General features: G+C 38.5%; 1 protein-coding gene across 1 annotated transcript; it reads right to left on the bottom strand.

Moving 5' to 3' along the window:
* Positions 1 to 7983: 7983 nt before the first annotated feature.
* On the bottom strand, positions 7984 to 224486 carry fstl4 (follistatin-like 4). Its single transcript, XM_042499286.1, has 15 exons — positions 224337 to 224486; positions 209719 to 209752; positions 144778 to 145020; positions 83109 to 83299; positions 77905 to 78025; positions 41853 to 42019; positions 36657 to 36777; positions 32850 to 33011; positions 29056 to 29190; positions 28397 to 28423; positions 26970 to 27088; positions 24580 to 24729; positions 18034 to 18141; positions 9016 to 9125; positions 7984 to 8813 (listed from the first exon to the last, which is right to left on the bottom strand). Exons 1-15 carry the CDS (start codon positions 224484 to 224486, stop codon positions 8111 to 8113), a joined length of 2541 nt encoding a protein of 846 aa, XP_042355220.1. The 3' UTR covers positions 7984 to 8110.
* Between the last annotated feature and the right edge of the window lie 26127 nt (positions 224487 to 250613).

The raw sequence follows: 250613 nt of genomic DNA, 5'->3' as shown, positions 1-250613 counted from the left end.
AAGAGAGTCCATCCCCTCTCAAGAAGACTGGTTCCGGAGCCCAAGCCATGCGTCGAGGTGAGGCCGACTATATCTAGTCGGAACTTCTCAACCTCGCGCACCAGCTCAGGCTCCTTCCCCACCAGAGAGGTGACATTCCACGTCCCCAGAGCTAGCTTCTGCAGCCGAGGATCGGACCGCCAAGGTCCCCGCCTTCGGCTGCCGCCCAGCTCACATTGCTGAAAAAATCAGCTGAAAACCACATTGAACCATATAAAATAACTTCCCAAGACACGCCATAGCAATAAAAGTTGCAAAAAGGGTCAAAAACAACACAATTTGGCATGTTGAAAAAATGACAAAAAAGGCAACGCTATAGTATGGCAAAAATGTCAAAAAATGACACGGTTCCAAATCAGCTGAAAACCACATTAAACCACATAAAATAGCCTCTCAAGAAACGCCATAGCACTGAATGTTGCAAAAAGGGCCAAAAAGACTATAATTTGGCATGTCGAAAAAAATGAAAAAAAGTGCAAGGCTATAGTATGGCAAAAATGTCAAAAAATAACATGTCCCAAAATCAGCTCAAATCCACATCAAACAACATAAAATAGCCTCCCAAGATGCGCCATAGCATTAAAAGTTGCAAAAAGGGTCAAAAACAACACAATTTGGCATGTCGAAAAAATGAAAAAAAGTGCAAGGCTATAGTATGGCAAAAATGTCAAAAAATGAGACGTTCCAAAACCAGCTGAAAACCACATTAGATCATATAAAATAGCCTCCAAAGACATGCCACAGCACTGAAAGTTGCAAAAAGAGCCAAAAAGATCATAATTTGGTATGTCTAAAAAATGACAAAAAAGGCAAGGCTATAGTATGGCAAAAATGTCACAAAATTACACGGTTCCAAATCAGCTGAAAACCACATTAAACCACATAAAATAGTCTCCCAAGACAAGCCTTTATGGTGAAAGGTGCTAAAAGGGCCAAAAAGATCAGAATTTGGCATGTCTAAAAAATGACAAAAAAGTGCAAGGCTATAGTATGGCAAAAATGTCAAAAAATGACATGTCCCAAAATCAGCTGAAAACCACATTTAACCTCTTAAAATAGCTTCCCAAGATGAGCCATAGCATTAAAAGTTGCACAAACGGCCAAAAAGACCCTTATTTTGCACATCGAAAAAATGACAAAAAGGCAAGGCTATAGTATGGCAAAAATGTCAAAACATGACGTCCCAAAATCAGCTGAAAACCACATTAGACCACATAAAATAGCCTCCCAAGACACGCCATAGCATTGAAAGTTGCAAATAAGGGCCAAAAAGACCCGAATTTGGCATGTCTAAAAAAATGACCAAACATGCAAGGCTATAGTATGGCAAAAATGTCAAAAAATGACACAGTTCCAAATCAGCTGAAAACCACATTAAACCACATAAAATAGCCTTCCAAGACACGGTATAGCATAGAAAGTTGCAAAACGGGTCAAAAACCAAACAATTTGGCGTGTTGAAAAAATGAAAAAAGTGCAAGGCTATAGTATGGCAAAAATGTCAAAAAAATGACATGTCCCAAAATTTAGCTGAAAACCACATTAAACAACATAAAATAGCCTCCCAAGACGAGCCATGGCATTAAAAGTTTCAAAAAGGGTCAAAAACAACACAATTTGGCAACTTGAAAAAATGACCAAACATGCAAGGCTATAGTATGGCAAAAATGTCACAAAATGAGACGGTTCCAAATCAGCTGAAAACCACATTAAACCACATAAAATAGCCTCCCAAGACGCGCCATAGCATTAAAAGTTGCAAAAAGGGTCAAAAACAACATAATTTGGCATGTCGAAGAAAATGAAAAAAAGTGCAAGGCTATAGTATGGCAAAAATGTCAAAAAATGACATCTCCCAAAATCAGCTGAAAACCACATTAAACCACATAAAATAGCCTCCCAAGACATGCCATAGCATTGAAAGTTGCAAATAAGGGCCAAAAAGACCCGAATTTGGCATGTCTAAAAAATGACCAAACATGCAAGGCGAGAGTATGGCAAAAATGTCACAAAATTACACGGTTCCAAATCAGCTGAAAACCACATTAAACCACATAAAATAGTCTCCCAAGACAAGCCTTTATGGTGAAAGGTGCAAAAAGGGCCAAAAAGATCATAATTTGGCATGTCTAAAAAATGACAAAAAAGGCAACAGCTGAAAATCGCATTAAATAGTGTCTTGACATATGCCATAGCACACAGAGCTGCAAAAATGTCAAAAACACCCTCCTATGGCAAATGACTCCCTCAAATGACTCAAAATGCCATAATATATCCATCCATACTTACATACATTTTCGTCTGCTTATCTGCTCCTGGATGTCTGAGCTCCTCACCCTATCTCTAAGGCAGAGCCCAGCCACCCTTTGGATGAAGCTCATCTTGGACGCTTGTTTCCGCGATCTAATTCTTTTAGTCACTACCCAGAGTTCATAATCACAGGTGAGGATTGGAATGTAGATGGACTGGTAAATCGAGAGCTTAGCATTCCGGCTCAGCTCCTTCTTCACCACGGCAGTCCGATGCAACTCCCGCATCACTGCAGATGCCGCACCAAGCTATCTGTCCATCTCATGGTCCGTCTTACCCTCACTCGTGAACAAGTCCCCGAGATACTTGAACTTCTTCACTTGGGGCAGCAACTCACTCCCCACCCAGAGGGAACAGTCCACTGTTTTCTGGCAGAGAGCCATGGCCTCAGACTTGGAAGTGCTGATTCTCATCCCGCCCGCTTCACACTTGGCTGCAAACCGCCCCAGTGCATCCTGGAGGTCACAGTTCGATGGAGTCAACAGAATAATATCATCTGCAAAAAGCAGAGATCCAATTCTGATGTCCCCAAACCAGACCCCTTCCTGCCCCCAGCTGCGCCTTGAGATCCTGTCCATGAAAATCACAAACAGGATCGGAGACAAGGGACAAGCCTGGCGGAGGCCAACACCAACTGGGAATGTGTTTGACTTCATGCTGAGTAAGCACATGTAGACTGAATTAGCAAAGTCCCACGAACCCTCCAGCAGCCTCGCTAGGTTTGAAGAGGGGATCCGCTGTTCCACGGCCCAGATTGAACCTGCATTGTTCCTCCTGAATGCCAGGTTTGACAATCGGATGAAGCCTCCTTTCCAGCACCCTGGAGTAGACTTTCACTGGGAGGATGAGTAGTGTGATACCCCAATAACTGGAGAACACCCTAGGGTCCCCCTTTTTGAAAAGGGGAACCACTATCCCAGTCTGCCACTCCATAGGTACCGTACCTGACCTCCATGCGACACTGAACAGGCATGTCAGCCATGACAGCCCTACAATATCCAGAGTCTCCAGCAGGTCCTCTAGTTGATGCCACGACAGGCACTGATGACCCGCTGACCACAGCTTCAAGCAGCCGCCTCCACAATACAGGTTTTGAACAAGGACCACTTGGATTCCATGTCCCCAGCCTCCCCCAGGATGCACGAAAAGATCTTCCGAAGGTGTGAGTTGAAGACCTGGTGGACAGAGAGCTCCGCCAGGCGTTCCCAATTCACCCTCATTACACTTTTGGGTTTACCGGGTCTGTCCGGCAGTCTCCCCCAGCACATGATCCAACGCACACCACCAAGTGGTGATCAGTTGACAGCTCCCCTCATTGATCTTTGGCCTAGGGAGCTCTGGTACCAAGTACACTTATGAAAATCCCTATGCATCCCCACACCTGTCCGGCGCCTCTCACCCTGGACAACTCCGGAAAAGGAGAGAGTCCAATGCCAGAGAGGTTAGCCCAACTATATCTAGTTGGTACCGCTCTACCTCCTGTACAAGCTGGAGCTCCTTCCCCGACAGAGAGGTGACATTCCACTTCCCTATGAAGCCAGGGGTCAGCACGCCGAGGCCCCGCCCCTGTCTGCTGCCCGGCACACAATGCACCCGGCTCTGATTCCCAGTCCTGCAGGTTGTGGGCCCACAGGGTGGTGGCAGCATATCAATCCTTCTTGGCCAAAGGCCCGGCCAGCAGAAGCTCGCCTTTGTGCCTCGCCCCCGGTCTTGGTGTATCGCCCTTGGTCTCGTCTGTCCCCTGGGACCTCTTTGGTCCTCTCGTTGGGTGACCCTACCAGGAACTAGCATCATAGCAGTTTGTCGTGCAAAAATAATTAAACCTTCATAGAATAATTTGTCATCCAAAAATAATCAAAAACGTCATAGTATATTATGTCGTCGAAAAATCATCAGAAATGTCATAGTATAGTATGTTGTCCAAAAATCATCGAAAAAAATCAAAAACGTCATAGTATAGTATGTCGTCCAAAAATCATCACAAATAATCAAAAATGTCATAGTATAGTTTAAAAATAATCAAAACGTGATACTATAGTATCGTGTCAGAAAAATCATCAAACACGTCATATTATAGTATGTTGTCCAAAAAGTCATTAAAACTCCTCAAAAATGTCACAGTATAGTATGTTGTCCAAAAATCAACAAAAATGTCATAGTATGTCATCCTAAAATCCTAAAAAAAGTAATAGTAAACTATGTCATCCAAAAATCATCAGTATAGGACGTCAGAAAATATACAAAATTGAGATAATTGTTTAAGTTGAAAGTTAACAGATGATACATGTCTTAGAATTAAAACTACATTTCTCCTTCACCTGTTGTCATTTGAAATAAGTCGCAATCGATAACTTTTGAAGACACTGCCAAATGACTGATTTTTACAATATATTTAATTCGATTTTTTCTTACAAAACAATTCCCTCATAAACCAGAACACACAAAATGCATAAAGAAAACTGTACAGTCAGTTTTGTCATGTCTGAACGTGTTCTAAACATGAACAAGGATATCTACAACAGTGGTTCCTATCAATGTCTATCACACCAAGCGGTTCAGCTCTGCAGCCCCCTTACTTAAGGGTTCAAGGAGAGGTATGGAAATAGTCATGTGACACTGAAGGAAGATTCAAACAAACAACATGAGCTAGCCAATAATGTAGTTACATCAGCAAGCGCAGGTGCAGTCTCTTTGTTCTTGCTCTCCTTGGCTCTAGTAGCAAAGTCACACTGCTGAATCAACCTTAAGAGATAAGCTGACGGATGTGTCAATGAGAGGGTGGAAAAGTGACTTTTTCACAAGCAACTGTAAACTGTATGTGACTGAGAGATCACTGAGAGTGGTCAGTGACGATCATGTTGAAGGTCTATTTTCATTTCATGCATGTCTCTGAGCTGTCCAGTACTGTAGATGACTCGATTAGAGCCACTGGGGAGTGACTTTGGATGTGATAGTGACTTTAGGAAGCATCAGAGCCTGAATATTTTAATAATTTTTTTCAGTGTTACAGTGAGAAAACTGGGCTACCAATTTGACAAATTTCCATTCAATAAACATAAATATTAGTATATTTCTCTCCTCAGTGCAACAGTGGTCTATCATTGAGTCATTGTCTTCAAAAACTTTAGCAAACAAGCTTTCATGCCAGAAAGTTTTTTCATGGCAGATTAGCAGCAAATACCTAAATCACAAACAAGAACGACAAATCAGCTTCACTCCTGTGTTTACATTTTTCTTTTCTCACACAGCTTGGCTACTACCCTAAACATCGCATCGCATTGGGGGAGTTACAGGCACAACTAAGTATTAGGAGATGATGATTAATAGTTAATTTGGGCTGCTGTTTGTTTCTTGGGGGGAAAAAGAAACACTGGTGGACTTACAGTGGCACTATTTTGTTTTGCTCCATTAGACTTCTTGGTCTGCTGAGGGACCTCAGAGATATATATGAGTTCAATCTCACTTTCTTCAAACAAGTTTTGACGCACCACCAACAAAGTCAACAACTGCAAAATCCAAAAGACTGTGAGTATTTGTGCACTGATCACATATTGTATGTATATAAGGACTTTATAAATATGTCTTCTTTCCATTCAGGGACTCAGCATAAGTGCTACTATTTCTCTAGCAGTTATTTCTGAGTGATTTGATTTAACAGTAACAATGACATTGTTTTCGTTGTGGAATACTTTCGTTGTTGGTATACTTTGTTGTGTCTAGCTGATTTGTGCTGGCTAAAAAAGCTCAATTAAAAATAGAAATATACAGGCTGACTATATTTCGAACCTAGCAAATTCTAGAAAAAACTACGTGAAAAGACGCTAGTTTTCTAAGTATGTACGTTTTCTTATTTTGAATTAAAAGCAAGCTTATATAAATTGTTATTTGAATATTTATGTAGGAATAATACAAATGTTGCCTGCTACAGGGATCAGCTTTTTTGAGAAATGGCTTCTGATTTATTTTATTATGTTACACGAAAAAACAAAATTATCTGTGACAGATGGGTGAAGGCTCATAAAAGCTTAATATTAGTGGACCTTCATTTTTAGTGTTAGTTTGATGCTTTGCAGCATGAGGAAAAAAAACATTGCCCCAAGAATTGCACCCATTTTTGGCCAATATCTATGAACCAACAAGTTTTATGTCCAAGCTAAGTATTCATGTAAAGACATCAGCTCTACTGTCAAGACGCATAAATGTTTGACATTATGATTCCAGTAATTTCAGTTACATTATTGCATCTGCAGAAAAGCAGCAGTGTAGTCTTGCTGCTAATGGGCCATCATTATGATGATTAGTGCAAATGGCAAAAGTGAATTACGAAGAAGACCATTTGACCACAGAGAGAACATATCTGCTATTTTGAAGGATGAAGTGTTGCTGGTGTTTATTAGGTTACTGCCTAAAGACAGATAATACTGTGTTTTTTCAAAAGTAGCAATACATTTTTTCCTAATAATAATGATAAAGTAACCTGTACATTTATGGTCATTTTTGCAATTAAATGATAAGTATTCCTGGAAAAAGGTATAAGTTTAAAACTGTACGTATTGCTAATGTCTGTGAGATGTATCCCTACTTTTGAAAGTGTTAGGTTTTGATATTTTTTTCTTCTGCATATGTGGTTGTTATCCACATAAACATGACAAATCCAAGAAAAAACAAGTTCTTGTGGCAAACTAGACAGACACTAACAAAAAAATTGTCCTTGTCTTATAGTCACTAAACTTAAGCTGAAAATTTACCACATGGTGAGTGAAGTCTACCTGCCTTGGAATTTGATCTTGATGCATGGCTCTCTGGGAGGATGTACAAATGCTCACAGCCAGTCAGACAGGGAAGTTGATGGCACTTTGGCACAGCGTCAGCGTGTGGGGTCAGCGTAAACTGGAGTCATTACCCTGAGGGAATCTGCTAAGTGGCATTTTCAGGCTCCGCAGAACAGAGTTTTGCTGCAGGTACAGAACAGATGTGAGAGACAGCAGGGGACAGATTATACCATTGCAAGAGACCACAAGATGTACTGTTCATTTCTGGTTAGGCTTCCTGTACGAGCAAAACATCCACTGACGACGGCTAATGGACCAGTCGGGCTCTTTGGATAGACAATGTAAATAGAGGGTATTACACATGTGCATAAAGCCAACCTCTGCCGGCATGAGGAGAATGAAAGCTTTCGGAGGGAGGATACAGTACAATACCATGACAAAGGCGAATAAAGAGATGGACTGGTAGCTTTTAAAAGGACTCAGAACACACATACACTAAAGGCAGACGGGACAGACGTTTAGTTTGTGGTGATTATATGCAGCACTGGTGAAAACGACAAACATTGTTGAGATAAACAAAAATCAGAAAGCTTTTTACTCTAAAAAAAGTGAGCATTGTGCATAGTTCATAGTTTGTTAATAACCCCTCTTCAGGTACCTATTTGCTGTGATAACATGGAAGGAAGTGCAATAATGTACAATTCTGTATAGTTAAGTGCACATAGATCACTGTTGCACTGAACGGCATTGACACTTTCTCCCAATAGAAATATCACAACAGGGTTTCTTAATGTTTTCTCAATTACTCTATTTTTAAGTGTACTTTTGTTACAATAAACCCAGGCATGTATCCCTCTCGCTCAGTCCCAGGGTTGAGTCCACAACTTATGTTCACATAAATCTTTATATTAGGTAATTTGGCCTGATCTTACCTTTTTTCCGCTTATGTCTGTCCCTAATCCTAACGTTTTCTTTTTTTTCTTTTTCACTCATACCTCGCCGACCCAGACAACTGTGTTCCCTCTCTTGATGTCTGACACCTCGCAGTGCGGCGTTCTCTGTTTACCATTCAGGACAAAGAGCGACTCAGCTGACGGTGTAACCAGGTACTGTCCGAACAATCCGCTGGAGACCACTACTCTGCTGGGGCCTCCCCAGGGCCAGGCTTGGGAGGCCAGGGGCTCCTTAAGGCTCTGGAGAACCTCAGTGCGGCCCGAGGACAGATCGGCAAAAAGCAGGTCCGTGCCTGAGCCTGAGGTGGCCACTACCACGTGCTGGTTGGACTCTGTGAAGGACGGCTGGAAAGCCAGATCAGAGACAGCTACAGGCTCGTCCACTTCCTGGTTCAGACCCAGCTCCCCCTGAAATGACACTGTCTGTACTATTAGCTTTGAGGTCTGCGGGTTAGGTGTCACAATGTAACGTCCGTCTGGCGACACAAACGGCTGTCCCGTGATGTTTAGGTTCGGACCAATCACCGCATCCGTCACACTGTCTATGAGGAGCTGGGGCGGGGCTTGAAGGAGGCTCTTGCTCTGGCACTGGATGAAATAGAAGCCACTCAGATGTGTGTAGGCCATGCTGACTGGTATGCAGCTGTAGTTCTTCAGGCTGATGGTCTTGACGCGGTGGAAGGTCTCCAGGTCAATCTTGTGTACCGCAGGTTCGTCCTTGAGGAAGACGAAGGCAAACCTAAATCGACAAAGTTCAAAGGAAAGGTTAATAGCATCTCAAGATTTTGGCGGGCAGTGATTAACACACATCAAGATCCTCATTAGGATTCTCATTTGCTCCTTTCTCCTTCACTTCAGAAGGACAAGTGTGATGAGTGAGCAATGAGGTTGTCTGTGTTTTAAGGTCATAGGTGGCTGAATGTGTGTGGGTGCTGTTTTACCTCACATGGGTGATGATGAGGTTGGTTGGAGGAATAAAGAAGTCATTGACCCTTTGGAAAGTTGTGCGGATGGCATGATGTACTTCTCCTACACTGGCTTGAGGAATTACCTGTGGACACAGAAAAGCATGAATACTACATACCATTACAAAGAAAAAGGAATATATAAAAGGGTGAAGTTTTCCATTTCATTATCTGTTGGAGGCAGAAATGAGAATAAATAAAGATGGCAAAGCTCAAAATATATAAGGAACATTTCTACCACAGAAAAGTCAAATTATTTCTTGCATTTGGACATTAATCTACATTCACAAAAAACAAATAAAAAACACAAACGAAACAAATATTATTCACAGAAGGAAAAATATAATATAAAACAATGTTTCTGTTCAATGTTAGAACCACTGTATAGTAAAGACTGAAGTTATTGTAGAACTAAAGCAGTCGGCCAGGCTGGCATTTATCCTCGACGAATGTGTATTGGTGAATATACCAGTTAGTGACAGAAATTGAAGTGCACAAATGTCAAAGAAATTAAATGTTGATTTAGAAACAATATCTCAATTACATAGTTTGCCCATAGAGCACTGACAGTTAATGTCTCAACTGTAACAAGTGTTAAACTAATTATAGGGATCCCTATCATAAATGTGTTTATGTAAAAAACATATTTCTTTTTAAACTCTTAAACATCAGTATTGGTATTAGCCTAAAAAAACTCCAGTGTTGGTTTAGCTTGGTTGAAGGAGTTCTATATAATATTCAGAGTATAGTGATGATTTTGAGATTGTATGACATGTTTTGTAGTCTCTGAGATCAATTTAATGTGCTGAAATGGCAGAAAAAGAGCCACCTTGGCCATCAAGAGCTGACTTCTGCCAACAGTGTGGGACACATCTCCAGCACTGAGGCAATAGATGCTCACCAACAGCCTGACTTTGAATAATGCCCTATTGTCGGCTTTAGGTGTCAGGTCCCTAACAGAAAAGCTTGGATTACAACACACACAGAGGTAGCGTGACTTCATTCTCTGCTCAGGAGGCCATTACTCAACTATATTTTAACATAGCAAATAATTGTTTGCTACTATATTAATGCTCTGAATATAATAAAGTGCTCCTTTAAGTGTCCTGCTCAGAGTCGATCTGGCTGTTGTGATAATAAACCTGTGACCTTAAAGCTTTGTCGCAATAAAGGCTCATTTTTTCAGATCCTAAGAGCCTCAGCTTGTCCATCTGACATGCCCATATATCCTGGAGCAGATAAACATCTATAGTATGACTTGATGAAACATGGCCCCACCTCAGTTCTCTGATAACGCATCTCATTCAAAGATGGTTGTCTTAGAAGCACACACAACAATAAAAGCCCCATCTCTCATGTCAAACACCTGGCACTGAATCAGCATATTTGTAGAGTGCAGTGGGGAAGGCATACACTTTTGATGTGCTCTCGATGCACCGCCTTGTCCGTGACACATGCTTCATCATGCATGCCTGCATGATCAGGTCACAGTCAAGGACAATTGAGGTTGTTTATGGGACCTACACGTTTGAGGGGGTGCATTTATTAACTTCCTCTGCTCCGCCCCTCCCTACAATAGACCTATTTTTGTCTTTTCGAAGGGGGGCAGAGGATCTTCAGGCGATAGGAGCTCAACAGTTTATGCCACATAGATGTGGTATACATTATTTAAAAGATGAAAACCTAAATATTAATATGAGATGCAGTGCAGCACTCTGTGTCAAGTTTTTCTTGTCATCAATATGTAATATAGTGTATGTTTTAGGTGCCTGTTCAAACTGTGAAAATTTTACGTGCATCAGGTCTTACAGAACATTATGATGGAAGTACATGACAGCAAGTACAATGCTTAATTATATCAACCAAATCTTGGGGGATTTTTTGAATTGGGAGCATTTGATTCACAGATATGATGATAGATTTAAACTTCTTTTTTTTTTTTACCAGTCAAGAATTGATAAAAAATGGCAAATATCCCTATAAATAGCCCATTAGGACACCAGGACCTTGAGGAACACCATAGAAAAATCCATTTGATTTGGTATCACAAATATTTGACAGTCAGCAAGACATTTCTACTGAAATACAACCCCCATTGTCAATTTTCCCTCTTAAAGGCATACATCCTCTAAATGCTGAGGTCTCTAGTTTGAGGCTGTGAAGTTTCATGAGGCTGTGGTTATCCTAGATAACACAAAAGGTCACTTTATATATAGTGATATCCAAGTCAAAAAATGGTCTAACTACACTGGCTATAGTAACATGCACATAATTATTTCCCTATTATTCAGAATATGACAATATTCTGAATTAATATGGTCATATAAACAGCATATTCTGCTTAAACATTACGAATCAGGCCGTTATTGGAATTTAGCATTTTCTGATTAAGACATGGGATATGCCTGCATCATTCAGGTTTTAAAACCTTTATTTGGGCATGTATATAGAATAATTTGGAATTTCCATCTCAACTGGGGTTTTCAGTTTCGACACTTTGAAACGTTTCAATACTTTTAAACCACTGCTTTGAAATGTTTTGAAACGTTTCAAAACCTGTATTGCTCTGCTGGTAGCTTGCATTGCACCCATTTATCTTTTTTTTTTTGTTGTAAGCTCCCTTTTACCCAGCCTAAAAGCCTACCTCAATAGGTGTCATGCAAATCAAATCAAACTGCTATTGATTAAGTTCTTGTAGGATATGGTGACTATTTCATATCATTATTGGCTATGTGACCTAAAGACATTAGTCCTATGCTATGCTACAGTTAGTTTGTAGAGCATTTTAATGGTTTTGTATATATAAATGGCCTGGAAAAAAAGAAATGTTGCAAATATTACACTTCACTGTTATGGTAATACACATCAATAACAAGGTGGAATAAAGAATAACGCTCAGAAACATTTTGTTCAAAGATTGTTATTTAGAAATAATATTTTTTCCACATTTTTAAGCTTCAGTCGGCTTCTTTGCTTCTGTATCACCTGAAATGAAAAGGATAAGGTTATTTAAATAAAAAAAGAAATATGCTTTAACTCACTGGCCTGTATGTATGTATGTTTTTATGTATTTATGTATCTATCTATCTTTCTATGTATCAATCTACCAAGAACTCAGCTCAGTTCACACAAAGCTCTCTCTGCTTCCTTGCCTCCACTCAACACCGCAAACGCCTGCATTTCCCAAGGTCTTTTGAAACTCTCTCACCGGGTTTGGTACCGATCAGGTGACATTTCAAAACCCATCTCGAGCTACATGCCAACTCACCACAATTTACAACACATGACTTCTCGTCTGTATTGTCTGTGCATTGTCATGGATACGTTGTACTCAAACCAACTCGCCAACAGTTTCCAAAGCTGTGATGTAGAGATGCATGCATAAGAATATCCCACATCTCTGGTCAGAAGGAGAAACACACCTACTTTTAAACTTAATGAAAGATGTCTATATCAGCAGGTTTTGGGATATGTGCAATTATCACAGCACCGACCTTTTCAAGAATGTGAAGGAAGACAAGAAAGAGTCCAACAAATCCACCACCAGTAGGAAACTGTGAAAAATGTGAAAAAAGACAAGCAGTTCTAGCTATTCTACTGAAATTTGGAGAATGAGGGCAAAAAAAATGTAAACATACTCAATGAAATGGCTACTCTGGGTACTAGCATCATCACACATTGAATCAACAAGTCTCATCTTTTAAGTCATAGCCAAGTCTTACAATGCCAACACTGTTTAGGGACCCCACTATCAGGACATATTCAAATAGAATGGGTAGAAATGAAGAGTTGTACTAAATGCTAAAAATGGCATGCTTTTTGCCCCAAAATGGCTAGAACTTGCAAAACGTGGGCATGTCTGTAAAGCAGAGACTCATAGGTACTCACTGAACCCATTTTCACTCAGATATATTGAAGTGAGAGGTCCAGGGACCCCTGTGAAAATGGTCATACCACTTTTCCCTTGCCAAAGTCTTGCTTAACTTGCATGCATTGTTTAATCCCTCCCTTTCTAACTCAAAAACAAAAAAACTGAGCGGAAGAGGTTAAAAGCATTCCGTTAGCTTCTGCTCCTGCTTCCAGAGTAAAAGCACCTATTTTCTTCTGATGCTACAGACTTTCTATTTTCAGAGAAACTTGGCTCATTGAAGTAGCTGTAGGCACCTGAGCAAATGTTGCTGGAGAGAGTATATAGAATATTGTTCTAAAAGTGTAATATCTATGATGTCTACAACTACACTACTAAAGCTGAACCTCTACCTGATGCCCAGTGGGGGGCCACACTTCCCCCTCTGAACTATCAAACACAGGGAAATAACAATAGCAGCTTTGAGTTGCAGAGTTGTTACTTTTGCTACACTGCTGCAAATACTCCTCAAAAGTTACTTCTCCTGTTTTTCCATCCTCCTGACTATCTCACCCATTTTTAACCAAACAGATCTGCTGCTTTTTCACTGCTTGTGAGACATGAAAAGAATCCTCATTTAAAAAAAGTCATTACAACAGTTGCAGAATACAATGACGGGAGTTAATGAGGTTCAATGTAGTATCGCTCATGTATTATTAGGCAGCTGCTGTGGTCTCCAGGGCTGCAGGTGCTTTAAACCTAATGCCACTGGCTTCTCTTTGTCATCGCTCATGCTTGGATTTCATATCCACACACTCAGCAATGAGGCCCAATTGAGTTTTACTCTGCCCTTGCCTCACTGGCTGCCCTAATACCTGAGGGGGATTTGGTTCTGACTGAGTAGCTTTTGCTTTTCAACAACATTCACTCTGCAGAAGCCTTGAGTAGCTTCTTTTTTACTTTCCCATCCAACTACAGAACACACATATAAGATGAGACTCTTCAAATTCTCAAGTGTATTTGTGTAATTTAAGAAATTCAATAAATCTTACAAGGCACTTTAATATTATCCAGTGCAGCACATGTTATGTGATTTTTTTTCATATACTGTCAGAATTACTTGTCTTGTTGCTCCTGGGGAGCAATAAAGCACATTATGGATTCCCTGAAGGACTCAAAGGCTTGTTGCTTGAGATCAATGCAGAATTTTAGAACTTAAATTAATACTTTGTGTTTTACTCTCTGAGGTGTATGTCATAAATTTATAAATAAATGTGAAAGAAAGAAAGATGTTTGCTGATAGACTGATCAGATAAATGGATTTCATTAGTTGCTATCCAATGCCTGCAGCTTCTTATCTTGTTCTTTCCTCAGCTATTTGCAGGTAAAAGTCATGTAAAATGTTTGTTTTTGTATTTTCCTTTTTATTGTACAACTTTCAGTAAAAATGAAAAAAAAAAAAAGGTTAATAGGGAAGGATCAAACCAGGGAGATTGCATTATAACAGCTGCTTGTTTTTTTTCTTTTAGATAAAATTATTTTAGGGAAAAAGAAGTTTGAGAAGTTTGGCCTCTTTTGTTTCAGATTTTTGTTGAAAATCATGTTTATAATCCTCAAAGAAAAAAAAAGAAAAACAACTGTTTTGCTATCAGTCCCAATACACAGGTAGTGCATTGTCACTATGGCCAAAGATTTTTTTAAGTCTAGGTTTTTGAATGAGCTGGTGATGTTGCATCGTCTCCTTTCTAGGGAAAAGATATTCCTCCTCTTGCTGTGGTTGTCACGACTGCCAGCCAATGGGGCTGGCGTGATGGACTTCTAAGCACTACGCGGAGGGGCGTACCCCATAGTAGGATACTGAGCGAATGTTTGAAAGATAACCAGTTGGTGAACAGCATGAAGCAACATGGAGGCCAGCGAGAATGTTATGGTGGCTACTTATTTTTATATCTGTTACTTATTCAGTCTCTCCTTCAAACTCAGTGCCAAAAATGTGGAACAATGTTCAAAGGTTGCATGCACAGAGACAGACAGAATTTGTGGCGGTACATCATTGTGGGATAAATGAACGCATCCACCCAGGTGACTTATTTCCATCTCTGCCAAATGGAGCCAATAAATAGCCATGGATACTGCAGAGTAATTTGTCCTGGGAATTAATGCACAACTAACCTTTCCAACAGATGACAAGAACCAGATTCTGGTAGGTATTTTTTTCCAGTGGGAAAGGGGCTAAAATAATAATGTCCTATGCACTAAAGAGAGATAAGACTCATAAGTGACAGATTAATAAAACTGAAAAATACAACAACAACAACAACAAACCAAAAACACTCCCGAAAACGTATGAAAATGCCCTTTTTATAAATACATAAAAACTGTAAAAGATGGGGATGTTTTCGCCAGCGTCGATTGAATACCCGGAGTTTCCAGTTGTGACAACCTGTTGTAATAATAATATTTAATTTATAATAATAACCAGCCCTAAACACATATTTGGCAAATCTAATGGAGAGATAAATGGGTGAGAACAGATGGGAAATCCGCTGGCCTTTTGTGTTCAGAGAAAAACAAAGTGCCCGAAAGTTAAATGTCTTCTTGGCACGTAGATGCAGACTGGACTGACAGTCTGAAAGGCCACGTTTCTCTCTGCCCGGCAGAGATTCCTCCATTTGTCTTCTCTAATGAATTGACAATCACACACCCTCTGATGTTTACACAGAGATATTGAGCCATCCTAAAACTTGGCTGCTTAAAAATATCACACACACCGAGCTGAACGCACATTTACACAAGCGCACAAATTGACATGCACACACACAAAAATGCACTCATGCACATGCATGATCCACTGGAGCGAAGCTGTGCCTCTGGTTGTGACAGGCTGCTGCCAAACAGGTCAATTACTTTCTGTCCAAATGACATTATCAGACCATCTATTTGTGGTGTGATCCACGTGGCCTCAAATCCATTATGCAGTTTCCCCGCAATTGCATTTTTCAATGATTCATCCCTACACTCTAATTATTCATTACTCCTGAAGAAGTGAAGGAAGTGGTGAAATGAATAAAATGAAAAACACAAAAATGTGTTTGATGCGGTTCAGGCAGCTGCTGTAAAATGGAGAAATGCTATGCAAAGCTACTCTCTGTACTCAGATTGTTCTAAAATTATATGAGGAGAAAATTGTTTTGTCTGTGATGAAAAAACATCTTTTCATAGAATTTTCTGCTTCATTTAAGACAATAACCTCAAGGAGAAGTTTAAAAAACTCTGACATAAACACCATGAGCGTGCACCTTAACTAAGACAACCACACAGAAACAAATCCCCTGCTGGTACACCTACACTCTGATGAAAAGTTGCAAAACTGAATGCACACACATGCGGTCTACTTCCCAGTCAGAATATAAATCAGTAGAAAACCCTGACACAGGTTTTTTTTTTCATTACTTTTTGCCACCAGACCATAGTGGCACCTTTGAATCAAAAATAATCTGTTGTACCATTAAAGAGAAGGTTCAAGTTTTTTTTTGACACGTTTTGTATCACACTAGAGGCCGACGCTGTTATGTTACACGTCATGTCCATCTTACCTCTTTTGAATCTGCAAAGCTGCAATCCTCCAGTGTGTGTGTATAATCACACACTGGAGCAGAATGATGCCGGCGCCATTTGGTTCTGAGTAAAAATGCAAAGAAGGCATAAAGAAGGGACCTTTCTGTGGCCCTACGGCACGATCTCTGTTTAAAAGGGGTTATTGACTATGGATAAGTACCTTATAAAACCCTACATCAAAAAATCTGAACTATCCTTCTAAAGTTTCTTTTGAAAAAACTGGGAATAATAATGCAAAATGAAGTGTTATTGGATCATTTGACAAATGACTGCAGTACCATTAACAGCTCCACAACCACTGATTAACTATTAAAAATTTAGATGAAACCACGAGTGCTGAAACCAACAAGGACAACAGCCCTGAAAAATTTACGCCTTCAAGTGATTTTCTGAATCTAAAATGACTCATTTCAGTCCAAAGATCCTCCGAAGGATCGTCAACTTGAGAGTGTATTATCCCTCTGCATCCCCATAACGAATAGACACAGAACATCCCCAAACAGGAGAGACTGAACACAACACCTCACATGATTATAATGGGATCCGTCCCTCCAATGGGACAAAGCAGAACAATAAACATGTTTGTGTCTATTACTGAGATTACAATGGGATCCCTCGGTGGGTTTACTCGCAGCAGTGTCCTTCGCAAGCACACACAACACCGGCCCAATAAAAACAGCATCATACCTCTCCCCCAGGCACCAGCTCTGTTCCCTTTCCCCTCCCCTCCACCTCCTCGACCCTCTCTGCATCCTCCTCTCCTTTCCCTTGCCTCACCCAATCCCCCGAGTGGATTAAATACAACCACACCTGTGATCATTTCTCATTTGTGAAGTCTCCAACACCAGTGGTCCAAAGGGACACCAGGCACAAGCCGACAGCGCGGCAGCTGTGAATTGCTGTTTTGCTGGCTTGGTAAATGCTCTAAAACATACATAGATTAGATGTTGCCACGAAAATACTTATCACATAAACACGGTACGCAGGTACACAACGGAGCTCAATTAGTTATGAGGCGCTGTTTTCATCGCTTGGTGAACTCTCTACAGGTTATAGATTATATTCCTCCAGAAAGATAATCGCTCATCAGAGTTCACAAATACACACGCAGCAAAAGTGGGTGTGGGGTGGTGTAGTGATAGCATGATAATAAAGAAGAGCTATTTTGTACTTTTAGAGTTGCACTAGGCTGGATTTTATGTAAATAATCACCAGCCTGATTTAAAAATGAGGCTGCAATAAAGATGAACTTCCTGCACTTTACTCAACACATTCATTAGATTCTACCATTGGATAGATTCACTTTTGTGTACAAGGTGGAACAAAACAGAATTCAAGACCTATATACAAAAGTGTGTCCTGAACAGTAACAAACAGGCACTCAGCCAATACCAGGTATCTCTTGTTGCTATTTAGCAGTCTAGTGTAGCTTTAAGGTTAGCTATTTCACATTTATGTAGGAAAAAAAAGAAGAAGAAAAAGAAGAAGAAGAAGAAGAAAAAAAAGCAACTAACACATAATGTACATACCTGAAGGGATGGGTGTGTTCTGTCCATATCGCCCCATGTTAAGACCCATACCTGGTCATGTGACTTGTCATAGAGCATCTTCACTGGAAAAGGATCTGTTGTTACTGCCTAGAAGAGATGGACAAAGTGCTGAAAAGTTACAAAAGAATAAAACAAACTAAAACGCAAAAACATTTAAGCTGATAAACATCAACAAAATAATATTCTATGTAAGTGAGTAGGGTTAGGCCAGGTACTCAGATATAATGAGTATCTGGTACAGATAATGTACTTTTATGAGCATGGGTATCATCCAAGTAAAATGTGTCAATATCTGTACTCCTGATGAAGAAAAATCCTCATTTGGTTAGCTGTGTTCAATCTTTCACTCTTGTGTTAAAAAAAGATCTGATGCTCAATCCTGAGATTGTTCTTGAAATAGTTTCCTAATAAATAATAAATAAACAACTTCTTATCAACTCATATCAAAATCAGGTCTATTTTTGATCCCACTAATTCCTTGTTAAGCTACTAAGCCTACTTCAGATTCAAACAACTTCCATTCAGAGTACAGATTACATTGCTGGTTTAACTGATACAGACAGAGATAATGGTGTACCCACTCATCCCTGTAAGTAAGATTAATTTACTTTGTGCATATAATTGGAGTAATTAGGTATTGATAGCTTATCACAGATTCTGTGATTCAGATTCAGATTCAGCAGCTATTTCAGCTGACGAATGCCATTCTATAGTCTTTTCCACCAGCAGGTACTGAAAACATTATTTTTAACTGTAAAATGTGTCGCCCAGTGCATATCTTCGTCATAATTCTTTAAAAAACAAATGTTAGCGATTCTTAATTGCAATGACCGTTTGTAAAAAAAACAAAACAAAAAAAAACATATCAGCCAATTTATAATTTATTTGTTAATTCTGTGGTGGCCTAAGAAATCCATAATCAATTGGGCTGTAGTAATTAATATTACCATTGCTAACCTTCAACCAAGGACAACTGGTCGGACTCATCCACCAGTAAGAGCCCCTTAGCAAGACCCCTGATGCTTTACTTGCCTACTACAAATATGAAAGAGGAACATCACAGACATGAAATATTTTGAAAAAAAAGAAGTATGAGAGCAAAAAATAAATCCTGTTGAATGCAAAACTCAAATGTAAGAACTACAGATGTGTAGAAGACCATGGGCCATTTTTCCTAAACCTATTTGTGCACCCACCTTTTGCACAGATTGTGAACAGTGCAAATGTCTCATTTCGCAAATAACACATTTATCTGCAATCTGCTACAGTCCTCTTGCGGGCTCATTGGTAGGTTACAAGTGTTTAAATTACTGAAATGTGTCTAAATTCTCTCAAGTTGCAATTCACAGCTTGTATGTTGCAAATTTGGTGAAACAGGCCCCAGCTCACTACCCAACAATGAAACATACTCAGGGGTAAGTCGTTATCACATCTCAAAAGTGATGGAGTACTAACTACTAAGTAGGTGTAAATGCCAGAAAGTGAAGGAAAAACTTGACAGCGTGTGCACTTTTACAGCGTTACCGCTGCAGAGGTTTTTAGTGAGGGTATCTGACACACATCAGGGGAAAGAACAGAAAGAATACAGAATAACAGTTAAAGTGAGAAAAGAAAGGACCAGGCAGACAGGAACAGGAGAGAGGTGTGGGGGTGGGGTGTACGCAACCTCAGGTCTGCTGCAATGTCAACAACAAGGAATAACACAATCCATTACCCTGCTTCTGGCTGGGTGGACAGGGAGCTGCTGACACCCTTACCAGTGGAGCGAGTCCACAAGCTCTGTGTTCAGTAATGGGAGGTCCAGCCCTCTGCTCTGCACTGGTCAGCCAAGAGTCAACTCAGCATGTGTGTATGTACAGTATGTGGAGATGGTGGACTGTGTATCAGCATTTGCCTTTGCATGCATTTAGCTTCCTACATGACGGGAGCAGAGGGAAAGCTGAGGTCAGGGCACAATGCAGCAGACCGAGAGGCAATAGACTTGATTTTGTGTCCACCTCTCAAAGTCTAACATACTGTAACTGTTCAGTTGAAGAATTATGTACTATTTGTAACAAATGATTATTGGTGTGATATTTGACAGGGTTCTTTAACATCTTTCAGGCCAAGGACCCCTTAGCTCAGGCGTGTCCTTTTTTGAACGGTGACCAGAATAAATTAGAAAAAAAATAGCTTGGGGCAAGCTGTTTCTCATATTATACAGGTTATCAAAAAATCACATGCAAATGATACAAACGCAACCATTGCAACTGTAAGAGAAAAAATCTTCAACTTTCCACCACTCTTGAAAGCTGGATCCCTTGCTGTCGATGTTTATATTTTTTTGCTGTGGTCATGTATGGTCCTTGCAGGAAATATCTGGTGTTACACGTACCCATGAGGTTGCTTATTCACCGCCTGTTTATGAAAACACACTAATTCTGCCTACGTAAGTGATTGTCTTACCATGGTGAGGTGAATGAAAATAAATGCAAAGTGATCTTGCTTAATTAACCAAAATTATGTTAATCATAAAGTATATTTTGAAGTACAAGCCGAGGGCCATTTGAAAATTGGTCCAAAGGCCATAACTGGACCCCGGGCCGGACATAGGACACAAGTGCCTTAGCTGTAAGAAAGACAGAGCAGGGGCCCCTTACTTCATATCTTGCATAAAATTGAGCTGCATATTGGGGCCACATAAGCCTCAGGTTGCTGTGTTGACCTGTATTTGGTCCTCACATAGGTGAGAAAGAAACCTCCACTTCCACAAAGATAAGTTGTTGCAAAAGGAAAAATATGTTCATGTTAATGTGTATTTTCAGACATATTCTAATTTAATTAATTACCCAATAACTATTTGGGGGCACTCAGCAGTTACTCTGAGGACTCCCTAGGGGGTTGTGGGGCCCTTGTTAAAGACCGAGGATATAAGACAATATGAGCAACCTTTTAGTTTTATAAACATAAAGAGAAATGAGAAGTTATAAGTTAGTTAGTTAAGCTAAATACGAGAAAAAAAATAGCAAAAAACCTGGGATACAAAGGTTAACAAGATCAACAGAGGGGTGCCTCTTATCTAGTGAAATCATCTAGCTCGTTACATCACATCAGTTTCTGGGTAATCTTCTGGTTCCAGGTTCGGAATAGAAACTGCATGACAATGAGAGTATTTGCCACAGGTTATAAATTCATCCTTAAGGAAACCAGACTGTCTTTTTACTTCAAAGTACACTAAGTATTTCTGAAGCTTTGGGGCCCAAAGAAAAAGAAAAAGCATGGGTGAAACTTGACAACTGCATGTTGCCTCTCACCCCCTTACTGCAACAAAAAGAAACCTCCATAATGCGTTCAAGTGACTACATAACCAGAGGTCTTTGCCATCTGGCTTTCTTTTTAATTAGCCGATGTGCCGTTTGTTTTTGTACCCAGTGGGAGGCTTAGCCTGGATCGGTCTGACACATCAGAGTCAAGGTTAGATCCCTTTGTTGAAAAAGATAAAGGTGCAATTTCCTTGCATGCAACAGCATTAAAAAAAAAAAAGAAAGCCTTTATTAGTACAGCTTCTCCACATGTTTACAGCTTTCATCTAGTGACTGCTGGATATCATGAAAAGAATAATGCCTTTATATAAACTTGCACAAGACGACTTTTTACCAGAGTGACCAAAAGGATGTCGACTAAGAATATTAATTCATTAAAATCAGTAATATGTGCTTGTTTAGGATTCAAATTGCTGCTCTCAGATGGAGCTACTGTTGAGGAGCAACTACTGTATTTGAATCCCACATTCTCCCCAACAACAGCTTTGTTACAGTCTAAGTTTATGTGAAAAGACGAGTAAGATATATTTTTACAAAACAATCTTGCTGCTCAAATCTCATACTTGCTGTCTTCCTTAATGAGGCTCTGTGACACATGGTTCTCAACATGGAGGTCGCTAAACCGCAGGTTAGCAGCTAAAGGGCGATCACACCAAGATGCATCGTGCCAGGCGTAACCACTCCAAAAATGCCTTGGTAGCGCATCTGAAAAAACAGGTGGGAGTGCCTGTGGAGCAGGGCTGCATGTGCGTGGCTAAAAATGACATTGCTGAGTGGTGCGGCTCCGCACTGTGGAAAAGTTGAAAGTATTTTAACTTTCATGCTCACCCCAAAACTGCCAGAAACTGCCCCTTAACGGTGTTAACTTCTTAACTAGCAATAAACAATGGCAACAGTGCAGACAGAGCAAACAAGATTAACTAGGGGGGGACTTTAGGGTGGGTACTATGCTTCAGTGACAACGCCATCCTGATATCAGCGGTAACTGTCGTTTGAACACAATGCAAAACTTTGGTGATGAGCTACCTAGTGGGTCTCACACACACACTGTCGTGCACTTGTGGCTCCAACTCGGATTGCAACACACGCAGAGGTAACAGGATTTCATTCTCTGCTCAGGACACCATAACTCCACTATATCTTAACATAACAAAAAGTGCTTTCCTGCTATACTGACGCTCTGAATGTTGCATACAGAACCTTTTAAATATGTCCCACATAGGCCTCCTTCAGTCAGCTGATAAAGTGCATTCATTGTAGTCTGCCATCTTCTCTCTTGTTCTAAAGTCCATTGTTGAAAGGAAGCTACAATTGTGCTTTGTAAAAAAAAAAGGGCTCTGAAATCACAGAGAAGAAGAAAAGGAAAAAAAAGGGAAAATGCATTAACCTTGCACCCAAAGGCCAGGGAGGGTCTTCAAGAATGAGAGAGGGGGGAAGCAAGAGAGGGATCGGGTGACAAGGGGGAGGAAAGCAGTTTTACAGTGTTGGTTGGAGAAGAAGAGAATAAGGGGCAGCTGGTCACCTGCAGCCAAAGGTCATGACCTGAACTTTAAATCTTTTGAGAACATTGTATGTATCAGAACACACCTCTGTTTCTCCTTTAATTATATCACTTTACATTCTTGTCTCTATCTTGTGATTATATTTTACATATATTGTATTTAAACAATTAACAGTTTTTTGTATTTAGTCTGGTTTTAATTAAAACAAGTAGAATTAATATCTCTCAGAATTAAATCCTGTCATTTTTAAAACAAAACTTCTCAAATAAGTGACATTAATGATTAAAATTGAGGAGTAAATAACTCTCTTTTATGCCTCAAACTAATAACGAGGTCAAGTTATGGTTTTATGACACTTTTTTTTACTGCCACCTGCTCATTTTGCCGTCTCTCTCATTCTCTCTACTCAGACTTTCACTTATCTCCTTTCTCCTCTCCCACCTCCTTCTCCTTAAATTAGGCCTATTTCCTCTGATCCCGTACTTCAGTATAAATGATGTTGACCCTGGGAAGAACCCCTGAGGGATTCAGTCTCTAAACAGCCGTTACAGGCAAGATGAATGGCGATGTAGCCAGCACCCACCTGGGCACCATATTGTTTCAGGCGCTTGAGGTGCATTTGATTTATTTTCCCTTGCATGTGGTCTTTTTACATCGGTGGTAGTTCAATAGCGTGGCAACTTGAATTGATTGCACCTCTCATAGGTGATGCTTTTTGACATGGAGCCAATCATTGACTGCATGAATATATACTCACTGGATTTGCATACTTTAAATTTTGAATGTATCCAGCTTTTTCAGCCCAAGGAATTGGGTTCTATCTCATTTTAGCTGTGGTTAATGGAGTGGAGGTGCATTAGGTATAATTTATATAAAATATATATGTCACTAGCAGATTTTTTCCAGAATTATTTGCCCTGTAAGTTAGTTGCAAATGTAAAATCAGGATTACATTAATAATATTGTGCTAAAAGACTAAAGCCGTGTGTTAACATAGTAGGCCTCCTCAAAAGATGTACAAGACTTGGAAACAAATAAATAATATGCTCTTGTATTGCAAAATCCAATAAAGAGCAGATCTACTGACGTTACTTTAAAGTCTGATTTTGTTCAAAAGGAGGAGGACATAGGGAGCTGGATATAGAACTGCAGTTAGCGGACGACCCACTCTGCCTCCTACACCAAGGCCACCATAGATTTTTAAAAAATTAGGGTTGTTCTTGTCAAGTTTTTTGAGCCTGACCAAAGTCCTTCAATACTGGGTATCTGGTGACACCAAGTCCAATCCCAGTCTTAGATTTACCTAAATAATAATAAAATATGTATCTGACACATTGAAATAAAAGTTGTAGACGACTTACTGAAGGTCCCAGTTAGAAAATATTTCGTTGTGTACGCTTAATTGATAAGATATGATTGGACTTAAACTGGGAGAATGGGACTCCTGAAACAAACATGAATTAATCAGCAAGAGAGTAGACATGTTGTCTTTGTTGGAACTACAGAAACACGTTACAGTGGTGTTACAGATTGGAGGTCCTTCCCTCAAAAGAAATCTTTGGAAGAGCACAGCTAGCTGCAGCTTTTGCCAACATTTAATTTTGCCCATAAACAAAGTTTTCTGCTGTTGCTTCATGGTGTCAGTCAATAACTTCGCAATGATTTCTGAGACGCTCTGAGACACTGGTGTGTTTGACAGGCCTGATACCTGCTCCACTCACCTGCACCACCTTTTGTGCTTGAATATCGACCACCAGCAGTCGGCTCAGGAGGGGCTGGGTCACGTAGATGTACTTATCCCTGACGTTGACTGCTGAGGACCACACGCAGTGCTGAGGTGACACCCCTTCACCTTTAGGGCACATCTCCTCCTGGGAAGAACCAACAGAGAACAGAGAGGATGATGGGAGGAGGAAGAAGAGGGCAACAGAGGGACTTAAAGGTTGGAACGATTTCCTGGTGTATGATTGATCTGTCAAGCTTCACCAATGATAAGGGTTGGGCAGTAAATCAAATTGTGGGTATCTCCTTTCATATGAATCACAAAATGATGGAATAATCATATCATGGTATAAATTTACAAAATGATGTGCAATTTTATATAGTACATGTCTTTACCCAAAGACCATCTCTACACCCTATTTAATGTGTTAATAACCACTAAACAAACATCAACGTAACTGAACAGCAATTTGATAATATAGCTTTTTTGCCATATTTGGGTACGAAGAGGAGTTATTTTTTCTTTTAATTACTGATTCATTTGTTAAATATCTTTTCCAATTAATGATTGAATGAATAATTTCGGATTGTGGACTTCCGACACCAGGAGAAAAAGTTAATAAGTAATCAGAGTCACACTCAAGTCACACGTCCATTTTCCCACGCAATAAAAAAAGAAAAAAATATATAACTGAAAACATTGCGGTGAAACAAGGTTATTGGCAACACACTGATGAGACAGGTCAGCACAGAGAAACGAGTCATTCAGATCATCTGGGGAAAGATTCGAAATATCCACACAATTATTGTACAGTGGTTTATTCTCTGTCATGCTGTAATCTAAGTCAGTGTCTTTTCTTCTCCCTCCTCTCCTCTCCCGCTGTGCAGGCAAGCATGCGGGTAAGTGAGTTACTATGGTAACGGGACTCTTTTTGAGGGACGAATTCTGAGGAGCTATCTATCTCTGACCAGAGCTGTAGCTGGCCACAGCATGTTGTGTTGCTGGCCTGATGAAAGAGGGATGCCAGGTGGCTATCCAGCGTGTCGGCACTCGGAGTTGCAATGACTGGTTGCTGTTCGACTGTTGTCGCATTTGTCAATGTGCTTATGGTCTCAGCAAGGTGAAAATGGTGTTGAGTAAAGTTGCTGCCTCAGCGTGATTATTTGTAGGTTGTTGGGAAGACATGTAATGATTTCAGTTGTGTGTATAAATGGTTTTCAGTTATGTTGGTGAATGGTTTTCAGCTGAGTTGTGTGTGTGGTTTTTAGTTGTGTGTGAGTGTAATAATTCAGTTGTTTGTGTAAGAGCATTTTAGTTGTGTTTGTGAAAGCATTTCAGTTGTGTGTGTGTGAATGATATTGGTTTAATATGTGAATGTGAGAGGTAATTCTGACTAATCTCCTACACGGCCTGTTATTACCCCCCCCCGCCACACACACACACACACACACACACACACACACACACACACACACACACACACACACACACAAAAACGTTATGTTTCAAGAGTTTCCACCTCACCAAAGTGGAGAAACTGCTGTTTACAGCAGGAACTGGCTAACACATGGCTTATTGAGTTTGTATTGATCTCTAATACAATTACAGGGTCCTGTAAAACCCAAATCCCTCAGAGGAACAAGCAACTTTACCTTCTAAAGCCCATTGCTCTGGGAGAGGGATGTTCTCAGTGGATTAAAAACCTCAGGGTCTATAGTATAGACTCTATACAGTCTATCAGTGCAAGCTGTTGACTAATGGACACAAGTAATCCCATTACATTAGTGAGGCGAGGAGCCCTACTCCCAGAACATGAAGGAGAAGAGAAGGAGAGTTGGCCTTCATTATGGTGGTAATTTCCTTTCACACTACAGCTCTACTATATAACTATGGAACCGAATAAGATAGTTAGTGTAGAGTGACGGGGCTTAATGATTTATCCAGTCTTTACATCCGGTCAATGAGCTGAGCTGAGATCTTAAAGGACAAAACCTTAAGATTCTAACTGATAATTATTGTTGAACACCTTTTACCTTGCAGTGCTTATTTGGATTATATCAACCTAATTAAGATCTATTCCTAACTGGGAGGTAAGATGCTCTTTGCGGTATAGCTGATGTGTCATGATTGTGTGGGTGCCTTTCTTAATGTAAAAACGTACATTAAGTGACATCTTTCTGCATTGCATAAAATTTAATTATGAAAGGCATCAGCACAGCAGAAACAAATGCCATCCTGAAATCTATTAAGTAATATATTAAGGAAATCTGAAACTAAAATATTAGCTACTCATTACTCATTGATAGCTATGTTTTGATGTACTTTTATCTTACTGAATCTATTGCACCATATAAGCTCAACAGCAAAAAAAAAAACATGAGCACTTACATAAGTAGCCACAATCCTCTCTGTCCGCTTCATGTGTCTGCGTATCTCACATTCGCTGGGCTGAAGAACAGTGATGCCCTCATCAGAAAACACGTAGAACATATTGCCCACACTCAACCCTGGAAGAGAAGACAGGAAGACAGAAAAATGTTGACAAACTTGCTTTAGAAAAAAGCAACAAATACAAATTAAAAACAGCAGAACAGCTTGCTCCAATCTTATCTGACATTTGTGATAGGCATTTCAATTTCCCTGCTGGAGGACACACAGCAAGACTCCTGTTAGCATGCTATCGTGTTAGCGGGGAGGGGCAGTGTGTGGCTGCCAGCCATTTTGACAATGCCTACAAAGGGCCCTGTCAGCAACATGTCCACAACATATAGCAAGAGGCATCAAATTAAAGGCACTGTCTCTATGAAGAAGCATTTCACATCTTGTCTGCTGTGTGTAAACAGCTGCTGATGAGTTAGCAAGGATCACAGTCTGATGTTTAGGCATTTGGACGAGCAACACTATTACTGCTGTCAGGAAAACATCACATGGGCACAGCTGATGAGCAAAGGCACATAAACACACTTGCGGCGTGCATAGACAAAAACTATGATGATGATTGATCTGTGATGCTGTTGAGACTGATTTTTTTCCACTATAAAGCTGTGAGATAAACAAATAAAACCTGAGAAACATACTGTCAGAAAAATGCAAAATATATACAGTATGCATGCAAGCCAAGTTCCTACGGACTCAAAAATAAGCACTTGCTCACACAACACACAGACAGACACACACACACACACACACACACACACACACACACACACACACACACTGTGTTAATGAGGCAGCACTGAATGCTGATAAGTGCTCACAAATAATCCACATGCATACATACACTATTCTAAACCACACTGTCGTCTTTTGGCTCTGCGGTAAACCTGACGCGGTGATGATGTATATAAAACAGATTGTGTTTGTATTATGCTCTAAACCACAGTGGGTTTTCCAGCTCAGTAGTAAAACTGTGCATGTGGTTGTGCTGATGTGATGAAAAAAATACATAATATAAAGACAGCATGGATTTGTATACTGCTGAAAACCACAAAGTTGTTTTTCTTGTAGCCACCACACTGGTATTCTTTGCAAAATGCATAACAATCCTGCTTGTGTGTAAATGGTTCCCCCCCATGTGAATTGAGAAACAGTTTAGAAAGCACCCCAACAAAAGGATGAAATACCAAGAATGCTAGTAAAGTTTTGCTGGAGAGAAAATAACTTTGTAATTTTTTTGGACAGTATGGCAAACATCTTGGAAAGAGTAGATATGCATGCAATCCTTAGCTGCAGGCCCTGAACAGCCACAAAACATGCCCACCATATTTACTTATTCACAAAAGTACAAAAGCCTTTTGAGAACTGTAATGTATTACCTTCTTCTCTCCACAGAATGTTTGCAACTGCAGATTCAGCCATCGAACAGTAGAAAGCAAGAGAGCGGGGGGAAGACAGGAAAAACATTAAATCACCTTAAGAAAAAAAGAGACAGATCTTCCAAGAAACAGAGGAGGTGATTTCTCTCATGCCATGCCAAGACAAAACATATTTGACAGCTACAAAATGTTCCTCACTGCTGGTGACAGGATCATATTTCCTCCTAAATCAAGAGATCACTCAGAAACCATCGATTATTCTGTTTAATTTAAGCTGGCCCATTAAGCTCTTTCTAGGTGGCGACAGTTAACTCATCACAATGATGCAATCTAATGAAAGACCAAATATCAAAGAAACATTAAATATGCGATTTGAGCAGTTGTCCCCCACTATGACATATGAAATAAATTAAGATCTGTGTTGCCAAACTTTAATTTTTAGTTCTAGACTCAGGACATTATCAAGCTGATATTGTGTAATCTTATCTCAGCGTTACTATAATTTATATATATATGTGTAACTTGACATCATAAATAATCATATACTGTCTTTTTGAAAAAAGAAAAGGGATGTGAGGACATCTTTTTGGCATAATTTTTTACAGATTATGTTTTTTCACACTTTATAAAGTGAAAGTTCAAATACGAAGATGACTTACGGGTCTTCTTAGCCGAGTCTTCAACAAACAGAGATGATATATCCTCGTCCACTCCCACCTCATTCTTGGCAATGCATGTGTAAGCGCCAGTGTCTTCGTATCTGACACTGCCAATAAAGAGTTCACTACCATTTGCTACAAGAACAGAAGAAACAAAAGGAAAAGAAATCTTTGTTTAATGTAAGTTAGTTGTTGCTATATTATTTGAAGTCTTTATTTGGTACACTTCATATACATATGGATACATTTAGGCTGAAATATGTTTGTCATGTTCACAGAGCAGAATTATGTTTAGAATGAAACCAAAATTAATAAATATAATGACAATAAAAGCAAGCACATACCTTGTAAAACTCATCAGCTGTTATTATTGGTTATAGATAGAACATGAGTGAAGTCTTGTCTAGTTTCTCACTTATTTTCCCCCCACATACGGTACAATGCTGCATTGTTTGCCTCAAGTTGCTGTAGTGACGTTAGATGGAGGTGACGGGTGATGTTGGCTATAATAAGACGGAGGTCATTGTCGGAGGCTGGTTCTCTGATGTCTGTTGTAGCATCAAGCTCTGTGATGTACAGCTGCACTCTGATCCTTCCTGCACTGTATGTAGCTATACTTCCAACAGCACAAACCTTACAGCATGGGGGAAGTGACTGATGTTGGGTGTCACACTGGTGCTCTTACAGGCCATGTTGAAGATGAACATAAAAGAAAACTTTGCTTTTCTGTGCGTCTCTTGAAATATCTACAGCATCTGTGAACGTCTACAGCATTCACACTCTCTCTCTCTGTATCTTAAGGATTTCTTATTTCTACTTTTTTCTTGTTAAAACTTTTAATGTAATATACTGTAAGTGTCTTTTTGCAGAACCAAGTATTTAAAAATACAGTGACTAAGCCTATGCTTGCAAAAAAAAAACAGGTTGTTCTCTCTTTTTTTTTTAATGTTGAAAATTATCCCTACCTTCTAATTTATGACTACTGGGCTGTAAAATAAGATGTTACAGAAGTTGACGCAAAGCTTTTCACATTAGTGAAACGTCTTTTGGATTCTGATAATAATTCCCTTTTATCGAGGGAAAAGTGTGAAATGCTTTGAAGTGAAAAGTGCCTTGAAGCAGGCCTTCATAGAATGAGACACCACTTTAATTACTTCTAATTCATAATTATGTTCTGATCAATTCTTATTGAAAACCACTGAATCAACCACTCATTAAATTAGCCTTTTTATCCTTATTTTGCAAGCTTGTAGCAGTTCATGATGACAGGGATTTTAAGTTAAATTAGGACTTTTAGTCTTCTTTGCTCCTCCTACCCATGGGCTTATGCCTGCAAGGGCAAATGGGACATAAACTCTGCGCCAAGGCATCAATGGGGATATAATATATTTATATTAACAATGGATGACATGGCTACTTGTATGTGAAAATGGTTTGACCTAAAGGAAGGTCTGACCCAACTCTGAATTTCACCATAGCTCTACAACAGTTTATAAAGACCATCTTCCCTAAAAAAAGATGTGTATAAGCTTGTACAAGCTTGTTATGACACAGGAAGTCAGATGGCATAGTATGAAGAATACTACATTTCTGCTCTTGTCCTGTTAGTGTCCAGTGTGAAACCAGAGGTCAATGTTAAATCATTGTAAGCCACATATGTATGTCACCTAATGTGACATAATGTCATAGACTGTAAAAATAATGGATGTAGCTACAGTGATAGCCCCCCTTGGTTTTTGGGCTCCTATCTCGAAGCCTTAAGTTTGGCATTTTGGCTGTTGCCATCTTGGTCTTCTCAAGCCAGAGGTGACCATATTTGGGAAAGAGGTTGCTGTTTGTGAACTAGCTCCGAAAACACTCCTGTGGGTTGTATTAGACGGCAGGAATCAAAAGCATACATGACTGTATGAATTGGAGGACTTGTTGGTTTATTAAAGCTTTAAACTATTTGTTTCAGTTTTCCAGCCTGCAGCTTTACTTTGTGATTGACTCTTAGCATTGCTTTTGGCGGGTAGCAGTTTTCAAGCAAAAAAGACTAACAAATAAAGAAATAACTCTGTGTATGCACCGTTCACTACCTACTCTGCATGGAAAAGAACACAAACTGTGTATACAACAAAAAAAAAACAACATTCATAATGTAAGCACGTGGGTATGCAATACTTTTATCAGGGCTAAAGCTTGGAGACAATGTTTAAGTGGCATCTTTTGCTAAGTGGGCTGTCTCCTCTACATTATCTGATGTTTCCTGTCAGCCTTGTTTTACCCCAGAATAACTGACAAATTTGCAAAAGTTTACATGTTGTGTGCAGGTTACTTGACCATGTGCCATAGTGCTGGGAAAGACTGAGCACTGCACTGTGGGCCTATTGTCGTGATAATCTGTCTGTGATCCTACTAAACATATTTTAAGTTGCCTTCATGACACTTAAGATGATTTCCTCTGTGGCTATATAATTACTACTAAACCAGTCAAAGGCACTTAGCTCACAGTTTTCACTCAACAGCCATAAATGCAGCTCGCAGCCATCCATTGCCCTTGATTAACGCGGGATGTGATTATAGTGATAATGAAAATGCATTGTGCCTTCTCCCCACAGTGCATCTGGGTCAAAAAAAATGATCTACAATGTCACACGTTAAGGTTTTCCTGTAGCTGTGCGAAAAGGTTTGCTCTGTAACAAACAAAACAAAAGGGAATATCAGTCAAAGATCAGGCTCGAGTGGTTTCAGCACCATGGACAGCTCCACAACACAGTTTCATTCACTCAGCAACACAAAGCAGTTTCTGTCTTTGCTGTTCAACTGTGGTTCACAATCAATACCCCTCACTATCAAGTGTCAGTGTGTGGTTCAGTTTTTACAGAAGCTGAATATGAGGATACAGGCTGCACTTTTACAGTTTGTTTATTGCACTCCTGATGGTATATATGATATGTGGAAATGAAATAGCAAATCACACCTCCTCTGTAACTCTTTTTGAAAGCATGGCTAAATAAAAATAAACTACATAATCTTCTTCTCTACTCTTGCCTTTTCACTTAACTAAATGTTTTAATGAAAACTATGCATATAATGACTGTAAGTGGGACTCAAGCCCCTTGCCATTGCCCACATGATCTGGCAAATCTGAAACCGTAGTCACCGCAGTGTTTATGTGTTGCTGAACCTCGCAGAACCTCCCATGTTTGAGTGTCTGAGGGTTGATAACAGGCTATTACCACAGGTAATGACCCACACACAGCCAATAAACTCTCCCTTAATGAGAACTAGGCCATAAAAAGGAAAGCCGTGCTCCATTCTGCTCCTTCTCTCTCTTATACTGAGAGGGTGTCTTTAAAAAATACCCCTCTACCCAGGATAAGTGGCTGCCATCCCATCACACAGAATATGTTTCATTTTATTTTCACTCTCTTCACTCTCTTCTTTAAAATAAGTATGGTTATTTTGTCAGAGCAGCGAAACAAAGATAGTTGAAGAGGGGACTGCAATCTTGATTTCATCACCTTGGTATAAAATGCAAATGAATGGAAAGTACAACAAAAAGCTGTGATTTCAATATAAAAAAGAATAAGTTTGACAGAACACTAGCTTGATTTGCAACCTCTTTTGTCATTCTCCACGTGCATTATCTTAACTTATAAAGGTTTCTGCAGTGTTGGCATGCTGCAGTGCTGTGGGTACATAACACTGTGCAGTTCAAAAACACTGCACCAATGAGATGTGACATACAGTAGCTGCTAAAGTGCATAATATGCTGACAGCACTTCCCGAAATAATCAAAAACTCCTCACCTATGAGAGAGAGCTGTTTGGAGGATCTGGGCAGCAGGTCCATGCCGTTCTTCAGCCAGAGGAGTTTGGGATTTGGGATGCCGTCGGCATGGCAGTGGAGGCTGGCAGATACGCCGGGCTCCTGGGCCTGCGTCTCTGGATAGACCAGGATCACTGGAGGGACTGGATGCACAAACACAAACAAAAAACCGAAGACACAAACAGGGAGAGAAGAGAGAGGCGAGTGAAAACCTAATTACACACTGTTTCATGGTAGACGGTAACTCCTGGGGGGATATAGCACAAACACCCACACACGCAGTGGGCAGAGAGGAATTTGTCTCACCCCAGCATGGAATATATTCACACATAACAAGAATCCAAGAGCTCTGGGGCTGCTTTATTACAGCTCGAGTCCTGCATGAAATAGATGTTGGACATATCTACCACTTACCACCTCCTCCGGGGAGGAGAGCGCAAATGAATGTGGAGGAATCGAGGGGGAAAATGAAATATGAGGTAATAGTTTACAGGAGCAGGTAAGATGTCGTTTTCTGGTTTTGATGCTGGGTACCTTTCAACATCCAAGCTGCTGACAAAATCCTGACGGCCCTTCCTACCAGGAGTTCAATCACCTCTCCTGTTCGACTCACAAACGTCCACCTTGGTCCTAATGCAATTTTTACGTTGCATCTGTTGGGTTGCTGTTCTGTTGAAACTTACCTATTTTTGTTTTTGCTCTCTTTCTCACCACATTTTTATTTCTAAGTTTATATGACTGACACACACACACACACACACACACACACACACACACACACACAAGTAGAAGTAGTAGTGAGTATGATACTTCTACTCCAATAAATTTCACTGAAAAACTAAGTACTTTCCAATCTTGTACATACAGCTATATTTTTGGGTTTCTTTCAAAGTTAAGGATTAATAACTGAAATTCTGATAAGATGTTTGAGTTGTCAACAGTTTGACCGAAGAGACATTTCTCCTGTAAACTTCTCAGAGCGTTTCAAAACTGTTTGAGGCTCAAACTACGAGTTCAAATTATCCAATATATTACACAACAGCTAGGATAAGAGAAAAGTCCAAAATATGAAAACACATTTTTGTATCAGAACTGCAGCTTTTTCTGCTTTCCTCTTCTATTATTTATCTCACAACCCTCCAGATTTGAGAATTTTTGAAAGGGGTGAGAACTCTAACTGGGAACCACTTGAATAAAATGAAGATAACTCTAATGTGACCTTGGTTCTATTAACCAGAGCCCCCTACGGGGTTCTATGGGTGATACTCTCCTTCAATCATGAGAGTGCATTCGCCTACTGAAATTTACTTGGCTAATCAGTCAACTTCGATTGGAAATAATGACAGTTAGTACAGTGACTGCAATGGAAATAAACCTACTAACGTTTTGAACATTCATCACCATACTTCTTGGAATGTAATTCTATAATACCATAGAAAGGGTGACAGGCTGCAACTATAGGTACTTCACAGATATTGAAACTGCCATTCCTCTCATCACTGTAAAAATCACTGTGTATTATTCCTTTTACACAATACGATGCAAACCGTCCACTTGGTTTAATGTGGCATTTGGCTCCCTTCCATTCCACCTTATCTCACCTTGTCCTATCTCACTTTAAATACCTTGAATCTCCCACACAAACATTTGGTAATTGCCCTTTGCTGATAACTCGCCCTTCAGGACCCGAGTCTGTCTCCACAATTCCCTTCCTATCACCCCCTCTCCTTCTTTAGTTCAAGGTCTAAAATTCAGCTGTGCTTGCTTATCAATTAGCATCTCAGAAAAACAAAACAAACACACCTTGTGTCTCTATGAACAGAAATTTAATTGAACACACTGTCCGTCTTTTGCCACCCTGGGATATAAAAGTGAAGAAATTAGTGAAGCTCTATATTTGCATTTGTTATGTTGCAGGTAGGGAGATTTTAAAATTCTTCCTTCCTAGATTTTCTTTGGAGAAATGCCTGGTAATAACTCTCATCTCTAAAGGTAATAGAGAGGACGACCATTTACGCAGATGATTAATATGAGCATGACAGAGCTTTGATAACTTCAACCTGCCAGAATGAGTGAGTGTAACTATCAGTTGTATTTTAGCTTTAAGTAGCTTTTGTCCACTGCATAAAATCAAGTGAATATGTTGCATGCACGGACAATTAGTTTTTAACTTTAAGTTTTATTTTCCACAGCAAAAGAGTCACGTTGATGCAATGCTCTGACAGTTGTGATCCGCTGAGCGGTGTGTATGAACAACACTGCTTTATGGATACTTTTTATCTTTAGGGAAAATGAAAAAACTTTGCTGATTCAAGCTTTTTAAATGTGAGAAATTGATGCTTAACTAACTAACTAAAACTAATTAATATCTTTTTAAATATCAATAGACTTTAGAGTGTTTAGAGTGACAAATCAGCAATCACCTTAGCTTTGAGATAATTTATTGAGCATTTTTTGAAATAGATAACAAAATGGATAATCAATTAGTGGCGGAAATAATGAGCAGATTAATTGACAATTACAGAAATGAGTAGTTTAGGACCTAGAAAAACAATACAAATATAAGAGACAAATACATAGATAATTTAAGAAAAATGCACCACAATCAACACTTATTCCTCATAAACTTTAGTTCCAGCATTATATTCATTGACACTGTACTTGACAGCCCCAGTGACTCCTTTTACTGTATTAAAAGAATAACTAGTTCACTGTGTCATGGTAAAAAATTCATAGCTTAAAACTTGATATGGTGGAGAAGCTTCAATTCACAGTCTGATCCTGTCTAATAAAATGTGATTGTGTCTTTGCTGCTATTGCTCTGACTTTGAAAAAGCCTCCAAGAAAGTCTCAGAAATGCCAAATTCAGAGTCTTCTTTTCTTGATGTTATGACCCTTTATATTGTGGTTTGTACTTATTTGTAGTTTTGCCTGTATTTTTTCTTCTTTTTTCTTTTCTTCTTCATCTCTTTTTTCCTGCCTTAAACAACTTTGCAACTACTGTGTTAAAAACTGCTACAGAAAGTAAGTTTACTAACTTAACTCACTGTTTCTTCTCATATGACTAGTAGTTCCCATCCAGGTGTACATGTATCCCAAGGGCTACTTCTGCAGTTACCAGAGGGTATGTTGAAAGATTGTTGAGTGGTTTAGCTCATTTTACAAAACAAAAAAAGAAAGAAAGAAAAAATATGCCGTACATCAACAATTTGTTTGAGGGGGGTAAAGAAAACGCACTGTTAAGATAAAATGTATATGAGACTGACCTTTAGTTTAGTTAGTATCTGAACAACTAACATGACATGCAGATAAATGATTGAAATATCAAGTTTTTGCCACATTAAGCAAAATTGGCTGAATCTATGCAAAAAAGAGGGGTAACAAGGCTACACATGGCCATCAGCAGAGTCAGTATGCCTTGTATGGATTTACATGTGTCAAGAGCCCAACACAGTTACTGTCGTTTTGCTGCTTTTTGTGTTTAATACACGGATCAGGCAGAATAGGGTACTTGGCTGAATAAGATGTGAGAGTAAGACGGACAAAAATGTTGGGTAGTACCACATATGACAATGCTGGACTTAATAAATCTATGATGTTTCCAGTTATTTCAATCAACAGCATGTCGGCTTAATTGCCTTTGAGACTGTTTCTTAACTGTTCTACACTTTATGTTGGGAATGCAATAAGAAAGAAAAAAATCCCCTCACTGGGGAACCACAGTGCAGCACAAACAAAACTAAAGCATTTTGTCCACCACTGTAAGTAAGAAATGAGCCATTACTAACCATTCACCTGCAGCACATGTGTCTGATAGAGGTCTTCATAACCGTAGGCATGGCAACTGTAGTTCCCCATGTGGATGGTTGTCACCTTGGTGATGTACAGGGAGCCATCGTCCCCAAAGTCCTGTAATAGAGGAAAGAGATGGAGGAGAAAAATTAAGTAAAGAAGGAAGAGGCAGAGGTGCTGGTGAAAAAGCACAAGATAGGAAGAAGAGGAGGGAGGACATGAGGAAAGAAGAGAGAGGAGGAACAGGAGGTGAAGGAGAGGGAATACTTATGAAGAATGGGGTGCAGGAAAGAGCCACAGGGAGCGAAGGAGAAATGTTGGTAGGTTGACAGAATACATAAAGATGCTTGGAGAGAGCAGTGAGAGAAGAGAGGAGGCACACAGCAGCAGGGAGTGATGGGAAAAGACAAGAAAGAAAAAAGAGTGATGCGAAAGGGAAGAGAGACCATGAATCAATGGTTTCCCTGTTGAGCTGAAGCAGGCGTTAGGGAATTTGATCCTTCTCTCTCCCCTCATCACACTGCCTCAGCCTGATAAATGGCAAGGGTTAAAAATATAAAGCCCATTAGGTTGATGAATGAAGCTGGTTGTTGTTGGTGCAGCATGCTGCAGTCACCAGGGGGTTCCAGCCACAGCTTAGGGCGGATTAAGGCATTAAATAGTTTGCTGTCCCACCAAGTGGCAGAGCAGATGTCCTGATGCAGCGCTGTCGTGACACGGAAATCACAAACGGCTGCTTTCAGTCTGAGGGCTCGAGAAATTAATGTGACCTGCCAGAGGGTTGCTTTGTGACAAGAGGATGTGAAATGACTTTCTTGTAAGATAGACGGGGGAGTTTGGGCAGCTTTTAAAGTTCAGAATTTACAATTAAGGTGAGAGATACAACTACACCAGCAAGGGCAATTAAAACTGAATGGGCCATTTGGGCAAAGAAGTATGAGTTTAATATATCTGGCAGGTTGTGCCAAATATATTTCAGTTAAAATGTAAAACTCTCCGTTGTGGTTGCTGTGATAAAAGGGGCATCCAGTAGGGCTGAACAGAACAGAACAGAACAGAACAGAACAGAACAGAACAGAACAGAACAGAACAGAACAGAACAGAACAGAACAGAACAGAACAGAACAGAACAGAACAGAATGAATATAACGAAAATAATTGTTTGTCCAAATTTTGCAATTGAAATCCTGCCATGTTTGTTGTAAGAAACTGTTTTTACTGCCCTCGAGTGCCATGTTGAGGATGTATCAATGTCAACATAAAAGAAGCATGAAAGTATGTGGGCAGTGACATTTACAACATTGAATTGAACAAATTTATTTTTGTAAGTAAAAGGAGTAAAAATGAGCCTTTATTGTGCTGAGACCATGAATAATATATCCATTAATCTATACATCTATCAATTAATTGAAAATGGGTATAATTAGGGCTAGGCAATATATCAATATTATATCAATACTGTGATATAGGATATAGGATTAGATATTGTCTTAGATTTTGGATATCATAACATTGCTGTCTTTTTGTGGTTTTAAAGCCTAAATTACAGTTGCTAGACTTGCCTCTGTGCTATTATCTGCCTTTGTCCACCTTGTCATTATATCAACATTACTGATGATAATTTATCCAAAATTTAATTGTGTAAATATTCTGTGAAAGCACCAATAGGTAACCCTACAATATGGTCAAATGTCAGTTTTGAAGTGTTTGGTCAAAAATATTGTGATATCTGATTTTCTCCATATCTTCCAGCCTTAGGAGTATCGATGATGAAACAAACTGGACGTTCAGCATTGACTTTGAATATTCAGATTCGGGTAGAGCCCTGGTATCAACAAAGGTAAAAATCTGCTGCAATAAATTTGTCAGTTTTGGCTAATAATTCTATGTTGTTTTGTACTCTCATCAGAAAGCCTTTGGCATGTTCTGTTAGCTGTTTTTTTTAGTGACTAAGAGGACATGAATGTAAATGGAAGATGTTCAAATTTGAGTTCATGAAATGTACTGATGGTCTTACAGAGAAATCTCTTACGAGAAAATTATAGGCTGTTATTTTTATTCAGTTTAAATTATACGGTTTTATAATGGAAAGAGAGGTGAAAGAATTATACATGAAGATGGCCAGTGGCTACATTCAAATTAATAAAATTCTAGTCACTCATTGAAGTTTTGCATTTCACATGCAGCACTACATCTGTGTCTCTTTTGACCTGTTCTCCAATAGTAATAATTATTGTTTTTTTCATGAAACACAGAATAGCACTGATGCAATAAACAAGTTTGTTTACCAAGTGGTAGCCATGTACATGCAAATAAAAGTGGATGTGTGGTATTTGTTTTTAATAAAAGAAATATACATAATTCATTTCATTTCTGAATGAATCGGTTTCAAATCTCACTTGCTGATGGACTACAGTAGCTATTGTATATTGCTGTTCTGTCCGTGTCTGTTTGTAGTGCTGTCTGTGGCTTTTTGCTCTCATCAATCCAATGTGGTGAAACAGGTCTGAGCCCCCAGTGAAGTTAATTTTTGGAGAACACAGCTCTATTCAAAATGTAAAATACCCAGTTTTGGTTGAGTGTAAAAAACAGAGAGAAAGAAACACAATGAAAAGCAATACAGTGGAGAGGAAGGTGGGCAGACAGAGACAGATGGAGAACAAAGACCAGAAAGAAACCATAAGAGAGCAGACAAATAAGACTGATTGTAATGGAGGCTTGACTCTTAAGTTTAGGGGTTATGTGCCAGACTGCAGAGAGATTTCCATCACTGCTGAATGAAATTCCTGAAAACAAACTTGTTTCTATTCAACACAGTTCAACAGAGGAAAATGGTAGGCTGAAAGGACTTTGACAGGATCATAAGGTCTCTTCCCTGCTCACACCTTGCTGCCTTTTTGACCTGCATCATCTAATGTTGACTAGATGAAAGAAGAACACAAACCCCGTGTTAATTTTACATTAACTGACTCTTGTTCTGATTTTACTGCACTATTCTCACAACTGAGATTTTTTCAGACATCATCATAATTAAGTGCAGTGTGCATTTATTGGAACTCTGTCCAATATCCTGTTAAAGGAGCACTGTATAATATTTGTATAATATTATACAGCACTTCTGTATAATATCTGTCAATATATGCTTTGGATTCAATGCTTCACATTAACACTTATACTTCATAAGAAATTATTCGTGTATACTGTAACTATACAAGTTACATTAACACATTTTTAAATTCAGACTTGCACTTGAATGTATATGTTCTGCATTTTATGGGCTTTGGGTCATTTATTTTGATGTCTGCATCCTCGTTAAATATGATGCATTCATACTGAATCAGGAAGTCATTCAAAGTTCAAGTTTTTAACTAATACAAGTGGATATTACGCATCTCCCTCATACAAAGTGAAAACATGGGTGATCTGGAAAATTACTGGACATTACTAGAAAAAATGCATGAAATAATAAACAGGTAATAATTTTCTTTAATGCATGTTATTCCATTCTTTGCTAACGATAAGGCGTCACTATTGAGAAATACCATCACGCAGGTTTTGTTTTTCTGTCCTGACATTTCGTCTGACAGTTTGTGTTTTTCCTGTGCAATCCAAAGGTGCTGTCCCTCTGCTGTCTACTTTCTGCCTGATTCTATGTGAATAGAGCCATGGCAATGGACAGGGTTATTGTTTTTGACCAAATATGTCAAGATTGCAAAGATACTGTAGGGTTGTCTTTTGATGATTTCATATAATATTTACTCAATGAGATTTTTGATAAATAAGTAATGCAGCCTTTAAAACTAAGAAGAGACAACACTTATAATATCCAAAATCTAACATAATATCAAGTCTCATATCACGATATCAATATAATATCGATATATTGCCCAACCCTAAATGGGATTTAGGCTTCATTTAGCCTGGAAGTCTATTAAAATACCAAATCTTTTGTCCACAAGAAAGTAGTTCAAACTGGCTGCAAAAACTTAACATATCCCTTCAAATCTTTTCCCTCCTGTTCTTCTTTCTGATGTTGACCTCCCGTGTACACAGAAATTTTACACACAAAAAGGTCATCTCTCTCATTAACTTAAGTATTCTTTGTTTCATCATTCATTTGACTGAAAAGAAAAGCAAAACCAGACAGGGTTGCTCTCTCCCTCCTCCGCTCAGATCACTATGCTCCATGGAAATTCATTATGCACGGTCAAGAGCCCAAGGGACCTCTGTTGCCATCGCCTCTCCTCCAGTCTCCACCTCAACACTTGACATTGTTTATCGGCTCATCATCACAGCAGACCAACAAGGCCGCTCATTAACATGCAATTAGTGAATTGTGATCCGGTGGTGGGCAGAGCAAGGCCAGCGCTGTGCTGTCACCTGTGCAGATGTGTCGAAACAGGAGCATGGCCACATAGTTCATTAAGCACTAAGCAAGGGAGAGGACTAGAGAGTAAAACTTTTTTTTTCTTGGATTTCCATCCTTGAATTATTTTTCTTGCTACTATTTTATTCTGTCACACTACCTCCCTCATGTCCTCTGTCTCTTAAGACCAATTCAGGGTTTCACTGTCACCAGGATTACACATGACGTAACCATCCAGGGTGTCTGCAGGTATCAGACACTTAAATTTAATGCTTTTTAAGACCTTTTCAAGATAAAGTTTAGCTAAATTTAGGACTGATTTTTGGACAAATAAATCTTTTCTTAAATAGTATGTATGTGTTCCTGTGCAGGTTTGGTGGTAGGTCAGGAATGTAGACTTTCATGCAGCCAATACAGTCAATAGCTTGGATTATTTTGACAAAAAGAAATTACTCTGTGGAAATTGAAATTAAATCAAATGTTTGGGGGCAATTAAGACCTCACAAATTCAAATTTAAGACTATTCAATGACTTTCAAGGCTAATAGTTATACATGAGGATTCTGGACATTTTAAGACTTTTTAAGCACCTGCAGACACCCTGCCTTTGCTATCTGCCAAATTACATGAATATTCATGGGGCATCCTGTGTGGATGTCCTCGTGCAGCCAAAAATTTGTCCCTATGTCCTAGAAAAGCAAGCTGGATGATTGTTTTATGCACTTTAGGTTTTTAGACATTGTTGTAATCTCCTATACCACCAAAATTACCAATAGGGACAAACTACGCTGTCAACCATGACAAAGAAAACAACAACATGCACTCACGTTGATATCCTCCAGATCCAAGAAGTTCAGTATAATGCCGTTTCTCTTCCAGATGATTGGCGGGCGCAGCGTCCCCTGGATGGCACAGGTAAGAACAGCACTGAGGCCCACTGTAACCGTGGACACACTGATCCGCTGGTCCTCGGCCAGGCTCAGCTGGACAACCTCTGTCAAGAATGAGCATATAAAGGAAAGTGATTAGTGTTGGAGAGAGTACAGGTGACAGCGAGGCAAATAAGAGAAGATAGTAAGAGAAAAAGATTAGGAAAAATGAGGAGATGGAGGAAAAAAAGGGAAGCAGAGAAAATCACAAATCAGAACGAGTGTGCTGATGTAGTGGAACTGTAGCCAAGCTGCAAGCATCCATCTCATTACTAGTGGACCACGGAGGATAAACAGCTGTCCGGGAGTGAAGGATATCCAGTATGAAAAAAGACCACGTGTCAGAGGACACACTGCTAGCCAAATATCATTCTTCTCATTAACGGAAATTTATGTTCATTGAAATAGCCATCCAATTCAATTCACCTTTACGGCAAATTAAGAATAATTCTTTACTGGTTCCCCTTGGTGCCATAAAGATTGACTGTCGCCAAGCTGTGTGGCCAAGCATGAAACTTACAGTCACAGTTATAGTCTGAAAACTTTGTCCACTACTGAACATTTTTCTTATTGTCAGTTAAAACTTACATTGTTTTTACTTGACATAAAACAGTGTCTTTGCAGCAAAGTGGGCTCTGCAATATTTACAGGAGAGGGCCATAAATACTCACTATGAGTCTTGTCTCCATCTTTCAAAAAACAAAATATGCCTAAAAATAAAGTACTTTTTCATCTTAATTTTGTAAACAACTGATAATTGTACCCATGCGAGATGCTGATTAGATATTGTGCGAATGTGGAGTTCAAGCACGCCCTCAATGACATGAGATATGTCAGTGTTTGACCCTGGGTCAATATTGGCTGGGGGCAGGATATACTTGGCTCAATAAATAAAAGAGACACGGACGCCTGATAGAAATCTAAATGGAGCCATCTGAGCGTAACACAGAGCAAACCTCACACAAGGCATTTACTGGACTGATGCTATTAACTGCCCTTGCTGCATGACTTTTCAGTACCAAAAGACTTAAAGAAAAGATAACATCATTAAGGATCTAATTAGAGCAACAACAACAACAACAACAACAAAGATTGAAAAGCTGGGACATTTAAATCTGTCATTATGCTTGGCAAATGAACATCCATAGATTAAACAAACACTGATTTAAACGCTAATAGAGGACAAAACCAATATGTTCTCATTCAAACTTTTCACATGTTGTCCCTTTGCAGCGGACGTTGTGTGATGGCACTATCGTGATATCAAATGCACTTGGGGGTATGACGTGGCACCTGGTTACTTTAGAAAACACACGCACATGGCAACCAACGCCAGAACGTCAACAAACACACATGCTGGGCACGAATGGTTAGGATAAGGGGAAGGAGGAACACAGTAAAGTGTAGAGAATAAAAACAAAACAAAAACATTATATTCAGACAGGAAGTGAACACTGGACTCCCACATAAAAGTCCAGGGATTGTTGGACACATCCACCACACCTCCCTCTTTTGGTATTGCGATTCCACACCCAAAGCACTGTCAAAACAGCAGTAATTTTGCAAGAGTTTGCAATGAGAATGGAGTGGACAAAACACAAGATCAAACAACATGAACAATTCAGACTATTTAACTTGAGTAAGTTTGTGAAAAATTCTCTGAGAAAAGTGAATACACCGAACACTTGAACATACAATATCATAAAAATCATGTCTATTAATGTTAAATCAATAATATGCCACTATCTTCTCAAGCATGATTACAATAATTATTAAAATAATAATTACAATTTTCTGATAAATGTACCCACAATTATGGCTTTTCCCTAAAAATCTAGTAATTTTATTCCAAATAAAACAAGCTTGTTGTTAAATGGTTAAAATGGTTATAATGGTGTAATGGTTAATTGATGTGGTTTCAGATGTCATGAAGAAATGGAGTGTAATGATGCACACACCACATTCCCTTAGCTTTTAACTCAATCATCTGATTTGTGTGTTTCTGCATTTCACTTAAACCCATCTCATTTCACCACAAACTATGTTAACCAATCATCTTGTTACTGTCTGGATTAAAAACTGTCCGTCCACAGCGGGGGTTGTTTACTTCTTTCAGCTCCCATAATTAGCAAAGCAGTGCCAAGCAGGGCATCTGTCCAACATGGAGCTGCTTTAGGATCACAAATGAAGTTGCAAGGTTATTTTAGAATAAACAACACCAACTATGTTGATATAGTTTCATATGAACCCTTAAAAATGAATGTTTGCAGATAGCCACAGGTGATTTTTGTTGCATAATGCTGTTTAAATAGCTTTAAAATAAGAACCATAATAGCAAAAGCATTCATTCTTTTTGCAGCAAGAAGTTAAGCCTTCTGTGTCATCATGTTTTATGCTTATTATGACATCATAGCACTAGGTGACGTGTGGTATAAAAACATGCACAGACACATTAGAGGAATGAATGATGAATCTATCACAACTCCTTTGCACTAATTAAGCATATCTCAAAAACTAAATAATGAACATAGTTCAAAGACCTTGGTGTGACTAATGGAGTGTTAAGAAATGCTTTGTTTATGTTTGTACATTAAAAACATCTATAGGGTCAATGTTTTGTGTTTTTATTTTGTAGTACTTTCTTCAATTACTGTGGTTTATTGACTTACATTACCTTTTAGCTCAGGCTGTGCAGATACCAAGCATTTAAAGATACTCCAAGAAACGACATCACATTAAGCAAAACTACCAAACTAGGCACTGGCAGGCCATTGCTACTGCAAAGTTCATAGGGTCAGTCTACCACCAGCATGTTTGTGCTGAGAAACTTTTAAATATCCTGACTTGTGCTTCCTTTTCCATAACCCTATCAAATCTATCATAACCGTTTGTACAATGGTGAACAAATCTATATGAACAAAAAAACCCCAAAGCAAACACTTCCAAGACCTGCAGTTAATGACTGAACAACAGTGATGAGGCCAGTATCACCACAAGATTTTACCTCAACATCCTTACAGAACAATACTTCATTGTGAAAATATACTTCAAGTAGATGGCTAACAGACTTTGAAATGTTTGTGTGGAACTTCCTGTCCGGATCCAGACTTTGACAAACACTGTTGTAAAAGACCCCTGGATATTAGCTGTCTGTTTCACATAGCTCTCCAGGTGATAGATATATCCCAGTTGACAGCTGGGCCTGTCAGTGATATTTTAGAATGCCTTGGGTACAGTACACTGCCAGGTCCAACAAACTTATAATTCAGCAGAGCAGTAATTTGGGTGGCAGAACAGGCTTTGAGTGCCATGTGGACAGATGAGGGATGAAGCACATTGATCTGACATGGCTTGGAGGGGTGGTTCCAGGGTGGTACTGTGCATTTCAACTAGACCACATTTTACTATAAATTGAACACAGTGCATGGAAGAAAGACGTGTGGTTTGCTGTGTCTTTCTGCAGCAGTTTACTGTTTAGATGGACATCTAGTACGACTTAATATCCATTCTTTTGACGTAAAAAAGTATATGGCTTTAAAAGTTTGCTGATGAGGGGTTTTTCTTCAAAGTTCAGTTAGAGCAGAGGTCCAAACTGTGATTGATAGACTACCGCATATAAAACATTTGCTACTGTGAAGGATGGTGGTGCTTTCAACAGCTTTAGCATATAAATTAGGATGTTAATCTTGAGTGATAGATGCAAAAAATGCAACCAGAGATTTTTTTATTTGAATTCCAGAGTCAAATAACTGCGACTGAAAATGAAAAAAAAGTTTTCTATAAACATTATGAGTCATCTTGAGACTTTTGTGTAGACAATAATTATGTTTTTGAGGGTTGACTCAAGTATGGTGTCGAAATATTGACAGATGAGTTTCAGATAGCACTGTGTTTATCTGCTTTGGGAATGAATACCTTCATTTTACTGCAATGACTGTGGTGAAAAGATAACCTTCAGCTCACAGCCCCCAGTGTGGGGCTGTAACACTCCTGTCTACATACCAAGTCAAACAGGAAATTGTTCCATCAATTCAAAATGGGCAGCTGTGTTTAAATATTTTCAGCAAAAGTCTGCCAACACTTTGTACTGTGTGAGGTCAGTCTGACTTTAAACTCTAAGCTTGTGTATCAGTCTTCACTTTTCATGTCTGGCCTTACTAAAAAAAAAAAAACCCAAAAAAACCATCTACCTTTTTGAAAGATGCACCACTAGTAAAATGAATCCTGACACCATGAAATTAGTCCTGATATTATCTAAACTCAACCCACTAAGGTTATGAGACCAAGAAAAGAATGAAGTGAAAAATAGGTCTGTAATATTATAGAATACGTGTTGATTGCTAGTTTTAACACTTTTCTAGGTCGATGTCATTAAGAGACATTTTAAATGTAAAAGCAAAACTTTTGTATTTTTCAACTTAGAGCCTATTTTGCCAAGTTTTTTTTTGTCTAAGTGACTAATGGAAACAATTTTTTAAATTGGTCCATTATTTAGCAAGACTGCTCCAGTCCCAGTTGCTAAACAGGCTGCAGTGTAATCCCAAATGGGCAATTATGCACTGTCAATTTATGTCCATTAAAAGTGCTTCTTTCTGTCACTGACAAGCTCAGATTGTTTAAGTGTCTGACAACATTCCAGAAAAGACCCTAAAGAGCCATTCATTATTTTCCCTTACCTTCCTTTGGTGTGCTTATTATTGTGACCAAGTCTCACTCAAGAAGAAGTCAGATGAAATCTCACAAGGAGTGACTTATTGTAGGAAAAACAAAAGAGGGAGTGCCAGGAAGAGTTTGTTGTGTTGAAGTACAGAAACCCAGGCTAGTGCCATGGGTAAATATTTAGCAGAATTTAAACCTGGAAAAGTCTTTGACATATCAATGCACAACTTTTCCTTGAACAAGACTCACTAATACTAACACTAATAAACAGACTGGACCAGGGAGGATTAAAGAAAAAAAAAAAAAAAACCTTTTATGGAAGGACATTGATGGTGCACAATCATCTGCAGGGATTACATTGTAGCCTGTTTCACCACTGCATCTGAAGCAGTCTCACTCAATACTGCACTAGTTTAAAAAGTTGTCTCTTTTTGTCACCTAGAGACAAAAGCATGGGGAAAGGGTCCAGGTTCAAAAATACCTAAAATGCACTTCAATGCACTCAAAGCCAGTTTATCATCATTATGGACATGTATTTATGGTAAATGGACTTCACTTGTAAAGCCTTGTATAGTCTTCTGGCCACTCAAAGTGCTTTTACATCACATGTCACATTCACACACGCACGCACGCACGCACGCACGCACGCACGCATGCACACAGATGAGACAACCATCATGAGCAGTTTGGGGTTCAGTATGTTTCCCAAGGATACTTAAACATGTTGACTAGAAAAGCTGGGGATAAAACCGCCGATCTTTCCGTCCGTAGCAGATGACCCGCTCTACCTCTGAGGCACAGATGTAATCAGATAATTATTTAGGTTTTAGGCATATCAGCTGTGCACTTTCATACTTGTAACTTTTTAAAAAACTATTTTTTTTTATAGATTTATGTTTTGGGATATTTTTGAAAAAATACCTTAATAGTTGTTTTTTTTTGTTTGTTTATTTCAAATAGTGCCATAAAGTTAGATTTTAATATGAAAGGTCTGTCTTTTATCAAATAATTATAATAATTTCGCTCTGTGGAGGAGAATTTTCTTTTACAGAATACAGAAATGTGACCATAACCTTGAGAAGAAGAATGAATAAGCCTATCTTTTCAATTGCATCAGTGTTGAATCTTATTTTAACAAAAACAAGCCAAAGAAGAACTTTCCCTAGATGAAATACTGAATAAAATTTGCAAGGTTATGATATAAATCATAATATATTTGAACACTGAATAATAAAAGAAGACTAAGAATACATTTGGGCAATTCTTAAAAAGTAGCAATACCCATGTTTAACTTAACCACAAAGATTTAAGAGATACCTCCACTTTAAGAGCAACTCTTTACATCTATTTAAACATTCTCAGATGTTCTCTGATGACCCAGACAAACTGCATATCCACAGGCAGCGCCTGCTCTGCCCTGGCTGTCTGGGGAAGGTTGTCTTGACATTAACTAGTTAATAATTCCTACAGTCCCCCCCCCCCCCTTTCCCAAAATAGCTCCAATGTATAAGTAAGTAATTGACTTTCAGGGGAATTCAGGAGCCCCACTGATCGATCAGTCCTGCTAACTGAGCTAAGGACCAGCTGACAGGGCCAACAGGAAGGTTTCTGTATACGGCTCTGCAGTAGAGTGTGAGTTAAGAGAGGAGGAGAAAGGGAGAAAGAGAAAGGGGAAGAAGCAAGGCCAAATATTGGGAGAAAGATGTAAAGACAAAGACAAGGACAGGACCTTTAAAGATGGGAAAATAGGGTAAACAAACAAGAGCAAGGAAAAAGGAGGCCCCAAACATCAGAGCAATGGAAAAAGGAAGCCCAAATATAAGAGAAAAAGAAAATACAAGAGAGACATGCCGAAAGATGGATGGAGAAAACACAGGGGCATAAGTGAAGGAATAAAAATGTGTGCCCATGTGAGACAGGAAGAGAGACAAATTTGATGCAGAGCACGTAGAGGATCTCCCAGGGAATAACTAATGTGGCGAGCTCAACACCGCAGCTGAGAGAGTTGTCCCTTTCCACTTTTATGAGACCAGCCCCCCCCATGAGCTGGAGTAAGACATCAAGCCACAAAGCAGAGGAGCAGAACGCCATGACTTTTTTAAAGGGTAGGTCAGATAACATCCTGACTGTAGACTAAGAAGAGGAAAAGAAAGAGGTAGTAAGGGGCAGAGAGCGAGGAGGAGATAAAGAAAGACAGATGGAAAGAGGGTTAAAGGTGAAGGAGTGGAATGTGAAGACTCATGTGAGTGTCATCAGGAAGCAAGAAAACCAGCTTACAGGCACCCAGTAAGGGTCAGATTTGTTGAGGGTCAAACAATCAAGCACCTAGTTTATTCAGGGCTAAATTTGGGTGAAAAGATTAAGTGTTAAAGATGCCTAAAGGTTTCGCGTAAACATTGTTTTAACAGCATTTAAGTGACAAGCACGCACTAACTTCACATTTAAATGTAAAATTATGTTGAAACAACCTTACCTGATACTATGAACTCATACCTCTACAGGTGATCTGTCCTAGGTGCCTGAATATGCTACAATGCACATGTATTTATTTTTTTGTGATTTGTCTGTTTCAGATGTTGTTCTTTCTTTCTTTCTTTCTTTCCTTGGATTTTAATTTTTTTTTTCATTCTTTTGGATTTTTTTTTATTCTTTTGGATGCCTTTCTTTCTTTCTTTCTTTCTTGTCCTTCCTGCCTTCCTTCAAACATTCAGATGACACCTAAATGTCTCCACCTACAAATTACAAAATCCATGCAACAGCAAAGTAGCTCTTTCCACTTTAAAGTTGCATAAATTATGTAAATTGAATAAAAATGTCTTAAAATTAAATAGCCGCTGCTCCCACCAGAATGGTAATAAGAAAACAGAATATCAATTCACTCTTAATTGAATCTCCTTCTAAAAGGACTTTGCACACTGTAAGATTATTTATGATACATAGTATTTGTCGTGTGCAAAATGAAATGAAACATAAAAACATTATGATCCAAACAAGCACACTAGAATATTCTGCTTTCTCCCTTATGACTAACAAACTCAGACTGCAATTGCCTTAACATTTCACAAAACAGAATGGATAGGAAAATATAATATAAAAAACATAGATTCCTTGAGGTAAATAACTTTCTGTTGGTTTAGTGGGCACGTTTTTCTGGAACAAAATAATTGTGTTTCTTGTGTTTCAATCTTTTCCTCACCAAACAATCCAGTCTAGACTAATATAAACACATTTCAACAGTTCCATGCCTTTTATACAGAATCAATGAATGCTGAGAATCACTGTCCCTGCAGAGGGAGGTGGATATGACATTTTTGTGGGTGTTTATGTGTTGCTTCTTGTATCTGGACAGAAAGAGACAGATTGAGAGAAAGTGAGAAAGAGATGCAAACTTATAGGCCTAGCACAATGAACTGTCAAGTTTCACTTTTACTGCACCAGGCTTTTCTTCAGTGACAACAACATGTTAGTGACAACAGTACCCTCTGTGCTTTGAGAGTGTGGTGCAACGAATAACCGCACAGTACTTTTTGAATTCCCCTTGCTTGTGTTTCAGAAGCTGAAATTTGGCACTTATTGGAGCAGCTGGTATCAGCACTCTGGAAGCATTTTGGTGATTTGCAGATGAAATAAGATATATGTCCATTGTTGAAAAGTTATTTTCGATATGTGGTATATTTATAGCTTATTTCTACAGTGTTTCAACAGCATTTCAGTGACTGCAGATGAAGATGCAACAGGTTCTACAGGAACGCCTGGACATATTGTCAAGCAGTGAAAGCTTGTGTTGTGTGTGTGTAAAAGCAGAACGTGCACAGGCTTTCAAGTGAAATGCCACGGCAGCAATTACTTTTTGTTTACTTCTACCTTCTTCCCTGGATTAGTGTGTAGATTCATCAGAATGCTAGATGGGTTTTTGAGCCCAACTGATGCTATAACTGAGAGGAAGCACATATCCAAATATGTAGTAGAAACAGAAAGAGCCACACAAATACACCCCACAATATAAAAACATAGCGTGATGACTGCTACAGTAAGTTAGCTTGATTTGCCGCCTTTGCACTTCCTACATGTTCCTGTAAAGCTGCCATACTATCAATGGAGACTTGTAGGATTCAGAGTAACCTCACGCTGGTGTCATGCTTCCACTCGGGTTAGCCCTCAACTGAAGGCACGTTTAACAGGCAAGAAAATGGATTTTCTCATTGTTGCTATGCAACCACCAAAAAGTCATGACAACAGGCAATCTAAGACCACCAGACAATGCAGCACAACAGTACTGTGTATCAGACTGTAGTTAAACACAGGTTCCTCTCACCACCGAGTGCACTTCCAAACACAGGGACAGATGCCGGCACCTGTAATCATCTTTCCTTGTGTTCTAGTATAAAATGATGTTCGAGTATAAAATGATGCATGGTCACATGAAGATGAAGGCTGGGTTTGTGCATTAAGATGTGCTCATACATGTGCACACATGTATCACTGACATGTGCAGAATATACAGAAAAATCAAGGTATATAAATGTATACATAGAGTAAATCTACTACCTCATACCATACTTCTAAAGTCAAGTTCTAAAACACATTTGTTATCTAATGTGTAGCTTCATAAAAAAACTTTTCCACCATGTCCAATGAGACTATAAGGTTCTGTAAAATGTATTCTTTCATGAAAGTATTGTGGTAGCCTACATGTCTTTTGTGCAGAAAAGACTGAGGCAGTAGGTAATGTGAACATTTTTTATGGTGAATGGACTTCAGTTATATGGTGCTTTTAACAGACAAAGCGCTTAACAATTTGCTTTTCATTCACCCTTTCACACGCACTCACTCCAGTGATGGTGGATATAGGGATAGGGAGCAACTTGGGTCTCACTGTCTTGCTCTAAGATACTTAGACATGTAGAGCCAAGCCTGCCATGAATGGTAGACCAGCTTTACCTCCTGAGCTACAGCCCCCTATACTGCATTAATATATGCAACATGATTTTATATCACAAGAAAACTTAATCCAAGAAGTCTCAAATTAATACAGAAAACCATGGGAAAAAAATCCCAAGACACTCAATTTTAATGTGAAATAAGCTGATATATTTAATCTGTAGACTGAAAGTCTTGGGTTTTTTTTCATGGTTGTGTGAATCAATTTGAAACTTTGGAAATTCTGTTTTTTGTACTTTCACCTGCCTCACCAAAGAGAACTTGATGGTCCAGCCATCAGAGCAAAGCAGCATTTCCCTCCTCCACTGTAACCTGATTTTACTTTGCTACTTCAATATACAGAATGTTAATATATAGAGTAGTACATTTTTGGACAATTCTCGATTAAAATGTCCAAATCCAAAATACGATGTTGCAGTCCTGCTCACTGATTTGCAACACTGCCACTCTGGTCTTATGTAATCAATGATATTAAAAGGACAGCTTCCTAAATGTAAAAGGTAAACAAAATCTCACGCGGCGACTAATTACATCTTAAGATGCTCAGTTTACACAGTTTTATTTTTTAAAACAATTTAAATTAGGAGTATAACCCCCTTGGAATCATGCATGCACCATTACACAACTGCATGTGATAATGTTCTCTGTGAAAACATTGACACTGGCGGCTTTGTACAATACATGTAGGGAGACAGGACTCCCACTGGGAGCCCACAGTGTGTACAAATGATCTCAGTGTGTCACTGTGCATTCAGTATAAGAGCTGCTCTCTGCAGGTGGGCTGCGGCTATTAGAAAATATATCATCCATGTTTCAAACCCAATGACACACTGAATTAATGGCATGTTGTATATCATACTGTACATGCACACCCATTTTCTCAGTCAATCAATAACTGTGCACTCTCGGGCAGTTAATCCTATGCATACACTGTATATCACACCACATATTGCACATACATACTGCTCATTTGCTGTCACTCAGACACACTCAGTCTTATCTATTATGTACACACAAGCACTTATTCTCTCTCTTTTTCTCACACACACACCAACAGAAGAGCTCAGGCTCTCTCTTTGAGAGTGCTGGGGTGGTGATTATTCATGGGAGGGAGATGGGGATGAGCAATCAGCGGCCAGCTCATTAATCATACTGGATGCAGACCCTTAATCTCCTCCACAGGTACAGAGGAATCCTCTGCTGCCGCTCCTCATTTCTTCTCTAACTTCACTCTGCCTCCTTTTCTCTTCCACCCACCGTATCATTTTCTCTCTGATGCTTTCTTTGCATCCATGGCTATTCCTCTCTGTCTTTGTCCCTTTCAGAGACTCTCACCCTCTTTTTTATCTCTATGACTCTCTGGCTGCCTGTCAGTCTTCCTTTCAGTCTCACTCTTTTCTCTCTGGTTATAATCTACATCTCTTTCTTCCCTGTCATTCTATTTAAAGTGCCTCGTTTTCTCTCAACTTGCTAGCAGAGACACAATGATGCTTCCTCTCCAGTAGGGTCCCTTAACTAGGTAGTGAACAAGCCTTGTTAGGATCACAAAGCAAAGACAGAGTGAGCCAGTGCAGGAAGTGTATAGTAAGAGTGTGTGCAGGAAGGAGTATTTTATAACATGTTCCATGCTGTATTAATAAGCCAGGAGCAGCAGTTTGGCAGGAGATCAGGCTCCGCTCACTCTTGTTCTGCAGCTACATAAGCATTTTAAAAATACGGTTGAGAATACTCCACTTCAGCAACTAGACCCTTTTGAAAAACCACTTGTGCTGTTCAGTCACTAAATAAAATAATCAGAAGTTATTTTAAAGTGACTGCATGATAATTTGGCAAAACTGCTACCTCTTGCTATGTTAAAAAAAGAAAAAAAAAACATCCAGCATTTCCTAGAACAGACAACAAAATGCCATTCAATGGACAATTACACTCCTGTCTATTAAAAATCATAGGTTTAAAAAGCCAACAAAAATGAAAACGCCAAGAGTGGCTGTAATGCTTACCAAAAAGCACGAAACATAATGCTGCTATTGTCAAATATATGTATTACACAAGATATTCACTAAAATTAACCTGGAACTGCAGGCTTCCCAGGCAATTTAAAGGGAAAAATCCCCCCTCTGCATTACTTAATGACCAATTTTGCAGGAACAGGCTGCTAACAACAGAGCCCATTTCTGAGGTGGGTGTTGCTGCTAAGCACCTGAGCTCATTGCAAGGTGATAGTGGATTTACAGAGGACGAGGCTTAATAATGAACCGGCATCAGTTGGGTAATGATATGGCAGAGCACTCTTTACTGTGTCATTCAATCCCTAAGGGCAGGAGTATCCTGTCAGGAGAATGAACAGATTAATTGCCTGTCTAGAGGGTTCACAGACATGTTTACCTAAGTGCTAGAGATCCAAAATTCCAAGATCCAAGATTTTATCTTATTACTATACATTAAGTGTTATTTTGCATGTTTATAGACAGGTCCATCATTTGAAACAGAATCATTAACCTTTTCCCTTTAATGCCAAGCCTGTAAATTGCTGCATGCTAATACAGCTTCAAAGAAAGTTACACCAATATTGTCTAAGAAGCATATAATACTGCAAATCATTTCTCCACAGCTTTGCCAATATGTCTTATGTTATGACTCCTGTAGGTCAGAGATTCTGCGACCCTGTGGCATTATCAAATTGCATTGACTGAGATGAAAGAAAGCTTGTAAGCCAAAATGTTTTTCATGACATTTTTCTTGCTACAATGGTAGAGAACGCATCTGTGCTTTTCTTTCACTCTTTTCTGAGAAAAAGCCTTTTCCAAAGCATTCTCCTTGATACTGATATTTAATATGGTATAACTATTAATTTATCTGGATCAATGGATTGATTCAGTGAGCGGCAATCCCATGTCATGGATGCAAAATGAAACATTGATTCTTGTCATCATCTTTAAGATAGGCCTTTATTTTCAAATCCCCACGACATTTCATCATTTCAGTTGCCGAGGTGCAGACTGTGGATTGCACTAACTGCACGAATTTACCAAGTGACATAAAACAGCAATTTTTTTTTTTTTTGTTTGTTTTTTATAGGAAACAGGAAACAAATAGGAAACAACCAATGAGTGTTTTGAGGGATTTACGATTATCTTATTAGCACCATGAGCGGTACTAAAGGTGCTGTTAAGCGGTGCGCTGCAACCAATGAAGACTAAAATGATTTAATGATTTAATAATTTAAAATGATGGCAAGCATTGTAGGCGAGATAAACGCTGCTATAGAGGCTGTTTTACATCAACATGTCTTCTAAACATTGTCCGACATCGCAATTTATTTTACATCACTCTGTACTACTCTTAAAACCCTGGAAAAACAAGTATGTTGGCATTGCTATGCATCTGAGTGGACTTAAAATGATGTTAGATTCAGGCAGATACGTTAGTCTCCAGTAACTGGTTAAGAAAAATCAAATCCTCCTCTCTCATGGCAATCACTTAGAGAGGACACAATGTCAGACTGAAGATGGTAACGGGGTGTTACAAGTTGACAGTTCTGTCAGATATCAGGCAATCAAAGCACACCTGATTGCCAAACATTCAAACAGTGCTAGCAGCCTAGCACCAGGCGGACAATGGCCAGCAGCCAACACACAATGAGGACATTCTCTGATATCGGCTCAAAGGGACTGCAGGTCCCTGAGTTAAACTGAATCAAAACTGGTATTGTGACAGACTGTGATTTAAGTAAGTATTGTATGGTTGTTCAAAAAAATCTATATAATAACATATTGTGTGGCTGACATCCCTTAAAGAATAAATTACATGAAAATATGTGATAATGTATGACAATAACAATGATTTTTCAAAAACTTTTATTTCAAACTATCTGACAAATCAATCTGACTACAAGCTATTTGGGAATTTTTGTTCCATGTTGTTACTAATAAATATCATTATTTTACATGTAGGTTTTATGTACCCTTTGTATTTTCTAAAGCAGACAGTATTAAACATAATGAGCAGAGCAAAACTACAGGTTTTTTATTTGCTTGCAGACACAATGTCTGTGTCATGATCGATTTAAAAGTACACAGTTTTAAAAAAGAAATTATAAAAGGAGGAGAGTATATATATATATATATATATATATATATATATATATATATATAGATATATATATGCAGCATTTAGAAAGATCAAGTTCAAGACACAGCTCGGATAAAATGTTATCTTCACACCCTTTGGTTTGATAAAACTGACATTTTAAGACCCAAAAGCCAAAAAAGTCATCCTGCTTTGAGAGGCTTAATGGAAACAAGCTGACAGTCTGAAACTAATCTCCCATACTTCATTTGGCCGGATGAGACCCTATTCATTAAAGCGATACTCTCATCTGATAGCACTATGAGATCTCTGACAATCTGGATAATCTTTTATCTGTATGGAAACATACAAAAAAAAGACCCTCCCCTTTGCTCTCTCTGCAGCTATGCCTCCTACTGTAAACTGCGAAGGCTTTTTTTGACAGGGTTGGCTAAGTGGTCTTTCTCGTCTCAAAGCCCTTTCAGCCTTGGGGAGGAGGAGGGTAAAAGAGATTAGTGGCCTGCAGCAGAACTCTGCACTGCAGGAGCCACAGCTTGACCTGACCTGAGGGTCTGCCTCGATAGAGACAGAATGCAAAATGAGATGTACTGAGAACCTTTAGTGAGTGTCTGGGTGGATGCATCCGCGCAGGATTGTACGTATTTAAATGCAAGCATCATGACTTATGTGCAAAGAATAGAATCGATGCAAATGTTCTGATGCGGACAGAAGTGTACATCTATCAACAATAGTCTGATTAGAGCTGCAGGACAGAAGTAACAGAAAGACCAATCATTTTCTTTTATGTGGCTCTCACGAGGGCTTTATTCCAGAAAAAAACACTCCAAGGTTAAAGAGTTCAATGGACTCTTACATTCACACTGGTGAAGTGTTGAGTGCAAAACAATAGTTACTGTATTTTGAATTTGATTTGTTCTGGAGCAATTTAGAGTTTGTGTTTTTTCTGCAGAGAGAGAAAGAGAGGTCATCTTTTGACAAGGCTAAATGTGAGATAAAAAAAACTGAAGCTAATGAGACTTCATCTACAGAGACAAAGGAAACACTCAGAGATTGTTTCTTTTTTGTTTACTCTCAAACAAAGTACAACATCTAAGTATTCTGTCAGATATAATGAGTGCTGTTATAGTGTGACAAATTAAAAACACTTATCTTGGATTATTACACTCAAGCGCACATTACTAAATCCTCTTCACTGAGCAGCTTTTCTATACAGTATAGAAACTAGGTTGTCCGTGTGAAACTCATGTGTGTTCAAAGAATCAATCCCCTATATAAGACCACAGTATTATCTATGTTCAGCACTGCATGAAGGTCATTGTTGAATGAAGTACATTCACCATACACTAACAATAAAAAGATATACAATTGTAAGTGGGCTAATGCTTATAAATTGTAGCTAAATAGCTTAATAACAACTCAAAAACCACTCAAAAAACTTAAAACCACAGCTTCAGAGCAGTGTATACTGTAGGACATTCTCAAGTCTCAGTATGCAATAGAAGCATGGAAACACATAGTAACACTAGAACAGTGACATCTCAATGCAACATCAATATAGATACTGTACTGTGTGACACAAGAAAATTACCAAAACATTGTAAAATTATGTTTTGGGTTGCACCTGTGCAAGGCTGCTATTGACAGGTGGATTTATCAAAACTGAAGCAAATCTGCTCCATCATGCTTGACATGCATGACTGAAAAACACAACTGAGTCACATCTAGTGTACAGAATTTACCATCCACCATAAGGGTGCAACCCGACCTTTAAGATAAAAATAAAATTTAAAGGACAAAAAAAAGGAAGACAAGTCGTTAACAAATGTGTTTTGCGTTTGCATTTAGTGTTTGTATGTTAATGCATAATATGTCTGTCAGTTTCACAACATACAAAAATCCTGTTCATATGTTGCAATGTGACATGAGTGAAAAAAGTTACATTTCTGTATATAAAGAATAACGTCATTAGATAAACTGCTAGGGAAGTTCTAAGTTAATTTTAAAAGTAATTTTTATGGCTACGTTTGTCAGTATAATATGTAGTTGAGTAATGGTTTACTGGTATGTTTTCACAGCAAGCATAGCTTGGTGAGAAATGGCAAAGGTTCAGCTGTATTCAACAAAAATAACACCTGTACATGCACCTGTGTTGTTTCTCAACAATGCTAAAATCACATTTACAGCATATAGTTCTGCACACCTGGGAACTGTCAAGTAAAACCAGCATTTTCTGCTGTAAGCTACTGAGCAGATACACTGGATAGGGTGGATGGGTTAGATGACTTGCTTAAGAGCATCATTCCAAAGTTAGGTAACTCACTAGATTTGAATAAAAATAGCTTCCTAAACACCACCATGGTGCCTGTGGCCAGCTTTGCACCTCTAAACTAAGTGTGTGTGATATAATTACCTCGACAACTTAGTAGGGCAGACCAATACAATGATATATATATATGTAACTTTGAAACAATAGCAACGTCAACTAAGCCAAGTGATGTCAATATTTTCTCAAGAGTTGGCAATCTTCTCTTGAGGCATAGCACACATTGTTCAATTGTTTTAATAGGCTGAGTATTGCATTTAAAAGTGATATGCTCTTTTAACAACAGCCATTAGAAGTTTAACTTACAGTGTTAATATATGAGAAATAATTTGAGGATGAAGCAGACACTGGGCTGTTGAATAGCACAAAATAAAGAGCCTCTGAAAACAAATCTACACATGAGAGCTAATTTTTCTTTGAAAAAATGCCCTTCAGAGTGTGTCTCTCAAATAGTAATGGACAAAATCATCAACTTGGCTCAGATTTGGGGAGTCTGTCATCTAATGACAAGGCCTTGACTTTGTGGAATTATAAATGGACATTTGCAGATTAATAGAGTTGAGTGTTGGTTGATTTATCCCATTTACCATTAAGATTATTCTAACAAATTTCTGAGTTCCAGCAACTCAGGCTTACTTTACTTCACAGAAGTTATATGGGACAATTGGAAACACATTTTTGTTTAAATAATTGCAACCGGCACGTTAAAACCTCTGAATACATGCAGTACATAAGTATTTATGATGTAAAACACTAATGCCACTGTGCTCTTGCTTATAAATGCTGGCCCACATTACATCTGTTGGTTACGTTTTTGTTTCTGACACACTGTGATTTCATAACACTACAAACATCTATTGACACAACCTGTTTTTTAAACATAATAATTATTTTGTTGTTTTCTCTTAGTCTGTCCACACTGTCAAATTATCAAAAGACCAGTATACAATTTCTTCTTTTACATCTTAGTAAAATGTTGGCTGATTAATTAGCAGAAAAGTGAACTAAACAGGCAGTATAACACCACACCAGTATAAACACTAACAGGGTTTTTAAAAAGCTGCTGACGAGTTGATGAAGTTGATTAATTGCTCCATATTTTCCCCTGGAGTACTCTCTCCCTGTCTCTCTTTCTCCCGCTAGTGCGATGAATTATGGGAGAATAAAGTTTGTCTACTCATTGCATATACCACACTACTAAATTATAATGGACCCTCCAAGCATGACGGGAGTTTTGCAAATAATTCTGAGCGTTTCAGGCTAAATTCCTGCACACTTAATGATTAAACTATACAGTATGTGGGCAGCATGGGGGCTGGAGGGTACCATGGTGGCTCAAAGTGAGAAGGACGGGGATTTGATCCCCAACTGGACCCTTTCCATTTGGATCTGACCTCAAGTAACAAGTGACCAGTGTGTTAAAAGAAGATAGCATATGCCAATGTTTGTAACACTGGCTGTCACACTAGCAATGCGTGTGCAAGAAATTTGACCAAAGGCACATTTCCTGTTAAACAGCTCTGCATGCTGCCTAATGGTGAAATAAAAGAACCTCAGCCATGGCTAATTCAGACATTTATGTGATCACAGTCTATGGTCTTTTTAAGGAGAGGTCACTCTATATGGCCGCTACAAAGTCCCTTCTTCATGCCGCCTTTGCATTTTAAACAGAACCAAACACGCTGCTACATCATGTGATCGTAGACAGCATGCCGGTACAATGAGGCGTAAAATTTGACACAAAAACATCAGCCTGCCTAGAATGATATTTAAAATACTTGTCAGCAGCGCTAAACAATAACAATCATTTACCGTCCCTGTGATATGGCAGCTGGAGGGTACAGAGCTCCCACATCTTAATGTTTTCCCAATTTATGGACATCTACAGCTGCTGTACACTTCAATTCTACAATGTTGCTACTTCCTTTGCAGACTCAGTCTTCCTTTCTGCAGTTGTACCTGTTATATGGCAAGGCAGCATAACGGAACAATATTCCTGCCTTGAACAGGGAGTGTAAAAGGGTCTTATGATGAGATATAAACAATGAGGTATTTGAGAAGACATGACACCAAATTGTGGTCAAAAATGCTGATATTCTGCACTTAGCTCCTGGCCTAAGAAGACCAAAGAAGCTGCTAACTTTCTGCCATCGACCTTTATCAGATAATTAAAAAAAAAGAAAAAAAAGGCAAACTGCAGCATCTTCAGTCAGAGGCTACAACAGCTGATCACAAAAGGGGTCTGTGAGGGCCCAGTCATATCTTCTGCATAGGTTAAGTTTTGTCTCCCCAAACAATTTCTTGTTATCAAAAGTAGACTTTCTGCATAGTAAGTAATAAGTTTATATCTTCTTCCTACTTTAATAATCTAATTTTAGCTTAATATGCTACATAGTCTCTTCAAGTTAAAGTTTGTAAAAGACATTGAAATGTGGGTAAATGAAACCCTTAATTGGACTTGTTTGTCCTGATTTCCTTGGTCTGCCACAGGCTGGAATCCCGAAAAATGTGCAATCTAACAAAGGTAAAAAAAAATCTGTGATAATCATCTCAGGAAGCCCTCTTCATTCTACTGCACACGTGTCTTACAGAACAGGTTTAGATTATATAATGACTTAAGTCAGACCGAGATTTGGCTGTTTCTTTCCCTCCCAAACAGTGCAGTCCACAGCCCACTGCAATCCTGATTGTCATATCTGTGTTCATGACATAAACTCAAAAGCCTCTGAATTCCTCCCTGGACTCCTGATGTGTTGTACAACCTCACATAAAGGTGTTCCACATGTGTGTATCTTGTAGCTGGGATTTAGCCTGGTAACAAAAAATAAGGCAACAAAAAAAGAACTGCATCATCTTGGTACAAAGAAGCCTCTGAGCTTTAACCCTCAAGCCAGCTCAGCGCATGTTGTTTTAGAAGACTGGGTTGAATCTGAGCTTGTTGCCACAGGAGATATTGAGTAACACTAACACTCTGCTGGGAGCGTGCAACATTGAGCTGAGCTGCAGAATCAGACCGCACCCTTGAGAATAAAGACTTTAGAGATTTGGGATTACCTGCTCCTCTATCATCTCTCTCTCTCTCTCATACACACTTGTACTTCAAAATGTTTGACTGTTTCAGCTTTCTGAAGCTGTCAAAGCTGCACTTTCAAGGTCTACTGAAAAAAAAAACAAAAAAAAAAAAACTCTGGCTTTGGAAAGCTGCTAAATGGTATTGGCTGCAAGTGTGAGTGCTTTTAAAGGAGTAATGTAATTCTAACAGATCAGGAGGGCTCAGGCTTGCTGTGTGGAATTTGTAAGAAAACTAAGGGAAACTTCTCTCTAAAATGATACTTACTATACGATACAAACTAATCTGCTTACAAAACTTTGCTTTTCCATTAAATCACCTTAAACTCAAGTGCAAAGGATCTGATACACAACACAAATACACAAAAATGACATGCATGATCAGTAGCATTGAAAAATGTTATTTGCAAAACTTTCTTTTTTACAGTTTTGTTGTGGTGATGTTTGTCCTGCCCTGTCATCCTGCACAGCTGCTTTTTGTAGATTTATTTCCCAAGAAATGACAAGTTTGGATACCTGCAGTGCACCACAGATGTGAATATAAATTACTGGCTTCCTTTATTGCATCTGGACCCTTAAATATGACTAACGAGGCCTGCTTGTTTGTTTGAGTGCAAAAAGTACTAAATTACACAAAATTCACAACTGCAAACAGCCCAATGCTGCCAAACTCCTGCGCTGTGTCACTAAGTGTTACTCAGGTACAAGCTGACACTTGAGTATGACTCATTCACTTTCTTCACTGAGTTACTGTCACCCTGAATGTGTGTTCAGACTGTGAAAAGGTGTGTATGTGATGTTACTCATCCATCTCATCTGCCCTTCATCCTTCCTCTTCCCTACTAGTCTGAGCTTTTGGGTCGTTCTGAATCACATACAATTTCTTTTTACTTTAAGTAGGTACTGCAGCTGCCCCTTACAAAGTATGAACTGCTGCATACAGTATGCACTCAATCGTGAGATACCATTTCTCCATAACACTGCACCCTGAACTTTGATCCTTTTTTTTCATATATCCATCACCAAAGAGACAGAACAAAACGTCATTTGTTGACTTCACCAAAGACAAAGATCATCCCGGAGAGCTCTGCTGTTGTTACTTTGCCTGTTTAACTTTGAATTTATAAATGCATACATTGTGGATTCAACATTTCATGCATTAAATTAGCCTTCATATGCATTTCTCTGTCATTGTTATTTTCATTTTGTTGTTGTTGATAATCTATTATTATTTTGTTCACTTACACAATTCTTATTCCTGTTATTACCATTCGACTGAAAGGGAGGAGAGGACATGCAGCAAAGGGCCCTGGGATGCACTCAAACCCAGGTCAATGTGCCAAGCACATGGCCTTAACTGTATGTGCTCTACTAGTGAGCTACCGGAGTGACCCTCCACCTACATTATTTTTTTTGATAAACAAGCTCTATCTGATGCTTTTAAATGCACTCTGCCACTTTTTTTTGAATTGAAAGTACAAAAATAATCACACTGCAATAAATTTATTTCCATTATGACTGACAAAATGGGCACTGGGAACCCGATTGCAGGCCATTGTATTATCTACCATTGTTTTCCTTCTCACTTTTCACCCTTTCTCCCTTCTCTTCCTCATACCTGATCGCTCTTTAACCTGCTGCCTTATCCACCTCTACACTCTCAATCTTGACTAACTTGTGGGAACATGATTTTGCATCACCTGCTCATATAAATCCTTTCCATCTCTCTTTCTGTCTCCTTTCTCCACACGTTTGGCCCCCTCCCAAATCTTTTTCTCCCCATCCTCTCTGGTAAACACATGTAAACAGGCAGCATCACCATGTTAACATTAGCGTCTTTTTGCAACTCCTCCGCATTTGAAGTCCCTACTCTGATCAAAACACAGTTTCATCCTTTTGAATATGGAGGAACTCAAATGAATAGCCCCTGAGGTGTTTGTTTGGGTTTTGGCGGTGCGCGATTTAGCTGTTTGTGAAATAAGCATTTCAGCTGGGAGCCACCACGTCGACTCACTTGTAGTCTCATTCTTTCCCTCCTTTACCCGGTTCCACATTCTTTCATCCTTTTATAAGATCTGAGTGTTTGTTGTCTTGTTTTTTGACTTCAGCTTAGTGACGTCGGCACTGGCCTCTGATCAGTTCCACCATGAACACAAAGAAGAAGACAACTCTTATTAAAACATAACCTTATCACTATAACCAAGCCATCTGGACCAACTCGCTGATGATTTACACAAAACAGATGTTTGCCTGCAGAAAACAACACTCCCTCTGAGTGCATCTATGGGAAATATTTCTCACACCGAAATTTAGCAACAGCACAATACCTATAGCTGAGGTTATCCAGCCATAACGGATTATGTGGTTGTACTATAACCTTTTTTGGTTGTTTTTTTTTTTTATATGAATCTGCTGCTATATTCTCTTTTTTGTCTTTGCAAAAAGTAAAAAACAACCTTTTCCCCCCTTTTTCTTTCCCTTTTTCTGCTGTGTTTATCTCCTTTGTTCTGAGAGAACATTTTCAAAGCTGATGAAGGTGGATGCTGGAGGGGATTTTGTTGAGGAGATGAGAGGAGAAGAAGAGTTCCACTCCCATTCAAGCACACACAAACGGAGGAGCAAGCACACATCCATATGGACGCGCACTTGTTTGAAATCACAGTAAAAAAGAGGGAGAAACCGGGGATTGTTCCACCAAAGAGGCAAGAGAAAGAGCAAATCAATGGAGGCATGATAATGAATTATTTCCTCGCTAGAGAGGGAGTTAGAGGAGAGAGATAAAAGCAGACCACATGCTGTGCCACTAACAGCCTGGGGGCTGCTGCCTGTGAATTATGGCACGTTGGAACACACTTGCTGCCCTCGGGACCTGTCGGTTGCAAAGGAAAGTGAAGGAGAAAAAATAGATATAGGAAAGCCCACAAAGACATGTGGGGGACCAGAAAAGAAATGTCAGAAAGGGTAACAGGTCAAAGCAGAGCCCCTAGAGTCCTTGCAGAGCATGGATTTACATCTCTACGGCTAATTAGAGACGTAAAGATGAAATTAAAGGACTTGAAATGAAAGGAGAGTAGATAGATGAGGGGACTGGAGAAGCATGGGTGGAGGGGGAGTAATGTTGGATGGGATTATTCAGCATGTGTAATTATGAGAGATATTAGATATCTGTTGGAACAGTAAGTGTGCCACCAATGAGAAGTCATGTCTTAATGATCCTTGTATGATGTTCCAGATGTACCGTGACATTTTTCCCTCATTACAACATGATCTGCACTTAGAAGGCCAAGATTACTCAGACACTGTGAGTCGTAGAGACTAATGAATTACGAGTGCAATTTGTACTTTATTGAGGCATGTTTAACATACCCAAGGCAGACATTTGTCTAACTCCTCTCTTTGTTCTTCCTCAACAAAGACACCCTGCTGAGATTTTCCCAATTTAGGTGCTTGATTTGGATAAAACCTTAACAACTAAATAAAAGAGTTGTGGAAAGTATATCAATATATACTTAAAAATTCAAATATCCTTTTGGTGACTTTATAATTGTTAAAATATGAATCACAGGATACATTAAGACCCAATCTGTGGCTGCAATCTGCTTGCGGCTAATTATTTTAATGTTACCTCATTGCACCAGCAGTACAACAGTAACCTCAACTGAACCTCTTATTAATTTACTTTTTTAAAAAGGGAAAATTTGTCTGCAACTGTTACAGTTTTATACATCATCCATCTGTGATGTTAAATACTTTTTGCTGTGCTCACTGTTGTAATTTAGATTTGGGGTGCACTGACTTTCCTTCTACTTGCCTCATCTATTTCATTTATTAATTCACTCTGTTTCCTAAAATTAGTTTTAACATCCCTAAGAGAACGTGTCTAAATTTGATACATCCAGCTGTTGTTTTTAAGTCTAGGTGAAGAGAGAGCAAATGCAATAGTGCAGTAAGAGCAACGGAGTGAAATTAGCCAGTTGAGCTGATATTGAGCAATAATTTCCCCCCGTCCTCAAAATGTAATATCTTGGAATTGTATTTGGTTTTGTTGGATTAACACCAAAACATTTACTGAAATGATTGAGTTTTAACCACTTAAAGACACTTTTTTTTTTTTTTTTTTTTTAACTTTTTTTGCTATGACACACAAATATAAGCCTGAAGAACTTCTGATGATCGTGAAAACAGGATTCCCTGTGCATCATCCAGCAGCATACGGCCAAATCAGGTGCTTTCCAGCTTGAGGACAGAGACTTTACAAGGGAGAAGAAAAGGGATTGAGAAGACTTAACAGTTTACGGCCTTTATTGTGCAAACAGACTAACATTTCAACACTGCTGTGTCAAAAGTCATCAGAGTCAAAAGACATAAAACTGTCACAAAACTGATCAGTGTGCTCCAGCCCTGTTCTTCTCCCTTGGAAAATCAAGTATTGTGACTTAAAGAAAGTTTGGTCATGCAATTAGGTAAATAAGAAAAAATGCATGTTTAAAGCCAAGGTGCATCACCAAAAGTGTTTTATTTATCACAAGATAAAGTGTTATCAGTGTGATTAGCACCTTGATTTCTGTGTTACTGGCCACTGGCAGCAGATTTTTGTATATTTTTTGCATTCTTCAAAAGGCTTTAGAGGGTTGACTAAGAAGCAGTGAAGATAATGTTGCATGAACTAGGAGCGACATGCTTACATCCCAAAAAAGAGAAAAAGGGCCAAAGCAGATAAGGAAACAGCAAAAAAAAAAAATGGGTGGAAAAACATGAGAGCTACATGTCCTTGAAATCTTAGCCTAAACGTTAGCCTATCTAAAATGCACAACAGCAATAATTCTGTTTACAGCAGAGTGCAATTTAACAGCCACACCATATTATTTCATAGCTCAGATAGCTACGGTGCAATCAACGCTCTGTAATGCAAACATTTTCGTTTGTTTACAATTTTAACAATTATGACAAAAAATAGTCAATAATAGGCTTTAGAGGTGGTAATCTTATTATTTTTAACTTTAGAGATAGACAGGTTAGCTGTTAACCCTGACCAAAGTCTATACGCTAAGCTGAGTGACTCCTTAGTTCTGCACAGTCATGAAACTGGCATTGATCTTCTAATCTAACTCATGTAAGGCAAGCAGACAAAGAAGCTTGAAAGGAACAAGGATCAGATATATTTTCTAAATTGACATGACTCCAATAACAACTGCAACAAGCTTAACTTCTCCATAAACTACACTTTGTTTTTCTGTCACACCTTTGCACACTCAGTATGTAAGTAGAGTCTGGCAGATGTTTGTAAAGTATGGATGTCTCAGATGAGGATTTCAGTGAAGAGTGCTTCATAGTGCCTCTGATGCTGGGTGCATTAAGTGTATTTGCAATATCATGAAATAAGCTGATGGCCCACTGTTTCCAGATATCCTTTGAGGGGCACTCATGGTTTTCTTTTCCGTTTAGTTAAGGACAGTGAAGCTTTGCTTGTTTCTGTATCAAGGGCCTCAACACACACGGCCCTACTATCATCTTATGTTTGTATTTTTCTCTCCTTATGTTTCACCCTTGTATGCACTAAAGCTTTCCACCTGACAGCAGTGTCTACACTCTGAAATAATATAGGCAAGATCTCACAACACACAAATCACATCCTTAACTGTTGTGTACAAAGTTCATACTGCTTACTTGACTCTATTTTTTCTTTACCCCTCCCCTCCCCTCCGGAATTAGAAGCTAAGTGTTGATTTGGACATTAAAAAGACAGCCACAGTTGCCATGACAACTCATTGGGCATCACTCACTACTACTACATCCACTTTACTTTTCTCAGAAACAGTGAAGTAAAAAAAAAAATTAAAAAATTAAGTATGCTTAACTATGTAATAGTTAAACTGAAAATGCCACCAAATCGCTGCAGGAAAACATTTATTCATTTAATTTATGAGAGTTTAAAAATGAGAAGATTTTTAATGTGTTACAATATAACTTAAATATGCAGTGAAATTACTTATAAAAAATATATATTTGTATTTGTATTTATTTATTTAGCAGGACAGTGTGCAGAGACATTGAATATTCTCGTAGAATATAAAGATGGCTGCACCAGATTTAGCGTAGCGCTAATTTCCATCTGTAATATAGGAACATAGGAATATAGTATATAGGAACATTTTGAGTAAAAAATCCAGCAAACCTATTGTTGATTAAAAAAAATATATTAGGACTTCTTTGGTGGTGTCACATATTCAACTCGGCCTATTAATATATGATGTGTAATAAATCATTACTGATATGCAAGTCTCTTTCAGTCCTAAAGGGTTCTTCAAGAAGCAGTAGTGTTACAGCAGGAATACAGGCGCATCGAAATCCAACTGGCGGCTGGCCTGACTGGGTTTTACATTGTGTTGCTGTGTAGTGTGCTGCTTTGTCTTGACTGTAGGTGCACTGCAAGTGTCCACTTTTCATACAGCAAAGTTATAAATTTCATTTTCCATTGTGTAAGATTATAGATGTGTTATGTGAGAGAATGTGAAAAGCTTTAATTGATCAATGCGTGAGAGTTGCCAGCCATGCACAACATATATTTTCTGTACCGAGCTATATGCTCCAGTGCATGTGAAGCCAAAGAGTATGTGCACCACTGAAATTCTACTTGTGCGATTGTGCAAATGCATGTGTGATTTTCAGCCCTGATTATGCATGTGCACATAACTGAGTACATGGGTGCTTGTGTGTGTGGGGGGATTATGCAGAACTGGCAAGATATATTTAAAAAGATGTGGCTAAAACAGAAGATGAAAGCTAAGAGTCGAACCCATGGTAGTTATATTATGATACATGTGTCCAATTATAAGTCATAATCCAATACATCAGCATATAAAAGAAATGCTAATGTTGCCACCTTCTTTTGATATTGCTACAGAGTCCTGTTGCCTCAGTTTTGTGTGTGTGTGTGCTTGTGTGTGTTATGCAGGTCCAGTGGAGCAGAGATCTGATTGCCCTCGCTGGAAACACCTGACCAGTGTTCCTTAGCTATTCAAGTGGCCTGTCTCCAGATGCCAGTTTTTGGTGGTACCCTCATAAAGCTGATACCATGTTGAATTGCTTTATTTTGTTTCCACCTCAAATTCATCACTGCATTCGTGGACTCTAATACACTACTCATTCTTACTTTCACACCTCTGTAATTGACATTTTTATCTCACTTTGTTGAATATCAGTTTATCATGGGTACATCTGTCGTACATCTCCCTCTTTTCTTGAGGCCAATGAGCTGTTCATGACACCATTAACTGATATTACCTTAGATTAATTTAAAATATATCAAGTAGTCACTGGAAACTCCTATATTTGCTGCTTACAACAGACAATGTTAGCAAAGTGTTGCTTTGTGGCAACAATTATATGTTTGGATTACAAAGATCTAAATGGTTTCTGTTAACCGGTTTAAGGTTAAACAAATAAATAAATAAATACATTTAAAAACAAAAATGCAATCAATGCTGCCCATCTTATCTTCTTTTTTCGGCCTATCAGATTTGGTTATATATAAATAAATAAAAATAATAATTTAAAAAAATTTAAAAAACAAAATATCAAACCGTTTCTCATTGCATACATGCAACCAAGGCCTCAACAGTCCCTTACCTGTGACTGCAGTTACCTGACACTGGGTAATTACCCAGGAGCAGAGAAGACACTTGGAAGGTGCCAGAAAGCCCCATATATACACACCAGCAATTAGCTGTAAAGGTCCATTGAGCAGTAATGAGGCATCAGATGCTAGCTAGGGGAGAGTGGGCAGGGGAGAGGAAAGGAAAGGAAAGAAAAATGAACAGTAAAAAGAGGTAAGTGCAGAAGACAAGGGTTGAAAACAGTACAGAGAAAAACGCAGAAAATATAAGTGGAGAAAAGACGAGGATACTGTAGAGATAACATGGACAGGAAACAATAGAAAGCAGAGGGGAAGAGATGATGGAGGGAATGTTATTGTGTGGGTGCGGAGGGAACCTCCAAGACCTCCAGTTCAAAGTCACTTTGTTGTTAAGAGCTTAGCTGGAGGTCTCTCACCCACTTGGCTGTCAGAGAACCACAGGCTCCCCTTGTAAAAGTAATATCTGATCTCAGCAAGATCATTTGTGCAGATTAAGGGCAAACTTGAGAAACATGAAAGATCAAACCTTGACGGGAGCTGCCAGGCAGCGACACAGAGATATTATCTTGCTGCAGAGGCATCAGGGCTCTCTTAGAGCTTCATTGGAAACATACAAGGTGTAGAAGTTAGGAAGAGCCCAGAGGGAAAAAATATTTTTCCTGCTGTACCAGCCAAATTTCTGCATTGTATGTAATCTGCACTCATATACAACTCAAGTAAAATATTTTAAATGTGATTTTAATTTTTGTGTGGTGTTGTGCTGTAATGAAACCCTGTCTCTTACAAAATGATGTTTGTATAAAACTCATTAGCAAAAACTAACACATTTTGAGACACACATCACACATCAGTGACATCTTTTAAATCACTTCTTAAAACTTATCTGTTCAAAAAAGCATATTCATTTTAGCACAATGTTCATTTAAAACATTTCTTATTTGATTATCATTATTTTTATCATACTGTTTTTATGTATTGCTTTCTTTTTATTTGTTTTATTCTAATTGTCTGATTTAAGAAATCTCAGTGCAAGTTTTTGGGCATTTAGCTGCCAACCTTGCTTATCTGCCTCATTGATGGTGTTTGTTATAGTGTTGGGGATGCTATGTCATTGTTTTTCTTGAAATTGCCTTATTCCTTTGCTTAAATCCCGCATTGTTGTAAATTATGGATAAAACCTTGTAAAGCACTTTGTTAATCTGTTTTGGCAAGCACTTTATAAATAAGTTTATTATTATTATTATTATTATTATTATTATTATTATTACTACATCTTAGACTGTCGTACTGACATACAGAAACACCTGCAACAACTTCAGGTATGAGAGACAAATCTTGATTGACATTTAATCTAAACTACAATCTTTTACCTACTCTAGCCAAAGTGCTACTGTTTCCTCAACCTTACTACATGAGGAATTCATGATGTGAACCCTGATATTTTGCACCTATCTCAACTTCAATGCTGTAGTCAAACACTGCCATAATTCGGCAGTGATTATGCTTCTTTCCACAATGGTATTGGTAAAACAAATGAATACTATATAATTTCTTGGAGAGACAGTTGGGAGTAATTAGTTGATTAATTTATGTAGGGAAACAAGACTACTCAAAGATGAAGAACTAAAATAAAAAGTTTCCTTCTACCATAGCAACTCTGAATACCCCACTGACAAAGAGCCTATATATTAATCAATTTTTCATGCGTACTATATAGATACACTGATGTAAATGGATGCTTTTACATAGGTGTGCCTGACTGTATAGTTCAGGTACATTTTCACATGTTCCAGTCATCAGTAAGCACACACAGCAGGAAAACAAAACTGCCCTTGGGGTTAACATTATGACAATTTTATCTACTATTGTCTACTAATCTTTTAATACCATGTGATGTTTGAATCAAACCATTTGCTCTTGGTGTGGTCACAGTTCCATGAATGCAAAGATTTGCTTGCTTTTCTTTGTTTATTATTAGTGCAAGCTGACATCTTGATCTTATCTTATTTCTATAGGCAATTTAGAGGTCACACTTTGAGCTCTGCTACCTGTGCACGGGCATTTGCAATTGTTTGACATTACACTGAAAAAAACAATTTATTCTAAAATAATACCAACAAAGAAATGTTGTCTCGGATAAATGAAATGGTCTGGCTTCATTTTGAACATACTTTGAACACATTATAAGCCATACGACTTTGCATGTCTATGTATGTTGCACTTACAAAAAAGCATTTTACATGTAAAATTCAAATTCTATGACTGATTTTCAGGTGATAAATAATTCCATGACATAAATTATAGATAGATTAGAGATATATTGCCCCTATGTCATTTTGAAGACACAATTTTAACATGTGTGGTTGCTTAAAGAAATACAGCAGATAAACACACACACACATGCGCAGCTAGACACCATGAGCAAATCAGCGTATCCTTAGCTGGTATGATATTTGACAAATTTGCACCCCACAAATGGTGTTATAACGTTACAGACTTATTGTTACATAGCTAACGTTGCATACTTAACCTAAAGTCAGTTTTAGGTAAGTAAAATTACATAGGTTAGGTTAAGCAACAGGGTGAACAAGTATCTTAAAATTACTTGAGGTTCACTTGGTTGCACACGAGACATGAACACTGATCTCCAGGGGGAAAGTCCTGTGTCTGCTTGACTTTCTGTTACTCTGTGTGACTTTTCATAGGTATATGTATGAGCAGTGCATGAAATCACCCAGAACCTATACAGACAACTTCCGCAGACATAAACACACACAAACACACTTGCACATTCAGGTATATATGTAGTATAAATATATGCACATCATCGTATCATCACGCTTGTACATAAAGCCTTCAGCACACAGATACATGCCTATAACTTTAACCAACAAACCTGTCTACCTTTAGTGGACACTGGGTGCTCTTTGTCTTTCACCACTAGTACAATGACAATCATCTTATTTTCTTTCTTCTGTTTCCACCTTCTCTCATTTCTACTCTTGGCCGCTCCCCTCCAGAGAGGCAGAACAGGCCCTTCTTCCACCACTGGCTTTTATCTCCATTTGCTGTATTTCACTCCCTCTCCCCTTCATTCCTCATACCATTCTCCTCTTCACTCCCCATTCCTGCTACTTCACTTTTTTTCATTGATCCATCAGACCTGCTGAGTGGACCTGCCAGTGCAGTCCAGCATCTCTGAATAATTCTGTTATTAATAGGAGTCAAGGAAAACAAATAGTGTCATTGGGAAAGAAGAATTTTGAGAAAAAATAGAAAAAGAAAACAAACTTGGAGGGGGAGAACTGCATGTGGGAGAAATATGGGGGAACAATGGAAACAAGGAAAAAAAATGCCTGGTCCTAATTAGATGCTCACCAGCTGTGTGCTGCTGCAGTTAAATTAAAAGCAAGACCACTGGCTCATTGCGCAGCACCTTAAAAAACTAATTGTTCTGTTAACATACACTAACAAGATCTACAACTGTATAGTCACGTGCTCAAGTAAATCTCTATTAGTGCAATAAACAATGCTTAACTTTATAAATTAATCTGATGGGGCAATAAGCAACCTTGATATAAAGTGTGAAGCTATCAAAATACTTTGAGAAGTGTTTTAAATTGTAGAAGAAAAAAAAAATGTCAGTGAAAATGCAGTTGGATTGTTGCCCCAAGATCGATGACTTTCAGGAAAGAATAGTTTTATCTTAAGGGGATCTATCAAAAATAAATAAACAAAAACCTTGCAAACACATTAAGTCATGAAAACTTCTCCTTCCCCTTTCCGTTCCTTTTCTTCTCATCTCTATCTTTAAAACACCCTGCCATCTTCCTGCTGTCTTTCTGCCGCTGCCCTGCTGCTTTCTTTTCACATCCTCTTTCTTCTGGTGTTTTCCTCCCTTTTACTCCTCTGTTGCTCTCCCAATTTGCTGGCTTGATGACCCAGAGTCAATCGTGAAGTTTTAGTGAAATAAACAAGCCAGTGTGCTGACATTGGAGCACGGCTCTGGGGCATTAGTTTGAATTCCTAACTATCATTGTTTATTTCTGTTACGCTGCTTTCATGCTGGTCTCTGCAGGATCTGGAGGGTCTCCAACAGTCCCAAAGTTTCTGCACTGAAGACAACTTTTACATTTTTTGACCATAATGACAAGCTAAGAAATTTAGTTTCATGCTGGTAGTAAACTTAAGGTAGGGATGCCCCATTTACTTTTTTGCCACAGATACAGATCATCCATGAGCCAAATCTGCCAAAACAAGGGTGATACTGATTGAGTTTTTGTTTTTCAAATTAAGTGTGTGTTTTCACAAACTTGACATGTTTGTTAGTCACTTTTTTTCTACTTTATGACTACATTTGCCTTGGAATCATTTCATCTGAACAGCTGACTGTCGTAAAATGATATCATCTCAATATACCACAGAAAGACAGTAGGTAACACTGAATGATCATCCTACTGTATGTTCAGTGTCTTCCCATTTCTAACTCTGTGTTGCTTTCTTTGCCCACCAACCTGCAGCCATAAGAACTTTAATTCTACTAAAAGTGAATTCATTGAACACATGCATTCTGTACAAGCTGTGCTGAGCTCCAGAAGTGATGTAAAAGCTAATATCACGAGATCTTGCACAGATATTTCCAACTGAACATTTTCAAAAGGTTACCCATCATACATAATGCACACGCGTTCCATGTTTTACAGCAAGGCACCTTTATATCCTACACATGTATCCATAAAGGAGCTCTGACCTTGTGTGATCGTATGTATTATACCTACAGGCTTCGGATACCTCAATAAGCCTGCCCACCTATCAGCTTCAGTGTTAATGTACTGTTGTCTTTTACAGAACGGTTAATGTCCAATCTCCGCGCCAGCATCAGTGCCAAGTCCACAAGGCAAATTCCTGCACTTTTATTTTTTTAAGGGCACGTGTACAAGTCATCCTCTCCTACACAATGTTCACACTGTAATAAATATTGGGAAACAGAGACCAATGAAACACCATCAGAAAGCTGATTTAAAGCCATAACGCTGTTATCTCTGTTCTGAAATATGCTCTATGGCTAAGAAAAGGATGATTACTCAGTCTTGCTGTAGCATTAAAGAAGAGGCCATTCTCTTTTTTCTCTCTTTTTGAAATCACTGTAAATGGAATACCATTGGGCTATGGTCTGTTGACGGGACATTACAAACAATCTAAAGATGTCACATTGGGGTAAGGGTTAACCAAATGTTTTCTTATAGTGCAGATACCAATTGTTAATAATCAAGTAAACAACTGATATTTCAAACCAAAATACATTTCAGTAAAAATGAAAAAGTCAAACTTAAAGGGATACCTTGCAACTTTCAGCCAGCTTTGCATTATAACAATGTGGGCAGTGTGTGTAAATGTACTTCCCTCCATCTAACTAGTGCCCAGACTACCCTGCTCCCCTCTAAGCAAAACTCACTTCATTTGGTGGAGATTTGCTGTGTTGTTCAAGCAATAGCAATGGGCTATTGCTTGAACAACAGGCTGTAGTTCTGCTTTTTTTTCAGTCCTTTTTCTCTGGTAGCACCAATTCGAAAAGTATTTCCATCGTTCTACTGCATAGATGGCCTAGTTTTATGAAAATACTATCTTTTTTGAGTAGTGGTAGACTTCTTTAAGAATAAAAATAACTCCTACACAAATTTAGCAGAAGTTTAATTAAAATTTTCGACAATATCTTTCAAACATTTATTTTCTTGATAAATTTATAAAAGAGCTATTGGGTGGAGGGAGGGAGACAGAAAGATAGAGAGGCTTTGATGCGATGAAAATACTTTCTTTGATCATGAAGCCCACTGTTACTGTGTTATTCTCTGGTTTATCAGTGAACTGGGTGAACTACACTGCAGACTGAATTCTCTACTCACAGAGCTCTCCCTTTCTTTGCAGTTCTTGTTCTCATTCAACTTAAGGAACATCTAGTGACTGCTATTAATAACTAGGGATTTAGGAAAATATTGATAAACTTGAGTAACACAACATTATATTTTGTGCTACTGTATCGATTCTCAAAAACACTTTATCAATTAATAATAGTTTATATGCAAAGATTCATAGCAGTGGTTAATTTTGCGTAAAGTTTAAACCCCAAAATGCTAGATCTGTCTGTGTTGTAATATGTCTTGTAGCCATTTGACTCTTCTACTGCAACATAACAAAATATCACCAGCTGAAACACAAATAACAGGTCTATGAAACAGACAGCGTCATGAAGGGCTCACCTCTAGCACTGACAGTCTTCCTAAAACTAGATTCCAAAAAAATCAAAATATATTGCCTTGCAGTATTGCTGTATATCACAACAGAATAAGTCATTATGCCTGTATCATGACACACATTGTATCACCAGATTTTAACAGCAGAACGTTGCTAGTAAAACACTGGTTGCTTTTGCAACTTCAGTATGGTGCATTGTGATGTTTATTACAACTCGCTCACAAGCGCAGCTCAAGTCTGCAAATTTAAAAACATAAAAAGGACAGCATTTTTTATGGAACTGATAGAAATGTTACTTTCTTCAATGTACTCTAAAATAGCCCCAAGACCTGATCTGATAGTGCTAATAACTATTAAACATTATGAAGCTTTGGAAGAAGGCTCAGCAGGGTTACTCCCCTGTAGTTAAACTAGACGCTCCAGTCTGATTTTCTGTAAAAGGAAACTGTTACCTCTGCCAATCCTAAAAGATACAATGTTTTTAAAAAACACTCTTCTCTAAGATTTTTACTAGATATGGAGTAAAAGAGTTGAATCTCTTCCCATTATTTTGTGTCTATCACTCTGGACTTCATAGAGCAGGTTACTAATACAACTAATCATTTAGGAATTAAAGATGATTCCATGGTTGCACCGATTGGATCAAAACACCATCTAACTGTTTGAGACACAAATGTAAATGTGATTACTGTCTGCTAGTAATCTACAGTAATCTCTGAGTCACATCAGTAACATCCAGTGAGCATTATTCTTTGGTTGTAATTGTGAATCCATACACTTTGAGAAAGAAAAGGTGTTTAAGTGGAATCTATTTAACCAGGGTGCTAAGGAGGCAGTAGAGGAAAGGAACAAAAAGGTACATAAAAAAAACCTGCTGGGCTTGTAGAGGTAGAATAAAGGGAGAAAATCAATAAGAATGCAATCATTTTAAGAGTTCTCTCAACGCATGTTCCTCTTTCAAAGCATATTCCTCTCTTTTCCATTTGCAGTAAAAAAAAAAAAAGGTAGATTTGGGTGGCAATAGAACAGAGCTTTGACGAGCTGTGTGCTTGTCAGTTTTTATACAATAAATACAGCAAAGACAACAAACAAACAACACAATCAGCCTTTTTTAACAGCACAAGTTCAGAGACTGTAGGAGCAACAATGAAGCTGGAGTTGTGTTTTTGGGAAACACCCAGATGGTTTTGATTTTTAGATCAAAGCTGCAGAACAGAAAGAATGTAACAACTGAGGAGAACCACAAAATCTAAAGGATTGCCAAGTACATTTTCAACCCTTGTGTTTCAGGTTATAGGGTCTCCAAAACATGACTGCGGCTTGGATTTCAAATGTGTTTCTTCTGAGATCAGACTATTGGCTCAACAGTAGAATATCAACCAGGGCAAAACACCCTCTCACATCATTTAGGTCTATTATTAGTACTTTATTTTCAAAGCTTCTGACCATATTGTAAATTTCCACCCTGCTAAACACACCTGTGATTCCTGGCTCCTCTGCCTTCCAGACTGTTCACTAGGGAAGAGCACTGAGTGCAACCCAGGAAAACAAAACACACACACATGCACGCACACATGCACACACACACACTTGCATACAAACTTACATGATTCACCACCATCAACATTATCCACAACACCAGATGCGCCACTCAAAAATAATCACCCCCACTTGGTGCTGCTTTTCTGCGGCCCAACAGTTAACCTTGAGCATCATCTGATCAATAGCTTGTTTTATTGGTCCCAGCCCATTTCTTCAACTGCATGTCAAACATAAAATGCATTGACAAACATAGCCTAGAACCCTGCAGCCAGGTCGGTAGGTAGACAATACCATGTGATGCTGCTCACTGTCCATCTGGAAGGTGAGGGGAGTGTAACAGAATGATAGCAGGATGGCTCCCACTAAAACCAGTCATTAGGAGGCTAAATTAGTGGTGAGGCTTAATGGACCTGAACAAGCTGAAGGTAGAGCTTCAGAAATGGCCACCTGCCACAGCTAAGTGCCGGACTTAAGTTATTTTACTGCAGTCTGATGTGAGATATAGAGGCCAAAATTAGAGGAAAACATAAAAATCTGAGTTTGAAAACAGGAGTTGCAGCATGTTGCCACGGCAGCTCTGATGCTGATGATACAGTAAAATTAGTGGAATTGTGATTATTGGTTTTAATAAAGTGGAACCTGCCTGTGCTCTCAGCTGCCGCTCAGCCTAAACCCCACAGGCTATTATGGCTGTTCCAGATGCTGTAATCATGGCTGGGTCTGGGAACATCGGCTACTGTGCAATTATCAATTTATCTGTGGCTGAAACACTTTCATCCTGTTGGCTGCTGTGGAGAGGCTGACTGGATGGGGGGTCACTAGGTTCTGAATAGCAGTGACAATAAGCTGTGTGTGTTTTAGCTGTGAAAAAGCATGAATGATGCATGGTTTGTCTAAAGCAAACTAATAAGCAGAGTAGTTTGAGCAGAAAATACGGAAAGGCAAGTAGGGTTTAAGTATATACACTTACAAAGAAATGTAATGCTTTACATTTTAAAAGCAGTCAGACAAAATATGCTTCAAGTATGATAGCAAAGCTGCATTAAATTAAAAAAAGGCTAGAATAAATTGAATTTTTCTGGGGTCTGTACCACATAGGCATGTTCCCTTAAATTTTGAATATAATTTGTCAGCCAGGGCATGTTTGTCACACCACAATGCTTCATTTATGTATATTGAAACACATTTTACCTTCATCCAAAAAAATGCAGCTCCTGCATTTTGGATATTGCACTTGCCCATACTTGGATTCTGACAATATTTCAACTGTGCAGCCCTACATGATAGATTATTTCAGAGGATAACACAGTCTATGGGACAACTATTTTGATTTTGTTTTGTTTTGCTAGTGCAGGGAAAAGGAAGAAAATAAGGATGAGGAAGAAAATAAGGTAAGACTAGTAAAAAAAAACCAAATCATAGCCCGAGTAAAGACTCACGGAAAGCTGTGTAGAACTCATGCAGGCTGAGGTGTCCGTCGTTGTTGTAGTCGTCATAACGCAGCAGATCCTGCATTGTGCACTCCAGCAGGCTGTCCTCGAGGTGCTCCTTCATAGAGATCTAACACACATGAACACACATGATATGGTCAATCATATACCTGAACAAAAGCTGTAAGGAGAGCTTGTAAAAAAAAGCCAGGTGAAAGATGCAACTTTCATACACCTCCACACAACTCTCAAACATTATCATAGCCTTTACTTCTCGTTTCTCACTCGCTGTCATCATTTTTGTTTTAAGACATCTGCTGAGATATAGAGGCACATTATGCACATTCGGTACAAATGTAAATCTGACATTTTTAAAGGGGAGGTATCACACACATTTAACATTTCAGTATTCTTCTAATAGGGTAGCCTGGGCATTTTCTTGTAAACATGAACAGCTGCTCTCAGCCCGTCTCTTAAAGTACTGAATTGTAGAATCATAGAATCACCCCTCTAATTAAAACATTTACCTACGTTCTGTATTTTACATATTTGAGTCATTGTATATTATCTAAATTTGAATTTTTATGCTGTCTTTTATTTAAAAAAATAATAATAAATAAACAAAATAGTGATTACAGCTTTAAAATGCTGCTGTTGGGAGTGCTACAAGAAGTGATCATTTGGGTTTCAAGCAGAATCAACCGGGATTTGACATAAATTGCCAGTCTGAATACAGTTAGCAATATAAGCAGCGTTCAGAAAGAGGTTTTCAATCCCACAATAATTAGAATAAGATTTGCATCAGATGGAAAACGCCTCGTTTACATAAACACCTGAATCGCAGAAACTAACTCATTTAGAAAGTAATTTAATTCTGTTTGAAAATGGTGGGTTAAATATGTAATCTGTCATGTTAGTGTTGTTTCTGATTGCTTTCCATCTTAGGAATATCTACCCTTACTGTGTACGCTTGTGCACACTGCACCTCAGCTAATTCAAAGATGTTCCTCTGGGAAAACGCACCAATCACTCTTCCGATGTTTGTCATTTACGAGCCCCCTCTCCCACTTTTGTGGCACGTCTTCCTCAGGGGAACTATCTTTGAAAAGGTGATGTTAAGCAGTTTTAGGCAGATAAACAGAAAGCTCAGCTTCTGTACGATAATTCCAGCTGCACTATAATATGTTAAAGCTGCTGCTTTTGAACAAAAACATAACAGCAACTAATAAAAATGCCAAATGCTCAATGCAGATCTATCTTTTTCAAGAGACTGCTTGGGCTGGAAAGCTGAATTCTGCATTTAAGTTCTGAAACAGGTAATGTAAACAGGATGTCCAGTGTGTAGGATTTAAGAGTCATATTTGAAGACATGCAATATATAATAAGTATGTTTTCTTAAGTGTATAATCACATGGAAATAAGAATTGTCATGTCTTCATTAAGTTAGAAGGAGCCATTTGTGTTCACATGGGGAGCAGGTCTAATGGGAATTGCCATGTTGCAATGTCATGTTTCTACAGTAGCCCAGAATGGACAAACCAAACACTGGCTTTAGTAACAATGCCATTTGGGTTTTTGCTTTTGTGCTGGCCACCACTGTTAGCAGCCCATCCACTACGAGCCAAAAAGCATTGGAAAACGCTGATTTGTAATGTGAAACTGCTTAATTCAGTGTTTTTACCGGTTTAAATCACCAGGCCCATATGCTTTGGAGAGGAGGACACCTCTGCAGGTAATTCAGCTCCTGGTAAAAACCTCCTGAACAATTATCACCATATGAATTCAAAGTGGAGACAGAGTTCACACTTGGCACATAGGAGAAGTTTCAACTGGTTGAAATCTGCAATCCTCCCCGCTAGATGACTCTAATTATATAGTGTGACTAAATTTTTTTTTCTCCTATCCTAACACATACTACAAAACTCTCAGGGAGGGAGCTGTTTGCATTCACTTTAATTTATAAATATCGATATATATAATAGACCCACTATCTTTACCCAAGAACATAGCCGTTCTTGTAATATGGTACGGTCCAGTTAGTTGAGGTCTGATGGATGCATATATTTAGGCAGCACGTGTTGACCGAGGAGAAACTTAAAACTGTACTTAGTTTGACTTTGACATTTTGTGTTTTAATCTTTCAATTTCAATTGGGAATTTCTGTCAGACAGTCAAAACGATTCAGTTTCAGGTCTATTTACCAAGTCAATTTACTGAATCGGTGATTGTTTGCCTCTTAACTTTTTCCTCAATATATGATATAATTTTTTCTACTGAGTGAAAATCTCAGGAAGAGAACAATTTTGAGTCATTTAGGCAGCACGTGTTGACCGAGGAGAAACTTAAAACTGTACTTAGTTTGACTTTGACATTTTGTGTTTTAATCTTTCAATTTCAATTGGGAATTTCTGTCAGACAGTCAAAACGATTCAGTTTCAGGTCTATTTACCAAGTCAATTTACTGAATCGGTGATTGTTTGCCTCTTAACTTTTTCCTCAATATATGATATAATTTTTTCTACTGAGTGAAAATCTCAGGAAGAGAACAATTTTGAGTCAGCAGTTGAGGCAATAAGGAGCCTACAGACATCAAACAAAGCAGGTGTTGTTAAATGCACATTTAAATGGAAGTAACTAACCTGAGACATGGGATGCAACCTTGAATGACACTCATCCAACTCCACAACACTTTTTTTTATCTATTAAGATTCTTTGATTTCAAGAAACACAGTTTGATCATTTTCTGGGGTTTTTCACATGGAGGCTGTTTTTAAGCCAACAAGCTAAAAAGACTATAACGAGGCGCTGTAAGTAAGTATGTTTAATTCCTTTGGCTATGATTTAAAATCCTATAAATATAGCCCCCTTGCTTGTTCATCTCTTCCAATTGATTCTATATGGAGCTGCACATGTGACATGGCAGATTAAGGGATGTGACAAACTTGTTCTTCTCTTGCTGCCGACAGCAAACTGCAGCCATGTGTTCACAGACACAGACTGATGCCTCCTTGGGCATTTGAGTTAAAATATTTCAAACCCAAAGTACAGAGTTTTACCCCCGAAGACCATCTGGGATCATAGTTGGATCCCAAAATGGAGACAGTTTGAGCTGATGACTGGAATTCATCTTTGACTTCCTTTGGTCTTTAAAAGCATTATCTCTGGGAAAATGCATTTATGAATTCCTACAGGATAAGAATGTCTTATCTAAGGATTTCCTGGCAACATGTCAGCATTAGTAATTGCTAGCTTGATGATCAAAATCTTTTGTTGGATCTTTTAGTGCAGCTCTACTAGAGGCGGGTTTAATTATTTATTTCTGCATGCTAAAACTAGGCCAAAAATCACTCAATCTTTTTAATTTTAAAAAGGGACAAAGCACGTTGTCATTCAGAGCCACAGAAAGATGACAAAAGATTAATTACTGTGGCATTTTTCGGACTAAATTTAGTTGCACTTATTAATCTCCATGTTATCATATTACAATAATAGCTTGTTCGTCTGTGGCATTATACAGCGACGGTTTCATTTTCTGCATAACGAGAAAAAACTACAGCACATTTAAATATTAAGACTGTGAAGCATTTGACAATTTACTCATCTGGTTGCAGTCTGTAGTCAGCAGTGACTCTAACATGGTTCACTGCATTCTGGCAAAAGTCACTGAGATCACAGCATTGGTTGGGAGGATCCTAATTAACACCCGTCTCTGATGCCCACTTCCTGATACCAGATGATGCCCACAATAATTTAATTTCCTCACCCTGCAAATGTCAATGCCAATCCTTTGTACAGTCCCCCCACTGTTTCCCATCAGACCCTGGTGGGAAGATAACTGCAGTAAACATTTATCATTGTTAAACAAAATGATTAAATGTTCCAGTCATTCATTCTACTTTATAGTTTGGTCACATGGTCTTTAACATTCAGTAATTACTTGAGGGAAGACACACAAAGAAGAAATAATCTGATCAACTGCCATCTCACATGAGCAGGGATAGGGTCACATTTTAGTGTAGACAATTTCAACGGATGAGAAAGATTCCTGTTTTTGAATAAGTTCACATAACATCCTTATCCCTAAACTGCAAATGTCTTGGATGAGGTTTGAAACTCGTGTTTTTGATGATGCCACACATGGTATCTTACACTTTCACTCGGTTAACCACAGAAGCGATGCAATGTTGAGGCACACACCGATTATGTTATTTGTCCTAGGCATCACCATTGTTGTGACTAACTGTATAAATATTGGACATAGCTACCATAGCCATTTCGTAGCTACCATAGCTGCCATTTCGAAGCCTTTTGTTTGGTATTTGGGTCATCACTATCTTGTTTTTTTGGAGCCATAAGTGACCATATTTGAACGACAGGCTAGCGCTGTGAAGGAGCGAGGGGTGGATCTGACTCACAGACTGCAGTGACCGGTAACAACGACTTGCAGACAGCTTGTCACTAAAGCAGACCCCCCCCCCCCCCCCCTTAAATATGCAAACATTTGGGCTTTGATAAAATGTAAACGGCTGAGTTCTTAAAAAAAAAAAAAAAATGTTGAAATGAATGTTGAAATTGGCTACAGACACAAAAAAGTTTTTGTGCTAGGCTGTAAACAAACCCTGCAAATGCCAATAGTGAACCTGTTAACATTAACAAGGAAAATGGAGGTGGTAACATCAATAAGAAGTTTCAGCCTATCACCTGCACATCTTTGTACAGCTCATTTTGGCTGCTTCTTTTTATTCCACTGCTCTCTGCAATATTGAAAACTGATCTGTTGACAGCAAAATACTGAAAATTATTATTGTCTTGTTTTTGTAAACGCATTTTTGATAAATGAAAGCAGTAGTGCAAATCTCACGAACACACTGAATTTCCTGTGACTGCTTTATAATACAAACAGACAGTTGAATGCTGTCAAAGTGAAGCTGCAGCAGTGAGAAATGTTCAGTTTGCATTACAGATTTTGATTATCATAGACAAATATCTTTTCTTGGAAAATGTCAGGTGTGACTGGTAACACTGGTGATTTTATGATGAGTCTCACATAATCAGAATCAACAATCTAACACCCCTTACAAAACCTTTACAGAAGGAGGTATTCCACGCATATCCCTTCCTTGTTTTAATGTCTTTCTCAATCGGTCTTAGCCAGTCTTCTGTCCATTCATACAGCTATCCTATTAATCACGCCATCTCAGCTTGATACCCACCTTTTCCAGCTCATCACTGACCAGCCGGCCGTCCTGGTCCACATCCAGGTATTTGAACATGGTGTCCACCAATGCTCTCTTCTCCTCCATGTCTCTCTGCTGACTCTGCTCTCCAGTTTTCAGCACCTTAGGTTGCATATCCAGCAGCATGCTCTTCAGCCTGTTGTACTCTGACATGGTACATGCGTTGCCTGTGAAAACAAACACAAAGATATGGAAGAAAAGACATTTGATTAACCCTAATTATACAAACTGCAGCCTTTGGATTGTAGCTGTAAATTGGATTTAATGTGTTTGTGTGTTTTATGGAGGGAGGAGAGGAAAAGAGGGCAAGAGGGATATATAATGTGTGTATTTGTGCACGCATGTGTGTGTCCTTGAGTGTTAACTCATTTAAAAAAATGTTAGTTTTTTTGTTTGCATAATTTGTCTGACAGCTTTTCGGTGCAGGGGGTCCAATTAATTACAAGTAATCCTTGAATCCACATGAAAACAAAAGGTAAACATCCTCATTTAGACCCTCTCGAGCTTCTTGTCCTCCTTTGCTGTGGGATTAGAGCTCATGTTTCAAACCAGACTGGGTTGTCTAGCTCCTGATTTTCTACGAGGTTTTGTCTGATGAGGATATGCAGAGGAAATGAGAGACCACAAATTAATCATGGGCAGCACTTGGCATTTTTTTCTCCACACTTGTAATCAATAATTATGCAAAACACGTCTGTGGCATGCCGTAAGGGACTTGCTACTAATGGAGAGCCGGGAAGCTGGTTTTCTTTTTCTTTTCTATCATATCTCTCCTTCGCTTTAGTATCACCTGAGCCTGATGACAGCATGAGAGACGCTGGAGGGAGGGAGGGAGCGAGGCCTACGTGCAAGTCAGAAGCATGGTGATGAGAGAACAAAAAATGAACAAACTCTCTCGTATGAATAAATCATTAGGTGACGTCCCTGCCCGATCACTGCAGAGCAGGAGACCCCCCTCTGAGAGGACAGAGAAATGGATCTCATTGCCTAATCTCCTCTGACAACTCAAGAGCTATCAAAGCTTAGGAATGCAAAATGAGGGGACAGGATGGACCTAAAAGAAAGACTCCATAAGTTTAGTCCCAGCATCTCCTTTTGGTTCTAGACTCGTCGCAGTGGGGAGTGCTGCCAAAGCGTATCTACAGTTGTTAGCACAACTGTCACTGCAGTGAAGTCAACAAGGGTTTAACTACGCTACGGCAGAAAGACAATGTCTCCTGCTGTGGTACTCTATGTTGAAGTGCATATTAAAGATGTACATATGTTCATGCTTATGCATATGTAGACAAGCAAGAACAAACAAAGGGTTTCCTGGTGTGCAAAATGCCTTCTCATCTCAGGGAAAAGTTCAGGCTGACCCATGATTAAGTCCTCAGTAACCTCTAAGACGGCATGTGTTCCATTTATGTAAAGTGCTTGACCTGACACTGGGACAGCGAGCACGGTTTTGGTGAAGAAAAAAAAAGACTAGTTTTTATTGCTGATACTGCTCTCTATGTATGAAAATTGGCATACTGTCTAAAGTCTAAAAAGTAAAACAAAAATGAGATGGCCCTCTTGAGTCAAAGAATGGGATAGTGGTTTGTTAAAATAGTGTCAGACCTTCAAATTGGTAACAAATTGTGGAAAATCCCAACATAAAGCAAAATAAAACTGCCAGAACTGTTTTAATATGTGTTAAATCTGGGTCACAAATTTTCTAGTTTAATTGTAATTTCTAGAGAAACACCACTGAAACAGGCATTCTTAATGACCTACTTAAAAAATGACTGACATGACCAACCCCAAAACAACACTAACGGTTGCAGAATGAAACATGTCCTTAACATCATAAAATTGTTTCAGTTCGGCTCCAAAACTATGTGGTTAGGCTTAAAAAATATAATGTTTTAGCAATAAAAAATAATTTGATCACTATTGCAACGTGATTCGTACAATGTCACTAGCCTAGTCAAGTACACATTCTAGCATACTGAGCTATGTTTTTATGTATATATATATGTGTTCAATGTGTGGGAACGTCAAAAACGGTCTGTTGGGAGAAAGTCCTGGTTTTGTTTGACCCATCCACCCTATTGGGATTCCTTTGATATTTGTAAATTACATAGACTATTACGCTTTTTGTTACGTTATGTCACTTTCTCCTCTACTCCTGTAATAAGTACTACAGCCACTAGAGGGAACCACCTCTATGGGTCGCAATAAGCTGCTTGCACAGACGGCCTATGTGGGTGTTTTTGTTTTTAAGAGTGGGCCTAAACAGGACTAAATAACAACTTTGTTGGGGACTGTTTTGGGCTATGGATTAATACACATTTGCTGTCCTATTTTACAACAGTTGTCCATAGCTTCATAATGACTCAAAAGACAATTTCAAGGCTATTTGAATAACAATTTTTCGGCCTTTCTCGCTTTGATGAATTGCATACAGGAGCAAGTGACAGCAAATATGAAATTATGAGACTGGAGCTCCTTTAGTTTAGTTTAGGAAGGCCTTTCATTTGTAGCACTCAGATTTGGTAATCAAATACATCTATCAAAGTGCTGGGATGTTCTGTTGGTGGTAGGGGTCATTCAACATTGAAAACAGCAAGTTACAAAAGGAAGTCATTAATCCAATAAATCTCAGTTATCTTCCGTTTAATTTTGGGAGGATTGCATGATCTTTGACATGTACTTAAGGTTGCACATGAATACACAAGCAAAGAAATACACAATGGCACACAAGTCTCAACTTGTGTGGCTACTGTTTTACTTATTATAATGTAAAGACTCACACACCCACACAACAGACAATATGCACTTTTCTCTACAAGCAGGCAGTCAAGTCAAGGTCTTGGCTAAATCCCTTTTCAATGTTATTCCTGCGGGGGGAATGAGGCGTGAGATGGATCAGACATGAGGGATCATCACCTAGCTGTCATCCCTGTCCCTGCTTTGGAAGGACAGAAACAAATTAACACCCCCACACTGATTTACATCTTGTCATATTGGGAGAACAATCCTCTCTTTGCTCGGACTTACTCTGCCCCCACAAGTATCTCATCACAGGGAAAGATTTCATTGAAAGATATTTAAAGTTTCACATGTAAAAGAGGAGACAGTTCCGCTAATGTTGCTGCACTGACAGAGGTTGATTAAGGTCATAAATTACTTAAATGCCACGTTGACATCTTTTCCTCTTCAGGCGCACCTTCTATCTGCTGGCCACGGTGTAAAAGTGAATGTTATACCTGGATGCTACAGTGAATCACGCTCTCTTTCTTTACAGGAGTGAATGTCCTTTGATTCAGTCTCTCTTATTGTGCTGAGCGCAGCAGCTGCAGCAGTGGCAGAGAAATATCTGTCTGTATTACAGTGCATCCACCCCTGACTCTAACACTGCTTTATTGTTCTAAAGGGACCAGGACTCTCTTTATTGCCCATTTGAAATGTTAGCTGCTTAAGTGAGTGATCCGAAGCTGCTCGCACCATGGACGCCCAATGTCCCGGAGACAGAGCTCCTCTCTACCGCTCAGAGCATCCTCAGAGCTCACACTTTATAAATGTCAGGCAGGGGAAAACAAACAGAGGGAGGAGGAATCACAGAAGAAAGTCCCTGTCATGCTAAAAGGAATGAATTGTATGCGAGGACAAAAAGTCATGGACATTTAAAGGGGTGACATCTCTTAAAGGTGAAAAACAAAACAAAATGAGACATAAATTGGGGTGGGGACATATGTACCCAAGTATGCTAATGTGACTTTTGATTGTATATTGTAGTTTCTTTAAAGAGCACATCCATTTTTACATTTCCTCCATATTCCATACTCCAGACACATTTTCATTATTGTCCAATCAATCCTTTGAAACCAAGCAGCAACCACTGAAACTAAAGCCAACACGAGACTGCCAAAAACAGCAGTTCCTCTAATGGCCACTTGAGGCTGGCTCCATGAGCAAGTCAATTGCCATAGACCGACCCCCATGTTAAAAAGGCCAACTTTACAGCAGAAATAAACATGTTGACAACCTGTTACATAATTTTTTTTTGTTTCTATAGCTTATTTTAACAGTCACGAAAACTGTCCTGTGGATTATTTATTAAAAACTCACCATTCATTTTTCTTTCTTTCTTTTTTTTTTTAAGGCTTAAAGATGGCATAAAGGGTGGGCTGCATGGGCTGTCTGTGAGGCATAGCCACACTCTGAGTCAGATCCACTCTTAGCTCCTTCACAGCTCCAGCCTCTCATCCAACTATGTTCATTTCTGGCACCACGAGTTAAAAATGGCAAAGATCCAAAATGGCAAACTCAAGGCTTCAGAATGAGAGTCCACAAACGTCCTGTTAGCTACGGTCATTTTTTTATACAGTCAATGATTAAACCTTTAGGAGCAAAGAAAGTTCATGTTGTTTATCTCAATGCATAAAAATTGGACGCAGTGTAAAACATATTTCCTCAATGGAAATCATCTGGGTCTGACTTGAAAAAAAAAAAAAGCATTTCTTAATAGCCAAGTATCACCCAGTGCCAATAAGACATCAAAACTAATTTGTTGCTGGTCTGCTACAAACTGCTGCTCACCAGAGCAATTTCCTCCGAATTCCAGTGGAGGTATTCAAGCGGTACAAAGCAGTCATACATCCACTACATTTGAGATGTGTATGAATCACAAAAGCTGTACTTATTGGATGAGTTCTTGGCTGCAGCTAAAAGAAGGAGGGAGGGAAAACCAAGGCATCAATCCTTCAGATGATGAAACCTCCCTACAATGCCCTCCAGGATGTAAAAGTGTTTTGTGTTAAATTTATGTCTGCCTGACCTCCTCTGGCTGAAATGATGGGATTATTTACTGCCATGTCGTCTGTGTGCTGCTAATATGCGCTGGTGATGGACCTCCCTTCCAGATAATTATGAATATGATGGACACTCTTTGCTCCTGAGGGCAGCAAGGTCTAAGAGAGCTGAGCCAATCTTGGGAGGGTGACACAAGTCACAGGAGAGCCTCGTATTGCATAATCGCTGTTGGCAGCTGTTTAAATCCGCTTACTGTGAGCTTCATACTCTTTCCGGCATTTCTCCTAGAACTGAAAACACTTAAACCTTTAACTTTCTCCATTTCAGTACTCATCATACTGTATTTGCAGTTTACTTAACTTTGGAAATGTATAGCATGTTTATTTAGTATGAGGTATAAGACAGACACTGAAAATACTAAAGGTTAATGATAAATTAAATTGTATTACACTCCAGTATTGGCAGGACATGGGTGAATTCAGCTAATGCAGAAACAATTAGTTTATTGACAACATTTTGGCAATAACTTTGATGATTGATTGACTACTCAAGTGACTTGTAAAGCAAAAATGCCAAAAATATGCTGGTTAATGCTTGATTTTTAGTGATCAATCCTGTGCCTGTGCCTGCCTAATAAATGCCACCTCATGGTTCACTGGTTGAATGCAGCATTTAATGTAGAGGAGCAGCAGTAAATTTACAAAGCTTTGATATAACTCTAAAGCCCCTTCCTGCTTTTAATGAGAAAGGTTACAATCAGCATTACCTCCTTGGTTTAATGACTCTGTAGTAGTAGTTGGCTCAAGCTCTTATCAGCAGTGATGGAAGTATGACACCCACATTGACTTTGACATTTGACCTATGACCACCAAAATCCAATCAATTCATCATTGAGTCCAAGTGAACGTTTGTACCAAATTTGAACAAAATTCCCTCATGTCGTTCTTAAGATATCATAATCAAACGAATGAGACAGACAAGGTCACAGTGACCTTGACTTTTGACCACTAAAATCTAATCAGCTCATTGTTGAGTCCAAGAGGATGCTTGTACCAAATTTGAAGAAATTACCTCAAGGCGTTCATGAGATGTCCCATACACAGGAATAGGACAGGCGGACGGACAAGCCAAAAACACAATGCCTCATGCCATGGCTATCACAAGCACGGAGACATAAAAAGTAACTGCTGTAACATTTTCACTGGCCCCCATGCTGCTTTCTTTTGTTAACTAACCCATTTTTTTCTCTCTGTTTAAAATAATATTGTTTGTAGGACAGCACAAGTGTGAAAGGGGGAGAGAGGGGTTGACATGCAGCAAAGGGCCGCACATGGAAGTCAAACCTGCGGCTACTGCGGGGAGGACATAGCCTCTGTACATGGGACGCCTGCCAGGTGAGGAATCATGTACTCCATTCAGTGATCTGTTTGAACACGAATAACTTGAAAAACAACAGAAAACCCAGATAGGCAAACTTGTTTACTGCTAAGCCATGTACACAGCTCCAGTCGATTGGTTTTGGGTTTTCCTCACATTTAAAAACCTGTATAAATGTGATAATTTTTGTAGAAAAGGGATAAAAAAAGAGCTATCAGTGAACAAGAAGGCTTTTATCATTGGGATAAAATTACAAACAGTAACACTGCAATTTGAATCCTACACAGGAAAGGCAGACACCACCAGTAACAATAAAAGATACTAAATAAAGAGCTAATTGCAGGAAATATGCCAACTATAACCATCTCAAAATGAATCATTAGTTGCATTGCAAAATTCACATTTATGCTTCAATGTACGTAGTAGCATTTATCACAGCAAATTAGGGTATTATTTGAGAGAGAAGACGCCCAGATGAATCCAACTAACATGTGAGATATTCTGTGGGAAGTGCAGTAAAAACCCCACAGACATATATTTCCATAAATATGAAACCACGGCACAAAACCAACCAGCCATTATTCAGAAACAGCTTGCACAGCATCCATCTACAAAGAACAGCAGGGGTAGGCTGGGAGGGGGAGGGAATGTAGAGCAACCTGGGTCAACAGCAGCAGCAGCAGCATAAATGATCAGCGGAGTAAGAGTATGAGCTGTCAAGTTATTAAGACCTCGCTGGCTGTTTGAATACGGTTGGGGATTGGAGGAGTCAGCTGATGGGATCAGCTGTTAGCTGTCACTGCTGATCATGAATGATATATCATGGCCACAGCGATGGGCTAAACAAACATACTTGCTTCCTAAATTGATATCGCATAAGGGACTGTTCTTGGGAAGTGGTTATTGATAGCGTGAGCAATAATCCCGTGTCAAAAGTGTTAAAAAGTGATGATTCATGGTTTAAAGTGACGTCCATGTTTCTCAGCTAATACATAACTCCCACTGATTTAAAATGACGCCTCTAGATTTCCTGAGTATGGGCGAAGCTGTCTGCCAGTTTGCCTCACCATACATTCAGTAGAGTGGATCAGTGTGTGCTCAGGAAGCCTTATCAGAGTCTGTGCAGCTTGGCACTGACTAAATGAGAAACCCATTGCAACACCAAAGCTATTGGCAAAGCAGTCAAGGAGAAATAGTACAGTAGCATTCACTTCCCGCCTGCCTGTCTGTCTGCAAGCCTATCGTCACAAACTGCCGTCTCAAACTGCACATCAGCACTATACACGTCAGCCCAATATCTCTTCCTCTCTCTCTCTCTCTGGTTTCAACTCTCTTTCACTTTTACTTACTCACTCTCCCAGAGAATCCCGTCAGTCTGAGGAGAAGTATAACTTACAGAGACACGCAGAGTTTAGCTGCACGGGCTCCAGTGACTGCCCTGTTTCCTTTTTTGGATGAATTCCCCCTCTTGACACTGCTACTGCTGTTCGTTTATTTCTGCTGATACCCCATTTAACATAAAATGACACTGTCTAAAGCATCAATAGTTTTTACACCATTGTGTTTATTTCTTTGAGCATTAATAATCAGGATGCAAGTGGTTTCAAATCATACGGTACACAATTTACCCAAAAGGTAAAGCTGTTGTTATTAATGTTGCCTGAAATTTAGGTAAGACTGCTTTTTTGTTCCTAATCAGCTCTAATTAGTCACCTAATTAGTATAAAGTGCACTGCATGGAGGTTGTATTGGGTTTGGTTTACAGTTAACTGAGCTGTAGCTGTTTGTTTTTACAAATTTCAGTGATTATTATAACCACAATTCAGACATTTTAACCAGTTTTCACTGGTTTCAGCTTATTGTTTTGGTTATTTTGGAGTGCATGAAAAGGCTTCGTATTGGGTGTTACATATTGTTCAAAGTGACAGTGGCCTCTAAAGAGAGGCGACAGAGGCTTGGATAGAAAAAGCTGAGAGAGCTGGTTTCCAAGCAGCAAGCAGCCAACAACGGAATCATTAGGACTGAAACATCAGCATCATGCTTTACTACTTTGTTTTCTGTTGCTATTTCAGTCTGCTCGCTGCAGGTGGTTCTTTGTCTCTATTAGACTTGGGGATCAACATTGACATACACTACTTACAATAGGTAAATTTGTATTCCTTTGTAGAGTGGCATGCGCTTTCTCTCTGTTTCAGATGACAAATGAGACAAGTAATGAGAGAAGCTGAATGATTAAGGCTAGCTCGTGCACCCCAAGTCCCTCTGCCTAATTTCCCATCACTTGGAAACAACTTCTGCAAAGAGTGGGTGGCAGTTTGGGAGAGTATTGGAACCAGAGTACACTGTCCCATAAAGAGACAGTGTTATCCACACAGAGCTTGCAAAAAAAGAGGGAACAGATAGTTGAATGTTAGTATTAAACAGCCAAAATCCTGATCAGGTGCAGCCCTAGATGTGTGTATATGTTGACTAATGTGCTACTGATCATGGCATTGCCAAAAAGTCAGACAGGAAATAAAAGATAAAGGCTTAAACAAACTGCCAAGTCAGCCAGATTAATTTGTAAGAAAAAAAACAAACTAGTCAAGCTGTCCATTGTGTGCAAGTGTGCCATTAAAGCACTGACTTCCTGTCAACTTCGACCTATTGTGCTTACAGTAGCTATGTGCGCACTTGTGACAGTGAGTACATTATTATCTTAATCAACAGAATCAATTGCCAGAGCTCCAAAAATGAGACCCAAGTCTTAATAATGTACATGCACATGCATCTGTGTCATTTTATGTTGGTATCAGTCAACACATTTGATAAATTTAACTAAAATAAAAAATGGAAACACTTGCAACATGTTTAGTGCAAATGAAAAAAAGATTTCCTCTCATTTCACTACGCTTTTAAAGAGAACTGGAGAGTAAAAAATATTGAGTCTCATCCGACAGCCTCCATTAGCTTCATTCTCCCTGGACATTTTGCAAGCAATTTCCTGCAAAAAATGTACAATACCATAACCACAGTCAATGCAATTTATTATTTCCTGCTTTACATTTTTCACACTCATAACACAATATGTGGTTTCTCACAAATTGCAGCCAAAACAGAAAATTGCCTCCTACCTGAGTGCGGTTTTGGGTGTAATAGCAACAGAGCACTGCCTAATGGAGAATCAAGTGGTTCCCAGAGTCATGAACTACATGATGACCTGTAGGACCCATTAAGTAAATACTAACAGTGTGTTCAGTGCAGGGTCAACAACAGTAACACAAAGAATAATCAGATCCTCAATGCCACAAACAGAATATAAATACAGTTGCACTTGTACCCTCAGCCCTGGTAAAGCGGATTTAGTAGAAGAAAATAATTACCAGGCCCGCACTCCCGCTAATAGATTGAGACTGGGAACAAGCTCAGGCGTTGATTACATTTTTAGCATCCATCCTCCTCTCTCCCCTACACCTGCAGTGTAAGTTACAGTAATCTCAAGGCCATTCACAGTCCTTGCTGAGGCCTGCAAGCTGCTGCCTGATGATCCCAAGAGTATACAGCTTTTAAATTGCCTGGGTGTGGGGACTGGAGGAGATGGCCGCCTCAGGCTGTATGTGGCCTAACTGAACCCCACTGACGACAGAGAACCGTGGACTAACATCCAACATTACCCCGACCAAACACCGCAGTGACCTTGTTGGGAAAGTTTTAGAGGCAAAGAAAGATTGGCTGATTTTAAGTCACTCAAAATGGGAGGTAGACTTAAACAAATAAACTCATTAACTTTTTCTTTGTGTCTCCATTGGTAGATATACATTTCATTTCATGGTTAGGCTTAAGTTTTGGGGGAGAATGTGAAAATATTGCCTTTTTTTGTCAGTGTCTTCCATGCATGAAAAATTCAAGTAAGTTTCATCTCCAGCCCCAGGTAGCATCATAGAAGGATGCACACCTGTACATCACTAGAGGATGTTGCTAACATTGCCACAAAAACAAGGCTGTAAAGGTGTATTGGCATGATGACGCTCTGTCGTCTTTTTTAGCCACTTGTTAGCAACCACCTTTTTAGAGAAACAAAGCTTTTCATTTCATGAGTGGAGTACCGAGTGATGTCTATATGTTGTAGACAAGAACGCAGATATTTATTGTATTTGTGTTGACTACAGACCGTTTATCAGGCACCTTACCAAACACTGATTTTTACAACTAGGGAACCTTAAGTGCAAAAATATTAAGTTATGTCTGGTTCAGTAGTTGTGTTGCCTCTAGGAGCAAGGCAAAATTTCCAAAGATTCTGTGTAGTCACTTGATATCTGAGCCAAGACTTTGTCCTCTGTGCACCAGTTTTTCACAGTTCAATTATCAACTTTAGAGTCCAGACCACATTGTGTCTAATTTTTTCAAACAGATAAAAGCATTTGAATGCAGATAAAAAAATTTAAAAAAAGGATGATTTAAAGCTAAATTGTCATCAAGTGACAGCCGTTTGGTTCTGAGATTGCATTTTGGCCAATCTGATCTTCCTCTTTAGCTCTTCACGTGCTGTTTACCTGCAGGCAACCAAAGATTGCTCAATATCTCCACCTCTTGTTTATAATTTTGCTATTTTTAATGTTGATTTTTATTTGAAATAATTTAGTAATTATTTTTACCTTATGTATCTTTACTCTTATTGTAAATCTGTTTCCTTTATTATGTTTTTTATTTTATTGCTTCGTAAAGAACCTTGAATTGGCCTCCTGTTGTATGAAATGTGTGATACAAATAAAGCTGCTTTGCACTTTCCTCGCCTTGTCAATCATGATTGGTCAATGTTACTTGGACTACGAACAGAAACAAGAATGCTTCCAATACCATTACCTACAGATTCTGAATACATATTCCAATATCTTTTTATAGAGATGAGTACTTTAACGGGGAAAATTTTCTGAAAAAATTGCAATTAATCACATTACTGAGGCCAACAGATGTGCAGTGAACTTCTGAGGCACCTCTGGGCAGTTATCAGCTTATCCCCAGTCAGTAATCCAGCCTTGGATACATACATATATAGATTAATAGTATGCTAATCAACAAGGATGGAGGCTAAGGATCCTGGCCATGGGTCTGTTCTCTAAAGTCGGCTCCAATCTTTTTATTATCCTTTCTACCCCATTATCAAGTACTTGCAAATGAGACACAAATTTAACACAAGTAATTGCTCCATGTCTCTGAGAACAGCAGATGACACAGCAAGCTAGTCACATTTCAAAGCCATTAACGATGGCTTGTCCATTGATATAACATGACCTCATTACAAAAATGTAGCCATGAAAAAATCTTAAGGCATTTCCAAGATAATTCACAAAAGGATGACCTAGAGATAACCATGCATCATAAGCACAGAGAATTTGTCCACAGAAAAAGTTGCATCAAGTGTAAATAAGAAACTCTTCAAATGACTATCACTACAGCTAAAATAATGATGATGAATGCTTTCCTCACAGTTTAAATCTGAATAGTGATAGTAGCTGTCAGATGTAAGTGACTCTTTTTTTCCTTATATGTAGGTGCAGATCAATGATACTGAGTACCAGCACTTGAAAAACGACAAAAAAAGAACAAGAGGAAGACGGGGATGTACGCTGAGAACACTGCTTTTATTCTTTCTCGTCAGTCAAGAGAAAAAGGTTCATCCCTTTTATCTGAGAGTTTTAACTTTCATCAAAATTCTGTGAATGCATGCCTTAAGAACTCTTCATCTTTCATTTTTTATTTTTTTTCTCTATAGGTCACAACTTTGCTTCAGAGGCAAAGGGTGAAGTATTTTGCGCGGGAGTCTTTTTGACAGGAGATTCTTTTTGTTTTTGTCTTCCCATAAATGTAGCAGCTTCAGCAACTAACCACATTTCAACCGATGCTGAAAGTGCGACGAACGCTGAACAATGTGACACTGAAGTGTTTCATGTCTAGTTTACTAGACTTTCTTTTAGTTATGTCTTTGTCAAAGCAAGAAAAGCTGGATGGAAGAGGTGGCCGGTGGTGCCCTTGGCCCGATTTACCATTCTTTCATTCATTATGTGGGATGCCCTTTCAGTTTTGGGTTAACCCAAAATTTCCACAGCCAACAGGGGCTGGAGGCAGTCCCACCATACTATGCAAAACATTGGAAGGAGAGAGTATACGTATGTACACTGGTGATGAAATAATGCTATGAATATTTCAAGCAGAAAACTGCTTGTGTCTGACTTTTCTTAATTTTAACCAAATTTCTATTGTACCACTGAATAAAAGGGGGAAATTAATTTAGTCTCTGATGTTTTCCAAAGAGGCGAGATGAATTGGAATAGCAATGGTGTTTTCATTACCATTAAACGAAGCAAACATAGGGAGCTAATTTCAACTTTGATGACAGCCCTCAATTATAATGAGTATGTTTCCCCTGAGCTAATGAGAGACAATGCAACCAGCTGATAATGTGGTCATTTATTTCCCTCCCAATAATTACAGTAGAGTCATTTTGCTTGTTGGTACATAAAGGTTAAAATATTTTGTCCCCTCTTTCCATTCTTTAAGTTCATTACTAGGTCATTGGGTACAGCTGAGTGCACTCACAATTGAGTAGCAAATGTTGTAGGTCTGAAATTGTTTGGCATCTCGGTGTCCGTTTTGCAAAATGAAGGTACTTATGAATATACTGGTGTGTTGCAATTTATTTTTTAAATATGTTGTCATATTTTAATGTTAACTTTCATTGAAAACTGTTGCTCTTTGTCCAGCAAGTTTTATATTTTTGCCTCAAAGTAAGTCTGCTTTAACAACCCAACCACCATAAAAACACATTCATATACAACCTATTAGCATTAGCAAATGCTTTTTATGGGAAATTTAATTATGTATTATTTAATTATAATTAAGTTCCATTAATAAAGCTAAACTAGCAAAAAAATTACATTGAATGCTGTATCTGTAAAAGGTTTGTTGTTGACGCATATCATTTAATTTGCAATCTCTGCTCCTTTCAAATGAAGCATGAATTTCTAAAAATGTTTTCATGCTTGTGTTTATGAGCTCTTCAGTGTGGCTGTGTGGCTCATGAGGTAGAGCGGTCAAATATCGATTGGGAGATCACTGGTTCGATCCCTGGCCAATTGGGCAAATACACATGAAAATGTCCTTGGCAAGATACTGGAACATTGCTCATTACTACATTGCTTCTGCTGACTGTGTCACTGGTGAGTATGTGCGTGTGAATGTCTACCTGATTAGCAGGTGGCACTTTACATGGTAGCCTTAGCCCCCAGTTTATGAATGAGTGAATGCTGCCTAGTAGTACAAAGCACTTTGAGTTGTCGCTATTACTAGAAAAGGGCTTTATAAATGCAATCCTTTTTAATTGACTTGGTAAAGGTTAGAGAAAGATTGTGGTCTTGCCTAAATGAAAAAGTCAATATGGGACACAATAAAGTTTGAATATTGCACCAAATGTTAACAACACATGGGATGCTGTATGTGAACTGCAAAGTCCTTACCGGTCCTTTGTATGCCCTGTCATCCAATCCCACTGTGCTTCCTATGACTTTTGTGCAGTAGATGTCTTTCTAGATCTTGAAAATGATGCCAATTAATGTAATCCACGAACCTTTATATTCCCCTTTAAAAAGGTGAGGCAGGACATAGCTGACTGGAAAGAAATCTTTGCAATTTTGTCACTTTGGAAAAGTCACTAACTTTTAAATAAGCCATGATGCTTAACTACAAAATCTAACTAATCTTATATTTGAAAGACATGTTGAAGTAACGGAATACTTTGTTGCAATAACTGTATCACTTTTAATACAATGCATAAACCTGTCCTTTGGTAGGGCAAGTGGAGCTATAGTACTTTCTCTTCAGTGTTTCACAGTATTTTCCAACAATAACTAGAACTTTACACAATTCTTTGTTGTAATATTATCCACAATCTTTGAGATTTTCAAAGTTACAAATCAAATTCCTTTCTGCTTAATAACTCACTGTTCTAATCACATTGCCTCCCATTTTCCTTTTAAGGGAAAAGAAAATAGATAAATCAAAACAGAACAAGAAGTCAGAGTGCATTTGATTGCACTGCATACCAAATGGTTTGCCCCAAGGTACATTGGCAGCAGTGGACTGATATTGACTCATTAGAGGTTTACAACTGGAGTCCTTCTCTCTGCCAGCAGGTAGAAATAGTAGCAGAGCAGGCCATTAACCAGAAAACAGAACTAATGAAGGGAGAAATTAACAAAACACAAACAAATAACACATGTATTTCTGAATTCCCTGCCTGGCTTCAGTCGATATGGCTTTCCAGTTTGCATGTCGCCTCCTTACTTCATTATGTGGAGCTATCTGGGTCACACACATCTGCCACCATTGGAGAAGCCATCAAACCAAAAGAAAGAAAAAAATACAAGAAACCTAATTTGTCAGAGTTGTAGTTTACCATTAATAATAAGGTGACCTCAATGGACAATGAGTTATTCTGACCTTTCTGCTTCCAGACTATTTATAGAAATTACCACAGTATAAATGAAAAATAGGCAAATTTATCATTGGGGCTGGGCCGTTACAAAACATGTACCCCATTTCAACTCTGTGTCCCTTCAGAGAATTTCTTCTAAAAAAGAATGGTGACTTTTAGTCTGGTTATGATATTTCTGTCAACCCTTTCCTAACTGTGCTCTTTATGAATTCACACAGTATCCCTATCAGGGATGAAGGGCTTTCAGACATAACAATTTCATAACAGTAGGAGCCAGTCCTTCAGTCAGCAGCTTGTCAGCTGGAATGACATGTTTCAAAGCCTCGGATCTACAGCTATTTAAATACCCATTGGCTTCATGCCCCCTCAGGATCCTGGGCCAAGCCTCCATATCCCTACCCTCATGCCAAAGACTGTCACTCACCACACAAAAATCCGAGACGAGCTGTCTCTGAAATCTGATGTGTTGATTTATTTCATGGTATGCCACGCCACGAAATTCTCAAATGTATTTCTACTCCAGTTCAGTGATGTAGTGTCTTTTTTTCTGTAACACTTCACAGAATACATGATAAGATATTAGAGAAGGTTCAGCTTTATTCATAATTCATGTTCACTGCTATTGTGCCTAAATGCTCATATCAAACTGAAATTAGAAAATGTAACCTATATTATACAGGATTTTTACTTCTAAACACATAAGGAAAAACTAGATCTGTTAAAGGAACAATGACAGTCTCAAACCCATTTACAGTGGGAAATTCATAGGTGCAGTGGAAACGTGCTCTTACGGACTGCTGTACAACACATGACCCGAGCTTCACTTTGTAAATTAATACATGAATATATTGATGTATATTGTATGTGTGTAGGTGTGGCAGGACATATTAAAATATGAGGGAGCAGTGGAGCAGATTTAGGCCAGTCGGTCACATGTACAGTACAGCACAGTGTAACACAATGCACCCTGGAGTACTCCTGCTTGTAGCAGTGACAAATTTGAGAGCATTACTGAAACACAGTTCAGCACTGTACTTTCTTTAATTACTAAAGCCCCTGTGTGTGATGAAAGATGGTGGGTAAGCGCGGTTTTATTTTTTTCTCTAATAATGTCAGAGTAGCAATGTTATGGACACAAATTCAGTCATGTTAGAGTTTAAATTGAATAGCTTTGGCCGGACAAAATGAGCAAATTGGAGATGTCACCTTGGACGATTTGATTCTGACATCTGATCAACTAAACTATTAATCAATAAGATGACTAATATTAATTTGAAAACAATTATGAGCTGCAGCATCATGTTACTTTTACATTTTTATTCTTCTTCAATTGTGTTTACCTCTGTCCTACTAAAAATTATTTCTTCTGTTCCTTATTTCATGCCATCCTGATGTCTGTCCTATTGATTTTTTCCTAATTTTGTTTGTTTCCTTCGCTTATCACCCCCCTTTCCTTTTACAACTGACCTGAAAACATTAAAAAAAAACTATAATTAAACACTATGATTACTATGACTTTTATGCGCATTTATATTTTGCAGTCTACTATAGTGTTTACTTCTGCTTAATCAAAACATTTTTAAAACACAGCTTTTACGGTTTTCATGTCTAAAAATTTGCAACTAAAAAATTGAAACTTTTAGAGTGCTGGCACTTTACTCTGACGCAAACGACACCCTGGTTACAATGTGCTGGAAGTCACTTTGAGAGCTGTGCCCAACTCATGAGCACTGGACAGGTGGGAATCTGTAGGGCTTAAACTGCTTTTTTACCTTCTGCGGTCAAAAAACTCGGAAAAATTCTGGTATTCTGATCCAGCCAAGGGATAGCAGTAAAAAATGTAGGGCCTTTCTTTTAACGGAGCTTTTTTACATCATGATATTCATCCTTAAATAAATGATTTGAGCACTCCTTCTACCATCAAGAACAGGATTTCATGGATACAGTTATTTCAGTGTTTAATTTGGGGTATTATACCACAAGACATACTAAGAGTAATTATACCATAAATTCAACTCTTTCTGAACCTACAGTATGACTACAGGCAGAGAGAAACTATGAAAAGAGGTCTCATTAAAAATGGTTAGTGGCACCCTGGCGCTTACAGTAACTCACACTGTAGCAGCAGGGAGCTGTCTTTGTTTTGGGAGCTTGCTTTGGTGTCCATATACAGAGGCGTGATGTGCATTTACAGCAAACTCTTGTGTCTCTGGAGCTTTTTCATCATCTGGAATAATTAATCGACAGGGAGCAATTAATGAATAATGAAGAGGGAAAATCTTAGCAATTACTATCCCAAACACTGGATTAACTGCCATCATCTCTAGGGGTAAAAAGACAGAAGTACATATCAAAAGTTATGTGTTCATAAGCCCCCACAAGATGCATATTATCTGCAATTTAAGGCTCTGCAGTTTTGAAAGATAATCTTCGAGTTAAATGTGGTAGCTCACTTACATTATTGTGCATTACATCTATGTCACATGTTGTGAAGCGATCATTTGTGGTACAAGAACAAGCAATCAACACCTTCATTGTCATATATGATTTATCACAATGGGGTTTTCTAAAAAGCAATTTTATCTTGTGAGGACACACCTACAGGGGCCATTTATTTCATAAAAATAACAGAGAGGGCAGATAGACGTTGCCACATTTTGTTTTCCTTCTGATTAACACACATTTCTGATCTGTGTCAGCTTTGCTTTCTCAGCAGCATCTATATTGATATTGCATTAATTAAGTACCCAAAATTGCATTAAAGTGCTGCTCCAAATTTGATCTAATTTCCACCGTATCCTACACAGACAGACATTTATAGATTATGTTAATCCAACACTCAGTGCAGATGCTTAGGTGTTCTTAGAAGCTCTAATCAAATTAGAGTCTTAATCAGACAAGCTTTAGTTGCCGGTGTCAATAAAAATTAAAAGTCTACTTATCTCAGTTTAGTAGTTGTGATATTGTTGCTCAAGATTGATGTTATTCTTTTATTTGGGCTCTCAACAAACAATGCATTTTTGTTGCTCTTTACCTAATTTGTTTAATCACAATGTCGTGTGAGGTTTCTAAAACTCTTTGATTTTCTTCCATTAGATTTAAAATTCCTAAGGTATTTTATTATGCCAGATAAATCAAAGAAGTGAAGTTCACAGTTGGACAGACTTAACTTAAGGATTAGAGCAAAAGACTTGTTAGATGAGGCAGGCGGACAAAGTGAAAAAAGACAGAAGTTGAGTTCAAGAAAGTGTGAAAATTTTATTTCCTAGGATCACTAAAAGAATCTTGCTGACACCAGTTAAAATCTAATTGGCAGCACTCTGCCTCCCAAGCCACATTTTACATGAGATGTGAACTCAAATGTGTAATTTAGTTGCATATCATTTAAGCTTCCTGCTGAAGAAGCCTCTCATTCTACTAAATGAGTGCTAACAGTGTTAGCTTAAGGAGAGTACAGTAACAACACTGTATAATATGTACTGTAGTCTAACCTCATTAGAAATGACAGACACGGGTGTCTAACACACACACAGACAGACACACACAGCCAGGGCTGTGATCAAAAGGAGGTAATATTGTCAGTGCCAGGAAACAGGTGTTTCAGAACAAGGAAGGTTAGATCAGGACATCCAATAGGTGACCACATGAGACTAATGCACAATCAAGCCTCTTAAAATGACTGTCAGTAACACGGTCATATTAATAATCATGATATCGCCTGCCATTGTCTCTGGTGAGGGAGGGACAGGTACAGTACATCTTATCACTGCTCATCTACATCACCGTCTGACACAACAGTTATTCAGCCTCCATGACATCCCATTTTGCATTTGTTTCAGTGCACTCTCCTGGGAATAACAGCCTGCCAAAGGAAGTGATGCATTTGATTGCATTTTCTGCAGCGTTTTGTTTGGAATGAATACAAGAACTGCAGGAGCAGAGAGAGCTATCGTGGTTGGGATAACAAAGATTTAGTCTTCCAAGCACCACAAACATGAATAAGCATGACTGAAATATTCAACAACAAGTAATCTGGAAATTCAGTACAACCATAATGTGGCTTTGCTGGGTTAATCAGTGGTACAGTCCTCTACTAATAATTCATTATAACTGTGCTTCATAACATTTTAGTAAAATTGAATCTGTTTGATGACAACTGAAATTGGAAATAAAAAAAATCAGGTTTTCATGCAAAGCTACAGGAGCTGAGATGGAGCCATCTGTATTTCCTGAGCAGAGTCCAATAGAACAAATTAAAATTGCTTTGTTTTATATAAAGTGGGCGGACAAAAGCCCCTTAGAAAAAACAGATGGGACTGATCGAGGATAACAACTATAAGAGGGTAAGACCTGCATGTCAGCCTGCCTGTGTTGTCAGCCTCCCCTTTCATTTACAAAATTCTTTTCAGAAAGCGGTCTCTAGAAGTGCTTGATGCTGGGTGTACATGAGAGTTTTAGTGTCCTGTGATAGTTCATATGCCATTTAAGAGGCCTATCTGATCAAACAAGAGGTGGAAAATAGAAATCTTTGGCTCTACAAAATAGTGTAAATTTTGATCATAAAATAAGAAGAAATAAAATCTATTTCCTCCATTAACTCATACCAGTTGAAACTCTATGGTTAATACTAGACTGCAAAACTGAAAAATACATAGATGTCTGTAGTGTGGCAACATCTGAAGACAATGGCAACAACCTGCATCAACCAGCCAGACAAACATTGACGTGACGCATACAAGAAACTGCATCAAATGCTTCTTTCCTAGAACCCACTATAACCTCAAACAACCTTCGCAACACACTGAAGCTTACTGACATTAAAACTGCATCCACACTGAATGCTTTCTACCATCTGTAGAACACTGAAATGTCAGTCATTGTCAACAATACTCAGGCCTTCACCTTGGTTTCATCAAGCCTTAAAGTACTACACCTGTGTTTTAGCTCACTGACTACAAATCATGTATGTTTCACATCACCGCTAGTCATTTCTCCAAGTATCACATTAGGTTTTAGATTGATTTCCTACCTTCCAGGCAGCTACCGGTTTCAGTTCACTGCAGTACAGTACAGTATGAAATAAAGTTCATTTTGCTGCATTTTTCTGTGACAGTTAAATTATCACTTGTTGCGTTTTCATCAATTTTAAACGAATTTTCAGAAAATCAGCAAAAGCAAAATGCTTTTCATCCATAACTTTCCATGCGAATATTGGGAGTTGTTCAACAAGATAAGCTGCAGTGGGTGGAGCAATTTCTCCAAAGGGGTGGAACAGGATGATGGTATTAAAGCACCAGTCAAACAAATGTAAAATAACAGAGCACACTGGACAATGGAAATACAGAGTTTTGAACAACTTGAACCATGAAGAGTTCTGGCAACAGCCCTGCGTTCACATAGAGTCAGTCTAGCAAAATGGCAGGGCAGTAACACAAAACACACATGACAATATGTTGCAAAGTTGATACTCAATTGTTTACAAGGATGGAATAAAACCTATAAAAATTGTGTTTAGAATTTTTATAGTATTTTTTCTAGTTATGTCCAAGAATTGTCCAAATTTCCATGTTTTTGCCTTTTGCAGATGTAAATTATGTTGTGCTAAATGACAAAAAGCGTAGCACAAGCATGTTAAAATCCATCCCAGAGATGACTAAAAGAGCTTGCAGTGGCTTATGCAATGACATTATGCAATAATTTATTTAGTGAAACTGTGTCCATTGCACTTAGTCGTATTTACCTTCTTTTGAAAAGCGAACTTTTTCACCTTCCCAAACCTAAACACTATTGTGATGTTTCAAGGTTGTTTTGTTTTTCTTTTCATTTTTGGTGTTTCCACTAAGGTATTTTAATGCGCATTGTTAATTTAAAAAATGTGCATATTAAGAGGTTGACGGAAACACCCATTTTGTCTGGTAATGCTGCTGCACGCGGGACCTGTTTGAAAATGCATCATTGATGTATTCAAGGACGCACACAACTGACAAGTATAAAATCAAGTACAAAAGACAAACTATAACATAGTTTCTGTAGCACATTCCCCAGTTTCTGGTCCCATAGTGTCCTTGACTGCATCAACAAGGGCAGTTTGTTTACAACAGGATCAAGGACTGGACCTTTAAACACCTGTTGCAGTTTTCGGGACCATACAACAATTGAACCCCCCTCCCCATAACCAAAGGGAGGTTAAACATATGTCTGGTTAATATGTGTAAGAAGTGTGGGACCACATGATGTATTGCTGAGTGGAGTGATTCAGCCTGAAAATCACCTTGGTTTTTATAAACATGCTGTCCTCACATGGTCAAAGCGGCAGCAGAATTAAGGTTATAGAACCGAGGGCTGCTGGTGCAAATCCCCAGCCCGACTTGGGGACTGAACAGGAGACCAAATGAGAAACAAGATTGTGACGAAAAGGTTTTTCAGTTTATATTCCCTAGACAGAGCAGGAAAAATTGGTTGGTTGCAGGACATAATGAGCTATACTCCCCCCTTTCTTCAACCAGTGCTGTCAAGGTGTCCTTGTGCAAGGTGCTTAACCACCCACCTGTTCCACTGGAGCTGTTTAGTAGATTCGACTGAGATTGTACCGAGCGCTTCCCCAGGGGGAGTGTCATGATAAATAAAGGTTAAAAAGAAAAATTGTCGACGTTCAAAAGGCCACAAAGTCCAGAGATGAGACCTATTAAAGATGCAGGCTTTAAATTAACAGTGTGTCCTCCCTATTCTGTGTACAAGCCCTAAAAATCAGTTTCTGCTATTCAAATTTGTTTGTTAAATAGTCATATTCACCGTGTTAAGATGAACTCATTATTGTCGCTGAATAATACAATAGGCACACAGCCTTGTAAACTACACCCAGATTCAATTGCTACCACAAAAATTAAAGGTGTTATTCAATAGACGAAAAAAATAAAACTAGGACTTTTATTAAATATGTAGCCAAAATGGAAATGTGAAAGTGTGAAGTTCTTACACTATTTGAGATGCGTGTTGAGATGAGATAGATAATAAATCAGCTTTTGTTTGTTTGCTTTTGATGGAGTGCCACTAGAACAGATGAGAGACTGAAGATGGTAGAAATCAGACCTATGAAAACACACACGCACACACTCCTTTCACAGCATCGCTCTATTTATCCGTCTCCCTCCCACCTTTAATTTCCATCGCTAAAGCGTGTGTGATTTCTTTCTCTTCAGAGTGCTGCAGTGCTTAACCATGATTGGGCATATGCCGGAGACAGACTGCCGCTGGTACTGCAGCCACTTCATGATTTAATCAGGATGAGACACACTTTGACTTTGTCATTGTTTCTCTGTGTGGTCGTCCCCTGCTGCTTTCCTTCCCACACCTCCCTTCCTCCCCTCTGTTATTTTTCCATCCTGTTGCCCCTTACCCAAATTCCATCTGTGTTCTTTAGTACTGAGGCTGCTGGCAGACCATTCTCAGTGGCTTCTTGTAAACAAAGCAAGTCACTCACATCCCTGTACACAAGCACACACATAGACACATGCAAATTTTTATGCACACGGATACAAACACACACACACGAACACACGAACACACACACACACACACACACGCACGCGCGCGCTGCTCTAACCCTTGAGGGAATCACACAGATGTCTGGGCACCTGGTGATCCATTGTGAATGTTGCCAGTTGTCATGCCAAAGATCTAATTTAGAGCCCAGGTAAACAGTTTCAAACCTACTTTGTTGGGGGAAACTGACATCAATCTTAGGTTAATTGTCTGCTCTTTTCTCATAGAGTCCAGCGTCACGTTTAGTGGCTGTTTGTGTTCTGCATTCAAAAACAACAGTGTGACTGTAGAAGCCTGAAATATCACTCAACTTACAATGAACACTATCGAAAAATGGTGTTGTCATTGAACACTGTCTCTTTATTTTTCGTAAATGAAGTGCTTTTACATAGTTACTGCATTTTCATTTTTATTTCTGTCCTTAGGGGAGCAAAGAAAAGGATAATAGCATTTTTTGGGGGGTAATATAAACCTTGAGCTCTCCATTTTCTATTTCTTGATCTTTAGTCTGCAGGAACAAAGTCTTGCGTAATGTAATCTGCTCACCAAAGAGGATTAAATAAAACGTGATGCATCAATGCCAGTTAGCTTGACTTGTGGTGAGAACATTTCACGAATACACAACTGGACACTCCAGATCCTTTCACGCACACACTGCAAACCTGAAATTATCTAGACATTACCCAGAGGAGCTGTATGTCACAACACAAATATCTGAATTGGTTGAATTTGACTTTAAATGGACTTTACCCTCCCAGTTGCCCAGTACAAAGTCTGGCTCTACAAAGAACAGGTAATTGTCAGGAGAAGCGAGCAAGCGAGTGGGCCTGTTAATGACATTTCTAGCATGCAGCTTGTGTGACAACAGAAGAAAACAAACATCCAGAGCTGAAGAAGAGTCATTTACACAAAGACAGCAACAAAAATGTCTAAATTGAGAGACAATGAGATTGGAGGACTTCTCTCAGTATGGGCCAAAGCCTGAATCAGTTCAAAGAACAGCAAGAGACTATGCTGTTTCTGACCAAATTACAAATCAGCTATGAGACTGCACTGTAGTCCGCATCATGTCCTGCCTCCTGCATGCTCTACCCTGGTGCCACCCCTGGCCTAAACCAACCAGAGTATTTCCAGTAGGTGACACAATCTCCCGTTGTAAGCTGCATGTGTCTCTTGACAATGTCCAGACCTGATTGTCCAGAGTTCATATGAGAAGAGGGCTACAGATACATCTTACGTTAAATATTTAGACATGAATCATAACAGGAAAGTACAAGTGATGAATTTAAGTCCAAAAAAGTAAAGGTCTTCATTTGAGTGGACTACGTATATATACCTTCCATAACTTCGCCAGATGAAACCATGCTTTTATGTAATTGCAATGCTCTTTGTAAGTAGGCCATCTGCATCACATGATCTTCAACTGTGCAAGAATCTGAATTTTAAATGTGGCATTGTGATTGATGAGCAGTATTCATGAATGCAAGGCTTGCCTCTTAAATTACCATATAATTGCCATGAATATATGCAGATTGATCTGTCCAAGAATCCCAGATCTAACGTCTTCCAAGGAAACATTAATACTAAATGTCATCAAATGGTGCTTTCAGGCTCATTTTCCATGCACAATTCAGGCTCAATTGTCAGCTATTAAAGGAAAGGGGTTACCTTTTGGCCCAGCAGGAACATACAGACCGTGGTAACACTGAAAAGGTGGCAGTGATAATGAGAGTGTGTCCTGACTTCCATGTGAAGTATTTTGGAATAATTTTTTTGACGGGTTAATGCTTTTCTTAATCAGCCATCTGTAGAAAATAATCAGTGTCTGCTCATGGTCACAGTCATTATTGATTCAGGAGACAGTGAATTCCACATTATGAATCACTTACAGTGAAAAATTGAAACAGAACAGCTTTATTATTTCATGTGCAATGTTTAAGCAAGAGTTTCATGTCGCTTTTATCTTTTGGAGTTTGTTTATGTTTTACATATCAGGGCGATATTTGTAATAAATGCAGCTTCCAGGGAAAGTCAGTAGTTTTCAGTAGTTCACCAAATAACAAGCAACCAAGAAACTCTAAGCCTTGGCAAATTCACTCAGCTCCGGTGACCGAATAATGAACTAATAAAGAAGCAAAAAGAAATGCTGAGGGAATACATTTATTAGGAGCTACTGGAGTTTGAATGGAGATATGATTTAGCTTGTGGTTGAGGATGGTGACATGAGCTGCTTTTTAAAAACTTTTCTGCCCACAGCGGACGATGGGATGTGACTCTGCAGTATTAATGGAGTTGGAAGGTCATTTCAACGTTGGGGACCGGGTGGCGTGACAACAGGCCTTTGTACTGATGGGAGGGCTGAGCTGCCAGTGGTGAAAGAACTAAAATTAGACAATGGCAGCACATCACCAATAACCATTAGCAAGCAAAGCTATTTACTTTCACAGATTGACTTGAAGGGCACTTTTTATGGGTCAATTTAAACTTGGGGACATTTGAACTGATGGCTGTATTGACTCACCAAAAACTGCAGTTTGTGGTGTTTCTCAAATATGGATAGGGCTGTTCCCAACTCAAGAATAGCATCAGTCATTCAGATTGGCCTGATCTGTACAAAAATTCAACTTTAAGTTTCTTTTATTCCATATAGAGTTTGAGAGTTTTAACAGAGTTCAGTGGGACAGTGATGTTCACATACTGTAGTAACCAAGCCAACTTAGTCCTCCGAGCTAATGAAGGCTGACTACTTTAAAGACTGATCAGAAATGTGCAACATTTTTGCAGACACTAGATATCAAACAAAAGCCAGAGACTGTATCTTATGAAGGTGCTGTGATTTTTTTTTAATCCATCACTTCTCAGCAGAAGACAGAAGAAAATTTTATCTCTGAGCCTGACTGGGCACAGTCTCCCTTCCTCAAGTCACTTTCCTCTATCTCACCCAGACTGCCAAAAGAATTTATAAAAATAAAAATAAATAAAGAATCTCGGTCTCTCAGAGTCTACCAACTACAGGAGGCAATTCCACAGAGCAATGACGAAAAAAAAAGGGTTGGGCGATTGGACGAATCGGCAGTTGGCTGTTTTGTTTTTTTTTTTTTGGTTTGTTTGTTTTTTCTCTTTCTTTTCTTCTTGACATTTTTTTGAGGGTTTCCTTGTTTGTTTGTGTATTTATTGAACAAAAAAAGCTAAGAGAGCATGATGTATGTAGCAGAGTTGCCGCTCAAAAAACATCTGACAACTGAAACTAAGGACGGGTGGAGGGCACATACACCTGCATGAATATATTTGCAATGGCAGGAGGGCTGATGGTGGGTGTTGGAAAATTTGAACATATTGCCTTACCCTACTTACTACCCTTCTTACCCTACTGAAAAGGCTCACATAACAATATAAAAAGAAGGCAAACATAAGGTTAAGCTGAAGCGCCCACTAACAAATTCAAAGCACATCAAATTATGTTGAGATTAAGCTTTACTGTTTCAAATATTACAGCAGATTATTTCATCATGCTGGGTGATGGTTAAAGCTGTGAAATCTGAGTCTTGCCAGTGCAACAGTTTGTTTCTAAGTCTTCTCCTTTACCTGAGACGAAGTAATAGGAGTACTTTGAGAAGGACAAAGTGAATTGGACTTGTCACAGCTGCCATCCGTCTTTGAATTCAGCCAACATTAAATGAGTAAGAATAAATTTACAAAAGTATCTTGGCTTTTAAAATATCACACTCCAGAAGAAATATCATTCTAAAAGTAACATTAAACCAATACCATTACAGTACCCTGTCACTGCATAATGTCTTTCCTCAAACAGTAATTATAATGAAAGTCTTTCAAATGTCACACTGGCTATCCACTGAAAATCAGTACTGAATAAAGTGAGGCCAGAAAGAAGATAAGTGCATATTCAGCTTTAAAAGAAATGTCTCTCATATAGAAGTGAGTCATTTCCATTAATAAAAAACAATGTGATTAGATCCCTGGCAAAACAGGCGCAATAACAATAAAATATGACATGTTGGTTTTAATACTGTAGTGGACACACAAACACATGTCTACACCCACCTGAACCACACAAAGGCTTAGAACATCAAAGCCAAGTCTTAGTGTTTTCATCATGTGGAGAGCCAGCTGCTATCCTCTAACACCACCACTGTTCTTTGTTCATTGAAGGCACAGAGTTGAAATGGGGGAAGAAACTGGGCGGAATATTAAGACAACAATATCCTTCAAAAAAAATATCCATCTGAACTAGTCATTTCTGAAGTGCTTCCCGGAGAGAGTCGAATGGTTTAGATCCCCCTCTACGTTTCCTCGCTGACCTGAGATTTAAACCTCCCACAGCTTTGTCTTGTTGCTACTTCCCCACTGTCTGAATAAATAATACCACACAAAAATCACAAAGGGACTGACCTCGACCTTAAAACACAAACACACACAAAGAAGCATTCTAGGAACTGTAGTGAAAGTGTGTGTTGAAGACTTGAAAGAAAATATTAACATGTCTAGCAGACATTCAAATGTATTTTTTTATGATACCTAAGGATTAAATATTGAAGCCAGTGACTTGCTCAGATACACATGTATGTTGTCATACAGAGAATCAGCTCCTGTGCCAGCATGCATGGAAAATCATTGTTCAATAAAAACATGAAGATGGAGAAGCAACCACCATGAAAAACAAGACAGCAGACCCAGATGGATGTCAGTTACCTTCAAAATAATGGTCTAAACTGTTTTTTTGATTAGGTAAATCTGAATAAGCAATTCATTATTTAAATTTTATGTTAAATGAATTATTTATATCAAAATTATTTTGTAAGGCTTATTCAATATTTGGCAAATTCTGTCCTACTATTTAAGATCAAACTCTCAGAGACATCTTGAGACACTACATACTTCAGTCTATTTACATTCTTTGATTACGAGGGATTTAAATCAAAAGTTTCATTACAATGCGATACCGTATTGATTCTTTGGAAATCCATTTTTGCAAATATACAGTCTGTCACAAAATCATTTTGATTCAATTCATTCACAGAAGTGCCATGGGAATTTCAAAGTAAAGGGTATCTTAAAAATGACATTACATATCATTATCTTCACTTTGCATCAATAATATTGGATCGCTGATCAGTGAATCGATATATCAATCCAGATTAATGTATTTTAAACAACAGGGGGCATGACATTGTTATTCATTCATTCATTGTCCGTAACCGCTTGTCCTCGTATCTGTTGTGGGGGTGCTGGAGCCTATTCAAGCTATCACTGGCCAAGAGGCGGGGTACAACCTGGATAGGTCGCAAGACTATTGCAGGGCTGACACATATAGACGGATAACCATTCACACTCACAGTCACACCTACAGGCAATTTAGAGTCAATTTATTTCAACTTTTGTTGGGAACTTTGGTCTAAAACACACAAGCATGGTTAATAATTTCCAACTTAGTAGAGTAGTTCAGATGGATCAATGTAAAAGCGGAACATCTATAAAATATAAACATCTTTACATACATTTCTTTGTGTCACATTGTAAATATAAATTCATGAAAGCTGAGGATTGTAGTCCCATTAACATAAAAAAAGGGAAAGTAAAACTAAAGTTGCATCTTCTCCACTGAGGATGAGCTATCGACTTAACAGCAACACAAATCACACCAATGCACACAGCGGCCCTCTGGGAAGCACAGCATTTGAAAAAAAGAAGCAGCCCTTTGGAAAACATGCATACCCAAAAAAGCACACCCTTACACACACACACACACACACACACACACACACACACACACACACACACACACACACACACAAAGCACAGACTATCTAGAATAACGCTTTCCAAATATTGTCCCAGTGCTCTATCAGCTTGCCAGCGGGTGTATCATGATGAACAGTGTTTGCCTAGTTGGAGGCCATCATTAGCTACCTGGGGAAGTGTTCAGAGCTCAGAGAGGCAGCGTCCTGGAGTCCCACCTGCTCTTTGGGAAGGACATCCTCAGGCGGAAAACACCACTGCCTACTCTTCCAGCCAAGCGGAAATCTATTCATCAGCTCCTGTAATGAGCTTACAGTACTGCCTTACCCATACACACCAATAAGCACTGGAGAGACAGTAAGGTGTGGGACATGGCTAAATCCACACTGTTAGGCTGCATTCGTGTTAAATCCATTCATTTTCTACACAGCAGAGCAGGTGGGAAAAGTTTTCCACAGAGTGGACAAATATGGTGTTTCCCTGAGAATATTTTGCCACAGCTGGTCTTTTGCAGTCAGCAGCCACAGCCTTGTTTCCTTACAAGATTTTGTTTGATGGCAAGATAAAATTAAATAAAAGGCTTCTGAGGTCTAGGCAAGAATATTATTATTAATTCAAGAAAGTGTTACTTGCCTTGTTTTAATTACAAACTTAAGCTTTTATCTGGGGGTTATTTTCAGTTAGATAAAAGGGGCATGCATGTTACACATCCTCGAGTATGATGTCATACTTTTTTTAAGCTCTGAAGTGTCAAAACAAGTCCCTTCATTTTTAGTTTCCTGGCCTGCATGAGCAGATTTTCTCAATGTTCTCGGGGGGAAAATATGTGTCTTTAAGCATACATCTTTTATTGTGCACAAGTAACATTTTTCAACCCGTCACATTCCAGTGACAACAATAGCAGATTCAAATGGTTTAAATCCTTTCAGTAATACAATGAACAAAAACTATACAGGCTAAGAATAATGACTGAGGTGAACATCTTTCTCGGATGATGAAAATATTAACCTGAATAACGGCAGTCCGAGGCATGTACAATGAAGACACCTTCAGTCTCTTTTTATAACCAGGGCTCATAATACTTGACAGACATGTGTGTGTCTGTATTGATAAAATTGCACGAAGCCATAACAATATAATGAAAAAGACTGCTGTCATGAAATATTAAAGGAATGTCACCAGAAATTATTTGTTTCTATGAGCAGGCCTATCTCAATGGACTCTTTCAAAGTACATCTCATTTAGAGGGTCACTATAGAGTCACAGAGTAAAGGCAAGGGAGTTATTTTTGCAACAGAAACCTAATTTGAAGTGTTATCATTTTTAAGTGTGATGGTCTGGTTGGCATGTGGGAGGACCAAATGAGAAAGGCAGATCAAATGCAGTCAAACAGATAAATAAGGAATGAATGGATGGGTATTTTTAATGAGAGGGAGGCAGAAAATGTGCCAAAGCAGTCTCATAAAGGCCAGTAAGGGAAAAACCTCATGAGAAAGCCAACTGAAAGCAATCGTCCAGAGACTTCACATTATTCAGTCTGGACATTGGTCATCAAAAAGTAAGCCCTCATGCTGCCAGACCTCAGGTCACTATTCTCTCATAGGTTTCTCTGTCAAGCGGGGCTCCACATGTGGTGCCGAGGGCTTTTGTGGAGTAGGTCACATCTCTCTCTGCAATGGGACTCCTCAGTCTCCTTCCCATGCAGGAGACAGAGGAATACAGTAGCCCAGCATGGCTGATGGTGAGAGGTTATTCTCTGTATGGAGTGGAAGCTGGACCTCTGGGGTCCTTGCATTTGTGAAAGAAGATGCTTTCAATAGTTTGGAATTTCATTTTTTTTCTATATTCCATAACCTGGATTCAGTTGTCAGAGTCAAGAGTTTTCCTTGGGATACAGGTATTAAAAAATATAGGATTACAAATAGCAGTGGGTGGCTACCATACTATTTTTTCCTTTCAATGTATTTGGTACTCATTCTCTCCAACAACAGGCCACCCAGAAGCTGACTAACACATAAACTCCAAATCTCAGGACTTCTGCAGAGAAGGATTTAAAAAGGTTTCACTGACACCACATGTAAAAAAAGTCTCTGTCTTATGTGAGACCAACAAAGTTGGCTAAAAATTATAAGCACTGTAAAGCGCATAGAAGTCAAGTTAAATGTGATCAATTCTTGATTTATCTTTCACCCGACAGCAATTTTTTTTTCCTTTTCTATTTTTAATATTGAGTGCCTCTAGATATTCCATACCTTGCAGAGCTTAAATGCAATCTATTTGATCTACACTGCGGGAATGAGTTGGACTCCTTTGGCGTGTCTTAAATGGTCTGCACACTTACTCTCTTGCTCTTTTTCTTACATCTTTCTCTTCCTCCCGAGGCCTTGATAAATCGGCATTTTAAATGCAATGTTTCATAAAACAATCTGCCATTCCAGAGGGAAAATTAACATTCCTTACATAAGGACAGGCTTGGCCTTTTGCAGTAATTGAGGCTTTAGGGAGGGTAATGGAGGAGTTATGATGTCCCTGTAGATGTACAGTAAGACCATCTAGACTTCTCTTATCTTTGAAAAACTATAAAACTATAAATATATATTGACAGGAAATAAAGAGCAATTATCCTTCGAACTTATTAGAAGGCATGTAATGCACATAAGAATATGTTCCTAAAATTGAAAACAAAACAAATAGAACACCACCATACAAGGCTAAACTACAGTTTCCATTTATTGTTAAAAGGGGGAATTGACATTATATGTAATATACCAGTAGGACAGCCAGAGAGTTTTTTTTCTAAACCTGCTGTTAAGACTCTGTGACGCATATGTTGTTGGTGTGACATTAGGGCATGCCCTTATACAGGTTATTTATGCTACGCATGAGATGAAATGTCACACCCTTAAGCCATACTTGTCTTTCTATAAACAAGCAATGTCCTGTAGAACCATGAAAATAATGCCCAGGCAAAACAACGCAACAAATCCAGCCTATCTAGTACAATATCTTGCAAGTACTCTGGAAATGACAAATTCCTGCTGATTGTTTCACACTATTCCAGGGGTCGACAGGTGGTGATAATGTGCCTTAAGTACACCAGTGCAGGCAGAGAAGAAAACACGGATGCAAATAATGCAGGGCTGCGTTCAGGCTTGACAAAGAATATCAAATCAAAACTTGTATGTAAAAAAGTAACGATCTACAAGTTTGTGTACACGTACATGACCCTGCAGATTTGGTAACACCTCTGACACATCTGCCAAACCAGAGAAAACGTACATCAAAGCTTGTTGCACAGCATTTAACACTGTTTCGAGGAAGCATGTAGCTCAATTTAGAAAACATAGCCAAACGGTGAACACCATTTTGAGATGAGCCACGGGTTTTAGATTTTCAGAAAAATCTGCCTTGTAATTGACAAAGAAAATACATTCAGCATGTTCGCCAGGCTTCAAGAACATGTGCAATGCAGAAAACAGAAAAACATATGGAGAAACTGGTTTGTTTACAAACCAGTGAGTATGAAGTCTGTCTGTTCATGTACAAAATCATCAATAAACGATGGATTTTGAGACTGAGAATTCACTTTACTACTTTTTCAAGCACGCATTTTTATTTTCAAGGACAAAATTGTTTTCTCCATAACCATCTGTTGCAAGAAAATTGTGCAAATTTATTAATGGAGCAAACATGTTACCAGGGCATAAAATCAGCTTATCTTAATTAACTGCTGAATTTCAGCTCAAAACCCGCGCAAACGGCTGACCCTGCTTTACTGGGAGTGTTTTCAAGCAATTATTTCCTGGTGTTTACCAGCTGATTGGCGCTTTTATCACTTTAGCAAACAATTGCAACTGCGTCCATGCTTCCTAGATTAAAACATTCATCTAGAACATTTCATAACATAATTTATCATTCTGTTCTATCAATTATATTAAAGTATTTTTTCAAGGATTAAGTAAAAAAATGTCTTATTTTCAAGGTATTCTAGGACTTTAATTTCTGAGTTCTTCAAGCTTCTCAGTCACCTTGTATGAAATCTCTGCCCAACACCTTTCATACTTCTGTGCATCTATAATTTGTGCGAATATAATTTTAAATACTATGGCCAGCAACAAGTTAAGACAATGCCAAATCAGTATATAAATTGTCTCTCAAGTCTGGTGCAACAATGTATACTGTATATATTGCCAAATGTTATTGAAAAGACATCCTGAAATAAAGCACTTGCTGTTTATACCACACAGACAAATGCAGTACATTCTACATGGTGCATATGCTCTCTACATTTGTTTCTCCCAAACACCAGGAGTGCATGAATAGATACCATATTTGTGGTGTGCTTTAAGAAAATGCAAGGTGTTCCTTCCTTTTTGTCATTCGCATCTGTTCCCATGGCAACAAACCCATAGTGGCAAAGGAGTATGTTGGCTGTTTGAAATCCACCTAAGCAGGGAACTGTTTTATCATTGCCCTTAAACTCTGTCTACATGAAGCGAAACTACTAATTCTACATAATTACTGTCATGACAGCTGTGACTTGAGGTTAATGAGCTGTGAAGCAGAATTCAGGGTCTATGATGATTTGTAGGATGCAAAGAATTTTCCTAAATGGCTGTTGCATGAATTTTGTTTTCAGTGTGAATTCCATTTATACATTTTCTTCCTGTTTATCAGGTTGAGGTCATGCCACAGAAGATATGTAATATCACCAGCTTGATTTTGGTCCTCCCTGGGGGCTCTTCCTTAGATTGGAACATGACAAATACCTCAGCAGGAGCATTACCTTGGATGCATCCTGATCAGATGCCCAAACTGCCTTTACTGGCTGCTTCCAACACAAAGGGTGAGCCCAGAGGAGACTTATTTTGGCAGCTTGTATCTAAAATCCTTTCCTTTTGGTCACTAAAGCTCATGTCCAGAGGCAATGGATGGAAAGTAAATCAACTGGTAAATCTTCAGACCTTAAGGCTCAGTTCCAACTCCACTACTTCACTACAAAAATCGTGTATTGCCTGGATTATTGCAGACTGCCGGGTATCAATCAAACAATCTGTCTTACAGGGGAACTACGCCCACTTTCAAAATGTATACGTTATTTTTATGGTCGAAGACAGTCCAAAAATATTAGTAAACATTAACATCCCTCTCCCAAATTCAAATCCCCTTTAGCAGTACATCATGAACAAGACCCAGACAAGGCTTTCACTTGGGGCATAACTTTACCTCTAGTCCAAAGGGGGCAATATGCCTTTTTCCAGCACAGTACCATTTCAAGCATTCACTCCCTGTACTTTTGTGCAGAAGAAACCGTACTCAACCATGTCAAAGCAAAGCAATGTTGCTTAATCAACAATTACTAATATTTATTATCATAAATTATTAGACTAGCAGAATAGTGTGATGTCAATATGTCTCCTTTGTGTAAAATAAACAATACAATGTTTTAATCTGTTCGCCATCCCTTTTGACATATTTGTCACAGAGCTGTCAGTTAGCTGCCTCTCTGGCAAAAATTCCCCTAAACTGAAACTGTAATTGCAATTAAAGATTGACCACAGCACATTTCTGCCTAAAGGGCAGAATCCAGTTATAGTGCATATCTTCTGCATCTGAATATTCTCAGTGTGGAGTCTGAAGTTGACACAGACTGATCGAGGAGGTTGCAAACACTCACAAAAACCCAAATTGTCATCAACATGACTAATATAACAATGGCACTCTCCAAACAAGGAAGTTTAGAAATTAATGTGCTGTTTTGTAAAACCCACGTTTCAAAACTTATGTCCACATAAAAATCCACTTTTATCCTCTGAGGTGAGAGCTCCTGATCTGCCAGCCAGCAGGTCGATGGTTCACACCAGCAGGGAAGCCACACCATGAGGCCAGACTTCTCCAGAAGGGGTGCCAAAAGGCAGTCGAAGGCGGGGCTTTGGGAAGCTCTCGGTTTGGCCGATCAAAGAGCTGGTGCTAAAGAGGCTCTGCAAACCCTCTAAGGAGGCTTCAAGGTATTAATCAGTGAAGAGTCAGAATGTTTAAAAATCTGCAACTGAGGCAGAGCCTTTTCTCATGAAGCTGGTTTTTATAATTATTCCTGTTAAAGTAATATAGTATCATCAGATAGAATAATCATGGTAGTGTTTTTCATTATTTTGTATTCCCTATTTTGCATCTATATGTTTTTGTTTCTGCATTTGATGTTAAGCGTCTGAGTACCTAGAAAAGCACTATTTAAGTTCTATCTATCTATCCATCTATCTATCTATTAATTATTATTATTGTTATTAGGTATTATTATTACTGGTATTAGATGCTAACTGCCAACTGTATTTTGATGGAACAATATAACAATACAAAATATAGTGACAAATACAAATTCACTATTTAGGCCATTCTGTCAGGTGTAATAGATCATTTAATCAATTACAAAAACATATCAGAATGGACAACTTCTTGTATAAATGTAGGTAAATGTTGGGTAAGTAATTTTGATAGGTGGTGTAAGTAATTTTGATAGGTGGCTTAGGTCATTCTGTCAGCATGTGGAAACAAATGTTGAAAAAAGTCATAGTATAGAATTTTGAATAACATTATAGTATACAGTGTGGATGAAAGGGTCCACAAAGGGAACGTTAAAAGTGTTGAAAGATCAGGACAGCCTCAAGCTCATCAGGTCAAGTGTGCACCTACATCTCTAAGACCGTTGCAGTGGCCCAGGTTCGAGTCCAGCCTGTGAGCTTCGCTGGCTGTCATATCCCCTTCTTTCTCCCTATTCTCCTGTCTCTCTGTTTAACTGCCCTATAAATAAAAGGGAAAATGCCCAAAAAACTAATCTTAAAAAAAAAAAAAAAAAGAGTTAGTTGAGTATGTTTTAATATGTGAACAAATGCCATACTATAGCATGTGGAAACAATGGTTGAAAAAGTCACCATTCCAGAAGTCAATAACACTTATGGCTTTAAATCAACATTTAAAATGTTAAAAAAAAAAGTAATCCTATCGTACGTCGCAAAATGCCATACTATATAGCATGTGGAAAAAATGGTCGAAAAATTAAATGGTTCCAAATGTTAAAAAAAAAAGTCATAGTATAGCATTTTGAAGAACATTTACTCACGTTTCCATGACAAACACTCACACATCACATAATCTACTGTAGACTCCAAAGTCTAAGGAACCAAGATAAGACAGCGAGAACTTGAATAAAGTACACTATTGCTCTTGGGTAGGAGTTATCCAAGAACAGCTCTATCCACTGAGTCCCACAGTCTATCATATTGAGTAGTTACTAATATGGTGCCTGGAGAGCACTTAGCTTTACCCTTATTAGTTTTTTAGCCTAAGAAAGACTGACTGCCGGCCATCAGGCAGAGCCGCACTTCCCACAGCCATAAATCTGACCAGTGTCAGCAGCAATTTATTATAACGGCGCTGCCATGTAGCAAGGCTTTCCAGGAGATTTGTATATCTGGGTTTTATTTTGGTTAGGGGTTTCACTGGGAAAAAGGTTGTTCAAAGGTTGCTTCGACATTTTATCTCCGTCCAGAGTAATTGGTTTAGAAAATTAGTTTGTCCACAGCCCAGGTTTAATTGGAATTAAACACAAATACATGGAATGGGTGTTCTGCTCTTGCTGTTAGATTAACTGTGTCTATAAATGTCCACTGAGGTAATCGCGTTACAGAAATGTGTGTATTCATGCGAGCGTGTGCAAGCATTGATATGTTTATGTTTATGCAAGTCTTTCTTAGGTTCCTGTGTGTGCAGATCAGTTTAAGCTAACCCGCTCCACACAAGGTCAAAACAAACATGTAATGACAGCAACCCCATCATTTTTCTTCATACCCGCTAATGTCTACTCATGTCTATCATGTGCGAGCTCTCTCGAGAGCCATGAAATATATTACCTGTTAATGTGATATGAATAGCTCATTTAAGCTTCAGCCACGGACCAGGAAGTGAGTAAAACCGTACGGAGTCATCGTTCGGAGAGTATGTGATATATTAATCGTACCAGATGCTTGCATTTATTTCTAATGCCCCTTCCTTCTTGTAAATCTCTAATTAACACTGTTGATCTTTGTGTGTTGCTAAATTAAATCAGTGGAAGATCTAAGGGATGATTCACAGCCTGTTATTGATAATGGGCTTCAATTAATTGAGTGCTCTTGAAGCATCAATCCTGCCTCAGTGGCATGCACCTGTTTGAGTAATTAAGCATCTTGTGCATTCAGTCAGCAGCACAGCTCCCCTACTGACTGCATCTGAGATGAGAGATAAATACGGAGAAGAAGCAGTCCTAACACAGTCTTTGCAACTAAAAAAAAAAGCACAATGCAGCTTTGATCTAAATATTAGGGGTATGTAGATTTACATATCATGTATTATCATATTGGAACAACAAAATAACAGTCAAAGATGCAACTAGATTACTATACAATCACAGATCCAATCCATATTTGATGTGCAATGTGTGGCTGCACATTGCTTGTGGTTGGAGTAAGTGCCTTGCCCCTCTCTTACTAGATACCTACATTCTCCAATCACTCCCACAAGCAATCCTTTTCCATGAAAAATTCAAAATGGAAAACAAACAACCATGACCCTACAGTGTCCATGACATATTTGCAAAACATAGAGTGATACCCTTAAATATGCCACTGATATCACCAACCTCACTACTATTTCAACAGGATACTGGTGCACTCAACCAAGAAGAATAAAGCAAGCATGAGCAACACTACTGCAAACTGAAGCCTAACTCCTCCAGGTAGAAGGCAATTACTGAAGTCATTAGCTGATGCATGTTAAACACAAAATTAAACAAAATAAATTAAAAAAAAAATTAAATAAAATTTTAAAAAATGTGTAAAGCAAATGTGCATTTATTTTATAGGTTTAAGTTAAATATGTAAGACTTTTGCTTTTACTATATATATATATTTCTAATTGTCACATTTTTTGTTCTGTCAAAAATTTTCTGTCTTTGTTTTCCAAAGATAACCCATTCACCTGACTAGTGTGACCATAGACGGTATATAAAGATGGAAGACACGCCCCCACTTATCCCCACTACACTTAGGTGAGGTTGAAATATCCGGGATATAAGTTTTGCCATCTTGCAAGGGTGATGTCACTGAGAGCCCACATCTGCACAGTTAAGAAATCCACGGTGGGGGAGTTTCCACCAAAACATCCATCCAACCAATTGTGAGCAGTCCCATTGAATGCAAGCACACAGATTGGCTGTCACAGCTCTCAATCATGGCGGAAAAGTCCCATTTTGTATAATTTAATAACCAAACTTATCATTAAACAAACACTTGAACAACAAACATCAGGGTGATGAGAACTACATTCAGTGACAGAAACCGTCTTTGGGAAAAATGTATTGGGCGTGTACTTCTAGATTTTAGTTTGGCCTATTTCCCATTCACTAACATGGAAGGGCAGGCCTTAGGGCCTGTACTGCAGTCAGAAACCAGGGGGCGATCGAGATTGAATAACCTCACTTTGGGGGAGCTGTCATGTCGTCCATTGTCATATACAGTCTATGGGTATGACATATCAAGATGCTGATTATACAGCATTATTACCACATAGGTGTACCTTGAGATGGTCAAAATAGAAATAAAAACAAACAAACAAAAAACTATAAAATGTGCATTTTTTTTCAGACAAGATGATGCAACAGATGTTAAACGTTTTGAGGGGCTGTGTCTTTGGCATGCTGTCTGCAGGAATGTCCACCAGGAAAGTTGCCAATGAACTGAAAATTCATTTGACGACCATAAGCCATCTCTGGTACTGGTTCTGAGAATTTGGCAATACATCAAACCAGCTTCAAAATCTGACAGAAATATATCTATTGAGTGCATTAAAAAGTCTTATATCTTTGACTTGCAAAATGGGAGCAAAAACAAAAGAGTTGCATTTAAATTTTTGTTGCATGTATTTAGAACATTATATACCCTTGTTACGTTGAAATTATAGCTGAAACCGAGGTAAACAAAACCTATCCAACTACCCACCAGCATTTCTCTTAAAAAAAACACTCAAAATCATGAATAATAATTCAAATGAAAAAAATAAAAATACAAAATCAGGCTTTAAAATAAAACTTTTTAAAAAATCTTCTTTTGAGTTTTACAAGAGAGCTGTTCTGCAGGTTTACAGACACTCACAATTCAGTATAATAAGTTAATACAGAGGTATTATTAGGTTAATGTCAACACTACGCTCTCTGCAGCTTTGAGCCTTTTGGGGAAGCAACGCAGTGGCCTGAATCAGCGTCACAGAGCTCAGGAGACGTGAAGTGTCTCTTTGTGTTAGACAGATTATTGCAGGCTCATTGGATGACAGACTGGGATGTAACAGAGGGGCAGTCATATTAAGATGGGTCGGAACATGAGGGACACAGGGAGCACTCAATGCACTGACTGACAACATAGGGCTCGCCCGCAGGGTGTGAACAGAAGAAGAAGAAAAAAAGGGAAAAGGTGAGGGAAAGACAACAATAGAGTCAGGAAAAAAGAGGAAAAGTAGAGCTAAAATACTGCAGACTAGAGAAGTGAGCAAAGGGATGACAGAGGTAAAGACCTACGAGAGAGTGGATGCCAAAGAGGAGAGCAGAAATCAAAGGAGGAGAAATTTCTTGAGGCAGATAAAAGTTTTAGTAACACAAACATTTCTAAGCGGCAGAGCTGTTCTGAAGGCAAAAACAATCTCAGTGGGTGTAGCTAGAATTCTTTCTGGATAAGTAATGTTAAACTGAAGCCTGATTATAAAGACACAGGAAGAAAACCTGAATAAAAATGGAAACAAGTTGCAGTTTATCCTGAGTTTCAGTCATGCTGAACTCTCCACATACAGGTGGAGATATGTTTCTGACCACGTCACTCGTAGTTCATTTCCAATAGCAATTTGTTCAAAACAATGCTAATGTTATCCTGTAATTTATATACTGTACTTACATACAGGGAAAATGAAGCAAGTTTAATTCTGTTCTTAATTTTTTAGTCTTATTTTTTTCCTCTTAAAAATCTCTAAGAAGAACCGTTGACAGTACTGTTAAAGCACCAGACTGATAAAATAATACCATTAAAATCCCAACCATACCAGCCACTATGCACAGTGAGGTTTAATAAAACAAAAAAATCAGAGGACGACTGAGGTGGGATGGCTGGGTAAAGAGTAGTGAAGAAGAGGAAATAAAAGAGAACATGGACAAGCAGGATGGGGCCTCAGGGATGGGGAGTGAAGTGGATGAGTGAGTAACTAGTGAGGACAGAGGTAGGGAGAAGTGGGAAAGAGAGGAGGATAAAGGAAAGGAGCAGAGGGGAGGGGAGAGGAAGGAGTGGAGAGCTAGGTTAGGGCTCCTGGGACATGCAAGTGAAGAGGCTGAGAGAGACACGGGTGTAGCTGCAGGGATGGTTGCTCCATTGCTCCGTTTGCACTAGAAAGAAGGCAGAGATGGAAGTCACTCTGTGAGCTCAGGGGCCTGGATGCCTGTGTGTGTGTGTGTGTGTGTGTGTGTGTGTGTATGTGTGTGTGTCAGTCACAGGAGGAAAAGTGTATTTGCCCTGTCATTGAAGCTCCCAGGCCAACCACTAGTGCAGTGTTCCATGGAAAATGACCCTGCAGGAAAGAGCTGCATTTGGGATTCTTTTTTACATGTGATTTTAGCGTGTGTGCACTTTTTGCAAGAGTGTTTGCATTTTTCTCAGGCAACCGCTGTAGCTGCTCTTCAAAAGCAATTACCGAAGCTAAAGTATGCAGTGTTTGTTTACTATGAAAGTGACCTGCCACTCAGGATTTCAATTATCATCCTCTCTGCCTGTGAACTCGCGCTAACAGACGGAGCATGAGGCAGACGCCGAGAAGAATAACATCCTGCGTCTCGCACAGATAAGGTAGCAGACACCAGCTCTAGCCACGATGGATATGACTACATCTAACTAGATAGCAGGGCTATTAAGACATACAGAGTGTTCACCTAGAGGTGCTGTTATCATCTGCCTTATCCCATTCTTGTGTTTATATTGACAATGCTGGTAACTCCCTGGTAAAAAAGTTAGACAAAAGGTATTAGCTTGTACAGTCAAATGCTTGAGCCCTCACGATGTTCTGTATAGTTTTTGAATGGATGAATGAAGACTCTCACTTGCTGATACTGGGTGAGACCTATCATAATTTCTTAATACAGACACTGATATTTTCTGATTTAAAATGATTTTTTGGATGCTGCTGTTTAAGCTGATACTTGGGCCAATATTCTATAAAACGTCCAATTTAAGCTATTAAACAATCCTTCTGCTTGCTACACTTTACACTGAGTGAACTACACTTCACACTAGGGATGTGCACCATTAGTCAACTAGTCGATTGAATGTTGTCGGTGGAGGGATATGGGAGGAGTATGGATTGGCGTACCAGACTAACCAGCCGTTCAGATCATCATCAGCTCCCTCTCTCTCTCTTCTCTCCCTCTCTGTCGCTTACACACACACACACACACGCGCGCGCGCGCGCGCGCGCACGCACACACACACACGCGCGCGCGCACGCACACACACACGCACGTGCGCGCACACACGCGCGCATTCTCAGAGCTGGATGTTTCTCACTAGGGTGTGAGTAAGATTCATGAGAATAACTGTTGTGATCATGTTATTCTGTTCTTAATATTATATAACAACAGAAATTTTCTCACATGGAAGTCAATGAATCAAAATCTTATCAAATGGGGGTGAGTGAAGTAATGTGGATCATTTTAAGAGTCCTTCACACAAAAAAAGGTAGTCAAAGTTTACCTATTTGTCTAAACATAATAAGTTGTTAGGGGCATCCCTACTTCATACATATATATACCAGTCACACTTATTTAATTATTGTACTTAATAATGATCCATGCATTATCAACTTGTTTAATTTTATCATTTTATCTCTTTTTATTGTAATTCTACAACTGATCAAAATTTCCCTTAACTAAAACGAAGATCTAAGAGTAACTGTGTCATATGTTGCTCAGATTTTTGCAACCTATTATTATTTTATTTTATTTTTTACTTTGGCCTATTCCAATTAAACTGACATGACAATCAAAGTCCTACACTGGACCACTAACAACACACAGGAGGGAGCTATGTAATTAGAGAAAAAACAACATTGCAAGTCAACTGTCATGATAAAAATCCAACCATCACCACTGATGACATAGAGAGAATGCATCATTACGTGATTAAATTAAAAAGCTGTCAATGACTCATTTTTAATCATAGTTACAAGTGCAACAACAAATCCTAGAACACACAAATAAACTGATGCATATTGTATTTTCTGATAATCAGCCGCCACAACAACTTTGCTTTAAATTGTGTTAAGAATTTCAATTAAATCAAGCAAGTGAAGCAGCACCTGTACAAACATGCAGTGTGAATTTCAGAATTTTATTGCTTACTAAATATTCCTGAGTTAAAAAGAAGTTTCTATGACATGGTTTGTGAACACTACAAGCATTCCTCATTAAAGCTGGGGATTACAACTGGCTGCCTTCTTGCACTGGAAGTAGGACATTTTTTCAAGAAATGGTAATGAGGCCAATTAACAGTTTAGCTATTAATTACATGCACGTGCAAACACACACACACACACACACACACACACACACACACACACACACACAGGCATATGCATGTGGATCTGCCTAACTAAGGGTCTGCTACAAACAAATTGTTTTGCAGTGAGTTGTGTGGAGCAGTAGTAGTCATTTAGTGATTAGGGAGTCATTTGTCACAGTAAGGTCACGGGTTGACCACTTGAGTAGACAAATGCTCTATAAAGTGGCCTTTAGTAAGACACTGAGCCTCTAATCACTTGCTCTGACATATGCGTAAAATACAGAAAATGAATGCAGATGAGTGAGCAGCCAAAGTAGTGAAGCAAACAAACTGCAGCATTACTATCATGAGTAATAAGCAGCCATCGCCTTCCACCCAGCTGTAAGTAATTCACTTGAAGTGCAGTGACTAATTCATACGAAATAGTATCCATCACTGGAAAGATCTCACATCACCATGCAGGGCACTTGAATAATGCAACTGTTTTGCATGATAATGAGCGAGGCCAGGGATCACACTTCAATCCCCTGCAAACTAAATATCTAATGTTACATAAAGAATGTACAAGATTTGGTGTGCACGGGGTGAATATAATTACAGCAGTGGAGCCAAGTCTCAAGCAGGCCTGCTCAACTAAATAGCATGTTTTTAATTCACCCTAACATTATGTAGTACAAATAGTATTACTTTACTCAAGGATGTATTATTTCAGTTTCCATAATGGATTTGATTTGGATGATAAATTGTCTTTATCTCTAACACTGTAACAAAAGGGCTGCTGTTGTTGATGCTCTGTAGAAAATTAACATAAAAAAAAAGCTGTGAGGAAATTTTCCCCAGCGATCCCTGCTGACATTTTTGTCTTTAAAAGGCTATACCATACTCAGGTTTAAGGTTAGAGTAATGGAGCAAACACCATGCAGTGTTTTTGCATGCAGTACAAATGTGTTACATTTGCCCATTGTTTTTGAATATTTCTGGGATCCCAAAACACTCTTGAAATTGCTACCTATTAGCTGAGCATGCAAATTCTTACTGAACAGTGAAGGCACTCAAAAACTGGCAAAACTTTTGAAAGGAAAATCAAATGCAGTAAAATGACAAACGTATAAACCGTGACAAGGAGAAGTTCTACTTGTACAAAACCAAACTGCCAAACTTAAGTAAAAACTGTCCTCTTTTGTACAAGGAACGCGTATTTACAACAACCACTTTTGGTCAAATGTGAGAATATTTTTTATAGCCTGTCAACATTAAAGATCATCAAAATCCCCCGTGCTCTATATCTTATAATTTAGAATTTGTAATAAATCAAGTACAGATGAAATTAAATGGATAAAGAGAGTAAAATGTATGCCAGAGGTAAAAAAGGAACTTGATGATGTTGTTGCCAAGTAAAAGACATCAAATATGAAGCATCAACAAAACACTGTATGTAAAAACAAGACAATCAAACGCAGCCCTCAGGTACAAACTTAATCTAATTAATAAGAGAATTGTAAATTACAGTAGCTAAATTGGCAGCAACACAGTGAATCATGCCAGCAGGCAAACAAACAGCAATGGGACTGTGACCAGATGGAGGGTCACCTCAAGAGAAAACCATTGGTCCCTGCTAGCTTCAGTGACACCTGTAACATAGGCGCTAAAACAAAAAGGTCAGCAGCATCCATCCATACTGCTTCTGTTCTCTGAGGAAATCATGTGGGATGAGCTTGAAAACAATAACACGGACTGATAACTTCCCTGAGGCAGCTGTTGGGGTTGCTACTCCCTTTGGGTCTTAGAATTACACCACTCTCTATAGTCAGCGACTTATGGTAGAACGGTGACTTGATGATGCAAATAGGCCCTGTGGTCCTGAGATGCTGTTCTTGCTAATAATGAGCACCAAGGGCACAGTGTCACTCAATATATTGGAGCTATAGTAGCTTCTCATGTTGGTGGTATGAAATGACCCTGAAATATGTGTAAAAACTCAAATACCTGCTCCTCCCACAAGACAATATCATGTGAATACCACCCTGCTTCCTGCGCATTTTGTTTTACCATTGCTGTAAAACTCAGCTAAGTTGTTCATGCACACAAACATGGTGTCAGCAATTCAGATCTGCTGTTTATTGGGCATAGCAAAAGCCAAATAAAGATGCTGTCATTACAGATGGCCTCTGATGTTGCTCCATTAAATCAACCATTCATATCGGGAGACTCACCTCTGTCAAATGGAAAGAGACACTGTTTAGAGCCATTTCATACAAACAACCAATAAATAAAACACATAAAATCTGAGCCTACCCAAGTCAGTAGTATGGAAACACGCTGATATTAGCTTGATGTTTACAATTTGAGAAATAAGACAGGGATATTATTAGAAAATACCTCGAGCCACCAAGAGCGTAGGTTCTGTTACAGAATAAATCACATTTTTTCATAAATTCTGGTGATTTTTTAAGCATCAATTTGTGCATTTTCTGCATAATGTTATGGCTTTAATGTCTTAAATGTTGTCAAAGTAAAAGTTTTCTAGTACTATCATGTTTTTATTCTAAATGCATGTTCTATATATTGAGGGGGACATGTCCCGTTATCCGTGTCTGAAAAACCCATGTGCTGATTTTGGTGGGAAAGCAGTATATGCTAACAAATCATTGCAATCCATTTTAAGTCCCAGGTTATCAAGTGCTGCCAGTTTGTCAAGCCCCTTGGTGTGTGAAAGCAAAAGGCAACCTTTCACGTCATTATGACACACAGATCAGGCTTTCAAATAACTTTAATGTAAACCTATCTCCCACAATATTTAATGCTAAGCGCAGTGAGAAAATCCACATAGGAGGAGGTGGATGAGTCAAACAAAACAGGACTTTCACCTGGAATGTGGCAGTTTGTGTCCTGTGAGGAACCAAAATCAGTGTAGTTTTAACTAACAATATGACACTCATGCACTGTGTGAAACCTAAAGTCATATTTGTTTAAATTGCACGCTGACATCAGCCACAGGACATATTTACATCACGTTACTTTATGAAAGATCTTTTGTCTTAACCTAACAAAGCCGTTTGTTGCCTAACTTCAATTCACAACACTAACCAGATGTCATCTTGTGTTTCAGCTTTGAATCACATAGACATGTTAAGGGATGCCCTGTGTGTTGCTATGAGACACAGGGGCACGTGACAAATGATGTGGGAGTAAGAAGGGGTTGCTAATTGGCAAATATGTTAAAAAACTATAATCGTTGAATAAGGAAAAGGGTTTTGATTAGTGCTATATTGGCTGTAGGGTGTAATGTACACGCCTAGGTACAACAATGTGTGTAGATTTTATTGCCGGGATTTCTGAATAGCAAAGTGGGGTTTTTTTATGTTTGTTTGTTTTTTAGAATGAAATAAGGTATTTAAAGTATTAAAAAGTATATAAAGTATTTTCTAAGATAAAACTTCTAGCTAGACGCTCATTTCTTAAATTTCTTGTTCCCACATTTTTAAAATCAAATTCTTTGGTGAGAATAGTGTTTTATGTGTAAGTAGCTGAAGTGCTTTGGTTAAATAAAAGGCTGTGTGAGAAGCTGGGCAGCCACTGAATTGATCATTCAGTCAGCTAGAGAGTCTGCAAATCAGTTGCTACAGCACATTGAGCTGCACTAGTTGTCAATCTGGGCTCGTTCTTTGCCCTCTGGTCAAACTATTCAGCTGGCAGAGTGGAAATATATAATCTGACAGCTCACATTACACAGAACAGTGGAGGGACAGTTCAGCCTCAAGATCAGGAGAAAACCGGGAGGCAGAGAAAGAAAGTGGGGGAAAGTATGAGCCGAGTACGGAAACACGAAAAATGTACCCTGTTCAGACAAACTTTATGAGACAGACTGAATATCATTTAACTTGACTTCGTGTGATAACCTACGACCCTACACAAAGGCATGAAAGCAAATGGCTCGCACCGTGCATTATAAGTGCGAACTGTAATTTTCCATTATTACAATCCAAATTAGCCAATGATTATTAAGTGCGTAAATATCTGTAAGGCTGGCTGAGGTTTTATCTTTGGCATACAGTAGTACTGATTATGAAACTGATTTGCTGATTATAGGGTACTATTAGGATAATTTTTCCTGCTAGTTCTGTGAAAATCCAATTGAGAGGAGGCAGTCCAGCCAAATTGAAATTCAGTGGAATATTCTTTGGATCAGTTTTGTGTACAGGTGTCATTTAAAAGTTTCAAAGGGTTAGTCAGGGCCACTCTAATGTAAGACTTGGTGTTGCACAGAAAGGCGACAACTCTCATTTCTGCTTCGGTTACTGTAGTTCAAGTAGTGGAAACTGGTGAGCTCGGCCACAGTTGCATCAGATCTTTCATTGCATTCCCTCTGCATTGCCATAATTAAATTAGATTAGATCAGGCTTTGTCAGATTTCTAAAGGTTTGCATCACAAGCACACTGTGACTATGATTAAAGAAGCACTTTGAACTGCATTTTGTAATTTACTGCAGAGTAATGTGTTTAAGTCAGGATAAGAACATAATTTAAAGATATCAGACATTCCTAAAAAACAATATATAGACTGATACAGAAGGAATCCTTCTGAAACATCACTAATGACACACTAAAAGTGTGTGGCACATTTATTTTCTGCAGAGACTTTCTGCAAGTAATTACTTTCCATGCTTTGGACAGTACCCCCCACAGCACTCAGGTGAGGTTAGGGTATTACAAAAAGGTAACAAACACGTGCCAGACCATAAGCAGCAGGCATCCAAGAGACACAGCGCTGAAAGAGCAGCAAGGTGAAATGCTAAATGAGAGGGAATCTGCACATAGCTTCTACTTTCATTTTTGCTGAGGAGCATGTTTTCCATAGACTTCTTGAAAAAAATGGACATAGCTGTGAGGGCACCCATTGCTTTGCGGACTGCCATTTTGTAGCCATTTTGGCTGTCTCCATCTTGTTATTGAGAGCCAGACGTGACAATATTTGGATGATAGGTTAGTGCTGAGTAGGAGTGAGGGGTGGATCTGATTCACAGACTGATAACACTTTGCAGGCAGTCTATCACTCAAGGGTCCCCACCCTTAAACATGCATAAAATTGGGCCTTAATAAAATTAAATTAGTTACCAAAAGTAGGTTAGCTACCAGACCAAAACCCCATTTTGTACCAGGCTGTACACATGTTCACAAACTCTGAAACTTTTATGTGCCTTAAAGTTCGGTTGCTAATAAGTGGCTAAATGAGACTTCAGAACGTCATCAAGCCAAACAGCGCAAAACACGGATTTACAGCCTCGTAGTGGTGTTGACACAAACATAGCATAGTTTTTATTAGCCTAATGATAGCCTTTTACTTCTGGTGACTACATTTAGGCTTCAAAAATCCTGAAAGTGATGTTTATTTGTAAAGACTTTCTTGCTGAACAAAACGTGTAAGTATCATTAACGTTTGTTTGCCACACAGTTTATTTTCTGCAATGCTCCAAAATACAATGGAAAAGTCCCATAGGCTTTTTGAGGAGGAAACCAGGGTGACATTAGCCTGCATGTTGACCTTTGTAGCACATCTGCATTGGCCTTCTTTTTTAGCCTCAGAGGTTGCTGCTTAGTGTAAACATTCAGTCCTGCATAATATACCTTCAATATAAACATCATTGCATATCTATAGTTATGAAGGGCCTTGTTAGCTGGGGCCCCAGGCCGCACAATTTACCATTGGGCAAGGTTATCTACCTTGCCCAATGGTAAATTGTGCCCTGTCATTTGTGCCTTTATTGCCTCCTTTCTTGCTGTGTATGCGTTGTACCTTATTACATTTTCAAAACACTGCATGACAATGTCATGATTCAAGATGGCTAAATAATATCCTTTCTATGCTTAAGGTGGAAAGAACAAACCACATAAAAAGCAACATTTTGTCAATAGAAATATAACTAATGAATTAATGAAAAGTTGCAGCAGCCACACATGCACTTCAATGTGAAGGCAAAGATCTTTAAAGACACTGCAATAGATTAAAAGTAAACGTAGCTACACATTTTAGCCCCAGAGCCTGTTTGTGTTTGTGTTCGTGTGTCTGTGTGTGTGTGTGTGTGTGTGAGCGGTTGTGCTTGTCAGGGACATACAGTGTATTTTTTTAATACCCAGGGTCACTTTGCCTCGAGGTGATGCTTGTATCTTTATTTTTTATTTTTCCAGGCTCACACTCAACTTAAGCTCTGAACCAATTTAACACAGACAGGGGAATGTAGAGAGAAGCTTGACAGAGTCACTCAAATCCCCGTCTGCACCATATTGGGGGCATAGTGAGAGAAAAATGAGGGCGAAAGATAGAGGAGAGGAAAGTGGTCTATGAGGGGGAAGCGAAAGGGGGGTGCAGAGGGAGAGAAATAGATCTGCATGGAGACTGAAGAATGTGTTTCCATCTTGACTAAAACGCAGTTTACTGCTAAGCAAGAGTTGCCTGGCAGTTAATGCATTCCTTGATTGCTGCCTAAAATGCTATCGCAGTGAGAGACATTAATAATCTCACTTGTTGGTAATTGGATCCCAACTTTGACGAAAACACATCTGATAAGCAAAGTTTTTTAAAGTGGAGTCCAGAAGCACTGGCAGCCATATGCATTCTCCTTTTATGCAGCCATTAAACTGATGAAAGAATTGTGAAATGAAGGGGATGGGCCAAATTAATTCATTTGTCACTTTCAAATTTCTCAGTTGTTCAGAGGCATTTGCCAACAGCTTTTAAGGGTGGTGTTATGAACGGTAATAAAAGCAGACCATGTAGATAGAGAGCTCCAGAAATTATGCAGTACCACCTGTTAACTCAACAAGAGATGAGAGAGAGTGCCAAAATGGCTTCCCCTGAATAGAGTTAACATTAGGGATCTGTTAATTACTTCAACAACAGAGAGAACGGGGAGAACAAGTGTGTGCATGTGTGTGTGTGTTGGAGAGATAGAAAGAGAAATGGCACTGTAATTTCAATCTATTCACTCACATCTCACATTTCAATTGTCAATAAAGCCGCATGCACCACGCTGAGCAACATGCGTCCAAGGCTAAATCCATGCAGCCGATGCGTGCTGCACATTGTGGTGCCGCGGAGTACAGCTCACCACTGAAAAGGCAAAGTGATAGGCAATGCCAGTGTTTTGACAAGCATGTCAAAATCTCTTAGGCATGAATAAACACTCTCTTTCAGAAGAGATTATTTGTTTTTGTCATGACAGAAGTGGTGTGTCTTCATTACTGCAAGTGTGTTTGTATGTGTAATTTGCTGAGTTTGTGTGTGTTTGTGTGTGTTTGTGTGTGTGTGGGCACAGACAAAGAAAGGGATAAGTAGGCAGTCAATGTTACAGAGGTGAAGAATAAAAGAACAAAAAGCAGCGTGTGCGGTAAGAAAGCTACCAGGATGTGAATGAGGATCAGGACAAAACAAACTGAACGCTTCTACGATTTCAAATATATGATGCATTAAAGATGCAGCTTATAAAACATTAAATGCTTTCAAAAGGTGTTCATGAATCAAAAGGGATTTACACACAAAGCTCCCCTACAAATACTCTATTATCATAAAAATTCACAAAATTTGGGAGATAAATCCACTACTACACACACACAAAAAAAGCTTTGGCTTCTCCATCACTCTGCTGGAGATTGCTGACTAATTGCACTTATCGCTAATTTGGCCAAGCTGGTTAAGCCAAAAAATGACAAAGGATGCCAGATAGGATTTGTGTCTGTTTTCTTTCTTCAGTTGTCATTTGGGTTCCTCAGTGTTTCGTTAGGGAGCCAGAGTGGGAGAAAACAAATTGAAATGATACAAATATGTTACTTATCAGTGACAACAAACAATTTTTCATATGAAGATTAATAAAGCTTTTTTTTTTTATGTATGTCAATCTACTGTAGTGAATCCCTGAATGTGGACATTTGAAAAGGATTGGATTAAATATACTGGGTTCCTGCACATGTTCTTGGACAAAATTTCCAAACATTTGACTTTTCAAGGACCATTTTTTTCTTTAAAACTTGTCTGACATTGTTACTGTAACACTTTCATTACACACAAAAAACATACAGGCCTTTTCCAAAACTTTCAATGATTTTTACTACTTTTATGTCTTTTTCAGGTCTGGAACATGTGACATTGAAATTCCAGAGCTTTTCTGTGAGTTTTCCATGACCGCGGGAACCCTGAATATAAAAGATAATTCCTATTTAAGCATAAGAAATAAAAACAATAGACTTGAATCAATGCCTCATAATTACACATTAGGTGTAGCCTAATCAACAAACAGGCTTTTGCCCTGTCCATGGCTGATAGGAAAACACAGTTCTTTTGGTGCAGTATCCTTGACAATGTCCCACAACCACAACAGCAGGGGACATCAGTGGACAAAGCTAGCTCTCTATTTTCATAGGGGAGACTGATGTATATGAGGCAGGGGACCAGAGCTGAACCAGGGGACATCTCTATCTGGGACAGGGCATCCATTTCATACAATAAATACTTCCAGCATAATGAATCTGTGGGGATGAAATCAACTTAATGAGTTAAGACCCACGTGGCTGCTGAGGAGAGAAAATGCGGAGGAAGGTGTTGGGGAAAAAAACATGAAAAGAAAGATGGGGATAGTTGGACCGCTCGTTAATAAGCCCACTGTAACAAATAAAGGGCTGTCAGGGGAGGCCTGGAGGGTGTTAGGTGTATGTGGGTTTGTGTATCTGTGGACGTGTCACACCTGGAAGCCTAGCCCGGCTTTAGTCCTTATTAACCTAACAGAGAGTTGGACGGTAACTTTTGATCCACTATGTGACCTGGAAAACTTTGCTCCCTGCTGAAACAGTTTAGTAGCTTGGGAACATGACGAATCGATGAGCTTATGTTTTATTTGCTCTGACAGATGTGTCTAGTTCTGCCTTTACACACAAAATATGCAATGATGTTATTTTTTGCCAACACACCCAGAACACCACAGTGAGCATTAATCTAACTTAATACAGAGAAGCAATGTTGAGGATCTTTTTAAAACAACTAGATGGCCACAGCTGATGTGGAACTTACTGTTGAAGTAAAATTTTCAAATTCTGATGGAAAAATGGCAGCACTCATTTCTCAGACACTGATGCCAGACTATCACAGCTCATCTCTGCACGCTGTCGTCCGTTAACATGTGTGTCGCTCAACACTATATCTCATGTTTCTTTGCTCTGATTGGTTGTAGGTCTTTCCAATTATTGCAGCCCCTTGGAAATAAAAAAAATAACTGAGGTGCTGGATTAATTGGTATGCTGATGCTAAGCTTACAGTTTAGTTCCTGAGCATTTGTAAAATGTGCCATTGTAGTGTAGCACCACACTAATAGTGTGCAGAACAGAACTATAAACTAGGCCCTTGTGGTAAACACCCTGTGAGGTAACAGGATTCCCCTAATCCATCATTTTACACCAAATATATAGTTTAGCTATATGAATGACCATTCACTCACTACTATTCACCTAGCACGACGAGAAAAAAAAATCATACTTAAATATACAAGTACTTTTTGCATCTATTTGAGTAATAAATGTGTTGTTTTCTTAAAACTATTATACATGTGTATAAAAGAAAAATCATCTGGTTCTAAGAATTTTGGAAAAATGAGTCAGTATCTTCATGATTATAGAGTAAAACAGATGTCTGCATCAGAACAAAGGCAGATTGTTTGTATAACTTCTTGAAGATAAAGGGTTATATTACTATATGTAACTGTTACCCATGAATAATTGTGCAATTGTGTGGGCTACTTTACGCTTAATCACTGTCCAGCAACTTTAACTTATTAACTTTAACTTATTATAATAGCCTGTATTATTACTGGTTTGTTAAGTGCACTGACATTCTTGTGAGCCATAACGGATCATTTTGAAACTTTTTCAACCAAGAGACTGACATATTGTCCACCTCAGAAACGCCTGGCGAAAGTGCAGAGTGTGAGGCTGATGCACCGTGTTATGCTACAACTGCTGCTGACTTAACAGTTACAAGCAAATGCAAACAAGAGAAGGCCGGAAAAATTCAGAGAATTATTTGTTGTCAAAATCATTTTTATACAATATATGTAGGAGGGGGGTCCCTGCTCTATTTTTCTTGCTTGGCCTACACATTGTTGTGATATTTGCCACTTCCAAAGCTTCTTTCAATGACCCTATCCAGTCTCTGTGTACATAACTGAAGCTGCAGGGCTCAAGCTTCCGCCAAAGTGGACCCTCCTTATAAGAGCCATGTGTTTGTGTGACCGAGTTAATGGCCTCAGTCACAGGAGGGGGCATGGGGGGCGAGGAATAAGATGGACAGTGGAGGCCAAGCGCTGCCACGGGCTGCCGATTGGGGGGACAGAGAAAGACGAGGGGGGCAGCTTTGATTGCTAATGCAATAACCACAGCTGCCACAGAATGAGGTGGGATGATAGAGAGTGATCACAACGGTTGAGGCAGCTCACTCTCATGAGAGGCACGGCAAACACTAACAGATGATAGATGGCCAAAAAGGGAGGGACAGAGGGAGCCAAACAAGGAAAAGAAGTCACAATCTTGAGACCACTGTACCTTTCATGTCATGAAATTCAGCTACATTTTCTGGATCCCAAGATGACCAATGATGGCTAAGAAATTAATCAATCTATGAATCTATGAGGGTCCTGATAAAATGTGATTTGTTATTGGGTCATACAAATAAAAGGGAATAAAACTGAACTGAATTGAACTGAATTAAAATGAATTAAACTAAATCAAAATCAACTGAAATGAAATTAACTGAAGTGAATTGAATTTAATACAATCGAACTGAACAGAAATGTATCGAAATGAACTGAAATGTATTGAACTGAACTGAATATAATCAATTTGAAAACCCCTATATATTGGCTAGTAGACAAACTGTGTTTTTATCATTTTCATTGTCAATTCATTTGGCTATTTTCACAAACAATTAATACAACAATTAAATCCAATGGTCAATTAAATAATTCCATCGTCCATAAAAAGTAAAAAAAAAAAAAAATAAATAATAACAAAAATTGGTGGTTTAATCTTAGGAAACTAAGAATTGATTTTTAACTCATTTTATTTGTTATATTTCCCTTGGTTAAATAAGGTCCAAAATTTAAAAAAAAAATGTTTTCCTGTATTGTACAAATACAAATAATACTTTTTTAAAAATAATACTTTCCAAGTAAGAGGCTAATCTTCCCATTTAAAAAATCCCAAAACATAGATTTTTTTGGCTTCTTCTGCATGACAAATTATTTTTAAGCAGCAATCCATCATGAAAATGGTCACAGATTAATCCTATGCTGATCAACTAAATGATATATCTATTAATAGTTGCAACTCTATAATCAAGTATATCCTGGCTGATTAAATGCAGCGGACCTGGGGGTCAGGATACCTGACATGGGGTCGACAAAATAAATCACAGATGAGTAATAGCATCGCAAAAATCTTTGTTTTATGGAATAACAAGGCAAAAGGTAAGGAATCATGGGTTTAATGGGTGATGACTGGATCTGTGCCCTGTCAGATCCCACTGTGACCCTGGTAGACTCATGACTAATTTCTGTCTGGTGGATGAAAACACATCACCCATCTGACCTGGGAGTCAAAAGCATTATGACTGCTTGTCCTTAATGAAGTGCATAGAGCAGGATACATTTAAGACCCCCTACCGAGTGCTTTACATGACCAAATGGAAACAGATGTCTGTTTGGTTTGCATTCGCTGGAGCTTCCTCCTCATCAGGAAGATGAAAGTGCCTCATCAACTGTGTTGGTTCTTTTTCAAATGGTTTCAGAGGGATGGAGTTGTAATCAAAGCCAGGGTCAGAAGTGAAACATCTGCGATGGTTTTGCTTCTTTCACAAATTAGCAGAGTTATTGGTCATGGACTTGAATGACCTCCCATACTCGCTAGTTAATCAACTGCACAATGTCAATGCCACAATGTGTGTGTTTGCATTTTCTATTAGTGTGTGTTGGACTTAGGTAAAAATCACTGTAAATGGCATTCATTACCTGCATAAATGTTTTTTTATTATAACCTTTATTTAACCAGGATGGTCAGAGATCTCTTTTAAAAGGGAGACCTGGCCAAGATCAGCAGCAACACAGAGTTTCAACAATATATTACATAGAATCACAGAAATTAAAATACACTGACATAATCAACATGTGTGTAAAACATTTGCACACAGACTCATTCAGGGTCACTAAGTTTTGAAGTCATGGTTAAGTCTGAAAAGTCAAGGGGTGGCACTGTCTCTCTATTAAAATGGTATTTGAACGGTATCAATTATTTGGTGAGAGGGAGTGTCATTTTTCTCAATGTGAAAAAATACAGATGACATCCTCAAGGAAAGCCCGTTTTATGACTTTTGGCAATTACAATATAAATGGGTTATTAGGTTTGAGTGCAGCTGCATATAAGTCTTTTTTATTGACAATGTGCCCCTCCTGAAGCCATTCTGGGGTCAAATAACTCTTAACTTTGAATCTGTTTATCAATGCGCCGTTCTTGAGAAGACTTGATGACTTTCACTTTTTGTTAGACATTCCCAGTTTCTTTGCTAATTCTTTAGAAGAGTCTTTGTAAAGTAGCTTAAGGTAGCTTGGAGAAATCTTGAAAGTACTGAACTGAAAAGAGAATTTAACTTATTGAAAGGTGCAACAATGAAAAGCTGTTTATCCTGTTTTGGTTCCTGAACAGTGTAATAGTTAATCATTTACTTGTGAATATGGCATGTTATAAGCGTTTCTTCTTCTTTCATTGTTATTCTAATGACATTCCACTACGTGCACTCATTGTAAAGTCAATATGGATTAAAGCCTGGGATAAACAGACTATGTGTAAATACAAAGAAGCCAGTGACAGGGCAGAACAAAGAGCCCCATCCAGAGGTTTATAGTTTCCTTTTCACCTATAAGCAATCGCCTCTACTGCCTGTCAAAAACCACAAATCCATTTCCAAACACTTCGAGTGCACCGGTGCTATCAGGTCAGAAGCAGGCTACAGCGTCCTTCAAGCTGCATCAAAGAGAATATCTGTGCACCTACAGATAGTCGAGTAGTGAACTCCTTCACCTTTGCAACCATGTTTGCCTCAACAGGTCTACAGCAGTCTGAATCATTAAACCATCTCCCTAGTGTTTTCTCACTACCTGGGGAAAAAGTAATATAAGTCTAATTAAAAACAAAAAAACTAAAGTAGAGTTGCCTGCTCTCCTTGGACGAAAAGTCAACTTTTTTTTTATAAAGCTCATAAAAACAGCTGATGATACAGGATTAAGTATAAACAAAGTGAAAGCAAAAGTATAGGGTAAGACAAAGTATTCTGCATGACAGAAGACACCAGACAGAGACTAAAGCCCAGAAAATATCAGTGAATAATTGATTGAGACAAGCAGCTAGGAGGACAAATCAATCTGCAGGCTCTAATAAGTTGTTTAAAGATGATGAAATTTATTACCTGTCAGAACATCACGAGAAACTAATAAAAGTAAGCCTCATTGGTGTTTCCCAATTGGTGGTAGAATTACAATCTACGTGTGTTTGACAGTGGAGAGGGGGTGGGTTAGGGCGGTGAAAGTCTGCAAATTTACAATTTTTTTTTTTTTTTTAAATGTATTTATTTTTAAATCTTGGGTAGTTTCCATATTTTAATCATTCTGTGACCCATCTCTAAATTGGACATTTTTGCAGGTTTGTGAATGTAGCAAAGGCAGAACTTGTCATGAGTTCTTTTTTCCTCAGCAGCAGTGTGAGATATTTGAGTTGTGAGGTGGATAATCTATCTGTCGATCCAGTCAGAGCTGATCAGATCGACAGATGAGAGGACCAGTGAGTGAAAGTAAACTTGACCCATTGCAATGAATGTTTAAGTTTCACTTTCACTGAGCCTGGTGTTCTGCTGCTTTGTCTGTGTCTTTGGTATGCTCTGTGCTGGTGCTCCTAATGAACTGTCCAGCTTCAAAAATATAAGATCAATATGTGGCGGCAGATATTTTGAATTTTGGTGGGTTAATTTCTGTAGGAGGATTCTGAGAATATGTTCACAGTAGGCGAGACCAGTGACTGCCAAGTGAGTGATGCATTTGTCCAATCAGGGGAATGGGAAAAGTTCATCCATTGTGCAGTTTACTTGAAAGGGTACTTGTCTCCAGGAAATGTCCCAGCATAAATGACAACGATGGTAGAATTTGTGAGTGCAGATGAGTGTGAATGACGGATGTTTTGTTGCAGCCTTGAGGCAGCGACAGAAAGATGTCCTAAGTGACCTGGTGAAAACATCGACAGAGGAGGCTGTGACTACATACTGACCAATTCAAAGTTTTGTGAATAAACAAAACCTTAAATCAAATATGCAAATGGAAGCCAGTGAAGGGAGGTCAGCACAGTACAAATGCGGTTCCTTTTTCTTTTGCCAAAGTGGAGTTTTGGACTGGCTGTGCACAGTGAATCACAATAATCCACATAAGATGAGATGGAAGCCTGCATAAGTTCATGTCAAATTCGAGACTGTGACTTTGACCATTGCTCTGAGCGATAGGAAACTGTTTTTTTACAGCAGAGCTTTTAGGTTTATCAAATTTAAAAAGCGGATTTACAAAAAAAAAAGCCCACAAGATTTTGCCATGTGGCTTAATGCATAGCTGTAGGAACCCAAGAGATCCATTTAAAAATATATCAGTTTTCAAAAGGAGGCGAAAGCACGTTTCATCTGCTCTCTACTCAATTTGTTTGATAGAAACATGGCAATGCAAGGGAACAACAATAAACCATTCAGTGATTGATGCCCCTTTTTCTATACCAGGCTTGGGCAGCATTACAGTATTATGATATACCAGGGTATCTATAAATCTAAAAGGTATGATTTTTCAGTACTGTCAAAAATACAGACACTTCTCTTTCTTTTAAACTGATATGGACATTCTGTATTGAGGTGACTTAGTGAATACCTCCAGCCCCAGAGGTCAGTCCTTACTTGTCTACCAGGCAGCTGAATTAAGGAAGATGTTGACAGTGAGTGGTGGGGATAACATAAAAGGACAAGTAAAAAGCCAGCCAGCAACAACAGAGAGAGACAGGTGAAAAACAGCAATAGAGCTAACCTAAGATGTAAGGGTTGGTGGTAGCAGGAACCATAGACTGTATATAAAGATGGACGATGCATCTCCAATTACCCCTACTGTAAAAAACATCTCTGATATGGCCACTGCCATCTTTCTACGAAACATAATGCACCAAAATTCCTACATAGCCCACGTAATCATGATCCAGAACAAACAGCTGGTTGGGTTTCAGCAAGCCATTGCTGCGTTTCCATCAGCTCATTAGGAATGTGGATATTTTGTTACAAAGACATCGGGGATCAGCAAACTAGTAGTTTTGTTCTATTCTGTGCCACTTCTCTGAATTTGGAGGTTTTCGCAGGTCCTTCAAGGCAGCGTATATTTTGTCAGGCTGCAATCACGTGACCAATGCGCTGACAGGAATAAACAAATGTAAAGAGGCAGATTGGCTTGGTAAATGGGTCACAAAGCCACAAACTTTCCCCTGGAATTTTCCCATGGAGACGTGTGTTTGGAACTGTATGAACTTTTGAGTCATTTAAAAGTACGCCCTCACCATGTTTCTTTTTCCAAAACCTAATCACAGAAAGTTTATTTACCTAAACCTAACCTCCATAACTTTACTTTAACTACGTAACTTTATGTTAAGAACTTAACATCATTCATGAGATAATAATAATAATAATTCATAGGACATCAATTGTTGTGTGTGCAGTTTTTTAGGATATCATAGGAACCCTTCTATTAAGAAACATCGGCTGGTGAGATCATTTAGAGCCACAGTCTGCACAGCAGCAATCTCCACAGTCTCAAAGTCCCACCCATACATCCGACCAACCACTAGCGAACAGCGACATTGATTGTGAACACAAAGACTGACACACACAGCTGTCAATCATGACGTTGAAACTCCTTATTATAGCATGAAATAACTGATTAAAACCAAATTTCTCAAAACAAGTTAACACTTGAAAAGTGTGATAAGAACAACAGAAAATGACAGAAACCTTTGGGCATGGCTCATGACTTTTAAGGATGCCAGCCACCAGGGGACGATAACGATGTAATAGTTTCACTCTAGGATCATGTCATCTTTCTTTGATGAATGGTAAATGGACTGTACTTGTATAGCGCTTTTCTAGTCTTATTTACCACTCAAAGCACTGTCACACGACATTGTCAAAATCACCCATTCACACACACATTCAGATATTGGTGCCAAACGTACAAGGTGTCACCTGCTACTCACTAATCATTCACATGCACTCGCACTCCAATAACGTGGCATCAGGAGCAGTTTGGGGTTCAGTATCTTGCCCAAGGATACTTTGACAAGTTGTTGGAGACAAGGAGCCGGGGATCGAACTGCTGACCTTCTGATTAGAAGACGCCCCACTCTACCTCTGAGACTGGAGCTTTGACTAACCAAGACGGTTTTGATTAGTTTTGTTTTGTTTCTGTCATATTTGAATGAAGCGTGTTATATGATGAGTTAACAAGGCAATTAAGCTACTTCTAGGTTGGTAAAAGATGGACACTTGAATTAAGAGGGTTTACCATTTTACAGGGGGAGCCCAGTCTATACAATATGGTTGTGTTATGCCAGTGCAATGACTGATTATATAGCCTTTTTATAGTGATTTATTTGATAATCATTCACCTAAATACTGACGCACCTACAAAGTGACATACTGACACAAACTCCATTCATAGGGCAAAGAGGAAAAGACTTTGAGATGGCTCATTCAGCAGCACCTGAAGGCCAAAAGGGATGTTATCATACCCAGAGACAACTTAACCACCGCATCACCTCTTCAGTTCCTCTGTTGTTTATACTAAAAAACAATAATTGTGGATAATGACTCTAGCAGAGTACACCGTGAGACATGCCTTCCAATGATGTCTTTGTACGTCAGCTACAATAATTACTTCCCAATTACACAGACACACACACACACAAACCCCGTGACATCTGACTGATTTCCAACATTTTCTATCTCCTGCTGGTTTGCATTCAGACATCTCGAGTTTAAGCCTAATGTGCCTACTGAACATCCCTAATGTGGATTAGCTATGCATGGTGGCGTCTGCCAGGAATCCTTCCCTCCCTAATGTGATATGACTAAAAGTGCTGCCATGTTTGTGTGTGTGTGTTTTTTGCACTGCATTGACATGAAACCATGCACTCTAAGTAACTATAGCCTCACTTTCTATTTTAAAATTCTCACCCTGAGGGATTATGACAGACGTTTAATACTAGTCTGACCTGGAAAACTAAATTTGAAGAGGAGTAGATGCCAACAGGTACACTGTACATGTGCATGCTTGCCATATTTGAAAGTAATCATTGCCCGCACCCGGTATAAAAACATTTGAGGCAATATTTGTGTTTGAATAAAACTAGTAGCAGCTCTACCTAGTCCTGTTCCTTTTCAATCGAAGTCATGATAAAGTTACTGGGCCGTTTGTTGAATAATAATGCTGACTGTTCATGCTGACACTGCAATTCTGTTAATGGGTGATAGTCAAGGAGTGAATATGCTAATGATTTACTATAGAGAACTAGTGATCCTCAGTAACCTAGCAGTGATTTGTGAGCACCAGGATATTGATGTAGTGGAGGTAGTACAGTGGAGGAGTGTCTCAAACGTTAGGCTAATATGTGGACATACTTTAAAAATGTGAAAGTACAATTATACAACAGTTAGTTCTGACTAAGTAATTTGATTGGATAAGAGGCTTTCAGTGAGTGCTTGTAAAGAGAACAAAAGCACTCTGACTTTTACCTGGGCATGTATCACTTTGTGTTGTGAACTGTTTAGTTAGAATAATCGTAAATCAGCCTTCATTAACAGTCGCCATAGACAACGTTGGCACTGCAAAAATGAAAATATTTCCACAAATAACATTTGAATTGAATTTTAAATGGTGTTCAGAAAAGGACAAAATGAGGGAATTAAGCATGGATACTTCCCTAAAAACCTATAGAACAAATCATTGTGACACTGTGCTAACAACAAGATATGTAAATCAGCCAACTTGTTTCTTTCTGTTGTCATTTTTAGGCATAACTGTAAAATTAAAAGCTATATAATTAAATACTGTGATCCAACCTATCTGACATTTCTGTTGTGCTTATCTTTTGTACTGTCTATCATCTTTGACAAATCAAATCGACTGTCACGGAAGCTTCAAAATGTACTGCCATGGATGGCGCAAAATGTAGAGTAGCCACCTACCAAGTGTAGGCTAAATTTGAATATTTTCTCTGCTTTATTTTACACATTTACCAATCCAGGCTGTGGTAGACCTGCAACTCCAGAGTTCTGCTAAGTAAATTTACTCTGTCAATGAAGTTTGATGACTCTGATATAACAGCTTCAAATACCCGTCGGGAAAAGGCTGTCTGACGGAAAGTTTTTTTGTCTTTTAGGTGGCTAAAAACTAACCAATTGAGCACAGATGTCTGTTATTCAAGGTTTTTCTGCCCAAAAGTGATTGTATATAAACATTGTGATGGGGCCTTGATGTGCTCATATGATTTAAAGTTCACTCATCTAGATCACACCATAGTGACCATAAACAGACTCTCATTTACTGGTTGTTGCTAAATAAACCCCACATAAAAATAATTGTAGGATGATACAAACCACCTGGGCTGCGAAAAACAGTACAGTCCTGGTCCAGCTGGGGAACTATTTGTTTGGTGAAGCTAAAAAATATCTAAAATAAACAGTCAAATCATAATCTGTTGTTTCTCATTGCTGTTAACTAACAAATGGCACATGCTGTATTAAAGCAATATCACATTTAAGATTATGTTGTTGTACTGTATCACAGCCATACTGATATGCAGTACTGCCTCTCGTGTGATATTGCTTGAATTTTTGCATGAGCTTGTGACACAGAAAGTCTAAATTCTTGGATGAAATCCTGGCACAAAAAGCCTGTTAACGACATCTGCACACTGATCTAACAATGTTTACATTCTCATGAAAACACACCATTAAGATTCCACATTTACACTGATCATTAAATCAACTTTAAGGGTGCCACTATAAAATGATTTAGATGCCAGTGTTTGTGATTAGGTCTGACTGCCAAGCAAGTGTGCTGACTTTAATTGAAAGGAGAGTGATTACGGCAGCAGAGCACACAAAGGAGGTGAATATAGCAACTGATAAATATGCATACTGTCTGAGTATCAATGCCAGTGCTTAGCTATGGCTTCCCACACAAACTTGACCCTGAGCGCCAGCCTTCAGTGCCAAACTACAAATGATTTCATTCTTTCATCTGGATTGGATACATGGCAGACAGACACAGCATGATTTCCACAGTGATTGATGCTTGTGACAGGAGCCTGACAGATGGCAACATAATACAGAACAATTGCTTTGTTTGTCTGTACAACTCTATTTCTGTTTAAATGTTTCAACATCAAACTAAAGTCAAAGCTTCACTGTAGCCTTCAAATGAATGCCTCACAGGTATCAGAACATCATTTGAGGGCAATTTTTGCTCACAGAAAGCATCAAAAACATTAACCTGTACCACACACAGGCATCAAAGACAAACAGCCCCAGCGCAGCATCGCTGTGTTCCTGTGTTACAGCTGCATCTGCACTGAAACAAAAAGAAAATCTGAAAAACCTAAATGAAAAGTATCGTCTCTTGACAAGACATTTGTTGTGGAGTGATGTATTCATTTCTCTAGATACCGGTAAGTCTCAAATTTAGTACTCCACTTTAATCGCATGCAGAGTTATTTCATATCAAGATACTGGTATCAAATAAGTATGAACAAATTAATATGAATTCATATTTTTTTTAACTACTTGGATAAATCTTCTAGTTAACTTACTTCCAGTATTCTAGTTAATAGGACTTTTTTAACATGCTGCTGCTGGAACCTTCACATAACTTGTTGAACTTAATCTTTTTCACAGTGTGTAGCAGCCATCTGCAGTGTTGGTATATCAGTGTAACAGTTAGCCATGTACCTTTGAAGAAGCAGTCCTTGCTGTGCACCACGTAGATCCGTCTCCTCTCCAGGCAGGCGGTGCGGTAAACCTCGCAGTGGTTTTCGTAGAACCTGCCGTCTGAGCCACACACCGGCACAAAGGAAGGCCGGCATTTTTCTTGGCAAACACACTCAGCACGGCCGGTTTCTGCCATCAGCACACACTGCCGACCCCGTCCACAGTAAGTCCTACGACAGGGACCTCCATCTGGGTCAGAAAGGGCTGGAAGAGAGAAAAGGGCATATCTAAGAAAGCTGCAGGAATAAAAAAAAAGCAAGTTCATAAAAAAATATAAAAAATATATTTTATCAATAACAATAATTATAAACTATGTTTTACTTGTCTTTATTACTCTCTAAAGGAGAGTCACTACCCAGGTACAAGGTAGAGTTCAAAAAAGTTGCATAATGAAAAAATAAAAAGCACCTAGTGGCACCTACACAAGACGGCTGCCAAGCTACAGACCAGTGCAGACCAATGTTCAAAACCAGCAAACACTGGTTGGTTTTCAGCAAGGCATTGCTGTGTTTTCATCAGCTCATTAGAAATGTGGGTGTTTTGTTACAAAGACATAAGGGATCAGCAAACTTTTTGTTTTGTTCTATTCTGTGCCACTTCAACAAATGTGGAGGTTTTTGCAGGACCTTGAAGGCTGCGCAAGTGGAGCTTTTCATACTTTTTTCCCCTCAGCAGCGGCAGGTAAGTGGATAGTTGAGAAACAAATTGTTTGATTATCACATATGAGACATCCTTTCAATCAATTTGAGGTCGGATCGATCAGAGCTGATCGGATTAGGCTTACAGATTAGAGGAGCAGCTGCTGCTGCATAGGCAAGTGAAAGCAAACTTTCTTCCCAGAGCTGGACTGTGGTGTGTGTGGTTTCCATGAAATGCAGCCCGTTTCATCTAAAGTAGATTGGAAAAATGATAGCCAACTCTAACACTACATGAATTATGGAAAGGTTAAATTTCACTTAACTGCACTTGGTGCCCTGCTGCTCAGAGTAGGCCCACATTCTGCAACAGCCCAAAAACTCAAAAAATCTTTACCTGTCAGCAGATGTTGTGGCAGAGCACCACAAATAAATAAAGGTGAGGAAACCCTGCCCAAAGAAATCACACAAAGGGGCAATTCTGAGTTTTCAGTGTGTGTTATGTCATCATTTTTAAAAAACAGTTAGGAGTGAAGAGTATGATTTTATTCTGAAGAAGCACTTATATATGCATCAAGAAATCCACTGTAAAAACAAAAATCTTAAAATCTGATATGTCTACTGGTTTATGGAAAAGTTAATTGCGGTAAAACAAGTGCTCTGTGGTTTGGTTTTATTTATCCTGACTTTAACATATGCAGGTACAATAAAACAAAGGAAACATATCAATTACAGTAGTTAGTAAGAATTATGCACCTGAAATAGAAAATGCGTAACCTCAACCGAAACACCTCGAGTCCTGATCACACCTATAAGACGGTGCTAACAAGGAGAAATCTTTTTTGGAAATAAACTCTACAAATCCAACAGCCGGATGTCCTTATTAACACCTCTCAGCACTCAGCCACGGATACATGGGCACATCCGTATATAAACACTCAAAGATCAATGCATACCTGAGTGTATGGGTGCACTCAAAACACAAGTAGAGATCACACCTTCTGCTGGCAACACACACAAAGTATAACTTCTTCATAACAACCACTGCTTGTGCCAGCTCCTGCCCTACACACACATGCACGCACAAATGCACACGCTAGCATCCCCGTCATCACCACTCACCGCCTCAGACACCTCGTCTCTTCCCACTGATTTAATCTATTTGCACTTAAAGCAAGCCAAAAAGCTGCTGATCCAGCCAGACGCTCCACCTCAGATTGATCTTCCCTGCCTCCATGAGCTTGACCGGGACCTCCCTCTCTTGTTGTGATCTGACGCCTGGATTTATATGCCCATGTGCCTTGGGGTTATCGCAGCAAAAACTACAAGCTCAAACAGGCACAAGCAGGGCATCTGGTGCCTCTCAAGCCCATCTGGCAAATGCCAGTGGTAATAAATTAGACATAGGAACTGATCTGAAAACCTTTCCCAAGTTGCACATTATTCATATGATCGTGAGAAAGCTCAATCAATATTAACAAGCATGAACAATTCCTACGCAGGCACCCACAGTGTTGAATTCATTGGCAGAGGAGCAACTTTGGTTCAGAGTTGATTTGATTAAAGATTAATGGTAGCTGTGTGTAAATAAATACATTTTTCGGATTTAAATCAATATTTTCTTAATGACTATTTGATAGTTCTGTTCTACACTGCATTGTCTTCCTCAGTTATCTTCCTTCGTCGCTGAAGTTAGAGTTGTAACTCTCTTTCACCCCTGGACTCCCACACAACACTGTTCATGATACAAAATATACAAATATCAAAAACAGTTTGATTTTTTTTTGAGGAACTGCAGCCACAGACCTGTGGCTGGGTGTTTATCCTCAAAATGTACTGTTCTGAGATCAAATTAACAAATGTGAAGTTCTGGTGTTAAAGCAAAGCTTCTCCCCTAATTGACCAATTTGAGTTTTAGTACCGTTTCATCTTTAAAAATTTCAAGCGCTCTGTCTACCTTTTTTTTTTTTAAACCTTTGATGTTAACAAGATCTGTTATTTGCCATGGAAACTAGGGTACACACATATAAGGTGACTGCTGGCCGCAGCACTGTGGGAAATAAGATGCACTACTTGAATAAACTTGATGTCAAGGTGGAGAGAAAACAAAACCATAAAATGGTGAAAATGAAGGCATAATTCTAACAGCTCAAGACATAAACATTTAAAGCTAAAGCTAAAGTTGCTGCTTGCAACATTACGTTTCAGTTATGCGACTCTGTGAAGGCTGTTTTACCATCACAAGGAAATGAATACACATCCAACAGGGACTTGGTGGCCATTGTGTTGATGCTGTTTTGAGGTTGAGTCGGGTCAGTTCTATTATCCCTCTGTGGAATAAGGATAAAACCATACTGGATTAACTTAAAAAGAGCCCAGTCCAGGCTTTTATAATCAAACTGCTGAAAACAGAAATTGAATTTGCCCGCAGTATAATCATATCTCGACTCTCAGCATATTCAATAATAGAGGTAATGCGCTGTTGTCGGAGGACAAAAGTCCCTTAATTACATAAAGGCGATTCCAGGGCCGAAGCACAGAGGCACACAGGCGCACAAATGCACAAAAAACACATTAATACTCTAGCACCCTCCTACTCACTTTGAGGTATCAGTATGAAGGCAAGCATGCACTCATTGTGTTCAGTCACTGTCCAATACACAACATCTGTGCTTGCAAACACAGGCAACACTGTCAAATACAAACACACACAGATACTGCTGAAACAATTAGTCCATCTATCAATTAGTCAATAAACATAGTGATAAATTGACAACAATCTCGATAATTAATCTTCTTCTTCACTTTTTCATATGGTTACAAACTGAAAGATTTGTCAATCGTTGAATCCCTACACTACAGAAAAAAAAGTCTCACGCCACATATTGTATGTGTTGTAAGCATGGGACTATATGAAAATTTCCTACCATGATTACTCCTGTCAAAATATTTACAATATTATCCAAATAATCATCAATATATTCTTAAAACTCTTAAAATGACACTATCAAAACTGGAATCACTAAAGCTCACATTTTGTTAAAAAACAAATATTTTGACAGCATGCAAACCCACATGACACTCCTGGCACAACAAAAATACAATATAAATGTATGAATGTGAGACAGTCATCATAACATCACAGCCTGTCAAAATAAATGCAGGTCTGTGTGTGTTCAGGGGATTCTGATCATCAGCGCTGAGTGACACACGCTACAGCAAGCAGAGTGGAGGAGAAACAGCAGTGTGTGCAGGTCCAGGTGGAGAAAACTACTCAGTTATTCATAAATATATACTATTTATAGACTGAAGGCAATGTTTTTTTTGTGTTTGGCAACGGTTTAAATGTTTAATTTTCAATTAGTTTTGTTTTTTTTAATGATTTGATTTTATACATAATCTGAATCTTTCTTTGACTCACTGCTGTTTAAAAACTAAAGAACTAAGAGATCATTTTTGTCCAGTTTTTACTATTTGATGGCTTTGAATGCAAACTACATTTGTGTTGCCAAATACAACTATAACACTGTTTTTGTTGCAATTTATTGTATATTATGTATTATGTATTTTCATGAAATTAATTATAAAATATTCGTAATATTTTTGTCATATTGTCAAGAATATTGTTATAGTAAAATTACCCTGAAATATCGTGATATTATTCTACAGCCATATCACCCACCCCTACCCCGAACAATATTACTGTCCTTTGCAGTGTTTCACTGAGGACATCATTATACACATGCCAATCCAGTAGACATCGCCTGACCCTATACCACTGACTACTGCTTCATCATAATTAGGTATTTGGAATCTGCTAGAAGAAGCAGTGGGGTTGGTGGTGTGCCAGGTAGCCACGAGCATGCAGGGTACAGCGATGGAGGAGCGGAGTAAGACAGACTCAATTCCTTTTTATGCAGTTTACTAATTGTTCTGCGTGTCTCGGCAAAGCATCTGTGGGAAATGCAAAATAGCCCGGCTCCCCTGTGACCTTGCTGTTCATGTCAAGGTCGGGGACGATTACAAGATCGTTTGTATTCTCCAAGCGTGGGAGATTAAACGCTTAGCAACAACCGTCCAGCGGCAGTTACCCACCGGTGGCTGTACTTCCTTCTTCCTCCTCTTGTTTTCTCCCTCCCTGCCTCTGCTTTCACTCCATCAAGCCCCATGCCCTTTCCCATTTTGCTTGCAGAAAAGAGTACATGAGCAGCAGCCATTCAAACAACAGAAACAATAGCACATAGAAGTTCCAGCTACAATACACAAGCTGCCTGACATTTAGCTAAGTCCTCATGCTCCCATTCATCCTCGCTGTAACTCCTTTGTCTCTCGTTCTTTCGGACCATGCTGGCTGCAATTGTGGCTTGCTTAAGAGGCTAAAAGTGTCGTTTGATAATCCTCCCTGTCTAAGCTGCAGGCACAGTGCTTATAAATGGCTCTTACAAGTTCAGATGCTCTGCGGTGCCAAGACAAAGCCAGGCTGACCATCCGGTGTCAAGCCTCGCATCCTGTCACTCTCTCTTTTATTCTTTATTGAGTCTGTTGTGTTTTTTCTCTTTATTCTGCTGTGCATGTGTACACTCTCTGTCTCCGTTGCTCTCTTTGTCAACACCCGCCTGGTGCTGAGCTCTGCTGGGCTAAAGGGAAATTGAGACCGGGCATTGTCCACTATAATCAGAGATTTCCAGGACATGTTTCACAAGGAACGATGTCAATAACTGCATGAGAACATGAGGGATTTGTATTAAGTGTAAAGACCATTTTGCCTTATCTTTCTGACATTTTTCGACAGACAAAGATAAGTTTCCCCTTTCATTTCCTTTTATGCAAGCCTAAGTGGATGAGAGCATAACTGGAGGCACAGCACGACTGCCTGCCTCAATGACTGCCTTTTCATTTGTCAAGAGAAGCTACAATCTTGTCAGTCTCAGCCCTCGCTGTATCATTGTGATGAAGCCATTGGTAATTTGAATCCAGAGCAAGGCATTCAATCTGAACACAATCACATATGCACTGTACAGCATGCGCGCATACCGAATACAGCACGCACATGCAGCGAAAAAGAGCAAGTCAATATGTGTCACTTCACTCTGGAAGCAAAGCACTTATGTCTAAACCCTTGCTCTATTTAGCAAGTAAAATATGCCTCCATATATTTATACCTGAGGCTATACTCCCAAGCTCTTTAAATCCTGTTAACATTTAAAGGCAATCACAACAAACTTTATTTATTTTGCATTTAATCCAGATCCACAGGGGGGGAGTTTGTTGTTTTTGATACGTTCTCCTCAGAGAGACAGAGGGACACTGCCGAGCTTCTTACTAATTAGACTGGAAGAACATTTGCCCTGCTGATGTGGGACTCGCCGCCCGCAGCACTACCGCGTTATAAACCGCCCTGATCCATTGAAACACAGAGGCTGCCGTCACAAGCCCTTCAGGACATCAGTGTATGACATTTACAGAAGCGGCGAGTGGACATTTTTTGCCAGCAGACAGCTTTTGTTGGATGTGGTACAGCCCCCAAAAGTGCCCTTGTGTCATCTTTTCCTTTCACTTGTGTGGGTATGTATGTGTATGGATACAGTACGAATGTTTATGAGGTACTTTACGTGTTTATGTATATGCGTTTTCTCAGCCCAAGAAAAGCTCTGTCACATCTGCTGATCCTACAGATCATTCTATTTGCTTTAAAGCAGCTGTAGATAATTAAATTCAGAGACACGCCGTCAAACACTGTCTCCCCTGTGCCGCGCAGTCAGACAAAGCGCTCCTGACATGCACGCTGAGCCAGAATATCAATGGACAACAGCAGCCCTGGGTGCTAGGTGATATATTCGGTGGCATACACATAGATAAGAACAAACTGCCCATTTCTTTGCTGCATTGTGCCCAAAATGTTGTTACTTTCCTGAGCAAACACACAGAGGATGGAAACTGGAATACAAATAAGCAGGGATGCAACATACTGCAGAGTGTATTTTTAGACAAATTTTGCCCTTTTACTTAAAAATTGAGAATTGACAATGTTTTAAAATGTTCCCTATGTCTTCTTCCAGAACGTCATCCAGTTTAAATCATTTTATTATCTATCTTGATATAGGTTTCCTCAGCAATGGTGGTCACTGAATGGTTAAAAATAACATTATTTTATGACATCATCGAAGTCCTTCTTTTGTTATTGTTTTGATTGAGAAATGACAGAAATCCAATACTGTGCGTATGAAATGTGCATTATTTTCTTTACATTGACTGCTAAAATTTTTACAAAATGTTTAAAACTACTGTATATGTACAAAGGGTTTGACATGCTCCTGATCACAATTAAGATATCTTTGTCTATTTATTGTTTAATTAATCGCCATTATTTTGATTATAATTTTCAGATTTGGAAATTATGTTTTTTTATTATGGCAAGTGTTTGTCATGCTCTGACATGTTCATCTGTTTAAACCACAATTAGCCATCTTGTTACTTCAAATTTTCACTCAGCAACAAAAATCTGGCTTTAAAAGTAAAATAATTATTTCACATTTAAGGTGAATAATTATCGATGTTGACTTTAGTGAACATTTTTTATCTTGAGTTTTTTTTTTGGCCATATCAACCAGTCGAAGATACAGGAAGTAAACCTGACTGACAGATCCAGTCTTTTCTTGATTCACTCTGGACACTCGAGACGAGTACAGCAGCACCACTGTACAAAGTAACTTTGGAAGATAATTACATTTAATACAAACTTCGTACCAGAGCCATTTTTCTCCATTAAGTGCTGAAAATTGCCCATTACCTTCATGACCTCTCTTTTAATGGCAGGTTAGCCAGTACCTTGGTGTTCACTACATGTGACTGAATAGATGGACACTGAAGCAATTTCAGTCAGCCCAGCCACGGAACAGTTTTACTTATGCGTGAATAAAGACAACGCATTGTTAATGCCTGTCATCTAGTCTTGCGCATACACAGCCCCTACAGCAAACACAGGCCTACAGAGACCGCCACATGCACAATTAAGAAACTACAATCAGAGCCTACAGGTGCTGAAATCAGGGCTAAAATGTAGCAAACAAAACAGTGGCAGTGGAGAAGCCTTCACTGATTTCTGAAGTGGCATTGCTGATGGTTGAAACTGAAGACTAAAGGATGTAGTTATGTCTGATTAAGAGATCTTGTAACGTCCTTTATTAACACATGCTGACTCTGTTTTCCTCCTCAGTCTTTTTGTTTCTCCTCCCCTCCAGATTATTGATTGTGAAGGATGCAAATTGAAGGAGTTATCTAGTGAAATTTTGAGGCTAGATGCAGGGACACGTAATGTGGTTTCTTCTTCAGTAATGAGGAGAGTAAAGAGGGACTTTATTTTGAATTGATGTCACTACAATGACAATGCTCCCACTACCAGATTCTCATTTATTTCTACAGCAGTGTGGAAGTAAATACGTCATGTGTCTGTTTAATCTGAGGACACTGCAGATTAGATTTGAGAAAACAGCAAGATATATGTTTAAGAAATGAATGTAGTGCGGTAGAAGGTGGTCAGTTGAATCAGATAAAGTAGAAAACAAGAATCTGACTTACAAACATATTAAAAGGGGATTTGAAGTAGCCAGGATAGTAAGCAGAGAGGGACAAATGCAGAAAACGGAGGACTAAGAAAAAAAGATGGATTAAGAGAGGTAAAAGACAGCTAAATAAAAGACAAAACAAGTGAACAGCAAGCTCATTATCACAAAATATAAAAATTCAGGATTTCAGTAACGGGAGGTGGGCAGGAGAAAGGCTGACTCGGCCTCTGCAGAGCAGGGATAGTCTGTGCGCCTCGGACAAAATGTCACTGGGCTCATCTGGCTGGTTCAGCTGATAGACGGGGATCAGAAGATCAATACAGGCCTATCTGCAGCCGCTTCACCGCTCCAGAGGCTCAGTGCTCTTGAAAGAGCGACCTGGGAGAGCCGGGCTGCTGCTGCTGTTACTGCTACCTGGAGCTCCCACATTATCCCATTCATACCAGATATCTGGGGATTTCTTTAAGGAGGTTGTGGGTAATTTTTTTTTGTCAGTGATTGGCAAGAGGCTGGGTCAAAGATCAGGGCACACACAGAGGCTAAAACATGATAATATTCCATTTCATATTGCTTTTTTTGGACTTGTCTGATTCACTGAACCAGGTTTGATACTTACATTCTCAGCATATATAGGTTGCTGTATGTTTAAAATAGGGATGTCAGTTTTGGTTAATTTTACTTTTAAAATGCTGACACTCATTGACCAGTAACTAACCAGTTTTTGAGAGAAAAAAAAGACTTGAACTACAAAATGGACTTTCCTTTAAGTCTGGTGCTCCGTTGACTCAGTGAGCTTTAGCTCAGCATTTAGTTTGGCTTTAATTGAACTTAAACTATTTATTTATTGAATATTTATTCATAAATTTTACTCTGTGTTATTGTTTTACTAGATGGCATATTGTTTTATTATTTTTATCTATTATTATTTGTGCTGTTATCCTTTAATTTACCTTTTATCTTCTATTTAGAGTATTCAATTTATGTATTTATTTACTTACTTATTAGCTAGCTAGCTCCTACCAGACACAGGTTAGGTGCAGTGCAGTAAACTGAAGAGTAGCACAATAAAACTATAGACCAACATCTGCAACCAGTCAAAGCTAGTGTCACGTAAATGGTTAACAGTCGACATCACTCGTATCATTGTAACTTGATAATGTGACCCTCCTCAGCTCCTCGCTCCTGCATAACTTTTTAGACTTGCTTTGGCTTAAATACTCAAGGCTGTTTTCTTTACTCCCAGAACAACAAGCTTCTCACCCACCAACTGTGAAGTGACAGATGTGCTGTTGTGATGAATCATGCTGGCCATGAGCTACGCCCCATTCTATACAAATAATCATTCCTTTTTTAATCCACTGAGTCATTTTCAGGGTCGCTTTGTGGGCTGAAGCAAATCCAAGAACTTGCTGAGCATAATGTATACAAATGGTAATAACAGAACTAACACAGATGGATCAATCACGTTTGCAAGATTAAGACTGAAAACAGTGTTTACGGTAGTAAAAGCTAATTTTAATGTTAGGATGACGCAATATGTTTTCTCTGGGTAACTAGGGGTGCGACTGCCCACAGGGTGTGAAAAGTATAGCAGGAAAATAAAAGCAAAATAAAACCAAGGGAGGCATAAAGGCAAAAAAGAACAGGTGAACCATCTGGGAGTACAAAGCTTTGACAGCATGGTGAAACTACTGGGAGACCAAAGTGAGCTGGAATTCACACCAGGCAGCGTCAGTCACATGGTCACATCGGTTATGGTATGACAGGTATCTGTTTCTCACTCTGTGGGCTGCCCTCCCCAGGGGAATAAAAACAATTTGGGAGGGTGGCAGGGCTTCCTCTTGTCAAATAATGGATTTCTAATGCAGTCTCTGGGTTTTTCCTGATAATTAATTATAAAGAAAAGCTGGAAATAGTAATTGTTTGGTGCAACTGTATGGCAGAGTGGATAAGCTTGAGTGAGGGTCGCTCAAAAATTTCATAAATGAGCAATTGCAGTTATTTTAATTTTGATATTAGAGGCCCTAAAAAGGGTGTTTTTTTTCAAGGTGGATGGAAGTATTATCACTACAGTTCTAAAGAACTGGAATCTAGTTAACTTCACTTGAACATAACTTATAACATCCCACTGATGTGTGGTTTTAAAGGGTGTCCATCTGCATTGTTGTGTATGTCTTTTGAATGGCAACTGCCCCTCAAATCTCACACGCCATTCGCTGACAGTTTAAGCATGGAGAAAGGGGAATGCTTTTGCTTGGGAGATTTAGCTTGGAGGTGGATGATGGTGCTATTTTATTATTAAACGGTTATTTAACAATGTGAACACACATTGAGATCTATGACAATAATCAATGAAAGGCTTTGGCGGTATCTATTTTTTGATGCTTTCCTGGAGTTTCACCGGGGTTTATGGTATATGACAGCATCACAGTGCTGCACTGCTTTCACATGACGCGGTTTTAAGCAAAAGTAGACAGTGAAAATGGTCTTATTGATAATTATTTTGACTCTTTACCATTATTTACTACAGTTTCAATGTCTTTATCTGTCACAGAGATGAGAAAATACTTATATTTATCTGTTCTACTCAACCGCTTTATTTCAAAATAAAAGTCCTCCGAGAACATCTCTGTCGATAGAATCCCTTCAGTTGTTGTCACACGGCAATTTATTGGGAAACATTTACAGGACTGTCTTTTTGACAATGCAAGAGCTTGCATGGCTTCATGAATGACTGGAGTATGTGCTTTTAATTGTGAAAATACGGTAGTAATAACAGTAGGCAGATTTGCAGCAGCCAAAATAACAAACACTGTTAATGTGAACACACGCTGCTCACGCATGCCATGTGGCCCAAGCATAACCTCTAGGGCACGTGATGCATACTGCATGTAAAACACCCTCAACACAGCCTCTTCAGTATTTAAAATGACACTGTCAAGATTTCTAAATACCCTGGTATACCATTATAACATGATATCGCCCATACCTACTGCATAAACATTTATAGATCCATAGTCAGTGTACAATAATGCTACAATGAATGCTACCTGAGATGGCAATCTGTATGCTCCCAGTTTGGGGAAGCAGACAGGAGCACCGAGGCACAGAAGCTTAGTAATGCATTGCTCTGGATGCTAAAAGTCACGCAATAACACAGAAAAGGGAATGACCTACTTGGTAGGAAATGTCCCACAAATTTCAAGAAATCAGAAAAAGGTGACAAAAAAATCACCACAAAATTTGTAGGGAAAATGCCCTGAAAATTACATGTATAAGTGCTCAATTTTCATATTTAAAATTATGTTATAGAAAAAAGTATAGATTTAATTAATACTAATAATAAGTTTCATCACATTCTTAGCTTATTTTAGTTCGTTTGATTTTTTACTTTTCTTTTTCTGCTTATTTTCAGGTAATTGTGTTGTAATTTTTTTACAAGAATTTTTTGCTAATTTTTGGGCCATGTTTTGTGAAGTAGCTCACCTCCTCCTCCCTGTGTTTCTGAAATAAATCACATTTGTCCAGGTTTTAAAAGGTTAAATTGCATGCTAAGATGTGTGCAAGAAGATGTTATGCATCCATTTTCATAGACCCAAACCTTCATCCAGCATCAGTCAACACTCACACTGCATACAAACTAACCAAAGTGTCATGCTTTGCACATGAAACCACCGTCAACTTTAAGCAAGTGCAAATTGCACACCATCTGCTCAGTCTTTAGAGGGCTCAAAATTCTAGAGTATGCTTTGCTGTTTCTTACCTGACTTTGTGTAGGTGTGTATGCAAGAGCGTCTAAGTGTTAACATGTATGCAAGTACACTAGAAAAAAGGCACACGTAGCTACGTGTGATTGATCTCTGAGACTCTGAGTGGCTGGTTTACACCGTCTGCGCTATTATTTACTGCAATTTTACCACTGCTGCAGCTACAGCTAAGGCTACAGCAATATAGGGCTTAAGCATCAGTCCTCTTCAGCTGCCACACTCATATTTTCACATTAATGCCAGCATGGCCAAGGATGAAATAAGCTCTCAAATGTATTTTCTGCAGTAGGTATGAGCGAGCATGTGAGTGTGGGGAATATAAACTCTCCTGGAAAAAAAAAATCCCTTCTCATCTCAGGAGTCTGTAGTGTACAAATGGAAAGTGTTTGAAAAGAAGAAACGTCCCTCCTGTGTCCTATACACAAGTCTTTGGAGCCATATGATCTCAATCTTCAAGCCCTAAATTAAATTTTCATCTGTGTTTGCATGTCTTCAACCGTGCCTATATGTGCATGAGAAAGACGGGAGCACATAGCAGAATATAGCACTAATTTTCAGCATAAAAATGATTTTGTTCCCTTATTAAAAACTACAGATTTCCCTTAGCCGGAAAACCTTCACATGTTCTGCTCCCGCTACTTTCCATCCCTGTTTATTATCAACAGCATCTTAATCTCTGCGATCTATCTTAGGTCTCATCTTGCTCTCACCTCTCGCTATTTATCTCTCTATTTATACATCTCTCTGCAGTATAGACTATATTTCTGCTGACACCACACCTGCACCTCCCTCCCTGCAGGGCTCTGGGAGAACAGACACCAAGCGCCCCCGATGGCCTTGCTCCCACAGCCAGGATGACTAATAGCCCCTGCAGGGCAAGAGGCCGTAGAGGTGAGGTGCAAAGGTGAGAGAGGAAGATCAAGAGGCTACGTCGCCTGAAAGCTACCTCTGTTGGGTGGGCTTTGGCTGCTTAATGCTCTATTCACACAGAGATTTGTGAATCAAATCCTTTATGTCCATTTAGAGCGGCAGAATATTACTGGCCACAACAGGATTCTTATCAAGGAGCACCGAGGCATCAGATATAGACAAATTATTCTCTTTACTTAGTTTTAAAAAAGGACCGCAGCATAGTCCCATACATAGCTCCATTGAGTGTTAGAGGTTTACGATCCACTGATTATAAATTTAGTATTTTTTTCCCCTAGCTTTCCACTAAAATGGGACCCACAAAGTGCAAAATAATTATAAATAGTGAAGTTGTTATTCTGCACTTAGTTTAATGGATGGTGTTATTTTATTTTTTTTATTAAAGTTAACAAATCCAACAAAATGACCAACATTTCCCATTCTCTGTTGCACTCAGTTCCTACTCAAAAAATATTGAAAAACAGGTCCTAAATAAAGTATTAAGTTTCCTTTTTGAAAAAAGCCTCAGTCAATTAAAAAATCTAAACAGCTGGGCACTGTAGTTTTTATTTATGTTACTCAAATGATAGTAAACAGTGTATTTTCACAGTGCTTTTTTTAGTAGCAGCTTAATACACAATTGGTACTTTGGGTATTTGCAGCATAGGGGCCTGTTGATGGGATTGATTCAAAATAAAAAAAGCTGACTGATACTCTTTTTAGTATGTTTTTTGGACAACAATAAAGTTCAAGAGCACAGGATATACAGACAAAAAAATTAAGTTCATTTTGAAAAGACACAATGCATGTAACGGGAAAAAAAATCACATCTACAAGATAAAAAAAGACTAAGAATCTGTGGCTGAGGAATACATCATGTTTGAGCCCACCATTTGCATAAGATTAGTATTATCGAGGGGCCTTCTGTCTTGGCAGCCATGGAAGATTCACACAAGATTAAAATCCCGGATGATCTGCTATTATTACAAATCACTAGGCGTCCCCCAGGTAATATTAGTCCTGTGTGAATGGAGCTTTTCACTTCACCTCATCTCGAGTTTTGCACTTACACAGACTATTGATGGAGTGGAGGATATATGCATGCTGAATTACTGTGTGAAAAATGTGTGCAGATATAGATGCAGTACATCTCCTATTGATTTTTAGAATGCCTTTGTGCTTGCATAAATATACAATGAATACATCTCCAACTGCGACTGCCAAATGTAATCTTATTTACTTATTTGTCAGCAAATATGTTTACATTGCAAACAAACAGACAATGCTCATCAAGTTGTTGGTATTTTGTCATTGAGGTTTAAAATACAGTTATACACTGCAGTACAGCTAGATTGTAACACAGTAAGGGGTTTTCAGTCTACGGCCCAATCATCAATGCTGTATAGATACAGCTGCAGTGCTTACACATGAACACCTTGTCTGGGCGCTAAACAGAGGGGCGATAAAATAAAAACAACTTCAGGGAACGAGCAGCTGAGAAACCTGGCTTCGGTTCATACACAATTACTGAGGCAGCATTATTCTGATGGTAATGGTATTGGACTGCAGTCATAATATACCTGACAGCATAAAAACAAGTGGGACTTGCTTGTTTGTTTGCACTTACCTTGCAAGTGTTTTGTTACAAATGTGTTTACCGAGTTGTGACGCACAACATTCAATTGCCTGCAGCTTCACACTCTTAGAGACTCAAGAAATCTTGAGCAGAAACTATTTATGTGGCCTTATATATCAGCAACAATGTTTTAACCTTTGATTTTCCAATCACACCACACTGAAACACACAAGCTGGAAAGAATGTGGAAGGATTTGATTGTGTTGTGCATCCAGTCATATGAGTATGTGGTGTATTTGACCAATTTTGCTGAAGTCACACAGATTGTCTGCTTTTTGTGACTGTTTTAATGGCATGTGTAAGAAAGAGAAAGAAAATCCAATTACATGAGCGATGAGTCAGGTCTAATACCATGAGGAGTGTTCATCAGACTGATCCAATTAAGCACAGATGAATTTGCCTTTGTAAAACTGAGGTGAGGATACAAAGTGATGCAAAGAGACAACATTGACTAATTTCAGAAGAAGGGGAGAGTAACTTTTCATTGCCTTTGCACAGAGCCAAAAAATATTAAATATGATGCTAGAATTTTATTAAACTCAGTTGGGTTATGAAAGGGTTCACCAACAGGGTTTCCTCAGAAATAAATAAGAACCACTGACTGAGATGTGCCTTTGCGGTCATGATGACACTAGTGGCACACAGAATATTTCCAGTGAGAAGAATAAGAGAGAGATGGCATAACAGAGACAGATATTGAAAGATACAGAGTGAGAGAGATGATAAAGACAAAACCACAAGATGAGACCGAGAGAGAGAGAGAGGATTCAGCCTGAAGGAGGGGGGGGGCTGCATAGGCCTTTTCAGACTATCTCTATGAAACATAAAATATGGTTAAAATATACACTGTGACCCACAGTGCTAAAAGCTGGACAGAAATCTGCCACACAGTTCTCCCCGAGTCTTTGAATACTTAGGGCCGGAAAAAAGCACTGGCTCCTTTTATCAGCAACATGGTGTTTCATCACTCATCACTTTTTTGGAGCAAAGAGTGTTGCCAGACTAGTATACTAAGGCTAAATTATAAATTATTAACAATGGATAAATAGCAATCAAAAAACATCACTGAAGCACAACTGAAACACTTGCAGGCTTGCAGGAAGTGCACAGGGCACTGAAAGCAATTTTCATAGCGGCCAAACAGTGGAATTACAACTTCTATCATGTGGGCCCAAGAGGTCTTATTCTTCATAAACATACATGGGAAACTAGGGGTGTGCAGTATCATATCGTCCACAATAACACTGGTATAATTTTTATATGATAAAATCAGTGGCCCCACACCCTGGTTGTTCTCTGAAAAGCCCCACACTTTTCAGACACTGATCGCAGCTCCGAGCAGCACAGCGGCAGCAGCACAGCATCTCTCTCTCCCTCTCATCACTCGCTGTGTGCACATAGGAGTAAGTGTCAACAGGTAATTTTGTAAGAGCCTGTTTTAACGTAAAGCTTATGTAACGCTCATGGCACGACAAAAAAACTATGCATACATGAATGTGCGATAGTCATCGCAGCATAAATGTCTGTTGGAATACATGCAGGTCTGTGTGTGTGTGCGGGGGGAGTCCGATGATCAGCGCTGACAGCAAGAAGACAAGAAGGGAAATAGCAGCGCACACAGGTCCAAGTGGAGAAAACAACTCAGTCATTTATATGTACAATTTAAAGAGAGAAAACAGTGGGTTTTTTGTATTTAGCAATTGTTTAGGTATGTAATTTATGATTGATTTTGTTTTGTTGTAATATTTATATGTAATACAGAATCTGAATCTGACTCTAGTTTACTTGTAGTTTTTTTTACTGAATAGTTGACATTTATGTTGACATGTACAACTAAAATTTTTTTGAACTTCAAGATTTGTGTGTTCTTGAAGTTAGTAATAAATATTCTCAGTATTTTTGTCATATCATCAAGAATATTGTTTTCACAAATATACCTTGATATATTGTGATTGTGTTTTATGACCTGCCCCTATTGGGAACGACACATCTGCAAATAAGACAGACAATACTTGCTGGTAGGCTTAATTCATTAGGTTTTGGAAAAAAATGATTCACAATTCTTTGAGATATTTCTAATGCCTGAATCTATATATAATTCATATGCAGAGATGGAAAGAAGTTTCTACTTCTATTCAGGTAATCAACATGTAACATGTCATCATATCCACTGAAAGAATAAAAAGCTGAAGCGAGAAAGCAGACAGTGGTGGACAGCCTGAGGCAGGCCTCCAGGAAGTGCACCGGGCTTAAGAGCCAAATAGGATTCAGGTACGCACACATGAATAAACATGCATAGATAAACACACCAGACACAACCACGACAAGAAAAGGAAGCTAATGAATAAATAAAACCGAACAACCGCCAGCTAAAATAGCTCTGACCGAGCTTTGCCCGGAGAGAGACGTTCAGTGAGCGATCTCATCAGTGCTGCTGTCGGGTCTGCTCAGTGGTCAGAGGAGCCGGTGTGGTGTTGACAGCTGGCTGTCATTACTCCAGAAGTGAGGGGGAGACAGGAGGACAAAGGAAGGGAGCGGGGAGGTAGGAGGAGAGGGATGAAATGAGGGGCCTGAGGAAGAACAAGTGAAGAAAAATACAGAGAAAAAAGGTGGAAGAGACAAATGTAAAGTGACCTCTTGACCTTGCTGGATTTGGGCCAGTAGCCTGATTCCCTGGTGCTTGAATCAGTTTTCATTTTTTGTCAGTTCAGCTTTTTATTTCTCCCTGAATTAAATGATGTGACATATGCCTTGTCTATTACTGTTCTTTTTTTCAACCTTATTACTTTGTTCTAGTGTAAGTTCACTGGGTATCTCAGAACATATTTTAATCAAACTGAACTTTGCTGTTGCTGATCACAATTTTTACTAGTTTTTTTTTTTTTTTACATTGTCTAACAAGGCATTTCACACATTTGCTCCATTTCTGCAAAGAAAAGAAAATCTTGTAGCCCATGATTTTTTCTGCTCACTGTATGCATATTGATGAACTTTGGATTTAGAGGGGAACAAGACATTGTTTAATATAATAATAATATGCATGTTAGACTGTGCAACTTTTGCAGAGTTACAAACTCTTGAGTTCTTTCTAGTTAGCACCTTCCATATGAACAATGAATTGCTTTACATTCAACTGTTTAAATGTTACATTTCACACTTCAACTACAAGTCCTTGCACCTGTGCAGCACCTGTTTTCACACTCAGTTATATGCAAATGTCTTTTAATTAGATATGAACAAAGTGATTACTTTTGGGCTCTGCATCATTACATTGTCTTTTGAAATACTTGAAAATAAACTGCATTCTATACACTACAATTTACTCTGAGATGTCATATTCAAGAAACTGCAAGAATACTAATTGGGTATGATGGCTCCCTTTAAATCTTAGTATAATCAGGTTCTCTCCCCTCAGCATATTGTCACCTGAATTTGACTTCTGAAGACAACAGCGCAAGGGTTTCCCACACACCCTGTACATTTAAAATATCGATCACCACGTATTCATTGTACATTTTTTAAAGCTAGACTGTTCATTAGGAGCACTATTGGAATAATATACCATTCAGTTATTCATTGTACACATACTCTGGGCACAGACTGAGCAGGCTTAGGGACAGTGAAACATCACTGCTTTTTGGGCTGGGTCTAAAAGTTTGCTTTTACTCTCTCTGCAGCCACTGCTCCTCTCGTCCAACAATCTGATCAGCTCTGACCAGATCAACAAATCAATCAATTATCCACTCCACGACACAAATTCCTCAAATTACTACTGAGTGCAAAAAAAGCCCCAAAACAAACAAACAAACAAACAAACAAAAAAATAAGACAGATTTGCTTGTGCTATGTTCAATGACCTCATAAAAATTTAGAACTTAGAGAGGGGAGGTAGAATATTAAATATGAGACACACCTGTCGTCAGATACCACCACGCATAGATTCTAATTCTGTGGGAAACAGTGAGCACCATGTTGAATTTGCCATATTGCAAAACTATAAAAAGAGAGTAAAACAAACAGAGGTGAGGAGGACACAGATGAGACAGAGCTGGGGTGTAAGAGGAGTGATACAGGTGAGAGGTGGGAGAAAGGTGGATGAAAATCGAAGGAAGGGGAGAGGACGAGATGAATTACAAAGCAGTGGGAAGAGTAAGACAGAGTTGAGGATGGCGGGAGAAAAAGATAAGACTAGAGGGTGACAGAAAAGAAGTGTGAGACATGAGAGCAGAGGGGAGGATGGAGGAGGAAAAGTAAAAGGCTGGAGAGAGCAGGGGGAACCAGTTAGGGGAGAGAGAGTGGAACCAGGGGGAGGGAAGACTTGGAGGCAGCTGGTGAAATGAATGAAGGCCAAGCATCCGAGGGACCACCACTGAGCGGTCAATGTGTGTGTTTGTGGGGGGGTGGACAAGAGAGAGTCTGAGAGTGAGACAGGAGGAGAGGGAAAAAAAGAGAGTTAGAGGTGAACAGAGACAGTGAGAGAGGTGGATCTGGCCCAATGTGTTGAGGATGAAGGATTTAGGGCTCGTTGGAACAGCCAGTGTGTTTACATGAAGCCAGAAATATGCTTCTTGCCTGGAGATGTAGGTATTCTGTGAATCCAAGTTGGATTTAGATTTAGCAGTTAAATTTGAGGGAGGGAATACAGTTAACACAAGCAACAACTCCATATGACTTGTGGTGGAAACGCTGAGGGCATTGTTTGTGCTGACTTAAAACTCACATCAGAATGTGACTGCACAGTCTGTGCCATAAAAGAAATAATACAATAGTTGTTTTGAGATGGTTTTTCTATTTTGCCAAGTTATACAGACATTAACACATATTCACCAATGGAGAAAATATGTCGAACACAACACAGGACGCACAGAACAACTTCAGAAGTTTAAAACAAAAGTATGAAATAACAAAGCTTTTGCTCATGCGTCTATTTCCTTTAGAGACCAAAATGAGGCTGAATCCAGTTTCTTTAAAACCTGCTTGCTTGTGTGATGAGTTCACAGAGGGGGCACGATGGGAACACTCAGCTTAGATCAGATCACAATCCATAATAGATGGCCATGTAAATATCTTATGAGGAAGAGCTATGGAGAAAATGACTCAGGAACACACACACATACACATGGACACACACAAAGAACCATGAGCGCAGACAGAAGAACCACAAAGAGGAGACATGCATCACTGTCATGCAATGAAAAAAAGTGTTATAGAGTGTATTTATCTAATATTCATGCGCTATCTTAATGGATCTTTTGCGTGAATGTCGTCTTGTGTTTGCTTTTGTCTGTGTGCGTGCTCAACAAAAACAGGACAGTTTGTAAAAAGACCTGAATTTGCTGAATGTGCAGTTAAAATGAAAAATACATGAATAACAAACGTCCCATGGATCTTACTGTATTGTTAATAAAAAATTATATCATTGGCAATAAAATATCCTCTGCAAACTGTGGAACACATTGTTTAATACTGTGAATGGAAGAACACATGAATGTATGCCTCCCCAAATGATCTGAAGTTGACGTTTTCTTGCACTCTGAAGGTTGCAAAAATTTACAAACCACTGTTAACTATTTGGCAAAACAGCCATTTAAAACTCTAAAGCTGGAGAAACTGGCAATGACTTCAATATTAGAAAAAGCTTTACTTGAAAAACAGCCCTCTAAACCAAGATATTTTTGAATTGTCGTAAATATAACACGCTGCACCAACATTGAAAACAAATATTTGTCTGACACAATGTTTTTCCAATATGCTTCGCTGAGACTTTTGACTGAGCTGTCATATAATATATTCAAGTTAAGAGTGAAGTCAAAACTGCATGCCCTGCACAGTTGGACACTTCAGACAAATATTTTTACCTCATTTGAACAGCCTTAGAGTAAACATTTTAAATCAATATGTTCGCTGTTTACCAAATAACGTGAAAAAAAAAAGTTTTCTGCACAAATTCAAAGAAAGACAGCATTACTAACTGATATACAAATGGCCATTTTGTGGGTGAACTATTCATTGACAGCATGAACTCACATTAAAAGCAATCATACAAACTTCAAAGGCACAAAAACTAATATTATCTCTTGCTGAGCAACCTTATGGATGATAACATTGCATTTAAGCTATTTTACCCTGCTAGAAGCAGAAACAGAGAGCATAGGGAGGATTTCATCACTGAGAGGATGTCACAGTCATTAAAAACAGTCTGATTGACATGTTGTTACAACAAACAGCCCTGTGGTTTTACTGGCAGAGTCATTACTAGACTTTAGGATATCCATGTGTTTAATATTCAGGTTGTAAATGAAGCAGACTTAAAAAACACAGTGGTCGCAGTCTTGTCAATACTGAGGGGGCTTAGAAGGGCCACAGAAAGTTCCTTTGTGCATGTGCATTGGGTGGAAGTGAATATCTAGAGGCATTGTAAAGCGGTTTTTGATTTAGCTTCAAAAGAAATTCTCTCTGGAAATTAGAAACAGCTGTCTAAGTCAACCAAATTCCTCCACACAGTAGGATACATCATTTTCATTAATTGTTTATGTGCATTAGGAGAAGAGGTGTAAGAGGTTAGCAATGCCTGCCAGGTGTGAGCAGCTTCAAAAGGCAGATAAATTTAATTAGGAATCAGCTGACTGCTTTCACATTTACCACCAGTTAAGTTTTAATCTATTCTTTCTCTCTGCTCATTTCTATATTGCGTCTTCTCATTAATGTATTGTGCATGCCTCTTAAATACTGGAGCTTACACATGCTCTCACTGACAAATGTGGAAAATGGCAGCAGCAAAAAAAGTTTATTCAAATGTCGACCACAAATGCAAAATTTAGAGCCACGCGCACACCTTCACACACACCCTCACACACACACACACACACACACACACACACACACACACACACACACACACACACACACACACACACAGTGTACACCTATTCCCATACAAGCCCATTACTTCGTAACATGGAAGTTTGGCTGCTTTGAGAGTCTGTTCTGTGCTGTCTGGGTGGTGATGATATTATGAGTGCAGATGCAGCGCTAAGCCCTGCAACGCCCCACAGGGGAGCACTAAAAGCAAACCCTGACCCTGTTGATCATCAATAATTCAGCAGAAATCAGGGTTAGAATAAGTGCAGCGCCGAACGACACATCATTTATACAGCGTGCAGGAGAGACGACGGGCTCCGCCATCATAAAGTTTGCATAAGGCCAAAGCCTCCCTGTTAGCTGTCCACAAGCATGAACATTAGCTCCATTACGTTGAAAAAATGAAGGCTGATGGGACGAGAATAGGGGGATAAAGTGGTGGTGAGTCATTGACCACTCTGGGTCTCTACTGAGACCCACCGGGCATGGAGAAAATGGAGCTGGACTCCAGCATTGTGGGTACAGGAGGCCATTGGTGGCTGGCGGCCCAGCTGGCTGCTGGCCTGCTGGGAATACGCTCATCTATGTTAGTATGAAGCCAGCATTAGACTCAGGAAGAAAAGGACAGCAAATGACCACAAAGAGGCACAAAACCACTACAAAGAGGTGCAAAACAGCTACAAAGAGACAGGAAGGGGCAAACAACCATGAAGCGAAACAAAATGACATCAAAGAGACTCAAATAGACTATAAAAAGGCGTAAAACCACGAAGGGACAAAAATGACTACAAAGAGATGTAAACTACTACAAAGAGACTCCAAATTACTATAAAAAGACACAAAATGACTACAAAGAGACACACAATGACTGCAAAGAGATATAAATGACTACAAAGACTAAAAACCACTAACACGCATAACTACATTTAACTATGAAGACATGCAAAACAACAACATAAAGAGGCTGAACAATTTTACAGTCTATGTGAAAGAGTTGGTGAGGCTTTCTGCATCTCATTGCCCAGGGGCCAATTGTCTCATTTCTGCCCATGTGTGCATGGCTATCAAAAGATAACAGTGATCTGGAAATATAAGATGGTTTATAAATGACACTTCCCTCTGCCTCTAATTGTATACATGATGTTGGAGGGCACCCACATAGGTCAAGATTTTACAAAGTTAGCAACAGCTACAACTTTCAGATTTTTCCATCTGTGGTGTCACATCTAAAATGCTTTCACACCTCGGTTCTCAGAGGGTTTGGTGCAATGACTATCTGTTTAGCGCTGCTGTCTAGAAAAAGCTTAATTCACTGATATGACATGTTTTGCATCAACCCCTTCTGGAGTACAAGGAAAAAGGTTTTTATTCTACACATTGTGAGCATGAAGTTCATTTTTGAACATACAAGTTATATGAGTTTTAATAAGTGTATCTTTTAGCTGGGATCATCATGTCAGACATAATGTAATTTTTGAATGCTATAAAAGATCATTACAAACCAAATATCTAATTTTATCCCACATTTTAAAGTAGAATTGCACATAAAAATGACAACTCTAGTACATACAGTACCAGATTTCTCCTCCAAGTATTTGACTAATGCTGACAGATTCCACAAAGTTAGCATTCAGCATTTGAGCAAACAATCAGCAGGGGACACACGCAAGTGTTTGCTGCACATAATAAAAACAGGCTTCATATTTACCATATCAATAAAAGATTTTTAGCCCCTGACTCATTGTATTTATCAACTATGTAACACAAAAGCCTTTTTCTCTGAACATGGCCAACTACATCAGGGCAAAATAAAGAAAAGATGCCTATTTTTTTATGAGGACGTTTAAATCAAGCCAGATTCAAGTTGACCTCTGCAGTGATTTGCATTAAACAGGTGACTGAGATTTGCATTTTTATGGAGTTCCCATGGCCTTCTTTTGCCCTTAACTCTCTTTGAACAGGCGAGGCAGGAGATAGGGATGTTAATTATGGACCACAAGGACCACAATGGGAATGATCTCAATGGTTTTTTTGTGTTATCCCAGATAGGTTTTAATTGAATTATGGACATAATAGTGGGAGCCCATGTGGAGGTGAATGCTGAACACAGTGTTCCCTTTTTTTTCAAACAATAAAATTAACCCAATCAATTATACTAACAAAGTTTAGCTTCTTTTCGGAATAAGCACATCATTTCTGATTTCATGTCTGTATGAAAGTGTTTGTGTGGCAAGACGTATACAATGAGCTCATCATGCAAGGTCATGGGTGTTTCTTAGCATCATAATGCAAGGATCAAATAATGTAACTTTTACAGCATGTAAAGAGTGATAACAGGTCAGTACAAAAGTGGATGAGGAGAAATATTTTTGGAATATGCTGACCTCACACTCAAGTCCTTTTCCTTCTTTCACCAGATTGATATTACAGAAAACTGCTACCACTACAAAGACACAATATATCTTTACTTTTTCATTTCTAGGCCCAAAATAAGGCCCTACTTTGCATGCAGTGAAAGCCTTTTATTTGTGTAAAACAATTTCTTTCTATTGCCAAATGGATGCTTTGAAAAGTTACTCCATACTGTATGCATAAGTGAAAAGGAAGTATAAACACTTCAACCATTCAGAAAGATTTTCTTTAGCGCTTCAAGTCACCTAACGTATTTGGTCATATTCTATTTCACTGACAAATTTGTTCCGATAACTGTTATTAATATTCATTAGTGCAACTTTGTAGCTAACAAGGCTTCAAAACTGACAGCAGCAAGCAGATCCACTTATCTGCTTCAATTTCGTTCAGTGCTTTCATCTAATATTCCTTGTCATTTTAATAGGTCGATGTTTTTTCGGCTGTTTGGGAGGTAAAAAGGGTCCTCAAAGGAAATCTGGGATAACAATGCAAATGAGTTGGAGGATAGTCTGAAGGCAAATTAGAAAAAGCATTTCCACAAATGCAGTTGGATAATGATCATTTCTATGTTCTGCAAATCAAATTGAAAAAGACAAAAGAGAGGAAAGAAAGGGAATCATTTCCAGTCACTGTACTGCAGCTGCACTGTATGTACAGCACACAGGGCCTGGGGAACATATACACACATATGACCAACATGAACACATAAATACTTCAACACAGCAAAACAGACTTAAACAAAAACAATATCATGACTACAGAACATGTGCAAAACACAAATGCTGCCATGCACACATAGGAACTCATTAAAATACAGAAAATACGTAAACACACACCAAGTTTTATGTTTGTCACCACCAGAAAGTCCCCGGACCCCTGGCAGAGAAAGAGACAAGGGTCCCAGAGGATAGTGGTGGGAGGAAAGACAGGATTACATGAGTAAACAACGCAATCACATGACACTTTTAATAATGTCCCTTTTCTCGCTTAAGTGTCTACACTTTCCCTCCTCCTCAGAGTCTACAATCTCCTTCCTCTCATCATCAATTCACACTGTACGTCCCTTATACAGCCTGCTACTGCTTTTCCTATTCACTTTGTGTCTTTCAGTCTTTTGATTGGCCTCAAAAGAAGACACCACTGAAATGCAAACTAATATTCCACCATTATTCTGCATTTGAATATTCAAAATTTGATGAGGGTTATGTGAACAGCATATTCTTTTTGGATATCCAGAATTAGGACTAATTCCAAATGTAGCATTATCTGCTAGACGTGTGTGATATGCCAGTATTATTTGGGTTTTAGGAGCATTCTTTGGACGCATATGCAGGGCATTGGAATATGTGTCTCAACTGGGGTTTTAACAACAGTTTGCGACACACGGCCTCTTGCCTGTTTATAGTCGGCTATGTGCATTGTGCAAAAACCATCAAGCCAACAGTTTGCAAGGCTGGCGTAGAGATGCACACCCAAAAGAAATCCAACATTTCTTTTCTGAAGGAAAAAACACCTAGTTTTAAGAGCTGGATATCAACAGCACTGAAGGAATTGAAGAGGGAGTTTGTGTTTGCACAAGTCCGCTATCAGGAAAAGTTTGAAAAAACTCCTATTTTGATGCAAAGCAGCAAAACGGCACTTGCTGCTCCAGCAATTCCACTTTTCTATATTTTGAACTGATGAACGACATGTTAGGGTGCAATGATCAGAGTATGTCCAGGTGCATGAAAACAGGAATATTAGTGGAATATTCATTTTCATTAGCCATGTAAACAGCTTAGTGGGAATACTGTCTTTTTAGTAATAAGAGCAAAAAACAGAATATTTTGTGTTTGTGCACGTAGTCAGTGTTGCCACAGCAATACGGTTGAATGCATTGCAATATACTCATTAATGCATTAAGACATTAATTTCTTTCTCTCTCTTCATTATCAGTTGGCAACACTAACAGCAGAAGAGCGGGATCACTCATGGAGGTGAGAAATGACTCAGTAAATAAAATCAAAGTTGTGTGATATTTAATTGGAATAAGAAAGTAAAAGAACGATAACTGCTAATTGATGGTGACAGTCCTACTCACTCCTGCAGAAAGTACAACTGGGTGAAATATTCTGGCACAGCATGACTAAAATCACTAATACCTGCCTATCCAATTACCTACTGACTCTAATGTAGACTTGTGTTTGTTCTGTCGGCCTAATTACTTTCTCTCAAGGCTTTTCTCATGTCACTGCCTAAAAATAACAGCCTAAAGCTTTTGTCATACCTCTGTAATGAACTTTTTAAGGAGGGCTACTAAATTACAGATATATATATATAACATGACGCTCTATATATATATATATATATATATAAAACAAAATACCAATAAAAATATCACTTCCCATGCCCCACACGACACAATATTTAAGAAGGCTGGCCATGGTTGGAATAGCACAAATGACCAAGGAAAATAATCAAATGACTAATCCGGCAATGGTGATAATTGTTCGTTGCAGCCCTTCATATCACTTTTTAAGCCCCTTGATCATGTGTGCAACTCCAACCATGGACAATTTTCATATATGTGTAATTTATGTGCATAAGAAGTGATGTCTTCATTTGCAATTGTTTGTTTTTGCTGTATTTCCTATTCAGTGCTATCCTCAAGTTAGACCATGCACACTGGTCGCCCGAGCAGCACTCGTCAGGCGCATCTGAGCTGCATGTCAGCTGCAGCATATCTAGAGAAACAGTGGCTCGCTGTTTTTTTGCGCATGATGCTTGCGTTTGTTGACTTGATAGCACTTTACACTGCAGTTTAAAGTCTCTCTCTGTCACAGAGATGGAGAAAAGATGTTTGTTTTACCTCAATTTCCTTGCTTCCCTTTCAAAACAAAAGCAATCTGACTGTGTCTCTGTGAACAGAATGCCATCAGTTGCTGATACAATGCATTTTATTTTGAAATGTTTACAGGACGGGGTTGTCAGCTGTGCAGGAGCTTGTATAACTTCATAAATGAGTGGAATATGTGCTTATAAATATGAAAATATAGCACTCATATCAGCAGGCAGCAGTATGCCTTAAGGCCCAGTAAAGGCTGGTCTATTTTGATGCAGAAAGAATGTACTAGTTATGATTATTTCTGTTAGAGAAAAGTTATAGTGTTATTCAAATTGCACTAATATTACTGTAAGATGTTTTGTTGGACTGCTAGATTTGAGGTTTGTAACTGTTACAAAAAGTAACTAGAGTAAGTTTTGTTACTCCTCCTGAAAGTGACTTGTATTTTACATTGTTTTATTTATTTTGCTGTTGGATTGCTAAATGTAGATTGCTCTACATTCCTTTTACTTGAGTGGAACAAGCTCTTGCATTAATTTTATTTTGGAGAGACTTTATATCAGACTGTAAAACACACCGATTACCAGTTAAGACTGGGCTATTTTTGTTGGAGAATAATGCCCTGCAGTGTGTGACAAGTTTTAAAATGTTATTTTCAGTAAATTTGTTGTTATATTAATTGAATTAAAAAAAAAAAAAAAAAAGCTCAATTTAAAAAATAATCGATAAAAGAATAATCCTTAGGTGCAGCCCTAATAGCCATTAAATGCTAAAATCTAAAAATGAAACTCCACCTGAACGATGTGTAAAATCACACTGGTGCGGTGTTGATGGCACTTCACCCTGAATCACTTCCAAATCCTCCCACAGGTGGGTTATTGAAACATTCATCAAAATGGCACAAATAAAACAGGGAAATTTGGGGATGAAGTAATGTTCTTATTCTGAGTGACTTACAATGGATGAGTGTGTAGAGTCCATTGTCTCGCTCAAGGGCAAATGGCTATTGACAGCTGCTTTTTGGCTCTGGCAGACACAAAACCTGTGACCTTTCAGTTATGGGACAACCTCTGCATTAGACCACTCTGCCATGCCATTAATCAAAAGGAGACACAGTGGGGCAGACAGATATATCTGAGGCTGCGAAGTACACTTAACTACAATTCACATTTTCAAAGAACTGACAAGCAAATCCATAGTGCATTGGCTCACTCTCTCAAACTCTTATCAGTCTACTCAGCAAAACCGCAAACATAATGTACATCATTTGAATACAGAACTGATTTTTAATATTGCTGAAAATTCATAAATTCATGTTCAAGTTACATCTTTTTTCTCTCTTCAACAATTTATAGTGCTTCCCAGCATACATACGGGCACACAAAATTTCATTAGCTGATTGCATCAAGACACCTACAAGTATATATCTCTCTCTGCAGCTATATTAACTTGCAAAGCCACACACACACACAGGAACATATAATTGCAATGTTCAATTACAGAATATAAAGTATACACACAAACACACATACTCTGCATTCATAACTTCTCTCTCTTCAACAACATCCTTTCTTTTGCTGGCTGACTTGTATTTGTGATACAATGGCCCCAACATCCACGGTGAATAATTAAGTGACTCCCAGAACTTTTGCTCCTCATAATGGCTAATCTAAAGATCATTAGTAACAGTATACGCTTGACTTGTGTTATTTATTATGCTGTTCTGTTTCCTATTAAAAATCCTGGCCGCATCGTGATTGATGCAGGGGTGCCTCCATGCATGCGTGTGTCCACGCGGGCTTGCCTTTAACAGACGGCATGTGTGATTTCAGCCAGTCAAGGATCTCGCTCGCGGATGAAATTGCTTTCATGTCGTGGTTAGCCATCATCATTGGCACATTATGAAACCTCAAGGTTGAGTTTCAGCCACTTAAAAGAAAACAACATTTCTTCCCACAGTGGGGACATTTATCTATAGTACTTTTTACAAGTGAGCTTTATTTTTTCTTGATACATTTATAGCCACTCAGTCTCAGAAATATGATCCCAGTGGTGGCTGTTTTCCTCCACCAAATTGCTGATTGTTAACTTTATCAAAATATTTCCATATCATCACTAAATTAAAATATAGCTTTTCCATCTCTTTTGATGACCCATTTCAAATGCAGGTAAATTGTGTGTCAGAGTTTTGAGTGTTTAACAAGTATTTCACTGCTGAAAAAATAGTGTTTTAATAAAACTAGGATGTGCTGTATATATGCAGTAGAAAGATGGAAATACTTGTGAAATCGTTGCCAAAAAAAAGTTAAAAGGGACACTAGCTCACGAGGTAGAAAACCTACAACTACCAGAATGCACTGCACCAAACCTGACCAATCAACACTCCCCTTGGTGGGTGACATAATGCAAACTCATACGTGTGAAACAACGGTGGCAGGCTGGCATGGAACAATCCCACATTACAGTTAAACAGTTAACTAAAGTATGTTTCTGAAAACATTAGAGGTGAGAAAAAGGCAAAATAGTCTAAAAACCTAAAAAAAAATAGACTAAAGTATCCCTTTAAGGAAAATAATGAGCGTTCATTCGATAGAATTGTCAGGGCAAGAAATGAGCTTAAACAAATGTCAAAAATCAGTTAATTATCAACTAAACAGAGTCAATTACCCTCAATCTAGCATATTGTAGGATTAATAAGGCATCAGTTTTCAGTAAAAATCATGTGAGTAACCAGGTGCTGATTTCAACAGTGTCAGAGCCATTCGCGTATAAAAATGTGGTATACAAAATGATATAAAAGATTCATGTGCCTTTGTAAATAACAATTCACACTGACAATTGAGCCTTACACATTTAAAAAAATGTGATTTAAACAGTGTATTGTACATCCCTGCAACACAAAATGGTAAGGTTGAGTTTATTTAACAATTACTGAAGACGTGGCAGGACTACAATGAGACAATGAGGTTACATTTTTGTTTTGTTTTGTGTTCTTTTTAAACACAGGCTTTTTTTAAATTTTGATATTGGTTAAAGCTTCACACTGTAGGCCTACCTACATATTTTTCCATAGTTTGCTAGTAAAGCCGAAACGAATCTATGTTTGATAGACAATAGAGGAAGCTCAGTGTTTGTCTTTCGTCAACCAGACAGACCCAGATCAACTATGCAGCTATACACAGAAAGTTATAAGTTCATGCAGCCTGGAGCAACTCTTGATTTTCCTTTCATATTAGCTCCACCCAAAACATTTGCCTCCCTTTCACTGATTAATACAACTTCGAATTTAGTCAGTGTATTAAAGTTAAACAAGTTCTGCACCAACATCTCTAGTAAACCGGGTTTCATTTTTTACCACAGTATCACCAAAAACACAGCTCTCAGTTTCCAAATTTTTTCACTGACATGACAACTCTCTATATTGAAAAAAACCTTCTCCTGTAACATTTGAACAATGCCATTGCAGAGAAGGGGGAGTAGCAAGGGAGAAACTACAATAACAGAAGTAATTGTCAAAAAGGTAAATGGCCACCCAAATAACCCTGACATTTCATGCTTATGCTCTCTGCCTGATCCACAGAGCCGCCTAGTGTATGAAAGCCAATGGAGATGGATTGGTCTGCCTGTCCCTGAACAATATGGGATGCAGTCAACCATACAACTAGTGATAAAAGCTGATGTTATCACCCTCCAGACTTTTCCCTTGGGTGACGCTTCACAAAGCTGACTTTTCTCTCACATCCAAGACTACCACAATCTGCTTTACATATACCCTAAAACTCATCATTTTGCCCGCAATTTTGTGTTGAATGATGATGACACGGGCAAAATGTCAGAGGGTAAAGGCAGTTTGTCACTTTCATAAAGCTATATACAGTAGTCATTTTAACTTTACCCAGAAAAAAACCCATATATCCAACCCACTCAGATGTCTCATATCATTTCACTCTGACTACTATGCTTTTTTTGTTTTTACTTTTGACTTGATTCTCAACACGCAGCTCCAAACCTTGGACTTTAATGGGAATCTTTTCATGTTCCAGTGACAAGGTCTCAATTAAGTTCATTGCTCTTTGAAGGCGTGTACTCACATTATTATGTTATATTATCATTATATCAGTGGCATAAAATGGTCTTAATTTTACTTCTTTGGAAAAAAAAACAAAGCTAAAGAAACCTCAAGCTAGGGAAAATCATATTTGTTGGGTGGATCTTCCTGTGTCATCTTGCAGAGTATGTAGGATGCTGATAGAGCTGCTTCCATCCCTAGATTAGGTCACAACCACTACTATATTACAAGCCATGCATCTGGTGACCATCTCATTCCTGTCTCGAGCTTAGTTTCATTCTGAAAATACAAGTGCAAGGGTAACGAAGTCCATCATTATTATTGTCTCTAAATGTCTTTCAAATATGTTAGGATTAATCCTTTATACCAGGGACACTTAACTTGCTTTGCTTGGGGGCCAATTTTGCAAAACGACTGGCGACCGGGGGCCAGTCGCAGCAGCCACATACATGTTTAGGATTTTAGGGCATTTCTAGGCTTTACTGCAGGAGTGGTTTGAACAATCTGTGTGAACAAACATTTTGATTTTTTTTTTTTTTTTTTACTGTGAAACTGGGTCACCACTGGGTATTGTAAATGGCATGAATAGAGGATGACTACAGCTGCTACTCCTCACACAGGAGCAAGCTACAAAGTTATAAAGGCTACATTACAAATCTTCATGAGGTGAATGTTTAATACTCAAAAAATACATTTCTGATGGGGTATCTCTTCACTTTGAATAGCTAGAGTAGGTTTAAGTAGACCAGCTGATTATCAAACTACAGCAATGGTGAGATAGAAGGTTTGGTAAATACTTGTGTTTAGGAATAGTTGCACTGAGGTGTACAGGACATGTATCAAAAGGGGGAGCATGAGGTATATGGCATCCACACTAGGGGCGGACAGATTATTGGCCTGGCTGATTATTGGGGTCAATATTTGGTATTTTACCGATTATCTGAATCTGTGTTTATTTTAATGATTGCCCATAACATTAACAAATTTAAAAGTGCAAAGAAAGTAGCATGGGAGAAACTTTTCCTTTGTAAAACCCCAGGGAGCTATCTATATTTATTCATTTTTATTTTTATTTTAACTAAACTAAACTAAAAAATGCTGGGAACTTGCTGTATAAGACGTTGAAAGTTTCAGTTTTTATTACAAATTTGGTACAAGCATTTGAACAAATTTTTGTGTTTGAGTTTTTTATATTCCAAATTCTTAATATTGCCAGAAAGACTTTAATTTTTATTGTAAATGCATATCAGTTCCAAATATTGGTTATTGTCTCATTAACTACTAATAATCATAACTTTCATTTTTGGACAAGTTTCAATTAATGGCAAATAATAACAAAACCCTCTCCATCTGGATCCCCCTTGATGAGCCATGTGACACATAAAGAAATAGTCTGCACTGTTTACCATGCTGTAGGCCATTTGTAGTTTGTTTACTTGCACCACAAGCTGTCAGTTGAGGTCTTCAAAAATGGTATTTGCCCTTTGGTGGACAAAATTTTAAAAGCTGTGAAACCACAACCATTCAGCATTGCCCCAATTCCTTCCTGACTGGTCTCCTGAGAATTATTGTAGCTCAATATATGACATTTGGAATGCTGTTGAAAAAAAAATCTGGTTTACAGACAGTTTGGTGCCATATGTGAGATAAACCCTCAGGATTTGATGACTTGATCAGAATACAGATGAAATCACTGGAAAAGTGGAGGGGAAGGTTGATGCTGAAGAGCATCTTTAGCATAAATTGCTATTCGTGATTTCCGACCCGTTGGGAAGGTTACATCAATATATGTTACCACAGAGGAAAAAAGGGCCATGGCTAACCAGTTGAAACTTACAGCATTGTTTCCTCTGTACACAGGCTTTATCTCACAGGAAATGCTTATTTATTTTTAAGAAAATGTTTTTCATCTTACATGTTATAATGGGAGTTGACTTAATGGACTAGAGCAAGATTTTTATTTTGTTTTGTAATTTTTTACAGTTAAGGAAGTGTCCCCCTTCACCGGGTTCACACTGGATACGGAAGCACCCTGATATATTAATTGTCACACAGCCGCCTGAAAGCAGTCATCTGACCGTTCACATCAGGAGCACATTTCTCCACACCGGTCAGCAGCAATTCTCTTTCTCTGCTCCTTGCTAATCACACGGAGAGCTCTGTCCCTGTCTCTCCATCCCTGCTTGCCTGTGTGTCTCTGTCTGTGTCCGAGTGTGTGTTTGTGTGTGTCACTGTGTGCATGTCTGTCTCTGTCTGCTGTCTCCCTCCCTCTCTGACACAACTGGCATGCACTGTGGAGGCACTGGAAGCATATTTTATCATTTATCCATGATCTGATCATTCATTTCATATCTAATATTCTTTTCTATTGTTCAGGGTAGTTACAGAGTTATTTTCATGGTGATATTCAAGCTATATGTGGACAGTGCCAGGCGTTGCGCACACTGAAAGCTAGCTTGCTAACTAATGTTAGCTAGATTGCTCATAAATACATCAAATTGTGATGCTATTGGTTCATTTGCCATTTTCTTATATTCCATGACTGTCTCCTGACTCACTGCCAGCCAGGCAGTACCTCACATGCGGGGCCATTTCATGGCCAATATCAATAATTAGGCACAGGCTGCAACTTTCCCGGTCAAAGTTCACCAAAGTTAAACTCTAGGTGATGTGCAGATGTGAATCTGCCCTGCCACCGGAAGCCAATGTTTTATTCGCCCCTTTGCTCACACTGAATGGAGATGAACAAGAGGCAGATATTCATTATTGTTAATTTCACATGTGTGTCTCTCCTTGACTAAATTACGAGCAGAGTTTTACACAGATGCGTACATGGTGTGATAATAGTACTGATATCAGTTGATGACATCCTGTTTTATGTTTACATGCCTAAACATAAAAGGAGAATGCTAAAGGAGAATATTTATCCATTTCAATACATAATATACACTATCATTTGATGGAAATACTTTCAACTTGTAGCCATTCTGTAGAGGGCAAGAGAGGTAATGTCTTCTGTGCACTGACTACAAAAGCCAAGGCCAGTTTGGGCCCTTAGGGTAAAAGCACATCTCTCTATATCTACTGATGTAGCCAATTAAAATGCACAGTACAGCGGAGAGTGTATATTTGCTGTATCTGCTGTCTGGGCTCTGCAGCTTTAACCCTCACACTCCAAAATTAATACCTCTTAATTGTGGGTCGTATATATTATACAATAATACATTGAAGCTTGTTCAACAATTGCAATTATTTCTCCGAATAAGTGTCTTGGGTTCTCAACTGTGTGAAATAAGAAAGGTCATTCAATTGATAATTAGGTATCAGGCAGCTGAGTCCAACATGAAAGAACTGGAAATGAATACCATTTGCTCTGTAATTGAGCTTTATATTGTCTCACTTTTCATACATTTGTCTTTCATCTACCATTCCATTAAAATAAATTCAGACATGAAAAATGTTGAAAACATATGATCTAATGTCTGTCTTTTTTTTCAACCAATACGTCAAAGGTAAATGCTGATCCTTTAAATAATCAATACTCAGCAAAGCTGGGCATATGTGAAAAATTAAATGAGTGTTTCAAGTGTTTGCTCTAGCCAAGCCCTCTCTTCTCATTCAGCGCCATGGCTAGCTGCACACCTGATAATGAAACCCTGCAATAAGTAATGCTGTGTAAGCAGATAGAGAAGAGCTAGAAATACAAATAAGATCAGCAGTGAAATTGATTACAAATGGGAAACGGGCCACTCTCAGGCACCAGTGAAGCCAAACATTACCAATGTTATTAAGCTAAATTATTGACACAGTTAGTGACTGTGTCTGTATGAAAAAAATCTTAGTGTGTAGTGTAAGACACAGGGAAATACAGTCTGCATACAGTGAAAATGAAGATTAAACGAAGGCCCACTGCACTGCAAAGATTTGAACAGTTGGAAATTACACAATAGTGTTTTCAAAAATTACAGTATATTGACAACACTACTGTAAGATCAAATGAAAAGTACACATAACTCAAGCCTCATTCCTACTGCACAAAAAACCTGCTAACACCTGCAACATCTTGACGTTTGAATGCAATAAGAATGCATACAAACGGCATTCACACCTGGGTCAAATGACTCTGCAAGTACACATGGGTTTTTATCACTTCCAGCTCCAATCAGCATTGATGGGAATACAACACCAGGGTGAATGCGCTAATTTCAGCTCCTGAACCGCCAAGATGCAATGACATGCCGCCACTAATTACCGTACATCTCCTCCTAAGCAGCGCTCCAACATCAATCCAAATACATCTGCACCAAGTCTGAAAGAAAGACTGAATAAGCATGAGATATATAAAGACAATAAAACCACTGAGAAGTTTTCAAAGACCTTTGTTCCTGCTGCTGTCTCCTGTTTACCTGCTCTCCTGCCTATCTGTGACATCGCATGGACACACCAACAAAACAACCTCCCCACACACACACTAAAGCTGACAGAAAGGCAGACTCATGCAGTGTTCACTAACAGTGGGAATACAGTATTTAGCGGATTTACCCATGTTGGAGAAAAACACTGCACGCGCCTATTTTAGCAGGAAAGCGGTTTCAATGGTTCACAAAGGAGATACTGAATTTTCATCAAGGTTACAATCTGAAGTAAACTTTGAATTAAATAAAAATGATTTCTATTTTTTTAAAACAAGACAAATTTACAATGTCAACCAGCAGCATTTATGATTTCCAAGAGTGTATCTTTCATTTTATATGGAATGATTCAATTTTCACCTCTAATAAATCACAGGATTTCACACAAATTCCCTCCATTTCTATCTTTTTTTTTTCTTTGACCCTATTAGTTGACATCGCTCTAACATACAGCTCTCTCTGAAAAATCCTCATTCTTTTTGGCTTCTAGTTCAATTGGCTGCACTGAAACAAGTAAAGACATTTACAACCGTTTGGTGCCTCCAGGTATTTTGGGTGATCAAAGGTGAGCAAACAGTGGTGCAGCACCACAGGAGCCGCAGCCATTATCATTATTAGACCCTCTGTCATCAGGGTCTGACCATCATCACAGGTGATTTATCATCTTCAATCAAGTCCTATGATTGCTGCTGATTAGAGGTGAAGCCAACCAATCAGTGGCTCTCAGAAATCAAGGTAGGCCAGATGGCTTTTGCCTGCCTTGACCTTAAAAACATCAACCCTCTTAACTCCCAGAGAAGATACCATACTGGCAGTGAAAACACTTTTCTGCTAATATTTTCCACAGGCAGGATGTTTCGGAAAAAAAGTGATAACAGCAGTCAGCCACATATTTGTCCTTCAAGCCAGAACTGAGTTTGTATGACAGGGAGAGACAGTGGCAGAGAGAGTGCAAGAGGGACTCCAAATGAGTGTGAGAGAGAGAGAGTGGCGACAAAAGCAATTAATGAAAACAAAGCCCCAATTCCCAGATGCTTTTGAATCGTCCAGTCTCCTGATATGTCCCTGCCTTGCTATGCTGTGCATGCTCTCCCCAGCTGCCATCATGGCTATAAATATCACTTATCACACTAACTGACTTCCCTCTTGAGAGGGGAGGAGAGAAAGAGAGAGAATAAAAGGGACCAAAAATACTGGTGCAGGTATGACTGCCTGCCAAGACAAATGGCATCCATCAACTTTAGCCGAGCTCCATATTCATCCGCTATTGGAATCCAGCCATGCATATACAGAGAGAGGCGAGGGAGATGATAGCTGGTCTGATTTGGTCATGTGTGCTCGGCATATGATGCTGTATTTCCCACATTTATCAAGTAGTGATTTTAATGTCACTATCACTTCTAGCTGACCCGAGTCAAACTGAAAGTTATCTTCCCACTCTTGAAACTTATTTGGCTCTAAGGCAGACGTTTTTTTGAACTTTACAACTTCAAAAACATGTAAATAGCTATGATGGATTTGGAGTTATATAAACACTGGCAGGGTGTTGATTTTAACACTCTCAAACGTTAAATTAACATTGATGATTTTGCTGTGCAGCAGAGCACTTGCAGTGCTGATCAATGCGAATGGTGAGAGAACCACAGGCACGGTGTGTATGTGCGCATGCATTCTGTATGTGTTACAGCGTGCGAGTGTAGCTTTGCCCTTCAACTCACACATGGAGGCAGCGTGAGTGTGCTAGCACAAACATTTAGCAAAGGTTGTGAATCTTTTTCTGTGCTGTGTGTCACACCACTAACTGTAGCTACAGAGCAGTGGCTGGTCTCTGGCTCATCTCCCAGTGTGAACAAAGTCTGTCTGCTCAGACACCTACCCTGGCCAACCCAGCATGGCTCAGCAAGGCACAGCAGGACTTGGCAACACTGCTTGGCCCTAAAGGTAAGCATGCCTCTGCATGAGTCCTGCGATACACCCAGCTGTTAATCTGGCTTCAGCCTATGCATCGCGGGCAGCCTTCAGCGGGAGACTGAGCTCCACCCCTGATTCTGCCTCCCCTCCTTCTGTAGTTGTCCATCTCACCCTTGACCACAAAAAATATTCCAAACTACTTTTTAGTCTTGCTCTGCAGCTTCACAGCAATCTACTCTGTGTGTAAAGTCTAATTAAGAAAAGAGAAAAAAGAAAGTAAATAATAAGTAAAGAAATATTATTCTAAACATACTCCCCTGCAGTCTGGTTTACCAACATATTCTGAACCAAACAGAACACGAATGAAAATATTGGCTTTGTTGAGATTAGGGGTGTGCCATATCATACCCTCCATGATAACATGGGTATAACTTTGAATATCACAAACAATAACAATAACAAAACAAAAAATCATATCATGATAATGAAAAATGAAAAATATGAAAATATAAACTACCTAAACCATTTCAGACTCTCTGCAACAACAAGAAGAGTGGAGGACGCCTAGCAGCTCTTACAGGTCCAGGTGAAGAAAACAACTCATTTATACAGTATATATTATTTATAAATTGAAGACAATGTTTTCTGTGTTTGACAACTGTCTAGATGTGTAATTTGACTGATCTGAATTACTTGTAATATATATATTTCATACAGAATTTGAATCTGACTTGGATTTCTGTTGTTGTTTACAAAGTAAAGAAATGAGACATGAAGGATTTTTTTGTTTAGTTTTTACTGAATATTTGATGGCAAACTACATTTATCTTGACATGTACAACTACAACACTTATTTTGTTGCAATTGTATGTTCTTGAAATTAAAAATAAAATATTCTCAGTATTTTTATCATTTAATCAACAATATTGTTATTGCCAAAATACTCTAAAATACAGTATTCTGATATTATTTTCCAGCCATATCACCTATACTTAGTTGAGATGATAGCAGGGGTCTAAAAACATCGGGGCAAGACCTGCAGTAAAAAAAAAAAACATTGAAGGTGTCAAAATCTGATTACAAATGGCAAATCTGAAATGCACTGATCAACCAACACATCATCCTTGAGGCCAATAATATCTCACTGTTAAATAGCTCTTAAAGTGAATGACAGATTTGCCTTTATTGATGGTTTACTTCACCACGTAAAAAAATTAGGTTATAATTCCTTACATTTGGTGTTAAAAAGTTGTGATAAAGCTATACACGAGACACAAAACTTTCTTTTTGAAGAATGAACCTATTTTATTATTATCAGTGAATACAAAGTTAATTTTGAACAGAAAAAATAAATGGAAATCAAATTAATATAAATCATAGGTGCAGGGCTGGGAAATATAATGATATTGTATTGATATCATGATATGTGGCTATATATTGTCTTGGATTTTGACTATTATTATGTCATTAGTGTTTTTTTAGGGCTGCATTACAGTAAAGTGATGCAATTTTCTGAACTTACCAAACTGTTGAAGACAGTTCTTGTCATTTTACACACTCAGTCATTATATTCGCATTGCTTATGATTACTCATCAAAAATATCAGTATAACTATTACCTTTGAAAGCACCAGTAGTCACAACTGCAATGTTGAAGCAACATAAATATTGAGGTATTAGGTCTAAAAAAATGGGTGTGATGTGCCTTTGTAAAAGCTCTTTATGATAATAGACAGTGCTGAAGATAGCAATTTTAATATATGTTACCCATATTGGAATGAAGCAGCCAATCACACCACCAAAACCTATCAATGTTAAAGTAATGTCATTCTGTTCTTATTGCTTTCTTTGATTGTTGTTTCTTAAACCTTCAAAATCATGTTTTCCACCAATATTATTGTTTTCTGAAGGTACTGTTATTTCTAAACACTTCATAGAAGAACTCTCTCAAAGAGGAATAGACAATGGGAGCCAGTACTATGACTTGGAGTAGTAGCAGTACTGTGCTGTAATTTTTTACCTAGGCTGAAGTTACCTTTGGGCACTGAATAAGCCATACCTCATTCATTCTCCTTGCCTGGCAGAGTCACTATAAACTTCAGAGAGTCTTTAAAGGTGCCTTTGGGGGTTAACCTCCGAGTTAGGTGAGAGTATGTTGTGGACCAAATCCAATAGAGATCAATATAGCTTGGCGATAGAACTGAAGTATTGAGCCGTTCTTTTTTTTTTTTTTTATCTGCAGCCAGGCCACCACAATCATCACTGAACTAAGGAAGGGGTTCACTTACGCAATGCATAATCATAAAAAAAAAGAAAAGAAAAAAAAAAAGAAAATCCAAGCTAGCTTTTTATTAATGCCAAATGCTTGCCAGCTCTTTAATTTCAAGTATTTGTGCTCCTGGAAAACCAAGTAGTATCCCTGTTTTGTTTTCATGGGCTGTTTAGAGAAGGCCTTCATGTAAACATGGCCATGTCTCTGTGCACAAAGCCAGGTCTTTACAGAAACCATTCATTTTGGAAGAAGCTTACTGGTCTGGCAAACACCCCTTACCTCAACATTACCAGTGCCCAACTTCACTGATTTTCTTTTGGCTAGATTTGAGAAAATTCTTGCATTGAGGTCCCAAAAATGGGTCGAAATTCTTGCCAGTAGAGTCAAGGCTTTTTTGCAGCGTTTATAAAATACAAAGGTTTAGGTGCCTGCACACAGTCATATTAAGCAAGCTCCTTGGTAAGTTAAAGTTGAAATATTTGTTGACAAACAAAAGTCCACACAGAGTGGGAAACAAACAAAGTGTCTGTAACAAAACATGCAGGCATGCATGAAAGGTGAGCAGCATATACCAGGTTCAGTGCTCTTTTTACATCGGTCCCCAGACAGCATTAAAAGGCTTTTAAAAGTATTTTCATTTTTGTAACTGAGGAGCTTCCAATAGTCTTTTATTGTTTCTCCTGAGCCTGTTTGGAAGCCCTTTTCCTTACTTTATTTGATGTGCAAAACATGGAACATGAAACATGTTGGCTTACATAGTTTAAACTTCACAAAATGAAACAGCTATTTTTCTGTTGAGTGCAGCGCTGCATTAAGTTTTCAAATATGAGTCATGCTCATTGTGACAATGGATATTCTGTTGAGCTTTATATAACAATAGGGTTTCTTATAAATTATTTAACTTAGATATTCCTGAAGAATGTCCTATTTTATTAATGTGTTTTGAGCACAAGAGGAAGTAGAAATATTTTACAAAGTACTTCATCATTGGTATTCCTTACAAAAATAATGAAAAGCCAGAAAACAGAGACATCAGACATGTTTCAGACAGACTCTATTCCATATTAACAATCACAGGGTACTGCTTGCATAGTGATTTGTAAATCTATTTAAAACTGATACTGGCCAAAAAGTCCTCTGAATATTAAGTATGAAGTCAGCATAGATATGAATGCAGACATATCCCATAATCCTTGATAAGAATGGATTTGCTAAAATAAAGCAAGGTTTTCTTTTTCTTAAATGCAAATAATGGAAGATGACAAATGTTACTCCATTATCATCCACAGCTTAGTACATGCCTATCTTCCTCCTTTAGGCAAATATTTTAAGTATTTATAACTTTATTGAAAGATTATGTGTGGAAGTCATTTGCAATCCATCGGTGAAACGAACAGTGGGGCACAAGTCCATAATTCTCTGTTCCCCATCTAAATAACACAGAGATATGCTATTAATGATACATGAATGTAATTACATCTCTTGGAGCATTTTGCCTAATATGCCAAATGAATGGGGAAAGAGAATGATGAGAACACAGTAGGCGTTAATTAGCCTCATCCATGAGAAAAAAAAGAGGTATTTTGCAGAGGGGCGATGTTATTCAGCTTGAAATTGATACAAATTCAGATTAGTGCAAATAAATTACTTCAAATGCATTTTGCCTCCATGTTTTAATAGAGGTCAGAGTTTAATGTGACTCCCCATTGCAGGAAAAAGGGGTAATCATTAAGTTATTTAACTTTCTGTCACTCTCTGCTTGAGAGGAGAGGGGCCTTCAGAAACCGGCGCTTCTTTTGAACTAGAGGGTTTTTATGAGTCTGTGATAACAGCATGGGATGATAATCGAATGTTGAAAACCTGCAATGGACACGGCTGTTAACTTGTTGCAGGAGGGATAACTGTTGTAAAGGCTGGACAACAGCCAACAAGTCACAATCTGCACTGATAGACATTGCTCAACATGGGGTGACAGAAGAACAGTCTGAACTCAATATTAAAGTAATATTCCTCTTTCTTTTAAATTAAATCACAATGACTAGTAAGTGGAACCTAATTATCCACATTTCAAATGTTCTAATTAAATGGGCATAATGAATCAAAGGCTCGACATCATGTGATAACACTTAGGTATAACTATAATATTAACTAAGTGCTATAATATTAACTGTAAAGACTTCTCTTCATCATGCACCTGGAAACCTCTGCACCAGTGTCCCATATGACAATAATCCAGTTTACTCAGTTAAAGTTGCACCAAAGGCAAGTCCGATAGTGTCAAATACAACCCTGCTTGATAGCGCACATATATTTGAAAAATTCTCACAATAATAATTGAAAAAATATTACTCAGTTGAAAAGCAAAACAAATGAAGGCGACAACTGGAATATCTTATTAAAGCTTAAGAGAACATTATTTATCTCTGCACAGTCAATGCTTTTAACTGCTGAGCATAGCTTTAACATTAAATATTTTGTCCACAGCACTGGAGAGTGCCCTCACTGTTGCAGAACTTGTACCAAGGAAACCCCTTGGTATTTATTATGTTGTACGGCCACATTTCTATTAAGTTAAATGAGTAGGCACCAAGTTATTTTCTCTGCCTGATCAGGGTTTGCTGGGAGATTTGTAAAGTGGTGCAGTGTACATTGGTAGGTCATTCATTCACTAATGCTGTGGTTTGATGCTCCACTTCGCTAATGTCTATGGGTGATTTGCATGAGTCATAAATTTGTGGGGCTACTCAACCAAGGCTCAAGTGACAAAGGGTATTGTGTAGAGTGCTGCCAACCTTTGTGACACAGTTTTACCTTTCACGGTCCGCCAACGTAGCAATGAGAATTTACAAAGTTATTTAAAATGCCAAACATTAATCTTAGTAGGTACATATCACACAATCATCGATTGTTTTCCCACCAATTGTGTCAAAAATTGACAGACAATGCTAGTCAAAATGTAAAAAAGATATGAATTTGTAAAATATTTTTAACTGATTTATAAGCGCAACATTTGTAATTTTGCAAAGTTAAAAGGCTAGCTAACTCACAGCTACAAATGAACAGAATTAGGGTAGGGTATCAGTACTCTGGACCTTTAGGGTATCGACCAAAGTAATGAAGTACCTAGTAGTATCACAACTCCAGTCAAACAATGCCTGCATTTAATCCCTTTTGTACCCTGATATAGATTAAAAAAATGCCGTTTGTATGGTTTTACTCACAGTTAATTGTTGCTTTGCTTGTTTGTTTGATTGATGTTGTTTTTATTTAATTTAATTTAATGCAACATGTGACTGGCCCACTATTGCAGAAGCTACAACCCATACAGTCTGTCGTGTGGTGAAGTGGTGTGGTGTGATGTATTTGATTGATTTGAAATTTAAGAGTGCTAAAATACCACCAAAATGTTCCAAAGTACGGCCATGCTACACGGTTGATACCTAAATGCATGTTTCTAGCAACAGAAAGTCTTCTGAAGTCACTATGGGTATTTGTTTGGTCTTTGCCTTTTTCAATGAGTCTGCAAAAGTTTAAGTGTAGTCCCAAAGAGATGAGAAAAAGATTAGAGATGCTCTGCCTCCAATAAAATGAAATAAGACAGCATGAGATACAGTATAAATGATCATGTTTACATTAATGTACATTAATGAGAAAAAACTGTGAGATAATAAAATATGTAAAAGACACTATGTGGTCACAGATTTCCACCCTAATCACTTAATTGACATCATTTTTGATACAGCTTGGCATCTCTCAAGGGAGGACTTAGAGAGATTCATATTTTTTTCATCAGTTCAACACATTTTTTTCCATACATGGGTACTAAAACACATACACACACAAGCAAACTCACACACACAACATAGCAACATTTCCATGCATAAATAATTATACCACCCACAAAGACAGATTCAAATACTGCAACTCTAAACCTATTCAGACAGGATTATAAATGTTTAATATTTCCCTAAAACCTCTTTACTGGCCTCAGACTAAACAATGTACATGTATACAGATTAGCCTGTGTCACCAGGCACTGAATACAGACAGAAATGGAGAAAATGTCTGGGAGAGATGTGGAAAGACAAAGCAAAACTTGGAGTTTAACTGTTTGATTTGGTGATTTTTTTGTTCACTGGATGTTGGACATGTTTTTTTCTAGATCCTTTTATCAGCTTCTTTATTTAATGATCTCTTAAAAATTCTATTGACTTTTTTTTAGATGAAGCTCTATATGTTTGAGAATAAACGATGAATTAGGTGACAGTGTAGGCAGCCTGTGTATAGGAAAATACAACCCAAGTATTTCATGGAGGATTCAGTGGACTGAGGTTATTATGACATTCTATTCTCAAGTATTGATTTTTATAATGCATCTAAGTAAAATTTGTATCTGTATCGAATTAATCGGTTGCATGTACCTGCTGGGTAAGTTTATGTGTTAAACAATTTAAGGGTGAGGAAAGATGGGGAGCATCAGACAGACAGACCAAAAGAAGTAAAAACAGTAAAAAACAAAAGAAAAGAGGCAACAATGGCAGACGGGAGAGTGGATGAGGCTCAGATAGCAAGCTACAGAAAACAAAGCAAAAGGTTGATTGTCTACAGTTGCTGGTGCTACTATGAATCCATATGCTATCATCAAAGCCATCTGAAAATGATGGTAAACTGTGATTAAGGTCAGCACTCTGGAACACCCACTCTGAATAATAAAGGCCTGTGTAATAAGATTTTTTTTTTAACTGTACTGCAATGTGGGTTGTCTTGTGTGGGTACAAACCTTTAGTAGATGACTTTCATTCCTACAGCTGGTCATTACACTCTCCATTTATAATAGATGCAAATAAGACTGTCTGCCTGTACCAAGTACTGCATGTCTGAACAGGGGCTCTATGTTAAAATTCAGAACATATGAGTTGTCTGGACATGGTTCTTAGCAGGGAGGTGGTTGAGACAGCAGCTAGCAACTATCAGGACTTACTCCATTAACAGCTCCAAATAACAGCAACAGCAGGGCTCCAAAGTACGATTCACCATAAGTCTGAGTCAGGTATTTAGACAACAGTGATGATGGAGGCTGACGGCATGAACCACAGGGGGAACCGGAAGATGGGTATTACGCTTCCATGAAAACACCATCCCAATATAAGTGGTAAACTCCATAGCATGAGAGCAGTGCTAGCAGCGGTGATGAGTTAGCCAGTGGGATACACACATGCACTAACATGCACATGCAGCCAGGACGGCTTATCACAGCAAACCACAGAGATGCTCAGATTCCAAAACACACAGGAGTAGCATGACTTCATTTTCTGCTTAGGATACCATTAATCTTCTATATCATGGCAAATAGCGCTATGCTGCTATATTGATGCTCTGGATGTCGCAAACATATCCTTTAAAAACAGAGGTAGCATTCAGGAGATGAACTGCACAAAGACCAAGGAAAAAAATTAACAAAGTAACTTTTACCCATGTGCATGATTAAGAAATGTGTAACCTTAATGGGCTATTATTGTTGAAATGTTCCGTCAAGGAGAAGTTGAACTAGGTTTGCTACAAATGACTCAAATCATTAAAACATTTCCTATGAGAAAACGATAAATACTGATTCTGATGAATGTGAAATTCATTTCAGTTAGGTCAGTCAGCCATTGTGTGAACACATGCTTTCTTTCTTTCTTCTTTTTACCTGGTAAAATTCCAGATGAATTAGTAACAAGAAAGCAATACTCAGACCTTGCATAGCTTCAATATTAAATTCTTAGGCTTATGAATTGATGTGACTAAACTATGAGTCCAAGCAATGCAAATACCAATGTTAACTCAGTATTGAAAGAATAAAGTTAAAATGTGTGATGTGCAATGTCTCAAAGAACATCACAGTCGGGGTTACCTCAATGTTTTTATTCTACTTAATGAACTTTATACTTTCTTTTTATCTTACCGATCATTCAATTATATTGCCCTCTTTTAAAGTACTTATTTTTAAATCATATTTTATACATGAATGCCTGACTGTTTTCATTTATGTAAAGGACACTGAATTACCGCTACGTACAAAATGTGCTATGGGAATAAATTTGCTCTATGTTGAACCTTTAAGCTTTAATAACAATAAAATTGTACTAAAGATATATATATATAAAACTTCCAGAATTGTACAACTTTAATGAGACATTTGTGCTTATAGAAACCAGAAAACATACATGATGCTGGCTGGCTAGTACATGTGAGTCTGACGTTAATTTTTCTTTAATTAGTATTATCAGAAAGGAAGGTTGGGCTGATAACTCAGATCCCTGCCCTCTTCTCAACCACTTGAAAAAATTTGTTATTTCTCACCTCCCACTCAGAATGACAGCTGAATTATCACTTAGCTCACTGAGAGACAGCTCATTCCAACACGTCAAAATAACCATGCTAGCCACAGCCGGCTCTATCTGATTTCACGATATACTTGCTGCTCCTGCTTGGTATGGCAAGGAGCAATTTCATTATGGATCTCTCTCTCTCTCTCTCTCCCTCTCTCTTTCTCTCTCGCTCTCTTTCTTCTCACTGATGTCCTTAACCAATGACACCCTAATTCATTCACTGGCCTATTTCCGTGGGCCTGGGGTTTCGTTGCTGATGCATTTAGGGTGAAGAGCCTCTCCTTCAGGGCCCAACCGTCGCTCACACACCTGGGAGTCTGCCCCACTATTACGCATGCTATTTGCACAAATTGCTCCATTTGTGTTTGAATATGAAATGCATTTCCCAAATATGACTCGAGACTGAATCCATCCCCTCAGAGAGCAGTTGTGAGGGATATTTTATTCTTCAGTTTGATTGTCTCTTCATCTTCTCTTTGCCATTATCTGTATAAGGGAAATTTGAGGAATTGTACATGTGAAATTGTATGGAAAACCAAAACCACAATTGCTGATGCTGAATGGTTATTGTTCAATGGATCTCAATTGGTCTTGTGTAAGTGATAAAAAGAAATCCCTAAAAACCATGAAAGAGCACATAGAGCACTCAATTTAATGACATGACATTATAGCTGCTGCAGCTCTTATTTTTTTTTATATCAAGACAGACAAATAAGTGGCCTTTAGAATTTCTTGTCTTTAAAGTGTAACCTCAAGGTCTGCGTCTAACTCTACCCACTGCAAGATTTCTGAAAAATGGTAAAACATGGGCAAGATGCTGACAGGAGGAAGCGAGAGAAAAGAATATGAGACAGGAGTTGATTAGAGGGCATTAACATTTTTTTCCAATTTACATTTTGTCACAGATAGGTCCCAACAGGTTGACTCAGTTCACTCTTGAAACAGAACATGGCATGTTGAGCAATTTTCATATCATGAAATGCTGATTTTTATAAATTTGATAAGAAATGTCAATATACCACCAGCATTGCTGTGTTGCATCAAAGTAGTCATATCATTTATTTTACAGCTCAAAGAAACAGGCTTAAATATGCAGTCCCTCTTTATTCTTTAGTGTTCACTACTGGCTTTGGTTTGGTTACTGACAGTAAATACATGGGTATGTGAGCTGTATAAATGTACCATTTTTATTTTGAGGTAATGATATCAGATGATGTTAAATCTTTATGGAACTGTATCTATTTATATCAGTTTTTATGTTTAAGAATAAATATTCAAAGGATTTTAATCTTTAACAAATCCTTTTACACATGTATGCAAACATCACAAAGATTGTGAAATAAAGTGTATTGTTTCCTAATACATGAGAAAAACCCAAGACAATTTTTAAGCATTTAGGGATGACAGATTGGTGATAATATATTTGTAATGCAAAACTGCTGTGTAATTCAAAGCTCAAGGCATGTAATTTAGTATTATTTCAGCTCATGTGTTACTATATTTTTACTTGGTTATAAATTAAACAGTATAACTTTTGATCAGGGTTCCAGCTTAAAGGGAGTTTAAGACTTTTTAATGCCACTCAGGAATAAATTCAATAGCAATTAATGAATAGCCAAAATAGACAGAAAAAAATGAACCTACATCAATAGTTAAATCTTTATTTTAAACACTTCTTTGTCATGTGGTGGAGACATGAGTAGAACAGAACTGGGTACATTGTGTTTGTTGGAAAGTTTTCTCAGCAGTTTTGTGTTTCTCACTTTGTATGTGTGGTTCCACTGCCTTGATTCCCATTGGGGAGTTTGTAAAAATTTCTGCATAAAATACGCTGAGCCTCACATATATTGTCTTGAGCCAGTGTAAGCCATAGCACAAAATCTTGGTTGCATAGGCAATTATTGTTGAATTTGCACTAATCCACATCATGCAGGGTCAACGACAGTGTGCAGACAGTGGATCCTCTGCTATGAGCATCCTGGCCAGATGTTCATAGCATCTGTGTTGTTAGTTCCACAATCATAATCTGTGTGATGTTAATACAAGAGTCAATTGTTAAATGACAAATATATGATTCCACTTCATTCTAGATAATTAAGTGCAACACCAGAAAAAAAAGATTCATAAAGCCCTACTTCCCATATCTTAGCATCTTTAAGAGTTCTGAAATATTGATTTAGGACAGTTTAATACCAATTATGACCTTATTATTAGATGAATTGATTCAGTGTATTTCAAGACTTTTCAGGAATCTGCAGGAACCATGTTTAACTAAACCTGTAGTACTGACCAGCTTCTAAAGACTTAAGCAAATCATTAAGTCCAACTGTGAATACATGATGATCCACTGCAGATAAACCTAAATTTGGGCATTAAAATTAATGCCTAGCCTGACAGTTAATTATCTGCTTAATAAAAATGAATTTGCTAATAACCGCTCTTATTAGCAAAACAAGAGAACTCAAGCTAGACCTTTTAGAAGAATTTCGACCTCTCTGACCTGGTTGGGGTTTTAATTATGAAGAAAAACCTGATAATTTGAGGTAATTTACCAATCTGACATCAGAATTAATCTTCTGATGCTGACAATATACCATAATTGACCTATGACTTTTGACCTGTCTTCCTTTGCATCAGAACCCATGACCTTATCACATTATGCATGATTCTAGTCACCTTTTTGGACATCCAATCCTTGGCTCACTGCGAGAAAAAAGAGCTGCAAGAAAAACCCTGCTTGTTATATTTGCTATTATTGCAGCTGCTGTACTATTTTCTCCCCCGGTAGCTGGCTGCCCGAGCCATTTTACATTTAAATTTGTTGAATAATAAATTATTCAGTGATTTAATTCCATAGAAAGTGGCAAATAATTCTGAGAACACGCAACCCACCTGCCTAGCCACGGGTGCCATTTCCTCAGTGACTTGTTTTTAAATTACATCCACAATAGCATTCTCATTAATCTTCATGCATTTCAAAAGGCTTCAGGGATCATAGCAATTTTTAAAAATAGATTCCTGTATATATGCTATGACAACGATCAGACAATCCTAGGAGTCGATGAGTTTATTTCTGGAGACTCTTCTCTGTGGGATATGGGTATACAGTAGTTTGTTGAGATCACAATGTCTGTGACAGCAGCTATGGTGCTTTTATGCGCTGTCTTGTTGCTGACAAAAAAGGAGTGGATGTGGACAAAGAGCTTCAGAGAAATCTCAAATTGCATATTGGATTCTAAAAGCACACCCTCAAAGGCAGAATCCTGGCAGAGCTCGCTCGCTCACGCTGCCAAAACACGGACAATGGTAATTACTTGTCATATTTAGGAAAATTATGTAGGAAATACAAATGCCGCATTAAACTCTTGTTTAAGTTCAAAGTCCATTTGATTCATTTTCATCTCACTCTGCCTTGGCAAGGTGCACTGGTGTGATTGCTGTCTAAAGTCCTTACTGACTCACTGCTTTTAATGTTGTCCCATTTATTCCATCTTTGCTCCAAGCTTTCTGCCCTACACCTGAGTATTTCAAATTCAATTTTGTAGATTTGCTGATTTGCAGATCTTTCTTTCAAACTGAAAAATCAACCATTTCAAAACAAACTGCTAAGGAGCACAAAATGAAAGTACACGTCACTGATGGGTCTCAAACATGAGGCTTAAAAGGCACTATGACAGACCACTGAATATCTCTGGGATATATACCATGCTAGTTTCACAGCAAGCTTTTTCTCCTGCATGTTGCTGTTGTTGTAGAAAAATACTCTTGCAATACTCTGTAGTTTTCAGTGACACATCTAGAATCTTAACAATTGGTTTGGTGTTGGCAAATCAACCCGAATCTGAGCCTAAAGGTTTATTCTTGTCCTTGGAAAGTCAGCAGTACAATCATATCAAAAGCACAGGTCACATCCAAACTGGAGAGCATCATGCACTTGGGTCACAATTAAGTCACCACTATAGACACCGAGCAGTTTTCCAGATGCTCACAGACAGTGAGGCTACAGAGGAAGACTGTGCAGGGGCAGAACCACGAGCACAGAAACAAGCTGAAGAAAGGGCCGCACACAGAAGCAGAAGTGCATGGGACTGACTTCAGTGACCCAGCTCAAAATGTCTCCAAACAAATATGATTTGTGTGAGGTATAATAATAATTCAGCTGAGCACTACAAATAAAATCTGAGGTTAGAAAGAGGACTGGAAGTGATTTTAAACACAGGACACTAAGGAAAATAACACTTAACATGCAATACAAGTCTGCACTTTTAATATCATACATGCAGTAGGTATTCAGATTTCTTTGCTTTACCCAGGACCTCATTTTGGAGATATTAGAGATATTATTATATTATTTAGTAGCATCTGGTGGTGAGGTTGCAGATTACAACCAACTGAAACCAAGCTCGTGGAAGAACTACAGTGGCCGACTTGAAAATGTGAATGGCCCTATGTAGAGCCAAAGTTTAGTTTGTCCGCTCTGAGCTACTGTACAAACAACAACAACACTCTGTGGAAGACTACCCACTCTGTATGCTCACTGTTAGGTAATGTTAGGTAATGAAAACACAACAGTTCTTAGTTTCAAGTGATTGTACACTAATAAAAAGTTATTCATATTAGATTCCATGTCTGCCTAAATATCCCCCTTAATCCAACACACTGGACCTTGAAGTGCATATAACCCACACTGAGTGGTGACCAGTTAATTTGTAGTTACTGTTGCCCTTTACTTGAGCACCCCAGTGGAGCAATCAATCTTTCATTTACTTTCTGCCTGATAGCAAATGTCCCCTTAGATGACCCATCACACACTGATTTTACAGTCCACTACAGTATACAGTGGCCACAATAATATACAGTGCTTGCTCAAGTTACCATCGCACGTATTTGTGGTTCGGGTTCATATTCACTATTGCGAAAGTAATGCAATAGAGGTGTAAAGAAGTTAAGATTGAGATGAAATGAACTCCACAAAAAAAACTAATTCACAAGTAAATAGCCTCTTTATCACTAAATGCAAGTGCAAATTGGGCACTTCAGCTTTAAGACTAATCCATCAGGGTGGGCACTTCTGTATCTGTTATAATCATAAGCTTTCTCTGATCCAATTTGAGATTCTGGGACATAGGGCCATCTCTTCTTCTTGCCTAAGTTTCTGGCAATACTGCACCTGATAATACACCTGGCCGTAATAATAGCAGTCAGTTTGAACAGTAAACTGTTTCCCAAAGTCTCTCTGCCACCTTTAAGAATGATCTGATCAATTATTCTGTGGTAGTTAGGATTGGAAGCAATCCTCGTCTGCATGCCCTCATGTAAGAATATTAAATTTGATCGCATTTATCACTTTTTTCTGTAAAATGACAAAGCATCTGAATGAGTTTGCAGCAACAACAGAATCCAACTAAATCAGGAACAAATAAGGAAAATTTGACAAATGAACAGCATATTCTACAACACTTTTTTTTCAATGATAAAACAGTATAAACTTAACAAAAGGTTGATGACATCTGAGGTATATGAGAGTTTTTAAGAGTGAACATGTTTACTCAGTCATAGAAACCTGACAGTGCCTTATTAATATTTCCACCTCCCTGGGGGTATGCAAACACACCTTGTCCTCTGCAAAGTGCTACTGAAGATCTTGCTGGTTGAGATCCAAATCACAATAACTTATCCTCAAACTCCAGCAGGCATATTTGCACTGTATATAAATGTGTAAGTGAGGCTGTGTGTGCAACTCACTGTGTTTGTGTGTATGTGTGTGTGTTTGTGTGTGTGAGAGAGAGAGAGAGAGAGAGAGAGAGAGAGAGAGTGAGAGAGACTGTGAGGAGCAGAGAGACGAAGTGTCAGGAAAAGAAGGAGCTGAGCGTAGAGGCATATAATCTGAATTCAAAAGCAATCATTTTTGTTCTCAGCTCATAAAGCCGTCTTCTGTTGATGGGTGAGGCAGTAAAAAATCACGGGGATGAAGGTAAAGAATGGATCTGAAAGAGTTTGCAGTGATGCTTGCACTCACACAGCAGCTGCTGTTATCATCTCAGAATTGACCTCAGGTGAGTTTTAAGTAAAATATAAGTGGAGTTACAAGTAATTACAATAATTATAAGAGTTTATGCTAGACTTTTTTTATTGACAATATTTCAGTATATTTTCAGAATTTGAAAAGCCATATAATCACCTACATTTTAACAGCAATAAAACACAAAAAAACAAAAATGCTATAAATCCTCTTTGCATTCCAAGGCTATCAGATTACATTGCTTGAGCTAAGATAAATAAGCCTATAAGCTAAGCAGTCTATTAAAGATTATATAAAAGATTGAATAATTAGGACTCCAGAAAGGAGGCGCCAAGCATCACCAGAAAGTCCTCCATGATAACAACCAGAGTGTGTTGGTCTTCTTTGAGAATGTTATCCATGATATTGTCAACTTTAAGAGGAATGATGACTGCCATGCATGTGTTTTTACGCTCTGCAAAGGCAAGGCCGCACTCTGTACTACTTCTTTAGAGAAATAGAGCCATTCGTCATTAAAATCCCAAATTCTGGTCTGTGTAACATCGAATATCCCAAGCATACATTTATATGTGGCGGCCCACCGTGATCAAAATATCTGCTGCCACGTATTGATTTAATATGTTACTGGAGTTGGACTTTTTATTAGGACCACTATATAGCAATGGGTTATACATTGCATCACACTTCCAGGATGCAGAGCGTTCTCTGGCAGCAAGTGGTGCAGAAAAACATCAGACACTAAATTGTTGATTGAGCTGTGTCTAAAAGTTTGCATTAACTCGCCTCTGCAGTAGCCCCTCTTCTAATCCATCAATCTGATTTGATCAGCTCTGACTGGACTGACATATCCACCCCGCAACTTTATAAACTGCTGCTGATGAAAATAAAAGAACTCATGAACACTTCTGCCTGTGTTGCGTTCACAGATTGACAAAAACGTCCCAAGTTAGAGGGGGGACACAGAATGATTAAAAAAACAATAAAAACACAAAATATTTTTTTTAAAAAAGGGAGGTTTGCTGCTAACCTTTGGTAATTAAACCACACAAAATGTTAAACAGAGTAATTTGCTTTATGTCTATTAAAGAAAAACCCCTAAATAAAATCAAACAAATATGATAAAGGACTGACATCTGGACACATGCATAATTTACAAAAGATTAGTTAATTAATTGATAAACAGAAAATTAATCAGTAGGACAAAACAAGCCACTGAGGATATCTCCTTGGGCTGCGGGACACTGCAAAGCATTTTTAGAGAGTAAAGGATTAATAAATTAATCAAAAAATAATTAATAGTTAATGAAAGAAGTCGTTAGTTGCAGCCCCATCAACAAAGAAATTAAGATATTGGAGGGGCCAGCTAGTGGCATAGACATAATCAGGGGCTTGGGGTGCCTGTTTACAGTAGGGACATGCAATGAATGAGATAGAAAAACAGCACCATTCTTTAGCAGGCCACCATACGTCAACCACTAATTAATTTAGGAAGGCTGCAAAAATATGTCATTACAGGTTAAAGATAGAAAAGTGTAAAATAAAATTATTAAAAATTGGGTCTGAATATTTGGTGAGAAATCAAGCTGTGAAACCATGTGCGATATTTTTTGTTCCCATTCTTTAGAGGTATGCAAATAGCTGTCACATTAGCTGCCTTCCTGTGCCAAATAAGAAAATATTATAATGCAGTGATAAATCTCTAGCTTATTAAATATCAAAGGAAGCTGTGAGATTTCTGTTATCCCTCTGAATAAATGCCTACCTGCACCTGCTGATTCTTCCAGCATGTCTTTCTCACATATAATCAGTCCATTTTCAGTCTCTATCTGCACTCCAGCATGTGTTTGTGTGTGTGTGTGTGTGTGTGTGTGTGTGTGTGTGTGTGTGTGTGTGTGTGTCCAAGTAGGCCCACTGGTGCAGCTTGCCCCAGTCAGACTAAAGTGTTATTCAGAGTGCCACTGTCAGTCCCTCTTAGTCCCTGGAGAGCCTGTGTGCCCTCCTTAAGCCCTTCAGCAGTATCTGCAGACACGCTCCACATGGAGCTTATACTGCTGCTACAATTCCCTTTGTCTTTGACTTTCAGACTTTTTGGCAAAAATCATCACAGCGTGAAACTTTCCCTGCCTGTGAATTAAATCAGAAAGGAAATGAGCCATCATTCCCGGCCCTGATCAAATTTAGGTTCATGACTATGTGAAAATTGTGAGATTTATGGTGCAAATCAAAACTTTACTTGAAGATATTCTAATTTTGTATCCCCGTCTATAGAAGGTGGGTCGATTTTAGCAAAGCCTGTTTCATTTTACTATTTCGATTAAGTCCTCAATGACTCAATGAACTTTTCGCTTGGTAATCTTTATTGCTCCACAGCTTAATGAAATCACATTTCACCGAGATTTACGATGTCACTGAGATTGTGACTTACAACATTCAGTGGTGAAAATTTATTCTTTTTTCTACATTCTAATTATGCAGGATGTCTCCAGGTAAGTAATCTACATGACAGTATCTTACATCTGAGAGCTCTCTAAACTGGTTGTGATTCCAGAACTTGTGTGTATTAAGTATACATTAGAGAACATGCAAAAGCACAAAGGTCTTTCATACACAGCATGCTCAAACTGATTATCTTGGGGAGAGAAAAAAACATGTGTAATGTAGTGATTACCGTTAACATTTAGACCTACACTAGAGTAGATGTTGCTTTACATTTCAGAATTGCTCTTTTAATTTACATTGCTTCTGGAAGTGAGAAATACATGACTGAAAAATGTAAATGTGGGTGGGTTTTGTTTCTCACCCAGTGATTTAATGATTTCCCTCTCAACCTTGAATACAGTTAGAGGTGATTCCACTCCATTCCACTTCCCCTGTGCATTATACAGTATCATCCCTCAAACTCTATCACTTCTCCAACTATACATCTGCTCTGTAATCTTGTTTCCTCATCACCTCTCCCCCTACACTGTCTAAAAACCTGCAAACCTTGTAATATATTTTGAAATACCACCTTGAGAGTGAGGTATACGATTCATTTTTTCGGCTCATGTATGCAATGTGGGATACAGAATAAGAAATCTCGGGTATAAACTGCATTTTGAATCAGCAATGTATCCAACGATGATGGATGCCTAAAGTTTGACTATTTGCACGCTGGAATAAATAAAACTTAAATTACCACTGTCTTAGAAGACCTGGATGATTGCCACCTTGGCAAGAACCCCCATTAACTTCTCTCAAAAGAAACTAAAGGAGATGAGATACGATTCAATACGATACGATACGATACGATACGATACGATACGATACGATACGATACGATACGATACGATACGACACACTTTATTGTCCCCTTTGGGGAAATTTGTCTTGGACTGCTGAGATAATGCTTCCACACTTACAACAAGAATAATAATAACACCATGACATTAGAAACACAACAGCCTGAACAAAAAGAACACCAGATATACAACTGCACATAGTCCCACTACCATCAGTTCAGCACTGTTTAACACATCATAATCCCATTTACATCAACTGCAGTCATACAACTGCTACCTGTTACAAACTGCTGAAGATGTTAGCTGTTCCATTTAATTAGTAACTGGCCAACAGCCATCTTTTCCTCACAAGAGCATTCATCGGCATCAACAGCTGTCATCACACGAGCGAGAAATTTCCTTATACTCACTTGACAAGCCATTAATTAATTGCTCTGAGCAATTGCCTTTCCACATTTCTACAACAGTATGTTTACTTCTGAAATGGCAAGTAAGTGTCTGCAGCAAAGCAACAGGGGAAATTTTAAGCACTAAGGGAAATAAAAAAACAACAAGCCTTTTAGCACCTAATAGTGTCAAGCTTTCTCTTTCCGTTTTAATCCTGTCTTCCATAAATGTACCATTTTCAGCTGTGCACCATCACCACCCTGTTCACTCCTATTCTTCTTCTCTTTAATCAAGTGACAGGTTGGCTTTCAGGACGCATCAGCAATTTCTGGGCAAGACGTTGTTACTCAGTGCAGTCACTTAAAGCAGGTCTTTGTAATACAGAAACTATAGGTGGTAAATCCAACTGCTATTGTTCCAGATGATAGTGACTCCAGGAAGATATGCCCAAAGAAAAATTTTGAAGTTTTGTAAATCTCTATTATGTAAATAAATAAACACCACTGAATTATGAGGGCGAAACATGGTTACTTTCACTACCTTCTTAGGTTTTCTATCCTACCCTGTTTGTTCTGCCTGGGCTTTAATCAGATGGTCCTATTTTCCTCCCACCTCCTTCTTTTGTAATTTTTGTAAACTTTCTTGTTCTGCTTTTTCTTCATTGTATACTTACAAGTTGATCTTATTTTTAAAAAGCTGGGAAACCAAGTGCTTGGATAAAGGTAAGTAAACATAACTATTAGTTTTAATTTATGTTCATTTCATATCCAAGTGTAAAGTTTACTTGAATTGTAGTTGTTAATTTTTTGAAGTTGTTGCAATTAAACCAAGTTAGTCGGACTTATCTAAACAGTTTTACGATGGCTGAAGCTTGATTGAGTACTGATATTTGTGATAAAAACTGCATGACATGGAGTTATGTTTCAATCTTAAGTTAAGTCAAAGAGAAAGATATTTTAAAAGGCTTTTGTGGATTTGTTTTGATCATATTATTTTCTTGTTGAATGGCATTTTGCTAAAATGAAAATATTCCTGTGATAAGCTTTATTTATCAAATGCAATCAGATTCCTAAATACTCCTGAGTAAACAAATTTAAGTAAGACTGATTCAGTTTGATTAAGTTGCTATCTCTTAGAAAAAACAAGTTAATTTCACTTGTCATTTTTAAGTTGACTTCATAGAATGAAGTAAATACAATTCACCATCTGACACAAACACATTGATCATCAAAATCTATAACTATTCTCATATTGTGTTGTATTGACAGTGAAGCAGACAGGGAAATATGTAAAAGTCGATATGGGAATTATACGCCATAGCATGCTCAACAGAAGATAGTACTTTAAGTAAAACATCATATTTGATTGAGTAATTAAGCCATGAGATGACTTTCAAGCTAGCACATTTTCCAGCCCCGTCCCCCTTTATTCCTGCTTCTCTGAGCCTTCTCCTCTCTCCTCCTTATTCCTCCTACAACGTTCCTCCCCAGTCATTTGCTGCTTATTAGAGAGTCTTTCTGTCAACCTTGTCCCATCTAATTCTCACCCAATTACAATCTAAATGAACCACAGGGCTGCTTAACTTGCTTTGCCTCTTCCCATTGTTTAATTTGTGACGGTAACAAACTCTGATTAGGCCTCCGTAAAGGTTCATAAATTAAGCACTCAAGGCCGAATTAATCACCATTCCCTGGGAAGATAAATGGGCAATATTCAATTTTTCCATATGGATCCTTCCGACAACAATAATACACTGTGCAAAGTAGAACACTCAATGGCAATGACCACATATTTTACAGACTGTGGCATTTTGACCAGGGACGGCTGTGCATAAGCAGCCAATGAAATATCACTTGCTAAGAATTTCTTACTAAGCTTAAAACCTTTAGATGCAATGTTTGCAATAAAACAATATTCACAAGCAGCATCTGCATTCCAGAGGTAAAACTAGGTCAATTTGATTAATGTCATTGACTCAATGTGAGGAGCCTCGACGATACAATAAAAGGTTTGCCAAAGAGGGAGCGAATGAGTGAAAATAAAACTGATTGAAAGGACAGGTAGAGCAAGAGATAAAGACATAGTACAGAAGGTAAAAAAGAAAAGGGTTACTAAAAAAATCAAAAATTGAATTGGGGAAAAGCAACTAGCCAATGGCTGTGAAAACAGACAATCCCAAAGAGCTACACTGATCCCCATCCAAGGAAAAGGAGAGCAAAACAAGAAAATGAAATGCAATTGCCCGATTTTGACAGTGGATCTAGTTAAGCATACAAACAGGCAGTGGATAATTAGTCTCAAGAGGGAAATCAGCAGAGACTAAGTGGGGAAAAAAGCCCACAATATTAAAGCGCCTGTCCTCAAATGACAGGGCAGACTGGTGGAGATTTTAGCCCTTCCTTCACCTCTCTGCTGGATTACTTTTACTCTAATATACATAGTGTGATATATTTTAAAAATATCAATGAATTAACCCTTCAAGTAGTTTACATCATTTCGTTGACATGTGCAACACAAACAACAGATTTAAATCCAAGTGTATGTATATATATATATATATATATATATATATATGTATATATATATATATATATATTTGATTTTGTTGCAGAAGCTGTGATGGACTATTGACTAACGGGATGCCCATTGAGTCCTGTAGACATCATACTTTTTACATATTTGACACTACAATCAGCATGGTTTCAAGGTGGATACCCAAGGTTATGGCCAAAAACATGTTTTATGAGGTCCACTTGATCTTGACCTTTGACCACCAGATTCTGATAAGTTGATTCTTGAGTCCAAGTGGACATTTGTGCCAAAGTTGAAGAAACTCCCTCAAAGCCATCGTCAGATATTGCATTCACGAAAATTAGATGGATGAAAGGTCACAGTAACCTGTACATTTGAACACCAAAATCTAATCAGTTAATCCTTGAGTCCAAGAAAATGTTTGTGCCATATTTGAAAAATTTCCTCAAGGTTTTTTGAGATATTGCTTTCCCAAGAATGAAGCAGATGAGGTCACAGGGACCTTGACCTTTGATCACAGGGACCTTGACCACAGCTGATCATTGAGTCCAAGTAAATGTTTGTGACAAATTTGAAGAAATTCCCTTTGAGCGGTCTTGAAATATCACTTTCACTAGAATGTGCTGGACAGACAACCCAAAAACATAATGCCTCTGGTCTCAGCTATATCACCAGCACAGAGGCATAATAAACTATTAAATTACAAAACTATGTACTAAGAAAAAGCATATGTTTACAGCAAAACCTCTCAATGAAAACAATAAGATTAAGGCCCTGATTAGACAAAGCACGTTTTAGTCGTCTGGGGCGGCCTTTTGGAATGGTTTTCAATGAGAGTGAAGCGTTTTGCTCACTGCTTTTTTTCATTGCTGAGTGCCTCTCATTTTCCGCTCTATGCGCTTCAGCTTTCTGCAAGAGTGCCCTCAACACCTCAAGTTAAAAAAAAACTTCAGTTTCGACCAGAAAAGCACCTAGTGTCATCAAATTGGAGGAATTAGTAGGTGGGCCCTCTGTGGCACAGCACATGGCTTGTATTAAGCTACAATGTTGTTCTAGACAAGCTACAAGACATATCTTAGCAAGCTGGAGCCTTAATTGCTGTCTAATGTTTTACCAATCATAATTAGGCTCAACAATTGATGGCAGACTTTGAAATTGCCCCTGACTTATCGTAAAATATGCTTTAAATTGATCATTATCCAAGCCCCCTTTTTTCCCATGTGTCCAGTCCCCAAGTTCCTTCCACTTATCCATTCTTTAATGCAGATTTAAAGATACAGATCTGTGAGTTTACTTGACAACAACATAGCAGCTTGCAATAAAAAAAACAAAATAGAGAAAAATGCAAGAAAAACTGCTTTGTCTGAATGGAGCAGGCTCCACCAAAAAAGGCTGCGCAGTGCACCTTGTGTTTTCTAACCTACCAAATATGCCATCTAATTGAGGCCTAAAAGTAGCTTCCAAAAAAGGAGAAATTTAGATTCCAAAACCAGTAAAACTAAAATATAAAGAAACAACGTCCTTTGACACTGTCCAAAGATGTCATCATGATATACTGACGGATAAATGCTCATTGGTAAAACCTGCTCAGGTTATGTGGAGAGAGGGAGCCCAGACAGAAGCTATTAAATGCCAAGCATTAGTGAGATACAGCACTGCATCTTGCTGAATCCCCAGTTATGAATAATGTTCTTGTCAATTATAGTATGTTCTGTCAGCAGTGTTGCATTCACTAAGTTATACCCCTTATCTTGGTAGGCTGACACTGTCACCCAGGCATACACACAAACAGGAGCACACAAATACATTTACAGACGACCTGAAGAGAATAAATGATATCACAGACATGAACAACTGATTCTCATGTTAAGACATTAGCACGTCTTAACATGCATGCATATAGAACCACAGCTCACACACCAATAGACAAGCTGAATACATTATAACCTATAAAAATCTGTTTGCATAAACAATATTCATAGAATGATAATTTGTTGGACCAAGCAAAGTAAGATGAATGGTGCTGTCATATAAAAACTGATCTTCACAGTAGAAGGAGGTTGTGCTCTTACTATAAAAAAGTGTCTGATTAGGCTGCTGGCTCCAATGTGTCCATAGTGGATATCAATAAATACTATTGTATATGCACATAATATTATTTTCTAGGGCTACTGTGTGCAACTTGTATTATTGTTTAAACTATTACCGTAAATTAACAATTAAGTGTCACAGAGCTCATTGGGCACTAATGCATTTCTTACTGGTTTCACAGTCACTGTACCGCATAAGGCAGTGGTTGCTGTTTCATGCTGAACACATTTATCATACACATGATAAACACACTGCTGATGTAAAGAGGTGACTGTCAGCCACAATCATGTCCCATTATCACCTTGTCTATTGCAATGACTCATTCTGAGACCCGACTAACATCAGTAAGCAGAAATGAAGTGTCTTAATAAAGAAATAAAGGCCTGAGAAGTTGCTGGTTTGAAAACCCTAAAATCTCAATAGTGACAGAAAATGAGACTCTTTTCTGCTTGTCAGAAATCAAGGGGCTCTAGAGAAGACCTAATTATTGTTGTTCAATGGCCATCAGTAGATGAACTGTTCTACAAGGGCCTTTCCCCCATGCTGTACAAGCGAGCCTTCACTTTCACAGAACAGGAGAAAACCCACACTGACACAGGGGAGACCCCCTCCCCCGAAAAATGAAGCAAAGAAAGATCACAAAGTGCAGGTAGATTTCCTGTTTGGTGAGTATATCTCAGAAGGGTGCCCACTACACAGGCAAGAAAATATATACCAACATATCCACATCATAAAAAAAATGCTGTTTTGGTGTCATTTAGGAACTCACAGCTCTGCTGCTCTTGTGCTGTCTGTGTCACATATACACAGTGCTATCAGCTGATCCACTAAACCATCACTTGCCGTTGGTCTGCTGCTAGGTAACGTGCCTTTATAAGGTTATAAAATGATAACAAGGATTTATTGCCTCCCATTGTCAACAGCAGTGCATTTGCTCAAATTCTTCCACTTTTACCTTTCACAATAAAAGCCCTAGATATATACACTGCATCACTGCTTACCAGAGGGAACTTGCTGCTTAACATGCTGAGGCTGTTGCTTCAGATTTTGCTCTGGATTCTTCTATCCAACATAACACATTATTATCTTAATAAAATATACTAAAACAATTGTATTTGTGAAAAAAATGGCAATTTAATATTTTGGACAGTGAAAAATATGCTTGGCTGATGGATTTTGGCCAGTGAGTCAAAAGTTAATATTGGACACTGTATGCAGAGCATTGCAACTGTGTAAAACACTAGGATTAAAATACTTTGTCACTTGGACTTTGAACGGTTTACTGTATGTAAAAACAATGCCATGACCTTCAATCCATCGTTTTCCTATGACTATATACTGTTTTTCTGCATCTACATGCTTCAATGCTATTGCACAACAAAAGCTACTGTGAAATGCTTGCAGTTAAGTTGTTTAGTTGGTTTTTTTTGCTATCTTACTGTTTGCTTTTGTCAGCCCCAGCCCCATCACACTTGTGTCCATTTCTGTTTTACATGGACATAGGTCAGCATCATCAGGATCTTTGAGGCTGAGTATAATGGCAAACACCTGTGACAAAAACACCTCACATTGTGTTTACCATCAGGATGTGTGTTACTGCAGCTGAATTATAAGAGGCAGGTGAGGAAACCACACTGAACTAGAAAAGCAATTATTACTTAGAAAGGTACATTTCTGCACATAATATAATGTTAAAATTAAATCAACCAACAGACATCCAGAGGTTTAAAGAAAAATGTTGCACTAGATGCTGAATACTGAACAGAAATCCTCTGGGGTCATGTTTAGGTCAAACAGAAGCAGGCAAAGAGAACGCTGCACTGCGAGCAGAGAAACAGCACTTTACAGAGGAGATAAAGACAACACATCTTAATGGGCCTGATGCTTACAGAGGAAGTCACTTGTCAAATAGGAGGCATTCAGCCCTGGAAATTACAGTTACAGTTACAGTAACTTGCACACAAAGCGCTCAGTTTCACTGTCATGCACTACAATACGGAAAAATACACATAACAGCAGACAGAGAAAAACATATATGAATGCCTAGGCCATACACAACATGGACTAAAAAGAAAAGACTTAATCTTCGCGAGTGGTGCCAATGCAGCTACATGACAACACCTTTAACAACAACTCAAACTGATGTCAAATAGCTGAAGTGCTAGATGAAAAAGCCACTGGAGTAAAGAAAATAAATAAAAGGATTTGGAGCAAAGCTGCTGGTTGCCAGAGATGAAATGTAACACTAAAGATCATCATCTCAGCAACAACATGTGCCTGTACCAACCGAAGACTAAACAACACCCATAGTCCATGATTGCTCTGACAACAATTATTTCAGAATTGTTGTGAAAGATTTTATTTAATACAAAATTGAAATGCAGGTTCTTTATCAGATGTAGTGGTTATTATGTGCAGCTGGAGCTTTAATAAAAGCACAACAAGAAGACTGAAAAATACACAACTCTCGGTAGGGAACCGCAGCAGAAAAAAATATTTATCAGTATTCATATGGTCTGAAATCAATAGAGATGGATAAAAATAACCAAACACACAGCACGAATCTGGTGTCAAAACTTCAAACACCAAGTTTTGAACTTCACCTCAGTGCACTCCACTAGTTGTAAAACTTCTGCAAGGCACTTGAACACAGAAAACCAAGATATAAACCTAAATATCCCTAAGCCTAAGACCTCCTTTACACTTTACATTAAAATGTGTTTTAGGTCATTGGATTGCAATCAGATCCTGAACATATGAAAGTACAGTCACCCAAAGAGGCACCGAGGACGGATTGTAATCCATTCGGCCAAAACCACCTACGGAGGTGGTCAGAGATGCATTGTAACCACATTGTACACAAGCTGAAGCTGTCTGATCACTGTCTTTACAATCAGGTGGGCTGGTTTCTACTCGTGGACTTAGCTGTTTTTCCTAACTGGCTCTAATGTATATAACTAAGACCCTGTTTACACCAGGTATTAACATGTGTCTTGAGTGATCCAATCAGAAGAAGACAGCACTAAATATGGGTGTAAACAACCACCAAGACCCATTGAGATCCAATCACGCAAACCACTTGCCGAGGCGATCTGGGACATATTTCACGACATATCTTTTGTAGTGTAAATGCGAAAGCATCCTGACGCACCCCGACAAGGACTAAGACATTGATGCTGGCCGTGGTGGTTGTTTTGGTGACAAAGGGCTAATGCACTCACTGGTCCATTTTATAAGTACGACGTGACCGTCCATCATTTTGCCCTATGGAAGGAGACATGTTAATTTCTGCTGAAAATTGCTTACATAACTAGCGAGCATTAAAGTGAAAGTGTGGATATCATAGAGGTGTGTTTGATCCACAGATACTCGATAACCGAGGATGCCTCATTAAAAGCTGTGCCAATGATATGAAATGATATTTCTCATCTGCATCTCTCCCCTGCATACCGCCGGCTCGTTTGAAAGTGTAGTAAACATTGTGTTGATGGATGAAATATGATTCAACACAACTCTATATACAGTAAAAATGTTATGTTTGTTCCTTTTTCTGACGTTTGTTTTTATCTGCTAGCTTAATTTCTAATATTAACCGAAGTCAGTTGTTTCCAAATTTTACAAATATATATTGCAGATATATCTTGAACATCCACTTGTGTTCGGATCACCAAAACGCATGTTAGTTTTTTGTTTTTTTTTATTTAAGTCTCTAAAAATGCAAACAATATCATGATGTGCACTCTGTGTACTTATAATTTTTAATAATAACGAAAAAATCTTTTTATTCTTATCATAACAGTTGTTGACAGGTGGCAGCAGGGCCAGTTGAACTGCATTCTGTTGTCTGAGCTGAAAGGAGTGATGGAATCTCAGTCTGATCTTAATGCTGACACTTGAAAGTCACATATAGGCTAGGTGTAAATGTAATCAAGTTAAATCATATCTTGATACATCTAGATACAAGACACATTTTAATTCAAGGTGCAAAGGGGTCCAAGTCACTACAAACACATCACCTTGTATAAACAGTTTAGATTTATTCAACTTAGTATTGGTACTATTATAACTCTTGCTGTGACAGCTGTAATGTATACTGTGGAGCAGATTAGTTGTTAATCATCATGTTAGGGATATGATGCCCTGCTACTTCTCGCTACTAAAGTCTCAGCAACTAGACTTTATGTTGGGTTTCAGAGTCAAACATGTGACTGATCTTCTTTATAGGATATTAACTGTCTGAGCAATCACTGCAGTGTAAAACAGCCTGAGGCCCAAGCCAAACAAACATTACTTTCATCATTTCTGACAGGGGACTGAAGATGCTTGACAGCTGAATAATTATTCACCTGACAAATATATTTCTCAGCTTATAGAAGACTTGCCACTTGGAATGAGTGATTTTAGGTGCTTTTACTTTCTGTCTGTTGAGTTGGGGAAGAATGGCAGGACACAGTTGAGTTGAGTTTCACACTTAAAAAAATCCACCTTTTAAAAAAAAAAACAACTACTATACTACTTTCTCTTATATGGTGTTGAATGCAGATGAATAGACAAACTAATGCCTGCCAGTCCCACTTCCGATTTGTAGATTATCTCTTGGCATCTACTGACAACTGAAATGCTTTCAAAATTTAAATCCGACATGCTTTCAAACACCACCTCGGAGGAGAGTGGAGCAATAAATGCGATACAATAACAAATGGGATTTTTCAGATTGTCACAGTTATATCATCATTAGAGGTCTTCTCCATAACCGGCTGCATGGTCCATTTTATGAGAGCCATTTAGATTTGAATTACTGCCCAGCAGCATTTCCCAGCAATCAGAAAACCAAAGTGTATGCCAGAATAACAGCAGAAGAAAAAAGAAAGATTTTGTCATGGAGCACAACATGGCATATTTTGAAAAATGCTGTTTGGTTTGAACACAGTAAGTGTACTCACATTGATCGATGTTCCCGTCTGCTTTCCCCTTCTCCTGCAAACAGAGAGCACACACAAAAGTGGTTATTACAGGCTTGGAGGAGTGAGACAAAAAACAGCCCTTTCTGCAGCTTTTTGCACCATTTGTTACTGTGCCTTTTCCTCTTTTCAGGGTTCAGAGAAAGACGACACAAAACAAAGGTGAACAGATGGAAGGAGTATGGAAAAGAAAAGGACAGAGAGACAGGGGGAGTGAGAAATACTCTGTGGCAGATGACTGGAGAGAAACGAGAGGACCTTTACAAAGGTGGATCCTACAGTCAATTCCATCACCCTAATTGGAAATACACTCCCAACAGGCTGCGAGATGGCAGTTGTCACCACATTGTGCTGAAATGTTTATTAAGATGTAAAACAATTGATATCACAAGGATAAACTCTGATTTATTTGTCAGTCCTTATTGTGAGCGTGATATTGACATGCAGCTTCAAATTTATCTAAATAAATGTCATGTTCATCCATGGCTCTCCAAATGCGCTATGTGTGGATGTGATTGGGTGACAAAAAAAAGGGCAATCATATCCAGCTGAGAGGATCAAAAATATGAACATTCAAAAATAAAATAAATAGCAAGGACGCACAATATATGGTGGCTGATATCCAACTGGCTGATAGTTAATTAACCGAGGAATTGAATTTAAACAGATCATTAAAGCATGGCTACAGTTAAATCAGCGTTTTTTCATGGTGCTTTTTGCCTCTGCCTTTCTCTCCTCTGCTCTGTTCTGGTGCGGACAGTAGAGCAACTTCAGTGCTTGAAGTTTTATTTTACTAGAGCTGACAACAACAATTCTCATTATCCATTAGTACAAGAGAATCTGCCAGTAAGGAATACTAGTAAGTAAGTAAGTACTACTAAGTACTAGTAAGGTATCAAACACCTGTTTAACAAGCAAAACATCAAAAGTTTGGGCTCAAGTTGCATGACTAGGACTTGAGTCACACTCAAGTCACAAATTTGATTACTCTAGACCTGACTTGAAAAAAATCGAACAAAGCCTCAGCTTGGACCAATAACCCATGACTTCACTTGGACTTGAGGCTTTTGACTTGAAAATACTTGATACCTTCCTCCAAAACTACAAATTTCATTCTGTTGTGGTATTGGTTAATAGTTCTATATGCCAAATGCAATGCCAGCACTATCATGATTTTTGTACATATTATCTGTTATTACTCTGTTGTTATAATGGCACTGTATATGGTGAAGAGCACATCAGGACTTGTTTAGGACTCAAAACTCAAAGTTTAGTACTTAAGACTTGTAAAACGATGAATTGGTCCTGCTTCTGTGAAACATAAACTTGCAAAAATGTGACATGTTTGCCAGTTTGTTTTACACAGCCATTCAGAGCTAGATACACTCAAAGATTATTGCTAGGAAGAAGCTACAAACATGCAATAATTGCGAGAAATGGTTGAGATAATTAGCTATGTATTTAGCTATCTATCTATTTAGCATTATAAAAATAAAATGTTGTAAATGGAAAATGTTTGGTTTGTGCAAGTTTTGAATAGTTACAGCTATGGACCGAAGTTTACTGCAACTCAGTGGACATAAAGTTTGCTTGTTTTTTTTTGTTTTTTTTTTTTTTTGCCTTTGGAGGTCTAGCTGACCTGCATAGGTTTGTGTTTGTGTGCAGAAACTAAGCATTTTGGTGTGTATTGTGTGCTTGTTAGCCACTGATCATTTGTGTTTGTTACAGCACTGTGACTGCATCTCGCTCTGCATAATGCATCTGAGCTTGAAACATAATTTAACGTAAACTGTAGAAACAAAGGATCAACATGCCGTTTAAAAATAGAACAGAAGCAGGTCTTCCAATGTAACGCAGCTTCTGAAGCAGCCAATATGTGGCAGCAATTGAAGTGTTGTGACATTTTGCATTCTTGTCCCTCAGTGTGGATGTCACTGGTAATGAGGCTCAGTGATAAAACATGTGAGTCTGCAAGGCCTTCTTGGCTTCCCAGGAGACTGTGAGCCTCACGAAAAACACAGCAGTTTTAGTGCCTCCTGTCACTGCCTCCTCCTTTGTCTCTACATCTCTATCCCTCTCTGTTTCTGCCATCTGTCCATCTTAATTGCAGACGTGCTTCCTCATGATGGCAGGATAAAATTGAGTGTGCTCATCAGCACCGCCTTCCATCATCTGGAGTGCTGCTGTTTGATCAATTGATTAGAGAATCAAACCAAGCATAGAGGTGAAGGAAAGGCTATGTGCTTCTTTCTAAAAATACTGTCCTCTCTTTCTCTCCAGGGTTCTTTTTGTCACTTTCCATTATACATTTAGCTTGAGGGGACGTTTGTGATGTAAAATAATCATATAGTAATAATTGAAGGCAACTATCATATCACTTATTAAGAAGTAAAACAAAAGTAAAACCAAAACAGCTGGCCGGCTGCACTATAGGTCATAAACCCCGCCCCCTCCATGTTAGCATATGGGAGACATTAAAAATAAAAAACTAAGGTAGTTCTTATCAGGCTAAGATTTGTTCAAGTGATCATTTGATGATGATTGATGATTGGTTTGGTGTTATCTAGTTATCTGATGCTATAAAAAGGAATGTGACATCCTGATTGACAGCTGTGTGTATCAATCGGTGTGCTTAGGATCAAATGTTTGTAACTGGGTCAAACCGGTGTATGGGCAGGAAACATAGACTGTATATAAAGATGGAAAACATTAGATGGAAGAAGTAAAAAAGTATAACATTTCAGTCTCGATCGCCCCCTGGTGTCTGTCTGCAGTACAGGTCATAAAGCCCGCCCCTCCATGTTAGTGAAGGGACAATGGCCAAACTAAAAACTAAAAGTACACGCCAAATACATTTTTTCCCAAAGATGATTTCTGTCACTGAAGGTAATTCTAATCGCCATGTGGGCACGTCGTCCATCTTTATATACAGTCTATGGCAGGAACTAAAAAACGTGGCTCCACTTCCCAATTGTGGCTGCACAGACTATGGCTCCAAGTTATGTCACCAGTGCAAGATGACAGTGCCAGTGTCTGGGATTTTTTTGGTTTAATTTTTGTAGAGAAGGTGGAGATGTATCTTTATGACAGTCACTGTTTCACACAAAGTTAATTATGATGTAGGGCTGGAGGATATGGAGAAAATCAAATACCTCAATATCTTCACCAAATACCTTGTTATCAATATTGTGACAGTATTGTAGGGATTCAGAAAATATTAACAGAAAGATATTTTTGATAAATAATCCAAAATCTCAGTCGTTATCTAGTGTCATATCATACTATCAATATAATATTAATATTCCCAGCCCTGATTAGTATTTGTATTACTCACTTACATTGCATCACTTGCATTTACACTCTCAATGGTTGGAGAAATGTAAATAACTACCACCAGAATTTCATTTGAGCAAATAGGGCAAACCCATTGGGTTTCAGTTAGGGGAGGGTATAATGCTTTTCTTTGTCATAATTCCTTTGTGGTACAGGCTGATTAGATGGGTGTATTTTTACATACAACCTGCCCAGTGCAGTTAGGATTATGTGATAAAAAACCGTCAGGGTGCTGAGAGATGCACAAAAGGCAAGACAGGAGATTCAATACCTTCTAACCTCTTGAGCCTGTGGCTGGTTTTGTTTTGACTTAAGCTCCATTAAATTCCACTCTAATACCACAGTCACTATCTCAGGCATGTCATGTCATTTTTATTTTCAGGACAGGTTAGGGTGCTATCGAATGGCTTTTAATGTAAAACCAATTTTAACACAATTTGCATCCAGAGGGTTGACGCAGATCTAACCAACTTAACCTCTGAATAGCAACTCATATGCACGGTTGGAAAAATGTGTCAGCCATGTTCTTTTTATCTAATGTATGTATAACACCTGAGAGTTAAGAGACGACAGAGTATTATTGCACATATGGCCGGACCACTTACCTATATATGCGAGACATTTGCTACATTTGTAATATATTTGTGATAATTTTCTCTTGGTAGGTTGAGATCCTAGGTATGCCATCTGTTGCTATGGTTACTGCTTTAATATCTTGCATAATCATTTAGAGTAGCAGTGAACTAAATTGAGCGCTGTTACAAGATTTTAACCCTTTAAACCCTAAGCACATTGATGTTATTTGTTTCAAAACATGGGGGGAAAGTCAATGGGCATCTTGGAATTAAAAGTTCCAAATTGCAATAAATTTATGAATTTGCGAAAAAAAAAAAAAAAATTAAGCACAGATAAAATATTTAGAGTAAAAAAGGGAAAAAATGGGGAAACTGCTTTTATAAATTTGAAAATTACATATTTAAAATTTTTGTTACAGACTTTTTAAAAGCTTTTTTATTGCACTTCTTACTCATTTCTTATTGTTAGGTCATTTCTTTTATCCTTGCTCATTACCTCCTTCCATGTTTTGAAAAAGGCAATCTACTCAGGTTTCAAAGGATTGAAATCTTGTTACAGCACTCACTTTAATTTACTACTGCTCTAAATGATTATGCACAGTATGACAGTGGCAACAGAACGCATATCCATGAGTTTAATCAACTACATGCAAACTTTGAAAAATATATGGCAATTTTAGTACATCTTTCTTGCATGTATAGATGTGTAAGTGGGTGGCCCTATCTATACATGCAAGGTTTTAAGACTTGTGAAAGGCATCTGAGCAGCACAAGAAAAGTGATGTTACTCCAGGTTTCAAAGGGTGAACAGATGCATGCCTGGCAATCACAAACCAATATTTTCTGAGGCTTTGTCATTGCTTGGCAAGAGTTGGTCCATTTGAACCTCTGCTATGGCTTTACACAAAAAGCAGCCATGTTACTGTGAGCTAAATTAAAAGAAAAATACCCTCCAAATGGCATGTTAGTGCAATGTCATCAATGTCACTGTGTGTCTCAGGTTTGCCTGTGTTACTGGTTTTGTGGTAGCAGGATTTTAAGTGTACAAAGATTGTTATAGCCTCTTGACAAAAAAAAAACAAGTGCAAACAAATCTCAGAGCGCTATATGCCTCCATCTTGGATGCCATTTAAACACCCACACAAAACAAGAATCTGACATCGCTGCCACAGAGACTGACATTTTGTGGGCATGCAATTTAAACAGCAGGGCAATTCAAGCCAAGATGTGTCTATTACAAAGAGTGCTTGAATATGCTTTTTCTCCTCGCTCTCATATGTCCTGCTATGCGGGCCCTCTTCATTCAAGGACCCATATGTTTATATGTGCCCACTTATACTCCCTCCATCTCTTTCTGGCCCTTAATACCAGTCAACAACAAAACCCTCTGCTAGGTACTAGCTGTCTGAGTGCCAACACAGTGTTTCAATATTTTTGTTAAATACCAGCTTCAGTTATAGTCTGATATGAGAAGCATTTGATAGTTTGACCTTTTTAAGATACTGCCTGATTAGAGTGAGGAAGCAGCCAGAGGAGGAACAGAAAAAGAAAGCTGAAATATCAGTGTTCACAAGAGTTCATCTTCATACATTTAATATTTATTCCCTGATATCTGTTGCTTAGAATGAAGGGATCTGTCTTATCTAACAGTAATTCATCAGTGCATCAACAAGCTAATTAATGGGCTAAATGAAAGGGAGCCAAAGAAAAAAATACACTGGCAATGCATGTAAATTGTAATACCTTCACAGGCATAATTTTGATTTATCCTAAAATAAAGCTAAAACCTGACAAATTCCTGATGTTTTTTTGCCTCTGCGTCATTAGCTGGAGTGGTTTCATGTTTCTAGTGATGCTCACTGGCACAGTCTGTCCTCTAAACATCCCCATTTATTCAAATTTGTCCCTATCTTCTACAGAAAAAGTGATAAACAACAGCTTCAATAACTTTTAAACTTTTTATATAGTACCAGACAGAATTTTTTTAACTAATGTGCTAATCGCCTTCCTACAGAAGGCACACAGTAATAGATGGAAACCATTTGCTACTGCCATGCAACCACAACCACAGAGTTATTATCTAAAATATGTCTGGGTGATAAAACAATGACGATAATTATCTCAATGTAATTTTCCTCAATAAATATATATTTTTTCAATTGATAAATCCTTTGTACAAGTAAACCACCCATGCACCAATAGAGGGGGTCAGTAATGCACCTTAAAACCAAAGTGCTAAAGACCGTCTGTACAAAGTTTGACATGCAGCTGACCACAATTAACATTTCTTCTTCTGGTTATAATTTTGTTTTTTAACAAAATTTGATTATATTTGTTTTGAATCTACCTCAGATTTATGAAATTTTCTGCTTTTAGGTAAATGTTTGTCATGGTCTGACAGTAAAAAACAGTTTAAACGACAAATAACCACATAATTTCTTCAACTTTTGCTCAGGTGCGAAAATCATCCTTTAAACTAAAGAAATAATGATTTGACTTTTTTGCTAATAATTATGCATACTGACCAATACGAAAAATGTATAGCATAATAACATTTTTAGCCATATAGTCCAGCCCTAATCTCAAATATTTTTCTATGCATTAATTTTCTTTTTCTTTTCTTTTTTTGTTTATCAAAATAATTCTAACTGCACTTTAACTATTGGACAGGTCAGGCGTTGTTCACTTTTTGTGAACCTCAAATATCAGATTCAAAAAAGGGGGAGATTTCTTTTAGCTGAAAAGAATACTGACCTTCAAGAGCAAATGATAATGCTAATGTCTAGACTTGGATGCAGTGGGCTCAGGACAATATCTGCCTTAATTCATCAGGCTTTGCTCTTTTAATACAAAGTCCAGACAACATGAGCGTCGCAGTAGAGACGTCTGGGGGTTTTGTGTTGTTGTTGTTTGCTGCCTTAATGTCTGGTTATGACTTATCACCTCTATTCGTCTGCGTCCCCATCATCTCTACTTTTCTCTCATTGCTGGGGCCCATTTTCACCCACTTCTCCTTTGTTAAGAAAATCCCCATTAATGTCTCTCATTTCACATTTTCTACACGGTCTCCTCCTGGTCTTTTCTCTCTTAATTTGTCTCCCCTTATATTTCGGTGGAAAGAAAAAATAAGATCAAATAAAATACATTATTTTTACTGTTGTATATTTTTTTTAATCAAAGTTCTGTTTGCTTTATAACCTGACAACATCTTTTTACTTGAAGTTTTATGGCACATCGGTTGTATTACATTTTAACTGTCAAGTATTTTATATACAGCCATCCTATGCCCTGCTACAACTACCCTGTTTTTTGTTTCTAATGTTTAGATATGGCACATAAATCTGGATTTTAAACAGCTCAAGATCATACAAAAACCTTTTAAATTGCATACTTGCAGTCAGTAAAGCACTATGTGTGTGCCCAGCTTTATAACACGCTAACTTCATACTGCATTAATACATAGCAGGTGCCTCAGTAAAACAAAGTAGGTACTTAAATTTACCAAAGGGTTGTACTGGGCACAAAAAGTACCACCCTCCACTATAGGCAAATTATAGTAGAGAGGAATATCATTGCTTCATATAGGCAAACACTGCACATGTTCTGTATGCCTGAAAGGTTTTCCTCTGCTTTGAGTTCAAATTCTCAGGAGACAGCCTGAGAAATTGTGAAATGACCCTCTGGGACTGCAATGAAATAAAAACTAAAGCTTTATGGGTACAAGTCATAATCAAAATGTAAATGTAGTGAGGGGGTAGCACCACTATCCAACATTTAAAACACAAGAGAGGAACCTGCCCTCATGGAGAAAAGCCTATTTTTATTCTTTTCATTGTTCCTGCATTTTTTCTCAATTCATACAATGCATTACCCTATTACCCCCAGAGCTTTCATCCAAAGAATACCCTCTTTCTCTGTTACTGAAAATCCACTGAACCACTCCACTCTTCTCCTTCTTCACAGAGACCACTCCCAAACCAAATTACAATATCATTGTCACATATGCAGTATCAAAGCTAAAAACCCTAAATGCTCATCACTGCTGGCTGTCACTATTCTGTGTCAATTCTCACCACCAATACAAGAATCCAGGACCAAGACTGCCACAGCATCAACCACAGCACATTATCCCAGCTACACCTGCACCACCGCAGCTCAGTGTTAAGACAGTGTGTACACTTAGATGTCTAGAGAAGCATTAAGGTATGTAAATTAGCATGTACTGATACATGAAAATAATATTGCAGGTAGCTTATAATAATGCCATGTGGATATTACACAAGATACCTAAATGGTGTAATACAAGTGAAATGTTTATGGTTGCAATATTAACTGCAGACAGCCAAATGCTTTTTAAGTTACCACTGTTAAAGAAATTGAATTTTGTTGCTAATGTTGTCTTGTCCTTTACATATTATCATATTATTCAACAATACGGCCTTGTGCAGACAAAAATTGTGAACACTGACCAAAGTTTATTTAGAATAATTCAGCCCTTCCAGGATTTTGAAGGCAGGTTTTGTGATTTTTGCAGCCTAAAAAGTATGTTTGGGGGTAAAGTGTTTTTTGTTTTTTTGTTTTTTTGCAACAACATTGCAGGAAAAAAATGAAATTTCAGAAATAGTTGCAAAATTGAATTAATTATTATGAACACTCAGTGTTAGCAACAAAATTAAAAAATATATTGTTGATCGTGGGGGATGAGTTCAATTCGAAATCACAACCTACAGTATTTGGATAAAGTTGCTTGTGAAAAATAAGGCATGGCAAACTCATTTGACCACTATTATTTCAATGTGCCAAATTTAATCAACATTTATAGTCTGCTACCATGAGCCTTTATTTTAATAAAGAATTTGGTTGGATTGGATTCAGATTTGATAGGCAGATTAAATAATGAAATCAGATTCAGTAAGTGGTCCCGTAAACATCCTATATTTCACAATTCTTCTCTTAAATCAGTCCCTGCATCTCTGGCACACTTTGGGCACTATTACAAAAGGAGATGAATTACTGTAATACTTTTGGTAAAATACATTTAAAAAATGACTGTGCATCTAATTAGTCTGTGCTCATATTGTACCAAGGCTGCCAATAACCGAGTGTGGATTTGTCAGCACAATGCAGGCACCTTGGTCTGTCCGCAGGTATCCAAGCTGGCCCCCAAGAAGTTAATGAGAGGTCAGTATTAAAATGCCTTCTTTTTTGCTTCATTTCTTACTTTTCATTTTCAGTGTGTTACATCCCTCAGAGATTCCATTGTTTCTTTGTTTACAAATTTTATATTGTTTTGCAGGGATTCTTGATACAGAAAAAAAACAGAAATCTGGCACAACTTATTTGTTCCCAAAGGCTTTGAGAATGCATCCTGCATAATCATGTGAATTCACGGATTTGAACGATTCGCCCCAGGGTTGACTTTAAATTCTGGCACCAATTGACAGCTTTTTAAGTTCCAATTCTGGACAGATAGACGGAGAGGGGGAATGCCTGGGAATTAGGTTGTTTTTTTTTTTTGAGTCAAGGGATTTCAGGGGACAGAACCACCAGGGCAAAATTACATTGCACAGCCTGGTGCCAACTTGGCAGCGCCAAAAATGAGTCAGACTTAGAACAGACCAGGGGGTGTACATGCTTCATTTCACAAAGAATTAGGACGACCGAGGCGCTGTGTGATATGTGTCTGTCTGTGCATATGTCTTTCTGACAACCTGTTAGTGCTCTATGTTTCTGTTACACGGAGAGCATTTGTAAAAAGGCATCACTCTTGCTAGAGTAAGGACCTGTTTGCTCAAAGGGCAAGTCTTTTTCCCTCACTTTCGCCGAAGAATCGACTTGTGTGCCATCATGATAGATGCAACCACATAAGCTCATTCAGAAGCCTGCCCAAAAGTATTTAAGCAATTATCTCAATACTGTTGTAAATAGATAAACAAACAAAAGCTGGGTTTTTAAATGACATGCAAACAAAAACAGCAGGCAGATGTACAGCTACTTGCTTTTTATTGTTAGTTGTAACCATTAACTAAACTACAACAGACCAAATTAAACATAGCAGAGTAAAGTGTATAATGTTAGATGCACAGCATGCACCTCTCTGCATGCATTCATCCACTATTGTACTTCAGCTAAGCTGAATGTCCAAACTACACCCAACAAAGTTATTGTCTAGAGTTTTGTGTGTAAAAATGGCTTTACAAAGACACATTATCAGGGAGTACAAACACAGACAGATATACTCCAATGGTCACGATCTCACAATATTTTCAATCAGATTTTCAGATAGTTGATTTGTGAGTTGTAGCACTGGTCTATTATAATGATAACTTAAGTTTTTCTATACATTATTTCTCTGTTTTAAATTAATTCTATGCACTTATCTATGGCTCTGTCCGAGAGCTAATTTAGTGACCTGGTTCATAACAACATAGTAGCCATTGATGCTTACAGGATTTCAGAGTCAACTCAGACATGAACTAAACTTTTTTTTTAATCTGCCCCAAATGCAACACATAAGTGTTACTGTGAATGGAGTATCCTCAGTTTCTCTAAACATTTCAGACTGATCATGAACAATAACATTAACCACTTCAAACAGCTCAGTACAACACATGCAGTGTTACAACACAAGTAACCACAGCAACGCTGAAAGTCCTAAGCACCAGTGGCCTCCGTGCCTTTGCAGTGGAGATTTTGAGAGCCCATCAGTGGCGGCTTATAGTCTGTTACTTCTGACAAACAGCACTGCAGGCATGCACAATGTCATTGTCCACACTTGCACTGAGTGGTTACTGTCAGTCAGTGTCCCTCGTGTCACCACACCACATCTCTCAAATCACAGCACCTCTCAGAGCAGTTGGACAAATAACATCACTATACTGTAATACAGCCTGAAAACCCAAGACAACACTTAGAATATTACAGTATCCAAAATCTAAAATGATGACTTACCAGACTGTTTAAACTGTTCTATTGTTAGTCAGTCACTATATACACAATACTACCAATTACTTATCAAAAATCCCATAGTGTAAATATTTGGAGAAAGCAACTCTAAAAAACATTTGCAATATTGATATCAAGGCATTTGGTCCAAAATATTTTTGATATTTTGATTTTCTGCTTGTCACCCAGCCCTAGAAGTGGGGATCCGAACACAAATTGAGGATGTGCTCTCTCTTTAAAGTTAATAAATAAAGTGGAAGGTGTTTTTTTTTTTTTTTTAAATGGTTGAAATCTGTATATGCAGAGGTTTAAATGAAAGATATTCTGGCATTGTTTGTTCTTGCTTGCTTATGTTTGACTTGACTTTTATGTGGTGTTGTTAAGAAATATTAAACTTTTACATTCAAGGATTCAGCGGCTTTGACAAGCTTAAAAAGCAACCTCACAAAAGTAAATTACAGAACGCATGAACTGAATCTGAAAGATTTCAGTATTTCTTTTTATCTTGACTGAATGTCTATGACTAATGCTGGAAATCACCAAAAAAAATATTTTAACACTGTAAACTAGACCTGTCTAGCCCTTGGCTCAACATATTGCTTGCAATATTTGTCACTTAATAAACTTTTGATCCCATAGGTATGTGCAAAAACAGTCAATAGCAGTAATTTGGAGGCACAGTAGAGGTCTTTAGGCAGGCACTATTCAATTCCACGGACTAATAGATTCTGTCTGTCTGCTAGCATGACCAAATGGTGTCCCTGTGATTTTCACACAGTAATTATTAACCTCTAATCCTCACTGTCTGCCCATGTCTCCTCCTGTCAATTTCCTATTCTCTTCAAAGTGAGCAGAGAGACAGAGTGGAAGTGGAACATAAAGAGTAAAGATTTCCCCATCACGCTGCAAGGTAACTAAACCACTGTGGCCCTAGTCTTTAAACTGCCTCAAGGCTATACAGAGGTCCTTCCTTACATATAAAAATACAACTCAGATCATTCACAAGCTTGCAAACAGCAGGGCTGCATCAAAATCTGTCACAATAGATATCTCATTAAATGTATTCCAATATGTTTGTGTTTTCCATTAGTTTGTTATTTAGTGGGTCCAAACTTGTGAAGACATCTAATCTATAAACAGTGCTTTCATTTGATTTTGTTATCCCTGTGGAAGGCTAGCAGTATTACAGGTCCTTCTCTGCCCAATTCTGGGGCATGAACTGTTGATTGTACGGTGTTTAAAAACACAAACTTGGCTTAACAAAATATTTGTCTGTGATTATTTTGTTGCTGATACTTTTCACAACGATTGTTTGTTTTGATTTATTTTGCGTTTGAATAATATTAGCTTTATCTTTCATGCTAAAACAATCCTTTATTCATATTATATCTAATGGCTGAACGGATGTTCAACTGGATTATAATGCTACATTATAAAAATAACAAAAGGTTGTTCAGACTCATGCAAGAGGACACTTTACCACTGTGCAGTAACCAGGATTCTCGGAATAATGAATGTTACACTAACATTAAAGAAAGTAATAACAAAGGGCTGCTCATTAAGCTATTTAGTATATACGAAATACTTGAGTTTCACATAGTATCTTCTTACCTTATATGACTTTCAACCTAACTTATGCATGCCTGAACATATCATATCCCACAAAAGTTAGAGACAGTACCAGACACTTAACTGTAGGTTTTTGGTTTTTTTTAAATTTCACCAAATGTAAGACTGATTTTTGGACGTATCATTCGTTTTTCTCAGGTCGCGTGCAGCATTAGATGTAGTATTAGGTTTAACTACATTTTGCCACCAGGTATGCGCAAAGTTCAGTGGTAGGTTTTAATATTTGTAGGCTAACATTATAAATGAGGACTTTCATGCTTAAGTTGCTTAAGTTTTTAAAGAAGTCAAGTCAATTTGCTCAGATTTCAAAGGGTTAAACTAGGGCAAGATATAATATGTTTTGACGATAGCGATTTCACCAGTTATGAAACAGTAAGCTAACGCTACTATAAACGTTCAACACCGGCAAACATTTAGCAGAAAACAGTTCAGTTTAATCAGCAACTTACCCGCTCTCGCGTCCTCCTGTATGCTAGTTTTCAAGACATTTGGTCGAAAAACATCCGCTGGTAACCACATCTCCATTGGAAACACTCACTAACGTAACTTTAAGTCCAACTGTCTGATATATTGGTCTCTTTTTTGAGTAGCCAGTCTGTCTTTCACAGATGTTTACCCTGATATAAGAGCATCCTAACGCTAACCAAAATAAAAACGTTCCGAAATGGTGAAGGAATAAGTTAATTTAGTCGCTAGTTTTAGTCACCGCTGTCCTCCATCCAGGAAAACATCGTTTGAACGGCCTTACAGAAGCTTCAACGAATGGTCTTCAACAACCACCTACCACTGACCTTGGTAGACGCCCATCAGTAAAATGAACCAATCAGCATCGACTATTTTCATTATTTGAATTTGATAAGCCAATCAGAACAGCGAATCTCAACCGCACCCCCGGTGTATTTGATTGATAGGTGATGTCATCCAGAGGTAACGCTGAGGGGTTTTTTTTTGACACAATTGCAATTGTTCCCATACTAGAGAAATATGAAGCCAAATGTTATTGGAAAATTTAAAACATTTAAAATAATCACTAAACATTCATGGATATTTGTCGGGCTCGTGATAGTGCTAATTTATCACTTGATTTGGCACTATCTTCTGGATGTTTGGTACAGCATTCACTCAAATCATACCTACGTTTTGAACTTAAAATCCGCTACAGGAATTTCAGCCTAATTGTCGAAGTTATGATGGGATTAGGCTTACTATATCTGAAAAATTAGATGATGAGAAAATGTCTCTGTGTTTACGCCTGGATGTAATATTCAGCATGTTTGTTTCACAATGTCCCCATGGACATGCATTAGTTATTCATAGTCTTTTACTTATAAGCAATTGAATATAGACAGTGGAAATGGGAATCACCAGCGACCTCAAAATACGATATTATGGTGATTCTTAAGTCATGATACAATATTATTGCAATTTAAAAGTTTTGCAATATGCTGAATATTTCAGTAACATATACTGATATATAATGGGATTTATTACCTTTTTTTGTTTTTAAACTGCAAAGGAAAGCTTTGTCTACATCGGTTTTATCCAATAAGATGAAGTTCACAGTGTGTTCATCTCATTTCAGTCATTTTTATTGCACCAAAACATATCTTGTGGACTGAAAAAATCGGCTTTATGATTCTTGTAGGTAAAGAAACGTTTAATTTGTATTTACAATATCAATTATTTCTATCATTTTTTTTTTTTTAAATCTATACATGAAGTATGTGTATTGATGCAACATTGCCATGCAAAATATCACAATACTATGCTGTAATGATTTTTCCTCCTCCACAAATAGTTAGGTATACCAATTATAAGTTTTAAAACACACAAGCTGACTTCTTCTGTCTCAAGTCGCAGCATAAGAGACATCAGTGCAGGAGTGCACCGTTTTACAGTAGCCAAATTTTACACTAAATGTGTTTTGTTTGACTATTTTTATCCACTTTGTGTACTTTGCAACCCTGATTTGATTTATGGTTGATGTGATTGATTTATGTCACTGTAAGTGTTCCTCTAGCTTGATAGAGAGTGAAGGTGATGTCCTCAGTGGGAAGCAGTACAGTGTGTGGATATGAGTGTGTAGGCCTACATGTGTGAGTTGCACAGGATATTTACCATGGAGTGAAGTTCCTGGGAGGAAGTACGTGACATTGTGGCTGTATCAGCGCTGCTTCGCCTGCTGCTCTTGTGCCCTTCAGCCAGCCACCACCCCGAGGTTCCCAGCAGAGCGGCCACAGCCACAGCCCAAACACCCAGGCTGCCCATGAGTGTCTACCTGAGAGGAGAAAGTAAAATCACAAAGCACACAAAGTCCTTAGACTCACTTTGTTGTACAGACTGCAGCTTCCAAAAATAAAACAAGCTCTATATAGTCCTCTTCATATTCATAGGGGGAATGAAACAGTTTTACATGAGCACTGTAAACTGAAACACAATCCTCCTCATATGTTTTGTTGTGAATATAATTAAATAAGCTATGTCAATTTTGTCTTGTTGTGTATTATTATGTAACCTTAACTGTACAATGAATCTTCACCTGGACTTTGTGATTACAATCTCCTGTAATCCTATTTGTATGCAAATGAATTTTAACCCTTTCTTTCATAGTGGTCAACACGGTGGGCAGCAATTTAAACCAATGTTCTTGTTTAATGCACAGGTTTTGATGATAAAGTTGCATATTAACCACTACAGTGGATCCAAGAGCATCATGCCATCCACTGCCACCCACAGGCCAGGTGTTGTAAGGGTAACAAAAATCTCTAAAAATCAAGATGTCCTACAGAGTTAAATTCAGTTTTCAATTTTATTTATAAAGCCCAGTTTCACAAATCACAATTAGCCTCAGAGAGCTTTACAAAAACCCAAAAAACTTTTACATGGAAAAAAGCTCAGGAAATCAAGAAATGTTGTGCAGTTCAAGAATATCTTGCCAATCCTTCTAAGGTAGGAGGACCTTAAAGGTAAATAAAATCTGAGGACATCAAGTAACATTTAAAGAGTACTACAGCGAATAAAATTGATCCCATAGGTATGTGCAAAATCAAACAGTCAATAGCAGTAATTTGGAGGCACAGTAGAGGTCTTCAGGCAGGAGCTATTGAATTCCAAGGAGTCAAGAGCAAGGAGTTAAATCAGCAACAGATGGGGGACAGAAGGGAGGAGAAGAAAGAGAGAGGGGAGAGGCTAAGGAGTCAGGGTCAAAGGTCAAGGCTTTTGCATTGCATTGAACCATATTATAATATGTTAATATACATTTACAACATTAAAAATAGATTTTATAGTTTCACATCATATGATGAGTTGAATACTTAAATGCATGCTGTCAACTAGAATGGACATGGACATATAAAAAATCAACTTCATTTTTATTTTTTTCACACTTAAAGAAGAAAAAAACTTGACTGAGGTAGTCATACATAATCGTAGTTGTGATTCAGTTGTCAAAAATTAACATCATAGTGTTGTCTACAAAGAAGATGGAGACAAATGAGTTGAAATCACTTTCAAATAATCGCATTATGTGTTTTAGAGTGTATATCATTTAACCACTGTATTGAACAGAATTTGCTGCACACTGTCTGCAGGTTAAGACAGGCGAGAGCGTTCAGACAGCCTTTTTTCAGTCACTATTTCCAGGCATGACATGACAAGAGAAGATATATTGGCTCAAAAAAGGTAAATGAGGACACACATTACCAATAAGTCAATAATGCTGTGTTTAAGGTATTTCTTATTGTGTAATTTCCAATCTGTCTAATAAAATCCTGTGTTACTTACAGCTGTCTGAATTTCAAGAGTGCATACACCAACACCTGCATAGACCAACACCTGAAACAATGTTAATGCATGCACACAGTTTCACGCAGTGGAACAAATGCTCTATACACCAATCATGCAAACACGCACACGTGCATGAACACACAGCATAATACAGCTACTGAACATCAAAGCCCACACACTGATGGGGATAATTATCTGTAATACAAAGGACACGGAAAATCTTTTGATGTCAACAAAGAGACAACCCTCTGAAGTCGCAAATGGTGAAGCGTGTATGAGCTCAGGAGATCAATTTCACTGCTGTGACACATACACACTCGTGCACACGGAAACACATGCAAACCTTCAGGAAAAAATACACCAAGCATCCCGACTGTACTGTTGTGTAGAACGCTAGGGAGTAAAAAGCACCTGAAGTAGCTGCACCTCAACTTTTTTTCAGATAATAACTAGTTCCTTTATTAAATTATATGAAAAATGGCAAGCAGGCATTCTAATTAAATATTTAAATGTGTTTTAAATGATACTGCTTTAGAAAACCTAAGCTCAGGAGGGAAGGAATCAGCCAATAATTCATTTCAAATATATTAAGATAAAAGAAAAATCATGTTCATGAAAGGATGATTTTACATTTAAGTGCAGTACAATACATGAAAAAAGCAAAACACAGATTGATTATATAGCAGTGTCTTGAATTGGCAGAAGTCTCCGATATTTGGGAACAAAGAATGAATACTATCTTTATTAAACTATCAGTAATTGCAGGATTATTGTACTGGGTTTGTATTGTATTACACTGGTGTTTCTGTTACTGTGTCCAGCCTCTGCAGTGACCAACGACCTCCAGAAAAACTTTTTCCCTGATGAGAAATATTTATTAGACTCTCTCAAAGCATCAACTTGTGTGTGGTCTTACCAGCTGATGCAGGTCTTTATAGTTACACTGTGTGACACGGCAGTTTGTCATGTGTGTGTTATTGTACTTTCAGGTAATGTGTTTATTGCTTTTACTGAGGTCTTATACTTTATTATGTGACTTTATTGTGTGTTTTACTGCAGAACCAGTCTGAAAACAAATTTCCCTCAGGGGGCCATAAAGTTTGCGATTGAACTGAAACAAGGGCACAAAAACACATCATGCATCTCAAACAGTGCAGGTGTTTATGGTGTTAAACGTCTGCAGCAGCTCTTCACTAGAATATTGAATATTAAAAGCGTGCCGTGATTCACCTTGACCTGCAATCGCCCTGATCCTGCTCGCTGAGAATAAAGTGTCTGCTTTGCATGTCTACGTTTGCTTTTTGCAATAAATAAATACATAAACACATCTTTTGAAAAACTTATCAAAAGTAATCTTATGTTCATTTTCACATTTTTTCCAACTACAATAAAATGTTATTGTCAGTGAAAAAATAATCTTGTTTTGATTTGTCTTTTGAATTTGTCAAACAGTAGAAAAAACAACTATTACAAAATAATACATTGTGCCGTATTGCACGCCAAGAGACACTAATCGACAGATTGCAGCATTCATTTACAGCCCGCTCTCACTGAAAAAAAACAATCACATAGGTCGACAGTGCGAGGAGCTTATTACGACACATACTTTGATTTATTGTAAGGCACAACACCCTTTCATGCTCATAGTTTTTATTACAGGAGTAGAGAAGGCATTAATGTGACATAGGATAAAAAGCAACAAAAAAGTCCACATATTCTTTGAAAGAAACAACGTCTGCACAAATATCCAGGACTTTCACTTAGAGGACTGGTGTTTGCATGCTGAGGTCAACATTGTCTTCTTTTAATAACAGCTTAGCCTAGCATACTAGTATATGCTACACTTTCGACGCATGTAGCATGTCATATGTGATGTATGTCATGTGACGTAAGTGACTAATTCCAAACCACAATGTTTTTATAAACCTAATCATGTAATAAGAGGTGTCAAATAAATGCAGTGGTGTAAAAAATAAAATAGCTGCCTTTGAAATGTTACAAAAAAGCTGAAATACTTAAGTACCCCAGAAATGAACCTGCTTATAGTATCGGAGAAACTACACTTTCCAGCACTGCTAACGATATACAAAATCAGGCTTTGTCAGTGTAAACATCACTCGACGAGGAACCACCAGCATCATTCAGCTAGCAAGCCCGAGGCTAATGGGCCCTCACAGAGGAGAGCTCACCCTTGTGAAATTAAACACCAAATGAGATCTGCCAGTCACTGGCTTAATGTGCTGCCTGGCCCCCTGGCACTGGCCCACACACATCTACACACATTCATACATGAGTACACATGAACACAAACGCACAAACAGAGCCTGGATAGTGTGGAATGAATAGTCCAGTTTGAAATTCATCAGAAGGAAGAAAGTCTATGAGGAAACCATTATTTGACCAGCATATTAAAAAGCTTAAAGAGACAGACTCTTTAAAACCAGTGCAGCCTTTGGCAGCTTGGCTCAGATCACACTTGTTCAAAGAAGGGACTTGCATTATAAACAGACTCAGTGTGCTGAAAGTTAAATACAATCTATTCACATCCCAGCTACCTTCTCTCCCCATCTCTCTCTTTTTTCATATTTCTTTTCTCAGAACTTTCAATTTCTAGGGACACAAAAGTATTGTTATGGGCCCAAGGAGTCCTGTAGAGCTGCCTGCAGCTGGTCTCCTTTTTTTAGCCGCTTACTTTCTGGAGGGAAATTTCATTCTCATTTTCTTCATATACTTTGCAGAGAAATTGGTTTGAAGGCGTTTTTAAATTATGAACGGACCCAGCCAGTTATTAGCTGAATCACAAGCTTGTAATAATAGATTTAAAAAGTAAGGTGTAGACTGAAAAAGGGGGAATACAAGACAAAAGGGAATGAACTACTCACGCTATACAGCCACACAATGAATTTTTGCATGTATTAAGGGATCGTATTTTGCTGTCTGGCACTGGGAGGGATCACGTAATAATCAGTGTGACTTGAAGTATGATTACTGCAACCAGTAACCACCTCAATGCACATATGAGCATGTGAGTATTGTGTGAACACATTTTTTCTGTCCAATAAGGAATGATAAATGAAATAGGTGTCTGCGAATAAGTATGCTTTTGTGCATTTTTGCCTTCACACACTCTCACACATACAATTTATTCTTCAAACTGTTTTTAGTTGATTTACATTGTTTACTTTATGTTTGTTTATTGACTTTGTTTGCTGGTTTGTTTATTTTTTTGATTACACAACACTTATTGTCTTTATTGAGGTGACATGTCTTAGAAGTCCCTATGGGTTTCTTAATCTCACATGCACAACCTTGTCTTCTTTTGTTGTTTCTGTTGTTATGTTCTGTGCAAATAAATCTTAAATCTCGAAAACGTAACTACTGAAACAGAATTTGAGTTCCATGTTTAGGAGCAAAAGATTTTTTTCTATTACTACTATAACACTGAAGGAAATAGTCAGCTAAATGCCTATGATGGGCAGCACTCAGGTACAGTAAAGAGCCATCTGTTAGCTGTCACATTTTTAGATGTGGCATATGGAGCAAGGCGACATTACGTGCCTTTAAGACGCATCAGCTACATTCAGCCAGGAGCTGCTTTTTTCCAGGAAAATATATATTTTCACCCACTGCTTCACTTTGACTGGCTTTAAAGATTTCTTAATGAATGCCTGGATGGACACAGGCAACAAACATATGAGGAGATCATGGCTCACTGCAAGAAGCAAAGTCGTGTGAAGACTATATGGGATTGTTAAAGCTGTCATTTCTTAAAACTGCAATGGCAATGTTTGAAGAGTTGATGTTTAAAAAAAGAAGTTAATCATAATAGATGTCCTTAAAACATAGCTCATTAAGTAGGGATGTATAAGAGACTTTTTGTTTGTTTTAAGTGGCTAAACACAGTATTTCACCTTTAGGACTGAAAGTTCACTTTACATTAAATCTGATATCTCAGTTAAAAAGAGATTCTGTATTTATGCAATTTTTTTCTTAGTAGTTCAAAGTCACCTTGTATTATATGTATATATTTGACCAAAAATATGCACCAAGAAAAGCAAACTTTTTATCTCAGTATTATTTTAACATGATCTGAATCAAACGTATACAGTAGTAATCATATCATAAAGTCATATGACCCACAGAGCCTCTGCATCCAGCAGCTTTCTCAATACAAAAAAATGGCTATGACATTGCTTTTACCTCTGAGACAGATTACTTATATTAATTTGGTATCGATACACACATTTGTGAACTTGAATCTGAAACCCCCTCCAAAAAAATAAGATTACACACATGCACAGCAGACATCAAGAAACTAATTTGGACTAAATTAGAGACAATTTTGACCTTGAGCCAGAGGGAGTTAGTCTGTCTTTCGGCACAAAATGAAAATTGCATGATTATATGACTATTTCTGAGTCCTCTAAACTGACAACACGACACAAAAACCCTTTCCTTCCTCAGTGAGAAACTACAAAACACTGTCAGGACTGTCAGGCTGCGGCTAATGGTGATATGTGTCGGCAATATCATGTATGGATCCTAGTGAGCATAATGTTCCCCGGCAGTGATGTTGACTAATGTGTTGTTTCTTTTGCGGTAAGTATTTTCAAGGATTTTTACAATTTTCAGTGTTTCTCTAGGGTGTGGATCAAATCATTTATTGATTAAACTGATTCCAACCTTTGGGCAAGATTCCCCTTAGCCAGCCATTACAGGAATGTAGCATTTGGCCTTACAGACACCACAGTAGCTTTAGACAGCATTTGTCAGGTCATAAATCCTCATCACTATTGTTACTTTAAAGCATGCACTATGTATTCATCTTATACTATATACCCGCCTTCATGATATGCTGATTTGGTTGTTAGTCTACAAGCTATTAGTGTATTTCACCTTTTGGTACGAAGAGGAAATGTTAAAAGATGTGTGCAAAAGGACATTAAAAGATTTTGGAAATCTCTTACTGATGTAGCCTAACATTTGGAAAAGTTAACAAGGAGGAATTTTTTGTTTCTTAAAAAAGTTCATTATTTTGCTTAAATCCCCAAGACGATGACGACATCTCACTACTCAATATCGTAAAGAGCTCCTTTAACCACAGCATTGTCACATACTACAATTCATTTACATTTCAACAGGGATTTGTAACCGTTTTGAAAGGAACTGACAAATGATGTCATCCTGCTAAAGGGGCAACATTTTGTTTTTTACAGGCTGAGTTTACAACTAAGAACTGGCATGTAAATGAACAGTGCATGCAGCCCTGAAGACCCTCTGTCTCTCTCTGTATGGCAGCAGGGGAAGGCCTCTAACTGAGCTCTGAGACAAATTCAAGTGATCAGGCTGAGCACTCCTTCCCGCTCTCTGTCCCAGCTCTGTGCTCCAGGTAGGTTTGCTGTCACAGTTACAAATGACACATGCAGTTCCAGTACGACAATCAGTCCCCACTCAGCATGCTTCCTCCATTTAAGTTGCTGAGTATTTAAAAAGATTACAGGGAGGGGCGGGATGGACGGAAAAAATAACATCTGTGAGCGCTAAACACCACATGCTGAGACTGTAAGGTTTTTGTTCACCGCTCTGAAGGAAAATCTTTAGCATATGAAGATTTTGTAAAAAATATTTGTCAATTAATGAGAAGAGCGCTGTGTTTGAAAAAGGCATCCATTTTTTCAGCTTGGTTAACATACTACCCTTTAAAAGTAGAAGGTAAATATTTTCTGCTGTCAGTCATTTTGTGAAAGTAGGTGTCACTTTTTTCCCCCCAAATTGAGCATGCTCCATTTTGGAACAAACCTCTCTACACGCTGTTACTCTGAGTGCTGCCTCAAACTGATGCTCCTCTTCAGTAAAATCTCGGCTATCATCCTGCGGCTGCCGGCCTATCTGCCTGCACTAGGGTTTCAAACAGTCCTCTCTTCAGACAGATGTCTATGTAGCATGAAATAGAGCCACCAAGGGGATCGCCTTTGCCCAAAATGTTTTCACGACGCTTGGATTCGCTCGTCTATATTTCATTTTTGTTCCTGTGTGGCTGGGGAAGATACTGAGGAGACCAGAAGTGTCAATCTGGCTGTCAGCCATGCGTTAGGATCACACGCTCTAACCCTAGTTATCTTCCAGACACTCCAGGTGAACAGGATACGCATCCTTTCAGGTTTTCTCCCCATATTTTTTTTTTTTTTTTTTTTTTTTTTATGACAAGATGTGTGATAAATCTCAGGATGCTCTGGAGTGGTGTTTCCCAGAGAGAATTTATACAGCACACTAGCCAGGAAAGATAAGGTTATGAACTGTCATTCAGGGTAATGTAAAAGGCTCATAAGCACTGCCCTTTGGAAAGAAGACGGGGATGACACCTCACCAGTTAGAAGCTGACAGGCCTTATCAGCCAAGCATCCAGACAGCTCACAATTAAACATATTTTAGTCTGACAAGTTGCAACTAATTAAAAATGAAAAGATCTAATTAATGATGACTGCTAGCAGCTGGAAAATAAAGGGAATATCCAGACATGTTTAGCCTTTAGAAAAATGGTAATGTTCCTTTCATAGTTAGTGTTAACACTACTTTTTTTTTTTCAAAGATTTTTTTTTTGGGCTTTTATTGCCTTTATTTGATAGGACAGGTGTAGTGTGAAAGGGGGAGAGAGAGAGAGAGAGAGAGGGGATTACATGCAGCAAAGGGCCGAGGCTGGACTTGAACCAGTGGCCGCTGTGGTGATGACACATCCTCTACTAACTAAGCCACTGGGTGCTCCAGTTAATGTTACTTTTTTAATGCTAAACCATGTTTTTTTTAGCAACTAACTATGCAATGTGTTGCTTACACCTACCCAGGTCATATAAGTCGTTTTGGAAGCCAGTGAGGAAATTGATCTATTCTTTTGTTTAGAAATGAGAGAGTGTTAGTTTCAATTCATTCTGCTGAACTAAGTGGCCATATTTTGTAGACTGTATTTCACATTTTTGAAAAACATTGCCAAGAGCATGCTAAAGACTTTTCCCTGCGCTATTCCAAGCAGCCATGGGCCGCCATTCATTATGTATTAACAGAATAAACAGGATCTTGAAATTTGTCCAGTGTGATTGATTATGGCGTTATTCCATTTTTTGTTATTGTCAATATATTTCATAAAAAGACCAAAAACAGCAAAGCATTAGTTCATCCTTCAGTATTTTTCTAACCTCTGCCACAGGTGTCATAAATACAGGCCTATACTTTAAATTTTTTAAAAGCTCAGTAGTTTCCTGAAACAGATGTGCACTGTAGTTTTTAGCAAACATTCTTCAGACAGGTGTAAATTACTCCAGATTATATACAGGTGACTTGATCATGAGTGACATTATCCTTCATCACGGTAATGATGGTCGAGTCGCTCAGGACAACAGTGTGACTCGATTATGTTTTTTTTCATATTACAGTTTTCGGCCGACAATGTGGGGTTCTGGCTGAGAGGAATACGTTTCATCAGGCTTTAGATTCACAGACAATACTTTTTAGTAGATAGATTCATTGTATGTGGTGGTCTTTTTATGGAACAAATACTGAATATCACTAGCCCTTAAGAAAGTTTCAAGAGTCTGCTAATTGCTCATTTTTATACAGTTTTGAAATAAATGTTAAAATGAATCTAACTGAAATGGTGTTTTGTGAAATGGTTAGCTGGTTTGTTAAGTGGTTAGCTGTAAAGTAAAGCATTACTTATTTGTGGTCATTTGGATAAAACTTGCAAAACACCAGCAATGTTCTCCAACTGAGACAATATGCAAGGAATTGGGCGAGAATTAAAGAAAACCACAAAAATTGAGAAAAGGGGAGAAAAGTTGAGCAATTTGCTGAAGAAAAAAGGACACAATAAGACTCTAACATCAGGAATAACCCAGACAGACACACACAAAGACCAAGAAACGGCAAACAGCAGAGCTAATAGTGTGAATAACAACAAGGACGCCATTAAAGCAATTAAAACATGTGACAAATAAACATATGGCAGCAGTGATAGAAAAGCTAATGTGCTGGTTTTGCAGAGAAACAACTGCACATGTGCCTTTTCAGATTGTGGTGAAATGTGCTTTTGAGAGAGGAAAATAATGCCTCTCTCAAAAGTGCAGGAAAGAACACAATGCAGGTTGGGGTGCTTTAGCAGGACCGGATATCCTTATCAGCCTGGCTTCTTCTGTTTTACCTCAGAATTAATCACTAGCTGACACTCTCTCTTTGCCACTTTCTGTCTCTATAGAAGAGACAGAGCTTCAGGCTGTGAGGTAGTAATAAGACCCCATCTCCTGACTGGAGAGAGAAAGAATAAGAGGCTCCTCCTTACTGTGTCACACTCTATTCTCTTCCTCTACCTCTTTACCTTCCTTACTCAACACTGATATTGACTTTGGCTTTTTACTCTGACAAGTTTCCGTGACCAGATCAGCAGCCCCTGGGTGTTAAATCCCACATCCTGCTTGTCAGGTGGGGCTGAAAGACACACAAACAGCAAGTGACTTGTTAAATCCAGAAATCCCCCGCAGGCTGTATGACATGGCTGCAAGAGCAGAAAGGATATCAGGAGGATCAACAGTGCCACGACAGCGGGGTGGTCTGCCTGCCAAACAGGACTGTGCTTGCTAATTATAGAGCAGTGGCAAAGTGTTAGCAAACAACATGAAAGAGGTCTGCATTGGTAACGAAGAAAAAAACACCCTCTGAAGCACAAATGGCTCTTCAGAGGCACTTTGTGGAGAAAAATGTGGTTTGTATATATAATCATCACTGACTGAAGAACCACTAGAAGCCATAAATAGTTGTGTGTTGTGGTTTGACGCCTCCACCATGACTGCAGCAGCCAGAAATCAATGCATGTGAAGAAGCAACAAATTTCAATCTAATATCACCATCGTCAGATTCATTATTTCCTTTGTCAATGTTGGTCGAAATGCTCATTGGATGCTGGCAACAAGAAAACTGTAGTAAATGCATGAAAAAACAAACAAAAAAACAAAAACAAATAATCTCTGCAGATTTAAAGTAATCTTTCTTACCACATAAATTAAGACTTTTTAGCTGCAGTCAGTATTACAATACTAAAGGAATAATTCACCCACAAAATTACCATTTTTATATCAGTTAGTCATGGCGTATTAGCTTGAATTTGTGATAAAAACTGTTTTTCTCACAAGGCTTTACTGAAAACGGTGAGCATATTGATTTATTTAGTGATTGGGAACCACGTTTAACGACAGTGAAAAATGTATCAAAACATCTGTTTACGAATTCTCCCAACCTGTGCAGTATAATCCGTGTCTAATTTATCCATTTGCATTCTCATTACTTTCCAAACAAATGAAGTTTTGCTAATAAAAAAAAATATTGCAGTATTATAGTCTGGCATTGAAGAAAACATAGAGAAGTTTCAGGTCGGTTTTATATTGTTTAAAATTTTTGGGAAAATTCATGTTTTTTTGGAAGTACTGAGTACTGTGTTATACTGCACGAGTTGCATTAGATTAAAGGAATATTTTGATATAGTTTTGTTGTTGTCCCTAATCAATCAATAGACCTAACGGCGAACGTGAAAACACTTTTTTCACAAATTCATGGTGGCACAGTTCAGTTAGTTGTTTTTTTAAGTTGTTTTCTAACTTATACAACTCAAACACACAAAAGAAAAATAACAATTACAATAAAATGTCTTGTGTGTCTAAAATGACGTTTGAAGCAATGACAAACCAGAGCGAGTTTCGTCTGGCTGAAAGGGTGTAGGCTGAGGCCTCTGCTTATTGCATCTTCCCTTTTTACATTGTTTTGTACAGCTCACTTTAGATTTATATATTGAAAATGGCATGACTAAGTTAAAGACTTGAGCATTGTGCAAGTTCATTCATGACTTTGGGACCACAATGTGAGATAAGATCTATACTCAAAGGAACACTTCTTAGCATTTTCAGAGCTTTCTACCACTTTTTACAGTGTACATCAGAGCTGATCGGAACATCAAATTCACCCTTTGAAACCTGCATTAGCATCACTTTTCTTGTGTAACTTTCAGTCACCTTTTACAAGTATTTTATCCTTTGAACCCTAAAAAAATTGGAGCAATTTCTCCAAAAACATGGAAAAAGGGCAATGAGCAACATGGTAAGAACTATCCACAAATTGCAATAAATCAGTAGATTTAAAAAATAATGTTTTAAAAGCTAGGGAAACTATTTGGAGAAAAAAAGAAACAAAGCTAGGAAAAAAATATATTTATAATTATCATAATTTCACATTTAAAATTATTGGTCAAGACAATTTGCTAATGTTGCAAAGGGTTAAAGGCTTCTCGATAGATTTTAATATTCCTATAGATTCACTGCCTGTTATAGGTATCTCATCTTCTCTTTTTACCTGAGCAACAAACTACTTCCACCACAAAGGCAGCTGATCACTAATGATTTCACAAACTCAGACTCTCTCCACTTCATGTGCAGAATATTTTCAGTGAACGGGAGAAATAACAAGAGCTATGTATTGAAACGGGTGAAGTAACATTTCAAAACAGTCTTGAATCACACCACCTTTCCAAATATGACAAAACAACTCAAAGCAAAAGCACCACTATAAAGTTTTAAGAAGTGGAGCGAGGGTTGACTGCCTAAAAGGGACAGGCAGATGGCTGACTAAACTCACTGCAGAAAACAGATATGCCAGGTGACCTTTCTGTAACCCCTCTATGCGTTTCTCCCTCTCCGCTGACTCTTTCGTCAGTTTCCTCCATTCAGGCAGAGGAGGCAGCGAGCACTATTTGCTCAGAGCTGTGCTGCTGATGCTCTGAGCTCAGCTGCTGTGTTCGTGTGGGATGTGGCGGTAAAGGTCATTTCTAGAAGTTCAACATTAGTGATCAGAATTTCAAGTGAACCGTGTTGCCCACATTTTGTGGCCCTGCCCTCTACAGGGAGTACAGAGGACTCATCAGGTGAGCCAGCGGCCACAGTAATGTGTCTCTGAAATAAAAAGGATACAGGATCTAATGGTGCAAGTCACTGGTCCTCCTTACATTCAGTGTAATTCATATTAAGTGCTTCTCATTGTCATAGGTCGCATGTTAATCATGTTATATTTCTCCAGGTACGAGCGTGTGTGAATGCCAGTGTGCCTCCGCAAAACCCACGAGAAAGAGTTTCATCAGTTCAATTTAAAACTAATCTCGTCAGCCCCATCAGGATGTGAGTGTATCGCGAAAGAGCCAGCCCATAAGAGTGTGACTCACCATCTGTAATGCATTTTTTACCTTTGTTTTGGAGTACAGCTCATTATATTTCTTTGGGAAATTTGCAAAGCCAAACAAATCAAAGTCACCAGGCGTAAAGAAGAAAAAAAAAGGGAGAAAGTGGGTTTGGTTTACCGGAGGGGATAGCTTTGTTGTGTGGAAATAAATCTGCTCTTGATTAGACAGGCTCTGCATGGGGTTCAGGCGATGTGATGCCAAGCATTTCAACTGCTCACTAGCAGGGCATTATAATTGATATGAAAAATGTCATTTATTCTACTTATATCTTATGTTCACTTGTCATCCATGGCTCTTCATACTTGGATTTTTTAAAGCCAGCAGCATTTTCCTTGAGTTTATAAAAAAGGATATGCTGTGTATAGTATAAATACATAAAAAAATGACTATTGTTGCAAACACGTTTGCCTATTTGCATGCGTACACTCCACCTGAAACTCCAGATATCTGCCACAGTATTAATAATTCATGTGCTCTAAATAAATGTTTTAAATAAGGCTTGTTCTATCCTTTCTTGCATTAAAGATTTTCACTAACAAGCACTTTTTGGTTTGAGATCTAGCCCGTGTGAGCACGCACAAGAAGATTCTGCTTCTTATAAAAAGCTTTTGGAGAAACAGCAGCTGGAACCATGAAAATCCTCTGTCCCTCAGCCTATTTCCTCTCTAATGGACTTACATCAATATACTGTAAAACATTACTTTAATGTTTCATCTACCTGTTGGACCTTTGCAAACTTTAGAAAAATCTTTTTCAAAATGCTGCAAGAAACAATATGAAAACACTCCTTAGCAGCAAGGGCGTAGCATCACATTTTGGGCTCTGTGCACAGCCAGTCTATCCAAGCACCCACACTTCCTCTCTTGATCCAGGTCTCTCTCTAGCAACTTTTGATTCGTTTTTTTCTTTTACAGATTCATTTTTGCTTCTTTCTCGATTTTGTGTTGTTGTCTTTTTTAACCCTGATTTTCCTTTCGTGGGGAAAGACATAACAATGTACATTTGTGCTCAGTCAGTCACTCAGCTTGAGCTAAATTTAGAGATTAATCTTCGTGGCGGGGAGACTAAACCATTTTGTGCCTTTAAGAGTAAGAAGGGTCCTCAGAGAACTTCCACTACCTGTTATAAAAAAGCTCAGTCGTTCAACTAATTTTCTTCAGTTTTAATTTAGTCATGGCACAAATTACTAAGAAATAAAGATAAAACCAAATTTTTCACACCAGCTTTTCGAGGGCAACTATGATGCCCCTGCTTAGCAGTGCAGCAAGAAAGCAGTAGTATGTGATATCTTTGATAGCTACACTGTAAAAAAAAAAACTATTTCTTTGTACTTAAAGTTAAAATAAAAGTTAGTGTCTGGGCTGCCTTCAGTTTTTAAGTGGACTGATTTTAAGAAAGTTGAATGAATTTAAGTTGAATCATTTCAAAATTATCTCAACTTGTCTTCTCAAGCTCACTCAACTTAAAGATTTAAGGCAACTAACTTTTTTTGAGTTAAATAGTTTCTTCTACAAGTGTACATGTGTTGCTTGAACTAGTTTTGTACTGAAGAAAGAAAGTAAGAAGTGAATATTTTCTGCATCTACCTTTGGCATTCGCACTTCGCTCTGTATCACCATTTCGAAACGTGAGCAGCCGGTGAAGTCAAGCGGGTAGAGAAACTTTTGCCAAAACAACCTGGTTTCAGCCTCTCGTGTCAGCGAACCCTCCCTCAGCTGAAATTCCCAGGAGCAAATCAGTTGTTCTGTCCCTGAGTCTGACCTCTGACCTTTCAGAAGCTAGGCAAAGAGAATTTCTCCCCGAGGATCAATAAAGCATCACATTCATCATATTAATAAATGGATTTCAGAGCAAGCTAGGTAACTTTGTATGGGAATGTATTATTTTCAGCACTCTTGGCTTGGTTTGTTACGATCAAGCAACAGCACCACAACTCCGACAAAAACTACCGGAAACTCAAAATCCAGTTAACCCTTGTTAACAACCACAAAACAGCAGAAGGACTGACATCATTTTACAGCTTTTGAGAGCAAAAGGTTACAACAGGTGATACTTTGCTTGTGCTACTCAAAAAGTCAATTACATGGTTATGTTGATGTGTCTGTATCGCGCCTGGAGGCTTCGTTAAATAGACTGCTGCACTAAGAATAGCCGACCATGCAAGACCTGTGGAAGCGTGTGAAACCTCTCCTCTCAGCACGAATACACAGCAGAAGATTAGAGCTTTATTGCCAGCCTTGAAATTTTAGCTTTATCCAACTAACATGCATAACATACTGCACACATGCATTCCTCCACATACGCTGCTTCAAGCTGGTTCTGGATTTTGCAGGGTTTTGTAAGTGTTTAGCGGGGGGGGGGGGGGGGGGGGGAGGTGCGGGGGGGGGGGGGGGGGGGGGGGGGTAGTGTGTCTTCAGTGTCAATCTGTAAGTGTGAGTCATCTCACTATTAGGCTGTCTCTGAAGCACAACAAGCAGCCATAATCTGCTGGACACCGCGCTGTTATGGCTCTCTGCGAGACAGCTAATAAGTTACACACCAGATTGCAAACTGTAATAAGCCCGACTGAGTCACTATTCTGGGCTACATCATTATTTCTCAACCCGCTGACTGTGACCCCAGGGTGGACTGCAGTCAGAACTGCTCTGACAGGGTTCAGGACATGATGTGGCTCCAAAAAAAAAAAAAACCTGCTGGAGTCACTCAGAAAAGCCTGAAAATTGACAGTCTGTCAAATTGGTCATATGTACTTTGTTTTTAATGTTCCTATCCTTTGTTTAACCCTTTGAAACCTGAGCAAACTGGCTTGATTTTGATGGAAGAAATTACCCAAAAATAGCAAGAAAAAGTACAAGAGATTTACCTGAAAATGATTAAAACAAACAAACATAAAAACAAAGCAAACAAGACTTTAAAAGAGTGTTTAAAATTAAAAACTCTATAACATCATTTAACGTATGTAATTATGATAACCATAAACAGAGTTTTATAGTTGTTTTATTTTTCTCAAGACATTTTCCCCTAGCTTTAAAATAAAAATAATTTTCAACTCTCTTTGTTTGAGGAGCATCTCTTGCCAGACTGCTCATTGCCTTTTCTCCCATGTTTTTGAAAGAAATCAAACCAATTTGCTCAAGGTTCAAAGGTTGAAATATTGCAAAAGTCATCTGAAAGCACCACAAGAAAAGTGATGTTGGTCCAGCTTTCAAAGGGTTGATCATCTTTTAATCTTAGTACTGTTACCTCAGTGATGATTACAGGTTCATGGCTGTTCTCAGCTATGAAAATACAATAAATCCAACTGTTGAATGCAAGGTGATTGGGTACCAAATGCTGTTTTCTCAGTCAGAAGCCACATGTCACAGGTGGTGCCTACATGCTTACTTGTTCATTTCCCCCTGGCTAATGCCTAAAGGTCGTTTGTTACTGCATATTACCAGTTCACAGTGCAAGCAGATTGTGTTGAGAACCTCTGCCATTAATATTCTGATTCAGCAGCCAGGGTGAGATATTGATCCAGGGCTCTGCATGTGCTGCATGTATGTGTTTTGTGTGAGACTGCGTGCCTGAGTTGAGAGTTGGAGGAGCTGTTGGCTCACATAAAAGCTGGAAGGCTGAGATTTACAGGCAGTTTTTCAGTGATAGCACAGTGATGAATGGCCGTAATTCTGTTGCTGGATGTTGACTCCATATCTGGTTCCAGGTGGAGAGGAAATCCAACAGAAAGAGAGGCTGGAGAAAAAAGGCAAAGGATAGTGGAGTAAAGGAGCAAGAGGCTGGAGCGTTTTCAGCACCATGGAGAGCTCCAGCGCAATATACGCTGCTGTATCACGGCGCCGACCAATCCTCATTTCCCACTCCGCTGGCCGTCACGGAGGCTTTGCTGCCGCTGTGCCGGCTCTCTGGTGACACTGATAGGATTTTCCCATGAGAGAGCGCCGAAGCAGCTCATTTAACACAATCAGACAAGAAAATCTTGTTTAGGTATGTCTCTCCCCTGAATCTTGAGAGTTTTGCATGCTGAGTGAGTGGATGCTTTATGAGACACTGATGGTTAAAAGATGAAGTCTTCCCAGCGTCCTGCCAAAGAAATTGGCTCCACGAGTGAAGAGGGGTGGGAGGCTGGGGGGGTTGTTGGGACCGTGAATCCATGCCAGTGAGCCCAGCGAGGGATGTGCGTGTCTCTGTTATCATTTCACTGCCTCTGCTGCGTGAGCAAACCCTGGCGCATCCGGGCAGAGGAGTCCTCCTGAAGCCATTCATCAAACACTATCCTGTTGTTCCCGAGCAGGTAGAGTCTCTGCACGGTTATGTGAGGTTACCGAAAGCTGGCATCTGGTCATATTGAATGATTAATCACAGTCCGTGTTGCGCCAGACAATAGGCGACAGTGTAGTTAAACACTGTCACAGATTGTCATTGACATCGCCCTGCGCTATAAGGCTGCATCTCACACACATCTTTGTGCCTGTAAATTCTAAAGCTCTCTCTCTCTCTCTCTCTATTATTGATGCATTCCTCCTCAGCTACTCACAAACTAATTCAAAATTAACGCACGCCACTGCCACCCTCTTTACAGTTTCAATTCACTCACACTAATGCAAATAGTGGCGGATACAGCAGCGTCATGCACCCAAAACAACCAAACTTATAAAACACAATAAAATGCGCCTTTAAGCAACCTCTGAGCACCCTATCCCGCATCAGTAAATACAGATCCACCTTACCTGTGGTATTTCGAGGCAAGAGGGCAGAAAGGAAGCAAATTCGTGCCACAGATTTCCTTGCAGCGACGTGACCAAACTGCGCTCTTTTAGTCCCACTCCGCTCCTGCTCACTCGCTCGCTCGGCGGGGTTTAAAGGCTTCAGATTAATTATGGGGCTGGTGTATCAGTGGCAGCTGCGTTTGTAGCGACGGGGGTAGCGCGTCCCAACTCTCAGCAGCGGCTCGCCATCCTTCAGCTCCTCCGGCTGGTTTTCCTCTCCGCGCTCCGCTCCTGCTCTGCCCTATTTCAACTCCTCTCACTCCGCTCTCCTCCTGACGTCAGCCGCTGCACGCCAAATGCGGTGAGGCTGCATCTGCAGATTCATCGCGCTAGAAAGCGACACCTGTGTGTGCACGCGTGCATGTGTTTGTGTGCGTGTTTAAAACATTAATGAGGGCCAAAAAATAGTGAAGAAATAATCATTTAGAGATCATTTGCCGATGTTTTACTTACTTTTTTTTCTTAATTTTAGGGGTGGTGACCTATTTGAATTCAGTCTGAAATTTGGATTTAGGAATAAATGTTTAAATCAAATTTATGCAGGAAGTTGAGCTTTAAGTTGCAGTTTAGGAAATAACTACTAAAAAACAAACAAAAAGAAAGACAAACTATATTTTATTTCGAATGCAAATTAGTTTCTGACAAAAAATAAATAAGCCACTGTTTTGACCCTTGTTTGAAATGAAAAAAGTTAGGGACTGTTGGTTATTTATAAGAGAGAAGGGGGTGGTGTAAGGCTGGGGATGCACTTCGAATATTTTTTAAGCACTGGCCAGGAAGTTTTGCCTATTCATCTGGCTTATGGGAGGGACATTTAACTTTAACCCTTTGAAACCTGAGCATATTGCCTTGATATCTTTGGGAAGAGGGCGACCAGCAACTTAACAAGAAATGGCCAAAAAAATTACCAAGAAATAAGTAAAAAGTTTTAAGAAAATTACCTAAATAAGGAAAAGAAAAGAATATGAAAATGACCTAAATTTTTGTTTTTCAATAAAGAGAATTATAAATATAGTTTTATGGACATTTCCCCCCATTTGTTGATAATATCTTCTTTTTTTTTCTTTTTTAAAGTTTGCAGGGCATTTCTTGCCATGTTGATTATAGTGTGTTTTCTGTGTTTTTGAAAGAAATCAAACCAATTTTCTAAGGTGTCGGAAGTGCTAGTGAAAGGCATCTGAACGCAGCACAAAAAACTGACATTGATCTAGTTGTTGAAGGGTTAACTGGTTCTATTTTGTATTTATTTCAAATAGACCAGAACCCCCAAAATGATACAATTTATCATAGTCACAAACAGTGAAATATGGTTACACACGCAAGCACATGCACACACACACACGCACACGCACACACACACACACACACACACACACAGATAAATTAAGTAGAATTTAAGAGAAGCACATTTTAAGTAGTGCAAACTGTATTATACAAAACACTATTGTTAATGTTTACATTAACAGCATGTTGTGTATTCAAATGAGGCCAAATGAAGTTGAAAATCGAGGTGATGACAGATGATCTGAATGTTGCTGTTGTCTTGGTTCAAACAGCGAGAGCGTCAAACAATCAAATGTTGTCAAAAGTATCACATGCATATTTTATTTTGTTTTTCACGGATTGTTTTCCACTCGGACCCCACAGGGCTGCCTCCTGCTGTGACTGCCGGCTATTTGACAAACACTTAAAACCATCACTAATCAACACGGCAGTAATGATGTTCACATAGGAATTAGACATGCAGAGGACAGGCTGGTGTCCCAATCACTTTCACAGATGAGCAGGTTTACAGCGGATTACCTGGTTGTATTAAACACGCACGCAGTACAACAGTGTAGTAGAGCAGGCCTACATACACTTATCCCAGTGACCCCAACCTCTTCTAACACCTCACACATCCTCTCTCGCTTTCTGTCCATCTCTGAAAACCACTGCATTAAAGTGGCTGCACATGACACAATAAGGTCTGCATAAAGCATCCTAAAAAGATACGAGAATGGTGGCGTCCCCATCAAAGTTGCATGTGGCGGTAAAATATTTATACTCGATGTAACATTTATCAAGAAAGTATTAAAAAGAGGGTTGGAAAAAACTAAGGCAAAAAAAGGGTGGGGTGGAATTGAAGGATGAGAAAAGTTATGAAAGTAACTATAGTCATAAGGTTGCAATAGAAAGAAAGAAATACCATAACATTTACAGATCTACAAATAATGTTCATATGGCAGCACAAGCTGCAGTTACAGGTGATGTCTGATGAGATAGAAAAATGGCCTTGCATATTTCTGCAAAATTATGTAGTCACAAAACTGTTTTTACATTTGTTTTTACAGTGATCCATTTTTCATGTAAGCTTATATTAATCTGTCTGCAAGGTAAACACAATATTTTTACATCTTTTTAAAGGATTTTTACAATTGATAGGGAGACAGGAAGCCCATTAAAAGGTTAGTGGGGCGTTATTGTGGGTCAAGTTAGGTGTAGCATCTTACCCAAATATAGAAGTTGTAAAACCCCTCTATTAATTTATAATTAATATTTATTTCACAAAATATTATAATATGTTATAATACTTCACCATCATGGGTCTTAAACAGGGACTCATAGAGGGGTCCTCAGAATTACTGCAGGAGGCTGCCAAAATATTGTTTGATAATTTTTTGAAAGTATTTTTTTCCAAAAATTACAGTGTGACAGACAGACAGAGAGACAGACAGGGATGATAACCTATACACAAACTCAATGAACAGCTTCTCATAAACAACAAATTAATGTTCGAAGTATCAACATTAATCTAACATACTTTGCCTTTTGCAAAAACTGATTTTGTGAAAGTGGAATTGAACGGTGCAGACCAGGCACCAGTATTTCATGAGCTGGGATGAGAATATGTTGATCACATACCTGATTAACAAATACAGGTCAAGACTGCAGCCGGAGGCTGATGTGGCCTTGTGACTAGCAACCTCCATCTGCCCAGTTTAATATTCAACTAAGTTTTACACTGTGTATACAATAGGGGGTTCCTTCTCCATCTCTCTTTCAGCCAAGGGCTGCTAGGCCTGAAAAATGTTGAAGACAGCTGCTTTACACTATCTAAAGAAGTCTTGTGTGTTCTATCGGGATGTTGAGAAAGGGTTTGAGTAGCACCAAGGTGCAGCTGGGTGGCTGCTAAGTTATTGCTTGCTAGTTATTGGTTGATTGCTCGGGTGTCATTTTGTTGTTAATTTGTGGTTGCTATCATGCTTGGATGTGGGTAATTGCTGGGGTGTTGCTTATTTACGCACGTCAACCAAATTCAGTGCTCAAACTCATCTCTCTGAACTGCATACAGTGTTGGGAAGTTTACTTTGAAATGTAATAGGATACAAATTACTAGTAACCCTGTTCAAACTTTTTCAGAAGTAATATTACTATTTTAATGGCTTCACCAGAGTAATGCAGCTTATTAAATAAGATTACTTTTACAAATGTTTTTCTAACAAATGTTTAAACCGGACAATAAAGCAGAAAAATATTCCAAAATAGGCTATGCCAAAAGTAGGCATTCCTGCACATCATCATACAAACATTTTGCCAAAAAGAATGTATTTGGATGTAACCCTGTTTTAATCACACACTTTTTGATCAGTAAATGTATTTTAATTACATGTTTTTTCTCAGCAATTGGGAATGATTACAATTACATTTACTTTGCAATTTAATTTTATGTGACACGTTTCTAACTGTATACTGCCTGCATTCAAATCCATGTCAGAATGAGTATGTAGGAAGTTGGGACAGAGCTTAAATTGAAGTGTTTCAGCACCACGGTCAGAGACATGAGGTTTGAACATTTCCACACATTAAACAGAGCACAGTGAAGTTGGTTTGCTGGTCTGTCTCTGTCTCAGGCGATTAAATGGAGCAATGAAAGGAATGATGTAGACTTATTTTTATTCGTCCTGTGGTGTCAGTTTCATAATTCCTGCTGAAGACAAGTTATATTAACATAGACCACTGAGAACAAGGCCTTTATTTCTTAATGAATAAAAGTACAAATTCAAATTTGTTCTTTAATCTCTTACAAACATAGAGTGGTGTCTCCTTTAAAATAAAAGTTCAGTTGAATTAAGTGTCTATCTTAAAGTATGCAAATGTTGCAGGGATTCCAAAAGAAAGGAGTGGGTTTGAACATTGCCCCTCCCAATCCTTTCACATTCATTTCCATGGGTTGAAAAACCAGGAAAAATGCCTCCTCCACTGCTGTTTAACCACATGTTCTGATGTATTGTGTATGTGGTGCAGATTCTGCCTTTGCACCACAGAATTGCAAAAATTGAAGAGGAATAATGATCAACTATGCAAGATAACAGACTTGCATTGCCAAGCAAACACCCCAACAAGCTGGTCATTTTTGCAAAATAAGCCTCACAACTTCACATCAACACACTGTAACTGTTAAAGAGATGTGTCAAATCTAAAATATTTCGGCATATTCTGTTATTTTTTTTGCATGTTGTCTCACAAAAGCACAAAATGTTTCATCATTTCCTGCAAATGTTTTGCAAAAATACAGAAATGTTTTGTAGAAAAGGCGTACATTTTGTTCTACACTTATTATTGTCACACACGTACTCAAAAGTTAACAAAACACATTAGTGAAAATAACTTAATTTAATTCAACTATGGGTAAGATTTTTGTTAAAGCTTAACTTGCGTGTAAAAAGTTAAATTCCCTGCTCTTTCACAGTATGCAATTTTCGTACAAGTTTCCAGTAACACCAGGATCCCTATTCGAAATCACATTTGTATTACCCATTTGGACACTTCTGTAATCTTTTTCAGAACACAAGCCATTTTTTGGCCACTGATTGTGTGAGCATGAGCATTTTTCTGTTGGAGCACTCAGCCTTTGTTGTGCAGCCTTCTCTCAGGGCTTTAAATTATACTCCTTGCAACTTTCAAGAGAGGTCTTCATTGTATGCAACATCCCAAACAGAAACAGGCAGAAACAGAAAAAAAGTCGACTGTATAAAAATGTCTTTTTTTTCCTCATTTTTCCAGTGGTGGTATAACTCTGGCAACACTCTCAGCTCACATCAGTGCATTGTTTTCTAAGATGCACTAAAGCAGATCTTCACTAACCTCAATATTCTAAAACAATGATTTGTTTTATTACAAGACTGTAATTATGATTTACACGCTCCCCATAGAGCATAAATAGAGCATTTTTTGCTTCATGTACTATTGAGCAGCTCTTATAGAAATGAACAGGGCGCTACCTCCATGCTATATATAGGCTTTCTTTATACATTCATGGTAAAAACCTCCCTAACAATAAACACTGGAGGAATTCTACAAGGACATGCATGACAAGTTAACATTAATTTTAATGCGGCATGTTTAACAAGAACTGTAATTATGAAAATAAATACTATTTTGCCAAAAAGTATGAGCCCCCTGCAGATTTGGCTCCCAGCATTGACTGCACGGCTACAGCCCTGCTCTGTTATAGATCTCTACTTTGTTGTACAGTACCATAGTGGATACAGCATGCAGCTGTTGATCTAATAAACTGAACGCGTTTTCTCCTCTATCCTGAAATCTGTTTGCCTAATGAACACAAACCTATTTCTTAATGCGTTACCATTCACGTATTTCACACATACTTACACTTTGATATGTTTTACATAAGAAGTCTGTCTTATTTTTTCACAAGGACAACCTGAGAACTCTTACATAGGCACATGCAAGATGCACACAAACCCACATTCCTCAGCCTGTCTCCGGGCCACGGCTGTGGAAATGTTCAGATCCACATTATTGACAAATGCATATCAGATCTATTCATAAAACCAGCAGCTCTCCTCGCGATGCAGAGAGGATCTCAGACTGCTGTAGGCGTACCCTGAGTGGCAAATCAATCATGCCTAAATGGTGCAAATATGAATCGACCCACGGGGGCTCATATAGACGACAGCCTGTGCATGGCATTACAAGAGGAACATCATGAGCATTTTACCCACAGCTACACCCATGGCTGAGCAAACTGAGCTTCAGACTAGCATGTCGGGATGGAGTGGCTACAGCAGTCATCATCATCTCTGCCATCATTTGCTCAGGAGTGTTTGTACTCGCAGTCATACGTCAGAAACATAATATCTTCTCCCCTCAACCTTAAAGGCACTCAGGCATGTGTCAGCACTAAAAGGTCTCTCTCATGTAGCTGCTCCCTCAGAGACAGAAACACCAGGAGATAGAGCTATAACTCCTCTTTATGCTCTTTTTGTACCACTGCAAGTATTGATGTGACTCACACACATACACGTCTGCCTCACTAACAGTTGAAAGGACTCTCAAACTAAACACCTATTCTGAACTATAAAATTTTGTTGAAGTTTATTGTTTATTAATGGAAATGTTTTATATATTAGATACTTCATTCAATAACATTAAAATTTCGTCTTTCTACAATATCTGCACATGGCATGGCAACAACACATGGTATGCTTTAGATTGGGGCAAGATGGTGGTTATGGAAAATAACCTATGATTAAGAAGTGGTATAGGGTTAGCTAGCTATAAGTCATGGTCATCTCTCTGTTGCTGTTATTCATCAAAATGATCTATAATAAACTGTAGAGAGAAAAAAAAATAAGATGACTGCCTTTTAACAGTATATAAACCTACATTATACCAAAAAATGCAATTAAATTCATAAAGTGTGCAGTTAAGGTAACCTTTGTATTTTTAACAATTTTCTATAAATTCATTATCAAATAATCAAAAATTTAAAATTTAAAATTAAGCTTAAATTCCTCCCAGCTGAACTAAGTGAGGAAGGTCCTCAAGAAGTGACTCAACATAATCTCTAAGGAGTCATGTGTCAGTAGAAACAGTTCTATTACCTGAGGGCCCTGGCACTTTTAAACAGTATTGAATAACTGAGGATGGATTGTGTGAGTGTAAATGGCCAAAATTGGGAATGTTGGTGGTAGAGGGCTACAGGTAATGATATGCCACGAAAAAAGACAGAACTTCCTGAATTGGTTGTGAAAAATGATCTTGAGGTGTCCTAATGATCTCATATGGAAGTATTTCCAGGAATACTAGGATGAGTTCATATACAGTAGACTAGTAATCTTTTCATTCGGAGGGGACTCCCATCCTGCTGTGCACCTATAAAAAAATAAAAAGACACACACACACACACACACACACCGCCTACAGGCCCAGAACAACACAACACACCTCTATGAATTAAAGTTATAATGTAAACAACAACACTGGGGAAAAAACTTACCATTTCTGACTTCCTCTCTCTGCCTTCCACTTTTTATTTCATAGTTTTTGCGCCTCTCATGCTGTAAAGCATTTAAGTACGCTGAAAAGTGTCATATAAATCAAATTTATAATTCTAATCATTATTAACAGCCCATCATATAACTTAACGAGATAGTTTAGATTTTTCTAAGTGGGGTTGTGTGAGGTTCTTGTCCAAAGTCAGTGTATTACTGACAGTTCAATCAGAAGAGACTCATATATAATATTTATTTACATGTGCACAAATGTATGACAAATGTGACTAGTCTTTGGCAATTTGACCTCCCTATGATGTCATATATTTTAAGGAGGTGGTAAAGCTGAATAAGGAACCCACATTAGGGGTCTGAATGCTGGATGATGACTGGAGGTGAAGGCGGGCAAGGCAGCTGCAGGAGGTATGCAGCAGCTTCCTTCTTTGTCTCGAGCCCCAACTTAGAGGGGACTGTTTACCTTACACTGCTTTAAAAATTGAAATCAAATTTCTAACTTGAAAACTATTTTTTATTTTCATACAAACAAGCGGTCACAAACCACTGTGTGCTCCCACACACTGACTTCAAGCACCAATGACACAAATGTACCCACTCAAACAATTGTCTGTGCATACAAATTGGCACACACACACACTTGCGCTCACACAAGGAAATAAATAACAGTTACCTCATCCTGTACTTTAGCGAATAGAGCTGTCAGAAAAACCTGTACTGTATCAGCTGCAGTGCTGTTGTTCAATGAAACGACCTCCCGCTGGAGAGAGAGAGGCAGTGCAGACAAGAAGTGTTGCGCTAGCTTCTCTTTTTAGCCTCCAGCCAACGAGGCTTCTTATGGACAAACCAGAGCTTTTGATTTGTTATACAGCCTCTCTCTCTCTCTCTCTCTCGCTCTCTCTCTCTCTCTCTCTCTCTCGCACACACACACACGCACTCTCAGTGCACATGCTGTTACACACAGAGAAATTCACGTGTGCACCCACATACGCAGAAACATGCTCTGGCTCTGACACAGAACTACATTTCTCATTTTTGGTACCATGCACAACACACACACACACACACACACACACACACACACACACACACACACACACACACACACACACACACACCCCTCATATTATGGTCTTTGTTTCCCTCTCCTGCCCAACTCCAATTTGATGGCAGCGCAGCCGCCAGGTTCCCCAGATGACCATTGAGATAGAGCTAACAGATGAAAGCAGCAGTAAGACGCTGGCGGTAATGGTGCTACAGCTCCGGCTTACAGCCCATATTT

The sequence above is a fragment of the Plectropomus leopardus genome, chromosome 13 (assembly GCF_008729295.1).
Source record: "Plectropomus leopardus isolate mb chromosome 13, YSFRI_Pleo_2.0, whole genome shotgun sequence".
NCBI lineage: Eukaryota > Metazoa > Chordata > Actinopteri > Perciformes > Serranidae > Plectropomus > Plectropomus leopardus.
This window is presented reverse-complemented; position numbering and strand designations above follow the sequence as displayed.

What these genes read in the sequence shown, in the direction of transcription:
- fstl4 (XM_042499286.1), bottom strand. Translation starts at nt 224,486, where the DNA reads ATGGGCAGCCTGGGTGTTTGGGCTGTGGCTGTGGCCGCTCTGCTGGGA. An exon ending in ACATGTGCTGCAGGTGAATG is followed by an intron (nt 33,012 to 36,656) that starts GTTAGTAATGGC and finishes TTGTGCATCCAG; the next exon opens with TCCCTCCAGTGATCCTGGTC. An exon ending in AGACTCGGCTAAGAAGACCC is followed by an intron (nt 28,424 to 29,055) that starts GTAAGTCATCTT and finishes CTGAATCTGCAG; the next exon opens with TTGCAAACATTCTGTGGAGA.